The sequence below is a fragment of the Liolophura sinensis genome, chromosome 8 (genome assembly GCF_032854445.1).
Source record: "Liolophura sinensis isolate JHLJ2023 chromosome 8, CUHK_Ljap_v2, whole genome shotgun sequence".
NCBI classification, from domain to species: domain Eukaryota; kingdom Metazoa; phylum Mollusca; class Polyplacophora; order Chitonida; family Chitonidae; genus Liolophura; species Liolophura sinensis.
Window position 1 is genome coordinate 3,857,709 of NC_088302.1, and position 243,793 is coordinate 4,101,501.

At 40.6% G+C, this 243,793-nt stretch overlaps 11 protein-coding genes across 11 annotated transcripts; 6 read left to right on the forward strand and 5 right to left on the reverse strand.

Moving 5' to 3' along the window:
- Positions 1 to 27,421: 27,421 nt before the first annotated feature.
- LOC135472445 (Golgi phosphoprotein 3-like) lies at positions 27,422 to 38,887 on the forward strand. The gene is made up of 3 exons (XM_064751952.1): positions 27,422 to 27,733; positions 29,664 to 29,910; positions 35,439 to 38,887. The coding sequence occupies exons 1-3, from the start codon at positions 27,524 to 27,526 to the stop codon at positions 35,861 to 35,863; spliced, it is 882 nt and encodes a 293-aa protein (XP_064608022.1). The 5' UTR covers positions 27,422 to 27,523; the 3' UTR covers positions 35,864 to 38,887.
- Positions 38,888 to 45,018: 6,131 nt separating this feature from the next.
- On the reverse strand, positions 45,019 to 80,255 carry LOC135472206 (angio-associated migratory cell protein-like). Its single transcript, XM_064751594.1, has 12 exons — positions 80,164 to 80,255; positions 79,330 to 79,435; positions 77,683 to 77,793; positions 76,996 to 77,115; positions 74,063 to 74,202; positions 71,651 to 71,795; positions 70,887 to 70,970; positions 70,481 to 70,596; positions 66,863 to 66,939; positions 62,761 to 62,851; positions 61,333 to 61,487; positions 45,019 to 45,367 (listed from the first exon to the last, which is right to left on the reverse strand). Exons 2-12 carry the CDS (start codon positions 79,406 to 79,408, stop codon positions 45,292 to 45,294), a joined length of 1,194 nt encoding a protein of 397 aa, XP_064607664.1. The 5' UTR covers positions 79,409 to 79,435; positions 80,164 to 80,255; the 3' UTR covers positions 45,019 to 45,291.
- Positions 80,256 to 93,638: 13,383 nt separating this feature from the next.
- Positions 93,639 to 103,521, reverse strand: LOC135472205 (baculoviral IAP repeat-containing protein 7-B-like). The gene is made up of 6 exons (XM_064751593.1): positions 103,463 to 103,521; positions 98,015 to 99,801; positions 97,691 to 97,863; positions 96,856 to 96,916; positions 96,322 to 96,462; positions 93,639 to 95,231 (listed from the first exon to the last, which is right to left on the reverse strand). Exons 2-6 carry the CDS (start codon positions 98,880 to 98,882, stop codon positions 95,035 to 95,037), a joined length of 1,440 nt encoding a protein of 479 aa, XP_064607663.1. The 5' UTR covers positions 98,883 to 99,801; positions 103,463 to 103,521; the 3' UTR covers positions 93,639 to 95,034.
- A 6,859-nt stretch (positions 103,522 to 110,380) lies between these two features.
- Positions 110,381 to 128,383, forward strand: LOC135472430 (piRNA biogenesis protein EXD1-like). The gene is made up of 14 exons (XM_064751928.1): positions 110,381 to 110,495; positions 112,377 to 112,445; positions 112,761 to 112,818; positions 114,850 to 114,989; positions 115,164 to 115,279; positions 115,781 to 115,885; positions 116,857 to 116,961; positions 118,673 to 118,753; positions 119,141 to 119,284; positions 119,640 to 119,831; positions 122,437 to 122,635; positions 122,986 to 123,986; positions 125,196 to 125,272; positions 126,355 to 128,383. Exons 1-13 carry the CDS (start codon positions 110,381 to 110,383, stop codon positions 125,220 to 125,222), a joined length of 2,352 nt encoding a protein of 783 aa, XP_064607998.1. The 3' UTR covers positions 125,223 to 125,272; positions 126,355 to 128,383.
- Positions 128,384 to 132,992: 4,609 nt separating this feature from the next.
- Positions 132,993 to 135,738, forward strand: LOC135472858 (neutral protease-like). Its single transcript, XM_064752562.1, has 2 exons — positions 132,993 to 133,236; positions 133,600 to 135,738. The coding sequence occupies exons 1-2, from the start codon at positions 133,212 to 133,214 to the stop codon at positions 135,507 to 135,509; spliced, it is 1,935 nt and encodes a 644-aa protein (XP_064608632.1). The 5' UTR covers positions 132,993 to 133,211; the 3' UTR covers positions 135,510 to 135,738.
- Positions 135,739 to 144,989: 9,251 nt separating this feature from the next.
- On the forward strand, positions 144,990 to 147,564 carry LOC135473090 (uncharacterized). The gene is made up of 2 exons (XM_064752900.1): positions 144,990 to 145,634; positions 146,175 to 147,564. Exons 1-2 carry the CDS (start codon positions 145,107 to 145,109, stop codon positions 146,274 to 146,276), a joined length of 630 nt encoding a protein of 209 aa, XP_064608970.1. The 5' UTR covers positions 144,990 to 145,106; the 3' UTR covers positions 146,277 to 147,564.
- A 3,905-nt stretch (positions 147,565 to 151,469) lies between these two features.
- Positions 151,470 to 157,184, reverse strand: LOC135472167 (cAMP-regulated phosphoprotein 19-A-like). Its single transcript, XM_064751534.1, has 3 exons — positions 157,003 to 157,184; positions 153,809 to 153,925; positions 151,470 to 153,564 (listed from the first exon to the last, which is right to left on the reverse strand). Exons 1-3 carry the CDS (start codon positions 157,096 to 157,098, stop codon positions 153,370 to 153,372), a joined length of 408 nt encoding a protein of 135 aa, XP_064607604.1. The 5' UTR covers positions 157,099 to 157,184; the 3' UTR covers positions 151,470 to 153,369.
- A 130-nt stretch (positions 157,185 to 157,314) lies between these two features.
- On the forward strand, positions 157,315 to 163,481 carry LOC135472725 (GPI ethanolamine phosphate transferase 3-like). The gene is given in 7 exon segments (XM_064752367.1): positions 157,315 to 158,136; positions 158,881 to 159,040; positions 159,742 to 160,140; positions 160,142 to 161,158; positions 161,160 to 161,502; positions 162,281 to 162,663; positions 163,214 to 163,481. Coding segments are annotated over 7 exon segments (3,267 nt in total). The 5' UTR covers positions 157,315 to 157,375; the 3' UTR covers positions 163,418 to 163,481.
- A 3,295-nt stretch (positions 163,482 to 166,776) lies between these two features.
- LOC135473881 (uncharacterized) lies at positions 166,777 to 169,088 on the reverse strand. Its single transcript, XM_064753807.1, has 2 exons — positions 168,775 to 169,088; positions 166,777 to 167,773 (listed from the first exon to the last, which is right to left on the reverse strand). The coding sequence occupies exons 1-2, from the start codon at positions 169,053 to 169,055 to the stop codon at positions 167,038 to 167,040; spliced, it is 1,017 nt and encodes a 338-aa protein (XP_064609877.1). The 5' UTR covers positions 169,056 to 169,088; the 3' UTR covers positions 166,777 to 167,037.
- Positions 169,089 to 170,648: 1,560 nt separating this feature from the next.
- Positions 170,649 to 230,892, reverse strand: LOC135472433 (NBAS subunit of NRZ tethering complex-like). The gene is made up of 59 exons (XM_064751933.1): positions 230,794 to 230,892; positions 229,068 to 229,131; positions 228,711 to 228,753; positions 228,167 to 228,247; positions 227,728 to 227,775; positions 227,218 to 227,395; positions 226,743 to 226,831; positions 225,014 to 225,311; positions 223,941 to 224,012; positions 223,387 to 223,515; positions 222,850 to 222,913; positions 222,234 to 222,283; positions 221,020 to 221,163; positions 220,546 to 220,721; positions 219,850 to 219,919; positions 219,518 to 219,643; positions 218,446 to 218,597; positions 216,608 to 216,739; positions 215,759 to 215,837; positions 213,574 to 213,678; positions 213,107 to 213,171; positions 212,151 to 212,222; positions 211,593 to 211,670; positions 211,066 to 211,140; positions 209,525 to 209,654; positions 209,100 to 209,234; positions 208,399 to 208,572; positions 207,401 to 207,474; positions 206,854 to 206,913; positions 206,338 to 206,403; positions 205,375 to 205,438; positions 205,142 to 205,200; positions 204,585 to 204,687; positions 202,621 to 202,832; positions 201,792 to 201,904; positions 200,157 to 200,236; positions 199,391 to 199,486; positions 198,778 to 198,899; positions 198,160 to 198,247; positions 197,192 to 197,545; positions 196,114 to 196,219; positions 195,566 to 195,642; positions 194,449 to 194,749; positions 191,322 to 191,388; positions 190,830 to 190,940; positions 190,225 to 190,472; positions 185,219 to 185,337; positions 182,598 to 182,696; positions 181,769 to 181,882; positions 180,971 to 181,062; positions 180,012 to 180,174; positions 179,246 to 179,388; positions 177,859 to 177,954; positions 176,106 to 176,214; positions 175,670 to 175,756; positions 174,976 to 175,118; positions 173,808 to 173,943; positions 172,888 to 173,016; positions 170,649 to 172,264 (listed from the first exon to the last, which is right to left on the reverse strand). The coding sequence occupies exons 1-59, from the start codon at positions 230,890 to 230,892 to the stop codon at positions 171,980 to 171,982; spliced, it is 7,044 nt and encodes a 2,347-aa protein (XP_064608003.1). The 3' UTR covers positions 170,649 to 171,979.
- Positions 230,893 to 231,417: 525 nt separating this feature from the next.
- On the forward strand, positions 231,418 to 241,520 carry LOC135473777 (phosphopantothenoylcysteine decarboxylase-like). Its single transcript, XM_064753670.1, has 5 exons — positions 231,418 to 231,452; positions 239,618 to 239,713; positions 240,045 to 240,173; positions 240,871 to 241,039; positions 241,342 to 241,520. The coding sequence occupies exons 3-5, from the start codon at positions 240,057 to 240,059 to the stop codon at positions 241,425 to 241,427; spliced, it is 372 nt and encodes a 123-aa protein (XP_064609740.1). The 5' UTR covers positions 231,418 to 231,452; positions 239,618 to 239,713; positions 240,045 to 240,056; the 3' UTR covers positions 241,428 to 241,520.
- Positions 241,521 to 243,793: the final 2,273 nt, after the last annotated feature.

Here is a 243,793-nt window from a genome sequence, read left to right on the forward strand (position 1 = left end):
AAAGATGTCGCGACGAATTGCGCATATAGGGCAATGATATGGTAGCAGACATGTAGGACACTGGTATAATAGGTGAAATGTGGAAAATCGTACGACGAATGTACGATAAAAAAAATGCCGCTTTGTGAAACTGGACCCTGTACTTTTCATATGTGCTCTCCTCGACGTATCAATGTTGTACGCTACACAAAACACATTTCCTTTTATCCTGCAGTATTTGCGTCTTCACATGGTTAAGACAAGTGTAACTGGTGCAGCGACAGCCAGTCGAACTTGGCTAAGCCCCATTTTCAAATCGAATCGGCCCGAATCGACACAAAAGATAAACACGTTTGGACTGAAACCAAAAGATGTGCACAATTTAAACGGCGATAGAAAACGTCTTTGGGAGTCTTGGTTTATATTATTAGTTTAAAATTGAACTGAATCGACTAAAAGCAACTATTGTGCAAATAGAAGATGATTATAATTTTGGGAGTCCACCGCAGCAACGGAGTCACGTGATCAGAAAATGACAAATGGCGAAGTTTAGATGCTTTTCGTGTGGATACCTCGCTTACAGGAATTCAGAATTAATACTGGGACTGCAAAGCAGTTTCGACCGGAGTCCACGCTGTTCGTTCTCGTAGTTATGACTCTACACTGTCAAATGGTAGATAACGTAACTATATCTAAACGCACAACGCCTTTGGGAAGTCATTGACAGTACAGCAGAAACGAGCAGGTCTACAGATTATAGATGCCGTCTAACTCAATGTTAAAGCAATAGAAAAACATGTATTTATGAAAAAAGGTGGTGTCATTTAAACGCTTTTAGCGAGAAAACTATTAACCGTAGCTCAAACCCTTTGATACTTTGCGGAAAGAGCATTTCATGGTCCACAATTTGGTGCAAGTTTCACTTTTCCAGCTTCCATAGTTCTCGAGTTTGACAGGTCATTGAAATTACGTAACTAAATTTTAGTTTTTTTTGACTAGTAGTATATCTTTAAAAGTTACAGACAAAACATAAAAGCGGATTAGGAATCAGCGGCTCAAATTAGATTAGAATACGTTTTAAAAAATTGAAAGTTCAAGAAAGGTTGTGACGTCACAGCTTCGACCAGTAGCGAGCTTCCACAGTTTTAACCGGAAGTCAACGATTTTTTCAAACCACCAAGGATCTACCTGCATATGAAATTTCAGAATAATCCGTTCACTGGTTTTTGAGAAGAAGATGCTTAAACGATTTCATAAAAAATGCAATATGGATTTCAAATATTTTACTGCAAAATTTCAAGCCAATCAATCAAACGGCCTAGGCTGTATGTTGCTCACAAAATCGGGGGAAGAGTAATAATCCGAACGAAAACAATAGATGTCCCGCAGGTCTAGCTGCATGGACCCCTAAGAAGATCTTGGAAAGCCCACTTTTGTGGCGTACAGCTTTGACACTTTGAGGCCAGCGAAGGCGACAGGAGCGGGTCAGAGCGGTTAATGTATAAAAAGTTGAGCTTGGAACATAGCTAACGGATCTGACCTTATTCAACCGTATAATGACTTTTTCACTTCATTTTCGAACAGTTTTACTGCTTAAAGACAAACTGTGCTATAAATGGCTTATCAGTAAAAATAACCTTCGATATATTCAATACACTAGCTTGCTGCATGATAGCAACAAGGCGTGTCAGCAAAATATGCGATTGTGAACATGCATACGTAGTTTCTTCCTTCGTTATCACAATACCGTGGTTTTGTGCCAGGGGAGCTATTTGTAAGCCTTATATTTAACCTACCAGTATGATCACACATCGTGTCGACAAGCTATCCCCAGGCTATGTCTGGTTTGGGGAATTTGAGTAGAGGTTAATGGCCGCGTATTCTCAGAAAACACAAATGACTTAAGTAAGTTCTCGCCACACAAATGCTTACATATTTAATAACCAACACTCCATATACGATGTAAAACATTTCAGAAAAAAAAATAATGTCTTAACCCAAGAAAAATGCCTGAAATTTAACATGCTTACTATGAAAAGTCCTTGTTCAATGTGTATTTAGATACAAAAGAAATTGTTCAATAAGTGAAAAAACGTAATGACGTATGAGATAACGAAAGAAGTGACAACTTTGTGATAATCCACATCTAAATTTAGTCACGCATATATCTTGTCACTCTATCTGGTCACGCATATCTGGCACAGTGCAGCCACAGTATCCCTATTGTTACCTTATGTACAGACAAACTTTTATTCTGTCTCTTCACGAATGTCAGTCATACCTAAACTACACTACTACTGCTTCTCTCTTACAGGCTACCGCTTCTCTCTAACATGCTACTGCTTCTCTCTTACAGGCTACCGCTTCTCCCTTACAGGTTACTGCTTCTCTCTAACATGCTACTGCTTCTCTCTAACATGCTACTGCTTCTCTCTTATATGCTACTGCTTTTCTTCTCTCTTACATGCTACTGTTTCTCTCTTACAGGCTACTGCTTCTCTCTTACATGCTACTGCTTCTCTCTTACATGCTACCGCTTCTCCCTTACAGGTTACTGCTTCTCCCTTACATGCTACTGCTTCTCTCTTACAGGCTACTGCTTCTCTCTTACAGGCTACTGCTTCTCTATTACATGTTGCCAGTTTTGTTTTAGATTGTATTGGGAATGGATCTACTCATTATTGACATGGCCTACAGGTGGTTTACAAAAACTTTCCAGCTAGAGGGGATGATTTACATTTATTTACAAGCACAAGTTTTTTTTATGAATCTGTCAAGATCTTAAACACAAACAGATGTTGACAATATGCTTTTTCACACACAAGTGCAACTGTCCCCTATAGTCAGGAATGCATTGCTTTCTAACACGACAATAACTTGATTTTTTAGGACGTTATTTTGTTTTAACTGGCCCGATATCAATGATGATCAGACTATCGCCTTAAGCGCCCCGAGGGCCCCATAGCCTTGTGGTCCTATAGCCCAGTAGCACTTCATGTCAAAAAAGCACTGTGTGTTTTATATCTGCTTAGTGTTAGCAGGCACAAAAGCCCGACTCTCTGATTATAGTCATGACCTACTTCGCTCCGTGATATCTCTGATTTTGCTTAGGTGAGATAATTTAGCCAATCACAGTTCTGGAATTGTTTTCAAACTGGAGACCCAGAAAGGTTTGTTTGTTTGTTTTTTTGTTGTTTTTTGGTCACGCGCACCAACCAATAAAAAAACGTCAAATACGGATGTATGCACACCTGGGACTTACCTCAGCATCGTGACATTCGACGATTTATGATCCTGTAATGCTGACGTAATATGAATACTTCGGAAATCCTCCTCGAATTCTCGCTAAAAGGCACAAGGGCGCAGTGTGGTTAATTTTTTTTCTGGCAATGTATAGGTATCGTTTTACTGGGCACCCGATACATGACGAATATAAACCAATCTACACTGAGCCTATAATGACAAGACAAAATCGACGCCTTTAACTGGTATAACATCATTTTAGACTCGCTTTTTAATATACTTGATATTTTTGAATATCTATATATCAAAGACACCTGGCAATCACCATAAAACCTTAAAAACAGCAAGTTTAAACTTTAAAAGAAAAGCTTTGCAGGTCTCTGAAATGGCCTATTAAGTTAGACAGCTTTGGACATCTTGATTAAGCACTGATGAAAACAACGATATACCAACCATGGCAGTGACCTGAGTTCGATTCAGGCAGGCTTCGCCTTCTTAATATCACCGGGCACACAGCAGTGTCCATGAGATTACAGCATTCGCCTCGTAAACGGTAGACCCGGTGGGAAAGTTCGCCAGTAACTTGCAAAAGGACCGTGGTTTTCCCTAACTATAAAACTGACCGCCATGATATTAGCGAAAAATTGTTGAATGTGGCGTTAAAAAAATAAATAAATAAAATAAATATATTTTATCTTGTCTCCAAATGAGTGCATTCGCCTTTAAGCGTGTGCATTCGCCTCTAAGCGTGTGCATTCGCCTCTAAGCGTGTACATACCTACTAATACCAATCAATAATTATAAAATTGAAATAAAAGGTTACAGCATAGAGACCATCATGAAATCTGGTCACTTGCCAGTTTACATCAGTGAGGGTTTTATTCTAACTGTTCGTGTAAAGGTTTAAAAGTAGCAACGTAGACAACCGCCAGTACCATCACTTAAGCAGAATTATTAGGTACAACATCTTTCCTGCCAAATTATATACAATAGAGGACAGATTAAAGCGAACAGCACATGTGAAAAATAGTCCAAAATATAGTGGTAGAGATAGCTGAAACTACATGCACCATAAACAATACCCATCCGGGAAGTGATGAGTGCAGCTTTATACGAAGCCGTGCCCAGTCGGTTGTATTTAAATGCACAACTCTAACCGGTGCATGGTGTATGTAGGCCTACCCTTGTACAGTTATATGTGTGAAACTGCGTAACTAGTGGCTATACACAGAAGATTGAAATCAGATTTTAAAGTAGCCTGTGTTGACTGCGTTAGTGCAGTTGGTGCAATCGTCTAATATACAGTCATTCCCGAACTGAGGATATTGTCACGCTCTGATGTTGAATTACTTACGGTGCAATGATACAGCATATTTGCTTTCCGTCAATAAATATCAAATATGATGAAAGTTATAAATAGGCCAAGAACAGTCTAATTATTGGTGTCTTCGTCGTGTGTTCAAGTGAGACAAGACTACATTTAGACCTACTGGCATATCGGCATGAAACTCGTGGTGCCGTGTCATATAGCCCACTTATGTTGAAATCGACTTTAAGCCAGTCAGTGAATCAAACAGTCTTGATGTTTCAACTTCCAAACGTTTGTTATGTGTACAACTTATATATTATTAATTGTTATCTAGTAATTAAAGATGCTTTGACTTTTCACTGTTAGGGCACTGGGTTCAAACCGGGAATTGGGTAGGAAATTTGTAGATGTATAAAGTAGACTGTATCAGACCATTGCAACAGCTGGGGGCGATGCAGTCAGCACTTTAAAATCGGGCTTAAATCTTTTATGTGGCCAATAACTCCATAATTACCCCCTAGCGCTTTTTGACTCTCAAGTCGTATTGAAGCCACTCTGCAATCACACAATCCTCTACATTACTGTAAATGAAATTTAAATAGTTTAATGTTCTAGGAGGATCATGCTTTCTCGGAGGATCATGCCCAAGAACATAAGACTGATTGACACAACGCGTCTGTTATAAAGCAAATCTCAAAATATTCAAATTTCAAGTAAACAATACGTGGGGTTTGGAGTTAGAACCCTTTTATCGTTAAAGGTACAAAATCCTACTGCATCATGTGACGTGTGAAAAATAGGCAACTATTATCAATAGCAGTTACTATAACATATGTGAGTCTGAAAAAACTGACACAAAAAGTTACTTAGAGAATATAAAAGATGGAGAAAATTGAGGCGCTCAGCGTTTGTGAAGTTTCTAAAGAAGAGAGGTGGCATTTGTTCCTCGGGAACAAGGTGCGGTAATTAATCTTCACTTTAATGTCAACAAAGCTTGCCTAACACAGTCACATAACACAGGCCGTTTTACCTTAAACGGCATGAGAATTCGAACTCAAAACTCAACTATTGATGAAAAACAAATTAAAGTATAAGATGTATGCCTCTGAGGGTGGAACGTAAAGGTGAGCTGTCTCGGCGGTTGATTATGCCCTCTTATAAATGCGAAGTCGATGCACGATATGCTTTTAAAATATCATCAAATATAACCACAAATGCGATAAATTCCAGGTCAACCATAATATGTATAAATACAACGAGGTGTGAATGTGTGTATAAGGAAAAGCATGACATCCTGAGATCGGATAAACATCCGTAAATTTTCATGGGATAAGTATCGTCCTAACTGTAAACACGTATCAGCTCACCAAACTGTGAACACGTATCAGTTACCCAATTGTAAACACGTATCAGCCCACCAAACTTTAAACACGTATCAGCCCACCTAACTGTAAACACGTACCAGCTCAACAAAGTGTAAACGCGTATCAGCTCACCAAACTGTGACCATGCATCAGCTCACCTAACTGTAAACACGTATCAGCTCACCAAACTGTGAACATGTCGTTTGTGTGATGCAGATTATTACGCGCTTCGATGACCACGTGCGCTTTCGCGTATGCATGAGTAAGATTTCGTGTTCACGTACTCCAGTAAAACACGCCCTCTACAGGTTTCACGATTTACAATATGTGTAAGAATAAATTCACCAAAAGCCACGACTTTTATATCCACTGACCGCATTGCTAGTTGTTGTTGTTGTTGTTTTTTCTCATTATATCTAAGCGGCCGACATTCGTATACCACTAAAAATCATGAATTCCATGTCGACAATGGCAAGACCAATATCCAGAGTCAACTAAAAACATCTATGATGATTCTGATGCCTTACCGGTAGTTACAAGAAGGTCCTGGAAATCAAGTTAGTATCGCACTGAGAATTTCGGCCCACATGGTAATCGTTCACGCCTCCTATACAGTGTACAAATAGCACGTACATTCAAATTAAGTAGCGACGTCATCACAAAAGAAAACTTGCATACATCGTTAACATCTCGGAAAGTTTCAAACAACTAAAATTGAAAGACAGAGCTTGTTGATGTAGGTACCGTATGTATTTTTCTGTTGTCATTGTCATTGGATTCCTTCGTCGTCATATGACTGCAAAGTTGTTGAGTACGACGTTAAACCCCAGGCACTCACTCACTCACTCACTCATTGTCTTTGGAGGAGTGGACACTGGCCCTTTACCAACAGGCCATAGACATGACTGGATTTTTCTTCTTACCATAGCACAAGATCGTGCTCATATATCAGCCTAAATATTGTTATACAAATTTGGCCGTAACCGCTAAGTGGCTTAGTTTAGTGGTGAAAGGGTTAGTCGGGGTTGCGGGACACCCATGTACAGCGAGGACTGGTGAACCCAGTGTTTGTAAACTGTGACTGGGCAAGCGGTTGGCCTGATGTCCGCGTCCTGTTACATCATGCGGAATTAACAATCCTGACATCATCTAAATAATGCTGAAAGGATCACAAACCAGCCAGCAGTGAAAGGATATGTATCGCCTGTACTGCCCCATTTCCCTGTACCTATGTGAACCTGGCCAACCTGATGTAGGTCAAATACTCTGTAGAGCGCCGTAAAACCTCAGGCTAACCAAAGTTTTAACTGCTTTTTACACAGCCTGATGTGAATTCTGCAACCAAAGAAGACATGGACATAAAATATACCGGATGAGTAATTTTTAATTCGGAAATGCATGTTACTCAGTATTAAAAGTATAAATGATCGCAATATAGCCCCAGACTGTTTACAAAATGAAATAAATTTTTCCAGATCAGAAGACTTCTTCTGAATTACAGTGTGATGTCAGGTTTGTTTCCTCAGAGTAACAGTGTAAGGTCAGGCTTCTTCTGGGTAACAGTAGAAGGTCAGGCTTGCTACGTCATAGTAACAATGTAATCCCAGGCTTATTCATAGCAACAGTGTAACGTCAGGCTTGCTTCTTCGGTGTAAAAGAGTAAGGTTAGGCTTCCTCTGGGTAAGACCAGACTTGCTTCTTCGGACTAACAGTGTAAGGTCAGCTTTCTTGGGAATAACAGTGTAAGGTCAGGTTTGCTATTTCAGAGTAAAAGTTCCAGAAACCTCTCACCAATGCGGTCGCTTTGAGTTCAAGACCAGCTCGTACTGGCTTCTTCTCCCATCGAAGATGAGAAGGTCTGCCAGCAACCTGTGGATGGTTTCCTCCGGGCTCTTCCCGGTTTTCTTTCATCATAATTGTAATCGCCGTCGCTTAAGTGAAATACTGAGTACGGTGAAGAGTAAGGTTAGGCTTCTTAGTAACAGTGTAAGTTCTGGCTTCTTCCTAGTATAAACAGAGTAAGGTCAGGCTTCTTCAGAGTAACACTGTAAGGCCAGGCTTCTTCGGAGTAAGAGTGTACGTTCAGGCTTCTTCGGAGTAAGAGTGTACGTTCAGGCTTCTTCCAAGTAACAGTGTAAGGTCTGAGCCCAGTTTAACAAAGATGTCGTACTATGCGCTAATCGCACATATTGGACAATGGTACGGTAATAGTGACGTACAAAATATCATACAAATGTACGATTATAAAAAATGGTGAAACTAGCCCCAGGTTTGCTTCTTCGTAGTAACTGTGTTACGTCATGCTTGCTTCTTCGGATTACCAGTGAAAGGTTAGGTTTGCTTCTTCAGAGTAAACAGTGTAAGGTTTGGTTTGCTTCTTTAGAGTAAACAGTGTAAGGTTGGGCTTGCTTCTTCGGAGTAACAGTGTAAATTCAGACTTGCTTTTTTTGGAGTAAAAGTGTAAGGTCAGGCTTACTTCTTCGGGATAACAATGTAGGTGTTGGTCTTCGTTCAGACTTCTTAAGAGTAAAAGTGTAGGTCAGGCTTCTTTAGAGTAACAGTGTAGGTGTACGTCTACGGTCAGGCTTCTTCGGAGTACCAGTGTAGGTGTTGGTCTAAGGTCAGGCTTCTTCGGGATAACAGTGTAGGTGTTTGTCTTAGTTCAAGCTTCTTCAGAGTACCACTGCAGCTGTAGGTAAAGTTTCTTCGAAGTAACAGTGTAGGTGTAGGTCTTAGGTCAGGCTTCTTCAGAGTAACAGTGTTTGGTGTAGGCCTAATGTCAGCCTTCTTTGGAGTAACAGTGTAGGTATATCCCTAATGTCAGCCTTCTTCGGAATAACAGTGTAGGTATAGGTCTAAGGTCAGCCTTCTTCGGAGTAACGGTGTAGGTATAGGCCTAAGGTCAGCCTTCTTCGGAGTAACAGTGTAGGTGTAGGTCTTAGGTCAGGCTTCTTCAGAGTAACAGTGTTTGGTGTAGGCCTAATGTCAGCCTTCTTCGGAGTAACAGTGTAGGTATAGGCCTAAGGTCAGCCTTCTTCGGAATAACAGTGTAGGTATAGGTCTAAGGTCAGCCTTCTTCGGAGTAACGGTGTAGGTATAGGCCTAAGGTCAGCCTTCTTCGGAGTAACAGTGTAGGTGTAGGATTATTTTCAGCCGTCTTCGGAGTAACAGTGTAGGTGTAGGCCTAATGTCAGCCTTCTTCGGGATAACAGTGAAGGTATAGGCCTAAAGTCAGCCTTCTTCGGAGTAACGGTGTAGGTATAGGCCTAAGGTCAGCCTTCTTCGGAGTAACAGTGTAGGTGTAGGCTTAATGCCAGCCTTCTTCGGGATAACAGTGAAGGTATAGGCCTAAAGTCAGCCTTCTTCGGAGTAACGGTGTAGGTATAGGCCTAAGGTCAGCCTTCTTCGGAGTAACAGTGTAGGTGTAGGCTTAATGTCAGCCCTCTTCGGAGTAACAGTCTAGGTGTAGGCCTAATGACTTCTGTGGATTAACAGTGTAGGTATATATATCTAATGTCAGCCTTCTTCGGGATATCAGTATAGGTATAAGCCTAATTTCAGCCGTCTTCGGAGTAATAGTGTAGATATAGGCCTAAGGCCCGCCTTCTTGGGAGTGAAAGTGTAGGTGTAGGCCTAAGGTCCGCCTTTTTGGGAGTAACAGTGTAGGTATAGGCCTAAAGTCAGCCTTCTTCGAATTAACAGTGTAGATATAGGCCTAAGGCCAGTCTTCTTGGGTGTAACAGTGTAGGTATAGGCCTAAGGTCCGCCTTCTTCGGAGTAACAGTGTAGATATAGGCCTAAGGTCAGACTTCTTCAGAGTAATAGTTTAGGTATAGGTCTAAGGTCAGCCTCCTCCGGAGTAACAGTATAGGTGTAGGCCTAAGGTCAGCCTTCTTCGGAGTAACAGTGAAGGCCTACGTGTCAGCCTCCTCCGGAGTAACAGTGTAGGTGTAGGCCTAAGGTCAGCCTCCTCCAAAGTAACAGTGCAGGTGTACGCCTAATGTTAAAGTATCCTAGACAATGTATAACGGGATAAATTACGTCAAAAGAGAAAACACGGAACGGCGTATACGGAGACATCTCTATATATCACTGAACTTATTGGAGCGTGAAATCCATGAAAATGACTCATTTCAGGAAACAAAATGTGCAGGATTTATTGAAAAACTTTTGTTTAAGTAACTATACATGTACACGATGTTTTTAACAAACGAAGCATGGATTTGATTTGAATGAAGTGTTTTAGATTAAATGTGACGCGATGAGTCCAGTGAACGAGCTCCCAGGGAACGAATGCCTTTAGGTAAAGGCAAATGTAAACAGCTTTACTCTTTTGTCACAGGTATAAATATAACTGAAGACTACAGCGAAGCCAGAACAGCGTCACTGGGAAATATAGCCTATTGTCCTTTTACCTCCGTTGAGGATTTATTCTAACCGTTAACGTGAATGTTTAAGTAGTACTAAATTTCACACCCCCCCCCCCCCTCCCCATCACCGTGGTTAAAGCATAATTATGTAAAAATGGGAAGTGATGTTAATTGCAATTTACACTACCACTAAAATTTATGGTCATCCTGATTAGACAGGAAAGCCTGTCTAATCCAGCTGTCAGTCTGATAACATTAAAATGTGATCCGATCAAGAATCCCGGGCAAACTGTACCGCCACACACAGTTACTTAGCATATCAACGTGTAAGTCACAGTTCCGAGCTTGCCCCAGTTGCTGGATTATCGAAAACGTGCTGGTTAACATACACATATAATGACACAAAAATTTGTAAGAACTGCATAGAAGTTGCCTACTTCTGAAACAGGCCATGAAAAAACATACTGCAAATACATGCGCTATCGTCTCACAATTGCGCTTTTCAGGTAGGTAGTTAGGGAGACCTATAACTCCTTAAAGCATGTGTCATTCAAAATAAATATCATTCAGCTTCATAGAGATTCGAGACAGAGACAGTTGTATACATGTACAAATTATAGTTTCATTTTACATGCGTCAAGCCTTGTGCAGGTAATTTTAGGCCGTCGTTGGTGAACACTCACGGACAAAGACGGGCATTACTGTTGAGCTCCCATGAAGGATGACTAAGCTAAAATGAGTGTGTGAGCGACAACTGATACCGCAATCCGGCAACCGAGTTGTCACCCCTTACAAAGACCAGAATGACAGGTAATCCAGCTTAATGATTGCTCAAGCAGTTTTTTCGTTGGTTGCAGCCGGTGTAATTGGATGATTATTGTAATTGGATGATTATAAGTTACCCATGCGCAACCAAGGCGACAAAGCACTATGATTAGGATGTTTTTTTGGTATGTTGTAGAGAAAAGTGCAAACTGGATGTGGTGGTGTAACATGCCACTGCCCGAAAATTAAGGATCTACATTTTGGGGATTGAAGTGGTCAAATTTACTACATGAATAGTAAGAAAAATCAACTATACACTCGTGTAACATATATATAATAGGCTTTCTCAGCTTGTAACCATCTGCAGTAAACAGTGTCATCACTATCAGATTCATTTGCCCTTGGCTGAACATGATCTTTGTCCTTAAAACCAAAAATAAGATTATCCTATAGCAGCAAGCAAGAAATACAAGCATTCTAAAAGGCAGAATAAAACACTTCCCACAGCATAGCCCTCTGTGCTCGCTTTACACAGCAACCACTAACAAATTTTGTACAGAAATCGTAAACAACGCCAAGGTCACACAGGCCAGATGATGAAGCAGTAAAGTGATGTCAAAGACAAGAGCTCTACCTCAATTTCGATTAAAAATATTTTCCTACTAAAACATGTTACATATACACATTCCCTGCGGTGCAGGCGCTATAAGGAGTACGGCATGAGAAAGTCTCAGTCAATGAAACAGAGGCATTGTACATAGTCCGTGCAGGTGAGTTGTCACGCCAGGGGAGGTAACAAGGGTACAGGTATATACCGGATTAAATGTCGCCAAAAAAAAAAAAAAAACGGACTAACCAAGGAACTTATGCGACTAACACGAATTAACAGGCAGATGATGACATGAACTTTAACAAAACTTGTGAATACATCATGCCTACATTGCAAATATTTTCTCGCATTAGAACTTAATATCTCCCAAATTAAACGTTAGTTAATTTTTGGACCTGCTCTATATCGTTCTTCACCTACTACGGGGTAGCGAAGGTATAGAGCTATCTAGAGCTACCTCCAGGCAAGGCTTGAAGTTACATACACACACCTACCGAAGGTTGGCACTAAAAAAAGAGAATTAATTATTGGTCGAGTGGTTACGGTGCTAGCCTTCCTGTCCGCAAAGACATGCGTTCAATTCGATTCCCGGATCGGGATTTTCAAGCCGATTCAACCGTTTCCGTCGTTTTAAGGGGTCTTGGTGGCAACGGTACTCTCTTGTGTGAACCACTTTGACGCAAGTCAAACGTGGCCAAAGGTCCATGGTTTACTCCTTCATTTATATAAAATGGGGCGCCATTGTAGGCCTACAAGTGAAATATTAGGCTATTGGGTGTGAATTTAAACAACGAAATAAACGAAACCCAGTAACCCAAGCGTTTTCTAGATCCATTTGATCTCAGTGGTCTTGGAGTCTTTGTAACAATATGCGGGCGCCGGCGCTTTCAGGGACATTTTTTGAAGTTACGTGTTCGTTACGGATCACACTGCACGTCACATATGTAAACGTTAGTAACTTACCAAAGCTTGGTGGTTTTACCCCGGTTATACGCCAGTTTCCTCCTCCTGTCAAACTGACCGCCACATTACAGGCCTGAAATATTATTTAGCATAGCGTAAATAAATAAAATAAAATTCAGTGAAATAAATTAAAAAAAAAAATAAGTACCGTAAACAAATGGTCCACGTTGGAGTCAGTTTTAATAATAGTGTGAGGGAGCACTTAGGCCTACCCAGCTACGCTCTTCACAAACTAACCAGACTGAAACTTATCTTTCTGGATTTTGAGAGAGTCTCTATATATTCATAACCCCTTTAGAAGCCTAAAGCTTATATAATAGCCGCACAGGACCTCGCATTTCGGAAATCATCGGAAGGTGCTTATTCACCCTACACTCACTAAATTGCAGGGAAGTGCACTGTTGACGAACTCGTGCACAAAAGGGGAGATAACTTTGGAGACATTATTTACTCGCTCGATTGTTTGCCGCGATTTATTCATCTTGGGTACCCACCGGTTTAGCTGTGGAATTTATATCATATGACCTCAGTCATGAATTCATTTCCCCTTTATGGATAAGAAAAATAAAAACAGCAAGGCGTGTGCACACTGATGCTTGTGTTTTTATAAGCACTTGTAATGTGTCATTAATATTTGCGGTGTAGAGCAACGTTTTTTTTTTTTTCGGCAAAGGATGGCCCTATTCTAATGTCAGAGTGTGCTCCATTTAAACACCTGCTGTGGTTGCCGTGGGAGTTTGTTACGCCAAGGACGGCCCATTCCAACGTCAGAGTGTGCTCCATTTAAACATCTATTTATAGATTTTAAATGGAGCGCGCTCTGTAATTGGTTTGGGGCCATCCTTGGCCCAATGAAATTCTGCCATCCCTAACGTCAGAGCAATCTGGGGCTAATTTAGGCTATACTGATCAATCGATTTACGAGTGTTATACAAATGCTTGGGTATGACGCTTAAATCCGTGTCTCGCTGCGTTACGAAATCCAAGAGTTCTAGCAAGTACTACCCTCAATGTCCGACATTCGTATACATGTAACACCATAAAGGAGCTAAGTGGATAATAACAAGACGCGTTTCCAAAACAACCTTAAACACAATGCAGTTCCTAAAGCGTTGTGTCTCACTTCTCGCTGTTTTACAAAAGTTTCCCCGAAAGAGCCGTTTTTATCAACAAATTTAAAGAGAATTTAGAAACTATATGCCTCGAAAGAGACATTCGTATACCAGCTGTCAACCAAGATGGACGTTCCAGGTCAATAATCGCAAGGCCAATTCTCAAAACGACTTTTATAATACAAACTACCATAGAGCTATAAGAAATTATATAAAGCGCGAAAATAAGAGGAAATCATGCAAAGAGAAGCGGTCAACAGCTGTCAGTAATGCTGGAAAGACACAAGGTATGTTCTAGGCGGCTGAGTGAAATCAGTATTCTAATAGTGTAATAAGCTAGAATATAACTTATCGTAGTAAAATGTATAGATCAGTTGCCCTTTGATTGCAACTGTTCATATATCTAACGCGGCTATCTAAAATTAAACCCGATGAATGCCCCATTGGCCACGGTTTAAGCGGAATGAGCCTATATGCCAGACTGGAATCCTGAAACACGATATAAAGTCTATATATGGCTTTCTTCTCCGGTCGTATATGTGGAAAGGTCTGGCAGCAACGTATGGATAGCCGTGTGTTTCTCAGAGTCCGGTTTTCTCCCATCATAATGCTGACCGCCGCCACGTATATAAGTAGATTATTCTTAAGTACAGGAAATCAAACATGAGAGCCCAACTATAACAGCGCATTCGGCCAAGAAAAAGGAGCCGAAATGGCTTCGGAAGCTCCGCGACTAGAATGCCGTAGATGAGATCTCTGTCATTTTGGGACATCGAGAGATGGCGTGTGAAAGGCAGAGCGATGTAAAAGTTACATTCTGAAAATGAAAGTTTTGAAACGGTACCAAAGTATGTTAGGCGAGGGTCGATCCAGGGGTCATTATAGTCCCGGTGTCTGCGACCTTAGATTTATCATAGGCGTATACTTGAGCAGACATACTAAGTTGGGGCACAGAGACAGCGACGGGATTAAAACGTTTTTAAAAGATTAAAAGTGGGTGACAGGTTGGGAGATGGGAATTCAAGTCTATTCGAGCACATCATAGACGAGGGTTCATGCAAGGACTCTCGAGAGCCTAATCATGTATTTTGCCTAATTGTGTAATAACATCTAATCATGGTAAAACGCTGCGACTAATTGTGTAACAGCACTCAAAAATGGTCTGAGATCTGTTTCATTCTTCCCAATTTAGCTTTCAGAAATACAATTAATGTGGAAGCTAAGCTGGGAACATGGCTAACCGATCACATAGCTAAGTAAAACGCTTCGTTTAATCGTGTAACATCGTTTAGTCATGGTAAAGTCCCGGGCCTAGTTGTGTAACGGCGTTTAATCCTGTTAAAATGCGACGCATAATCATGTAACATCGCCTAATCATGGTAAAGTTCCGCGCCTATTTGTGTAACGGTCTTTAATCCTGTTAAAATGCGACGTATAATCGTGTAACATCGCCTAATCATTTAAAGTTCCGCGCCTAGTTGCGTAACGGCGTTTAGTCCTGTTAAAATGCGACGCATAATCGTGTAACATCGCCTAATCATTTAAAGTTCCGCGCCTAGTTGTGTAACGGCGCTTAATCCTGTTAAAATGCGACGCATAATCGTGTAACATCGCCTAATCATGGTAAAGTTCCGCGCCTAGTTGTGTAACAGCGTTTAATCCTGCTAAAATGCGACGCATAATCGTGTAACATCGCCTAATGATGGTAAAGTTCTGCGCCTAATCGTGTAACTGCGCCCATCAATGGAAAAATCGAGAGTGTAATCGTGGAGCCTCACTCACTGAAACGTATTGCCCAATTTGTTTTTGGGGGCCTCCGTGGCTCAGTCGGTTAAAGCGCTAGCGCAGCGTAATGACCCAGGAGTCTCTCACCAATGCGGTCGATACGAGTTCAAGTCCAGCTCATGCTGGCTTCTTCTCCGGCCGTACGTGAGAAGGTCTGTCAGCAACCTGCGGATGGTCGTGGGTTTCCCCCGGGCTCTGCCCGGTTTCCACCCACCATAATGCTGGCCGCCGTCGTATGAGTGAAATATTCTTGAGTACGGCGTAAAACACCAATCAAAAAAAAAAAAAAAAAAAAAAAAAAATCAATTTGTTTTTGAGGTAGGGGTGATGACACAAATGATACTAACTTGGGACATAAAACAAACAATACAGGAAAATTAAAAAAAAATTGTATTATTTGAATCTTTTCAACTGAATTCAATCCATAATCTCTGCATCGATACCAACAGTAACATCATTAGAATTATTTCGTCTCCACTTCCAGACACTGAGAGAGTTGACGGAGACAGGACACTATAGCAGATGTACCATCTTAGCAGAAAGAACACAGTCCTTTACACAAAGCTTCTATCGCATTATTTCCCGACCTGATAATCTCAGCTGTCACACATGCCACAAAAGTCCTTTGTACTTGTTTATACATATATACACCGTTGTTAATTCTTTACTTGAATAAACTGTTAGAAATTCACCGTGGCTCAAAGAGACCGTAATTATATCATCCTTATTCATCAGGTCGAGTTCATATTTTCAGTGCTAAATTGGCTATTATAGTTAGATACCTTTGTAAATACAGGGATTGAACAATCTGCAAAATAGTTACCACTTTCTTGAATTATAATGTATGTGTAAACCCCCAGGTCAGATCTGCCCAAATCTCCAGGCCAGATCTGCCCTGGGTGTTCACCAGTAAGCTAGTCACATCAGTAACCAAGCCTTATGCTTGTGGGGGAGTGCCCATGGCCTGAGAGGGGGTGGGAGGTCACATGACCTCCACACCCCAGCCTTGCCATGTGGCCCTTTGTTTTAGCCCCATTCCCTCCAAGACAGCCGAGCAGTCAAGACGTGTTTTACCAAGATCACAGCCAGTCTTCATTCATACATTTCACCCAGGTAAGAATTTAACCCTTGTGGTCTCAGAACACTTCCATAAATTGATATATGTAATTGTTGTCACATATGCAATTATCTGACTGTGCCATATAGGATATATTATGCACATCTTTTTGAGTAATTTAAGTTATTACTTTGGTTAGCCATTCACAAGTTAGTGTGATCTCTGCAAAGAGATACACACATTCTAAAAGGATTGGCTGAATAGCTTTCAGGAATTTACACTAAGAAACAGGTGGGATAACTGCTTCTCCCATCAACCTGTTTACAGTGAAAATTCCTGATTAGCTGTGTTAGTTTGGGATAAACCTCCACATTGGAACCATTAATCCGCTTAAGTTCACTAGTTTTAAAAAGTGACCACTGTTTACTTAAATTAATCTGAAATTTAAGGATTATATGTATCAACTACTAGCTTTTGCCTAAACTTAACTTGATCTCCCAACTTCCAGAACAGATAGTTCCTTTTACACTGGTTAACACATGGTCAAGCTTAATTCCTTTGTTTGAGCTGACCATGCCAGCCTCCAGTAGCTACAGACATGTGTATTACCCCAGTGTATGTAAGCAAGGTGGCAGCACATCTGGAAGGGATTAATTTCTCCTTGGCATCTATTGCCCCTGATGACCCCTGCTGGTTAATCTCATCCTATCAGCCCAGCCTTTATCAAGTGGCTAAACAAGATGGCTGCACCAGCAGTACGCAGGCCAAATGAAAACTTGTTACAACAGCAACCACTTGTAACTGTTCTGAGTTTTTGTATTTAGTTATGCCTGTGATTGTCTTAACACAACACAGTCCTCAGAAATTACATATCACTGCAGATGCACATATACTGGAATTTATCATGCTTTTGGACTTTGACATTTTGAGTCCAGTGTTCATGTTCTCTATGGCCAGTCAGTAAGCATTTGTTATTATTGTTGATAGATACACATATATATATATAGATATTAACTTTGTATATACAGCTAATATGCATATAGGCTATCGCATGGTAATATTGTATTTAGTTTATAGATATTATCAAAATACCCTGCGTGACCTGTATCATTGTTCCTCATGCGGTAACTGTTCTGGGTTGTACAATATGTATACAGCCCCTAGCATAAAAATGTACCGCTCAGATTATTATTGCATGCAGTAGTCTACACTATTGATTTGTAACCTGTATGTTAAATGATCAAAAGAGTAACTTACGAATGTTATGTTTTGGTTGGAGGTGAAGGTCAGCTGGCATAGACCAGTATGTCTTGTTATATATGAGATATGACCTGGCATCATAAAATGCATTTGTACCCATCATATGGATACACTGAGTCATCTAAATTTCTAATGCGAGCCTGGCCCCTTATAAGCCTGGCAACGTACTCGACATTATGTTTAGATGCCTCTCTTAAACAGGATACCGGTAACCCTGTGACCCTTGGCCTCTCTAGTATTGACTATATTGCAATCATTGTTAGCATGATGTCACTTGGTTTCTAGATGCCATGCTTAAACGTTACATGCATTATGGTCTGACTGTCAGGCTGACCTCTCAACTTCAACCTACCTTGACCTACATGTATGTGTACAGGTCACTGTGTATACATGTGGACACAATGGAACATGTCTATTATATAATTGGGTTAATAATCACGTCCAACACCTTAACTTGTTTAACTTACCTGTTATGATCATATGGCACTTCTATTAAGTCTTTGAAAGCTAAGTTCTAAATTATTTACTCATTAATACTTGAAAGCTCTAGTAGCTCTCCGATTCCCTCCAAGACAGCCGAGCAGTCAAGACGTGTTTTACCAAGATCACAGCCAGTCTTCATTCATACATTTCACCCAGGTGCTGTACCGTCTTGACTGCCAGACGTTACCCTCTAGGCTGCTTCTCCTTGTGAGTCCCTCAGCGGGAACACTATCCAAACTCGGAAGGAAGGAAGGAAGGGAAAGGAACATATTTACAGATACCTCTACTCTCATACTGATTACCTCTGTCTCAAATAATAAATCCTCAGGCTGTGGCACTTATGAAAACCCACCAGAGCATTTGCGTTCTTTGTCCAGCATATATTTAACACTTGTTCCTCCAAACGCCAGTCACGTGTCCACCCGACAACGTAAGATAGTCTTGCAGGTGATTCAACCGCAGACAAACAGGTCTTACATTTGGCGCCCGAAATGGGACAATCGTGATTGCACTTTGGTGTTATTAAATATTGCTGAGACACTTTCATGACAGAGAAGCAGTGACCTCTTGCCACTCTACGTCACCCTGTAGTAACAGCTGTTCACATCCATTTCATGTGATCTACAGTCTGTCAGTCTTCTTGTTCACAGCTACCTCCAGCAGTAAATCATATAGTGACACTCTCGTTGAGCTCGCACTGAAGTGATTAACTGTCTCTTTCCACTCTGACAAGCTTCACTCTTCAGATTAGCTACACCAAGCCACATATCATGGCTGGTATTGAGCAGGGCACTTTGGAAAAACTGATGAAGTCTAGACATATAGACTGCTCAAAGTCAGTGGCCTTAACTGACCTGCCTGAAGACACGAGAGAGGCTGACATTAAGGAGAGAGTGGAGGAGCTCTATGGTACGACGTCTAAAGTCATACATGTTCCTGGAGTGGTTCCCACCTTCTTGGTTGAATTTGCCAGCCAGGATACTATGCTTAGGCTGGGTCATACCATGCTGTTCAGGGAAGAGGAGGTCACAGTCAATCAACTACCCCTTCCACACCCACTGGTGGAAAACATTTCAGCCAGTGGCCAGCCTGGATCGGTTGACAAAGGAGGCATCTCTAGATATGTCCAGGAGGAACTAGCAAAACAAAAATCTTGGATCTCTAGAGATGTCCAGGAGGAACTAGCAAAACAAAAATCTTGGATCTCTAGAGATGTCCAGGAGGAACTAGCAAAACAAAACTCTTGGATGCTGGACTTACTTCAGCGAAATAATGAAATGCTCATGAGGCAGATCACTGAGCTAATGAAGAATGCTTGTTTGGTTGCCTCTAGTGAGAAAGCCCCTGTGATGCCTAATATCCAGCCAACAACACCTACCCCACCTGTAGTGGCTGATGGCCAGCCATTAGCATCTGCCCCAACTCCTGCCCCTGAGGTATTACGGCAGAAGACCTCATATGTGACAGCAGCCCATGTTCACTCAGCAGCTGCCACACCAGTTGATCAACATACAAGTTCGGCACATAGCCCAATGCAAGCCCCCCAAGGGAGTCAGCAAATGCCCATCTTTTGGGAAAGGCCAAGCCCCCACTTTTACCGAGTGAAGCCATTCTCTGGAACCTACCCGTTGAAGAGTGGGGAAAGTTCTCTGGAAGAATGGTGCCAACAAATGCACATAATTCAGGATAACCAGACGCTGCCTGCATCATCCAAACGTCAGCGGTTGATGAGCAGTTTGCTGTCACCAGCCCTTGATATGGTGCTAGGTCTTGGGGAGAACAAGCAGCCAGACGAAATGATCTCTTACCTGAGACGGTTGTACAGAGGAAAAAAAGATGATGTCCTCACTTGGAAGCAATTCTTTTCTCTGACACCGACTCCCAGTGAGTTACCATCGGAGTACCTGATACGGCTTGAAGTCGAGCTGCAGAAGCTCAGGCTAAGCAAGCCCATGTCTCAGACTGAAGTCGATCAAACTCGACTTACACAGTTCCGCACGACCAATCGGAACCCAAACGTGTACAGCATTTTGAATGCACGCTTTCAAACTGGTGCATCTCCATCACTCCCGGAACTCATGGATGCAGTAAGGGATGTAGAAAAAGACGATGTGCTATTTCCCACCCAGGCAAAAGCCCGGAATCATGTACACAATACCTCTGAGACAGTGGAGTCTGGTAGTTCTGAACTCCACGACTTAAAGGCTGACATACAGAAGATCTTTTCCCTTGTAAGTCAGACTCACTCCCTTACCAAACAACCTGATCAGGACCATCTGGTGAGAAACAAGGAGCAGGAGCCCAAGAAAAATGGTCAGAAGACAACTAAATTTCGCAGGTTCTGTCACAACTGCGGACAGTGGGATCACAGCAGACCCAGGTGCCGAAATTCTCCAAATCAGGCTTTGGTGTGGCAACGCACCAAGGAGAGAGATGACTTTTACACACAAATTCGCCAAACTAAGTCAAACTCCACCTCTGCGGATTTAAACTCCGAGGGGTCTCTGAGGCATTAAAAGGACAATCAGAGATCCCGGCTTCCTCAAACCGTCCTACAGCAATCCGCAACAAGGGCTATTATGACAAAAGGGCACATGCCATTAAACTTGAGTGTGGTGACAGAGTACTTGTGCTTAATGTTGGAGTCAGGGGGAAACACAAAATTGCAGATCGGTGGAGACCTGGCATCTTTGTGGTGGAGAGGCAACACTCAGATCTCCCAGTCTATGTAGTCAGACCAGAAATTGGAGACAAGACATCCAAAACCTACCACCGTAACCTTTTACTCCCGATAGGCTCTCTGCCTCTAGAAATCGATGAGGAAGATGCACCATCCGCACCAGAGAGACCGGTAACACGCTCAAAACCTCGGCTAACTGCTCAACAAGATGAAGCAGAAGACCACACAGACTTCAGCGATGAGGACAGATGGTACTGTGCGACGCTTTCGGATGCAGGGGGACATGTTGTGGAGCCAATTACAGGCCCAGAACAAGACACCGCACTGTCAGCAGTCAATTCACGGCCATTAAATCCGAACTGCCCAGAGTTTGTCCCACGGCAGCCGTTCCACCTACGACCTGATCAAGTCAATGAAGCATTGGAAAATCCTCCAGTGGAAACCCTCGTGGCAGATCAGCAAGGTGAAGTGGATAGTACTCCTGTGGCAGACAATGTGGACTCTGAACCAGCGATGCCCACGACGGTGCAGACATCCTCAACTGATGACACCAGTCCCAGACGAGCCCCCAATGAGATGGACGAGGACATCCCTCTACCCGTGGAGACCACGTCGCGGGACTCCATAAGACGCTACGAACGCCAGAGGCAACCTCCCCAAAGGTTCACTTATGATCCATACGGGGTTGCCTACAGCAAGTATATGGTCTGGGTATAACCTGAGCAAACTCTCACATGGGTGCTTTGAGCAGGGTACCCCAGTCCTTTTTGTTACTTTTTGTAGAATTTTGGGTAATAATGGATATCGCTCTTGATAAAGTACAGAATTTTGACATTACCCCTTTTCTTTCTGTCTGGTGATAAGTACCATTCCTTTTCCATTTAAAACTTGTAAAATTTTAAATATGCTCTGTATAGTGCACTACGCATGGTTTTTAAGAAATATGTAGGACCATTGGTAGGCAATATTGGCATGCTTTGTTCTTTTTTATCTGGCTCGCTTTTCTTATGTTACAGGTCAATATGGAAGCATTACTGCTAGAGATCCAGTCCCTGAAAGCTGAGCTCATCAACGTCCAACTGGAGCGTGATGTATTCCGGAGAGAGCGAGATGAAGCCAGAGCTTGCCTAGTAAGGACACTAAAGGACATTTTCAGGAAGAGAGACAGTCCACAGCCCACAGGGGACAGAGACGGCGCATGCATCTGATCCCTCTACTGAGGTGACCAAGCCCATCAAGGCACGGAGCGTTGCTGTCACACCCAGCAGCCCCTCGACGGTGGACGACAGGCCTGGCGAACCCCCGGCTGCTATGCCCAGTATGGTTCATATGCCATGTAGCCCCTCGACGGCGGCGCATGCATCTGATCCCTCTACACCCAGCCTGAACATCGGGAAAGAGAGTCGACTGTACATTGCGCTCAGTCATCAGGCCAACACCCAGAAGGACAGGCAAAAGAAGAACTGTCCAAACCTATGGCTGGCCCTTGGAATGAAAAGGAGGGCCACCGTACCCACTCTCCAGGAAGCAAAGCGAGTGCGTGTGACGCTGGCACAAGACAGGGACTCTAGCAGTGATTCTCCGGATACCAGGGACAATAACAGAAATCATCGCTTTTAAAGTGTTCTGTCCATGAAGTACCACAGGGGTATCTACTTGGGTGAGTGGGCAAGTGCTCTGACTTGGTAGCGCGCACTTGACTTCTTGGCTGAGTGGACCACGTCGCTCTAGTTGGAGGCTTCCCGTGTCCTTTTTAGGGGGGGAGAGTGTAAACCCCCAGGTCAGATCTGCCCAAATCTCCAGGCCAGATCTGCCCTGGGTGTTCACCAGTAAGCTAGTCACATCAGTAACCAAGCCTTATGCTTGTGGGGGAGTGCCCATGGCCTGAGAGGGGGTGGGAGGTCACATGACCTCCACACCCCAGCCTTGCCATGTGGCCCTTTGTTTTAGCCCCATTCCCTCCAAGACAGCCGAGCAGTCAAGACGTGTTTTACCAAGATCACAGCCAGTCTTCATTCATACATTTCACCCAGGTAAGAATTTAACCCTTGTGGTCTCAGAACACTTCCATAAATTGATATATGTAATTGTTGTCACATATGCAATTATCTGACTGTGCCATATAGGATATATTATGCACATCTTTTTGAGTAATTTAAGTTATTACTTTGGTTAGCCATTCACAAGTTAGTGTGATCTCTGCAAAGAGATACACACATTCTAAAAGGATTGGCTGAATAGCTTTCAGGAATTTACACTAAGAAACAGGTGGGATAACTGCTTCTCCCATCAACCTGTTTACAGTGAAAATTCCTGATTAGCTGTGTTAGTTTGGGATAAACCTCCACATTGGAACCATTATTCCGCTTAAGTTCACTAGTTTTAAAAAGTGACCACTGTTTACTTAAATTAATCTGAAATTTAAGGATTATATGTATCAACTACTAGCTTTTGCCTAAACTTAACTTGATCTCCCAACTTCCAGAACAGATAGTTCCTTTTACACTGGTTAACACATGGTCAAGCTTAATTCCTTTGTTTGAGCTGACCATGCCAGCCTCCAGTAGCTACAGACATGTGTATTACCCCAGTGTATGTAAGCAAGGTGGCAGCACATCTGGAAGGGATTAATTTCTCCTTGGCATCTATTGCCCCTGATGACCCCTGCTGGTTAATCTCATCCTATCAGCCCAGCCTTTATCAAGTGGCTAAACAAGATGGCTGCACCAGCAGTACGCAGGCCAAATGAAAACTTGTTACAACAGCAACCACTTGTAACTGTTCTGAGTTTTTGTATTTAGTTATGCCTGTGATTGTCTTAACACAACACAGTCCTCAGAAATTACATATCACTGCAGATGCACATATACTGGAATTTATCATGCTTTTGGACTTTGACATTTTGAGTCCAGTGTTCATGTTCTCTATGGCCAGTCAGTAAGCATTTGTTATTATTGTTGATAGATACACATATATATATATAGATATTAACTTTGTATATACAGCTAATATGCATATAGGCTATCGCATGGTAATATTGTATTTAGTTTATAGATATTATCAAAATACCCTGCGTGACCTGTATCATTGTTCCTCATGCGGTAACTGTTCTGGGTTGTACAATATGTATACAGCCCCTAGCATAAAAATGTACCGCTCAGATTATTATTGCATGCAGTAGTCTACACTATTGATTTGTAACCTGTATGTTAAATGATCAAAAGAGTAACTTACGAATGTTATGTTTTGGTTGGAGGTGAAGGTCAGCTGGCATAGACCAGTATGTCTTGTTATATATGAGATATGACCTGGCATCATAAAATGCATTTGTACCCATCATATGGATACACTGAGTCATCTAAATTTCTAATGCGAGCCTGGCCCCTTATAAGCCTGGCAACGTACTCGACATTATGTTTAGATGCCTCTCTTAAACAGGATACCGGTAACCCTGTGACCCTTGGCCTCTCTAGTATTGACTATATTGCAATCATTGTTAGCATGATGTCACTTGGTTTCTAGATGCCATGCTTAAACGTTACATGCATTATGGTCTGACTGTCAGGCTGACCTCTCAACTTCAACCTACCTTGACCTACATGTATGTGTACAGGTCACTGTGTATACATGTGGACACAATGGAACATGTCTATTATATAATTGGGTTAATAATCACGTCCAACACCTTAACTTGTTTAACTTACCTGTTATGATCATATGGCACTTCTATTAAGTCTTTGAAAGCTAAGTTCTAAATTATTTACTCATTAATACTTGAAAGCTCTAGTAGCTCTCCGATTCCCTCCAAGACAGCCGAGCAGTCAAGACGTGTTTTACCAAGATCACAGCCAGTCTTCATTCATACATTTCACCCAGGTGCTGTACCGTCTTGACTGCCAGACGTTACCCTCTAGGCTGCTTCTCCTTGTGAGTCCCTCAGCGGGAACACTATCCAAACTCGGAAGGAAGGAAGGAAGGGAAAGGAACATATTTACAGATACCTCTACTCTCATACTGATTACCTCTGTCTCAAATAATAAATCCTCAGGCTGTGGCACTTATGAAAACCCACCAGAGCATTTGCGTTCTTTGTCCAGCATATATTTAACACTTGTTCCTCCAAACGCCAGTCACGTGTCCACCCGACAACGTAAGATAGTCTTGCAGGTGATTCAACCGCAGACAAACAGGTCTTACATATGGAAATGAGACGTACGGAATTTATCGACAACTGCTCAAACTGGAAAGTGGAATAGCCGAACGTGGCTCAGCGGTAACTGAACAGGGAATACTTTTCCATTGTTTCGGAGGGCCATAAATTGTATTAGTTCATAGCAATAAGCGGTCACCAGTGACGCTGGGACTTCGCTCACGCTGTCTTACGTTCGTTCAATATCAATTGCCTTCCAAAATGTCGTGCTAGTATCTTTGTCACATTTGAGAATGCATGCATGCTTAGGGTGTGTGCATGTAAGTAACTTGCCACAAGTTTGCCCAACTTTCCTCCGTCCATATAAATGTAGGTCATCGTATAGGGGGAACAAGTGTGGCGTTAACAGCAAATAAATAAAATGGTAACTACAGGCCAACAGAAATCAATTTCTCTACATTAACGCCAGGCGCTATGGTTTGTGCTAACTAAAGACGTAATGTTAAAATATATCAAAAATCTTTTATTACTTGTATATGGGAGGGGTCGTGACTATGATGTTCCAATGTACATGTACTAACGACACTGGAAAACGTGACCGGTGGGTAGGCCTACTATAGACATGTAGAAAAGAGACATGGGAAAATGTGACAGATGCTTACTACACACATGGGGAAATGTGACAGATGCTTATGCTACTAGACAAGAAAAAATATGAGTGACAGAATTCTGTTATGAGTAGGTGCAGAATTCACTTTACCATGTTTAGGCGATGTTTTATAATAAGGCGCCCCATTTTAACACAACAGTTTTTATCTATTTTTATTATTTGATTGGTGTTTTAGTACTCAAGCGTATTTCACTCATATAAATGATCACATAAAACGTATAAAATCCGCACACTATAACTGCCAATTTATTTCAGCTTAGGGGTCATTCTAACTGTTCGTGTACGTGTAGTTAAACAGTATGACCTTAAACACCCTCTAGCACCCCCCCCCCCCCTAGAACCCCTGCCCCTAGCACCCCGACCCACAGAACAGAAATACAGTATCGTAAACACGTACGTCTATTGTACTCCGATTCAAAGCATGATCGGGAGATCATTTCGGTGATGAATGAAATGAGCGCGGGACTTCTTTTAGTTGAAGTAACTGGCCAGTCAGTCGCCTAGCCCATGTCGGGGTCCCATTAACGTGGTGCACTTATAATCCACTGTTACCTACATGTGGCAGATATGATATGTCTGCAGCCGTTTCCTGGTAGGCGTTGCCAATGTTGCCAGCGTTTATATTTTATATTGCCAGTGTCAGTCATAGCTGTCAGTTAAGATCATGTAGGCTACCAGGCGGAACCGCGTCCAGATGAATATTATTCTGATAATTTTACTATTTCCTACATCTCTAATATCGGTGGTTTACGTATATGCCCATATATGTCTCGGTGGTGATTATAGCGCTGTAGGTAGAAAACAACGAACAACAGTATTTTATCTTGCTCTATGAGGCTATGTTTCTGTAGAAACATCCAGCCCCATAGAGTTATGTTTGATTCTGACTTATTTCATGCGTGTTGTAACGCAACAGTAGGCCTATACTGTGGCCTACTAACTCAATTCTGCATGGCCATGGGCTTGCCAGGGCATGTTTACCTTGACAACATGCAGTTACACACGACAGTACCGCACCAATTAGCTTACTTGTAAACAAAGCCCAATTTCAATACTCTTGGGGTACTTTGGCACAAGCGCTGCCACTAAAAATGAATGGGCTAATTAAGCTTACTAAATAAATTTTACGTTATTACGGTTCATGAGTTATTTATAGGATCGTCTGGATGACTCGCACATTTCTTTGAAACGAATGTAGTTTCGGAAAGTGTCTAGCCGAGAACAAGGCATACATAAATCGTAAAATAGTTGTAATTTTGCAAAATAATCATGAGAAGAATATTGCCACAAACGAAAATAAGGCACGTTGAGCCACATTGCCAGTTTTCTGCCGGAAAGAAATGAGATCAATACATAGGTACTCTCCTCATTTGGACGGTTGTCACAGGTTAGCTTTGTATGTTTCAGTGCACAGTTCAAGTGTTTAATGAATCGGTCAAGTGACAAGAGTATATGTTTTGATCGTATATGCATAACATTCGAAAAACATAGGTGCGCATGTCGAATTACTTCCTCCACCCACAGATTAGTTATGTGCCACAGACAAACTATTTCACTTGTGCAGACAGTGAATCGAGTAACTACCGAAACGCGGAGAGTGCAACTGGCTGACGTACTGACTTTCCGCCATATTTGTTCGGTACCTCGGCAAAGTCAGTTTGTTGGGGTTAGACTTATCAATTAATCCTTACTTTTCCTTGCCATTAGGGGATAGGTGATACTGATGTCATCCCTTACAAAAAGAGGGGGCTCTGGAGGCCTTGTTCAGCGTCGAAATGTGGCTTCTTCGCACGGTGCGGAAGGGGGAAAAGATGGTTCTGACGACCCCGACCTCTCTCACAACCACGACAACGAGGATCAAGATCAAGACGACAAGGCAACGAGATTGACACTGATGGAGGAAGTTCTTTTACTTGGGTTGAAGGACAGAGAAGTATGTTCAACTATATTTATATTTCACTACTTGCCACAACGAAAAACATTCTTTGATGAGCTTGTCATATTCGCTCAACGTCACACGTGTCAGGTTTAGTTCGAAATCCAAATTCCAGGTCAGGGTGGTTTGGGTGATTAAGCCACAGTACGTTAGGGTCCATCATCACGGTGCTAAGTCACATGTATGTACGATAGCATTTAATCATTTGCAACAGAGTCGATCGGAGTTTGAATTATCTTTATACATAGGTCATCAATGTGAACATGTAAGGCTGTTGTAAAGTCTAGGGTTATATTTGCGTGTAACTTTCTATGTCACTACTTACCTCAATTCATTATTGCTTCGCGGAATGACGTTCACCAGATATGGAGGAGACCCTTTGTAGACGAAGTCCAGGTGACAAAAGCATGTGACACACACACACACACACACACACACACACAAGCACATTCAGTCCTTACCATGTTCATCTGTCTCAAAGGCGTTTAAACCCAAGTTCTAGCACATCAACTCGAGAGGTGTAGTGGTATAAGCAACCGGCTACGGTCCCAACATGCTGTCTAATGGAAGTTTGAATCCAGAGCATTTCACAAGTGAAGTAAATCCTTTCCAAAAAAAGTATAAATCGCGAGGCATTGTCATTAAAATGACAGAAACAAGAATTGTAATCGTCTTATTTACGGTGTTGTTGTTTGTATGCAAATTGAACATCTCCCCATTCAGTTTTAAGCAATGCAAAATCAGTAAAAGCATGTGACCGTGGAGGGAAAAAAAATTACGTCAGAATGTATGTGGAAATGAACACATAAATATAACCCGTCATTACAACTCCTATAAAAATATTCCCTGTTTAACCTGTATGCATGTGTACAGGTCATCAATTTGCTTGTTGCATTTACAGTTTACACATCTTTGTCAAACAATAAAATTGTAGTGCACCTGATAACAGACCCAAGAAAACCTATGTGGGTTGTACATAAGATGTACACCAGGTTTTTAGTCATTTCATAGCAGTGTCAAATATGCTGTTAGCTCATTCTAGCTGAGATACACTTTTTGTGTAGTCCTCAACATATGTCACATGGATCTTGGTGGGTTTCCCCCCGGACTCTGCCAAGTTTCCTCCCACCATAATGCTGGCCTCAGCCTTAATAAATGAAATATTCTTGAGTACAGTGTAAGACACTTATCAAATAAGTAACTAAATAACCTCCTCACAGAAAAATTCACAAACCTGAACAGCTCGCACTCGTCCTTCTAATTTCGTATGCACTGATCCCCATAATCATCCAAAGTGTAGATATGTCACAGCCAGTGTCATTAAATTATCTCCTAGCACTAATGCAGTCGTTTAAACTTTTTGTTTCATGCAAAAAATGGACGCTATAAGAAGTATAGACATGTATTTTACCTAGACCTTAGCTATTTTACCTGTGCAACATCAGAAAATGAACTGAAACAAACCAAAAGGGACATCATTGAAATGGGAGTAACTGTATGTTGCAAAATGACACTAGAGACATGGAGACAGAACTCATGAAACTGGATTTGGCGAAATATAGACTGGAAAAGCTGGTTCAAACCCAACATCGCTGGGGGGACATTATAGTGTGCGGATTTTATACGTTTTGTGTGACATGTAACAGCTATGTTTAATATTTAAGATGGAATGACATTAATTCTATTATACATTGCCATGAAACCTTTGCACAACACATCTGGTCCACTCATTTAATATACTAAAATTAGCCACAGGAAGGATGGAGAAGGGCTGATGGTAATGCACATATGGGTGGTACACTATATATTGCATGTTCGTAGACATGGAGTTAACTGCTGGTAATTAGTTTGTTCCAGTGACCACTAGTATACATGTACTTGTTCTTATGGAATGTTCTCTCTTTTTTTTTCTTTTTTTTTTTATCAGGGCTATACCTCATTTTGGAATGACTGTATCTCATCTGGGTTAAGAGGATGTATTCTCATTGAGCTTGGTATACGTGGCAGAATTGAGCTGGAAAAATTAGGAATGAGACGGAAAAGTCTGCTTAATCGTAAAGTTTTGTGCAAGTCTGACACGCCTACTGGGGATGTACTGCTGGATGAAGCACTGAGACACATCAAAGAGACAAAGCCAGAGGAAACAGTGCAAAGCTGGGTGGAGTATCTGAGTGGTGAGTTAACTCCCCTTAAACCTTTCCATCTAAAGAATCTGAATACCTACTATGCTCATAATATCAGCGGCCTATCTGTTCATACTTTACTCGATCGGCCGTTGACAAATATAGCATGATTCTCTGTTACAGGCCTATTTGGGGAATTCCCTGCTGCATAAATCTAGAACAGTGGTGTCAGACTTTCTTTAGCTGACTTTCTTGTGATCAACGATGTGTTGAAATTTTTTCATTTTTTTTTCAGTTTCCTTTACAGTTGTTTTGTTCGGCTCATATGGAGTCACTCATGTTGGTAGAGCTTTATAATCCCAGGATCCCATGACTGCTTGACAATATTTTGTGTATGGATTTTCCCTGTTTTTGCCCTGTTTTTCCTGTTTCCACTATTTGAATGGCTTTCTGATAACTGGGTCCAGGAGGCTGGAGGATGAAGCTTTATTTATGAGTGGTTGAACAAATAAGAGAGGCTGCTGATATTATGAGGGTAGAAACATACAAGTTAGTAATGCTCAGGAAATGTTAGGGTCTTTAGGATTGCAACTTGCTCTGTGTATCAATTTATTTATTTATTTGATTGGTGTTTTACGCCGTACTCAACAATATTTCACTTATACGACAGCGGCCAGCATTATGGTGGGTGGAAACCGGGCAGAGCCCGGGGGAAACCCACGACCATCCGCAGGTTGTTGCCAGACCTTCCCACTTACAGCCGGAGAGGAAGCCAGCATGAGCTGGACTTGAACTCACAGCGACCGCATTGGTGAGAGGCTCCTGGGTCATTACGCTGCGCCTCTGTGTATCAAGAGACGTGCTCTAACCACATAATGTGGCTTGGCACACACCTTGACATTGTTACACTGTTGGAACTCATTTGCTGCGCAAAAGGGCTATGCCATTTACTGGTTATCTGGATGTACTATTCCAAAACAGTGACTGCTTGGAAGCACAACATCAGATTTGGTGTCAGTGTAAATATGACTGTGCGGTGAGCAAAATGTTTGTTCGTGTGCTGTGACTGGTTGGAGGTACATCATTTCTCATTTTGGTGTATATGCGGAGTCACAGAGTCATGTCAGGTGTAAGGATACTTCAACTCAGTGGAGTCACAGTCATGTCTGGTGTCAGGATACTGCAACTGAGTGGAGCCACAGCATCATGTCTATTTTCAGTATACTGTGATGTATAGAACCACAGTGTCTGGTCTGGTGTCAGTATACTGTTGCTGGGTTGAGCCATAGAATCCTGTATGGTGTCTTTATACTGTGACTGGGTAGAGTTACATAATCATGTCTGGTGTCAATATACGATAACAGGGTGGAACCACAGCATCATATCTGTTGTCGGTATACTATGACTTGGAAGAACAATAGAGTCCTATCTGGTGTCAGTATATAGGGTGGAGCCACAGCATTGGGTCTGGTGACAGTATTCCATGATTGTGAAGAACCACAGCATGGTATCTGCTCTCGATATACAGTGGCTGGGATGAGCCACAGCATTATGTCTGGTATTCATATACTGTAACTTGGAGGAGCTGTAACATCTGGCCTGGTGAACAGTGACTAGGTGAAGTCATCAGTCATGTCTGGTGTCAGTGTACTGTGACTGGGTGGAGCCACAGCATAGTCTGGTGTTCTTCTACTGTGACTAAGTGGAGCTACTGCATAGTCTGGTGTTCTTATACTGTGACTAAGTGGAGCCACTGCATAGTCTGATGTTCTTATACTGTGACTGGGTGGAGCCACAGCATAGTCTGGTGTTCTTACATTGTGACTGGGTGGAGCCACTGCATAGTCTGGTGTTCTTATACTGTGACTAAGTGGAGCCACACATAGTCTGATGTTCTTATACTGTGACTGGGTGGAGCCACAGCATAGTCTGGTGTTCTTATACTGTGATTGGGTGGAGCCACAGCATAGTCTGGTGTTCTTACACTGTGACTAGGTGGAGCCACAGCATAGTCTGATGTTCTTATACTGTGACTGGGTGAAGCCACAGCATAGTCTGATGTTCTTATACTGTGACTGGGTGGAGCCACAACATACTCTGGTGTTCTTCTACTGTGACTAAGTGGAGCCACTGCATAGTCTGGTGTTCTTATACTGTGACTAAGTGGAGCCACTGCATAGTCTGATGTTCTTATACTGTGACTGGGTGAAGCCACTGCATAGTCTGATGTTCTTATACTGTGACTGGGTGGAGCCACAGCATAGTCTGGTGTTCTTATACTGTGATTGGGTGGAGCCACAGCATAGTCTGATGTTCTTATACTGTGACTGGATGGAGCCACAGCATAGTCTGGTGTTCTTATACTGTGACTAGGTGGAGCCACAGCATAGTCTGATGTTCTTATACTGTGACTAAGTGGAGCCACAGCATAGTCTGATGTTCTTATAATGTAACTAGGTGGAGCCACAGCATAGTCTGATGTTCTTATACTGTGACTGGGTGGAGCCACACATAGTCTGGTGTTCTTATACTGTGACTGGGTGAAGCCAAAACATAGTCTGGTGTTCTTACACCTTGACTGGGTGAAGCCACCGATCATATTTAGTGTCATTGTTCTGTGACAAGGTGTAGCCATAGCATGGGTTCTGGTGTCCGTGTACTGTGACTAGGTGGGGCCACAGCATCGGGTCTGGTGTCTGTGTACTGTGACTGGGTGGAGCCACAACATCGGGTCTGGTGTCTGTGTACTGTGACTAAGTGGAGCTACAACATCGGGTCTGGTGTCCGTGTACTGTGACTAAGTGGAGCCACAACATTGGGTCTGGTGTCTGTGTGCTGTGACTAAGTGGAGCTACAACATCGGGTCTGGTGTCTTTGTACTGTGACTAAGTGGAGCCACAACATCGGGTCTGGTGTGTGTGTACTGAGACTAAGTGGAGCCACGACATTAAGTCTGGTGTCTGTGTACTGTGACTGGGTGGAGCTACAACATCGGGTCTGGTGTGTGTGTACTGAGACTAAGTGGATCCACGACATCGGGTCTGGTGTCTGTACTGTGACTAAGTGGAGCCACGACATCGGGTCTGGTGTCTGTGTACTGTGACTAAGTGGAGCCACAACATCGGGTCTGGTGTCTTTGTACTGTGACTAAGTGGAGTCACAACATCGGGTCTGGTGTCGGTGTACTGTGACTAAGTGGAGCCACGACATTAAGTCTGGTGTCTGTGTACTGTGACTAAGTGGAGCTACAACATCGGGTCTGGTGTGTGTGTACTGTGACTTAAGTGGAGCTACAACATCGGGTCTGGTGTCCGTGTACTGTGACTAAGTGGAGCTACAACATTGGGTCTGGTGTCCGTGTACTGTGACTAAGTGGAGCTACAACATCGGGTCTGGTGTCCGTGTACTGTGACTAGGTGGAGCCACAGCATCCGGTCTCGTGTCCTCATCAGCATTCTTAACATCATGATTGTTATGGCTCTGCCCGACTCCTCTGACCTTCATGCTGGTGAAATATTCTTGAGTACGATGTAAAACACCAGTCAAATAAATAAATAAATTTGTGAAACCAAAGTCAATATGAAAATCACCGTCCGCTGAAATCATGTTTGTCAAAATGTCGCTGGTCGATGTAAGGAATGGCAGTTGTTTGCAAATTTGCCGTGTAATATTTTCATGTAAAACTAGCAACCCTTACTGAGTAGGTGATAAAGGCTGTTGCTGTCCACTGGCAGTGAATCACTTCCTTACTGAGTAGGTGATAAAGGCTGTTGCTGTCCACTGGCAGTGAATCACTTCCTTACTGAGTAGGTGATAAAGGCTATTGCTGGCCAGTGAATCCAGAGGTGGTTTGTTAGCCAGCCTATATACAGTACAAATACCTAATATGCTTACATGTATGTGGACTGGCTGCAGCATGTGACACTTTGTTTACTTTCTGATTTTTCACAACAAGTCATCATGATGATATAGTGTGTTACACAACATGACAATGTAATATGTTTCCAGGTGTGTGTAATGCCGTTTTTCCTATATATCTTTAGGCTTCAGAGAGTAATTGGCCAAGCCTTTAAGGAATTAAATATCATCAAAGTTACATCAGGTAGAAAATGTATGTAGTGTATATGACTGATGTACTTCTACATTTACTTATACACGTTTTGTAAAGTCACAACTGGAAAAATCTGGCTATTGTGATGTGTTTTGTAATGTCACAGTTGGAAAATCTGGCTATTGTGATTTGTTCATTAATGTCACAATTTGAAAGAACAGGGAAGTTGTGTGATGTGTTTATTTGCTAGGCATGCTTTCAGAAGGCCTCTAAATATACACTACAATGCTGGTGACTTGTACAATGGCCATTCACACATAGCTGTACTCTCAGTGCCAGCAAACCACCAACCCAGCCATAGCAAGCATACCAGTACACATAGCTGACTGACAAAGATCCACAGTCATGACAGTCTGAATGTCCCATTGTTACTTCTTGTCTTTTAACATTTGAGCCAAGCCTGAGTTGTGAATTGCACCATGGAATTGTGCCAGCACTTGTGATTTGTGAAGTAAATAATTGGTTGTTGTCCTAATAGTGAGTCTACATGTACATGTGTACAGTATGGGAGCATACACTACATGTACACGTGTACAGTATGGGCGCGTACACTACATGTACACGTGTACAGTTTGGGAGGGTACACTATATGTACATGTGTACAGTATGGGCGCGTACACTACATGTACACGTGTACAGTATGGACGTGTACACTACATGTACAAGTGTACAGTATGGGAGCGTACACAATATGTACACGTGTACAGTATGGGAGCGTACACCTATGTTTACCATGGTGGTTATGGACCATGGCAGTTATGGGCTATGGTGGTTATGGACCATGGTGGTTATGGACCATGGCGGTTATGGACTATGGTGGTTATGGACCATGGCGGTTGTGGACCATGGGGGTTATGGACTATGGCGGTTATGGACCATGGCTGTTATGGCCTATGGTGGTTATGGACTATGGTGGCTTTCCTCAGGAAGCACTGTACTCAGAATTGAACCTCCGGATTTGATTTTTATGTCTTATGACTTACTGTCAAAGTTGGCTGGTCTGCTGGTCTATATAATTTAATTTCAAAGATATAAAGACTACACCAGAAGTTTCACTTTGATCAAGAATTAAATTGTTTTAATATCACAAAGGTCGGTCTTTAGTGCAGTGTGGTAGCCCTGCCATGCTGTGTACAAAGTACTGTATATAAGCAAAGGCAGTTATATGTTCATGTTCAATATAGTTGATTGATTTTTTTTTCTTATGTGCAAAACACAAAGTATTTCATTTTTATATATAATTCTATATATTTCTGACCTATTTCTCCTCATGGTAGTAGGCCCCGTTCAACAGTTTATTGATTTACAGAAGTATTCAGATATAGTTTGAAATACATGTACTCGAGGATGGAAATTGCTGTACAGATAATAGACAACATTGTTGCATGGTATATTATGATGGTAGATGGTGCAGTTTCCAATAGCTCATGATTTCCCAACTAATACAGCTTTTCCTTTTGTCAAACAGGTGAAACTTGGAATCCTTTAAAACTACGATACCAGTTACGCAACGTCCGAGAGCGTCTAGCCAAAAACTTGGTAGAGAAAGGTGTCTGTACCACAGAGAAACAAAACTTCTTACTGTTTGACATGACAACACACCCTCTGACTGATTCGCCGACCAAGCAACAGTTGATAAAACGCGTTCAAGACGCCGTGCTAAGCCGCTGGACCAACAACCCCCAGCGCATGGATAAGCGCATGCTCTCACTCATTTACCTGGCTCATGCTTCAGACGTTCTGGAAAATGCCTTCGCTCCCCTGTCTGACGATAATTATGACATTGCCATGAAGCGCGTGCGTGAACTACTCGACCTTGACTTTGAACAAGAGGCCATGAAGGAGGGCAGCTGTGATGTGATGTGGTCTGTGATATCCTCCTTCAGTAAATGAGCCGTCGGAGCCCTGCTGGGCATCCGCTGGCTGAATGAAGTCACATTTCCTGCTTGTCCTGCTTTAAGACAGGTTCCAGTGACATTTTACAGATATATTTATAAATATGTATATAAATATATATATATGTGATTTTTGTTTTTTTCATTGTAAACAGATTAAAGGGGGATAACCATTACAGAGGGATGCTATTTGTGGGACACCAAATTAAGTTACATTTGTCTTTTTGTGTTCATTTTTATATACACATCACAAGATGTTTGAGGGTTAAGAGTACAAAATGCATATTAGTAGAGTTTATCCAGAGACTCGAGGCCTCTCTCTTGCCGGTCAAACATCTTTTTCACATCACTTTTCAATAGTTATTGTGTAATTACAAAGCAGTTCAAGGTGTAATCAGGTGGTGAATCGTGGCAATGTCAGTGGCGTACTCTTTGTCCAGGCTTTAGCCACAGTATTTGCAGGCCTCTCGAATACATTTGATTTGTGTTTAATAACATTATGTAATGTGATATGGTGGCTTCATTGTAAAACACTCCCATTGACTATTGAGAAAGAGAGTTGAGGTTTACCTGAGAGCAAGATGTTTTTGTGAGCCTGGCCTTTTTGAAGCTACTCTTACATTCATGATTACCTTGATGGGAGAAGAGAACATTAAAAATCATTATGGCACTCCAAAATTGAAAGAAGTTGTAGACAAGGAATTCAGTGAATAGCTGTTAAGGTTTACCCACACATTTCTGTCTTGGTTAGGTGTGATTGTAATAAAGAACCTGATCAATGCAGTCAAAACAGCCCTGTTATAGCTGTTACAGTGTATTTCAGGGAGCATTTAACGCAACAATGAAGTAAGGCCATACCAATTGGATTTTGTGTTTTACAGGCCATCCAACACTAAAAAATTCAAAAACGAAATGAAAACTGAAAATGCACTTTTTGTTTTCTCACATCTTCAGACTTTTTATGGATTTCCAGCTCTTCAAGGCTGTCTGATGGCATAAATATGCATTCAGAACGAAAAATTGCTAGGTAGGCCAAATTTTTCTTCTAGTTATGTTAAAGATTTTTATGTTTTAAATCTATTTTCTCAAACAAGATTTATTATGTCTGTAAAACGACAATTTAAATTGGTGTAGTTTTACATGTATGTGAAGAGGATTCCAGAGACCATAGACCACTTGGGTGCATGAAGCTTTCCACCTCTTTGGATTAGCATTCAAACTGTTATATTACATTTACTATCAAAATACCACTGTTCAGAATTAATACGCAAATAAGGTTTGTCATTTTTTTTGGTAATGGAGCACTTGGTTTGTTTGTTTAGTATTAAATAGGGCACTGCTTTTCATTCATTTTCTAAGGTGTGTTTTTTTTCAGTTGTCAGCCGTGCATTATTTTCTCTAATGTTTGCTCACTTTTGGGAAGCACATGTACATATACATCTGTAGGCAAACTGGTGACGTGGTACTCACGGGTTACAAGTTAATCAAGCTTGGACCTGAGTCATCACTGGGAAAAGGTACTGTTAACTATTGCAAAAATTAAAAATATGCATTTTAAAGGAAAAGAAAACTTAAAAATCAAACAAATACCGTTGAAAAGAGTATGCATTTCCTCACAGGTGCATGCCATAAAAAAAAATTCTAATATGTACTTCAAGTTGATAGATTATAAATAAAGTCAGCACCAAAATCCGCTGTGGGCAACTCCATTTTGCCTAAGAACGAGTGCTGAAGTCTTCTGTGTTAAGAGGAGAATTGCCGTCTGAAACTGTCAAAGGACAGTTTGTACATTTCCGGTAGAACTCTTTCTTCCCATAAGGTAGCAAACAGTACAGTTCGTTTTTCGCTTGACGATCGGGAAACCGGAATTTTGGACTTAGGTTCCAAGTTTACACAAATAAGCCTGTAGTTTTAGTGACTCTCACTGGCTGAGAGGCTGCACACCCGCTGCATAAATTACAGGGTGTTAAGGATGGAGGACGCGATGGACTCAGAGATTTACGCAGGCTTTACATGTGGTGAGGAAAAATCGCAAAATTATGCAACAGGTACCACCAGATAGAAAAAAATATTCTTTTCAGCCTAGTGTCTTTTTTTTTTTTTTAAGTTTTCTACTTTAAATATGACATTTAGCTGTTGGAAAAACACTATAAGTATGAAAGTCATGCAAATTATTGAATGCTATGACCTTCAATGTACTTGGGTGATTTGTTCATGGGCTTAATGTTCAATAGCTGTGTCTGAGGTCTGACACCGTTGTTAATTATATGCATAAAATAAAACCAGAAGGTTTTTTTGCGAGTATACAGTACAGCAGTTTGATGAATTTTTAGTGAAACTGCTCCTGTACAAATTTTCATGGAGATCATGGAAACAAATAGTTAGAGGTAAAAAATGCTTATATTTCAAATGAATAATTACAAAATAAAGGGTGGGGAGGGATAAACATGTTGAGAGGCGGCACAGGGAGCCCTCGAGTCTTCATAACACTTGTAAATAACTTGGGTCATTGAACTTTATCACACCAGTATATTGACACCGTATGTGTATTGTATTTGGGGCAACTGAAGGGAAATGTGGAAAGTTACATCATGTACAAGTGAAGGGGTGCAGTAAGTCATTGCTATTGGGTATGTAGGGGGTGGGGTAGGGGAGTTGGTCTTATGGCAACATTTGTTTATACCTTGTGGTGGTTGGGCTCCTGGACACCTGCTGACTTAATGTATATAGCATGCCTGTGTCTGTATTATTCCATAACTAACCTGTACAGTACATCGAGGGCAACATCATATTGGGTGTGACACTATGTACATGTGCAGTAACAGCTGTTCAGGCCACTAGATTAACAGCTTGAGATTGTACAGGGATCATCAAATGGATCAGTGTATCGACTGTATAGCTGGTTTCTGACAGCTGAACTATGTCTTTGTTATTGGCTTATGGTAACATAATCAGCTAGATCAAAATTGTACTACATGGTTGTTCAGCTACTTATATAATACATTATACATCATTTTTCTCATGAATGACCTCTCTTGTTTGGGCTTTTCTTTTACCTTCCATCTTTGTTTTATGTTTTCAAATGCGCACTATCAGACTTTCTGGAGTTGCATGGGATGTTGTCAAACTTGCATGTTGTGTACATTGTATAAAATGTTGGCACTTAGTGTGTTTCCCAGTGGCTCTTGATATCATTTGAGCCTTGGTGTCTAAGTGATTGATGGTGCTTGTAGGGCCATTGTAGAAGGCTTGTTTTAAGACTAGTTGGGTGTAAATGTATATGTCACATGGGAAAGTTTGTGATGAACTTGCCAAAGGCCTATAGTTTATGCCAGACCCTAGGTTTCCTCCACCCATAAAGCTGACCACCATATCATGAACTTGCCCAAGGCCTATAGTTTATGCCAGACCCTAGGTTTCCTCCACCCATAAAGCTGACCACCATATCATGAACTTGCCAAAGGCCTATAGTTTATGCCAGACCCTAGGTTTCCTCCACCCATAAAGCTGACCACCATATCATGAACTTGCCAAAGGCCTATAGTTTATGCCAGACCCTAGGTTTCCTCCACCCATAAAGCTGACCACCATAGTCTTTAGTGAACAATTTTGGAGTGTGACGTTAAACAGCTGACTAGTGAATAAGCTGAGTAATTGCATGGCACAGAAAACAAGTACAGCATGGGAAGTATGTCCACAGCTGTTTTCACAATGCTTGACCTGGATTTCTTAGCAGCAGCACAAACCAACTGGCACGGCTGGACTGCATCCAGGTTAAAACAGTGTAATCTAAATCAGTGGGAGTCACACATAATGCAACAAACTTCAGACATTTTATGTTAATCTTTCTGACATCTGAAATCACTAAATAGACTTTAGCATAGTTGCAAGTTGAAAACATACAAGTATCTACAGTACTGAGCTGAATCCAGAGCTGATATCAAAGTCACGGCACAGACCAAAACATCTACAGTACTGAGCTGAATCCAGAGGTGATGCCAAAGTCACGGCACATACCAAAACATCTGCAGTACTGGGCTGAATCCAGAGGTGATGCCAAAGTCACGGCACAGGCCTAAACATCTACAGTATTGAGCTGAATCCAGAGCTGATATCAAAGTCACAGCACAGGCCTAAACATCTACAGTACTGGGCTGAACTCAGGGCTGATACCAAAGTCACAGCACAGACCTAAACATCTACAGTATTGAGCTGAATCCAGAGCTGATATCAAAGTCACAGCACAGGCCTAAACATCTACAGTACTGGGCTGAACTCAGGGCTGATACCAAAGTCACAGCACAGGCCTAAACATCTACAGTACTGGGCTGAATCCAGAGGTGATGCCAAAGTCACAGCACAGACCTAAATATCTACAGTACTGTGCTGTCGCCGAAGTAATGGCACAGACCTAAACATCTACAGTACTGAGCTGAATCCAGAGCTGATATCAAAGTCACGACACAAGCCTAAATATCTACAGTACTGGGCTGAATCCAGAGGTGATGCCAAAGTCACAGCACAGGCCTAAACATCTACAGTACTGAGCTGAATCCAGAGCTGATATCAAAGTCACGGCACAGACCTAAACATCTACAGTACTGGGCTGTTGCCAAAGTCACAACACAGGCCTAAACATCTACAGTACTGAGCTGAATCCAGAGCTGATACCAAAGTCACGGCACATGCCTAAACATCTGCAGTACTGTGCTGTCGCCAAAGTCATGGCACAGACCTAAATATCTACAGTACTGAGCTGAATCCAGAGGTGATGCCAAAGTCACAGCACAGGCCTGAACATCTACAGAGCTGAGCTGAACTCAGGGCTGATACCAAAGTCACAGCACAGGCCTAAACATCTACAGTACTGAGGTAAATCCAGAGCTGATACCAAAGTCACGGCACATGCCTAAATATCTACAGTACTGGGCTGTCGCCAAAGTCATGGCACAGACCTAAATATCTACAGTACTGAGCTGAATCCAAAGGTGATGCCAAAGTCACAGCACAGGCCTGAATATCTACAGTACTGAGCTGAATCCAGAGGTGATGCCAAAGTCACAGCACAGGCATGAATATCTACAGTACTGGGCTGAATCCAGAGCTGCTCCCAAAGTCACAGCACAGGCCTAAACATCTACAGAGCTGAGCTGAACTCAGGGCTGATGCCAAAGTCACAGCTCAGGCCTAAATATCTACAGTTTAAGGCTGTCGCCAAAGTCATGACACATACCTAAACATCTACAGTACCGGGCTGAATCCAGAGGTGATGCCAAAGTCACAGCTCAGGCCTAAATATCTACAATACTGGGCTGAATCCAGAGGTGATGCCAAAGTCACAGCTCAGGCCTAAATATCTACAGAGCTGAGCTGAACTCAAGAGCTGATATCAAAGTCATGGCACAGACCTAAACATCTACAGTACTGGGCCGTTGCCAAAGTCACAGCACAGGCCTAAACATCTACAGTACTGAGCTGAGTCCAGAGCTGATATCAAAGTCACGACACAAGCCTAAACATCTACAGTACTGAGCTGAATCCAGAGGTGATGCCAAAGTCACAGCACAGGCCTAAACATCTACAGTACTGAGCTGAATCTAACGTTGATACCAAAGCCACAGCTCAGGCCTAAACATCTACAGAACTCAGCTGAATCCAGAGTCACAGCACAGGCCTAAACATCTACAGAGCTGAGCTGAACTCAGGGCTGATACCAAAGTCACAGCTCAGGCCTAAACATCTACGGTACTGAGCGGAATCCAGAGCTGATACCAAAGTCACGGCATATGCCTAAATATCTACAGTATTGGGCTGTCGCGAAAGTCATGGCTCAGACCTAAATATCTACAGTACTGAGCTGAATCCAGAGGTGATGCCAAAGTCACAGAATAGGCCTGAATATCTACAGTACTGAGCTGAATCCAGAGCTGATACCAAAGTCACAGCACAGGCCTAAACATCTACAGTACTGAGCTGAATCCAGAGCTGATTCCAAAGTCACAGCACAGGCCTAAACATCTACAGTACTGAGCTGAATCTAACGTTGATACCAAAGCCACAGCTCAGGCCTAAACATCTACAGAACTCAGCTGAATTCAGAGTCACAGCACAGGCCTAAACATCTACAGAGCTGAGCTGAACTCAGGGCTGATACCAAAGTCACAGCTCAGGCCTAAACATCTACAGTACTGAGCGGAATCCAGAGCTGATACCAAAGTCACAGCACAGGCCTAAATATCTACAGTACTGGGCTGTCGCCAAAGTCATGGCACAGACCTAAATATCTACAGTACTGAGCTGAATCCAGAGGTGATGCCAAAGTCACAGCACAGGCCTGAATATCTACAGTGCTGACCTGAATCCAGAGCTGATACCAAAGTCACAACACAGGCCTAAACATCTACAGTACTGGGCTGAATCCAGAGGTGATGCCAAAGTCACAGCTCAGGCCTAAACATCTACAGAGCTGAGCTGAACTCAGGGCTGATATCAAAGTCACAGCTCAGGCCTAAACATCTACAGTACTGGGCTGAATCCAGAGGTGATGCCAAAGTCACAACTTGGGCCTAAATATCTACAGCAATGAGCTGAATCCCGGGCTGATGCCAATGTTACAACACAGGCCTAAATATCAACCGTACTTAGCTGAATCCAGAGTTGTTGCCAGTCACAGCACAGGCCTGAATATCTACAGTACCAATACTAAGCTGAAGGTAGGGCTGCTGCCAAAGTCACAGTGCAGGCCTAAATCACCATGTACTTTTGTTGGCACAGCTGAAAAGCGCTGTCCAGGTTTGTGTACAGAACTGCTGAGTACCCATCACCATTCATTTATTATTATAAATTTGTGCTCATGTTTGTGAAGGCGTGGCTATGAGGTCCTAGCGATTAATGGTTACAACCAGCAGCATTATGTGGAGGACAAGTACTTGTTACAGTAAATCCCCTAAAACTTCGCCAATGATGTAAGGACGCATATTTTGCTTGATGCACGTGTGTATTTATGTTAGAAATGTGTTTCAAGGTTTCATTTGGAAGGTACAGTGATATACTTCTTGAAAAATGGATGTTATAGCTCCAGTAAATATGCACTTTTTGGAGTGAAATTTTAAGTCATGTGTATTAGTATCATGTGACTGGGCGGGGTGTCCTGTGGCCCCGACGACATGCTGGCTAAGATTCATGCTGGCTCCCATGCATGACAAGGTCTGCCAACAAACTGCAGATGGTCGTGGCCCGATTTCCTCCCACCATAATGCTGGTCGTGTAAGTGAAACATTCTTAACTGCGGCGTAAAACATCAATGAAATAAATATGTTCTGTTGCTTCTCTATGATATGACTGGGAGCAGGATGGAGCACAGTTAGGTTAGGAGTCACTACTCCCAACAACAAGGTCGGGCGCGAGATGCAGAATCAATGCAAATTTATGACATGGCTGAAAAAACACTAAATCTCAACTTTAAACCAAGCAAGCAAACACCCAAGTATTGCACAGCTTTTTAAGTCGACATACTGTACTTGACTGTAATTTACCCTTATTCCTCAACCATTTCGCATATGAAAGAGCAACTTTCCGTACAATTTATCAAGTTTTTAATTTGATTTTGGAGACAAAACTACATTGGTTGGACTGGCAAATTTCAGGGCTTCACGTAAAGTATGATTTTATCCGTCTGTACAGAATAATGCCCTCAGAATATGCTTGAATAAGCAACTTGAAAACATGTGAATAGGTTGAATTTTACAGTACATGTAAATGAAACCATCAGTTGTACAAGGAAACTTTTCTCCCCAGGCTCTGTTCGGTTTTGTCCCACATGCTGACCGCTGTTGTATAAGTGAAATGTTTGTGAGTACAGCGTAAAACACAAATCAAATAAGTAAGCATACAAGAAAATTTGGATATCAAGCATGTTATTAGTGTCTTTTGATCAAAACTATCGTGGCCTCCATGGCTCAGTTGGTTAGCGCGCTAGCGCAGAGTAATGACTTAGGAGCCTCTCACCAACGTGGTCGCTGTGAGTTCAAGTCCAGCCATACGTGGCCATACGTGGGAAGGTGTGCAGAAACCTGCTGATGGTCGTGGGTTTCACCCGGGCTGTGCCCGGTTTCCTCCCACCATAATGCTGGCCGCTGTCGTATAAGTGAAATATTTTTGAGTACGGCGCAAAACACCAATCAAATCAAAACTTTCACAGTCAGCAGTATTTTATAAAAAGAAATATACTGGTCACCCTTTTGTTAAAATACTGCTTGAATGGTTTCCAGATCACCATACCATAATGAAACTTGAAAGAAGCCAACCAGCCCCACCAGGACATTGAGCAATTCTTATGTGCAGTATTTGATGGGGTGCCATGAAGTTCACTAATTAACTCTACCACAGGACTCCATAGCCTCTCACAAATCTGTTCACTACGAGTTCACGTCCAGCTCATGCTGGCTTCCTCTCTGATCTCTTGTGAGAAGGTATTCCAGCAACCTGGAGATGATTGTGGGTTTGCTCGGCCTGGTTTCCTCACTGATCGCTTTTGAGAAGGTATTCCAGCAACCTGTGGATGAATGTGGGTTTGCTTGGTCTGGTTTCCTCACTGATCGCTTGTGAGAAGGTATTCCAGCAACCTGTGGATGATTGTGGGTTTGCTCGGCCTGGTTTCCTCACTGATCTCGTGAGAAGGTATTCCAGCAAGCTGTGGATGGTTGTGGGTTTGCTTGGTCTGGTTTCCTCACTGATCTCTTGTGAGAAGGTATTCCAGCAAGCTGTGGATGGTTGTGGGTTTGCTCGGCCTGATTTCCTCTCTGATCTCTTGTAAGAGGGTATTCCAGCAACCTGTGGATGGTTGTGGGTTTGCTTGGTCTGGTTTCCTCACTGATCTCTTGTGAGAAGGTATTCCAGCAACCTGTGGATGGTTGTGGGTTTGCTTGGTCTGGTTTCCTCCCGCCTTATGAATAATTATAGTCGTCTTGGTATAAACTGAAATATTTTTGGTATAAACACCAATGAAATAAATAAATCAAGACTCCATGGTCAGTCTCACAAGAGTCCATGGTCGGTCTCACAAGAGTCCATGGTCAGTCTCACAAGACTCCATGGTCAGTCTCACAAGACTCCATGGTCAGTCTCACAAGACTCCATGGACTGTCTCACATAACTAAAATCATAATTTGATAATCTGATATAATCGATAACAATCTTGCTACTGTCCAGAAAACTTTGCTGGTCAGTAATAGCATCCATACTGGAACACTGCTGACTCAAGAAATTGAGAATGCTAATTTGTTTGTCTTCCTTTAATAAAATGATACATGTAGTACATAATCACAGAGAGTGGGATCTATCTTTAATTTAGCTCATGAGATTTGAGACCCCCTTCTACATGTATTTGCGTATTTCCATTTCAGCCATCTGGGCATCGAAGTTTGGTTATCGGTCAAGCTCATGAAGGGAGAATACTCTGGCTGTTTGGTCTTCTGATGTTGAAACAAGTACACCTCCATCTCTGAAAACCAAACAGTCTTGGTTAGATACTTAACAAGTATATCAGAGTAACAAACATAATTGCGCTGTCCGAATTAAAATCATGTGTTTCAATACATCCCACTGCCTGTAGAGATTTCTGAACTACCTGCCATATGTTCACAATTTAACTAAATTGCACGTATATTTCCACATTTTCTTCACAGAAAAACAAGCATGTAGCAGACATGCTAATTGGGACACATTGAGAGTAAGCGGGTAGATCAAAGAAGTCTCCCGTGAACCGCAAACCACGGGTGACATCGACGTAACAGCTGGAGTATAGGCCTACCCCAGCCTATAAAGCGAGCCTTTCCCGACAGCTTGTACAATGCAACTCACGATGTCATTTTTCAGTATACGCGCTTGTTTAAAAGAAGAAAAATACTGAAACCGGAAAATCAATCTAGTGAAAATACATCTTTGCTATTTCCCTTCCCACAACACTTACCATGCCGTTTTCCAGGTTGTGTTCTACAAACTATGCAATTCAATATTTAAAGTTGATGGTTGTGTGGCATTACTTACAGGGAAGCATTCAACACCAAACTGCATTAGGCTTTATATTTGCAGAATTGTCTCGAATCTACCGACCGCTTGTCTTCTTCCGCACTCGTTCATGTGAAGAATGGAACATTGATGATTGCCGTTTGATCATTGAAATAATAATGCTGCCTTGCATTACAGTACAAACCACTTGTCTACTTTGGCGGAACATGACATAAATCTGACAGCTGAGTCTAAATGAGGAGAGGAGGTGTGTGTATGTGTGTGGGGTGTGTGTGGTGGGGGGGGGAGGGTACACTCTTTTGGATTAATTTTAAAAAAAGATTGTTTGCAATGTACATTCATGTATTTATGTCATTAAATTAGCTAAACCGGGCTTTAAACTTCACCATACAGATGCCTTCAAAGCCCACTGATATATGCACCTGACGACATTGTGAAAATATCTAGCACTGAGGAGCATGTTTTGCCGTGAATGGCATCGGTAATTTCGCAGAAAATATAAAAACAATCTTGGCTCAGAAAACTAAGTTCAAGTGGTTAGATCCAACTGAAAAGATGAAAGGTCTGATTTCCCAGTTCCCTGACGAGAATAGAAACCATGAAGATTTCATCTGGCACCTGCAGGTCTGGGAAATGCGAGGTTCTGGAAGGTCGTTTGCAGACGCAACACCACACATACCACTTGTTCAGTGTCTTAATAAATGTCTATATTAAAGAGAATAATTGTCAAATTCTCATGTGTATTTATCTACTGCTCACTCTAAAGGTATGCCCAAAAGTTACGGTAAATACATTACCAGGTACTTCAACTCCCATCCCTCGGAAACCTCACTTGGTTGATTCGGACTTTAATTAATCTAAAGTATCAAACTCCTCAGTTGAACATGGGTGAGACAAAATATGCAATGTGTATGTGGACTACAAAAATCAAGATCCCATGCACAACACCATGCACAACATACGCCAGAGGTACAGGTTTTACTACCAGATTACAAACTCGCAACAAAAAGCAGGATTAAATTATTATAGAATTTCACAGCTTGTATGTAACCCGCTGAAAATATATGTTTAAGGAGCTGTCTCAAATCATCAGCGGGCTTACAGGTACATAAAATAGGTAATGAACGAACGGTTACCTACTGTGAAAAAACTTTTGAACCAGGTCTTATTTCTAATGTGACAATAAAAGCTCTTAAACAGGGCTTGATCAGCAGGAGCCAGATGCCTCTGGCCACATCAAGAGTCTCAAGAATGGACATGAGCTATTAACATTGTTATTCTTAATTAGATTCCAAGCCAAGATTTCCTCTTTTTGGGGCAAACATGCATTACGCAATACAGAATTCAACACGGAGTGCACTCCGCCACCGGTTGGTAGGCTATGAAACCTCCACAACTGTCCAAGCCTTGTATGCCTGGAAACGTGTGATCGTTTTTGAAGTAGAACTACATGTATAAAGTATGTCACACCACATATCAAGGCCGATATTACGGGCTCGGGAATATCGTGAAATATGTAAGTAGCTGTGTATATATGTCAAACTGTGCCAAACTTTGATTTTCCTTATGAAAGGTTTCTATCGAGTCGTGTCGCTATTGTTGTCGTTTCTCCAGAATTATTTCTAGCGTGTGCTCTCACAGTGTTTTAATGCCAGCCGGTTTACACAACGACGTTTGAAGTAAACTTAATTTTTTCAGATAGTCTTCGTGAAAATTGTAAATGTCGTTAATTGTTATGAATGACAAATAATTAGCTTCCAAATTTCGAGAACCTCATGTTTTGACAACATGCCATGTATATCCAACAAGAGATTCTATGGGTGGACGTTCAGTTGAACAAAGATAATTAATACATGTCACAATGCATGTTACAAGCGAAAATTCCGGAAACATCTATTTTTCTGCAATTTTGTAAATTATACAGGTCTACCAATCTCCTGTAATCTGGAAAAACCTAGTTAGTCAGTTGAATGCAAATTGGAGGAAACAAAGGAAACGTGTTTTGTTTCAGGATTAAGCTGCAAAATATGAAATAAATTTTATTTCGGCATTTTAGATCAAGACAATTAGATGCCTTTTCAGCTCACATAGGTATATTATTGTTACTGGTTTAATTTGGTTACAAAATGACTTACTATGTTTTACCTGATCTAACCAATCCTTCAACTAAAACATTTTATCAACAAAAGCCTAGTATGTCAACAGCAGCGTGATAACTTCACTTTATTGCCTAACACATGAACAATTATCAGAGAAATAACACCAAGTGTAGTTTGAATACATAAAACAACTGTTTTAACTAATCAACAAGATCATGATTTGCTGTGATTTCCAGCCAGAATTTTATCTTAGCCGTGGTAAAAAAATCTACCAGTCTGAGACATTTTCGAGGAATAGCAGCAACTGCAGCTTGATTACATATTTAGGAATCACCCAAAGTGTTCAACAAGGTCATCATTGTTGTCATTTACTGGAATTTCCTGCCAGAATTTCCTCTTAGCAGCGGGGAATGAATCGGCCAGTTTCAGAATATTCTGGCATTTCACGCTAGGAATTCCTCTTGGTTCATTCTGTGTTGGTGGTGTAAAGTCCAGTCTGAACTTGGGTTTAAGAAAGTCAACTTCCTGGTACATGTAGTCTCCTTCAAAACCCTCCTTAAACCACATTGCGCGTGAACCTTTACGAAATTCTGCCACTGATATGGAGCTGAGATGAGGTAGCGTTACGTTCTTGGACTTTCTATTACCGTGACCGTCCTCAAATTCATAAAAGTCATGGTATTGCATTGTGATTGGCTTGATCTTAGTTCCCGATTTGTCACACAAATCTACGAAGTCCTGGAAATTACAAATCTCGGGACATTTCTTCATTTTCCTTCCAATGCAGCCATGGACGCTGTCTGCACGCATAAAAGTGTGTCCCCTTTCAAAATACTTCATTGTGATACTTTGTGGGCCCCAGGGTTGATTGACACACCAACACAACACCGTGTAAAGGACCCAGTTTTTGTTTTGTCCCGTGCAGTTGTCTGCCCAGAATATCACAAATCTGTCTCACAAAGGCATAAACACTTTATATACGTGGAGGCAATGTCAACTCCTAATCTACCCCTGATAGCCTCATGCCACAAAATAACAAAGTCACCGTCTTCTTTTACTGATGCAAATGTCTCATTGAAGACAACTAATCTGCTAACAAAGAAATGTTCTTTGATGGTCATTTTGGGAAGGAGGATAACCTTTTGCATATCTAAGTAAATATACTGGTGTTTTCCTTATCAACAGCACCATCGTGGTCTTCTCGATAATGGGTACAGAAAACGTGAGAACATCCTGACTGAATTGTCTTTAAAAAAGTTGTCCAATTTGTTGTGATCACATGACCAGAATTAGCTAATGTGATTGGTTTAACTCATATGAGAAATAATTTGACTTGCTATGTTTTTCCCTTTCAATTGATCCAGGTAAAGAGTGTGAAAGCGCTTCCTGTTGAGAGCTTTTGATCTTGTAGAACCTAGTAAGTGACATGTAGTCGTACATTGATCTGGAAAAACCTAGCAAGACGAATTACTAGGTTTTCCCAGATGACTATGTGGTATTTTTCCACATGATATTGACTTACTAGGTTCTTCAAGATCAAAAATTCCCAACAGGAGGACTTTCACACACTTTACCTGGATGAAATGAAAGAGAAAAACATAGGAAGTCCAGTTGTGGGCCTAACTCATTTTTCACCAAAATTTGACTTACTAGGTTTTTCCAGATGACAGGAGCAATGTGTGCAGTGTTTTAAACGATAGGCATGAAAAGCAGACGTCCAATCATATAAAAATGGAAATCTTTCCAAAACCCGGTAGTGTCTTGCCCGGTCTGGCCAAGTTGTGTGGCTCACTGAGGAGTGACGGAGATGTGAACTACTGTCACTGATCAACTACCAGTAATCCCCTACGACTTAAGACAACAGCCCCTGCAAGGTATCATGGTATATATTTTCTGAATATGTGTATGAAATTATTGAGAACGTATGTTCACTAAAAAAAACACACAAGTATTCTCTGATATTAAGTTTACAAACTATTCTGCAAACAAATGTTCCCTACCAGTTTCAGCCATCTACTGATCAGAATGTAAAAAAGCTTTCTCAAAACAGGGCAAAAACAGGCATAGTTTTTGTCCAAAATGGCCCCAAAATCAATTCTCTTATCTGTATCAGCATTATGGAAACGTATTAAATTTCAAATCAATTTGATGAATCGCCATGTTAAAAAGTCGAAAACACATGTACTTATGAATGTTTCACCATACATGTTGCTAGTATACCATGTGTACAACAGCAGTCAGTGTCATGGGTGTAATGAAATATACAAGCTCATAATGGCCATATTGTCACATTCATACAAGCTCATAATGGCCATATTGCCACATTCATACAAGCTCATAGTGGCCATATTGCCACCTTCATACAAGCTCATAATGGCCATATTGCCCACCTTCATACAAGCTCACAGTGGCCATATTGCCACCTTCATACAAGCTCATAATGGCCATATTGCCACCTTCATACAAGCTCATAAAAGCCATATTGCCACCTTCATACAAGCTCATAGTGGCCATATTGCCACCTTCATACAAGCTCATAGTGGCCATATTGCCCACCTTTCATACAAGATCATAATGGCCATATTGCCACCTTCATACAAGCTCATAGTGGCCATATTCCCACCTGCATACAAGCTCATAGTGGCCATATTGCCACCTTCATACAAGTTCAGAATGCCATATATAAGCACTGGCATCATTATCCAAAACGAGTCTAGAATTTCTCCTTGCTGACCTATCCACTGTGATACAATATGTGAGCCAATAATGATGTACAGACCTGGCCATGTCAAAGTCTAGAATTTCTCCTTGGTCACCTTCCACTGTGATACGATGTGTGAGTCAATACTGATGTACAGACCTGGCCATGTCAAAGTCTAGAATTTCTCCTTGGTCACCTGTCCACTGTGATACAATGTGTGAGTTAATACTGATGTACAGACCTGGCCATGTCAAAGTCTAGAATTTCTCCTTGGTCACCTGTCCACTGTGATACAATGTGTGAGTTAATACTGATGTACAGACCTGGCCATGTCAAAGTCTAGAATTTCTCCTTGGTCACCTGTCCACTGTGATACAATGTGTGAGTTAATACTGATGTACAGACCTGGCAATGTCAAAGTCTAGAATTTCTCCTTGGTCACCTGTCCACTGTGATACAATATGTGAGTCAATACTGATGTACACCCTGGCCATGTCAAAGTTTAGAATTTCTCCTTGGTCACCTGTCCACTGTGATACGATGTGTGAGTCAATACTGATGTACAGACCTGGCCATGTCAAAGTCTAGAATTTCTCCTTGGTCACCTGTCCACTGTGATACCATGTGTGAGTCAATCCCTGATGTACAGACCTGGGCCATGTCAAAGTCTAGAATTTCTCCTTGGTCACCTGTCCACTGTGATACAATGTGTGAGTTAATACTGATGTACAGACCTGGCCATGTCAAAGTTTAGAATTTCTCCTTGGTCACCTGTCCACTGTGATACCATGTGTGAGTCAATCCTGATGTACAGACCTGGCCATGTCAAAGTCTAGAATTTCTCCTTGGTCACCTGTCCACTGTGATACAATGTGTGAGTTAATACTGATGTACAGACCTGGTCATGTCAAAGTTTAGAATTTCTCCTTGGTCACCTGTCCACTGTGATACGATGTGTGAGTCAATACTGATGTACAGACCTGGCGACATCAAAGTTTAGAATTTCTCCTTGGTCACCTGTCCACTGTGATACGATGTGTGAGTCAATACTGATGTACAGACCTGGCAATGTCAAAGTCTAGAATTTCTCCTTGGTCACTTGTCCACTGTGATACAATGTGTGAGTCAATACTGATGTACACCCTGGCCATGTCAAAGTCTAGAATTTCTCCTTGGTCACCTGTCCAGTGTGATACAATATGTGAGTCAATACTGATGTATAGACCTGGCCATGTCAAAGTCTAGAATTTCTCCTTGGTCACCTGTCCACTGTGATACAAGGTGTGAGTCAATACTGATGTACAGACCTGGCCATGTCAAAGTCTAGAATTTCTCCTTGGTCACCTGTCCACTGTGATATGATGTGTGAGTCAATACTGATGTACAGACCAGGCCATGTCAAAGTTTAGAATTTCTCCTTGGTCACCTGTCCACTGTGATACGATGTGTGAGTCAATAGGCCTACTGATGTATAGACCTGGCAATGTCAAAGTCTAGAATTTCTCCTTGGTCACCTGTCCACTGTGATACGATGTGTGAGTCAATACTGATGTACAGACCTGGCCATGTCAAAGTCTAGAATTTCTCCTTGGTCACCTGTCCACTGTGATACAATGTGTGAGTCAATACTGATGTACAGACCTGGCCATGTCAAAGTTTAGAATTTCTCCTTGGTCACCTGTCCACTGTGATACGATGTGTGAGTCAATACTGATGTATAGACCTGGCCACGTCAAAGTCTAGAATTTCTCCTTGGTCACCTGTCCACTGTGATACAATGTGTGAGTCAATACTGATGTACAGACCTGGCAATGTCAGTCTAGAATTTCTCCTTGGTCACCTGTCCACTGTGATACAATGTGTGAGTCAATACTGATGTACAGACCAGGCCATGTCAGAGTCTAGAATTTCTCCTTGGTCACCTGTCCACTGTGATACAATGTGTGAGTCAATACTGATGTACAGACCTGGCCATGTCAAAGTCTAGAATTTCTCCTTGGTCACCTGTCCACTGTGATACGATGTGTGAGTCAATACTGATGTACAGACCTGGCCATGTCAAAGTCTAGAATTTCTCCTTGGTCACCTGTCCACTGTGATACGATGTGTGAGTCAATACTGATGTACAGACCTGGCAATGTCAGTCTAGAATTTCTCCTTGGTCACCTGTCCACTGTGATACGATGTGTGAGTCAATACTGATGTACAGACCTGGCCATGTCAAAGTCTAGAATTTCTCCTTGGTCACCTGTCCACTGTGATACGATGTGTGAGTCAATACTGATGTACAGACCTGGCAATGTCAGTCTAGAATTTCTCCTTGGTCACTTGTCCACTGTGATACAATGTGTGAGTCAATACTGATGTACACCCTGGCCATGTCAAAGTCTAGAATTTCTCCTTGGTCACCTGTCCAGTGTGATACAATATGTGAGTCAATACTGATGTATAGACCTGGCCATGTCAAAGTCTAGAATTTCTCCTTGGTCACCTGTCCACTGTGATACAAGGTGTGAGTCAATACTGATGTACAGACCTGGCCATGTCAAAGTCTAGAATTTCTCCTTGGTCACCTGTCCACTGTGATATGATGTGTGAGTCAATACTGATGTACAGACCAGGCCATGTCAAAGTTTAGAATTTCTCCTTGGTCACCTGTCCACTGTGATACGATGTGTGAGTCAATAGGCCTACTGATGTATAGACCTGGCAATGTCAAAGTCTAGAATTTCTCCTTGGTCACCTGTCCACTGTGATACGATGTGTGAGTCAATACTGATGTACAGACCTGGCCATGTCAAAGTCTAGAATTTCTCCTTGGTCACCTGTCCACTGTGATACAATGTGTGAGTCAATACTGATGTACAGACCTGGCCATGTCAAAGTTTAGAATTTCTCCTTGGTCACCTGTCCACTGTGATACGATGTGTGAGTCAATACTGATGTATAGACCTGGCCACGTCAAAGTCTAGAATTTCTCCTTGGTCACCTGTCCACTGTGATACAATGTGTGAGTCAATACTGATGTACAGACCTGGCAATGTCAGTCTAGAATTTCTCCTTGGTCACCTGTCCACTGTGATACAATGTGTGAGTCAATACTGATGTACAGACCAGGCCATGTCAGAGTCTAGAATTTCTCCTTGGTCACCTGTCCACTGTGATACAATGTGTGAGTCAATACTGATGTACAGACCTGGCCATGTCAAAGTCTAGAATTTCTCCTTGGTCACCTGTCCACTGTGATACGATGTGTGAGTCAATACTGATGTACAGACCTGGCCATGTCAAAGTCTAGAATTTCTCCTTGGTCACCTGTCCACTGTGATACGATGTGTGAGTCAATACTGATGTACAGACCTGGCAATGTCAGTCTAGAATTTCTCCTTGGTCACCTGTCCACTGTGATACGATGTGTGAGTCAATACTGATGTACAGACCTGGCCATGTCAAAGTCTAGAATTTCTCCTTGGTCACCTGTCCACTGTGATACGATGTGTGAGTCAATACTGATGTACAGACCTGGCAATGTCAGTCTAGAATTTCTCCTTGGTCACCTGTCCACTGTGATACAATGTGTGAGTCAATACTGATGTATAGACCTGGCCATGTCAAAGTCTAGAATTTCTCCTTGGTCACCTGTCCACTGTGATACGATGTGTGAGTCAATTCTGTTGTATAGACCTGGCCATGTCAAAGTCTAGAATTTCTCCTTGGTCACCTGTCCACTGTGATACGATGTGTGAGTCAATACTGATGTACAGACCTGGCCATGTCAAAGTCTAGAATTTCTCCTTGGTGACCTGTCCACTGTGATACAATGTGTGAGTCAATACTGATGTACAGACCTGGCCATGTCAAAGTCTAGAATTTCTCCTTGGTCACCTGTCCACTGTGATACGATGTGTGAGTCAATACTGATGTACAGACCTGGCGACATCAAAGTTTAGAATTTCTCCTTGGTCACCTGTCCACTGTGATACGAGGTGTGAGTCAATACTGATGTACAGACCTGGCCATGTCAGTCTAGAATTTCTCCTTGGTCACCTGTCCACTGTGATACAATATGTGAGTCAATACTGATGTACAGACCTGGCCATGTCAAAGTCTAGAATTTCTCCTTGGTCACCTGTCCACTGTGATACGATGTGTGAGTCAATACTGATGTACAGACCTGGCCATGTCAGTCTAGAATTTCTCCTTGGTCACCTGTCCACTGTGATACAATGTGTGAGTCAATACTGATGTACAGACCTGGGAAGGTCAAAGTCCAGAATTTCTCCTTGGTCACCTGTCCACTGTGATACGATGTGTGAGTCAATACTGATGTACAGACCTGGCAATGTCAAAGTCTAGAATTTCTCCTTGGTCACCTGTCCACTGTGATACAATGTGTGAGTCAATACTGATGTACAGACCTGGCCATGTCAAAGTCTAGAATTTCTCCTTGGTGACCTGTCCACTGTGATACAATGTGTGAGTCAATACTGATGTACAGACCTGGCCATGTCAAAGTCTAGAATTTCTCCATGGTCACCTGTCTACTGTGATACAATATGTGAGTCAATACTGTTGTACAGACCTGGCGACATCAAAGTTTAGAATTTCTCCTTGGTCACCTGTCCACTGTGATACGATGTGTGAGTCAATACTGATGTACAGACCTGGCAATGTCAGTCTAGAATTTCTCCTTGGTCACCTGTCGACTGTGATACAATGTGTGAGTCAATACTGATGTACAGACCTGGCCATGTCAAAGTCTAGAATTTCTCCTTGGTCACCTGTCCACTGTGATACAATATGTGAGTCAATACTGATGTACAGACCTGGCGACATCAAAGTTTAGAATTTCTCCTTGGTCACCTGTCCACTGTGATACGATATGTGAGTCAATACTGATGTACAGACCTGGCCATGTCAAAGTTTAGAATTTCTCCTTGGTCACCTGTCCACTGTGATACAATGTGTGAGTCAATACTGATGTACAGACCTGGCAATGTCAAAGTCTAGAATTTCTCCTTGGTCACCTGTCCACTGTGATACGATGTGTGAGTCAATACTGATGTACAGACCTGGCCATGTCAAAGTCTAGAATTTCTCCTTGGTCACCTGTCCACTGTGATACAATGTGTGAGTCAATACTGATGTACAGACCTGGCCATGTCAAAGTCTAGAATTTCTCCTTGGTCACCTGTCCACTGTGATACAATGTGTGAGTTAATACTGATGTACAGACCGGGCAATGTCAAAGTCTAGAATTTCTCCTTGGTCACCTGTCCACTGTGATACAATGTGTGAGTCAATACTGATGTACAGACCTGGCCATGTCAAAGTCTAGAATTTCTCCTTCGTGACCTGTCCACGGTGATACAATGTGTGAGTCAATACTGATGTACAGACCTGGCAATGTCAAGGTCTAGAATTTCTCCTTGGTCACCTGTTCACTGTGATACAATGTGTGAGTCAATACTGATGTACAGACCTGGTCATGTCAAAGTCTAGAATTTCTCCTTGGTGACCTGTCCACGGTGATACAATGTGTGAGTCAATACTGATGTACAGATCTGGCCATGTCAAAGTCTAGAATTTCTCCTTGGTCACCTGTCCACTGTGATACGATGTGTGAGTCAATACTGATGTACAGACCTGGCCATGTCAAAGTCTAGAATTTCTCCTTGGTCACCTGTCCACTGTGATACGATGTGTAAGTCAATACTGATGTACAGACCTGGCCATGTCAAAGTTTAGAATTTCTCCTTGGTCACCTGTCCACTGTGATACGATGTGTGAGTCAATACTGATGTACAGACCTGGCCATGTCAAAGTCTAGAATTTCTCCTTGGTCACCTGTCCACTGTGATACAATGTGTGAGTCAATAATGATGTACAGACCTGGCCATGTCAAAGTCTAGAATTTCTCCTTGGTCACCTGTCCACTGTGATACAATGTGTGAGTCAATACTGATGTACAGACCTGGCCATGTCAAAGTCTAGAATTTCTCCTTGGTCACCTGTCCACTGTGATACAATGTGTGAGTCAATACTGATGTACAGACCTGGCAATGTCAAAGTCTAGAATTTCTCCTTGGTCACCTGTCCACTGTGATACTATGTGTGAGTCAATACTGATGTACAGACCTGGCCATGTCAAAGTCTAGAATTTCTCCTTGGTCACCTGTCCACTGTGATACAATGTGTGAGTCAATAATGATGTACAGACCTGGCCATGTCAAAGTCTAGAATTTCTCCTTGGTCACCTGTCCACTGTGATACAATGTGTGAGTCAATACTGATGTACAGACCTGGCCATGTCAAAGTCTAGAATTTCTCCTTGGTCACCTGTCCACTGTGATACAATGTGTGAGTCAATACTGATGTACAGACCTGGCAATGTCAAAGTCTAGAATTTCTCCTTGGTCACCTGTCCACTGTGATACTATGTGTGAGTCAATACTGATGTACAGACCTGGCCATGTCAAAGTCTAGAATTTCTCCTTGGTCACCTGTCCACTGTGATACAATGTGTGAGTCAATACTGATGTACAGACCTGGCAATGTCAAAGTCTAGAATTTCTCCTTGGTCACCTGTCCACTGTGATACAATGTGTGAGTCAATACTGATGTACAGACCTGGCCATGTCAAAGTCTAGAATTTCTCCTTGGTCACCTGTCCACGGTGATACAATGTGTGAGTCAATACTGATGTATATACCTGGCCATGTCAAAGTCTAGAATTTCTCCTTGGTCACCTGTCCACTGTGATACAATGTGTGAGTCAATACTGATGTACAGACCTGGCCATGTCAAAGTCTAGAATTTCTCCTTGGTCACCTGTCCACTGTGATACGATGTGTGAGTCAATACTGATGTACAGACCTGGCCATGTCAAAGTCTAGAATTTCTCCTTGGTCACCTGTCCACTGTGATACGATGTGTGAGTCAATACTGATGTACAGACCTGGCAATGTCAAAGTCTAGAATTTCTCCTTGGTCACCTGTCCACTGTGATACGATGTGTGAGTCAATACTGATGTACAGACCTGGCCATGTCAAAGTTTAGAATTTCTCCTTGGTCACCTGTCCACTGTGATACAATGTGTGAGTCAATACTGATGTACAGACCTGGCCATGTCAAAGTCTAGAATTTCTCCTTGGTCACCTGTCCACTGTGATACAATGTGTGAGTCAATACTGATGTACAGACCTGGCCATGTCAAAGTCTAGAATTTCTCCTTGGTCACCTGTCCACTGTGATACAATGTGTGAGTCAATACTGATGTACAGACCTGGCAATGTCAAAGTCTAGAATTTCTCCTTGGTCACCTGTCCACTGTGATACGATGTGTGAGTCAATACTGATGTACAGACCTGGCAATGTCAAAGTCTAGAATTTCTCCTTGGTCACCTGTCCACTGTGATACAATGTGTGAGTCAATACTGATGTACAGACCTGGCAATGTCAAAGTCTAGAATTTCTCCTTGGTCACCTGTCCACTGTGATACAATGTGTGAGTCAATACTGATGTACAGACCTGGCAATGTCAAAGTCTAGAATTTCTCCTTGGTCACCTGTCCACTGTGATACAATGTGTGAGTCAATACTGATGTACAGACCTGGCCATGTCAAAGTCTAGAATTTCTCCTTGGTGACCTGTCCACGGTGATACAATGTGTGAGTCAATACTGATGTATATACCTGGCCATGTCAAAGTCTAGAATTTCTCCTTGGTCACCTGTCCACTGTGATACAATGTGTGAGTCAATACTGATGTACAGACCTGGCCATGTCAAAGTCTAGAATTTCTCCTTGGTCACCTGTCCACTGTGATACGATGTGTGAGTCAATACTGATGTACAGACCTGGCAATGTCAGTCTAGAATTTCTCCTTGGTCACCTGTCCACTGTGATACAATGTGTGAGTCAATACTGATGTACAGACCTGGCCATGTCAAAGTCTAGAATTTCTCCTTGGTCACCTGTCCACTGTGATACAATGTGTGAGTTAATACTGATGTACAGACCTGGCCATGTCAAAGTTTAGAATTTCTCCTTGGTCACCTGTCCACTGTGATACGAGGTGTGAGTCAATACTGATGTACAGACCTGGCAATGTCAGTCTAGAATTTCTCCTTGGTCACCTGTCCACTGTGATACAATGTGTGAGTCAATACTGATGTACAGACCTGGCCATGTCAAAGTCTAGAATTTCTCCTTGGTCACCTGTCCACTGTGATATAATATGTGAGTCAATACTGATGTACAGACCTGGCCATGTCAAAGTCTAGAATTTCTCCTTGGTCACCTGTCCACTGTGATACAATGTGTGAGTCAATACTGATGTACAGACCTGGCAATGTCAGTCTAGAATTTCTCCTTGGTCACCTGTCCACTGTGATACAATGTGTGAGTCAATACTGATGTACAGACCTGGCCATGTCAAAGTCTAGAATTTCTCCTTGGTCACCTGTCCACTGTGATACAATGTGTGAGTCAATACTGATGTACAGACCTGGCCATGTCAGTCTAGAATTTCTCCTTGGTCACCTGTCCACTGTGATACAATGTGTGAGTCAATACTGATGTACAGACCTGGCCATGTCAAAGTCTAGAATTTCTCCTTGGTCACCTGTCCACTGTGATACAATGTGTGAGTCAATACTGATGTACAGACCTGGCCATGTCAAAGTCTAGAATTTCTTCTTGGTCACCTGTCCACTGTGATACGATGTGTGAGTCAATACTGATGTACAGACCTGGCCATGTCAAAGTCTAGAATTTCTCCTTGGTGACCTGTTCACTGTGATACGATGTGTGAGTCAATACTGATGTATAGACCTGGCCATGTCAAAGTCTAGAATTTCTCCTTGGTCACCTGTCCACTGTGATACGATGTGTGAGTCAATACTGATGTACAGACCTGGCCATGTCAAAGTCTAGAATTTCTCTTTGGTCACCTGTCCACTGTGATACGATGTGTGAGTCAATACTGATGTACAGACCTGGCCATGTCAAAGTCTAGAATTTCTCCTTGGTCACCTGTCCACTGTGATATGATGTGTGAGTCAATACTGATGTACAGACCTGGCCATGTCAAAGTTTAGAATTTCTCCTTGGTCACCTGTCCACTGTGATACAATGTGTGAGTCAATTCTGATGTACAGACCTGGCCATGTCAAAGTCTAGAATTTCTCCTTGGTCACCTGTCCACTGTGATACAATGTGTGAGTCAATACTGATGTACAGACCTGGCCATGTCAAAGTCTAGAATTTCTCCTTGGTGACCTGTCCACTGTGATACAATGTGTGAGTCAATACTGATGTACAGACCTGGCCATGTCAAAGTCTAGAATTTCTCCTTGGTCACCTGTCCACTGTGATACAATGTGTGAGTCAATACTGATGTACAGACCTGGCAATGTCAAAGTCTAGAATTTCTCCTTGGTCACCTGTCCACTGTGATACAATGTGTGAGTCAATACTGATGTACAGACCTGGCCATGTCAAAGTCTAGAATTTCTCCTTGGTCACCTGTCCACTGTGATACAATGTGTGAGTCAATACTGATGTACAGACCTGGCCATGTCAAAGTCTAGAATTTCTCCTTGGTCACCTGTCCACGGTGATACAATGTGTGAGTCAATACTGATGTATATACCTGGCCATGTCAAAGTCTAGAATTTCTCCTTGGTCACCTGTCCACTGTGATACAATGTGTGAGTCAATACTGATGTACAGACCTGGCCATGTCAAAGTCTAGAATTTCTCCTTGGTCACCTGTCCACTGTGATACAATGTGTGAGTCAATACTGATGTACAGACCTGGCAATGTCAGTCTAGAATTTCTCCTTGGTCACCTGTCCACTGTGATACGATGTGTGAGTCAATACTGATGTACAGACCTGGCCATGTCAAAGTCTAGAATTTCTCCTTGGTCACCTGTCCACTGTGATACGATGTGTGAGTCAATACTGATGTACAGACCTGGCCATGTCAAAGTCTAGAATTTCTCCTTGGTCACCTGTCCACTGTGATACAATGTGTGAGTCAATACTGATGTACAGACCTGGCCATGTCAAAGTCTAGAATTTCTCCTTGGTCACCTGTCCACTGTGATACAATGTGTGAGTCAATACTGATGTACAGACCTGGCCATGTCAAAGTCTAGAATTTCTCCTTGGTCACCTGTCCACTGTGATACAATGTGTGAGTCAATACTGATGTACAGACCTGGCCATGTCAAAGTCTAGAATTTCTTCTTGGTCACCTGTCCACTGTGATACGATGTGTGAGTCAATACTGATGTACAGACCTGGCCATGTCAAAGTCTAGAATTTCTCCTTGGTGACCTGTTTACTGTGATACGATGTGTGAGTCAATACTGATGTATAGACCTGGCCATGTCAAAGTTTAGAATTTCTCCTTGGTCACCTGTCCACTGTGATACAATGTGTGTGTCAATACTGATGTACAGACCTGGCCATGTCAAAGTTTAGAATTTCTCCTTGGTCACCTGTCCACTGTGATACAATGTGTGAGTCAATACTGATGTACAGACCTGGCCATGTCAAAGTCTAGAATTTCTCCTTGGTCACCTGTCCACTGTGATACAATGTGTGAGTTAATACTGATGTACAGACCTGGCAATGTCAAAGTCTAAAATTTCTCCTTGGTGGCCTGTCCACTGAGACACAATGTTGCCTGTTCTCGCATCCCACAACCTGAGAACTCTGTCCAGACTGGCTGTGTAAATCATGGAGGTGGCAGAGTCCCAGCGCAGTTTCACAATACCGGCCTGAAAAAATGTAATTTTTTAAATTTGTTTTTGTTATACTTGACTAACTTTTTCACCGACACATTCAGATTTACATGTTGCTCCATCACAGATCTTCATAACTACTCCTATTCTGTATTCATTGAATGATATTGCCTACCAGCACTGAATGATATTGCCTACCAGCACTGAATGATATTGCCTACCAGCACTGAATGATATTGCCTACCAGCACTGAATGATATTGCCTACCAGCACTGAATGCAAAGACAATAAATCATGTGAACTGGAAGGCGAAATTACCATTAGTTCATTTCTAAGATTTCGATAATACAATTTTGAGTTTATTTTGTGCTAAATTAAGTTTTTTTAAAAATGTTACTACCTACGAACAAAAGTAAGAATGGAATAGCAAATGATTCTCCACATAAATGTATGTGTATGCTAGTTTAAGCCACCGGCATATTTGACATGCAATAAAGACTGAAACGTCATCCTGACCTTAGCTTGAAATGTTTTTCACGCAACCTATAACTACTTGCATCTTAAAGTGCAAACTTAAGCCAAAAAGGGAAGAATAGGAAACACAAAAACTACCTCTCATACAAATATACATTCACTAATCATTGGTAATTCACACATATTCAAGTGCGTACATTTTCCCAACATGTATATCCACTAATCATTGGTAATTCACACATATTCAAGTGCGTACATTTTCCCCACATGTATATCCACTAATCATTGGTAATTCACACATATTTAGGTGCGTACATTTTCCCCACAGGTAATTTTAACAGGGATCATTTCAATTTATTTATTTATTTATTTGATTGGTGTTTTACGCCGTACTCAAGAATATTTCACTTATACGACGGCGGCCAGCATTATGGTGGGTGGAAACCGGGCAGAGCCCGGGGGAAACCCACGACCATCCGCAGGTTGCTGGCAGACTTTCCCACTTATGGCCGGAGAGGAAGCCAGCATGAGCTGGACTTGAACTCACAGCGACCGCATTGGTGAGAGGCTCCTGGGTCATTACGCTGCGCTATAGCGCGCTAACCGACTAAGCCATGGAGGCCCCTGGGATCATTTCAAGCTTTTACCACAATGTTACTGACCAGAAGTGATATGGGAACACTTTGCTGCTATGTTTCAGGAGGAATCCAGAATCCTTTACCCCATCCATTCACCTTACGCACAATGTATAAGACAATGCCCCTAAGCATGTATCAAGCCCACAGCAGTTTTAGTTTATATTAATCTTGTTAGGTGATGAAGAACAACATTCTACCTCATGTGGACAAGTATGTCGCAACACTTGTGTAGGAACATCCCAGACACACAGTGATCCAGAGAGAGAGCCTGTGGCGACCAGAGGCTGACTGAAACAAAGCCAAGGTATAAACAAACATGTACACACTTGTGTAGGAACATCCCAGATACACACTGATCCACAGAGAGAGCCTGTAGCGACCAGAGGCTGACTGAAACAAAGCCAACATGTACACACATTTGTAGGAGCACCCCAGACAGACACTGATCCCCAGAGAGAACCTGTGGCGACCAGAGACTGACTGAAACAAAGCCAAGGTATAAACAAACATGTACACACTTGTGTAGGAACATCCCAGACACACAGTGATCCAGAGAGAGAGCCTGTGGCGACCAGAGGCTGACTGAAACAAAGCCAAGGTATAAACAAACATGTACACACTTGTGTAGGAACATCCCAGACACACAAGAGATCCAGAGAGAGAGCCTGTGGCGACCAGAGGCTGACTGAAACAAAGCCAACATGTACACACTTGTGTAGGAACATCCCAGACACACAGTGATCCAGAGAGAGAACCTGTGGTGACCAGAGGCTGACTGAAACAAAGCCAAGGTATAAACAAACATGTACACACTTGTGTAGGAACATCCCAGACACACAGAGATCCAGAGAGAGAGCCTGTGGCGACCAGAGGCTGACTGAAACAAACCCAAAGTATAAACAAACATATACTAGCTTGTGTAGGAACATTCCAGATACACATTGATCCAGAGAGAGAACCTGTGGCGACCAGAGGCTGACTGAAATAAAGCCAACATGTACACACTTGTGTAGGAGCATCTCAGATACACACTGATCCACAGAGAGAACCTGTGGCGACCAGGGACTGACTGAAACAAACCCAAGGTATAAACAAACATATACAAACTTGTGTAGGAGCATCCCACACACACACTGATCTACAGAGACAACCTATGGCAATATTCACACTTGTGTAGAAGCATCCCACACACACACTGATCTACAACCTATGGCGATATTCACACTTGTGTAGAAGCATCTATTCACACTTGTGTAGAAGCATCCCACACACACACTGATCTACAACCTATGGCGATATTCACACTTGTGTAGAAGCATCTATTCACACTTGTGTAGAAGCATCCCACACACACACTGATCTACAACCTATGGCGATATTCACACTTGTGTAGAAGCATCCCACACACACACTGATCTACAACCTATGGCGATATTCACACTTGTGTAGAAGCATCCCACACACACACTGATCTACAACCTATGGCGATATTCACACTTGTGTAGAAGCATCCCACACACACACTGATCTACAACCTATGGCGATATTCACACTTGTGTAGGAGCATCCCACACACACACTGATCTACAACCTATGGCGATATTCACACTTGTGTAGAAGCATCCCACACACACACTGATCTACAACCTATGGCGATATTCACACTTGTGTAGGAGCATCCCACACACACATTGATCTCCAACCTATGGCGATATTCACACTTGTGTAGAAGCATCCCACACACACACTGATCTACAACCTATGGCGATATTCACACTTGTGTAGAAGCATCCCACACACACAATGATCTACAACCTATGGCGATATTCACACTTGTGTAGAAGCATCCCACACACACACTGATCTACAACCTATGGCAATATTCACACTTGTGTAGGAGCATCCCACACACACACTGATCTACAACCTATGGCGATATTCACACTTGTGTAGAAGCATCCCACACACACACTGATCTACAACCTATGGCGATATTCACACTTGTGTTGAAGCATCCCACACACACACTGATCTACAACCTATGGCGATATTCACACTTGTGTAGAAGCATCCCACACACACACTGATCTACAACCTATGGCGATATTCACACTTGTGTAGAAGCATCCCACACACACACTGATCTACAACCTATGGCGATATTCACACTTGTGTAGAAGCATCCCACACACACACTGATCTACAACCTATGGCGATATTCACACTTGTGTAGAAGCATCCCACACACACACTGATCTACAACCTATGGCGATATTCACACTTGTGTAGAAGCATCCCACACACACACTGATCTACAACCTATGGCGATATTCACACTTGTGTAGAAGCATCCCACACACACACTGATCTACAACCTATGGCGATATTCACACTTGTGTAGAAGCATCCCACACACACACTGATCTACAACCTATGGCGATATTCACACTTGTGTAGGAGCATCCCACACACACACTGATCTACAACCTATGGCGATATTCACACTTGTGTAGAAGCATCCCACACACACACTGATCTACAACCTATGGCGATATTCACACTTGTGTTGAAGCATCCCACACACACACTGATCTACAACCTATGGCGATATTCACACTTGTGTAGAAGCATCCCACACACACACTGATCTACAACCTATGGCAATATTCACACTTGTGTAGAAGCATCCCACACACACACTGATCTACAACCTATGGCAATATTCACACTTGTGTAGAAGCATCCCACACACACACTGATCTACAACCTATGGCGATATTCACACTTGTGTAGAAGCATCCCACACACACACTGATCTACAACCTATGGCGATATTCACACTTGTGTTGAAGCATCCCACACACACACTGATCTACAACCTATGGCGATATTCACACTTGTGTAGAAGCATCCCACACACACACTGATCTACAACCTATGGCGATATTCACACTTGTGTAGAAGCATCCCACACACACACTGATCAACAACCTATGGCGATATTCACACTTGTGTAGAAGCATCCCACACACACACTGATCTACAACCTATGGCAATATTCACACTTGTGTAGAAGCATCCCACACACACACTGATCAACAACCTATGGCGATATTCACACTTGTGTAGAAGCATCCCACACACACACTGATCTACAACCTATGGCGATATTCACACTTGTGTAGAAGCATCCCACACACACACACTGATCTACAACCTATGGCGATATTCACACTTGTGTAGAAGCATCCCACACACACACACTGATCTACAACCTATGGCGATATTCACACTTGTGTAGAAGCATCCCACACACACACTGATCTACAACCTATGGCGATATTCACACTTGTGTAGAAGCATCCCACACACACACTGATCTACAACCTATGGCGATATTCACACTTGTGTAGAAGCATCCCACACACACACACTGATCTACAACCTATGGCGATATTCACACTTGTGTAGAAGCATCCCACACACACGCTGATCTACAACCTGTGGCGATATTCACACTTGTGTAGAAGCATCCCACACACACACTGATCTACAACCTATGGCGATATTCACACTTGTGTAGAAGCATATTCACACTTGTGTAGAAGCATCCCACACACACACTGATCTACAACCTATGGTGATATTCACACTTGTGTAGACCATATTAACACTTGTGTAGAAGCATATTCACACTTGTGTAGAAGTATATTCACACTTGTGTAGAAGCATATTCACACTTGTGTAGACCATATTCACACTTGTGTAGGAGCATATTCACACTTGTGTAGAAGCATATTCACACTTGTGTAGAAGCATATTCACACCTGTGTAGAAGCATATTCACACTTGTGTAGAAGCATATTCACACTTGTGTAGGAGCATATTCACACTTGTGTAGAAGCATATTCACACTTGTGTAGAAGCATATTCACACTTGTGTAGAAGCATATTCACACTTGTGTAGGAGCATATTCACACTTGTGTAGAAGCATATTCACACTTGTGTAGAAGCATATTCACACTTGTGTAGAAGCATATTCACACTTGTGTAGAAGCATATTCACACTTGTGTAGAAGCATATTCACACTTGTGTAGGAGCATCCCACACTCCAGTTTATATCGCATCAAAATTCATCAACGTCCAGTAAATCATCTGCCCTAGATCATAACTCCTATAACGCACTTGATTTTCAGACCAGGAATTTTCAGGTTTTGTATGGCTTGTTTTTGTCAATGTTGTATACCAGTACTTGGAAAGTGTAAATAGAGCAAAAAACTGAGTATTTTTGCCTCACGTTTGACTGAAGCCCACTGTCTCCACACAGTCAGTCTCTAGACTGGCTGGCTTTCCACACTGGAAGGTTGCCAACACCTGAAACATCAGACACAAAGAAAGAGAATCATGTAGTCATTCAATATTTTCATTTACAAAATTCAAAAGTAAATTAATAAGTAATTCAAATGTGTCATACCTTATGTCTGAAACGACTTTAGCTAGGTAATTTAAGTCATGTGACAACACGATTATTGAGAAAAATCTATGAAAAACATCCACAAGAAGATACTTGTCAGTGATTATAAATGGTTATCCTGGGAAAAGTCCGCCACTGACAAATTAGGTATCATGTTTGACTTCAGACCTCACTTATCAGGATGTAGCTTTATGTCATTTACAGTTCAGGTTAGATCTGGATTCAGCCATGATGCATATACCACGAAGGTTTGGTGTACAAAAGCCTTATACCTGACCGCTTTTATTTCAATGAAAACTTCCTGAATGGGTTTGTTAAACCCTCTATTAAACAAATAACCTAGAATCACCTCACTCTCTTACCTGTACAGATAATGTATCATTTCTGATAAACCAGAATGTGACAGTTATGTGTACATAATGTCAGAGATGTGTCAGAAGCAAGTCAAAGAGATGTAACAAGAGCCCAAGGGCTGAGAAATGGGTCTACTGTTTTTCTACTTTCATATTATTTTTCTTATAACTAATGACCAATTGTCTTCTAGTACAATTCATTGGTCTTTGCCACTCACAAAGAGCCTATCAGTTATTCTGTCTGTAACGGAGGACCTAGCCTCACCTCATTATGGCACGACGTGAAGGAGAATTCATTGCACCAAAACATCATATTACAATATACTGCAAGATTGTAGATATTTTCCCAAAATTTTTTTGCAATTAAATCATTACCATTTCTTTTTGTTCGGTTAGTGTGAGCATGAAAATCTTTATTTGTAAGTGGCAACAGATCAAGGCAACACATCGTAATGCAATACATGTTTTGGCCCTCACACTGTATAGTCGTATCTCAACAGTACACATACAGGCAATGACACATAAAATATATGTACAATCTGTCAACCTTTTTTTTTTTTTTTATCTTTTCAGAATTATGTGCAAATGTTCATCACATAAAGCCAATGTAATTAAAAGTTCATTCCTCAATTTAACAGATGAATTTTTCAATGGAGCATGAAAAACTTTGTATAATAAGTTTGTTGGCATTCACGCAGTTAGAAAGATCAACTATTGGGCAGTAACCCACAGGATTAAGCAGTGTTACAGATAATTTTCAGAGGTAGTGCAGCACTCCCTACTTTTCCAACAGAGGGAGTATTGGGTAAGCCTACTGCGGTACGCATTATTTGAAAATACTCAACATTTCACTATTTTGGGTCCCCTGCAATACATCTGGAAAGTGTGAAGTTGATTGAGAGAAGAGGGGTGAGAAAATCGAAATACACACATGTGCATACAGGGATAGGTCTAAATAGACCTACCAGTCATAGAATGTTGTAGTTATACACAGGACTACAAGTATATGTACGTACATGTCGACTGCCCAGAATTACGACTTGTCATAACATTCTAGAATAAATTAATTATTTCAGCTCTTCCTCACGAGGTATGAATCTGAATGATTGGGCTACATTTATTTGGTGTATTCCGCTAACGCCTACGGTTTCACACCTTCCGCTGATCCGGGTATTAGTAAAAGCGGCTAACACAAAGGAAATGGGGATAATCCGTTTAACCCTGGTGAGGTAGGCGATGAGGGAAATTCTGTCAGTAATACAAGAAATTCTGCCGGGAAGTTGAGTGAACAGTGCTCCTATTCGGACACTTGACCAGAATATATAAATAGGTCGTCATTCACAGCTGTGAAATCAGCCCCATATGAACAATGAAACAGAATCCTTCCATCTATTTCCAAAACCCTTGATGACGTGGACCTCCATGGAACCTGGACAGAAACAAAACCTTGGAATCCTTTTCTTCTGGCAAATGATGGCATAGATGACTGGATAGTTCTGTTGGGTACAGCCAGCAATCTTCAGCATCTATGCTCAGCAGATAAGATATTCTGCGATGGGACCTAGCTGAAGATGTTTGGCTTCAAGCTCTGGCAGAGATTCTCCAAACACTGCCACAGCTCGACTCTTTGCAGACTATGTCACTGAAACTTGGATAGTGGATCAAGAGACATGGAACCACTATGGCACAAAGGGACCAAGCACTACAAACCATTTGGAGGTCTGGCATTGAAAGCTAAACTTGGATAGAGGGAGCCTTCGATCAAGAGACATGGAACCACTATAACACAAAGGGACCAAGCACTACAAACCATTTGGAGGTCTGGCATTGAAAGCTAAACTTGGATAGAGGGAGCCTTCGATCAAGAGACATGGAACCACTATGACACAAAGGGACCAAGCACTACAAACCATTTGGAGGTCTGGCATTGAAGGCTAAATCCCTTGGTGAAGAAAGTCCATCCTAACATTTCTGAGTTCATCATCTTTATCAAGACAGAACAAGCCGCAAATGACGTGAAGATCTGCAACTTGAAGGCGGGCCAGCTCCTCCTCTTAACAGACGCAAATATAGAAAACTGTATGCCAGATTGACAGACCTTAAAATGAAATTTGTTCAGCAAATGATTGATGTAATGTGATATGCTGAATGGGTATCACACCTTCTTGCTATATAAATATGTATTCAATATCATCTGCTAAATATTACTGTATTGTTTGTGTATATTCAGTCACATTGTCTAAAATGTTGCTTATTTAAAAAAATAAATAAACAGCACTGAAATTTATTCAATTTGTTTTGCACATTGACATACTAGATATGTCTATCAATCTCCAGCCACTGTAGACTTACACCCTCCCCCTCAGTAACCGCATGCGGCGATAATCCAAGTTAATCATACCAGCTTATAACACTTCGGGGGTTGTTAGCCGAATAAACCCATTTATTTATTACACATCAGCCTGTAGGCCTCCTGGGTGTATTCCAATAATTGGCTGACAATTTTACTTTTTCATTTTGTTTTGATAGCATGGGCTGCAGTATTATTTCATTCTATGGCAATCTGCCTCATGCGACTTGTAATTAATATTTACCATACATTAACAACTGCTGTTATGCTAAATCCAAATGTAGGCCTACATTAGAAGACAAAAATTTATTATTTGTGCGTTATTTATTGGCAGTATATAGAAGAAACCTAAAGTGTTTCTGATGTTCTTGTGATCATGGTATTTCATTGCATTAGCTTCTCTCCTCAGAAATCACCGATACATGTAAACGTTGAAAACTGGACCCTCGATGACATTTTCACGTCGCACAAATAACTGACGATTGGTGTAGAATTAAAACCATACACTGGGTGCGATATTAAGATGATGTAATGCAGTACAGTAGCAGAACTTGCTGTATGGTAACCCAAATGACAATTTTTTTTAGCCCTTGTTACATCTTCTTCATAGCAAAAACTCTATGTCACAAATACAAATATCACAGTAGTCATTCTCCATGACTGCGAGTAGTGGAACATGAGCCTTTGCTGTAACACCCATAAAAAAGCCTTCCTTCAAAACCAGTGTTTCATGCACACCTTTCCTGTTTCCGTGTTGGTGAGTTTTGCTGTGCTGTCTGCTGATCCTGTCACCACTATAGTGTTGTCATGGTGACAATCCATGGCAACCACATCAGCAGTATGGCCGTCATGACCTGCAATAAAGATATGCCTGTAGATATGTGATTACATTCTTTCTTGACCACTTGTGAGGCACTTACCGGGCACCTCTACAAGTGCTTTGTAGATTGTACCTGATTCTCAAATTCTCAAACAGTGGGTCATGGGCTGGACATGGATTTAGTATGATTAAGTACAGAAAAACGGGCTGACAAGCAAACAGAAAATATCAGACACCAAATGTCACTCTGTACTAACTTACATCATACATAATTTACATGTAAAATTATTAATTAAAAACAAATAACAAGCGATAAACACTCACCTGTAACAGAGTGTAAACATGTGGTTGTTCGCAAGTCCCAGACTTTGACAGTGCCATCTGCATGGCCAGTGCACGCTCGCTTACCTGAGATATAACGTAGAACAAACATTTACAAAAACACACTGCAATACTACAGGGAAACAACCTAACAAAAACAAATGTTCAGTTTGCTGCCCCACCTGATGATGAGAGAGGTCTCTTCTGAGGGCTTCTTTCTCATCATGCACAAAGTGTTCTTCATTGTTCTGTCCATCATTAATATTGTGACACCTATCCATACTGGTATGGGCTACTGTTTAACCACACTGAATCTCATAAATCAGAAATGTGTGCTCAGCTATTTCTGCACGCAAAATCCATGTATCCTACACACAGAGAATCACAAGTGTCAGCGGGGCGATCTGTAAAGTGACAAACCATGTCATACACAAATGCCTGAAGTATCTAGGTATCTGTTAACACAAGGACAGGATTGTTTGTCTTTTTTCTTTCTTCCTCTGTTTTTTACCTTTATAACTGTAAATTATTACCAGTTTATATAATTATAAAATTTGATTTACATACTCCGATAACAAGATATCAAGAAGAAAACTTCAACATTTGGATTTACATGGAATCTATCCTGCATGATAAAATTTACCCTGCTGAGGTAGGCGGTGAGCGAAATTTAAGCATAGGGCATTTTGGGGAAAAGACATTTATGCACCCTCTTAAATCATGTCAATGCAGACACCTGCATAAACCAGAAATAAGGGAAAGCCAACCATCAGGTAAGAAACGCCCACATCCCACTGTTGACCCATGACCCTGAAACGTTTTACAGTCACCGCTGGGTATTTTCCACATCCACGTATCTCCGTCTGAAGTCCCCACCAGTAATACATGCGCCATCGGGTGCCACTCCAGCCACTGAAACAGAGATGCCCATTAAATAACCACTTGAACTCATAAACAATTACGAGAATCTCTCAGAGAATAATTTTACAGTGTCTGCTCTCCGCAATGTTTGTTTTCTAGATTCCACAGCAAGATTTCAGTGGTGCTAATGATTGTTGCCAATCAAAGCTATCCACCCCAGAGTTTTTGCAGATGTGACCCATGACAACCTTCCATTTCATCATCCATTCTGGGGTGAATCTGAGTTGAACCGCAGTGGTCTCAGAACAAACTAGTTACTAGATTACTAAACTACCAGGCAAAAGAAAGGTTTCACCCACTTCTTGAGCCCATAAAACAAAAACAAAGGCAGATATAAGAATTAAGAAGATTGGTTTATAAACAGGAATCATTGTGAAATATTCTCTCAAAAAGGCTTTAAAATACTGGCATTCAATTGGCCACAAAACACAATGAAAGAGACAAGGGGTCAGAAGAAAAAATTACACAAATGTAAAGTTAACTGGCAAGTGCATGTAAAGTCACAGTATCCACAGAAATGAAGGACTAGAGTCATCAGTAGCGAGTGTGGCCACCCTGGGCATCAATGCAAGCAAGCATACGCCTCCGCATTGACGTTGTCAGTCGCCGGATGATGTCAACAGGGATAACGTTCCATAGGTTTAACAGAGCTTGCTCAAGTTCCTGTTGGTTAGTTGGAGGAGGCACCAGCTGTCTCAAACGGCGGTCAAGGTGATCCCAGAGATGCTCAATGGGGTTCATGTCTGGTGAGTTGGCTGGCCAGGGCAACACAATGACGTTTGCAGTCTTGAGGTAGTCTGCAACAATGCGGGCAGTGTGAGGTCTTGCGCTGTCGTGTTGCAAGATCGATCCTCTTGGCTGTTGTTGGAGGAAAGGAAAGACGACAGGTCTCAGTATCTCATCAACGTATCGCTGGCCAGTCAGATTACCTTGCACAATAACCCGCTGCGTCTTCATTTGGTCACAAATCCCTCCCCAAACCATGACGCCTCCGCCTCTAAACGGATAAACCTCTCTTACGCAGTTTGGCGCGAGACGCTCGCCTCTTCGTCGGAAAACTTGAACTCTGCCATCGTTCCTGAATAGACAGAACCTGCTCTCGTCTGTAAACAGCACTCTCGCCCAGTCACGTCGCTGCCACCGACGTACAATACGTGCCCATCGCAATCTGCGTTGACGGTGTAAAAGGGTCAAGGCCATCCCACGGAAGGGGCGGTAAGGTCGTAAACCAGCTGAACGAAGACGACGCAGTGTTGTTCTGGGGCTGATGACATGGCCTAGTGCCGTCGCCGCTGTTGACGTCGCCGTGACGAATCGGTTTCGGAATGGATCTGCCGGATGTAGCGATCTTCAGCCGCAGTTGTTACCCTCGGTCTTCCCGATCTTGGTCTGTCTTGGATCTGGCCTGTCTGCTGATAGCGTATCAACAACCTCCTGATGGTGGTTTGGCTACAGTTGAACGTTCTTGCAATGTGACGTTGCGAGACTCCCATTGTGGACATACCGATGGCCTGGTCTCGTTGCGCTTGCGTAAGTCTTGGCATACTGTTGGTGTTTTTTCGGTCACTGAATGTCTGCTCTTTCGAGCAAGAGTATTTATGCAACATTACCGCACGTGCATCACGAGCCATGCCTCAAAAGGATGTTTTGCATGTGGTCGCAATTTCACAATTCCAATTGCTGCGTTCGTGACGATGCGTTCTGGTAGAGGAAACGATGCAGTCATACACTAAGTCCTGCTTAGAATCAAACCCACAACCGTGCTTTTACTTTTTTTATGACAAAAAATATGGTGAAACCTTTCTTTTGCCTGGTAGTTTAGTTCACAGCTCCGTTAAAAAGATGTACATCATTTGACACATGTGCACATATGTGGTTCAAGGAATGTAACACTCGGTCATGATGTAACATTTCATGCAAGGAATCCATTTCATATATTTTGTTCTTTCTGGAGTTTCCAACCATAATTCAAAACACACATGTACTTGTACTCACAGCTGAATTCTGCTGAAGTCTTGCTTAAATTGACAGAAAACACTGCCTGCATGAGGGGCTTTGGAATCATTCCAAAAGTGGGTGAGTTAAGTATCAAATTAGAGGAGGGTCCAATGAACAATGGTTGCTCTCTAGAATGGCAGTGAGTACGGTCAGGCAACTCAAAGCTCCAAACTTAAAGTGAAATACACTATGTATAAGATGACATATTCTTGAGACCAGAGATAACCTCCAAAAAAATAAACAAATAACTATGGACATACCTCAATATCAGAGCAGTGAAATGCCCAGACCTCCTTCCAACTGCTTACTTCCCAGACCTTAATTAAACCACTCATGTCAGCTGTAGCCAGGTAAACACCATCGTGACTGAAGCCCACGCTCGTAACTGAGTCTGTGTGACCTGTCAACATCAAAAGGTAAACACTATCATGACTAAAGCCCACGCTTGTCACTGAGTCTGTGTGACCTGTCAACATCAAAAGATAAACACCATCATGACTGAAGCCCACACTCATCACTGAGTCTGTGTGACATGTCAACATCAACAATCACCAGCTTCAGATGAACACCATCGTGACTGAAGCCCACTCTCGTCACTGAGCCTGTGTGACATGTCAACATCAAAAGATAAACACCATCATGAATGAAGCCCACTCTCGTCACTGAGTCAGCTTCAGATGAAGACCATCGTGATTGAAGCCCATGCTCATTGCTGAGCCTGTGTGACCTGTCAACATCAAAAGATAAACACCATCATGACCGAAGCCCACACTCATCACTGAGCCTGTGTGACCTGTCAACATCAAAAGATAAACACCATCATGAATGAAGCCCACTCTCGTCACTGAGTCTGCGTGACATGTCAACATCAACAATCACCAGCTTCAGATGAACACCATCGTGACTGAAGCCCACTCTCGTCACTGAGCCTGTGTGACATGTCAACATCAAAAGATAAACACCATCATGAATGAAGCCCACTCTCGTCACTTAGTCTGCATGACATGTCAACATAAACAATCACCAGCTTCAAATAAACACCATCATGACTGAAGATCCCACTGGTCAATGTGTCTGTGTGACCTGTCAACATCAACAATCCCCAGCTTCAAATAAACGCCATCATGACTGAAGCCCACTCTCGTCACTGAGTCTGCATGACATGTCAACATCAACAATCACCAGCTTCAAATAAACACCATCATGACTGAAGATCCCACTGGTCACCGAGTCTGTGTGACCTGTCAACATCAACAATCACCAGCTTCAGATAAACACCATCATGACTGAAACCCACGCTCATCACTGAAGTCTGTGTGACCTGTCAACATCAACAATCCCCAGCTTCAGATAAACACCATCATGACTGAAGCCCACTCTGGTCACTAAGTCTGTGTGACCTGTCAACATCAACAATCCCCAGCTTCAGATAAACACCATCATGACTGAAGCCCACTCTCGTCACTGAGTCTGTGTGACCTGTCAACATCAACAATCACCAGCTTCAGATAAACACCATCATCACTGAAGCCCACGCTCGTCACTGAGTCTGTGTGACCTGTCAACATCAACAATCCCCATCTTCAGATAAACACCATCATGACTGAAGCCCACGCTCGTCACTGAGTCTGTGTGACCTGTCAACATCAACAGTCACCAGCTTCAGATAAACACCATCATGACTGAAGCCCATGCTCATCACTGAAGTCTGTGTGACCTGTCAACATCAACAATCTCCAGCTTCAAATTAACACCATCATGACTGAAGCTCCCACTGGTCACCGAGTCTGTGTGACCTGTCAACATCAACAATCCCCAGCTTCAGATAAACACCATCATGACTGAAGCCCACTCTCGTCACTAAGTCTGTGTGACCTGTCAACATCAACAATCTCCAGCTTCAGATAAACACCATCATGACTGAAGCCCACTCTCGTCACTGAGTCTGTGTGACCTGTCAACATCAACAATCCCCAGCTTCAGATAAACACCATCATGACTGAAGCCCACGCTCGTCACTAAGTCTGTGTGACCTGTCAACATCAACAATCACCAGCTTCAGATAAACACCATCATGACTGAAGCCCACGCTCGTCACTGAGTCTGTGTGACCTGTCAACATCAACAATCCCCAGCTTCAGATAAACACCATCATGACTGAAGCCCACGCTTGTCACTGAGTCTGTGTGACATGTCAACATCAACAATCACCAGCTTCAGATAAACACCATCATGACTGAAGCCCACTCTCGTCACTAAGTCTGTGTGACCTGTCAACATCAACAATCCCCAGCTTCAGATAAACACCATCATGACTGACGCCCACGCTCGTCACTGAGTCTGTGTGACCTGTCAACATCAACAATCACCAGCTTCAGATGAACACCATCATGACCGAAGCCCACGCTTGTCACTGAGCCTGTGTGACCTGTCAACATCAAAAGATAAACACCATCATGACTGAAGCCCACTCTGGTCACTAAGTCTGTGTGACATGTCAACATCAACAATCACCAGCTTCAGATAAACACCATCATGACTGAAGCCCACGCTCGTCACTGAGCCTGTGTGACCTGTCGACATCAAAAGATAAACACCATCATGACTGAAGCGCACGCTCGTCACTGGGTCCGCGTGACATGTCAACATCAACAATCCCCAGCTTCAGATAAACACTATCATGACTGAAGCTCCCACTGGTCACCGAGTCTCTGTGGCCCGCAATGGTAACCTTTTTCACCTCTATGTGGCCAAAAATGTATACAAAACAGTTCTTATGCAAAAAGAAAAAACAACATAAAAAAAAAACCACAACAAAAGCTACTGCATGGTTTGAGCATCGATGAAAAGATTGCCAACAATATGTTAAAATATAACATGTTTGACATCACACTGGTTCAAATATCACAAAACAACATTACATTAATTACCAACTTTGTTCTCAGCTTCACATGGACATCCATCAATGTTTTTTTGTGTCCATAATCATTTTTAAAAAATCATCATTCTCTCAAATCAAATAATTTCTTTCAACACAAATGTACAATTTATTTGTTTGATTGGTGCTTTACGCCCTAATCAAGAATATTTCACTTAGCATTAAAGTGGGAGGAAATCGGGCAGAGCCCTGGGGGGAAACCCATGCCCATCACATACATGTACAAGTACAATGCTGCTGATGTTAATTTTCTACCTGTGCACTCAAACAGGGTGTTGGCGGAGGAGACATCCCACACCATAGCTCTGTTGTCCTGTCCCCCTGTGACAGCTCTCGCACACGTGGCTGGGTCTACTCGCACACAGAACACAGCATCTGTAATGCAAAACAAGATAACCGACATTCATGGCTGTTTACGGCATACATTACATCTTCACACATGTACATCTACACTATTTATTTTGATTTGATTGGTGTTTAATGCCAGATTCATGAAAACATCAGTGCGTCTTTGCATGGTTGGTCACGTGTGGACCATACAGAGTGTGTATATGCTGTATATCTCCTATATCTTCCAGTGCTCACAGTAGGATCTACGTCAAAATACTCTTATCCATCACTGTGTAATGTCAATTAATACTTATTACATATGATTATTAGCTGGTTAACAACTTTTGTCATTAATGTCATATTCATTGAAAGAGTAGGTTTCTGTAGACATTTGTATGCATAGTAAAGCAAAAAGGGTGATAACGAAGCCTATAGCCATTATTAACCTTGCTGACATAAAGATGCATTTATGCAGACTCACTCTATTGGCTTTGTTGTCTTACACATATTTTAACAGTCAGCACTAAACATGCTTCTGTCCTTCTTGTAAGATAGTGTTTGGTTGTGCACATATATAATGCATCAGTCACATCAGTGAAAGCAGAAAAGTACCTGTGTGCTTTGAAAATATCACATCTGCATTATCCTGCACATCAGCCTCATCTACCTGTGCCCCTTCTTCAATGTCCAGCTCATCAAGATCACCACCCACACCATTCAAATCTACAGGCAAGCAAAAGACAATCAAAGTAAATGATTAAGATCCAGTGATGGACCAATTACAGCTCAACTTTTCCAACATTTTAGTCCTTACATCATATTACTTGCTGCATAGCTACCGTAAGCTTACGCCCTGATATCTACTGTAAGAGTTGTGTATGCTGTGAGGTCCACTGTAACAGCAGTGTATGCTGTGATGTCCACTGTAAGAGTAGTGTATGCTGTGATGTCTCCTGTAAGAGTACTGTATGCTGTGATGTCTACTGGAAGAGTTGTGTATGCTGTGATGTCTACTGTATGAGGAGTGTATGCTTTGATGTCTACTATAAACGTAGTGTATGCTGTGATGCAGGGATCAGTTTAGCAAATGTTCCATGGCTTGCTATCTTTTACGTTATTTTATAAGTTGCAGGACAAATGTGACCTGTTGTTTTATTTTATTACATGTGTTTTCCCTAAACTCTCATTTGAACATGCTCCGGGAATTTCCAAAGAGTATATGGTCACCATCACCACATTACATAAATCCACAAATCACACTTACAACATGTAAAATGTTGTTTTATTGGCAGAATGCATGAGGATGTAGGGGATGAGGATGTAGGCGATGAGGATGTAGGGCATGGGTTTCTTTTAACTACATGTATTATGATGTCATGATCAAACAAACAGACAGACTACATGTACATGTATTATGATATTATGGTCAAACAAACAGACTACATGTACATGTTTTATGATATTGTACCCACTCCATTCGACAAAAGCTTCTGAACAATTCCTGTTGTTGTTGTACAATGATTTGTGACTAGTAGTACCTTGCTACATGTTATTCAGTGGGCAGTGTAATACAGAGAAGGCAACAAGGTCCTAGACAACAACACCGCAGATCATTTATTTTGGTCTTCTTTTGAAATCGTTCATAATTACTTTTTATTTTCAAAGCTGTTTTGTTTAAAATAGTCTTTTTATAAACCAACACATTTTATACAAAATGAACTTTGGCCAGATAATTTTTTCTCTTTCATTTTGTTTAGCAGGTCATATCAGGACTGGCCTGCTGTATGCAATTTTTCGCCTTTTCAGCCATTAACAGGCCACCAAATCAAGCCCTGTTGATGTCTACTATAAGAGTAGTGTATGCTGTGATGTCTATGGTCTCCTGACAGAGTAGTGTAAGAGCAATGTGTTTGTGCACAGTGAGGTGCAATGACCCAGGGGCCTATGACCAGTGGTGTGTATGGTGACAGCAATGTGTATGGTGACAGCAATGTGTATGGTGACAGCAATGTGTATTGTGACAGTAGTGTGTATTGTGACAGTAGTGTGCATAGTGACAGTAGTGTGTATAGTCACAGTAGTGTGTATAGTCACAGTAGTGTGTATAGTCACAGTAATGTGTACTGTGACCGTGGAGTGTATTGTCACATTAGAGTGTATTGTGACTGCACTGGGTCAGTGGAGTAGGCCTACTGTATATACGATCTAGGACAGCAGAGCGTACAGTCAGCAGCTTGTGCTGTACAAAATTTGACTCACCCCCTGAACTGTTGTCTCCTAACTCTATCACTTCCTCTATGTCTTCAGCCTCCAGCCTGGCTCCACCATCTTCCTCCATTCTGTCTGGTATCACTTGAAGCAAAACCTGTAAAAAAAAGCTGAATTAAGGCAAAGCCAATATCACTCAGTCTAATGTGTGGAGGGTAGGCCTACTGTTCCGAGCCTGGAAGCCACTGTACCTCAAAATTTGTGGATATCATTATTATTATCTTAAATCCAATGTAATGTTCCTTTTTAATACATAAATTAAAACAAAAAACAAGCAATAATTCTGAAAAAAAGCACTGTGTAATGCATAGTCTTCTATTGATTCCCATGTACTGCTGTGCATCAAGTCAAAAAATTACAAATATGCAGTCACAGTGTATGGGATTACCAAATTATAACCATGTAGTTCTCATACAGTTGCATTTTAACAAATGACTGTGAGACTTAAGTGTATGGTAAAACTTAGCCTTTGGCAACCAAATGTTGTACTGCCGACTTATGGCCGATAAATAGCAGTACCGGCAGATCGTTTGACTTGTTGAACTAAGACACAATAAGTCTACTTTTATAATTATTTGAAATCAACAAGCCTGCGAGGCAGGATAGTAATTCTGTTTACAAGTACGGTTTTTTAAATCTAAGTATCTGCGTCGTGAAATACGCCCACGTGAACTAATGTAAACTGCGTAATCATACTGACACAGCCACTGACAGTCACTGATTCATTCAATCCTGATTTGAGCTGCTCAAGCTGGGAGTTCACTGGTTAAAAGTGGCAGGGGAATTTTCAAAATAAGTTAAGCGTCTGACAATCGTCTCCCCTACCTTGAGAAATTTGTCGGCGATGGAGAAATTGATAAGTTCAAAGCACTCAGAATAAAATAGTTTAACTTGAACACGTTTTACTCGCCACAACAACCAAGTCGAGTTGGAAAACCTTTTTTAACTCCGACAACAGGAGAGTGACAGCGACATGCAAGGTGCACATGTCAGTGCGGAAACGTTTGTGAAAGTGTAGAGAAAGGTGCTCCTGTCATGGCATTAGGGAAAGTGGGCAAGATATATCTGGGGTGGTAAGGATTCAAGTTGACGCTGTTGACTATAACCATCGTCCATGTGTCTCTTGTCCTAATATGACAGCCATACCATGCAAGCAAACAAGGAAGCGTGTGATTATAAGAAGCACGAATGTGTGCGTAAATTGACAGTGTTGTTATTAACGCGATGCAACTGAGCGCAGCTAGCCCAAAGGCCATCGTGATGTGTAGTACTACAGGACTGTGATTGCGTATATACCATAACACTCCTGTCTTGTTCCATAAACTTCCCTTTAACATATCTTTACCTCCATACACATTTTATCATTGTTTTACATGTGTTAATTTATAAATCTGTATGAGCAATAGAAAAAGACATGCACATTTACTTTGTGACATTGTTTTAGAAAACAATTAGATTAATCTTCAGTACTGATAGTTTTGTCTATGTTACATTTATTCACTGTTTGATGAGGATTATTTTGAACTCTTTGTAGGTGTCCTGTGTTTAGTATGAAGCAAGATACGGTGGAAATCAAATTTTCAGATGTCTCACATTAGGAGAGTGTTAAATTACACTGTCTACAGTGTAACCATAATCAGCTTGTGTAACGTTTGGACATTATGTTGCTGATTATAGACTCAGATTCATACACTGTAAACATCCTGAACTTGACTGTCATCAATAATGTTTTTCCTCCAAACATCCTCACTGAAACATCCCCACAGCACAAATGTTTTGTTTTGCATGGAGATTAAGACAAACACATCTCATTTTATTTTATATGGTAATGTCTGCTTGATTCTTCTCCTACTTCAGGCAGGTGGAAGCGAAAGTCATACAGAGGCCTCATCCCTTAGCATTGTTTTAATGTTACTGTATATTAAATGTGATGACATCGCAGCAATTTAAGTAATTCTAGACCAGCAACGTCTAATAAACTGCAGTTAATATCACTGCATTTTGTTTTTTCACTGACTCCACTGTAAGCATGGGTCTAGGGAGCATTTAAGGTACTACTATTTAAGCATAAATGTAAATTTGTGTGAGCAGTTAGAATAAAACCCTAACGGAGAAAAATTGACAAGAGGCTGTATTTCATCAGTTATGTGTGACCATTTGTCAATTATCACACTGTCGGCACTTCTCTGGTCATACTAGTTACTCTCTGTGTTGTAGTCTTTTTATGTTGTCAATGTACAATTCATGCAGGAAGAGCCTTATTTGATTGGTCTGATAAATTCACTTGTCCAGAATCTTGTGATTCATCTCAAATCCTAATGCTATCGACAAAAGGAGAAGCTGGGTGTATCAAAACTCAGTGTCCTCATGGTAAAATACTTAGATGGCTTCTTCAACCGTTCAATTTTGAAAATCTAGAGTTGGGCTTTGAGTCCTCAAAGTTCAGTTTTACTGTGGAGCTTAATATTGTACATGCTATGAGCAACTGGATGATGGTTTTGGGTTTCTTTTCTTTTTAGGGGAGGTCTTGTTGTAGTAGGAATACTTGCCTTTGTGCAGGCCAAGAGGCAGGTGACCCGAAATCGTGTTGAAGTGATGAACACTAAGAGGAGAGTGAGAGATGCCGTACATGCAGATGTCAGAGACGGCCCAAGTTGACAGTCATAATGATAACTGTCTCCTACACTCCACAGGCAGTGTGATGCAGTGTGACCAAATGTTGACTGTTGTATAGGTGTAAGCAAACTATTTCCAGGTATCCAGGTGTGCTTTAAAATGGACAGGTGGCAAGTTGTGAAATATTTGATGCAGAATAAAGTGCAGGTGGCTCTTTTTCTTAGATTTATTTGTAATACTTAATAAGTGTGCTGACGTTGTATGGAACCTTTCCTATGTCATTTACCTCAGGCCCAATCTTTGTAGTGTATTGTTAATTACTGACTTTGTGTTCATGATTTGAGGGCACACTGGTAGTGTAGTACTCATATATTTGTGATGTAAATGATAGTGCTTCACTGTAGGAAGGTGATTACTTGAAAGTGTTAGTAGGACTGTTTTAGTCAAATAAATATAAGGCAAAACTCGAGGGTTGCAGTTGATGTTGATTGCTAAAACTAGGCTTCTACAGTACCAGCCACACTATATGTCAGCATTCCACTACCATTTACACCTTACCTTAGTTGTCGCAACCATAAAGGTATAAATACACGAAACAACAAAACAACTCTTTGTCCAGTTTTCAAAATGAAGTCAAGAAATGTTCCTTTAACTATATATTGGGCAAAAAAAAAAGTTAATTTGAAAGCTGAGCGAAATTAGGTGTTGAAATATCAATGCAAGGGTTTCCATTTGACTGCAACGTATTAAAGAGAGACAGTGCTTGTGGTGGAAAGTTGTAGACTTTTCAAAACTGCAGATGCCCCTTTTAATCTTGGACTTGGATCACAGGCCTTGCAACCTCTCCTCATTAAGTTCACAAGGGCCTTGAAGAATGATTGGGACAAGATGTTGTACTCAAACATTGTGCAAATATGGTAGGCAATCCGACGCCCAGTGCCGTCCAAGATATCCAGTAGGAGCCATCAGTGCTGTCCAAGATATCCAGTAGGAGCCATCAGTGCCGTCCAAGATATCCAGTAGGAGCCATATCCAAAGGAAGACCATGGAAGAACCTTGATGCCTGTTTTGTACCTAGGTACGTCTTCACACTGTTGTTATTGGTGCGACAGAACTCCAGTCAAGTACATGCAGTAACAGGGTGAGGGCAGAAAACATGATCCTTATGTTCTGATCGTACTGGCGGATACTGGTCTTGTTGTTGCTGATGTTTTGGTTACTACTTGAGTAAGGTTCAATAGATAAGAGACACCGATGAATTGATCTTGTGTAGAACTTGTCACCCCTTGGGTGTCCGGGATAAATGACAATCTGTAACGGCCACAGTTTGCTGTTGACGTTCAGGAAGTCTTGTGATGGTGGTCTTATGTTCGGACTGATTGCAGGGATGTGAGTGAAGGTTGTGTGACGTGTATAGGTATACGCGTGCCCACGTTAGTTAAAAACACGTTACTAGGTGAATATTGAACGTTTCGCGACAACCTTTTACAGATGATGCTGTAGAATGCCTCTGACCGCATGTGAATGTACAGATTACATGGTTTTGCATACCTGTGTTAGTATGAATGTTTATAGGATGTATACCAAATTGCATCACTTCGTCTAGTATCATTACGTCATTTCACTGTGGTCTTTCAGCAAATGTTAGTAGCTACTGTTATGAGTTTTAAGTTTTTCAGAGTTGCGTTTTTTTTTTTTTTTTTGCTACGATTCTGGGCCTTATATACATGTATTCAGGTAAAATAATTTTAACACGACACGATGTGTCTCTTCCGATAATTCCATCGTCTATAGAGACTTGTTTTTTTATTGTCTTCAGTAATAAAATAATGTCGATTTTATTTATGGCCTTGTTCCGGCTGTTACCATAATTCTCAGTCTACAAACGGAGTCATAATTGCGCACGATGATTAAGCATTCAACATTATTTATTGGCCGAACAAAGGACCGCCTTCTGTTTTACAAAACGGATCCCAGTATTAAATGACAGATGGAATCAATAATTCGAGAAATGGAAGTATTGTTGTCCGCAACAGTTTTCCAACCAACAAAGCTTTATGAAAGTTCATTGTAAAATGTAGTAAGGTTGGTGTTGGAAAGCCGACATTTGGCCAAGATTCCATCTGCAAACCGTTAAACAATTATGCGGAAGGGTATATCGTCACGATGTCTGTCCGTCGGTCAGTAAGAACGACTTGGATAATCGCAATTTAAGCCCTGCCGCTTCTGATAAAAATTGTATATTTGGTATAAGTTCAAGTTGAGGTCATGGTTTCAGCAAAATTTCTATTTAAACTTGCGCTGTCACGATGAAATTTCTCGTATCGATGGCAACCAACTGGAAAGAGGAAATTTCAACAACATTCTGGAGCTGTTTGTTTTCTTACTTTATTACAACTGCCTGAAAATGACAAGATTCGATAACACAATCTCTGCAGAAATCAAAGCCCTTTACCTGAAAGGATTTTACATTTGGCATGCCGGTTTATATTGAGATCCACTAAACTAAGGTTTCTAAACTGTTAAACGAACTAAGTTCTTCCTAAACGTTGGTTGATATGTACGAATATATATTTCAAGAAATTTTGCGCACACTATCCCAGTAAGTCGGCATAATGCATTAAAGGTATAAGTTGTGTTTCAATTAGCTTCATCTGGATTTGTCGTGGTGAAAATGCTCATTTTTCAAGACATCTGGCGATCTGTTTTAGAGTCGTCATAGTTGTATCTAATTCTGCTTAGCCTGGGATTAGGGGATGTAAAAGCAGTCTTTTACAGGTTGCATCTACAGGTTGCATTTATGAACACTTCCAGTGAAAGAGCGACTGAGATACCTGTGTATTGTATGTGACCGAGAAATTAATCAGGGACTTTGAAATAACTTCGCATTTTCTGGCTAACTTACAGCTATTAGCTCAATGTTACCTGTTATTACTGTTTTGAATGCAATACATGCGTCGAAACAGACATTCGTAGGCCGTTCACTAATAGGGACGCTCCATATCAATAATCGCAAGGCCAATACTCAAAAACTAGGTTTAACACAAACACCAAAGAACTAAGAAAGTATTTAAGGCACGAAATTAAGACTGAATCATACAAAGAGAAGCGTTCAAACAGTTAAGTTCGGTGTAAAACACCAATCAAAAAAATAAATAAATACGACCATGGGAGCTGGAAGTTTATCCATTACGATCCCTGTCGTCGTCCATTCTTGTTTGTTTTCTAATTTCTTACTGTTTTGGCCTAGCTTAAGTTCTGGAAGATACCGGCACCCTGCCCAAAATTTAAGTCCCGCTCATTCGACGATTTCGTTTTCCTGTCACCCCAGGAATGGCTGTCCCCATTGGTCGGCCCATTTATAGTTCTCCATGAAGCTATCTAGTAGTATCTGTAGGCGTAAACCAATAACTCATTTGCGATAGAAAAGATCGATCCATTGGTGCTAGGATCTTTTTGGCTGTACCAACGGCTAGACGCTGTTCGCAATTTGTTGGATTCACCGTTATGGAACGGAAGCTGTAGGTGGCACCCTGAAAAACTGCTTTCTTACCATTACCAAAGTTTTTAACAAAGCAATTTGTTCTATGTTGTCAACAAAGTACTTTGTTAAATTAGTTCTAACAAAGTCACTTTGTTCATTCATTTAACAAAGTAATGTGTTAATTTAACAAACTAATATGTAAACGTTTAACACACTGGTTTGTCAGATTAGTAAACTGTTTTGTAGCAATTGTACACAGTAATCTGTTAATTCAACAAAACTGTTTATTACTATCGCAAGGAAATGTGCAAAATTCAACGTAGTAACTTGTTAGCTAATCTCTTTAATTTAACTACCTAGAACTGAACAATTAACGTAATCTGCAGATAAATAATACTAATTTGTCGTCTGGATTTGTTCACTGTCACACATAAAGCTTATTACCATTGACGTTCTCATCCATAGGCAGTAATGCACTCGCCACTAACTACACTGGTCTGTAACCAGTACTTCATTGCTTCATAACCAGTACCATACTGCTCTATAACCAGTTGCCCAAATAACCAGTAACACAATGCTGTGTAACCAGTGACACACTAGCCTGTGACCAGTGACACATTGCCCTGTTGGCACTGTCATGCACAACTGTGTAGCCGGCAGCATCCTGCTCTATAGCTAGGAGCGGACAGCATGCTCTTTGACCAGCAACACAACCAATGGACAACTCCATCTGTTAACATACTGGTTTGAAACTAACGAGATGCCATGCAATCATAATAACACACTGCGGATAATGAAACATTCATGGTGTACAGAAGCACACATTACATTTATTAATGTCAAATAAAATAGTAATTACAAATCCATACATTCATTTTCTTGGCTTATCTATTTGACTAATATCTCTTCACCAATTGTCCAATAAATTAGCATAAATTCAATAACACATAACCAACCAGAGAGAAACTGAATTATTCGTTGAGCTCGTAATGTGTGTTTTCAAAGATTACTTAAAAGAAAAAGTTAGACTAAACACTTTTTTACATGTTTCTAAGACAGCGTCACGCCAATATTTCGAACTTACAGCCCTACCCTGATTACTTCAGTGTTTAGTCAGAATTCCTCTGGAATTTATTCTCCACGTGAGAAACGATTTAGCTAGCAAGTTATCATCTTGCTGCAAGAAAGGCTGCTACAAGCTATCACGTCTTGTACCTCCTATTTACTCTAAAAGACCTACACTCATATCTTTGGCCACAGCAGTTCGAAGGAACATGTAGAGCACCCCTGCACGTTTCTCACGTTGAAAACAAGATCAAATTTGAATAGTGAATTGAGAACTTCGCGAATTGCTGTGATTGTACCCAAGAGGATCTGTCCAAAAAGTATGGAGTTGACGTTCAAGTCCAGGTCATACTGGCTTCCTCTCTGGCCGTAAGTGGGAAGGTCTGTCAGCAACCTGCGGATGGTCGTGGGTTTCCCCCGGGCTCAGCCATCATAATGCTGTCGTATAAGCAAAATATTTCTGCGTACGGCATAAAACACCAATCAAATAAATAAATAAATAAATATGGAGTTGACGAAAGCATTGGGTTAGAAGTCCTTGTGAAGGGAAAGGGTAACCCTATATGAACATGGGCCCTTTTGGTCCAGTGGGCTTGGCAGCAAAATTAAAGAGTGACATCGCTAAAAATTTACTGATTCATTTGTATACTCATAGATTTTATCAGGAAATAATAAAATGCTACATTACTACATGTTGGTGCTTACAGTTATCCATGAATAAACCCAAATAATGGTCCTTACAATTATACATGAATAAACGAATGTTTCTGACCTTTCAAAGTTAAAATACTGAAAATAAAAAATAAAAAACAAAGGGTAGCATCGAAATTATTAAGCTTGTTGGTATGAAAGGAAGTCGGCAGGATTATTTTACACCAACTGGAAATCTTGGACAATCTGTAAAACACCAATGAAAATTTGAGAACATACCACCAACATTTCGACACCGAGAGACAGAACTGCACAGTGGATAGAACATACAAGTATACTGGAAGATGCAAGTAGCAGAATTTATCTAGGCCTAAGGCTGTACATTTCAATCCCTCTTTATTTCAATTTTCAGTAGGCCTATCTGTTAAATGTATATCATCAATTCTACGTCGTCATAGGTTTACGTCACTCCAGAATCTGGTTATGTTGCGCTTATGAGTTTCACGTCAGTGCGCTCTTGACTTCACAACGTGTAGTTGAATTGTATGGTCTCGATTCTATCGCAGCTTTATTTGGTAATTTTCTGTTAGGAGACCCTGCCATTCCTGATTTATAGACGGAAATATTGCTCTTTGCCTGTGGAGTAGTCCCCACATGCGATAACTGGGTCGGCCATCTTACTTACGAGAGCTTGACAAGAAGTAAAGTCATTTTGGAATAAGTATTGTTGTGCCATAACAAAAATATTCAGGTGTCAACTGCATGTGGATTCTTAACAACTCCAAGCGCCTTACAGAAGAACTTGATGCCCATGTGCATATAACGTACAAAGACGTATCCACATCGGATTTCTCTACTCTCTGTACTACAATTCCACACAATGATCTTGTTGAAAGAATATCGTCGTTAATTGTCTCGGTATTTACTAAAACAGGCCACCGTTACATTAACGTCAGAAGCAACAAGGCTTTCTTTAGTTCTACTCTTTATAAAGGTTACCACTCATGGGATGTTACATTATTTATTGAATTACTTGAATTTCTCATTAACAACATCTATGTAAAAATTCGGGGATACCATTTACCAACAGTGCATAGGTACCAGTGGGTACCAACTGTGCGCCTCTTTTGGCAAACCTATACCTGTTTTCATATGAATATGACTATATGCAGATATTACTTAAAAGTACTATTTTTATAGCTCGATCCTTTTTATTTACCAAGCGGTATATTGATCTACTGGCGTTAAATAATCCCCATATTGCTGAAACGGTGAAGGAAATCTATTCGCCTTCATTGGATTCAAAGGAGACAACAGATAGTCGTGATGGTACATCTTATTTGGATCTATATCTGTACAAAGACGAACAAGGCCTCCTTTCACACCGCCTTTATAAAAAGGGATAATTTCAACTTTGATATTGTAAATTATCCTTATTTGGATAGCAATATACCAAAGGGTCCTGCATATGGCGTATACATATCTCGCCTTGTAGCATTTGTCAGATCTTGCGTAAACTGTGATGACTTTAATCTGCGTCACAAGGTGTTAGTTCAAAAACTAGTTTGTCAAGGATACTCCATCAAACGCCTTCATTCTAAGTTTCTCAAATTTTACAATGTGTATAACACTCTCATTGGCAGGTATGGACAGAGCGCTCAGATTCTATGGCGATCTGCATTGTGATCAACCACAAAGACGGCGCTGTTATCCTCATGTACATATCTATCGCATACATGGTATTTAACGACACAGATGGCGCTGGTTGCCGAGTGTAACCGTTTATCTTGTAGACAGCTTTTATACAGACCAGTATGTAATGTGTAACATCACAGATGGCTCCTCCTGTAGTATGAGATCCTTACATATTACAGGGAAAGACGTAATCGTCCGTTACTTTTGAATTACAATCTGTTCGCTTAAGGTCTGTAACGCTCGTCATTTTCGAACTGTACCTAATACCGCTTAACCTGGGGCTAGGGGGCGTAAAGGCAGCCATGACCATTATATCTGGGTGATGCCTTTATGAACAGTTGCAATCAAAGCGCGACTGAGATACCTTGTTTAATTGTTATTTGACCTGGAACTCATTCATGGACCACGTATTTGAACTTTGTCTGCCAGGCATCATTGAAAACTGATGACCGCTTCTCTCTTGTGTATTACCCGCTTTGTTTCCTATTTGTGTAATTTCTTACATACCTTTCTCTTTGGGAGCTAGTGTTAAACCATTGTTTTGGAAATGGATCTTGTGATTATCGACTTGGGACGCCCTTTATGGACTAAGAATGGTATACGAATATCGGACATGACATTTATATCATGTATACTGCAGACCCTGCAGTGCGCGTGCTTGAATTGTAGAGGCCTACCGAAAATGGATTCTGTCTCTAAAGAGATGAATAACCCACCGGGTATGAACGAAAATGATATCCTTCGTTTGTCTGACTGATTGAATCCGTCAGAAAACAGACCTGTCAGGGTTAGTGAAAATCATGTCAACATGCCAGTGTTCTCCATTCAAAACCTGGTGTCTGTCATGACGGCAGAACGAAAAGAGCAACAGGCGAGTTTGTCACTATTAGCAAAATTTATCGCCTAAATGGGTAATGCTTGGGAAAAAAACCGCTGATACTGTAAGAGCTTTGGCAATGGTACAATTCAATCAGGACAGCCGTCCCTAAAAAGATAAACTCTGTCAAAAAAGAAACGCAACCCCCGTATTGTAGAGATTTTAATATTTAGTTTTAAGACGGCACAACTTTTTTCTTATTGAAGACAGAAGTCAGAAATTTGGCAGAATAATAATCAAGATGGTCATGTTTAAAACTGTCTTTTCAAAAGTCATCTCACAGACACCAGTTGCTCACCAGGGGGCGTCTTCCTCAGTATCTCGTATGACCACCACGAGCTGCAATCACTGCACGGCATCTCCTTGGACAAGAACGGATAAGACGCCGGATTCTCTCCTGGGGAATGGCCCTCCACTCCTCCTGTAACGCAACGGCGAGCTGTTGAAGCGTCTGTGGCGGTGGCTGACGTTGACGCACGTGTCGATCCAGAGTATCCCACAGGTGTTCAACAGGGTTGAGGTCTGGTGATTTAGAGGGCCACGGCAAGACATTGACGTTGGAATCCTGCAGAAAGTTCATTGTTGCACGTGCAGTATGACGCCTGGCGTTGTCCTGTTGAAAAAGCTGTGTCTGTCGGTCAATAATGGGGAGAAGGTGAGGCTGTAACACGTGGTTGGTGTAACGTTGGGCTGTCAGGTTCCCTGGAACGATCACCAAGTCTGATTTCTGGTTGTACGAGATGGCTCCCCAAAACCATAAGACTGCCTCCACCAAATCTGTCCACCTGTCCATCCGGACGCAGATGGGCGCAAAGCGTTCATGACGTCTCCTATACACACGCTGTCTTCCGTCGTGACGTGTCAAAAGAAAACGGGATTCATCAGAAAACCAGATGCGCCTCCAGTTTTGTAAAGTCCATATCCTTACGTTGTTGCACCACCTGAGTCGTAGGCGTCGATGTAAGAGGCGTAGTACAGGTCCAACAACTGGTCTACAGGCACGTAAACCCGCTTCTTTCAGACGGTTCCTAATCGTCTGAGCCGACATTCTCCTCAAACCTGGTATTTGTGTGGCAGTCACGGTTGGTAGGGCATGCCGATTACGCAGGTGAAGGACCCGGATGTACCGATCTTGAAGTGGGGTCGTGATTCTTGGCCTTCCACTTCTCGGGCGATCGTTGGTCGAATTAAAGTTGTTGTAACGGCTCCAAAGTCGGGATATCGTTGTTTTGTGAACATTTAGGTGTCGTGCAATAGTGCCAAAACTTTCTCCGGCTTGAAGACGACCAATGGCGATATTTCGGTCGGCAGCACTCAGTTGCGGCATTTTACCGACTGCCTTTCGTCGACGAATATATGAATAAAATACGAAAGCACATGGGTTTTTATACACCCCCACACTATAACTGCCATTGACATGATTTGCATGTAAATGGTTCTGTGTGCGACGTCAATAGGGTCAGTCCATGCGTTGTGACGTCATAAGCAATAAAATACACTTAGGAGAGATAAGGCAGTTGTTTGGATGGTAATCTTCATTAAAAACGTGTATAATTTCATTACATTTGGCTAAAATTTAGTTTGGAAGCAATAACTTTATTCGAACGAATTTTTGATATCCGAGGACAGGGGTTGCGTTTCTTTTTTGACAGAGTTTAGAAACGTGACGGCAATTTATCGGATGATACATGTGGTCAGTCAAATTTTAAGAAGATCAGTGATGCAGATACTGACATCGAGGCAGACATCGCAATGCTTTGCTCTTCGCCTAAACCCGCCACACTATCAACCAGTCACTCTGGAGGTAGTGATGACGTATTGAATGATATAGAACAGGACCTAGATGAGGACGGGAATAAAGGTCCGAACACTACGGAAAAACCGTTGACTATTACTCAACATAGATGGGTTAAAAACCATAGGATGACAAACTTCAAGCTGAGCTGTAAAGGTACAGTCGTCCATCGAACCGCAGACGTATGTTTGTTCCACGAGTGAACGCCCTGTTATAGAGGAAACTGAGCGCTTTTGCCAACGTGTTCATCTTCGACTTTCTAACATTCAGAACACTCTGCTGAAAGCGGAAGTAGCTGTTGTACAGCTCACTGATACTATGTTCATTTGCAACAAAGGCGCAACTCCAGTGAACTTCAACCAAATTGTTCCCATGGCGACGGATACACCGACGGTATTAGGTTACGCCTCATACGATATTTTATTGAAGAGAAGGGACGCAATCAGGCTTTTCCTTGGTAAAGAGTACGCCGTTATTTGTACCCAAGACGTCCCAGTAACTGAATTATTGTTCGGTGACAATTCGTTGCCGCAAACGCTGAAAGAGGCGAAAGAAGCTGACCGAATTTGCTTCAATGCTTGTGCCCAATGCAAAGGCAAACATAGCCATGATCCCTCTTGAAAACAGAAGTCCAAGTCGGATTACAGGTCCCCCTGAAGCTAACAGGGGGCAGAGCAGAAAGCCTTTTGTTGGGCGGCGATACCACAAACGCAAACAGACACTGGACAACAAATAGTGTCCACTGTTGCTTCTCGAGAAACAAAGGTACGTGTGCATGATTTATTAGCCTTAAGAATGACATCTGAAAGAAAAACAGCTAATTTTAAATCTTTTCACCCTGAAATTTTAGGCATTGTAAGTGGTGCTGTGATTTAATTTGATGAAATGTCACATAAGAAATACCTTCCTGCCTCAGCAGAGGTCACAGAAAAGGGGAAGTTCATCGCTGATTTGGAGATAGTTTAACTACTTTCTAAAGGAGTAACTGAAATATGCCAACATGAAAATTTGTGTCTCCCATATTCGTTACACCTAAAAAGGATGGGACCCACAGGTTGATTTTAAATTTGAAGAAACTGAACTCTCATGTCAGTTACCATCACTTTAAAATGGAGTCTCTTCACTCTGCCGTAAATTTGATGACGCAGAATTGTTATATGGCTTTTGTCAATCTTAAGGATGCCTACTATTCAGTGAATGTGTCACCTTACCATCGTAAATACCTACAGTTTACTTGAAGAAACCACCAGTTCGATTCACCTGTCTTCCAACTCGACTAGCCTCATGTCCACGCATGTTTACAAAACTTCTAAAGCCGGCTTCTGTCACTGTGAGACAATACGGATATGTCTCTATACAGGTTATAGTGATGATTCATATTTACAAGGGGATATGTTTAAAGATATGCAGATCAGTGAAACTGTGTCTTTAGCTGATAGTTTGGGATTTGTTATTCACCCCACAAGTTCTCAAGCCAACACCCACGGGAAGCCAAATGACCCCGGAAGAGGTTAAAAAGCACATCAATTACCGAGAACTCTTGGCTGGTTTTGGGGGGTCTGAAGGGTGTTTCAACTTTTCCTTTTCTCTTTTAATTTGGTTGAATTATGGCCAGACTGTTCGTGTTTATATGATATTCGCTCCTCACGTTTCAAAGATCGGGATAAGTGGACTTCGGCACAGCAAAAAATCGCAAGCATTTATATATTCATAACACACAGGTGTCCGCTTTGAGCGCCCGTCTGCTATTATCATGTCGTTGTGGACAGCCATCTTGCAGATCATGTGTCTCGGAAACACATGCGCGTTGGCGACTACTTGAAAAGAGACAGATTTCGTTCGCCGCGCACGGCAAGGCACCATGCATGAATACAAGAAATTATCAACACGTTAGATATTTAGCGCGGCGCCACAAAAGGCAAAAACTTACAGAAAATTTCACCGCAGACGAGGGTTACGTGTTGAAGGCATGTGCCACGAACAAATTTTTGTTAAGCACATAGCTCTCGTGTGCGCCGGGCGTAATCCTCGTGCTAGTGTTGTTGTTGTTTCGCTTCTATATTTGTATTAATATATATATATATATATTAAGTCTTATTAGTCATAGTTTTCATCAACTTTATTGACCTTTACATGCTGATTCTAGGAGATAGTTAGGTTTCCCCTTTAAGCTGCACCAAATTAGGTATACATACTAGGACTGAAGAGCAGAATCTTCTCTCTGCCACCTCTCCAGACGGTTGCTTATTGTTGCAGAATGACGGCGCGCCATTGTTGAGGGCGCTGCCGGTTCAAGTTTAACAAAGTGACTTTGTTACCTTTCCTTTCGTAAATTTGGACTGTCTTCTTGGCAATAAGAACACTTCAGGCACTAAATTTAGTGTATATTTGTCATTCCGGACAGCAACAGCGATTGGTTGGCTCGTTGCAATTCGGCACATTTAGTGAAACACTGATGTCCGCCAAGGCTTCGGTCGAGAATTTCATCAAGTACAAACTCCTGAATGAGTCCTTGAGTCCGTTTACTGTACTATGTCACACACGTACAAAAAATAGTTTCGAATATTGTCCGGAACAACTCTAAAGTTCGTTTTTGCCTTGTGACGATGAAAGGAATGCGTGTAAGGCATTACCATCGTCTCTCCTGGCGCGTGACTTTCGCGATTGGATTGAACCTCATGAGCCTCATGAATTCTGCGTTACTTCATACAAACTCTGTCCGATTTCAACAACTCATTTAATGGCTGGAGCAGTTCTGAGAAATTTGGAAAATATTGATGATTAGCCATCCCCCAAATCCGTCTTAATCCCGACAAGTCAGTGGGCGGATTCAAGTCTTGCATTGCCTTCATTTTATCGGGGTGTGGACTGATTTCTTCAGCAGTAAGCCTGAGTACTATAATATCCATTTCTGTTTGGCAATATACGAATCTACCCTTGTTCAGTGTTAATCTAGAATCTCGCACTCCATTCTGTGTTGTTCGATTGTGTCGCTTCCAACAAAGAAATTATCCATGTCCTTTCTAGATCTCCAAGAAGTTCTCTGACCGCACCGGTAAAGATATCTGGGGCACTTGTTATACCGAACGGAAGTCTACGGAAAGAGTATTTGCGTCGTGTCAGTTTGAAACTTTCGTTGTCTAACGGGCATTTGACAGAATCCCAATCTTGCACCTAACCGCAACAAAATATTTCGCACTCCGATATTTATGACGGGCATCGTCAAACGTCGGTAGCGTGTAACGCCCGTGCTTTGTGGCTTTGTTGAAGTTGTCTGAAGGTATTATAAATCCTTTCTTCATTGGACAAGACCAACCAAGTTTGACTGGGGCTCGTTCTGCTTCCGGATCTTTTCATTCCTCTTTCAGAATGCATTAGGACATAAACAATCACGCAGGTGTGACAAATGTAACATATTTCTAAAGTAAACTGGAAATTAATACGTAAAGTAAATCATAAAATAATGCAAACGTAAGCTGTTATCTTTATAGTATGAAAAATATAATGTATGGTTTAGGCCATATAGATTCTGACTCGTCCTTTGATAGTGGCCCTGCAAATTGGACACTTCCGGAGTTTGGGACCACAAGTGAGGCAGGTGACAAGATGGCCACACGGGAGGAAGGTCAGTTGGCACTTCTCCGTAAGACAAATCTTGCACATCGTCTTCTCCATTAACTCACGGTTCTCTTCCACCAAAGACATCATCTCTGAAAACAGACAAGAAGAGTGTAAATGGACAAGCGCAAAACGCAGATCGATCACAACTCTGTTTATACAAATGATTTACAGGATTTCACTGATTGGAGTTAAGCTCCGTACTCAAAAATATTCCAATTGTCGTATGGCACGCAAGGCTTCATGTAAATTGGGAAACTGGATATAATTGGCGAAAGTCACCTCCCTTATAATAGCCAGGTACCTGACAATCCCCTTACTTAAAGCCACATCCTAGCCAGCAGGACATGGCCTTTCTTCGAGCACGTTAAGTCATTGGCCTAAGGCTACAAGAGCGAAGTTCTTTACACACCATCAAAAGATTCAGAATCCAGCCCACGCTGGCTTCTTCTCCGGTCGTATGCGTGTGAGGGTCTCGGGTTTTGCCCACTTTTCTTCCACTATAATGCTGGCCCCTGTCGTATACGTGAAATTTTCTTGAGCGTAAAGCACCAATTTAATAAAAAAATAAATAAATAAATAAAGTCTTTGTTGTGAGGTGGACACTCTAACCATTAGTCTACTGAAGCGGCCAGTTCCTGCCAGAAGTCATTAATCATTTATATACGTGGCGATATTATTATTATGAAGAGATAAACCAGTAATTTTTATCTAAATAGTTCTGACTGTATGCTTTTACACCTTATTCGTGAATAGTTTAGGTATATGATGACGCTGACCATGAACCTGTAATCTGGACACATCACTCGCACCCCCCCCCCCCCGGTGTGTACTAGTCACTCCATTTAAGTACTTAAATCCTAACAGAGGTAAACAGACATGACGCCGTATTTCACCGGTCACGTGTGACAATCTGCTATTTGTCACAATGTCGCCGCAGCTCTGGTTTTTCTCTACATACTGAAAGTCTTTCATTATATTTTATACTTCGTCCACTCTGCGATAGCCTATTTAAGGGACGCTTCCTCCCTACTCTTTCAAAGATGTTACAAATGTTGCAGTCCGATGCTTTAGGAAAGTCCTCTAATACAGTTAACCCTTTGTTTACTACTGTGGACACTTGGACACTTTCTGTCCATTCCACTCCCCATTTGGGCGCCCCGTTGGCGGTATATGACTCACCCTGGCGTTCAGCATCTGTATCATCTATCTTCTCTTGCTTTGAACTACCGATGTCCCTTGGCGCTTCCGATACATCAACATGCGGCGATACCGTCGGACAGGCTGCCGATGCATCCTGGACAACAGCAGGGCGATGCTTTCCTGCAATATGCAATCATCCATGTCATGAGCTTGACAGAGTATATTGAACACATGTACATTTATATGCATGACTGGTGTTCACCGGTGTATTCTCAGAAATTTTTCACTGAGACGAGGACGGCCAGGTTTTTTAAGTAGAAGAAAACGCAATCTGACAAACCTCCTGACTTAAGACGAACGCAAACTGGATTGAGCATGTGTCCTTGCTGATCAAGGATCGACATTTTCGCCCCCAGTGCATATATATGGCTATATTAACTGTCAGTTCCTCCCCTGGCCGTGAGTGGGAAGCTCTGTCAGCAACCTACGGATGCTCGTGGGTTTCCCCGGCCTGGTCTGTTAAGCATGTGTGATTACTCTGATAACGCGTCATCACAGTGTAAATATACTCACTATCAGCTGTGTTCCACGAAAGTCGATTGGTGACAGGAGCGTTGGTGGAAAGAGATGTTTTCTGCAAGGAGAAAGCAGTCCATAAATCAGCGTTGTCCACACTGGTAGACAGCATGACGACAACTGGAACGGAATCTGAGGAGATATCTCCCAGGTCAAAAATCATCCAGGTCAATAACCGCAAGGTCAATTCCCAAAACAACGTTCAAACACAAACCACCAAAGAATTAAAAAAGCGTATTTATTTATTTATTTGATTGGTGTTTCACGCCGTACTCAAGAATATTTCACTTATTTTATGGCAGCCAGCATTATGGTGGGAGGAAACCGGGCACAGCCGCGAGAAAGCCCACAACCATACGAGAGTTGCTGACAGACATTCCCACGTACAGCCAGAGAGGAAGTCAGCATGAGCTGGACTTGAAGTCACAGCGACGGCATTGGTCAGAGGCTCCTGTGTCATTACGCTGCACTTGCGCGCTAATCAACTGAGCCACGGAGGTCCCGAATTATAAAAGTATTTACAGTATGAAATTAAGACGGATGGTTGCAAAGACTAGAAATGGACTTTTCTACCGCTTTAAATGGCAGTGAGTTTGTCTCTAAAAGTCAACAACTCGTCCAATGTAGGCTACGCATCCAACCACATACACTATATGTGGGAGAGCTGGTGTAAAATATTTCGTTTAAGGGTGAGCATTTCACTGCCAAGTCACAATGTTTACATTGCAAAAAAAAAGTTAAGAAAAAAGATTTGTATCATAGGTGCTATAAGAATATTAGGGGGAATGTGACATATTTCAAATATATGTGCCATTGGAAAAATTTGCTTTACCCGATCCAGCAAAACCCTTCCGCTGGTTGCGGCCGTCAAGGCATAACTCTGTTCCTTCTTAAGGAAACTACAAGATGGATACCACTGCGCATGCTCACACCACGGGTCATCGCCAGGTAGCCAGTTCCTCAAGCCGCCATTACAGTGGTGGCATTTAACACAGTCTGATATCCCTGCAAAGAATTGAAAATTCACATCAAAAAGTGTTTAGACTGAGTATGTTTTGAAATAACTTTGAAGTTTTCACTAGTTTCAAAAGATTTAAAACTGCAATTACGTCCTCGACATTGAAACGTGATTTAAATACGTTGTAAGCATATTCACCTGCATAGAAAAATCCAGCTGAAGCCATATCAACGGGGGGATGAGTTTGAGTTTTGGGCCAGTCTACGAAGGATGCTAATCTTGATTCAAGTGTAGAAAAGTTGGGAAATGCTGGATCCGTTTGGACTGAGCTTGTAAGGGACAGCTGTTCAATAGCCCTATCCAAATCTTGAATTCGATGGCGCTCCCTGGCGAATTCGCAAGACGGGTAACGGAGCAGATGCATCTCGTTGGGGACATCACCTTGCTGGAATCCACTCAGCATCCCCTGACAAAACGCACACTTCACAATGTCGCCTACTCCGGTGAAATACAAGCCAGACTGTGACAATGATTTTGGATCCACTATCTCTGGTTTTGGCCAAAATCGGTATGTCTCTTGACGATGTCTTCCTTCCTTCATTTTCACAGCAAACAATGATATCTGGTCAGCTGGCGATTCTTGGCAGAAGTCTGTTGATTGTCTGCCTTTGATAACGGCGTCATGACTATCAATGCTGACGCCTGGTGACGTCCACACACAATCACGGTTAAACTCTCCGTGTATCGGTATGTCTCCACGAGTGACGCCTCTAATAAACTCACAGTCCAGACTGCGAGCTTTGTGCTCATCTAGGGGGTTCATGCCCTTCCTCCAGTTCTCAATTGTAGCATGACACGAAAAGCAGATAACCTTATCACGTGAAAAGGTGTATGAAAATCCAGCTCGCGCGTACTCTGACGGAAATCCTTCCGCCCAGTGGGGCCATGTTATAAACGTTTTAAGACGAATCCATTCATAACACAGTGCGTCAGTTTCCGTGAATTTTGGATCGATTCTTTTTTGGTTGAAATAATGTTCCAATGAAAAGTGCTTAGAACAGGCCATGTTCGAAATCCAAGCAAACAATTTTTAAAAAATCAGTCTGAAATAATAATATAATAAGTTGTCCGACTAACAGTCACGATTACACGATGCAGATTAGAGAACTAGAAAGCTGTTTTTCACTTGTAACGAAAGGTAATGCCCTCTTCAACTGCCACCACCTAGTTATTAATTTAGGGTTAGGACGAAAAATTTGCTTTTGAAACTGCAGCAAAAGGAATTTCCGCGTAAATAATTGTTCACGGTGAGTCCTCTGAAAGAATTCCTGCAGTATTTGAGTCCTTGAACTATAAGAAGCAAAGTAAAACGCGGACAAGCGATAGTACGACAGACTGATCCTGGAATGATTCGCCAGTCTTTCGAGATGCTTTTGGTGAACTTTTCGCCGCCTTCGCACTTCTAGCTGAACGAGAAGCCTTGGACGAAAATACGCTGACAGGCTCACTTGATTTCGTAGCAGATGCTCCGCGAAGCGTACTCGATGACGAACACAATTACTAGCGTAACACTTGGGACAGTTCAGGAGTTGGTTGCTGTCATCTACTCTAGCAGAGTCCTGATTGGCGCAGGTGCAAGCGCTGACACTCGCTGACAGGTTGCAGAAAACGGTGCTGCTGTTGCAAAGTGGTGATGTTGCCAGAACAGTTGGCACTGTCGCGTTATTTCCGAGCACCGGCAATGGATCAAGGTCTTGGCTTGCAGGCAACGATTCGCAGGATCTCTTCCGTTGTACTTGGCCTAAGAATTTTGCCTTCGGACAAACACCCGTCAAGATATCCGCACCGTTCTTCTTCAGGTTATTGGAAAGTTTAGTAGAGTTTTCCGAAATCCGGTAAGTCTCACCACACAACAAAACAGCCCAAAGACTGAACAAATGCCAATACCCAGTAACCTTCATGTCCTGTTTGAAACTTAGCCGATCCTGTCCAAACAAAACCAGATAAAACATCGCATCTGACTGTATTTTGTATCACATAAAACCACGTATTACAATTACATAACTGTGTATTACATTACCTGCATTTGTATTACAAACTTGTGAAATTTCGGTCGTATTTTCTCAGTTCTCCCCGTTTTGGAGAGATAAACTTACTGCATGAGCGGACTAGAAAGGTAAGTGTTTATTGCCTTGTAATACTCCCCATTGTATGGAGTATATTTTTTATTTTTGATATTCATTTGACTAAAGTTTGTCATTATAAGTCTATGTAGTACTTGCCTTGCCAGTCAGTATTGTTATTGTTTACTAGTGACGTATGGTCACGTTACAGGGATAGCTGCAAAAAGCATTTGTGATATACCTGCAGGGCGAGAGATATGACGCAACTGTCAGGGACGTTGTAATTCTGGTTTGTTGTGTTCGAAAAATAAACAAGTCTGTTTGAACTTGATGGGGTCTGTGAGTTTGGTGAAGCGAGTGCTCCCCAAAGAACTCCTCTTGCACTGACAGTAAGCGACGCGTGACGCGAACTGGTTGTAACAGACTCTTACTCCCACTTGTCTACACATTGTGTACCAGAGCTTGTGCATAAATCTGCACCTGCAGTCGGCGTACGTCTTACATACATGCCACCAAAAACAATCTTACTCATCCCGAGGAGGTGCCATCGGGAGTGGCTTTCATAAACATACATAAACATAAATTGATAAGCCACCAATTCACGTTTTCAGGGAGCAATGTAATTTCCATTTTTCATAAGTACGTTGATCCATCCACATCCTGACTGGAGTCGCTATAATTTTTGATTAAACTTAATTTGGAAACGAAACAAGGAGGAAATTTTGTACACATGGTGTATCTGAATACTTGAGCTAAAACCGTCAAACAAATTTTTAATATCTTTTCTAGTTTTAAAGATATTAGTAAATGTGAAATTTTCCAAAACTTTTGAACCATTATCATTCAGATAAGACTCAGACATGACTATTAAAAACCTCTGGAATTTTTTTAATTTAAATAGTAAACCATTTAGTAGGACAATAAAATTTCGAAAACGTTGACAATTGATGAAATTGGTGATTTTTTTACAATTTTGTCATTATTTTCACAAATACGATAGGTAGATAAACTTTGAAAGTGTTTTGGAAATCGGCAGGCCACTCAGAATTTTCACACACCTGTGACTAATAACTGTGGGCTACACTACGGAGTCACAATACGGAGTCACAATACGGAAGTTTAGTTCTAAAGTTCGAGTATCCTTAAATTCGATCGTTTGAGCATTTCCATGCATTAGTGCATGCATAAAATCACACAATTCCACAACTAATTACTTCCTTGATTGCACTGCACTATAAGCTCGTGAAATTTCATGAGTACGTACTTTATTGAAAGATCTCTATCCCAAACTGGCGCAATTACATAACAATATTGTGCGTACGCCTATAACGCTGGCTTACTCTCTGTTCGTAGGGTGGGAATTACGGTCTGGCAGCAAAACAGACAGACAATAGTCGTGGGTTTCTCCCGGGCTCTGTCCAGTTTCCTCCAATCGTATATTGCTGGTCGCCGTCGTATAAGTGAAATATTCTTGAGTACAGCGTAAAACACCAATCAAACAAATACACTGTACATAAATTTATTATAATCACATACCCATTAATGTACTTCTTAAATGTGGTACCAGCCCACTTGCATGTCCACCGTATTTTTTAGTTCTACATTATCAGCAGATGATTGAGAAATTAAGCTGGTGATGTTAGCATTTTGACTAACTATTTTTTGCTGTTGTTCCAAACACTGTCATTGTGTCTTATACATTCACAACTATTTTGTAAATATATATACTGATTATAGGTTTCTATGAAATTTATAATGAGATTAGGATAGATTTGTTTGACAGAACCATTACGAAATATACTTAACTTATGAAAAATGAACACTGAATGATGATTAACGAAGAAGTTGAGGTTATATACATGTGGTTTATTGCCATACAGTAATGCCCAATAATACAATTCGTGCTACTATAATAATGATTAAAACAGTGATTAATTGGACGCATGTTGAGCATTGTATGTAGGCCTATATTTTGTTTGTGTTTTTTCTTCACCTGTTTTCTAGGCCATTTATCAGTTTGTGTCATTGTATATACTTGTTTTTTTTTTTTGTTTTTTTTTTTACTTTTGTTTCTGTATTATATTCTATGCAAAAGATTTCTGGCAGTATAAATATATTGTCTTTGTGTCCTTGTTTCTTATGCTGTGTGACTTTGCACTGGATCTGTACCTTGTTCGTTACGGGTATTTGTGTAATGGGGGTCATTTATACCGTGAGACCTTAGCCGAGATTTCAGAGTGGAAATACCTATCACGCAGTGTCCTCTTTTATGGCTCTTTGGTATCGTTTCGTTCGCAACACCATGCGTGTCTGCAGTTTTAGTTAAAAGTTTTCGTAGTCGTATATATTATATATTTATGTATGTTAATTTCAGGCTGAGCGTTTATCATACTTATGTTTTTCTGTAATAAGTATCACTCGTTATAATGCGATATAGCTGAACATTATTTTGTTCAATTGCTCACTATAAAATTTTATGTTTCCTCCAGGATGTTATATTACATTAGACTCGTCACTTATATGCTTGTATATGTTGTTTCATCATGCTTTAGTGTAGGCAGTGGGAAGGTCTGTCTGTTAAGGTCAGTCAGTTAATACGGAAAGTACGGAGGTGTTGGGGAAAACCCAGTAAATAGATCTAACTGATTGTCAAAGTAGGCTTAATTCACGCTAGCTGTGGTGTAATACCCATCGGTCCTCGCCTATCATGGTCTAACATAGGCCTATTTATCGTATGCTGCATTTATAGGCCCACTGTATGTGGGGAAAATACATGTATTCACCCTTTCATTGGTCAAGACAATGTGCTTCAGTGATACTTATATTTTTGGTATGTGTAAAACATCGTCCTGAAGAAATTCCGTTTACACTATACAACGATCAGCTAATTGATGTGGCAGAAATGGAGTGCCCTGAGTTGGCGTAAAGCATCAACGTTTGTCAATCACCATAAGCCAAAGTTCTGATTTACAGCCTCAGCCACACAACGTGTAGCCTATATATATATATATATATATATATATATATATATATATATATATATATATATATATATATATATATATATAAAGCCCTGGGTATTTTTATGTTTTATATTCTATATTTGGTCAGGCGATAGACGCCCAAACATACTCATACAGGTTTAGTATATATATATATATATATATATATATATATATATATATATATATATATATATATATACTAAACCTGTATGAGTATGTTTGGTCGTCTATCGCCTGACCAAATATAGAATATAAAACATAAAAATCTAATCAACACTTAAGATTCACTTTACCGTATATTTTTCACAGTAGAAAATCTAATGTAGGCATGTAAAGGAACCATGTCACCTGAAACCATCCATTTCTGAGGAAAAGCCGCAGGCAGAGCTAGGCTAAATTGTGACGGACATTTTAGTATTTCCAAATTAGGCCTATTCCTCGAGAAAATCATTGAAGTTCACTCATCTTATTACAGATTTGCTTACTTTACTATATATAAGTTTACATCGTTTACTTACCTGGAAACCTTTCCACGGAGAACATCGGTATGACTATCCATTCACAAAATGGGGCCTACTGTGTACCTTCTACGTCGATAAAGCACTACCCTGCATACAACAGAGAGGTATATATATATATATATATATATATATATATATATATATATATATATATATATATATATATATATATATATATACGTCTGGGTAACGTCAGAAATATAAACTGTGTATTCCACTTCTCCGCAGCAGAAAACGAATGCCATAGGCGTACAAGTGGTGGGGCGGGGGGGAGTCAACCGGGGATTTCCGGCTAAAAGGGGTTTTCCGTGCACCTTGGCTTGACCGCAAATTGTTGGACTCAATCAGATCGTATCTTACAAACCTGGCTGTTTCGTCCAATCACAGCAGCTCTTACTCAGGCACTCGGGTCGATCAGTGGCACATGTAACTTCAGTTCAATGGAAGGTGTTGCTACCTCAGCTGATGTAAGCTCACTTATTTTTACTATTTTTTAAGTAAAAATTTATACGCGTCATAATTAATCCAAACAGTGCTCGCCAATCTGTGAATTACGCTTGCCAGTCTGTGCCATTTGAGTTCAGCAGTGTACAATGTGGGCTAATTACAACAGCGCAAACTGTCAAAGTTGTTGTTGTGCTCTTTATTTTAGCAATGTTAGTGCATCACGTACTCCTCCTCAGTATTTAATAAGCCCAACTTAGTAGTTGCAAACGTAAGGTTGGTGGTAGCTCTATGTGGCTAGGTTTGTGTAGAAATATATGTAAGCATTTACTTTCCCCGCACTCTTTGGTTCTCAGTGTGCTATCTTCAACACACTGGTGTTGTCCACAGTTAGCCCGAGACCTCGGTCTAAGAGTGGCTTATATATACTGGACCGCTAGCCATCAATTTGCTGTCAATCCATACTGCTGCTACATTATGCGGCCATTTTGTTTTAGATACGAAAGGGTGGTCACGTGATCCCCAACTTCCGACCCCTCTCACAGAATACCAATGACGCTAATGTAAGATAAGGAGTTGGGAGTATTTCGGGGTTACATGTTCGCCTACTTAATTCTGTTTCCCCCTAACTACCGCTAAGTTTTCTCTTCTTCAGTTTTGATGACCAGTGAGCAAACAGTTGTGTTTCTCATTTAGATAATTGTCTTAATGTGTTCATACAAACTGACGGAAGATACGTCTTCTTAGGGAGAAGGGGAACATTTTGATGTATGACATTTCTACTCTCATCGCAGAGTATTGTAAACATTTTCTTGTTGTTGTTGGCCTACGTAACCTTGGCGTTAGGTACCACCTAAACTGTGGCCGATACTCTCCAACAGTCCAAGTGGTCCAGCAATAAGTAAATAATTAAATCATGTACCCTAGGCGGCACTGAAATTACCGCTAGCAAAGCTGTATACATATATGTGTGTGTGTGTGTGTGTGTGTGTGTAGGTAAATGAAGCTGTAGGACCTACATGTTGTTTACCGTTTTGAATAGCCTAGTGATAAGGCTCACTGAGGAACGGTCTGATATCAGGGTGACTGTGGAGATTCCTGCTAAAGTGTTACGTGATTGGTTGGCTGACAGTCAGTAGTGTTACCAGTGCACATATCTAAGCTCCCTTCTTCAAATGCAGAAACGTGAGAGACTAAACGACGCTTCCGGTAAACCTTCTGTGGATATTTTTCTTTGCGCACAAGTGAAACCAAGTTGAATATTTTCTTGGAAAGTTTTGTATGTTCTGAGAGGTAAAATGGTGAATATACTCAACGACACCGGAAGGAAACGGGAATTCCCGATTCAAGCGTAGGGTGGACAGCAAATTGTTTGAAAAATTGCTCGAATTGTGTACAGGTGCAAGGGTAGTTTGGATGCATGGCGATTTGGTTGGTAGACCTTTGCTAAGGCGATCTTCTCGGGCAGAATGACATAAAATTGACGAGGAAATCTCCCAGATTACAACATTCCAAGATCGATGTGTAACAGGAACTTCAAATTTAGAATGACGTACGCTTTGCACGAGACTGTGCAGCCTCTGTCGATTCTGCACTTTTCCACTTGCTTAGACTGTAAATAAGGGTGGGTACATGTAACTGGGGAGTTCTGAAGACTAGGGTAATATTTACCGGTTGATTTCCACGATTGGGGATTCAATTGGTTCAGGTAGTGTCTGCATTGAATGATATATGTTGTCCGGGAACTTGCAGAAGTTTATCGATCAGGTCGCGTATGAAAGGTTTGACACATTGAACATACAGAACTGTATGTGAAAACGCCAAAATGGTGATTCTTAAGTGCGGCAGCCGTGCCCAGGCCTGTAGGCGTGGGGTAGAAAGTACCCCAAAACTAATTTTATCGGTCACATTGCATATGAGGATGAAAGTCATTTTATACATTCCTTGGGAAAACCTGATCACTGAAAGCTAATTCTTAAGTTCCCAGCTCATGCACTAAACCACATAAGAACAGTCTAATTAACGCTAATTATGACTTAATTATCAAATTGTCTTGAGGAATGTATAAAAAAAGTTTCGTCCTTGTTCTCATTTCTGACCGATTGTCTTGTTTTAAGGTAATTTAGCCCAAATATTGACCTTTGACTCGTTCTCAAATTGTTTCTAGTGTGGAGTTGGAAATTAGGAATTACCATTTTATAATAAGCACGTCTAAAAGAGTCTTTTGATAAAAAAAAATATCCTCGTACAAGATATGACCGATAAGTCATTATGAGCGTTAATTAAACCGTTCCTAAATGGCTAGTGCATGAGCTGGGAATTAAAGAATTAGATTTTAGTAATCAGGTTGTCATAATGAATGTATAAAATGAGTTTCATCCTCTTATGCGATCGTGACCATAAACTTAGTTTTGAGGTACTTTCCACCCAACCCGTAAAGGGGGTGGGGTGGAAACTTAAGAACCACCATTTTAGCATTTTCCCACATGGTTCTGTATGTTCATTGTGTCAAACTTTTCGTACGCAACCTGATTGATATACTAGTGTTATATTGTAGCTCACGGGCACATAAGATATGGAGCAGTTAGATATGGTCCATGTTCTTCATGTGTTTAGTAACACAAGTGGTACCTGAACCCACTGGCAACATAGAGAGGAAAACTGGGTTAATGATGTGTCTGTTTTGGGTAATTGTAGAGTTATAGGTTTTATAGTCAGTATGTTAAGTACTGACATAGCACAGCACACCTCTACATGAACTCACTGAAAGCCCCTAATACCCCAGTGGGTTCATGTTTGATACTGAGATAGCATAATACACCTCTACATGGACTCACTGAAAGCCCCTAATACCCGAGTGGGTTCATGTTTGATACTGAGATAGCATAATACACCTCTACATGGACTCACTGAAAGCCTCTAATACCCCAGTGGGTTCATAGCTATTAACACAAGGCCCCATTGGGGTATCATGGAGTTAGTTCATGTCAGTATTAAACATGAACCCACTGGGGTATTAAGGAGTGACAATGAGTCAATGCAGCGGTGTACTGTACTATGTCAGTATGTAAGGGTACCACTACCGGAGAGTAAAGATGAGAAGCAACTGGTTTGGTTAAATCTCAGATGAGCGATAGCCCTCACACAAGATCAAACAAAGAAACACGAAGACACTTAAATAAGTTCAATACATATATTTGAACAAAATAGACAAACAATACAACTGACAATGTACAAAACAATACTGCTAATTACAAAAATATATGGTCTCTCACTGATGACTGCATCCAAATCCAGATGGATTATTCCGGCTTCCAAGGGCAAGTCAGTCCAGGTGAATATAGAATCCACAGTTAAGTGGACATGAGTAAATGACTGCAAGCTTCACAACTCCGCTAATATTTGTGGATTAATGCAAAGAAAATTATGGATGGTTTGATCGTAAACATGTTTACAGCACTGATACATATTTCCAGAATGTATACTCTATATACAATGGCATTAAACTCATAAAGACTGAAGCCTCCAGGATGCTCGTCTCAATTACAGCGCAGTCGGTAACCTACACAGAAAAAAAGTAGGTCAGACACTCCCTCAAGAACAAATAAAAAAAAACCTAATACAATATTTAAAGACTGTGTTCGTATACCTTCACCCCCACACCCCTAAAGAAAGTCAACTGTACATAAGTATGGTGATTTTTGCAATCACTAAATATAACACATATACAATAATAACAAAATGTTTTTACGGATATATGCACATACACGCAGAAATATACAAAATACACCTACACAAATGTCAGTCACACTCTGAACAGCATATCAGCCATGTTATCCTTACCAGCAATATATACAATTTCTAGAGCATAAGGCTGTGAAGTCAAACACCATTGTGATAATTTCTGATTTTTGTTATTAAACTTCTCTAAGAACACCAAAGCGTTGTGTTCAGTATACACAGTGACATTACCAGAACAACTGGTCAAATACGCTTCGAAATGCTGTACAGCCAGCACAAGGCTTAGTGCCTCCTTCTGTATGGTGGAATAATTCTTTTGATGTTTATGTAACTCCCTAGAGAAGTAACTAACAATCTGTTCTGTCCTCTCCTCTCCTTCCTGGAGCAAAACAGCTCCAGCTTTACTGTCAGTAGCGTCCATTGCCATCTTATAAGGATAGCTGAAATTTGGCGCTTTCAAAATTGGAGGCTTAGATATAATGGCCTTAAACCTATCAAGAGCTGACTGACAACTATCTGTCCATATAAACCTGACATTCTTTTTAAGCAACTGAGTTTTATGAAGCAGCAACATCCCTAAAATTGGGCACAAACTTGCGGTAAAAACCACACACTTCAAGCACTTTAAGAATGTCTTTCTTAAAAGTAGGCACTGGTAAATCCAGTATGGCTTGGACTTAAGCTGAACGAGGTATGTCATTTTGTCCTTGGGCAAATTCCGTCTTCTTAAGATTAATCACTAAACGTAATGAAGACAATCTAGACAATATTGTCTCCAGATGTTTACAATGTTCTTTCCCTGTGTCACTCACAATAAGAACGCCATCTACATAGGCTGCAGAGAATTCCAGCTCTTCTACAGTCTTATTGACTAACCTCTGAAACGTTGTTGCACTAGTTTTCATGCCAAATGGCATGACAAGAAACTGATAAAGCCCTGAAGGAGTAGCAAAGGCAGATATCTCCTTAGCCCTATCTGTTAACAGTACCTGCCAGTAACCCTTAAGAAGATCAAGCTTGGTAATAAACCTGGCATTTCCTACTGTATCAGTGGAATCCTCAGTACAGGGAAAGGGATAAGAATCCGTCTTGGTTACAGCATTAACCTTTCTGAAATTTACACATAGGCATATGGAACCATGGGGTTTACTAATTAGGGAAAACTACAATTGTTTTGTAGAGCCACTCTGGCTTGGCTCTATAATGTCTTTGTCTAACATGTACAGTATTTCCTGGTTAACAAGCTTTAACTTTGCATGGTGAATTCTATAAGGGTGCTGTTTAACAGGTACAGCCCCACCTACATGTACATAATGCACTGCAGCATAAGTACAACCTGATACATCCAAACATATCTTAGGATAAGTCTCAAGCAACTAACAAATATCAGAAAGATGACTTAACACTTCTAAATTGCTCAGTACACCGGAGTTATCCAACTTAGATCAAACAAATCAACATGAATTCTACTTGGCTCTTTGGACTCAGTACATGTTGTAGACGGCTCACCAGTCTCCTCTACCTGATTTACTACTGTGCTAGCCATAGCTACTGACTGACTTGTGTCACAGGAATTATACTTCATGAGTATATTAATGTGACGTACTCTTTGTCGTCGTCATATGACTGAAAAATTGTTGAGAACGACGTTAAACCACAAGCACTCACTCACTCACTCACGTACTCTTTGTATTCCTGTTATCAGGTGTACTAATAAGTTTCCTTCTGTTTCCTGGGCCAAGATGCATTCCTTCATCAAAGCTAAAGGACCTCTAACCTCGTGATCATACACCAACTCAAATGGACTAAACCCAGTGGACTCATTAGAAGTATCCCTAGTGGTGAACAATACAAATGGAATCTTTATGTCACAAACTTCAGGGTATTCCATATTATGTTCTTGTAGAGAACTCTTCATGCTTTGGTAGTATCTTTCTAAAGCCCCTTGAAACTGTTAGCTGTGCATTTAAACTGCTTAATCCCCATATGACACGTAACTTCCTAAAATAAGCCTGACATAAAATGTGACCCGTGGTAAACCATACCTGGCGAAAAACTGCAACAGACTACAAAATATCTGAGGAGTTATCTGTTTTAGTGGGATAGCTTCCAGAAATGCAGTAGCTGTATCCATAATAGTTAAAAGCTGCTTGTATCCTGACTTTGTTCTAGGTAATAAACCAGCACAATAAGTACCTCATTAAAATGATAAAATTTTATTGATGAGTGTGTTCTTGCGCGGAACTATTCAACCAGCATCGATCATCGATTAAATTGTTGTTTTTATCAGAATCATGTTATACACACTTTATATAAAGAGAATGTATGTGCATAATGTAGTACTAGAAACTAAGGTTGAGACAGAGTTTTCTGACACGTGCTTCACATTGGCATTTTTCAAGATTTGTGTACAAAGTTTTCCAGTGGTGGCAGCAGTAGAGAGCCAACTATGCGCTGTGAGAAGTATGTCACATCAGTCGTCACTAGGAAAATATAGGCATAGCGGAAAATCCACTCGGACCGAGAGGTTTTGTGCTAACTAGTCCTGTATATAACCAGGATCTGGAAAATCATACACTAGCTCAGAGCTTTTTAATATTTAATGTATGTCATAATTATATGATAAAGAGTCAGTCCATTTAGTTTATGAAGTCCACTGCCGTCTGTTCTCCAAATGAGGTTATTTGTTTCTGGGAGCGGTGCATGTAGGAAGACTGAATGGCAGTAGACATGGCGACAACTGGCTATGCTGGTGCGCGAGTCCGGATTTCAACTGAAGATGGGATTTATGAGGGCAATATTCATCTTGTGGACTTTAACAATAAGAAGTTGTCTTTAGAAAGAGGTAAACTGTCACCATAAGCTATATCGCATTGAGTACTGACGACCTTATTCCATCCATGTACTATTTTAATATTCTAACGTCGAATCCACCAACGCCTGTTATAAAACATGGCGCGGATTTCAAACTCCGATCTCCTACCCACTCATCACGACCTGTATCACCTCCTCTGCTCATGTTTATGTAATTTTCCGATGGCATCACCAATACTCACCTCTAAATTTACTACACTCACTGATGAAACTTAAGTAACTTGGTGCGTTGTGGTTACATCGACTGCTAGAAATGCTGCGGTTCCCAGCGCCTCACGGTAGACAGACATTTTGGAATGTCACGTGACCTACGGGTGGGTTCAACTTTTTGGCATTGCAATATTCCAGATAGCTATTATATTTCCATTGCAGTCTGTAAGCACAACGTAAATGTGTATTGTTCAGTAGGGAAGGACATAAAAAAGAACGTTTAGTACATGTAAGGTAGGCTGCTGTAAGCGCGGACCTCCTTGAGATCGATTCAATCATGGCGGTATATACTAAAGGAGGCACAACTCGCCCAGCCAGCTCAGCGAGTCAGTCAGACATACCCGCTATGCCTTTGTACTTTGAATGAACCCTCTCGCGGCCAGGCAGCCTGTGATGTCCAGCCTGATTTATTCCTGCTTCTATATATATACCTCCATGATTCAATCGATTGAAGAGTTCAGAAACGTGTAGTGCGACGATTTTTGGGAGCGGAGGGGATGGACTCGGTATTACAATGGAGCTTCAGAGGGAAATAAAGATAGCTAGAATTGGTCCTGTTTGAGTTGCATAAAATCATATTTTCGCACAACTAGCAATATAGTGTTTACAAAAATAAGAGCGAGGAAATACTTATCTGAATGTTTGCATGTGGCAATTTAGGGCCCCACAAGTTGTTTCTTAAATTAATTTTTGTTAACTGCTGAACATGTAACTGGAGCAGCTTTCCAGTGTTTATACTAGCAGTAGCAAGTGGGAATTTCCCTTTAGGCCGGTAGGGTGCTGGAATTCGGCTGCTGAGGCCCAAGTTGAAATCCTGGTGTTAGTGAAATCCTTCAACAGCAGTGACCAAACAGATTCCAAGAAACATGGGGTTCTGGGCCTGTGAAGGTGGTGTGTCATGGGAGAAGGGAAGGATTTAAGATATTACGGATATAGGTGTGCAAGGATTACCTGCTGTGAATATACCCCCCTGCCAAATGTTCATTAGTTTCCTGCTAATGTTTGTCTATGTAGCCTGTAAACCCCTGCTCAGTAACCAAGCAGTAATTCAATAGGATAAATCCTTTTGATTAGACAACTGTTGAAATAAAGAAAATAGCACAAAATCTGCCACAAATTTGGGCAACAAATTATATATTTTATATTATATGTTACATATATTATTATGTATATGGGGCCTCCCTGGCCGCGGGGGTTAGCACGCCTGCACAGCGTTAATGGCCTAGGAGCCTCTCACCAATGAGGTCGCTGTGAGTTCAAGTCCAGCTCATGCTGGTTTCCTCTCCTGCCGTATGTGGGAAGGTCTGGGTAGCAACCTACGAATGGTTGTAGGTTTCCCCTGGGCTCTGCCCAGTTTCCTCCCACCATATTGCTGGCCGCCATTGTATAAAGTGAAATATTCTTGAGTATGGTGTAAAACACCTGATGAATAAATAAATATATAAATATGTACGACTGATTGACTTCATGATGTCATATGACTGAAAAATTGTTAAGCACAATGTGAAACCTCAAGTATACATATGTGTATACATGTTGAAAACTGTATTGTGTGTAAAATACAGGTTTAATGAATAAATGAAATAAATATCACCTGATGTCTGTTGCGTTACAGTTTATGTTTGTGTGTTGATATTTTCAGTGGTCGTTGTGAGTTCAGGGAAAAGATTACAAGGGCTGCAGAACTTTTATGGCAATGAACTTGAATCATGTATGTATATCATCTGAAAAAGTGTGCGCTGTAAACATGTGACTTGATACTTACCTATTGACATCGAATATAGTAGTATATATATATATATATATCTTTTCACCTAGACAGCCATGAATTAAAATCTGAAATGCTCCTTTTCTATTATCAGATGTCAAAGTTATTAAATGTGAATTTTGCAGTTGGATTACATCATGGTTTTAGACATTTAACACATTTGATTTCTGCTCACTGGAATTGCTGTGCAGTGCACATTTTATGAGTTTGATCTTGATTCCTGATGGATGTAATGAACACATATTTGCTTGTTTACAGTGGATTTGTTGGAAGAGGGTCCATTGATCAAAGCAAATCATGCAGAGGACAAGAGAAGGTGAGATTTTATCTGTGATATTATTTTGGGTTTGTCAAAATTGTCTTGAATGAAAGTCACTAATGAAGTTTAAAGCAACACAGTTGTCCAAATATTAAGTATTTTTGCGTTATTACAGAATGACATGAGTATCGGGTATTTGTCTCAAGAAGTAAAAGCTACGAGGTTTTCCACCCCCAGCATAATACATGAAGGGAATGTTTAAAAACAGGGATTCAAGTCCAAATTCTTACAACCAAAAACTCAATATTGAGTTTTTTTTCTGGTCCAGATTGATTTTATTTGTATTTTAAACACCGACTGTATCTGGGCGTTGAGTTTAATTTCACTTTAGCGACCAGTAATTTTGTGAATGTGAAAGTATATGTGATATACCGGTATATATATATATACATGAGGGAGAGAAAGTTTAATTTCATTTGAGGTTCATTTCTGATCATGATTTTATTGTTGATATGTATGGATACTTTCACAAGTATATTATCCTGACCAGAGATATACATTGTATAATAAAACAGTTATAAACCATGCTGATGCATGTTCAGTAGTTTGTTGTTATATTGAAGGAAAGAAAGGAACTAACAAACATTATATCAAAAGTAGACATGAGCAAAATTCAGAGATAAGGCTAATCCTACACAGAGGTATATGATGAAATAAACTGTACATGTTCAGTGGTTGGTTGTTAAAAATATTAATTTCTTAAAAGAAGAAAGCAAATATTAGACAAAAAATAAACCTATAGGGCCTATATAGGACTACAAACAACAAAGACAAGGCATATCCTGATCAGCGGTATATACTGTGAATTATTTTTATTTCACAGATTTACTTCAAAAGTGTGTTCACAGGAATTAATTTTCGCTTAATTAATGAAGGAAATACTGGAAAAAAAATCTTAAAACTTTAATTTTCCGATTTATTATAATTATAATATGGCCGAAATTACTCAAGCATGTCAAACAGGTATTGTCAACTGATATTAAGGCTGGCTATAACCCTCTTTTGTTTCCTGTGGTGTAGCTAACTCTTGTAAGCTGGATCCGAGATTAAAACAGTGGGTGATGGATTATCACTATGTAAGAAAACTACATTCGCACCTATTATGAGCAGCATTCAAAGAGGTGTCACTTGTTTTGGCATCGGCCTTTGACTGTAGAGTGAGTAGGCCCTACTTATAATCTGCTGGCAAAGTGACCTGTCACCTTTTAAGCAGTTGAATGTAAAACGTAAATTCACCATTATCAGAGCCCGTCATTCATGCCAGATTAACAGTCAGGCGACATGATTAGTCTTGGATTGTTTTCGATTTTAATCATCCTCTGTAGCTCTGTCAGAAACTGCAAATAACCATTACGTATAGCTGGCAAACAGCCATTGCGTTGTTGTATACAGTTCATAATTTGTTAGAAGCTCACTCATTGGTCCACGTGACCAATGTATCAAAGCGACATTCGCTGGAAGCCAGCAAGTGCTGTATCTACTTTTCTGTCACTTTTCCCGGGCGTACCAGTGATTGATCAAACTAAATACGAACAAACTCCCACTTTGTTTTATACCCACCAAGCTCAATCACCATAGTTTGTATATATTTAAAGCTTAATTTTAATATCGGCTTGTCACGGATGCAGCTGCTTGTCACAGATGCAGCTGCTTGTCACAGATGCAGCTGCTTGTCACGGATGCAGCTGCTTGTCACGGATGCAGCTGCGGGTGATCAAGGTAGACGGCTCATCACTACATGTATAGTTTTGAAAGCAATTCAGTTTTTATCCAAAAATTTGAGTATTTGTACCAGAAAAACAGAGTATTGAGTTTTTTTAACCACAACATTTAGTTTTCAACTGAATTTGAAATGTTTATTAGCTATCTGTATCTGATTTGGGTGCTCTTTCAGCAGAGGCACTGTAGTAGACGGATGGCTACAGTGCTTACATGAGGAGAGTAATATCATTTTTTGATCTAAATGAGGATATGACGCATGTCTACATGTAATTTGAAATGTTTTCTGATTATTTTATCTTTCACTAGTGGAAAAGGCCAGAGTATCTTGGACAAAGGACATAAATACACGCCTCCTCATTTGAAGAATCTACGAAGGCGAGATGAGGGTGTACCCATGGAGACCTCCAGTGGTGAGGATGACGAGACAGTCAGGTGTAACACTCCAGGTGAGGCTCATTTTCTCCCTTTCTGGTTTTGAGACAGCCCTAAATTGAAATACTTTGTAGTAATTAAGTAAGCTAGCTTCAGCGTCCAAGTATGTCTCTGTCGTCAAAGTGTTACCTTCCTTGACATGGCTGAGAACTAAGAGGATGCTGTATAATCTGTTTTAACCACTTCAGGTAGCACAAAGTCTGACTATGACTCTGGGATAGATCAGGAAGCCGTGCAGAAGGGCAGGTCCAGATTTGCCTTTACTGTGCTGGACAAAGTTAGAGAACAGCTCTTCTCAGATGCGGTTAGTACCTCAGTTTACTGCAGTGGATTTTCTGTGTGCCTGCTGTACAACCATGACCATGTTGGACTTCACATTTTTACTTTATTGATATTTTGTGGGTAAAGTGATACTATACGTAAGGGTTGTGGCCTTCAGTGTAATGCTTGTATTTCCACCTCCCAGAAAATGTGATTGGATGAACATACTGGAGTTTTAGTAGAGCCTATTGTAGAGGCCTTTTTTGTTATAGTTTTCAGGGCATTCAATTCTTGTTGTGAATTACACTTACTTGAAATTACACTTTAGATATTGTTTGATATAAAATGTTGTAAAGACAAAAATATTACTTTATCAATGGATCGGCCTATAGAGCAACTAGAGGTGAAATTCACATCATAATGTAATGTAAATGTATTATGGATTGGTTTGTTCAACGGTTCAACACTGTTCAGAACTTGTAAAACTGGAAGAAATACATAAGAAAAGACGTGTTCAGGTGTGGCTGTGGCTGGTCGTTTATAGTGTGTATTTGGGTTATCAGTTGAGCCATATTGCGGGGCACTGTGTTGTGGGAGTGGCTCTGGAAGGATAGAGATTGGCAGGGGCGGAGAACTCTGCTGGCTCCAGGTAGGTGTTCATAATTGCCAAGTTCTAGTCTCATCAGCCTGTTCTTACATGTACCTCTCAGACAGTAATTGCCCAAAGCTTATTTTCGTTACATTTTTCTGTCTGGTTATATTTCTTGTAAGAATATTGCTGTCGTTGACCTAAAACTTCTTGCATGACAGTTAAAGTTACCCTGATTATGATTGTAGTGCTGAAGTTGTGAAGGTAACCAGTCAACTATGAACTCTGACCTGAGAAAGGCTTGTCATGTGCACTGTAATATTCACACCAAAACACGGTCATTTGCAATGTAGAAACTCACATCCCAAATTGGTTAATTCTTTTTTGGCTGACAGAGCATGTATGTGCCAATATTTTTTACGTCAAAAAACAAAGTGTGAAAAAAAGGCAGAATGACGTCCTAATACAAGTTCATTTGACTTCATCACTCTTATGTCACTCAGCAAGACACCACATATACAAGATGCCATGTGTGACGTCACACTGTGTACACAAGTCTGTGAAAGCCTACAGCTGAAAACATTGCTTAAACTTGTCCAAGTACACAAAATTGTGATGTCAAATTATCATGATATTGTCAAACTTGTGTCTCGTGAGTTATCATTTTCATCTCACTCGAAAAATATTTATGATATTAGACCTTCACTGTGCAATAGGCTCTGTATTAATCAGTAATCCGGATCAGCATCAGTAATGAGATGATTGCAATACCAGACCTACAAATTAGACCATCCACTGAGGGGTAAGCTCTTGTCTTAGCTTTTGAGCAGGTTTGTGATTATCACACCACTTGCAAAAGACGAGGAGTGTGATTTGCACACCTACACTGTAAATTCATTCTACCACAGACTTCTGGTTATATCAGGTATGTGTTACTAGCACATGTAAACCTTGTACAAATTTGAAGTCCTGATCTTGATGTGATAGGAAGCATTTAATCAATGGAATGAACTGCTCATTTACTTCTTCAGGTTGCCACTCCTGACCACGTTTTTCTGTTTGATGTGAAAACGATGGGACCTCAGTGCTTTTCTGAAGGCCTGAAGGAGATTCTGGAAAATGGACGCATTCTCAAGGTGCATAATTATACTGTTATCTTACTACTAAATTTGTCTTCAAGATGCTAAGTACCACAGTGAAATGCTGTAGAGTACAGGGTCACAAATGACCAACACTACTGCACATTGCTCTAAATATACATCTGAAAATGGGATTGGTGACGTTTTATGACACAACCATATTGACAAACGTAGTCCTTGCTGTTAAGATTCTGTGGAGTGGTTAGGACTGTTCCTCTGACCAGTAATTTATTTATCTGTCTGATTTGTGTTTACATGTAACATGTACTCAGTTCTCTGACCAGTGTGGTTACTTGTTGATGTAGTCATGATCTTAAGGCATCAGCTGTAGCTTTGCATCATACACGTAGCAATTTCCAAGGTTAAAAAGGTGAATTATTTTGACTATGGTGTTAAGATCTGTAATATGAATTGCAGACCTTGAAGCGAAAGGCGTGCAATCGCTCTCACTCGCAATTGCGCACCCAAACCTTACATTGAGAGAGTTATTCATCGCGCCCCTTGCTGTAAAGTGTTCAGTATTTATTTCATTCATTTAAACAAGATTTCGAAACAAAAATTCTATGGAATGTCCGGACACACTCGTATCGAACACATGCAGACTTGCTCACATACAGAACAGCTGACAATCTGGAAGCTTTGCCACTTTGAGAAGAGACTCATGCTCACTGAAAATGTTATGAACTGGAAGACAATATCGTGATGGCGTCCATTGTAACTGAGAGAGGCAACAAGGGAAATTTTGTGAATTTATCCACTTTTCTGGGGTGGAACGTGAGTGACATTGGCTGTGGCATGAGTGATGTACACGGGCATGTTTGGTGACTAAAGTACATTGTAGAACCTGCAGGAAATACTCTGATAAAGTAGAATACTCTGATAAAGTAGAATACTCTGATAAAGTAGAATACTCTGATAAAGTCAGAGCAGACAGTAGAATCCGCAGGAAAGCATGTGGAGAGATCGACACATACATCAGTTGGACAAACTATGTGACAAAGCACAATGTCACCAGGCAGTAAGATTATATGACTGTCATGGCGTTTGCTGTTACAATGACAAATATGTAGCATTGGTATTTCTTCAATGATGTGATTTTTCAGTCACTAAGTACATGTTTTCCTGTGTCTTTGTGTATTGCCAAGAAGTCATACATGTCCAGTTGAGGATCGTCACAAACAATAAACAAAAAGATTAAATGAGTTTTAATTATTACGGTTAAGGCTTGTTGTGATGAATATAATTGAGATATTCTTTATGCATTGATCAGCCAGACCTTGATATCTCTACCTGTCAGTGTTCTTTATGCATTGATGAGCCAAGCCTTGGTATCTCTACCTGTATGCATTGATGAGCCAAGCCTTGGTATCTCTACCTGTCAGTGTGTCATTATTTAATGATGTCGTGGATTGAGATTCCTTTTACATGTCCACACCTTTTCACTGTGTACTTCAACTAAGACTACATGTATTTGAGGTCCCATTTTTTCCTCAGGTAAGACAGGTACATGTGATTCACGTCTGCATAGCTCCCCTTAGTTCACGACATGGAGCGATTTACTGCTCCCAAGAGACTTCCCTTAGCAAACTGTACGGAGTGATTCACTGCCCACTCCCGTTCCATTTCCTTATTTCAAGGTCTGAAATGTCAGAATCGGGTACATGTAAGGAATCATAGATATGTGAATACTTTTCTGTACTTTTCTCAGGTAATGCACAACTGCAGGTTGCCCTCAGACATGCTTTGGCACAAGTACGGAGTCAACCTTGTCAACATCTTTGACACACAGGTAAGAGGATACTGCCATTAATTAATACCCTCTTCTCATTTGTTGAATCCCCAGTTAATTTTCATTCACATTGTGCACAGTAAGCCTATCGTTTTTGTGACCCCTCTAACAGTATGATTGAAGGTGACTGAGGGGGGAGGGGTGTGTTGCAGGTGTACAGACATTGCATATGTCTTCCCCATGATCAAAACTCAAGCATGCATTATTTCCATGCCATATTGCATAAATATTTTCAAAGTTAACCCCCCCCCCCTTTTGGGTTACAGGTATACAGGTGTGAATTTGCCAACACAACTTGCTTCAAAGGCTTTGGTTCAGATTTCCAGGAAATATTGACACATGGTTAGTATGACCTAAATTTGTACATGTTCTGTATTCCCCATTCAGGTAGCCGACGTGTTTGTGTACCGGAACAGCCATGGAAGCGACTGGCCCCGGTATGTCCAGGGCTTAGCCATAGTACTGCTGGATTACCTGCCGCTGTCAAGAGCTGATGTCCACATTAGGAGAGTCAGGAAAGGATGTGTCGAGGTGAGATGCACTCACAACCAGCTACATGTAAATGTCTGAACTGTTCAGTTTGACCCGCTTAACACTAGATATTCTAAAACTGCTGTAAAATGACATTAACCTGCAATACACAGAGTACCATACTCCAGTCCTGTTCCTTAACTTCATTGTGAGAGATGGACTGGGAATCTGTTGATTTCTCTGTTCTTACTTTGTACCAGTCTTGGTGAGAATAAGTGAAGCTTGTGTGGCCATTTGCACGGTCTTACCTTCATTAAAGGACAATTGTTATGCCAGTGTGCTGTGCGATTCTCTAAGTCACTCACGGTAAAGTTTATCATGTAATTTGCGAATTGAAATTGTTCCCGTATGACAGGAAGACAGTGCATTCTGGGCAGAGCGTCCGGCATCTCCGCAGGTCTTGGATGCTGCTGTCAAGGATGTGGTGTATCTGCGGGAACTGAGGCGCGTCCTCATGGAGAAGATGATGATGGAGTACACAGCAGGTGTGGACATCTTCCTCAACAACGTCAGAGATGCCACCAGTACTGAGGCACAGAAAATGAAGGTACTGAAGATAGAAATCTCCATTGTTATTTATAGTATGAGTTCATCATGTTGCCGATACCATATGCTTGTAAGTTGTACATCTGCCTTGGATCCTGAGTTTTGCTGAAGTTGTAAATTCAATTAATATACTTTTGTCCAAGTGATACCTGGTGTGTACATGTTTTCATCTACTCATTGAAGTAGATCCCAGTGCTGCGCCTTCCAAACTGCAAGTAGGTGGTTTGATGTCCCCTGCATCAATTCGGATTATTTAAAATGTCAACAACAGAAGAATAACGACAGAATTTGGTGATCAAACATCAAAAAATCTACTCGACTACTCCACTGTGGTACGTTCGCTGCAGGCATCTGGGTCTTCGTTTTGTGTATAACACAGAGAACAGGAGACAATCACTATACTTTTACAGCTAATTTTGAGATTATTCCATGTTCAAGTGTGGCTTGCGACTCCAATAACACAAGGCAGGATACTGTAGACTTACATACATATCCTATAAATGCCACAAAGTGAGAAAATATGGGCCAGATTTCATTAAAAACGCCCTTTGATTTACAGGGAACTCTGTCGTAATGGTATGAGTCATACCTTCTGAAAGAAAAGGTGGAAGGACGAGCCTTACAATATCCCCCCCAAAAACAAGGGAAAAAGAAAAGATGTCCAGACTTTCACTCCCAGAATGTAAAAGTTGTTTAGCTACTTGCTTGTGTAAAACAGCAGGCTGTGACACAAACTGTGGGGAGCTGCTAGCCTTTGCCCAACAATGGCCACGAAGTTACAGGGCGACTCCAGCTCAGTTCACACCTCATCAAGCCCCTAAAGCAAACCTAGGCAAAATTTAAATTGGCATTTCTCTGTGCTATCAAGCGCTGTTTCCATTCAGTAGAATACAAATTTATTTATTTTGCGGGTGACACTTTTTTGAAACATAAAAGATTAGTTCCATTATTAGTTTCTCCGGTGTTAGTGACAGGCTGTCGTCGTCACTGCAACTCACAATCCGCTGGCTGTACTGCACGGATCCCTCGTGTCATAGCCTATATCACTTGACTTGGCTATAAAAAGTTCAATTGGACTACAAAACCTTGCCAAATTCTTCACAGATACTACCATAATTCCTTCTACACAACTCTTTCTAAATATTTGTTGTTAAACTGTTTTACTTATATGATTTCCTGGGTGCTAATTATGAGGTGTACACATAAATTAAGTTATACGATGGCTTCTGGAAAAGCACACAGTGGGCAGGCCTAATGCATGGATTCGGCAATGCTTTGCAGGACTTGTCAATACGTAATCCTCAACAGATCTTACAGACATGACATCACCCGGCCAGGGCTCCTCGGTCGACAAGACAGGCATGATGATCAGACTTTTTTTTTTTTTTTTTAATGGAACTAGTTGACTTTTACAAAATTCAGTTTACAGACTAACATGACATAAATATTATGTCTAGGGAACAATTATTGTGAAAACAAAGTCATTGGGGATCTCTTTTAAAGACCCAGGCTCTGGGTGATCTCCCTTTGTTCTTAGACCTTGTCAGTTCATGTGAGAGTCGCATTCATAGTAAATCATCATAAACTAAGCTCCTTGGTGTGCAGACTGAAGTACAGGGGGGTTAATAACTGATGAAGTTACATGTGATTTACTGTAAATCACATCAAATTTCATGGAGGACTATAGGTGATTAACTATAAGTTACAGTGGTCTATACTTTCCTAAGTGTGTGTCAATGCATGGTGTTTTAAAGGGAAAAAAATTACACAGATTCATTGCTCAGAGTCCAGTATTTTGTCAGTGCACATTCAGTGATAAACAGTACATGTATATTATACTGACATGTAAACTGCACACACATTGCTGCAATCACCCTCTTGGTAGTCAGGATAGATCTTCTGGCTGACCTTATATGTATGTTTGTGCTGTGACTGATGAAGTTATGCCAATTCTTCATTTTGTACCAGGTATTTTCTTCTCCATGAACTAAAGTTTGCATCTAAATATGGAATGGAGTGTGTTGTGCATTCCTCATTATTACACAAGTGGGAACTCAGATATGGGTGTCAGTTTTACAACTGTTTCACAAGAGAACATTTTAGAAGCTTCAGGAACCCAGCTACGTAATGTAATTCTGTTTTCTCTCACACAGGAATTTAGCCATTTAATGTATTTCTGTTTTGTCTCACATAGGAATCCTGCCACTTAATGTAATCCCATTCTCTCTTACACAGAAATCCACCCACTTAATGTATTTTTGTTTTCTCTTCCACAGAAATCCACCCACTCAATGTATTTCTGTTTTGTGCACACAGGAATCTTGCCATTTAATGTTTCTCTTTTTTTTTTCTCTCACAGGAATCCACCCACTCAATGTATTTCTGTTTTCTTTCACACAGAAATCCCCCCACATAATGCATTCCCATTTTTTGTCACACAGAAATCCACCCACTGCATCTATCTCTGTTTTTTTTCTCACACAGGATCCAGCCACTAAATGTAATCCTGTTCTCTTTCTCACAGGAATCCTGCCACTAAATGTCATTTTGACTTCTTTCTCACAGGAATCCAGCCACATAATGTACTTCTGTTTTCTGTCTCACAGGAATCCAGTCACTTGTTGCCAGTTACCTTCAATCATCTTTCACATCTCACCTACCAATCCAAGATTAAAAACCAACCTCATAAGATTGACAAGGATCCAAATGGTTTTGTGGAAAATTTCCGAACATTTGACAAATCGTTATTTTTCAACCAAGGAGGGCCATCATCTTTGGACAAAGGCAAACCAGAACCAAAATCAGGTATCTTTTCTATATCCAAGTCCTAGAAAATGTTTAAATTTTTGTTACTTTCTTCTGAAAAATGTATTATGATTTTTTCTGATTTCATCCAGACATAAAAATTACTACTGTCATATGTCAAAATGAAATTTTCTGGAGTAGAATGTTGAATACCAAGCAAACAAATGAAGACTTTCCTCGGACAGCTTTGAATAACTTTTTCATGGAACACCTTGTCATAATTGCAATACGTGGGTTCACGTCCTGCATTTACATGCGGTTGTGAGATAATACATCTAGATAGTACAAATGGTTTTTCGTTTGTCAGCTTGGAATTCATTGTTTGAAACCCAAATTGAATTTTATTTCAGATCTAATACCACCAGGCTGTGATGACCAAGAACGGCTTCCAGTAGAACCATTACCGAGAAATCTCTCCACCGAGTGTTCTACAGATAAAGGGGCACAGGCCACTGGGTCTCCCAAAGGACAGGATCTGCCTGGGGAGAAGATTGCAGCAGGTCGAGGAAGCATCATATCCCGTGACACTGCCTTTGTCATCCCTGGAACTGGACAATACCAATCTCAGGAACCGGCTAAAACTGGTCCCTGCCAGAGTGACAATCTGGATTCCAGTCAGACAAAACCTTCCCCAAATGAATCACTGGAGTCAAATGAGAGTGATAGGGCTCATGTTCCAGTGTGGAGTAGTCTGATAGAACCCCAGACCTCTGATCTCTCAGGGTTGATTCTCAAACCCCCGGGTGTTCAGGAGAAGATGAAAAAGACGTCGAACAGGCAGAATGACGCATGGCCTGATGGGAAACGTGTTCACCAAAACCTTGTTGAAAGTTACCCACAGGACACTGGGACATTTGAGTGTTCCGACCCATCTCTCAGTTTAACCCGTTCAGAAGATCTTGAGAAAAACTGTTTTGATGTGATTCCTTCGGGGAGATTTCAAGCCAAATCTGTCAGTTGTAGTGTTGAACCATGTTTAGATCTTCACTGTGTTATTGTTGGTGACATGGACACATCTGTTCCAGTTCAAGAGGCTGGTAAACCTTTGTCGTGTCCAGACAGTCAAGTTACATGTACAAGTGACACAGGTGCACTAGGGAAAGTGTCCAGTGGAACCGTACCTTACGGCAGCAAAGTGGGACGAACTCGCTTCTCAGACCCCTCTCTCACAGGGACTATGATCTGTAATGTCAACATTCCTTGTCCTTACACGATAGAAAGCCATGTCAATGCACGTTTGGAAAACGAGCATTCCCCAGGAGATGTGCTGTGTCTCAGTGGAGCTGTATCAGAAGGCATATTAGGGAGCAGTCATTTTGATCAACTTGCAAGGACAGGACAAGGTTCTTATGTGAGTACTCAAAGCTCTCGTACCAATCATACCAGCCAACCTGTGCTTGATGGTGCACAAGGAAGGTCCGGTGTGGCTATTTCCCAGTCTGCTGGTGAGGTTACGCGAGGTGAGCCTAGTACCGAACTGTCAGCAGCTTCCAAAGGGACAGCAGATCTTCCGAAAAACCCAGTCAGCAAACTGCAGCTCCTGCTTCAAATGGTGAACTCTGGAAACCACTCATTGACAGGACTTTGTGACAGTACCTGTACAAAGAGTAGGGCCAACAAAGCATAAGACGTCTCCATCAAAACAGTGTGCAATGTTCTTTAACATTTCAAATATCATCATGTGTAAACATACTCCTAGCTCATGATATTTATGTTGTGTTTATTACTCAGGAACAGCAATACTGACTTTATTTTATTACACCTGGGGTACAGTCAAATGTGCCAAAGTAACAGCTGTTGTAAGATTATTTCATGTTAATCACGTTCAAAGCAATCAGATCATAGTCTGAAGTGTAACTTCATACCTGGTGAGTGGAGACTCTGATTTAAAGCTGATGTCTAGGTCATAGGTCAGTTAAGTGCAAATTAGGCTCCGCGCTTTTGGTAGTGGTATTATGTTCAACACTGATAGTGTAGCTTAGCTTATGCAGCAGTTCTGTATTCCTTTTAACATCTGTGAGACAGAAGAATTTATTTAGAGTAGTGTGCTACATCACATTTGGCATGGGAAATCCTTGCAAGAATATTTCAAGTGGATTGTTATTGAACAGCACCTATTTTCATACGTGTAGGTGCCAGCATGTTGAAAGATAGCTTTTGGTCAAGTTCTGTTTGTGCGGTCAGATTTGTTTTGTGATGCTTTAGTTGTTGTGCCCTCAACTCAGAGCAGTCAGTGGGAAGGATTAACTGGAGATAAAGATACTAGTATCTTAGAGAATTAAAAAAGTTTTAAAGATAATTGTTCATTAGAACTTTTTAAGAACGTGCTATTTGAAATATTGCCGTAAACGGGACGTTAAGGTTTTTATTTCTTTCTTATTGTTATTCTAGTGTGATCATACATTTTGAAATCAAGGTGTGCTTAGCGAAGTGTGTTTTTAGACATAACTTTCAGTTTGCTTGTGGTAGGTTTTATATGTAGTTTTAAGCAGATATTTCCCTATACAGTGATTTGTAAAGTGAGACATATTAAGTAATTCGCAATGGTATTCCTGTTCAGCTGCCTGGCCTTGACCTCTGGACGTGAACATGGCATCACTTTATAATGGTATCAACTCCACTTCCGTCATTGTGACGGTGAGACTCTTTTTTTTTTTTTTTTTTTTCTTTTTTTTCCAGCCCCTGACAGCACAGCACAGCGGTAGATCCAGGGTCAATCCTGGGTCGAGTCACACCTAAGACTTTAAAAGAGGATGTTGTAACTTCCTCGCTTGGCGTTCAGCATGAAGGGAATAGTGCAACGACTGGTTGACCCGCATCAGTATAATGGCTCAGGCGGGGCGCCTTGCTTGCCTTTGGTAAAGCGTCTCAGTGAGGCAGCACTAGATGAAAGACCGGTGGAAATCCGTCCTGCAACAAGGAGGCATATTACATGCACTCAAAGGATTCCTTCATCGTCATATCACTGAAAAATTGTTAAGTACGACCTTAAACCCCAAGCACTCACTCACTCACTGGTTTTTTTACGTATCCCAATAGGTAGTCATCTGATATTTTCGAGAAATGCCCAGTTCCTTTTAATTATTTATTGATTTATTTTCTTCACACTTTAGCAAGTTACTGACATGGCGTACATTTTGATGTTATCTCATTTTACAGATTATAGATTTGAACACAAAGTTATGGAGACACTTCTAACGTGTGCACAGTACTTCGATTTTGCATACAATAAAGGGTCTAAAATCTGTAGAAATTCCTTCAAAACGGTGACCAAATCAGCACAAGGCTAACTATACCTCTGGTACTGGAAGCTACTGTAGGTGCAGTAATCTTAAATCGTGTGGCATGTACATATAACTCCTAAGTCTTGGAGCTAGTGTTTACATTTTGATCGATAGATGCATGTTGATGAGGTATCAAAACGGAGAGCTCTCCCGTTTTATTGTAACTTTGTCGCTATTTACCTTATATTGACTACAAACATAGGTATGTTACGTTTTTCAGATTTCTAGCTAAATTTTGTATGGAAACCTTGAACAATATGGAGGTCACACAGGAATCACCATGATAAGGCAGGAAGTAATGTCAAAAAACAAAAAACTCTGTCTCAAACTTTGTTTCTAATAATACCTGTTATACATATATTCTCGTGGTAAATTATGCAGAGTATGATCCTGCGGACACCTGACAAAATTTTCTTGATTAATGCTTGATTACAGATTACAGGACTGCTGAAGAACATTTGTGGCTGAGGTTAGGCCTAAACAAGCCTGTGAGTGTTGGACAAGTTTGGCCAATTTTGTCCAGTGGTGACAGAGAAGTCAAGCAAATTTCGGAAGCAGCACATGCGCTGTAAGGAGTATTTCTACTGGCCTGGGTTATTCTGTAAATGCTGCCCTTGGAACTGATTCTGTTGCCAGTTTTAAGAGTTTCTGTTTTGTTATTGTGAAGGATCTAAGGATCCACAATGTTAATGGTTATTAATTTCAGTGACAAGTTGTCCACTGGTAAAAATTTTTATTGTAAAATTGTTATTAAAAATTATGTGCTGTGAGGTTCCTCCTTAGAGAATAGTTAGAGAAATCTTCATTTGCGTAATAAAAATGTAATACATTTAACTGTTAAAGGGGAAGAAAATTTAAATATCAGTCAAATACCTTTGAAAAGAGTATGTCTTTCCTCGCAAGTGCATGCCATAAAAAATTCGAATATGTACCTCAAGTTGATAAATTATTAATAAAGTCAGCGCCAACATCCGCTGTAGGGGACTCCATTTCCGCCCAAGAACTAGTCCTGAAGTCTTCTGTGTTAGGATGAGAATTGCCGTCGGAAACCGCCGAAGTGCAGTTCGTACATTTCAGGTAGAACCCTTCTTCCGAGAAGGTAGAGAACAGTACAGTTCGTTTTCCGCTTGACAATCGGGAAACCGGAATGTTGGACGTAGGTTCCGAATTTACGGACAAGCCGGCAGTTTTAATGGCTCTCTTTGACTGAGAGGCAGCACACCCTCTGCATAAATTCCAGGGTGTTAAAGATGGATTCAGCTATTTATGCCAGCTTTGCCGTTTTTAGGCTTTACGTGTATGGCGAGGGAAAATCGCAAAATTATGCAGCAGGTACCACCAGATAGAAAAAAAATGTGCTCTTTTTCAGCCTGTAGTGTCATGTTTTTAAGTTTTCTTCTCCTTTAAGCTTCAAAAATCTTTGAAAGCTGAGGTGATTTTTTTGGGACGATGGTTTCTTCCCAATTAGGTCTGATGTAGTGGACGTCTTTTCTGCATGTAAAGCTGTTTTTTAGTGCAGCATGAACTTCTGTGATTTCATCGGTTATTGTTGACTAGGGGATAATGTGACAAGATTTGTCCTTTTGCTATGCAATTAATTATCTGTATTTTGCCTATGTGAACAGACTCATTCCGTCTTGTGAAGAAGTATATTTTTGTATCATAGACTGTTTACAACAATGCCATGGATAATGGGCGCGAAAATCACAGACATTGTCTTATCCTCTTTTATACGTCATTGTTCAGGTGTTTTCTAAGTGATGATGACATGTACATGTATCATTGTGTTGAGAAAGTCGGTTGTGTGAACAGTAGAAATTCTGAAACTTCTGCCATGTCTCATGTATAATATTGGCGCTCAAACATAACGACAAGTGAACGTAAACAGATTTGTCAGCAAACGTTAACCCTTCATATCCAGGAGACTTCCATTTCATATACGTGAAATAATTCTACGAAGCTCACAAGTGAGATGATGGGATATTATCATTAAAACCCATATATTCTGACAGCTTTCATAATGAATGGATTATACGTGTCGGTGAGTTTCTTCTGTCCATGTTAGTGACATTCAGCAAGTGCGAAGAAATCTATGAGCAGATTCCTTGTGCATAGACGTGGTGTATAGGTATCCATCAAAGAGAACAGTCTGTGGTCGAGACGAATGTCCCAATGTAAGGGAATGTAAAATACGTTCAGCACAGAGTAACACCAGAGCGGCAATGACTGGGTGATATCTGACAAATAGTCACAGCTAACCTGTGAAATCCGGCCTCTTCTCAGTTTACCTCTGTTAGATTCTTATTTAAACTGTTCATGTAAATGCTTAACAAGTAATAACATGCACGCCTCCTAGTACTATGAATTAAGCCGAAATAGGGGAAGAATAAAAATGCGACGATTCCATTAGAGGGATTAGCCATTTATCGCAAAAATGCCCCCCTTGATTTATTATCTGGAAGTTGGAAGGACTGCTCCCTTGAGGAATTAACTGGGTGTTCCCACCTCCACCCTCAAAGGATTGTCCACTGATACGTTGCATACATGTCTTTATCGACCATAAATGTAATCTAAATATTTCGCATGAACCTGAAGGCCAGAGAAAATTATTGTCCTATACAGTTACTATACTGAAGAAAAATATAAACTCAACACTTTTGTTTTTGCAATATTTCGCAACATAATTCTGTGATTTTTGTCAATATTGTACCGAGGGATGGCCAACAGGAAACCCCTTCACCAGTGTACATTCCAGTCTCCAAAACCAATGTATAGATTTCAATCCTATTCACCATTTTGACTCGTCAGGCAGTTGTGGCCCTATCTATAGTGTCCAGTGATCTGTAAGGTCGTCCCTGGCTGTACAGAAGGTCACCCGAACGGTACAACTTCTGTCACTTAGGCACGATGCCACATATGCCACAAAACCAACGAGATCGCAACATCGGTATCCTCGACGCTGGCACGACCCTAAGACTTGTCGGCAGAGCCCTTAACGTTAACGTGTCAACAATTAGTTTTCGCGTTTCGCCTACTTTGCATTTCGCCTACCTAAAGCCGGTTAGGTGAATAGCGGTCTAGATGGATTAGATGTCCTCGACCGGTGTTCATGGGCGACGTCAAGTTCCGGGTAATATCGCGGAATTGCCTTTGGCTCTCACACCGGGAAAACCGAATGTCACAATTGACCATCTCATAGGGCCTTTGTGTTGACGATGTGTAACAGTGCAGCAGACAAACAGCGGACATTCTCTGTAATGAAGAGTTGAATTTCCCAAACTGACCCCACCCCTGTTTCCTAACCTGCCCCTGCCTCAGCATACACAAATAGCTGTGTATGCTGGTGTAGGGAAAGGAAAGTTCTAGCCGCATATAGTGGTGCGATTTGTCACATCGACTAGTATGGTAAAACAGGATCACCGATACTTCATGTAAGATGGCTTATAGTGGTGCGATTTGTCACATTGACTTGTGGAATGGTAGTATAGGATCACTAATACTTGATATTAAACCGCTTATAGTGGTGCCATTTGTCTCATCGACTCTTCGAATCGTACTCTAGGATCAGCCATGCTTCACGGACCGTGAACAGACAACACACAGGTTAATGGCAAAATGACAGGGAATATACGTAACTGTCTTTCATTTTGTACCAGGGGCATAATTGTGACCTGAATACTGATTTATGGGAAAGACCGCCCCTAATGGTTACAGCGTCCGCCTCGAAGTAGAGCGTCGGGAGACCTGAGATCAAACCCGGGCCGGACCACACCAAAGACTTTAAAAATGCATGGTACTTAATTGTTGCGGCTATGTTTCGCGCTCAGCGTTAGTAGGGTAGAGTAACATAACTGGCTGGCCCGCTGTCAGTAGAATGTGACAGGGTGGGGTGTCGTGTCTGATGCTTTCGGCATGATACTTCAGTGCCGGCAGCATTTTGGCAGTATGCATCGCCCTGCCTCAAGAAGACATAGTCTATGTGCGCACACCTATTGACTCCCCGTCGTCATATGAATAATTATTAAGTACGAAGTAATACTACAAACATACATAGAGTAAATTTGAGATACACATATATTGGTAAAAACATACATGTGAATTATCATCTTGTTTTAAGAATAAGATGACAGAAAACACAGGTCCTATTCCCATGTCCCTGTTGTAACAGAAGTCTTATACATGTGATCTAACAAACTGATCGAAGGACAAAATGACATATTCCCATCCATGTTTCTTTTGGTCATTGCCGTGGACTATCACTGGGTATCAATTCACGCAATAGGCAAACAACTAGACTGAAAAGAAAACATCCCATTACCACAAAAATGATTTTCTCCTGTACAAAGTATAGTTGTGGCTTATATCTTATCGCCGATTGTTCGTGACGATAGCTAATAACAACTAAGCGCTTATGTTAAGGGGGAGTGTTAATTGTGGTATACAGAAAAGCGCTGCATCTATAGAGCGGTTCTACATACATGTGAAGCATAATGTACGAAGGGGATGTTGCATAGTTGATGGCCTATTTGCAAATTAATTACGGTAACCGTAAGTGACAAAATTCGCGACTTATCCTTTGTATACTGGAATGAATGTGAAGGTAGGTTTTAGCGGTGGTATCTACTTGTATTGAGCTCAGATTTTGCATGCATGTAAAGCATATGTAACACGATGGGTGTGTTTCTTTGTTGAGTATTGTGTATTGGAATCAGTGTTAAGGTAAATGCTTTAAATGTATGCATAACCTGGTCTCAGTACGTGTAGTGCTTTTTAAAAATACCATAACTAAGCTCTCTGTGCATAACAGTCACTGTAAATTACAAAATTTTAGGCTTCACGTCTCTTTTCTATATTAGGATACATGTTTAAGGTAAATGTTTAAGTAGCCTCCCTACTCTGTATATTGGGCTGAAGATTTGCATTCATGTGTCTCCTTCAGGCCAGCTCTTTCGTAGATTTGCTGACAAATATAAGCTGTTATCTCACCAATAATCATTATTCATTTTCCAAGACTTCAGAATAACGGTATGGAATCGGTCTGTTGATTTGAAGGAGGGTGTCGAGTATTTGAGATATGCAAGTCTCGTCGATTTTTTTTCTCATTCCCATGACCTCGTGACCCTTGAATATGAAAGAAGTAAGTGTTCCAAATATGTTTTAATAAAAGTTTTGTGTCTGTGTAGGCCTATAAATGTCCCACGTTGACCTGAGAGTCCGTGAAAGGAAATGACTGGCTCCCACAAACATGCACTGAGGACTTAAACCGCCTGTTCACAAATCCACGTGCTCAGACGGGTGACTATTCAAGCTGGTGATTGAGTATAGCGTCACGGTGAGAACTGACTCCGGACTTCAGCTGGGAAACTCAGGGCTAGAACACAATGTGTTCATCTGCTTTCATGCCGTGGCATTTTCACTAGTATTTGGTGCGAAAACCATAACTTTATGCCAATTTTATTATTATGTTTTTTTTTGCATTTTTCTTCGCACGTAATCTGGATTGCATTTTAATTTAACTCCTCAGCTGTCAATTATCCAGCCTGTATGAATGGAAAGGTAAATATTCTTATTTTGATGGATCCATCGTAGACCTACGGGGAAACGGCAGAGCGCCCCTCGCATCAGTTATAGACCTGCTTGCCTGAAAAACTTTTGGACATGCATATACTGTTATATAATTGAGACTCAACTGAGCTACTCGGCAAGAGTCGTCCAGATTTTATGTATTTTACACACCTGAATTTTTCATGATTGCAAGTCCATTCGTTTCAATCTGCACATTTCAGTATGTGTAACTGATATGTAACATGGAGTATGCGTGGAATTAGTGAATGGACATGGTTTCGTTCAATGTTATATAACATGTGTTTGGTCATATATGGTTGCTGTGTATGCCCGTGAAAGATCTGTATCTGGCTTGTGTACAAGCCATTCAGTTTGTGACAAGGTAAACGTCTAATGATAATGACGGAGTAATTGTCTGTGTATAGGGACTTGATTAGAGTTATGAGTAGATGAGGTTTGAGCCGTCGTAATTGTGTACATAGCATGGGATGCCAATGTGTTGTTGTCGATGAGCCGGGTGTAAATAAGGCAGCGGAATATTGCACATAGAAGCATAATTACTGGATTACGTCCCATCAGTATTTGGCTGCGGCCACTCAGCCTTGTCAATTTTCATGTAATACTGTCAGCGGCGCGGTTTATCTGACAGATAATTATGTAAAGCGCTGTGACCTCGGTTCATAACGCTTAACGCTTAAACGTCTCCGCACAGAACTTAGATACTAAGATTTGTTATTTACACCTTTTCACAGAATTACTTGACTTCAAGTCACATTTATAGATATTAAGCTAGAAAAAGTTTTCGTGAAGCGGACCTTGGCTGATCGAGTGCTTAGAGAGAGCTTGCTTTTCACTCTAAGTGCGGGTTCAATCCCGGTCATCGGCAGGGAATTACTGCCTAACCTTCGTAGAAGACTACCAGATCACCTTCGTATAATAACTGAAAAAATTTCAATAACCATCAACCAAATAAGTAAACAGACCTAAAGTAAATGTGTATCTCAAATTTACTCAAACAGACATGTGAATAAATTCTTCCACCCATTGAAAACTGAAACTACTGCTTGTTAGAGATCGCATTGCAAAAGTCGTTCTCATTCCTAAATAGATGTGTTAACACGTTGTAGCAGTTACCCTTAAATGTCGCTAGCTTTTCATGTAGTCACATCATTGAAAATCTTTCCTAGGTTTTAGACAATTACAAATCGCCTATAATGCATAATTTGTGTAATGGTTGTATAAATAACATTGCAGGTGTTCCTCTTAATTTCAGATTAGAAAGCATTTGCGGTTAGAATTCTCGGTAAAACGATGTGACCAAACCTAGTGCGAAATGTCATTGTAAGGCAGTCAGCATTACTTGTCCAACACCAACGCTCGAGCGCGGATCTCAGTCAACAACTTAATGGATTGTTGAGACTGACTCTGTGCCGTGAACCCCTGTGCCATTAATCAGAGCCTAATGACGGAGCTGAGTGCCGTGGAAAACTCCAGAGGTAGAAGGTTGATGCTTTAGTAATTGGAACTGATAAGCCCTGGCAGACAAAGTCGCTGATTAATTCTGCCAGAAACAATTTCATAATGACCCTCCGTATATAAGGTTGCGGTGGCCTTATCAGCAGGCAGTGGTTATATCAGATCAACACAGACCACCCGACACCCCTTCTCTGTTTTCAAGGTGTAAACAGCGGAATCGGTAAATACCACGGGATCATAACAATCCGATAATGCAGCTCATCTTTCCCATTTTTGGTAAGTTTTCTTATAAAAACAAAAAGCATGAAAGAAAATGACCTGAAGACTATTCTGCAAAAACGCAAAGTTTGAAAGTCTTTTTTTAAAAAATATTCCAACTATTGTTAATCGCGAGTAGAATACTGATGTGTCAGAGGACATTTATCACGAAGGGAACACCGGGACGTTAAACACGCTTTTAGCATGTTTGTTCACACATAAATGTCTCGTTGCGTAAGTCGGGTCACTGTTACGAATTGTTTTCAGCTTGGCTATGGTCATTTTTCAGAAAAACAATTACTGCATTCGGTGTAGCATAAATAAGGTTTTAGAACGTTACTTGTATATAAGTTTAGTCATCTCTATTTTTGCTATTGGCAGTGGGGCTGGTTATTACCGGTTGTGCTGATGGCGCTCGCAGGGTATCTGCCCATTCCAGGGCGAAACGATCCGTGGAAGAAGCCTTCAAAAAAGATCCACATCGTTTGAAACGTGACACGGATCTTCATCTCAGAAACGTACGAGACTTGATGCAAGCCAAATCCCATGAGGAATTCCATCCAGTTGACAGTTCAAAAACAGCACAAGGGTCTATCCTTTGGAAGTTTAAGGAGAACTACAAAGGACTGGAAGTGATAGATGCTTCTCTAGCTGTTGAGACTGATTCTGCTGGTCGATACACCGGAGATGCTCAAGGAACTTTCATTGAAGGCATCGAAGAAGATTTGCCAACGCTGAAACCCTTAGTCACGAAGGCGGAAGCGTTCTTTCTGTGCATGAAGCAGATGAAGGTTTTGCAGCATCGAGAACGGATACCTACTTACACGGCCGACCTAAAAATCAACACAGATAAGTTTAACGTTGCGAGACTTGCGTATTTCGTTCAATTTCTTTTAGAAAATAAGGACATTCTTGCAAGACCCACTTGCTTGATCGATGGAAATACTGGTGAAACAGTCCATGCTTGGGATTCACTGGAGACGAAGGAAAGACTAGTGGAAGGAGTTGGAGGTAATGTCAAATCAGGTAAAGTCAGGTACGGAAAGAATCACAGACAGCTTAAAGCTAAGCAAATTGGGAATACCTGCTACCTGGAAAATGACTACGTGAAGGTTATCAACATGAATTTCACCCAGGACGATGAAATTACTGAGACAATCAGCTTTCCTTGCGATAAGGGCTACAATGACTCTTACGATGGCAGCTATTCCGCGGCCCTGGATGCTTTCTATAACGGCAATGGTGTCTACAACATGTTTAAGGATTGGTTCAATATAGAACCCCTGAAACTTCCGATCACTCTACGTGTTCACTACGGCGAGAGCCTGGAATCTGCTTTCTGGAACGGGGAAAACTGTTCATTCGGAGATGGTAACGAAAGATTCTACGCCCTGACTGCCATGGATGTAATGGCTCACGAGCTGGCCCATGGCTTCACAGAACGACATGCCGGTCTGTATTACTTTGATCAACCCGGCTCCATTGACGAGTCCTTTTCAGACATCACTGGAGAAGTGGCAGAGGCTTATCTCTACGGTAACGACTGGTATGTGGGAAAAGAAATCATGAGGAAGGTGTATGCCTTCCGCTACTTTGACGATCCTCATCTTGACGGGTTGTCCATCGACCACGTGGACAACTACACGGACGGCATAAACGTTCACTTCGGCAGCGGCGTCATGAACAAAGCTTTCTATGAGATCGTTCATGGACTAGACATGGACGTGAGGGATGCCTATAGTATCTTTCTGCTAGCCAACAGGTTGTACTGGTATCACTTTAGCACGTATGAGGAAGCAGGATGCGACTTGATGAAAGCCGCCTACGACCTTGGGCTTGATCCCCTGGGCATTGAACAGGCGCTTCACACAGTGGGTATAAACGGCTGTGACGTATCCCAACATGCCCTCACTCTCCGGAGAAATTACGATCAGAAAGGGTTCATCATCACAGAGACGAAGAGGCCTGTCTACGCCATCAATTCTCCTTACTGGGCTCTCAACATGACGGTCATAGCTAACAGCAAGATGGGGCCGATCAAGATTCTAGCCAGCAACAATACTTGGCCGACCAAGACAAGCTATGATTATGAATCTGAATGGAATGGTGAAGCTGCAACTCTAACGATAGATGAGCCTCCGGAGGGGCGGATCTATGTGATGCTTACATCTCCTTCTAAGGTGGAAATCGAAGATGGCTCTCTTCTGCTCAGCTATGGGTGTGGCGAGGGAGACTGGACTGATGGGGCATTCTTCTTAGACTGTATCTTTGGTAGCGACGAATTCCGCTAACCTCACCATTTTCGCCTCAGAAAAGCCAGTTGCTGGTTGCAAGGCGCGATTTAAGCAACTGCAATTTTCTCGCTACCTCTTTCAAGAAATTTGTGCTCTATCAACTGAATTTTTCCGGTCGTCTACATCGTCGTTTGTGTGCTTGATCTTTGGAAATGTGTCTATCAAGGTCACCCTGTTCGTTTCGTCCCTTCTATTACACAAAAAAGGGTCATCTCCTGATCGTCCATACTATCATTCTAATGGAACGTTTGCTTGTCTACTAAATTACAAACTGTGATAAAGTATAGATAGCGTTTATCTAAATATTGCGGGTGACAGTCCACAGAAACTGATTGCAAATTATTTGCTTCTGTTCTTGAGTTTTATTGGGTTCTATTGTTGGATATTATTTGGTTCTATCGAGGGTTTTACGCATTGTCTCAAATCATTCTATTCCAATATCACCAAAACACAACTGTATCATTAAGAAATTGTTCTAATGAGTCATCACCGTTCCAGCTAATCATATGGAGTGAAAGTATTATCATCAACAGCTAATAAAAATTGTCATCACGTGGTTACTGGTCTTGTTTGTCCTGAAATAGTCTATGTATATCTTCTCACAGCGGCTACTACCATTGAGGTAACAATGTAAATTGGTGAAAGTGAGATTCTCATTATCGAAAACTACGCCTGACTTCTGAATGACAAAATTTTAGTTCATGGAACGGGTGTTAGCAGTAAAGCTGTTTTTATGAGAAGGATTTTCCACGGGTCGCATCACTGGACCCTACAGACTTGCGCCTGCTTTTCTTAGAAAGAGATGAACACTTGCACAAGCGGATGTAGATTAATATACAAGCTAAAAGGTTTCGTTAAGAATATTCGTTAAGATTTCTTGATGTTTCCCATGTTTGAAGATAGTTTTTCGTGGGTTTCGCGAGAAGGGTCTGGCTGTTTTCAGCGACGAGTGGAGAATGATTCCTTCGTGTAGGTGTTTACCTGCGTCTTTACTTAAAGGGTACATGAAACGCTTTTGTTTTTATGTCTTAATATGGGGCACATGATGCGATCTGTAACATATTAAACTACACGGCAGCTTCTCAACTTTCTTCTTGGGTCTTAAAAATGGCTAAGCAAAACACTTTGTCAAAAACAAATAACTTTCTTTTGAGTTCATGTAATGCATCAAAGTATTTCAACAAATCATCTTGGAGTGACCCGTTAGGGTTTCCACTGAAGACTTTGGTGTTGTAGGAGCATAAAGGATATTCAAAGCACCGAAGTCCTTTTTTAGATTCCTTGTGGAGCGACTGGTTAGTTTAATGAGTAGCACTCATGCCTTTCTATATCATGAACCCACTTCAACGAGGTGTATTTGTATCAGACGTAAAATACACGTCAGACGTAAGTAGCTGCAAGAAAGGGGTGTAGAATGCCAGAGGTGGATGGAATGTTTGGTGCCAAAAAGAAATCCCAAGGTTAAGCAGTGCATGGAACCCCCCGGCACGCCTCCATAAATCTTGTTAGACAACGAAACACGCAGAATATGGAAATCATGCCGATCAAACCCTTGATGACAATCCCGAGGACAGCTAATCTACGCCCACGGACCTGATTGTAATTATCTCGACAACGGGAGGAAATTGGCTGGTTTCTTGCACAAATCATCAACACGAGCTATTAAGCGCTCATTAATTCTCGATTTCCGGGTCACTGTTGACATACAACTGATTGCGTCTGGTTTTGGTGATTGATGGCTTCCAGGCATAATAGTCTCCATCTACGGTATGATTGAACTACCGCCAAAAAAAAAAATAGCAGATGTTTCAAATATCTCCACGTTTCCACTATGGAGACTCTTGATGGCAGAGTTAGTTTGCTATACGCTACTCCTCGGCAATCTCCGCGCTACTCCGTACAGACCACAAAGTCAAAATGACCTCAGCGTTTATACACATGTAGATATTATACCTACATACAACATACGAGTCGTCAGTATATACAGATGTATATACTTGTAAACATTTTTACTTACAAAAGAATTATACTCATTGTAAAACTTTAAAAACTTAAAGTGGGTGTATTGATGGAATAACCCTGACACACTAGTTTTCGAAAAAATAACGTTTGACGTTGATTGAAATCGCCCCACAACACACAGGATCCAATAAAATGCTACAATGCGAGATAAGTACACGCCACATGCGGTATCCTAGGGTATATTACTGTCCAAATAAGGACAATTTACAATGTCAAAATTGAAACTACACCCCTTGTCATAAAGTCTGCGAGACAGAAAACCTTTTGGGTCTTTGTACAAATATAGATCCAGATAAGATGTACCATCTAGAGAGTCTGTGGTTTCCTTTAAATCCACTGAAGGTGGGTAAATATCTTTCACAGTCTTTGCTATATATGGAGTGTCTAAAGCCAGCAGATCATCAATATACTGTTTAGTGAATGAGAAAGATTGGGCCTGGCGCGAATTATTTCTTTAAGTTAACAGTTTTTGTATATAATCGTATTCACAGGAGAATAGAAAGTCGTATTATTCCAACACACCTCTCCGGCCGTACGTGGGAAGGTGTGTCAGCAGCCAGCCAATGGTGATAGGTTTCCCCCGGGCTCTGTCCGGTTTCCTCCCACCACAATGCTGGCCGCCGTCGTATAATTGAAACATTCTTAAGTACGGCGTAAAACACCAGTCAAATAAATAAATAAATTCCAACACAATATCTTCTGTTGCCTTTTAAGCGTTTAAACATGAAATGATTAATCTACAATCTGTTATATGTTACTTTACATGGACACACTATAGTGCCTGCGACAGCAGCCTTGGTTTCCAGTTTTAAACCCTATGGACCGAAAGCATAAAACATAAATGACCACATATGCCTACCGTGCATGGTTTGGGCTGTTCCGAGAATTGTTATTCTTCTCTTCCTTATAAGGAAATCGGAGTGCATGTAACAAAATGCTCAACTATTTCATGCATAACTAAACAGAGAATAAGCTTATGTCATGCACAGCGTAGTCTTTTTACTATGGTAGCCTATTTGAGTAAGAGTGGCGAAGAAATCTTGGGTGTTGGACGTCCGTGACACGCCCTTCTAATCTAATCTGAATCACAATTAAGATTGATGATTGGTGTGAGTAAGTGGTTATAAGGTGCTTGTCTTTTAATTACTATTAAATGTTGTGACATCACTCCATTCAGAAACAGTGAAATTCGGCCGTCAGCTTATCCTTGCCATGTGGCCATTTATGAAGGCTCAGGACGAGAACGTAGCCTCCGTGATATCTGTGCAGTTCGTATCCCTAGTGCCACTCACCGCTAAACACAGAAATTGTTTATTATATTTAACACTAATTCACATCTCGTACCTATGTATCCAGGGATGCACAGTAAAGGGCCGTGTCCACCGAGTACGATAATCGCAGCGATTCCAGCAACAGTTCCCACTATGGCACCCGCAGAGGATCACTTCTAATATAAATAAGTGCAACCGTCTCCTCTAAAATCGCAGCGGGAATCGTACTGTAAATAGGCGCAGCTTTTCCCGCATTCAGTCACTTCCTGATTTCACTGCGCTTTCCGTTTTTTGGTTCGATAGTCTGGTAGAAATTGTCGTGTATTGAGTTTAGGTACATGTACATTATTTACTTACGAGCCAATAAATCCAGGAGTTGTTATCCAAAAGTCAATCTATTATTTACGAGTCGTAGTGTATCTAGAAACATCACTAAATGAAAGATTGACGTAAAAGAGAGAAGTCTTGGAAGTCGAAAAAATCTATTGCTATTTAATAAGGCGAATCATAATTACATGTACAAAAGAAACTTCCATGTTGATTATTGAAGTAGCTAGTAGAAATTTGCTTCACCATGCGTTAAACCCTGCGGGAAACGGCGTTCACTCGGTCTTTCTTTACACCGGACACAAGAGCTTAAGGCACAGTTCCTGTCAATGATGTACATCATATGTTCTGAAGCTTGTCTTTGACTTCTCATATAAGATTTTGGAGCAGGCCATGCCCAGTGGATGTGAAGAGGAAGGTGTTCATAGTTCAGTGACGTAATCCAATATGGCTGTCAAGCCGTGTGACTCACATAAGTTGTTAAGCCTTTAATGAACTGGAAGAATCATGACAATATGTTCTGTAACTTGAGTTTTAGCAAATTCAGGTCAGATCTTATAATCAAAAGGTTAAGCGCATTTCATGCCATGGTCTTTTTATTTTCCAAAGGTATACATTACTTATATTTCACCAAAAAAAAAGAATGAAAACAAAGAACATGCTGATATAGATAAATGTGCGGTTCGTGGTCCGGCGATGCTTGTTTGTCAAATACTAAACAGAAATACGACCGTGTGTGGCTTCAATTATAGCTTTGGACATGGAATTCTTGAGGTTATCTCGCCACCATTGTTCCTCGTCTGTAGTCATCAGCAATATAAGTACATGTAAGTATGTACACTTGGGCCTTTTTTGTCGTACTTAAAGTGTTCAGCCATATGACGAGGAGGAGTCAAGGCGTCTGTATATATACCCTTAAGTGCTACCGCCACGGAAATGCAATATCATGCCGAACACACCAGGTATGACACTCTCTCTCTCTCTCTCTCTCTCTCTCTCTCTCTCTCTCTCTATATATATATATATATATATATATATATATATATATATATATATATATATATATATATATATATATATATATATACCGTTCGGCCACCGAAGTGATTGCCACGTCTGAGAAAAATACGGGTGAAAACGTGCATGCTCGTCTAATGTCGGATGGTTCGTCAGTTAAACAATTCTATCTGCTTAGCCAGGAAAAGACACTTGGAATATAAATTCAACCTATACAATCACGATATCAAGCATTCGTGGAAGATTCTTAACGAAATGTTAAATCGGAAAAAATGTGACAACTTACCGTCTTCTTTCAACATAAATGGAAATGAATACCACTGATAAATTGGCCATTGCTAATAACTTCAATTAGTATTTTAGCATAATGGCCTCCAAGTTGGATTCAGATACTAGTATTCCCTCTGTTGATTCAAGTTTTCAAGATTTTCTTCCCCATAATCCAGCACCACCACCCCTCCCCCCCCCCCCCGCCAGTCGAAGCCGATTTTCAGTTATTCAGTAGTAACTTCCGCCGACATATGCGTTACTGTACACTCCTTAAAGACAAGTGTATCAACTGGGATAGGTAGAATTCGCATACGTCACTCGTAAAACTAGTATCCGGCTACATGTCCACCCCTCTTTCAGCCATTATGAACCTTGTAAGAGGTTTCGTGCCTGAATAATACCTTTTAAAGGCCCGTGAAAGTTAAAAAAAACAGCATCGTTTCCTACAGATTTATCAAAAAGGCTTTTGATACGGTCAACCATGGAATACTTTTTTGTGAACATAATGATATTGGCTCCATAGAACCTGTTAATGACTGGTTTAGACGCTATTGGTCCGGTAAGTTCAAGCAAGTGTGCTTCAATAATACCACCGTCCCCGATAGCACAGTTGGCAGAGCGTCTGCATCTGAAGCGGTAGATCCAGGGTCAATATTGAGTCGAGTAACACTTAAGAGGAAGTTGTAACTTCCTCGCTTGGCGTTCAGCCTGAAGGGAATAGTGCAACGACTGGTTGACCCGTATCAATATAATGGCTCGGGCGGGGCGTCTTACTTGCCTTCAAGTAAGGCGTCTCAGTGAAGCAGCACTAGATAATAGAGCGGTGGAAATCCGTCCTGCAACAAGGAGGCATATTACATGCACTCTAGGGATTCCTTCGTCGTCATATGGCTTAAAAATTGTACGACGTTAAACCGCTAGCACTCACTCACTCAATAATACCGTGTCAGCCTCCCCTCCAGTTTCTCCTAGCGTCCTCCAGGATTCTATTCTCGGTCCCTTATTGTATCTTATTTATATCAATGATATATCTAATGTATCAAATCTGCTTTTCTTTTCCGACGAGTTCGGTCTTTTCCGCAGACGCAGTCAATGATGCCATAACCACGATGCAGACTGTCTCTCTCTCTTAACACACAAAAAAACCTAATTTATGAATTCCAAATCCATGCCCAGGGATCTTCTAAAACTGACCATTGCGGGAAATGAAACTGAATACGTCACTGAATTTAAGTTTCTTGGTCTCTTTTTTAATGATAAAGTTAAATGGGCCTCTCATATTAGCTACATCTGCAAGAAAGTTTCTAGAAATCTGGGTATCATGCGCCATATAAGTAGGTCCGTCAATAATGCAACCCTTTTGATCCTTTACTAGGCCTATTCACTAATATTTCATGGGGAAACACATATAAAAGTCATTTATAACCATTGACTAACTTACAAAAACGAGCTATACGCATCATCACATTACCAAATCGTCTCGAACATACTCAACCTTTGTTTTTTAAGCTTAAAATCTTGCCAGTAAATCTTTTGAATAAATAAGATATTTGGTAGAACAATCCAGTGTCAACTATTATCGAACCAGAATTAGTCTCCTCAGTTTCGTTAAGCCTTTCTTTGGAAGTGATTTCTCACACTATTATTTGAAAGTCTCTGGTCCTCGGGAATGGAATAAGTTACCCGATCAGCTAAAATCTATTATTTCATAGTCGCTACTTAAATCAAAAATAAAATCTCACTTACTTAACAACCGAACAACTGATGTTCACATCATTTTTATCTTCAACTCAGTTTATGGTTATACTTTTCAACATAGAATGTCACAATCTGCTTCATTTTCCAATAGCTCTATATTCTCGTTTGGGATAGAACTAGTCCCTTGGGGCTTTACTCTCGCCAACTTTTTTGTGATCATTTATATTATATTCTTGTTTCATTCATAGTGATTACTATATTAATTTATATGTATTATTATTATTCTTATCTGGTGAATAAACAACAAATACAAACAAAATACAAACTTGCCAAAAGTTTGTGGTTTACTTCATACACCCAGGCTTCCTCCGAAAATATACTTTAAATATGACGTGAAATATACATGAACTTAGTATTGATCGGAACACATACTTTTTAGGGTTGGTATTAATTCCTGCTGAGCAATTGCATCATAATTTAGCGGAATCTATAGTATGCACGCTGAAACGCTTGGTTATTTTGGAACAGATGGTTTTGTATTGTTTTTTTTTTTTTAAGGTATCTCACGGTTTTTCTCGCTGGTGTTAACAGACAACGTGAACAGTTGGGAAGATACAGTCATTAATCTATTTATTTGATTGGTGTATTTAAAATATTTCACTTTACGGCGGTGGCCAGCATTATGGTGGGAGGAAACTGGGTAGAGCCCCAGGGGAATCTCACGACCAGGTTGCTGACAAACGTGGAAGACATTCAGCTCATGGGTAATAACTGGGCATTTCTGTGATGAACTGTTTCAAGGCACAGTTACATAGCATAAACTACTGTATAACAAAATTCATGTAGACCTCAGCACATTTGTTACAGGCTTCTAGCAGGTAATACTGATCAATATTATTTTTGATCGGACTACAGACATGTTTGGGGCCATTTCACATTTCACAACTGTTAGACCTTAAACCTGGGTCCAGTGATTTCACAGCTGTTAGACCTTAAACCTGGGTACAGAGATGGCCGATAGACTTAACTAGCACCTTATTATTTTAGTTAGCGGCCAGCAGACTTCACTTGTACGTTTAGACTTCTTAGGGTACATGGCACCAGCGCTCCATATATGTACACGTGGCACACATCACACACGTGGCCTGTTCTTGTGAATTTGGCCAAAATGATCAGTAAAATTTGGTACTAGTTTATATGCCAGAATTGTGCAAAGGACAAGGACACTCCAAAAAAAATCACAAAAAAGTTTTAGTATCTTAGCGATATGTTATCGTCTTTAGAACACATAAAAAGCAAAAGGCCTATAAGTGGCTGGTATACCTGTGTCTATATGTAAGTCCCCTAATACAAATAAACAACAGAAGAATGAGCAGGGTTAGATTATGGTGGTGTTGGTGGGGGGGGGGGGGGGGGGGGGGTTGACGAGGACAATACACGGGTTTACAATCTTGCCCTGTACGGTCAAGTATAGGTCACTCTTTGGAAAGTAAACAAGCATTCAGCTAAACCAATGTCCACGCAGCCAAAGCCCGCTCACTGTATGGTCAAACAGCAAGATGTGACTTTAATTACATTCCAAACGCGAAACGTGAACTCTTGTGTGGAAAGTGCTGTGGAAGGATTATATGGTGGCTATAGAAAGTGGCAGGTGTAATGTGGCTCAAGGAAGTGTAATGAGGCAATCAAATGGTCAAAAGCGAACAAGGAAGTAACACAGCTCCAGGAACCGGACTTTGGTCAATAAGATTAGAGGATTAATGCGGTAAAGTAAAAATAGGAAACAGCGTGTCAATGGCAACTAACACAAAGCAATACAAAATTCAGTATGTAGGCATAGGCTTGGAGATTAATACAGTAGCCCAATAAACTGTAAAAGATATAGGCCTATGCCAGTGTGTACATATAGGCCTATGTGCAAAAAACAGCTCACCACAGAAATAATGGCCTCTTGGCAATCAGGGAATATCCACAGGGATATTAGAATAACGGATCGACCCAGCACATGGAAACCGCAAGTCTCTATGGACGAATTTCCCTGCATGACGTCATATGGAAATCCCCAAAAAGCGATGCAACAACATGTAACTGTAGCTGATTTCCCCGTCACATTTACCCTGCTCAAAAAGGTGATTTTGAACGATAACACGTGACGTTAAATACCGGTAATCATGACGAAACTTGTTTTTCGGTCTTCACTTTCAATTTTCATAACCGGTCTTCTAAATACCGGTAATCATGACGAAAATTGTTTTTCGGTCTTCACTTTCATTTTCATAACCGGTCTTCAAAATGCCAGAAGACCGGTTATGAAAATGAAAGTGAAGACCGAAAAACAAGTTTCGTCATTTTACTGGTATTTAACGTCACGTGTTATCGTTCAAAATCGCTGTACTAGGTTTGCAGTTGGCCTACTTTAGGCCTATATTTATTTCAATCATTATAGCACTATAATTAAATGATACAGGTACAAGTCTGGTATTTACTGAAAAGGCAATAATTTGAGCTATTCTTTGATTTAATTTAATTTCATTAGAAATAAGAAAAAATCTCCGATAAAGCAATATAGCCTACATATGCGCAAGAGATTTTGTGCATGTAGGCCTATGTACAAAGTCTAACATTTGTAGGCCTACACGAAAACCGAAGCTTTTCTAAATACATACATGTATGTACAAGAGAAATACATATATATGAGGTTGTATTACACATATGTATAAATAGAGAATATATACCAAAACGGCTTGACATAAGGTAATTGGTCAAGTCAAACGCCACATGTGGAAATAAAACCTTTCGTTTCATTACCTGACTCTGAATTTTGTTTCACCCCATTCCCTACACACGCAAGAAGTCCCCACTGAGCAAGGGGATTTGGTCTAACGTGTCTCTCATTAACATGTTGCTACCTGTAACGATAGACGCTGATGTTGTTACCAAGTAAGTTTAATTTCGTGATAGACATTTCCGAGTGCATAAAACAAAAAGTATGACGTCGATAGGATCTACAGGAGATCCGTCTGATAGGTTACATGGTGATCAGATTGAACCTTCTAACAAAGAAGAAGAACCTTGCGAGTCCACCGCTAGTGATTTGGAACAACAACAACCGGAGGCACCGCCAGTCATGGACGAAGCTGGCCTACTATCAGAAGAGGGTCAAAATGTGTTGGAGAAGTTAGGTGAAATTGATTTGGAAGACGAGGACACAGAAATGCTTTTAGAACAAGCTTATGCCATGAATCGCCAGCTGAAAGAAATCTTACGACAGCAGGAAAGGGGGGAGTCAGATGAGAGCGGTACAGACTCAATACGCCGTGTTCCCCGATCCGACAAGCACAGAGGAATGAATACAAGGCACAGCGTTCTACCGCCGATAAAGAAGTCTGATGCGTCAAAACAGCATGACATTTACAGTGCCAGGATGTCCCGACCACACCAGTCTACCAGCAGTATCAATAGCGGCAAATCTAAGAGTGCCACAAGTCGCAAAACACCATCTTCATCAGCTCATTCGGTAAGATCATCATATGCTGGGCCTAACGGATTTATGTATTTACTGAATGTTTCACTCGAAAGGATGTTATAAAAACTAAAGGCTAAGATGTAAAGAAAAGTTACAGTGTAAAAATTAAGGTTAGTGAGCATATAGTTCTGTCAGATTACATATACATGCATACATACATACTACATATTCATGTTCTTACATACTACTGTATCACTGTTTCGATTGGCATAATTTTCAAATTTCTATCTTGGTTCAAAATATTTATGTTGATCCTTCACCTCTTGTTATTAAAAACATTTTACAGTACAAATTGTATTTTCAGATGAAATTTGTCACAATTATTAAATCAAGATGGTTAAATGTAGATTCCTTTAGATACATACAACGCATATTTTATACTCAATCAACATTGGGTACATGAACTAGCGAGTAGCTCATGTACATAGTACATGGATAACTATTTTGTAATATGTTCTACAATTTAATGTATAGTATTGACTTGGAGTTCAGCTTTGATCATTTTTCTTGTTTTTTTTTCTTCCAATTCAGGGCCATACAGACAGTTCCAGAAGATCCAGAAGCCAGAAAAGTGCTTCAAGTTCGGTTGGTGGTGACAGACCTGCATGGAATGACAGATTTTCCTATACTTGATCATTATTATTGTAATTGAGAATATTGTCACTTGATCTTAATTTATTATATATTTTAACCTTGAAATTGCTCACAAATGTATATGGATTTGTATGTCCATTTTATAAGTATCAGTGATGAACAACAGTATTAACTCATTTACATATTAATATTAACATAAATTGTTTTCATGTACATATTAAGAATATACAGAATAATAAGGGAATTAATCTGTTCACTTCATCATCATCATTTTATAATATATTTGATACATCAATCACCATGACATGTAATGTACTTATCCTGTAATGTTATAGCATTCACAAAAAGGACAGAGAATTTATATGTGCTAAATTTTGGTTAAAATCCAGTACATCTGTTGTTTTAGTTGGTTGATTTCTATTTTGTTTTTTTATTTTTTTCAATAGCCATATAAATTATTAGAATAAATCTGGTCACCTGTGTTGATATTGGAGAACTTTCCATGAAGTTTTACTATAAGGGAGTGAATTTCACCATTTCTTCTTGTACAGTACATTTGTAATTGGCTATGTGTGAAACCACTAATTTTCTGATGGTCAACATATATTTTGTTGTCTTCAAATATAAGTACATTGTAAACTGGGGGAAGTGACATAAAATTTTGCAGAAGAAAGTGTATTTTATAGGCAAATAAATGTCACAAAATATTGCTTTTAGTGCTGAAACTTACATTTTTTCTCGTAGAATATAATTTTACCTTGCAAACAAACCACAAACCCCCCGTCTAAGGTAAGTCAAAGTGTGAAACTTAGTCATCTGTGAAATTTTAGTTCATGTACTCACAGAATGGTTTTGCCGTTGAATGAAATCAGGGGTTTATGTATGTAGTGGACCCTGAATTAACAGTTTTAACCACCTTTTCAGCATGTGTAATTAATTCAGCGAGCTAAATGATCTCTGTCTTTAATTAACATTCTGATATTACCCTGATGGGCCAAATAGATGTCAGAAACATAAAAACATGGAGTACGTTGTTGAATTATGTTATAATATGGTTACTACATATACTTGTTGAACCTATATTAACCATTGCCTGGTGTTGGACTTATTTAACTGGGGTGTACAGGCCAAGATGTGTATGAAAAATGCTCTGTAAATTGTTAGACTGCCAGCTGTCTGGTGAGGTGTGAGCGAGTGAGGTGTCATGTCTGGTGTCTGTGGTGCTGTGATTCAGCAAGGAAGCAGTTTAACAGTGACAGCATTACTGATGTTGTCACAAGAAGACACCTTCATGATATCATGAATGTGGATAGACTGTAACCGAATGAGGTGTCATGTCTGGCATCTGTGGTGCTTGTGATTACAGCATGGAAACAGTTTAATAGTGACAGCATTACTGACGTGTCACAAGAAGACACCTTCATGATATCATGAATGTGGGTAGACTGTGACCCAAGTGAGGTGTCATGTCTGGCGTCTGTGGTGCTGTGATTCAGCAAGGAAGGAGTTTAATAGTGGACAGCATTACTGACGTGTCACAAGAAGACACCTTCAGGATATCATGAATGTGGGTAAACTGTGACCGAGTGAGGTGTCATGTCTGGCGTCTGTGGTGCTGTGATTCAGCAAGGAAACAGTTTAATAGTGACAGCATTAAACTGACATGTCTCAAGAAGACACCTTCATGATATCATGAATGTGAGAGTAGACTGTGACCAAGTGAGGTGTCCATGTCAGGTGTCTGCAGTGCTGTGATTCAGCAAGGAAACAGTTTAATAGTGACAGCATTACTGATGTGTCACAAGAAGACACCTTCATGACATCATGAATGTCGGTAGACTGTGGCTGAGTGATGTGTCATGTTTGCTGTATGTGGCACTACATATGTTCCTCAGTTTTTCTAGTTTTCTGTGACTCAGTTTTGTGTATAAATGTATCCCTGCAGCTGTGTCTGCACCCTCCACCAGCATGTCTTCTTACTAAGTGTAGTTTATCCTTCTAAGAGGACTTTATCTATACGCAGTGTGCACTGTGAAAGAAGACAGTTCCTAGTATCTAGCCATGCTGAATAGTTCATCCCTGCAGGACATCAACCCATATCGAGTCTATGGATTGTTTGGGCACTGGACATTATATCTGTCCCAAACTCATTCCTGACCACTAAGTTTGATATCTCTAGTAGTGTGTATCACACTAGTGCAAGGCTAATGTATTGAGGAATGTGGACAATTACCATGTGACCTACATGTCTGTGTATACATCACAGGATATTACATCATGTAATTAATCTACATTTTGTTGTCAGCACCAAGCTGTGATAGCAATATGAATGTGCCTCAAGTTGAGCAAACAGATCAATTATGAATTGTGTCTGTTGTTATCAGTGGCAGGTGTATGTAAATAAATGACCAGTGAGAATGAGTGGAGGTGTTTCATCATGTAACTGTGTCCTAGGGTAGACAGGTGGTATCAGTACTTGAGATGAACAATATACACAATTTAGTCAACACCATCCAGAAAGCTGGAAGTAGAATTTGTGATGTACCCTGGCATTAGAATGTATGCACTGTATTAGAATGAGGAGCTCCTTTCTGTATTATACCCAAGATGCAGGAAACCTGTATTGTTAGGAACAAAGTACATGCGTGCGTGGAGAGGAGTACCTACATTTTTTATTGATTCATTTATTTGATTGATGTTTTATGCCATACTCAAGACTTCACTTTTACTACATCAGCCAGCATTATGGTGGGAGGAAACCGGGCAGAGAATGGGGAAAACGCACCACCATCTGCAGGTTGTTGCCAGACCTTCCCACACAAGGCCAGAGAGGAAGCCAGCATGAGCTGAGAGTACTTATAACATGTAACCATAAGTTAACTATCAGACGGTCAACGGACATGCAAGCAGTTCAGATATTCCTAAACTTATCTGCCATAACACATGTATAGGTGACCATGGTAGTTTCAATCCACTTACAACATTCCTGCAATTCCTTTGTGGAACAAGTCTCCATTCTCTGTAAGCAGAGTTGATTACATGTATATTTCCTTCACTGTTTCCTCAATAATTTATCACTTCTGTGATGATGATCAAATTTATGAAGGAAATCAGAGGACCCAGGGTAACCACCAACCTTTGGCAAAATAAGGGCTGGAATCAAGACTGGAAGCTGTGTGAGATACATGTAGCCTTGAAAGTCTACACAGTGCTGAATTATCCACAAATGTACTTTCTACATTAGGGCAAGATCTACACAGCCAATTAGCAGTGGGTTTATTCAGCCTTGATTCACTGGATACCCACTAAAGGTCATCATTAATCATGTTAGCTTAGGTGATAAGGCAGCCTTTCAGGTAGTTGATTAAAAATTTAGTGATTTGTGTTTAAAAAGCTTTATCGTGGTTTCCAAAAACATTTCAATCATGACAGCAGCGAGTTTCATGCAAGGAAGAAACCGGAGTAACCCACTGGCCTTCAGCACGTAACATTTCAGCATCTGACACAGGCTTTCACTCGCAGTGAGCTCCTTGTGTATTTGTTGGTGGACAGCAAGTGATGGGCAAAGACCTCTGAACATGTAATCGCACTACACACACTTTGAACTTCTTGACTCTTAAAGACAAGTATCTTATCAGCTGGTGAAGCCATGCATCATCAGCCTTCAGCTCACCGACTGCCACTAAGGTACACATCCCATTGATTGTGCACACACATTAAATTCTTATTGCACTAAACCAGTTACATGTGGCACACCTCATCACCAGAAGACAATAGGACATGAGTTTGCTGTACTTTTATTCATCAACACAGATTACACATTTATCATCTTTCACACACAGGTAGACTATTTTCTGGATAAATCTTCAAAAACCATCCATGGGTGTAACATAGTGAGAACTGGACAAAAGATAACAAAACCTAGTGATTTCTCTAACACTTGGGCTTGAACAGACTTACTAAGGGTATTTACATACAACTCATGGTGGGTGGGTAGAGGTCTGGAGAGAGACATGACAGGACTCGTGCCCACTCAGTGTGATCTCCTGCGTTCCCATATACAGTGCTGACAATTCTGTGCATTAGCTCTCAGGTAGCATTTCAAGTTCTACTCTATAGAGTAGCCTCCCTTTACCCACACTATTCCTTATCATTTGGGGTTAATCGTTCAACCTTGTCTCACAAACAGTCCTCTTCCATCCAAAAATCTTGCACCTCAACAATTCAATTCATACCTTTTTTACATCAACTTTTAAATAGAGAGCTCTATTCCTGTACCAATTATTTACAACTTTTTCTGTTGTCTGGTATTTACATCGGAGATGCAGTCTATCAGTGTCAACCTTCATAATGCGAGACTGGCCAACTCACACATGAAAAAAAGATGTAATAGATTTCTGTTCTTAACCTACTGTATGGTCTGATCTAAGTCAAGGTGTTTTCATTTCAATTACTGAAACCCCTGCTTTGATTTACTTTATCGCTGTTTCATATCATACTCGATAACAAATCTGTGGACGGATGGCCTCCTTGAGCCTACCACAGGGGAAATGTTTGTAACAAAGTTTCTAACAGGTGAGCCAGAAATCTCACTTCTGTACAAACATCCACAATATGACACTCGAGTTTAGCATTCAGGGTTTATCTTAACAAAGCTTCCAACAGCCAGAAGTCTCACCTGTATACAAACATCTACAGTTTGACATCTGAGCCTGGCATGGCTGGTTTATCCACAACGAAGCTTCCTACAGGTGTACTGGATGAATCCCTAATCGTTTATCCTAACAAAGCTTCCCTGTGTACCAGAAGCTTGTTTGATCAGGCACAACCACAAGGGGCAAGGTTCATCCTGGATTGATAGCAGTATGCGACATATCCCTGTACAAGATCCCAAAAAAAGCATAATCGTGCCTCTTGTATAAAGACAATAATGGACTGTGCTGCTTTTTTTTTATCGTCCACTTTGTATCCATATAACACAACATGTTTCTCATCTTTCTCTGTTTCTAGTCTGAACACTTTACTTATTTACTGATATGGTTCATTTTGTTATGCCACACTCTAGAGCATTTCACATAAACGAAAGCTGCTAGCATTATGGCAGGAGGAAACTAAGCTGAAGACTATGAAGTTATACCTTCCCTGTCTGCATGAATGCTAACAATCATTTCAGCCATCTGATGATGTCAAGCTATGTCATCCACTAGCTACTTCTCCACATGATCCAAGTCATCTCATTTTAAATACTGCCAAAGATTAGAATTTTTTTGCGGATAATTCTGACTTCCTGATGCAATTTTTGAAAAGCCATTGAGCTTAAGTAGCAAAATATCCTTCAGTTATGATGAGGTGGCCACGCTTTCATTTCAAGAAGCACAAAAAATTTGACCTGCATATACCAGCAACAGAGCTTAGCGCGAGATGTCAAATTAGAGTAACAAGTCTGTCACTGTGTACACTGTGAAAACATACCACCACTGACCTGAATACAAGGCACACTGTAAATCTACAGTACACCATTTATATGAACCATGTCTATTCATATTATGAAGACACTGAAAAACAAACACCAATTTTACACGAGTCAGACAAACTGGGAAAAATACATAAATCTCAGTAAGAGGGAAGTTTGGAAGATACATGCCAACAGGCTTTGTTTCTTGTGAATTCATGTGAAATATATCTGAGACCTACATCACTGACTTTACATTCATATAACAAGTGTGTCAGTCAGTGTGTACACCTGTGCTAACAAACATACATACACTTACTCTTTGTGACTGTGTTTACTGTTAAATGTCTTGCAAAGACCGAGGTGTATTACCCTGAGGAATATACCAAAGCCTTTTTACACCACGAGAAGTCAGAATGTTAATATTTACAACTGGCCTGTTCTGAGGGTTCTCAAAGTGAAATGATCTGGACAGTTCAAGTGGTATGTGCTGTACAAATCTCCTTCTGGTTTCTGTCAGTGAACTATTAAACAGAAAATCCAGTCAGTGTGTATCTATGTTGGCCTAACACATTATAGAACAGAGAGAAACTTGATCATTTTACCATCATGTGTCAGGGGGGGGAAATGTTTTGCCACGTCTGACACTGATTATCACTGGTATGTTTATGTTCTGAGATGCATTACCATCAATTTAAATGTGCACGTATATATATATATATGAATACATCTAGCCATAATGTCAAAAGTTCAACTGTAAAATAGTAGAAGCTTCAATCTTGCTGAGGAAAAAATTCACAACAATAGCCATATCATAATACCAACTTGAGACATTTCTAGCACTGTTTGTCAACAATTTACATGCTTCACAACATACATGTAGCCCTAATTAATGTTGTAGCCTCAATTAATAAAGCTTTCCTAAAAATTTGAATCTGAAATCATCAACAAAATGTTCAAAGCAAGGTACTCCAGAGTACAGCTATAAGCTGAACACCGCAGCCTAGAAGGTGGCAACTAATAAAAGAGAAAGTCTGTACACAAATTACTGCAATATGCCAACCCTTGGCTTGCACCCTATAGGAATTATCTCCCTTTACCAATTAACAAACGTTCTCATATACCTCAGGAAAACCAAACAAGTATGAAGCGCTGATAAACAGGTGGTCAAGTGAACCAGACTATTTATGACTGAGTAAATTTACTGAACATGGAGCAAAATGTTTCACCCAAGCAATGATTTTTGTATATACTTTAAATAAAGTGAAAGCAAAATTGTATACATTAGTGTTAAATGATACTACATGAACAGTGTATTAACTGAGTGAAAAAGATAAGAAAAAAAAAAAAAGAGATTTGCGTGAATAATTCTTTCAATCCCCTTCAAAAATGTCCTGTCATCAAATGCTGCAGTGTTTCACGGAATCCATCGTGTGTGTCCTTACCACAGGTACTTACAGCACATTTCCCTACAGATGCCCTCCAATCCAGACCTCAGTAGCTCACAACAGTATCAGTCACAATTATATACACTTATATTTTGCAGTCTACATCGTAAATTGGCCACTGTGATATAAAAAGGATGCAGTCGCAGAGAAGAGTAGAGTCCCATGAAAGTGTTCCTTTCCATCTGTGCCACAGCTGTATCCTTCATGTTTTAGTAGATGAGCCCTGTGTTGATTATGTCAGCGTGCCTGTCGCCAGTTTACTCTGTACTAGGGAAGGTTTCCTTACAGCAGGCAGGTTTTCTGGGGTTGGAATGGTGTCTCCAATGGACTCCTGCAAAAGCAGCTTCTCTGAGGAATTCAATGGTTTCTTCTGGTTCTTCAGCTTTGCACGAGCCATGTTGTAGTCACCGGAATCAAAATACTTTTGCTGAAAGACAGGAGTAAAGAAACGTCAATCCAGTACAGTGCACCATTAAACTAAGACAATTTCAACATCCTGTGAAAAACTTTGAGAAGAACTATTAAGTCTAATGTTCTGGAATTACTTGAAGGTAACAATTACATTTAAATTTGTAAAGCCAGGTAGGGTATTAAATAGTTGACACATTTCAAAAAAAAAAATTTTTTTTCAAACTACTGTTTAAACTGAAGTGGTATGCAAATTGACTTACTCCTCCTTTATGGAGTCTCTTTTGTAAAAGAGCAGACCCTGCACCTCCCCCTGTCTTAAGACCTGGGTATTTTGCTTTTAATTTTAGCTCTTCATTATGTTCAACTGCCGTCTTTGTCTGAAACAAGCAAAACCATACTCACACATTTGTAGACTTATGTTGTTAAACATGACTAAAAATCAAAACTACAGATCTATATACATATATACACAGCAGCTTGAAGTAAGATCATCATCACATTTAACTGTATACATGTACAATGACTAATTCTGAAAGGACCAGAAGTCTGTCATATCAATAAATGAAGCTTCTGGTTTTTTTATTGTACTAGGGTTGTTTGTTGCACTTGATCAAAGTGATGCAGATCAACACCTTTGGATAATCACTGTAAATATCACTCATGAACAGACATTTATCTCAGCCAGTGAGCATGATCCTATCCAGATGACAAAACAAAACAGACTGACTCACATAACATTAATCTGTGACCTCACTTCAAATAAGATCGTCACCACAACACAACATCTACTGTAATCATTCCAAAAAGATTTCATTGGATGTCATTTCATTCAAAACTAACAATGTGTACTGTCAATTAGAACTATTTGGTGTAAATGTAGTTGGATTTTGCCTTGATATCTACATGTACACATATCTGTCACCTTGGGGTGAAATAAGAGAGTCCTTTAAGAGCGCTAGCTGCTGATGCTTAGTAACCTTTGGCGGTCTGGCGACAGGTCGATTGTGAAAATAGAACTTTGGGCTTGAATGAATGAAGGTGTGAATAGCATGCGGAAAATTTTACACAGACTGCTGAACTTTACTTGTATTGTGTATGATTAGTCACAGCTCTTTGTCCAGAAACTAAGATAACAACAAACCATCTCATCTGTGTGAGGTGAACATGCAAAAAAAAACAACAAACCAAGGCAAAAAAAGCAAAAAATCTGCAAATGACAGACTTCGGCAATAGTGAATCCGAGGAAAACGTACATTCTGTACTTACCCCCATGTAGATCAGAATACTAACACAGAATCCAATCTTATAAAAACTTATTTCATTTGATTGGTGTTTCACGTCGTACTCAAGAATACTTCACTTATATGACAGTGGTACAATCACTCATGAAACTTAATGACAACTGACTTGAATCAAAATGCAGTTAGCAGAAGGAATCCAGAGTAAGCAATGTAACTGAAAGTGATTCAGAGATTGAACTAGAAAAACAGGCATCTAGCAGATTCAATGCCATTGCCAAGTACTGTGGTAAAAAAGCAATAACTGTAAATACATGTAACAGTAAAATATTATCATTTTGGCTTACTATGACACATTTATTACATAACTTTTGATAAAATATACAAGAATTACACGAAGTTATATCAGTTTGCTAATACAATAAATTGATTTTAACATTGCCAGACAGGAGAATAAGACACTCTTTGTAGCCCTTGTCTTAACTCTTTATAGAAATGCAGGCCTGAAACAAAATCCCCAACAGAATAGATAAATGTCAGTGTTATAGTCAATGTATTACATGTACTCTGAAACTGCTTGAAACTACTGAGAATGCATTTCACAGAATGTAGAGAATGTGGTGGCTATATTTTTTTCTCATCTTGCTGCACTCTGCATGGGTGCCCAAACTTTTGAGCTAGATCAGCCCACACGTTACTGGCAGATCTTCCCACGTACGACCAGCAGTCAGCATGAGCCAGGACTTAAAAAGTTTACCTGACTGCCTGTCTCAACAGCCAGTTTTTTTGAAAGGACAGGTGAATAAAATATCGCTCTTGACAGGCAGAAAATAAAGTATTAAAAGTGAGATGTCTACTGTTTATTTGGCTAAAGTTCAACAACAACTTGGACTGATTTCAAAAGGCCAAGTCAAGCAATTTCAATGCAGAACATCAAAACTCACTTCACGGCAATGACTCTTTGTTGCTGTTGCTGCAAGCCATTTTGCACAAAATCTTAATCGGGCATTTCATACTAAATGGAAATGGCCACACCCAGACCTAGATTTCATGGAAAGCTCAATGTACTGTTTGTCTTGTCAAATCCTTCAAGCTACCAGCACATTACATACGTGGGATTCTGGCGGTTCACCCTGACAGAAGAAAAACTGACTGGGATTGATGGCTTGGCTATTTGCCTCAATCCCAATACCAAACTTATGTTTTGGTTGATATCCTGGGCAGATGCTGTTGCTGTTGAGGGACAGGTGTCATATAAACACCAATAATGTAACACTGTGACATGACTGTGTCAAGACAGAACTATAAAACATGACTAGGCTGAAAGTAAAAATTTAGTTACTCCATGTAATTTTTTCATAACCCTAAGGTCAAGTGTTTTACTTCTATTGACTCATATGACTCATGATGAAATCGCCAGAAACAGCGTTCCGCGATTCTGCTGCGGTAAATGGCAACTTGCACCTGTGACTAGTAAGAGACCTTGTAATCTGTCCCTCACCTTGTAGCTCTGGATGACTATTCGCTTTGTTTTATAGTCATGGCTGGTCTAGGACCCAATTATAAGCATTCTGAAGAAGTAACTGGGAGGCTGGTGGGGGGGGGGTATAGGGGGTAGTAATTGACTCATTTCCAAAATTTTATGACGCATCCTAGGGGTGAATGTTAGTAAACAATGACTATGTGAGGGCCAGTTCAAATATAAAAGAGCAAACACAGTCCAGGACCAACTATCTCGGTGAACGGTGGGTTCTCAGACTATGACTGGAAGTTGAGCAGCCATGATCATGGCGTATCCAAATCATTCTCAAACTACTAGTCATGCTAGTCAATGATCACACACTATGACCCCCTTTAAGTTTGAAAGTAATCCTCTAACAATGACACAGACCAAGACAAAGGATATCCTAACAAAGGTCTGATCCATCATTCTCGAAAATACATCGTCCTATAAAGATGACTTCGTCACTGGAACTTGACACTTGTTGACCTAAATAAAGAATGGAGGACAAATAACCAAAACAATGTTTTTAATTACCTGAGAACTTCCAACATCTCCACTTTCACCAGACGCTGTCTAGTTAGTACGGCGTATAAATACAATCAAATTCAAATAAAGTGTAGGCCGACAAAAAATCCTACCACCACCAACATGTAAATTTGTATACGCATTTAAAGTAACATTTTTCTTGACTTGAGGTGAAAAACAAACGTACTGGCTGGACAAATTTAGGTTCGTTCCTATTAGAATCTTCCATTCCATCCCCTGATTGTCTACTTCCAATTTTAGAGCTTGATTCTTTGCTGTCCATTGATGATATTTTCCCGTCCGATCCGTAGAAAATCTAGACCCTACTTTGACTTTCAAACCCTTCTCTCGCACTCTGCTGGCTGTGCAGTTATGGCGGACAGTGACGTCAAAAATCTGCGCCAAAACGAATTTACACCAATGACTAGCAAGAAAAACGTTTAGTGCTGCTCGTCAATTTGGCCTTTATTTCCTCTTTCCCCCAGCTGGCGGGAAGAATGGCGTCGATGATTTGTTCTGTTGACGTTCTCGATCTTATTATACATCACTAATCAAGCATTATGGGGTTAGGGCTCCGTCTGTTTGTGCTCCTGTTAAGCTTGTTGGCGCTCATCTCCTTGGGCACTATAATATTCACGAAGGGATTTCTGTTGAAAAGGACTGTCGTGAACAAAACCAGCGAATGCAGCGTAGATTTCACGATACAGTCAGAGCGTCACGGGGAAGAAGGGTGCTGGATGCATCGGCGTTACAGAAAAGCCGTACTAATCGTAATTGATGCGCTGAGATACGATTTCATGCTGTTCAATTCCTCCCTGGCTGACGATACAGCCCAATACTTTGAAAATAAACTGCCTGTTTTGTACGAGTTGCTCCAAAGAAAACCTCTAAACAGTCGTCTGTATAAATTTGTAGCAGATCCACCGACAACCACACTGCAAAGACTGAAAGGGTTGACCACCGGCAGTTTGCCCACTTTCGTCGATGCTGGATCAAACTTTGCCAGCTATGAAATCACAGAGGATAATGTCATAGATCAGCTACGGAAGTTAAACAAACGCATCACATTCATGGGAGACGATACATGGATGGGCTTGTTCCCAGGCAGGTTCCAGCGAAGTTTTCCATTCCCATCATTTGATGTAATGGATCTACACACAGTTGACCATGGCATTCTGGAGCATTTGCTGCCAGAGCTGAGACGGAGTGACTGGGATGTGGCGATTGCTCATTTTCTGGGTGTGGACCATTGTGGTCATCGTTTTGGACCCTCACATATTGAAATGTCCAAGAAACTACGACAAATGGACATTATGCTAAGGTTCATATATTTGCATATTTTATGGATCCCCGATTGGGTTTTCATAATATCATTATTTACACTTACAGAAAACTGAATATCAGTATTTTTTGAAGGAGAAATATATGTATGTAATTAACTGCCATGTTGTACCATACCCAAGGGTATTTCACTTAAACAAATAATGATGTTTATGGATAGAAGAATTACTGACAGTGCATTCTAGAAACAACTGCCCTTTGCTAGGATTAGCTTCTAGCCTTTCTAGAACTGACCTGCGGATGGTCGTGGGTTTCCCCCAAGCTGTGCCCGGTTTCCACCCACCATAATGCTGGCTGCCGTCATATAAGTGAAATATTCTTGAGTGCGACGTGAAACACCAATCAAATAAATAAATAAATTCTAGAACTGCTTTTGAAAATTTCTCCTATTGTCAGTGGTCAAGAATGTCTTTGAGAGTTTATTTTAACTTTAGTGTACTGTTGTTTCTTGTCCTCTTGAACTAACATCAAGTCATCTAACGTGACCAAAATTGCAAACTAAGCTTTACGATTGAGTTCAGTTGTAAGTGAAAATATATGTGCGTTAAAGTGGTTATCTAAATATCATTATAAGTTGACTTGATATTTATATAGATATGGTGTATTAGAATAGATCTCTGTATATTGACCAGAGTTATTTGAAATCCAGATGTACAGCTTTACTGTTGTATGTGCTACCATGTACATCTGAATGTTGATCTAATTTTCTCATTTATTTGTGAAGGTCCATTGTGGAGCAGATGGAGGAAGACACGGTGTTGTTTGTGATGGGTGATCATGGTATGACCAGAACTGGGGATCATGGTGGAGACAGCCAGAGTGAGCTAGAAGCAGGTCTGTTTATCTACAGCCCAGCTCAGATTACTGCCACACCCCTGCCCAAGGCAAGTCAGTGAGAATTTAGCTTTGTAAGGATTCAGGATTGCACAATCACATGAGTTTTATGATGAACGACCATGGGAAGGTTAGTTTGCCTATGGTTTTAAACACGGCAGTGTTAGATAATTTATCCAGTTTTTTCTTTGCCAAAAGGTTATTGTATGTATTGTAAGTATAAATTGTAAAAAATTTACCTTTATGACTGTCTGTCATTCTGTATTGAAGGCAGGCACGTACTTTTGGGTAAATATGAATGTTACAGGAAATATTGCCCATCCCCATATGTGTAAACAGTTTTCACGAAGTTGTCATCTTTGTCGTAGCCCACATCTCACTTCTTTGCAAGAGTTGTCTCCTTTCACAATAGGATTATTTGTTTATACCCAGTAACAGTTTTTGTCCATAGGTAATGATTGACTACTTTAATATGTCTAGTAAGATCAGCAGTGCTTGTGCTAAGTTAACCTTCGTCAAGAAATAATGCTACAAAGTAGGATATACTAAGAATGGTCATTCACTGTAACAGGTAAGTAAAATGTGTTGATGTTAGAAAGCCTTGTAGAGGGCAAAACAGTGATTTTCACCTGCTACTTTGCCTTGAATTGTACACTCTTTACATCTCATAACCCCATTGGCCTAACAATGCTGAAATGATATGAAACACTTGTCGTACAGAATGAATTTACATGTGTATTTGTTGTTTTAGGACCCGTCTCAGTATGGTACAGTCTCCCAGATTGATTTGGTGCCAACACTGTCTCTACTGCTGGGGGTGCCCATACCTTTCTCTAATCTAGGGACGGTGATGATGGAGTTGTTCAATCATTGTCCATGGTGGAAGACAGGCAACAGCAAGATTAAGCAGACGTATCATTCGCTGAAGGCGCTGCGTCTGAACGCCTATCAGGTGAATGGGTATTTGGAGGCTTACAAGCCCTTGGCCGGTGATTTGGACGTCGGTCAGCTGGAAAAGCTGCAGAAGCTGTTCATCCATTCTGAAGCTGATCTACAGAACCTGCTTACCGCCATGGTGAAAAACAACGACAACAGGGACGTGGAGCGAAGAATGCAAATTCTAGAGGATCACTATTTTACCTACTTAATGGGAGTTAAATCATTGTGCAGAGAAAACATGGGCTAAATTTGACATGGGCTCTGTGTATCTTGGCTTGACTGTGGTGTTCGTGAGTGTGGCAGGGACGGTAGCTCTCCTGGTGTTGACCAACACTGGCCAAGAGACAGTCAGCTGGAAGATGTACCTGTGTGTCGGTGGCTGTTTGGTTATCACAGTATTTGGCGTTGTCCAGAAGTCATACATGTCTAACAGCTCAATGCCCTTCATTCTTGGAACTTTTGATCTTCTTGTTTTTGTGTTCATGGTCTTTGCTGTTATGAACATGTCACAGAAAAAGAAAGAAGGCCATACAGATTCAGATTCAGGAAAAATGGCAGATATAGTAAAGCTGCCAAAACTGGATACACTTATATCCTGTGTAGTTTGTTTTCTAACATTTGTCAGCTATTTTTCTAACAGTTTTGTTGTCTATGAGGATAAACTAATGACATTTCTAACGCAGACCCTGCTGGTAGTTCTGAGTTTTTTTGCTGCAGCAGACATTTTTTACCGTGAGAAAGCAGCAGATATTGACAGAAGAGAGAAAAGTGGGCCTCAGAAACGTCCCCACAATTTTGATGTGATCAAACTGCTTACACACCCGAGCTGTATGACTTTGATTCTGGCAGTTCTTATGATGATTTGTGTGCGAGCGTCATCTGTATTTCACGCTTGCCGAGAGGAACAGGTCAACTGTGAAATTTCAGCTTTTCTGGAACCGTTGTCAGAGTCAAATTCACGGAATGCTCGCTATATGTTCAGCATAGCATGCTTAGTGATCACAGTATTTAGTAGTAGACTTTGGCTGCGACATTTTGGTAATTTGAATGGTAACTCTTTTCCCGTACTCTGTGCACGATATGCGATACCTGCAGCTGCTGTGTGCCTAGCTCTGCACTGGGCTTTAACAGGACTTCCAGCAAAAATACTGGATTCCTTAGAACCCTGGCAACAGGTGGCACTGCCGAGAGCTGCATACTTTTTACTAGGGCTGTGTTTAGTTGCCATTCTTGTTTTCCCCGTTGTGTATTTATAAGCTGCCGACTACAAATGATCACGAGTTCCAGTTATACCCTGGTCTTTCTAGAAATCAAATAATCCCATCTTTATTCAGTCATGTTAAACAGAACTTCAGACAACAGTTAGCCAATCAGAAGTCAGAGGACAAGCCGCCTGTTGTATATGGCCTTGGATCAATGTACAGTGCCTCCATTGTGTTTCTGGTCACTGTGTGCTGTTTGTTGATCAGTTTGTTATTAGGGGATGGGATGTCTCCCTCGGTTTTCCTGATGCTACTTGTCCAGTTTCTGTATTTAGAACTTTGTGCTCAATTATATGGACACAAATCTTCAGGTAAGCTTTTCTTACCTGAAATATAACAGCTGAGCTATTTTTTTGGCTAGATAAACTTTTTTTTGATGAAAGCTGTGCCTTTCAGTTTCCAGCCAATGACAGGAATTTGTTGTTACCCTGTTGTTGTCGTTTATGGGGTCTGAGTGACAGTTACCAGTTGATGATGCTTGTGTGTCCTGGTCGCTTTCTGCGATCTAATGAAAATTGAAGACCAGTCACCACCACCAGTATGGCGTGCAAAAGTTTTTTCGTATGTGGAAAAGTTCTGTTTATTAACTCTGCAGAAGTTGGTTGCTCACTCCGGGCACTCTGGTTTCCTCCAGCCATAAAAATGACCGTTGTCTGAAATGAAAAAGTCTGGAGTCTAGCATTAAACAGCAATCAGATATATAAGCTGTGAGATAATGCATATAGGCTAGGGCTTCTAAGCAGGGGAACTGGTTCCACACCCTAGTCAGGTCATGTCTGTTAAAGGCTTTCAGAGTTTGGCACTTTGCGACTAAATTAATTGGCCTTCAGCATGTGGGAATAGGCCAAGACTGTCCTTAAAAATTCTTTGTTGATGGCTGTCTAGAGACATGTTACACATATGATATTGTTTTTTAAAATTTTTAATTAAAACTCAGGTAAGTAATACATTCTCTAGTATAAAATAAACTAACAGTCAAACATATAAGTGAAAGAGTACATAGATTATGAATTTAGTATCACTATCAGTATGCACCTGTTACTACCTCATAAATTTGCTGAGGATGTTTTTTGATGTATCTGTTTACAGAGGGTGTATCCATCTTTATGTTGCCTGTCATCGGCTGGGGACTTCTCACTTCTCTCTTTTTCTACAACTCTGGTCACCAAGCAACGGTCACCACAATCAGATGGGAGGTGGCCTTTACAGGTTTCCATGGAAACCATGAGAGTAACATTGTACCAGCAGTGCTGGTTGCCCTGAACACCTTCAGTTCTTACATCCTCTTCACAGTTGCCTCCCCTTTGTTGCTCTTCAGTCAGAGAGTGCGCACAGGACTTATCACCGTCTTCTCTAAAGCTAAGTTGGATGTGCCAGAAAAGGGGGACTTCAGTTTGAATGAAGAGCCAGCTGTGTTGAGAACTGCCATTTTCCGGCTTTTTCTGTCAATAATCTTGTTTCAGTGTCTCAAGGTAATTGTATAAGTATGATTGACAGCTTGTTGCTTGCATGAACAAAATGTAATTATGTAACACTGCTTTGGCTGAAGCTTTAAGTTAGATAATTTGTCTGGTACTTTGCAAAGGACGACAGTTAACTCTGATTTCCTTCATCCTTAAATATGACCAAGCAAATGGGAATGGTGGTGGGTTTCCCCGTTCTGCCCAGTTTTCTCCCACCGTAATGCTGGCTAGCGTCATTGAAGTAAAATATTCTTAAGTACCGTTATGGCATAATCACCAATCAAATATATTAATAAATAAATATGACCAATGTCATCAGTAAGAATTCATTGGTGCAGGATTAACAATCAATCCAGTATAATCCATATGTAATATTTGGTTGTGGAAGTAAAGAGATTTGCTTGAAGTGTATAAATTTTAAAAGAATCTACTTTGACTCTCTGATATTCACCACAATTTTTTTGATGGGTTCCCAAATGCTGTGAAGCATGCCATGAGCACAACAGGTGTTAAGATTGTACATTAAACATACGTGAGAATGTTCTGTTCTGTTTTACAGTTATTTGCCTCCATGTGTGCTGCAGCGCTTCACAGACGTCATTTGATGGTATGGAAGATATTTGCTCCACGATTTGTGTTTGAAGCCACATCTTCATTCTTGGTGTTTGAACTTTGCTCGCTGATGTATTTATTTGTTCTGCGAGTGGATTCTGCCCTTAACAGATGGGTATCCTGTCTGGCAGAAACACAGAAAACAAAATGATTCTGAACATTTTACACCTTAATGATCTGTGTGTTCATAGAAAATTTACAGGAAAGAATTTGTTACGGAGTTATTGACGTTTTTTTGTCAATAAACGTCATTTAAAGAAAAGAAATTGTTGGTGTGCTGAGACTTTGTTATTGAGTTAATGACTTTCTTGAGGTGCCTTCAAAGTTGCCAGTAAATTTGGGTGGTTAGACCATGCCCACACCCAGATGGATAGAGCTATAGTGAGTCCTCCCCCTCCCCATCAACACTTCCTCCACTCAGGATACTGAGATACAGATACATCTGTGTGGATGTACAGATTTATAGTTCTGAACAGATACATCTGTGTGGATGTTCAGATTCTTAGTTCCGTACAGATACATCTGTGTGGATGTACAGATTCATAGTTCTGAACAGATACATCTGTGTGGATGTACAGATTCATAGTTCTGAACAGATACATCTGTGTGGATGTACAGATTTATAGTTCTGTACAGATCAGCTGTGTGGATGTACAGATTCATAGTTCTGAACAGATACATCTGTGTGGATGTTCAGATTCATAGTTCTGAACAGATACATCTGTGTGGATGTTCAGATTCATAGTTCTGTACAGATACATCTGTGTGGATGTACAGATTCAGTTCTGTACAGATCAGCTGTGTGGATGTACAGATTCATAATTCAGTACAGATACATCTGTGTGGATGTACAGATTTATAGTTCTGTACAGATACATCTGTGTGGATGTACAGATTCAGTTCTGTACAGATACATCTGTGTGGATGTTCAGATTCATAGTTCCGTACAGATACATCTGTGTGGATGTACGGATTCAGTTCTGTACAGATACATCTGTGTGGATGTCCAGATTCAGTTCTGTACAGATACATCTGTGTGGATGTACAGATTTATAGTTCCGTACAGATACATCTGTGTGGATGTACAGATTCATAGTTCCGTACAGATACATCTGTGTGGATGTACGGATTCAGTTCTGTACAGATACATCTGTGTGGACGTACAGATTTATAGTTCCGTACAGATACATCTGTGTGGATGTACAGATTCATAATTCCGTACAGATACATCTGTGTGGATGTACAGATTGATAATTCCGTACAGATACATCTGTGTGGATGTACAGATTCATAGTTCTGTACAGATACATCTGTGTGGATGTACAGATTCATAATTCCGTACAGATACATCTGTGTGGATGTACGGATTCAGTTCTGTACAGATACATCTGTGTGGACGTACAGATTTATAGTTCCGTACAGATACATCTGTGTGGATGTACAGATTCATAATTCAGTACAGATACATCTGTGTGGATGTACAGATTCATAGTTCTGTACAGATACATCTGTGTGGATGTACAGATTCAGTTCTGTACAGATCAGCTGTGTGGATGTACAGATTCAGAATTCCGTACAGATACATCTGTGTGGATGTACAGATTCATAATTCCGTACAGATACATCTGTGTGGATGTACAGATTCAGTTCTGTACAGATACATCTGTGTGGATGTTCAGATTCATAGTTCCGTACAGATACATCTGTGTGGATGTACAGATTCAGTTCTGTACAGATACATCTGTGTGGATGTACAGATTCTTAGTTGTTCTGTTTGGCTTTAAATGTAATACTGGTATCTAACCTTACCTCTGTCACTGGTGTTGGCTGATGTCCACACTCATCTTGGCCTCAGTGTGAAATAGTGTTGCAACCATTGAACTATCCCAAGACACCCTGGTATAAATCTAAGTATATCAAATGGTTTGCCACAATATGGCTGGAACACTGCCAACAAGACACGAACCATATAGTCATTCATCCATTCAAAGGACACTGACAACAGACTGACCAGAACTTTGCCTTCGTATGGGGAGAACCAAGCAAGGAAGATGGCATTAAACCATGTACAATAAATTTTGCTGGGGAAACGGGCACTAATCAGTGTCATGTCAATGTGGTACTAATTCACAGAAACCAGCGGCCAATGTCACAAAGCGGCTCACAACATGTTTTGATCGTACATTTGTCGTACAGTACGTCACTATTACCCTACCATTGCCCTATATGTGCCATATCGTACAAGTACATCATCGGTGTGAAAGTGGCCCCAGCACATTTTGGGATGTACATGTTGTAGTGGCGCCTTCCTTCGTCTGGTGTCTGTCCCCAGTCAAAATTTCTCCTATATCTATTAAACAAGTCTGAAAGTAATAATAGTATACCTTCCCTTCTCATGTGAGATGAGCGTCTAGTTCAGTACCCCTCTGACTCAGCGATGGTGACTTTATTGTCCCATTTGTATTTGGTGTAAGCAAAAAAATTTTTCTCTCACATGACGGCCATATTGTTTCTGGATCGAGAAAACCTAATCTGCTTGCCAAGTATATGCATACACCTGACAAAGTTTGGAATAAAAGATGCAGCCCAGCCAGTGGAGGCCAATTCAAGTATTCTATTCACCTGCTGCAGGTCTAGTGCTTTATTTATTTGAATGCTGTTTAACAAGGCCATACTCAAGGATTTTACACTTATTATGATGGCTGTCAAAGCACAGTGCCTGAGGGAAAACCACAGACTCTGGCACGTTACTGACAAACCTCCTGGCATGTCATATACAGATATACACACAGTATTCATGTTCTTCACTGAACATTAGACTGGGCAAGCTGCCATAATGTAACCACTGTACTGGCACCAAGAAGTGAGAACAGGAAATCCTCAAATTCTCTGTGCCAAGGCTGGGATTGAACCTGCGCCTCATGCTCTGGCGATTGAAGAGTAAACCACTTGGCCACGAACCACTCCCCTCCTGGACTTGTAGTTGTAACTTTGTCACCTTCAAGAATGTTTGGACAGCCAATGCCCCTTCATTTGATGAGGGCAGATGTAGTTGTGAAAGCCAGCTTTGAGCTTCTTACACCTGCTTACCACATCCGAAGCTACCATTTACCACTAACCACTAACCACAGCCAGTTGCTCAATAGATTGGTAATCACTGTATTATAATTTCAAATAATGATAATTTTCTGCCTTGTACATGTTGCTTGTACAGTGTATAGATCTGCATGTGGATACTGCTTGCCATGAATGGTTAGGCCTCGATACCCCATTGGCAGTATTTCAGCCACATGGTTACCATGGCCAGTGATGCACACACACGCATGCACACACACACATGCACGCACACACCCACACGCATGCACACACTTTTGATCATCTTGGGTATTTCGATATTTCTATGGCTTCCTCATGAAACTGTACAAATCAAAAGGGACTTTCAGTTCATACTGATCTTAAGTCAATTATATTAATTCTACAGTTTAAAAACAAAGGCAAAATTTTCAAGATTTTACAAGTCTTTTTAAACTGAACTGATACCATGGTTCAAAAATATTTTCTATGCATAACACAACTTAATGGGCACACCTGAGGTGTTCCAAGAAGCAAAATCTCTGATTCAAATTGTACGATGTGGTCTATGTGAAACTATTTCTGATATGATGATGAAAGGCAAATGTGACCTCAAGACAATTTTGTTTCTACACTGTCACTTGTGGCTATACATGTATGTGCCTGAACCTTTAAATAATGTTTCTTAGGAAAATAACATTATCCTGTCCATCCATTACTTGTTCTCCCTTTTTTAAGTGTAGCATGTTGCTGCAAATTTTTATCTGCATTTCTGCTTGAGGCGCCATACCTGAATGTGTCTGTTTCTACAGGTCTGCAAGACACAGCTGTAGTTTCAACACTACCACTTTTCGCCATATCAAAGTTCACAATGGAAAGCAACAGTTTTTCATCACTAGGACTCTGAAGTAATTTCTGATTGACATCATTACCAGCAGTCTTCACCAAAGTTTTTTCCTTATAACTTTTAATAATGGACTCAAATTTACCAACATGCTCAGATTTATCTGGGTTCCCCTGTTTTGATTTGCTGGCAGGTGATGGTAACCCGTTGATTCCACCAGCATTTATCATCAGTGGAAGTTTGTTTTCATCCAACACGTGTTGGAATTTTGACACAGCTTCTGAACGTCCCTTGTCTTTGAGTAAGGACTGTAGTGCTAGCCAGTTTTTCCTCGTCCTCCTATTGTGATGCTCTATCTCTGCCTCATTCCTTGGCCGATATGTTGATTCTAGGATTTTCTCAATTCCACTTTCACTGCAAGGATAGCTCTCAGCGAGTTTCTTCACTGTCCAGATATCAGGCGTATGCTGATGAAGAAAGCGGATCTGTTCTTTGGCTTCCCATGTCAGTAAGGATGTTTCCTGTTCAGGCTTGAAATATTTCCTCCTAATTATTGCCATCTTGAGACGATATCTGTCCTTTCGAAGTTGTCTTAACGAAACAGAAGAATTAAAAACACTTCGTCACTGATACACCACAAAGCATAAACCATTGATATAATTAATTCATTTTTGATTTTGTTACGAACACCATACAGAATAATACACTCACACACAGTGGCAGCCATTTTTTATATGGGTGGAGGAACGGAGGGCCGGCATAAACCACTAACCTTTGGCAGGATGATCATGAACCTTCTCACGTATGACATACAAACATACACACCATACTTGTGGAAAACAAATTGTCTTCAACAAAGGTTTGGTCTTACAAACATTGCTGACCACTTTTATCACCAAGGCTCAATTAATGAAAAGTAGGTGCAGGGTAATCCACAAATTCCTTGTCAAAGGTCGGTATTGAATTCATACCTCATGTGTCAAAGGGTTTAAATGACCAGCGCCTTATCTTACGTATACTGTTAGAGAGACCATGACCGTAACTTGAGATGTCACTGACATTCTCTTGACCTAGATATACTAAGTATTCAATTAATGTTTTCTTCTGCCATTCCTAACTTTCCCCACTCTACAAATTACTGATCATATGCTGGTACACAATGCATCAAAGATCTGAAACAAAATCAAGCGACAGTTTAACTAAAACATCAAGGTTTACATATATTTTCAATAATACAGCCACATCAGCCAGGCTATTAACACAGGAACTTTTTTCTACCCTTTAATCACATATGGTCCCTAAACACATCCATGTACTTTGTGTTGCTAGGCCTATGTAACATGTAGACAGACCGGATTGGACTGCGGGTAGAGTGAGTGAGTGCTTGGGGTTTAACGTCGTACTCAACAATTTTTCAGTCATATGACGACGAAGGAATCCTTAGGGTGTAGCCTATGTGATGTGCCTCCTTGTCGCAGGACGGATTTCCACTGCTCTTTTATCTAGTGCGACTGCGGGTAGACATGAGCTCCTGTGCTAACAGACCAGCACCATACTGACATTCCATTCGTTGTAACTTAGTTAAAGCGTACCTGTCCGTATTACTAAGACCAGACCCGATTCCATGTTCAAGAAGATGATCTTCTGCCTCCTCTAACACAGTGCCTTCCTCGTCGAAGTTATCTTCTAATGCGAGTGACTGAATTTTAGTTCGAGCAATGAAGTTTTTCTTTGACGCCGAATATTTGGTCCTGTTCGGTACTGTAAAGCCACATGCACTCAGTCTTACTTTTGACACCGGTGAAGAACTTAAATTGATTAGTTGGAGCTGTTTACACAGCTTGTTTATCGTGGGACGAAGTGATGAAGCCATTTCCAGCGCACATGCCAGACTGCAGCGCTTTATACCAACACCCCTTCACTGCAGACCGGAAGTGGAAGATAAAATTGAGATGGGCTGTATCTGTGGCAACGGACTTTTGTCAGAGAATATGTCTCTTCTATTACTCCTGTTAAATTATGGCACCTAGCCTTATCACACCCTATTTTTTACTTCTTTGGTGCAAACCAAGCTAAATTCTGCTTAAGTTTGAATGTTCAAAAATTTTGCATAGTTTGAACTGTAAGTTTTCTTCAGTGTATGAATTAAGTTCATGCTTCTGCTCGTTCAGTCATCAATACTATTGAGTGGAATCTCTAGTCCATTAAAGTAAACGAGCAGTCTACATTATAGAAGGATAATTAATGATGGATCTACCGACTCATCCAAACCCACCTCCAGTGTGCAAAAATTGTATTCACAGTAATTAGATGAATACATGTGGGCCTTCAAAATAAACAATGAAATACTGATAGTGTTCTGACGAGTGCTAGTCGTCTTCTCAGAAAATCCATATTTATTCCACCCTGAGATTTTGTTATTAAGCTGTTGATTTACTTTTACTTCCTTTCCACAGAACTCCTTTCCAGTTATCAGCAGATAGTGAAGGAATTCTGCCTGCAATCTTGAATGGTGAACTGAGATGTATAATTAATTAGATAATTAAATGTACCTGTATGAGAGGTGTTTGACCTTAGTCACTATACCTCAGCCACAGTAATGTACCTGTATGAGAGGTGTTCAGCCTCAGTCACTGTACCTCAGCCACATTAATGTACCTGTATGAGAGGTGTTTGACCTTAGTCACTATACCTCAGCCGCAGTAATGTACCTGTATGATATGCTTGACCTCAGTCACTATACCTCAGCCACATCAGTGTACCTGTATGAGAGGTGTTTGACCTCAGTCACTATGCCTCAGCCACATTAATGTGCCTGTATATGTTTGACCTGTCACTATACCTCAGCCACATCAATGTACCTGTATGAGAGGCGTTTGACTTGTCACTATACCTCAGCCATATTAATGTACCTGTATGAGACTGCTGACTTCAGTCACTATACCTCAGCCACAGTGATGTACCTGTACAAGAGGGTGTTGACCTCATTATACCTCAGCCACAATGATGTATGAGAGGTGTTGACCTCATTATACCAGAGCCACAGAAATGTACCTGTATAAGAGACTGTTGACTTCAGTCACTATACCTCGGCCACAGTGATGTACCTGTATGAGAGGCTGTTGACCGGACGATACCTCAACCTCAGTGATGTACCTGTGCGACAGGGTTTTGACCGGACGATACCTCAGCCACATTAATGTACCTGTATGAGAGGGTGTTGACCTCACTATACCTCAGCCACATTAATGTACCTGTATGAGAGGGTGTTGACCTCACTATATCTCAGCCACATTAATGTACCTGTATGAGAGTGTGTTGACCTCACTATACCTCAGCCACATTAATGTACCTGTATGAGAGGGTGTTCACTTAACTATACTTCAGACACACTAACTCTCATTCCGTTGCCATGCTGATACATACATCAGCCTCTTGTGAACTGGAAGCAGAGGTTTTGTTTATTTTTCAAAAAAAAAAGTCGTTTTATTCATAAAGCAAATTACAGGTACATGGTAAATATACCAATGAAACGAAATCATACAAAGGCAGACTTTTTGAGAATGTGATTTTTACCATATGTATTTAAACACTCATCTCAAGTTTTAGTAGATGATTTCTTCTACATGGCTACATTTAATACAATAATGTTGTAGTGTACAGTACTGCTCGTCAAAGATACATCAAAAAGGTCCAACATAAAAACCTGTAACAAAATGAGGCATGACTTCTCACCGACAACTTTCTCATGCTGATTAATCTGGCATTCATTATTGCATTCATCTTGTATGACACATGAATTCTTGGTTCATAGTACATGATTGCATATGAAGGTTGCCAGCACCACTGCTGATATACAAACAGCCAGGGCCCCAGTTTCACAAAGCGGCGTACAACATTGTTTTATCGTACATTTGTCGTACGATATTTTGTATGTCACATTTAACGTACCATTGTCCTATATGTGCGATATCGTACAAGTACGACACCTTTGTAAAGTGGCCCCTGGTCTCTCAGTTTTCATCAGCTGATAAGGAAGCACAATAAATAGTTCTCAAAAGTACAGGACTTAATTTTGGCAGTCACTATCCCAAATGTTTATCTGGTAAGGTACCGATCATTTGACGCATTCCCAACATCTGAGAGAAGTGCGGAAGTGTATGAAGTAAACACAGTTGGGCTGGCATCCTAATCACCATCATGAAGGAGAGGAAGAAGCCGCTTGTCACTTTGTTTGCACCAAAGTATGTAAGACACTAATTCTGTCTGGATTCCAATTAAACCATGATCGGGAAAAGGAGCCCCTGTGAGTCAATCCTGCTATTGTTCCCGGTTTTGTGTATGATAGTGTGGTGAAGACTGATGCTGAATGAATATAGCTCTGTATCAAGCCTAACAGAGTTTATCTAGTGAGCGTGAATGTAACTGGCATCTTGGTGAGGTTAACTGCCCACACAGTCAATCATTCAATTCCACATTGGCTTAGTGTAAAAAGTAACATGGGAGTTGCCTCCCTTAACACCATCTATGAATGCAATCTATACAGTTTAAATGCCCAAAGACACAATGCGGCAACCATACATGCCTATGTAGTGTACAGTGCATTAAACCAGGGAGGTGATTATATCCTCACAACCAAATCTAACACCATAATCTGAAATAAAATCTGCATCAGGGTTGACAAGATATTTGATTAGTTTATGAAATTATTGCACACTTTTTGGTGAACTATGAACAGGTAAAAATCACAAGTTATTATGTACATGTATGTATAAATATTATATAACTCATCATGCACTACTTCAGCCATGTGTGTAGAACGTGTCTGGCAGCGGAGAAAGTTTGCAGAATTGGATGAGTGCCTCTGCACTGAAGTAACAGAGAGCCAGCCTCTGACATAAAGCCGGCTTCCTGGAGCTGGCTAACCACCACCTCTACTTGTGCAGGGCTGTCAGCCGGCAGGTCCTTGACCTGGTTCTGCACCACCTGCCCTATGACCTTCTGGTACACAGGATACTCCACAACCTCTGCCACTAGCCGTCTCTTCAGGATGAGATCAACTAATTCTTCCTCGGTGTCCTTCTGTGAACAAACACCAGAACATGTGAATAGCTAAATGTTGTAAGATCAAGTGACTAATATGAAGTAAGACACCATTAAACTGTCATAATACAATACCCTCCTCATTAAACAGATGTCCCTCTTTAAGCCACTGTTTAAAATGGCGAACCTAAAATCTCTCATGTTCAGTGTATGTGTGCAGAACAAGTAGAGCACAGATTAAACTCAAATCAGATACAATGCTAAATATGCAAAACATATGCATGGATATATGCAAAATGGCTCATCCGATTTATTGATTTATTTGATAGGTGTTTTTACGCCGTATTCAAGAATATTTCACTCATACGACGGCGGCCAGCATTAAGATGGGAGGAAACCCATTTTATGTGAGGGCCAAAAATGAATCAAAATGAAGCAGTCATAGCATGGAAACCACCACTGAATTTGAACCAAAGAAATCACTAAATATGCAAAATTTATGCAAGGATCCAAGGTCAGACATGGCATGTACTATGCTGATAGGATGATACATTTATAATGATGGCTTTTTGGAAGTTTCAAACATGCAAACATTATGCTCACTAGAACAGTTTGAGCCAGAGCTGCAAGCACATGGCTTACCACTGGTTTCTCTAACTTACCACTTCAACATCCTCCAGGTGTGCAATGGCTTGTGAGTACAAAGATTGATGTGAAGATAGCAGGACTACTTTCACAGCTGACACTCGATCACCTTTTTCCAAAACTAAATTTGACACATGCTGGATAACCTGAAATATACACGACAGAACATCATGCAAAATTAGCATGAGTTTAAAAATAAGTTTAACCAACATGAAAACAGTGAGAAACTCATGGTTTTTTTTGATGCTGAATGATCCCCCCAGGGCAGCACACCAGTTAAAAAAGCTTCTCTGTAATATAGTCACAGGTCTGCATTATTTTCACCAAGAACTGAATTTGACCTGAAGTTCAACACCAGGTGCTGTAGGATGTTTTGTGATTCCAGTGTGGTGTGAAGCAAGCTAGCTCCAGTTTACAGATGTACTGTCACTGGCTATGTAAAAGGGTAACGGCAGCAGCATTCCAGTGCTTATGGGTGCACGTGAGAATTTCCATTTAAGTTAGTTGGTAGAGTGCTGGATTTTGATTCCGATGATTTTGTCAGTGGGAATCACAGTGCAAAACCTTTAAACATGACACTGGTTCCATGACCAAAGAAGTTCCAAGAAGCGTGGGGCAATGGCCCTGTGAACGTGTATGTCTTATGAAAGGGGAGGATTAAAGTGGGGACAAGTCTCACAGGAGAAAGCTTTCCAGTGTTTAGCAAGCTGTAGCAGAAATTTCCTTAAGCTTCATTCACGGAGTGTTTGATTTCTGAATAATTCAAATACCAGTGTGACCCACACGGAAAAACCATCAAACATCACGACAGTTCTTCAGTTAGTCAGAAACCATGGTAACTCAACTTACATGAAAACTGACAGATTTACATATTGTTCCTACATGTATGTTTGATCATGCAGTCAAATGCTTCCTTTATTTGGTAAGCTGGACTCACCTGAGGGTTGAGAGATTCACAGACACCTGGTTCCTTTATCTGATCCACAGTAGCTTGTACCCCCTCTGTCTGACCCCTGGACACCAGGCCAGCGAACAACCTCACCCAGGGGCTCTCCTCAACATTGACGTGTCCACTGTAGCAATCAGAACACTGCAGGTCACTCATACACACAAATCTTCCCATCCTGCTCATTTAAGTTCATGTTCTTGAGGTGTATCATGTCAATATCAACATTACTTGTGTCTCATGGCGGCAGTCTCAAGCTGCCATGCCTTAAGTGCTGACTCACTAAAGCATCTAACTAAAGACACTAATCATTGTACAGGTGTTTGTCAAAACATTGATCATTATCATTGCACAGGTGTATGTCAACACACTTATAATTATCATTGTACAGGTGTATGTCAAGACCTTATCATTATCATTGAACAGGTGCTTGTCAAAACACTAATCATTATCAATGCACAGGTGTACGTCAACACACTTATCATTATCACTGTAAAGGTGTATGTCAAGACATTTATCATTATCATTGTACAGGTGTATGTCAAGACTTATCGTTATAATTGCACAGGTGTATGTCAAGACACTTATCATTATCATTGCACAGGTGTATGTCAAAACACTCATCATTATCACTGTAAAGGTGTATGTCAAGACACTTATCATTATCATTGTACAGGTGTATGTCAAGACACTTATCATTATCATTGTACAGGTGTATGTCAAAACACTTATAATTATCATTGTACAGGTGTATGTCAAGACACTTATCATTATCATTGTACAGGTGTATGTCAAGACACTTATCATTATCATTGTACAGGTGTATGTCAAGACACTTATTATCACTGTACAGGTGTATGTCAAGACACTTATCATTATCATTGTACAGGTGTATGTCAAAACACTTATCATTATCATTGTACAGGTGTATGTCACGATACTTATCATTATCATTGTACAGGTGTATGTCACGACACTTATCATTATCATTGTACAAGTGTATGTCAAGGCACTTATCATTATCATTGTACAGGTGTATGTCAAGACACTTATCATTATCATTGTACAAGTGTATATCAAGGCACTTATCATGATCATTATACAGGAATATGTCCTATAAACTGGTAATAAACACACAGATGACATGTATATCACCCACCTGTCTTGGCTGGATGACATTGGAGGCCAGAGCTGGAGTAGTTTACTCAGAGACAGATAATGTTCCACAGTGCTACTCTCTGTTATCAGACCATCAAACAAACTCTGTCTGGAGCCTTCAGAAATCACGTCAGTATCTGATACCTGTGAACAAACAAGGATGTGCTACAATAATGGGTTGATTCAAGATGATGAGTGTAGACATGATGGGTGATGATGAAACAAGAGAAAGAATTTGTAAGAGGAAAAGGGGACAACCCTGGGATTCCAGCACCAAAGAAGCACACCAGGGTCTGCACAAATGAGGAACTGAAGCACCCCCTTCAGATCAAAATTGATCAACTCACTTGACTTTTACTTGTGATGAAGCATAAACAGTGTGAGACAGTGGTTCTGGGTGTCGCACTGCCTTTACATGAACATCTACCTGTGATTTTGGTTGTCATGTTTGACACTTGGGAATACTGTTCTGATGCATGTTTGACATTTGGGGATACCACTCTGGTGCTTAACAAGATCATTCAAAAACATATGACAACACAGACAAAGTATCAAGACAGATGAAAATACTGAAATTCCTTTGACAGCAAATGCCTGTAAGATCACACTGATTAGCTTCCAAAACAATGCTGCTGGATTCCTTAAGCCAATACTACATGTGTTTGGCAGATTGTACAGCTGGGCTTTCACAATACCTGTCTGCTTGGCCACGTAGAGGAAACTATAGCCGTTGTCCTGTACAGAGTCAGTAACACCTTGTCCTCTTCTGACACAGGGAATGACTGTGACAGAAAACACAAAACATGATTGGTAAAACTGGAAATTAGAAAACAACATGACACTGATTTAATACCTCTGGTGATCATCACTGCTGTTACAATACATACTTTTAAACGTACAGTCCTTAAACAAATGTGAAAAAAAACCAAATAAATATAAATCTGCTTGCACATGTGAACACTCATTTTTTCGCATATGATGGATAATGTGCTAACATTTCACTAAACAACTTGATCATTCCATGTCTTACACTACCATCTAAAAAAGAAAAACTGAAGTTTTTACTTCAACTGGTGAACATAAATCAGAATTAAACTGAAGTAATTTGAAAGTGCTTTAAGAAGCATTTACCTTTTCCAGCACCTCCAGTACATCTAGCCTGGGCTGGGTGGGGACAGATGAATCAGCACAGAAATGACGCAGCAGTGAGATCATGTCCTCTGAGCAAACCAGGTCTCCTCTGTATGAGTAAGACATGGTTTACACTTTGTACTTAATGCTTTACAGGCAACCTCTCTAACTGGGACATATGTTTTTACATGTATTTATTTATTTATTTGATTGGTGTTTGACACCATAATCAAGAATATTTCACTTCTACATTGGCAACCAGCATTATGGTGGGAGGCTCCTGGGTAATTGCGTTGCCCTGGCATGCTAACCCCTTCAGCCACGGAGGCCATCTTTTATTTATTTGATAGTTGCTAATGCCATAAGCAAGGATTTTTCACTTATACCATGGCGGTCAGTTTTATGGGTGAAGGAAAGTCACTGACAAACTGTGCCATGTGTGACATACAGATATGCACACCATATTGGTGGAGGACAAGCGGCCTTCCATGAATATTAAGCTGCATAAATGACCACACTGACAGCAACCTTATCCTCTGCTACACCACTGCTCAATTCCAGGACACGAAGGACAGCAGCAACCTTATCCTCTGCTACACCACTGCTCAATTCCACGAAACGAAGGACAGCAGCAACCTTATCCTCTGCAGCACCACTGCAAAATTCCACAAAACGAAGGACAACAGCAACCTTATCCTCTGCTACACCACTGCTCAATTCCACGAAACGAAGGACAGCAGCAACCTTATCCTCTGCAGCACCACTGCTCAATTCCAGGACACGAAGGACAGCAGTAACCTTATCCTCTGCAGCACCACTGCTCAATTCCAGGACACGAAGGACAGCAGTAACCTTATCCTCTGCAGCACCACTGCTCAATTCCAGGACACGAAGGACAGCAGCAACCTTATCCTCTGCAGCACCACTGCTCAATTCCAGGACACAAAGGACAGCAGTAACCTTATCCTCTGCAGCACCACTGCTCAATTCCAGGACACGAAGGACAGCAGTAACCTTATCCTCTGCAGCACCACTGCTCAATTCCACGAAACGAAGGACAGCAGTAACCTTATCCTCTGCAGCACCACTGCTCAATTCCACGAAACGAAGGACAGCAGCAACCTTATCCTCTGCAGCACCACTGCTCAATTCCACGAAACGAAGGACAGCAGCAACCTTATCCTCTGCAGCACCACTGCTCAATTCCACGAAACGAAGGACAGCAGCAACCTTATCCTCTGCAGCACCACTGCTCAATTCCACGAAACGAAGGACAGCAGCAACCTTATCCTCTGCAGCACCACTGCTCAATTCCACGAAACGAAGGACAGCAGCAACCTTATCCTCTGCAGCACCACTGCTAAATTCCACGAAACGAAGGACAGCAGCAACCTTATCCTCTGCAGCACCACTGCTCAATTCCACGAAATGAAGGACAGCAGCAACCTTATCCTCTGCAACACCACTGCTCAATTCCAAGACACGAAGGACAGCAGCAACCTTATTCTCTACACCACTGCTAAATTCCAGGAATTGAAGGACAGAAGTACATTGTACATGTAATAGTTCATTTAACATACTGTTGGCTAATATCTGTACCTCAAAAGCACATGCCATCTTTACTGCAGGAACATTTACCCACCAACTATGAGGTGTTCTACAGGCAACACAGGTCATTAGCCACTCTCAAAGTCGTAAGTTCTTTGATTTGAAACCACATCTATGTTCAATTTGTACCTGTCCCCAGACTCACCCAGCTTCTTGGTGCTCTTGCACTGATGTAACCATCCCCTTCAACACGTCCAGAGGCTCACCCTGTCTCAGGTCATAAAGAGATGTGGTTGAACCTCTGAGGAAAAGCAAAACACATCTAGTTTAGTGATATTCTACAAAACACCTGAAACCCAATCACATTGTTATGCCTTCAATGTGTATTACCCTTTTAAACTAAATCTTAACCCTTATAACTAACCTAATTTCTCAACCTTTTCGTATATGAAAGAGCAGCTTTCAGTGCACTTTATGCACCTTTTCCATTTGATTTTGGAGACAACACGACATTGATTTGATTGGCCAATTTCAGGGCTTCACAAAAAGTTTATTAAACTTTATTAGTCTACGCTGAATAATGCACTCAGGATATGCTTAAATAAACACCTTGCAAACATGCGAATAGGTTGAAGAATTACAGTATAATGATTACAATATTTTATCATAGTGAGAGTGTTTATCTTACTGCAGGCATGAGGATTTCACTGAAACTATCGTTCCATTTCCGTGTGGGTTCCCAGGTTAGAAATTCACGGAACCGAAGTCCTATTCCCACAAAAAAAGGCTTGGCCTAACTCACTCAGTACTGCTTACTAAACACTGAACAGAGTTAATTGTCTGAAGACTTGAGTTGTCAGCCTTTAAATTGTGGCTAAGGTGTCACTCGGGGATTCTACTTCGTTGCCAAGCATGGTCTCACAAAACCTGGACCTTTTTCAATCTCTCTGCGTACAGCGCGTCTGCAAAGCTATCTGTCACACTATCTGCCACGATAGACAGGAAGTAGCATAGCCGATGAATGCAGGGAAAAAAAGCCAGTCAAGGTCATTGACCATGGATGTTGTGATTCATATGGAATTCGAATTCAGAGAATCGTTTGATAGCAAGGCTGTTGTGGAAGTTGTATGTAACACATGATGTACTGTACTCTTCACGCAGGGAAGGTAACACAAAGTGACAAATTTTACAGTACCCAGTTCTCTCCCTTCTCTTTTCAATGGTTTGGCGTCAGATACCTCAATCATTCAGCCACAGTTCATACATTTTAAACGAAAAGTTTGAAGGGTTATGGTTATTTTTACTTTACAAAGTAAATGAAAATTAAATCTGCATTAGACACCAAAATTTATTTGAATGAAATGCAATTAATACTAAAATTATTACAGGTAAATCAGTTCCCATGGGAAAAATTGTTGGGAGCCAAAAAAGTGTTTCCCAGCAATTCTGTAATCCCTATGCCTGTTAACGTATCTATGCTGCTGCCTCACTGGGACACTACATCCAAACCTGAGACTTTAACATCCCACAAAGAATGCTGATGCTGAGCTGGCAAGTTCTAGTCTTGCCCCTTCATGTTTAGTTCCGCTCACCTGAGGATGGAGACAAGCTGAGCCACAGCCTGCTGCAGCGCTGTTCTGGGTGTCCATTTCTCCACAGGACTGACAGATAACACGTCCTCTACCAGATCTGCTGACACACCATCCAACATCATCTGTACCAGCAGCTCCTTCATCTGAAACATACATCATGGGAAGCCTTTTAAATCCTGTACAGGGGGGCCTCCGTGGCTCAGTTGGTTAGCGCGCTAGCGCAGCGTAATGACCCAGAAGCCTCTCACCAATGCAGTCGCTGTGAGTTCAAGCCCAGCTCATGCTGGCTTTCCCTCCGGCCATATGTGGGAAGGTCTGCCAGCAAACTATGGATGGGCATGGGTTTCCCCCGGGCTCTGCCCGGTTTCCAGCCACCATAATGATGGCCACAGTTGTATAAGTGAAATATTCTTGAGTACGGCGTAAAACACCAATTCAATAAATTAATACACCCTGTACATGTGCCACCCAGCCAGGGTCATTCAAGAGATGCTTACAAAACAACTCAAACAGCCAACCAAAGCCTCAATGGCTGAGGGGGTTAGCATGCCAGCACGGTGCAATGACCCACGAGCCTCCCACCAATGCGGTCACTGTGAGTTCAAGTCCAGCTCATGCTGGGTAGGGCTGCCAGTAACCTGCGGATGGTCATGGGTTTCTCTCGGTCTATACCAGGGTTCCGCTTACCCAGCTGCTGCTGTATAAGTGAAATATTGTTGAGTACGGCAAAATACACTAATCAAATAAATAAATAAATCAAACCAACCTTATCCACATTTCCCCCTGAGACATCATACATCACAGCATACTCCTTCATTTGTTTTTCTGCGGACAGTGCCATGGACTGGATAGTCTCGCTGGTGAGGAGTTGGAGATGGGATGCTAACTGCTGGAGGCTGGAGATGGCATCCTCCCAAGTTACAGTGTCGCTGGTCAAATAAAACATCAAAACTGGTTTACAAAAAGTACATAATAAGATGAGCCATACACAGTATACATGTACCATTCATGTACACGTCTGGGGATGGCGTACAATACAAAATGGCCAATTGACAAAAGGATAACCAACCACCAACCACATATTCAATATACATGTAACATGTCATTTTCTAATTAGTTTTTAATATATAGTAAATTACAAAAAAAATTACCTTTAATAGCTATAAATAATAACCCTCCTCTTGTGGGGGGTGAGGGGGTAACAAGGTAAGAAGATTTTATAGTCCACCTTACATATACATAACTTATTTAAGGATCAAGCCGGTTGGCCGCCAGCTTGATCTGTGAGCCTACCAAATAAACCTGCATGAACATTTTACACAGCTTTGATGTGAATGCTCACACATATTTATAAAATGCATCCAATCAGGATCTAGGAAATCATTACATATGTAAATGTTATGTTTACATCCGGCTGGTTTTCAACATTCTTACTTCAAGATATTTTATGTGTAGACCGAGGGTAATACAAGTAGTAAGTCAGATAAATATTAAATTAAAAGATGACATTCTTATCTTCCAGATAATCCAAGAGTTTTGGTCCACACTCTTCAGACCATTTTACAGCAAAGGACTCTTCCAAATTAACAGCTGATTTTCAGCAATGGCCTTCAGACTGTACATATAGAGACAGACTTAAGACAAACAAAATTCAGTGTCAATTCTCTGTTCGACAGTGCATGCACAGCGTAGCTGAAGATGACCAGGGTTTATCTGATAACTCACCCTGAGGAGTCCACCTTCTTAGCCTTTCCTGCCTGTTGGCGACCCACTTTTATCATCCTCTTGATAATTTCACTCCTGCACTCATGAGACAGCTGCAAGGAAGGATGGATCGACCTGTTAGCGTGCTTGGACATGCATGATCATGGTATTTACCACTTAAAAACATTGGCAGATGATAATTAATATCCGTAACAATGGAAGAAATTATACAATATGAAAAAGAAAATTCATAAAATGTTAAAGTAGCTCCACAGCGCTGAGCCTTCCAAACTGCAGACAGATAGTATGATGTGCCCTGAATCCACTCCAATCATTTAAAATGTCCAAAACGGTAGAAAAACAGCAGAATTTGGTCATCAAACATCAGAAAATCTGCTCCACTACGATCAAGCCACCACTGACCTTGTGACGTCACAGTGGTACACTTACATGTACTGCAGACATGTGAGGCTTCTCTATGTGTACAACACAGACAGCAGGAAACAATCGCTCTACTTTTACAGATAATTTCGAGCTTATTCCACGCCCAAGTGTGGCAAAATATGAACCAGATCACGTCAAAAACGCCCTTTGGTTACGAGAGACTTGATCGTAGTCACATGAGACTTGCTGATTCAGCCATAAAAGACGTCCAGATTTTATTATTATATATCATGTATTATGTATTACTATATAATACAAGCTAATATAACACTCTTCAGATTCAAACAATGTTTACTTAATTAACATGTCACATTGTTCAGATGCCTATCAGAGGGCTTGAGGAAGGTCCTGACAGTTATCACATGAGCACCTCACCTGGTTATGGGCATTCCTGGAGAAGAGCATCCTGGAGGCACAGTGGAGGAGATCCCCGGGGGAGAGTCTCTGTATGAAGTCCCCACAAGCCTCGTATCTGTGTACCCAGTCAGCCTGACACAGAGGGAGAGACAGTGGGTAGAATGAGGTTGTTTTACTGTCATCCTCGGGAGTTTTTCAAATCTACGATTGCTGTCATTTTTATGGGCTGAGGAAACCAGAGTGCCTGGCATAAACCACCCTCTTACTTACATGCAGTCAGTTTTATGGCCTTAGGAAACCAGAGTGCCTGGAACAAACCACCCTGTTACTTACACGCGCTGAGCTTTACTCTGCATCAGACAAAATACTTGCTCATGTGGGAGACGTCGGTATTACCTTACCCTACAGGTGATGTCATATGTGTCACTGACACCATATATTTCTGTATCCTATCACTGAGTAATCATGGAATTACCCTAATTCCTCAACATTTTCACATATGAAAGAGCAACTTTCAGTGCCATTTGTGGACATTATTAAACTGATTTTGGAGACAAAACAACATTGGTTGGATTTACCAGTTTATCAGTCAACACAAAACAAGGCCTTCGGTGTTACTGATAATATTAATATCATCAATAATAATAATACAGTAATAATATGGGTAAACATCAATGGACCAAGTCCACCTTACAAAAAGAGGGAGAAACGAAATTTGACGCATCTTAACACTTAGAAACCAGTTAAATAGAAGTTGGTCATAACACCACACTGACCCAAATCGTAAAATCTATATATAACAAGTTTAGAATGTATGAAGTGGCAAATAGAGACATGTTCTACTCACGGTTGTCTGAGGGGTGCCTTTATGGCCTTGGTCACCCTCCCAGAATAACTTTAGAGTCCAGCTGGCAAACACAACACTGGGTTCCAGATAACCACCCTGCTGAAGCATCAAACACAAGAAAGCTGTACTTCGTGAAGGTAAATAATCTGCAGTTTGCATTTATTTAGTCCACACCAATTCAAATTTTTGTTTTAAGGGCAGAATGAATCTCTTTTTAATGTTAGAGAAGAAAAACAAAACTGAAAAATTTGCAGGAAATGTGTCGAAGCAATTTGTCTTTCTGAAAATATATTTTGTTATCACAAAGCCGTGAAGAAACACAAAAAAAGGAAAATTTTTTAACACTTAATGAGCATGACATAATGTTGTGATAGCTTTGTAAAAGAGGGGACAGGTATCAGTAATGAGCATGACATAATGTTGTGATAGCTTTATAAGAGAGGGGACAGGTATCAGTAATGAGCATGACATAATGTTGTGATAGCTTTATAAGAGAGGGGACAGGTATCAGTAATGAGCATGACATAATGTTGTGATAGCTTCATAAGAGAGGGTACCCGTATCAGTAATGAGCATGACATAATGTTGTGATAGCTTCATAAGAGAGGGGACAGGTATCATCTCAGTTTATAACTTTCAATTCAGTCCCATGCTCAGTCAACTAGTGTCAATTCTGTATAATGGTCCAGACCATGAGGTCTATTCTACCTTCATGTCTAATCCTCACAGCAAGTTAGTAGTACACACATGTAATTACGTGATTGCATAAGAAATGCTTGCAAGCATTCAACTTGAGATGAATTCATTTACTGTTAATGTCTTACATATATCTGTAGTCACTGTACAAAGGATATCACTGCAGGAAGAATATCACTGTAGGAAGAATATCACTGTATCAAGGATATCACTTGAGGTCACGAATCAGCAACCAAAACTTTTGGCTATTAAAGGAAAGTAGTGCCTACTACTCCACTTTCAGAGCCCACATTTTCCAACCATGCACATGGTCAGGAAAAGAGCAATTGGCCTTGAAAGTCATTTGATTCTCAGCATGTGTATGACAAATGTTTCATAACCCTAACCTTGATCTACCTTAATCTATGATGATGACCGTTCACGCTGTGCCCCCTACCCCCTTATGCAGCCATTGTGGCACTATCTGAGGACTCGCCTGGACATGTATAATGGCAGATGTACATGTATGTATTAGCAGGGGGGACTGTACTGCAGTACTAGTACATGTATCCAACACCATACACTCTGGGATATCCACAGCTTCTACAGCCGCTGTTACCTATCTGAGGACTCGCCTGGACATGTATAATGGCAGATGTACATGTATGTATTAGCAGGGGAACTGTACTGCAGTACTAGTACATGTATCCAACACCATACACTCTGGGATATCCACAGCTTCTACAGCCGCTGTTACCTATCTGAGGACTCCGCCTGGACATGTATAATGGCACAGACGTATGTATTAGCAGGGGAACTGTACTGCAGTACTAGTACATGTATCCAACACCATACACTCTGGGATATCCACAGCTTCTACAGCCGCTGTTACCTATCTGAGGACTCGCCTGGACATGTATAATGGCAGATGTACATGTATGTATTAGCAGGGGAACTGTACTGCAGTACTAGTACATGTATCCAACACCATACACTCTGGGATATCCACAGCTTCTACAGCCACTGTGGCCTATCTGAGGACTCCCCTGGACATGTATAATGGCACTGACGTATGTATTAGCAGGGGGACTGTACTGCAGTACTGCTACACGTAACCAACTCCATACACTCCGGGATATCCACTGCCTCTACAGCCACTCTGGCCTATCTGAGGACTCCCCTGGACATGTATAATGGCAGATATATGTATTAGCAGGGGGACTGTACTGCAGTACTGCTACACGTAACCAACTCCATACACTCCGGGATATCCACTGCCTCTACAGCCACTGTGGCCTATCTGAGGACTCCCCTGGACATGTATAATGGCAGATATATGTATTAGCAGGGGAACTGTACTGCCAGTACTAGTACATGTATCCAACACCCATACACTCTGTGATATCCACAGCTTCTACAGCCGCTGTTACCTATCTGAGGACTCGCCTGGACATGTATAATGGCAGATGTATGTATTAGCAGGGGAACTGTACTGCAGTACTAGTACATGTATCCAACACCATACACTCTGGGATATCCACAGCTTCTACAGCCGCTGTTACCTATCTGAGGACTCGCCTGGACATGTATAATGGCAGATGTACATGTATGTATTAGCAGGGGAACTGTACTGCAGTACTAGTACATGTATCCAACACCATACACTCTGGGATATTCACCACAGCCATTTTAAGGAATGAAACAGGTTTGCACATTTAAGAATTTGGTTAAATGTTGACGCGTACCTCAAGTGGCCTGGGCTTGATATTGAACTCACTAAGTTTTCTTGGTTTTTGTGAAATTCAAGACTTTTCCAGAACCGTCATAATAATATAAAAAAATTCAGGGCTTTGAATTTTCCAAACTGTGTTTAAGGACTTCCAAGAAGCTGTGCGAACCATGTGTATGAAGGATATCACAGTGTACAGGGTGGGGCTAATGCGTACCTGGTTTGGGATCTTGTTGGCCAGTTTCGCCAGAACATGGACATTATTAGAGTTGAGCACAGTCTGTATCACATCCATAGGTTCATGTTGGCTGTCCATCAGATTCTTATAATCCAATCCTGAAATATGCCGTATGTATATGCACAGGTATCTAGGTATATTAACAAAAGTTAACTTATGAAGGAATGAATGAATCATTAGTGCTTAACGCAACATCGGCAATATCTCAGCCATATCGTGGTGAGAACAAGTTGAAAACATCAGGCCGTGAACGGCTTTCCATATAATAATGAAAACATCAAAAATGAAACAAAAAAGGTAGCACATGTTTAAATCCAGATAAAAAGAAGCAGAACAGTTAAAACTCGAAAACCACTCGGCTTATATAACAGGTACTTTGGTACAAAGCATATGCATATATCGATTTACACTAATAATTAACACTGATAATTAGATACTTAAGTACGGAGTGCTAAGCCACCTACTGAAATCGTTCAGATTTTTATTATTTCTCTTCCACCTTTTTCAAAGCTCAAAGAGCTATAAAAACAAAATTTTTTATTGGATGTTGTTCGAAATTTCGAAATGGCTTGCATATCTTTATAGTCTCCTAACAATTCCTGTCACCTACATGCGCTCTGTCCTCGCACACTGTCTATTTTTCCACTGTCTATGTACTTCGGCAGTTGAATAAAGCTATTCATCCTCATGTGTGTTTCCAAAGATTAATTTTTTCGATCATGGCAAATTAGTTTAGTGTATTACATTCATAGCATTTTTTTATTTGACATTCAGTTGAGCCTTGATGCTAGGCCACCGGTTTCTTTGTAAGGAACATAACAGCTTTAATTAGAATTATTTTTGTATGACATAGGCCAATGGGCCCTCAAGTATATTATAACGGTATTGCCAGCAATGCTATCAAACAAATCAGATATATTGCTGACTGTGTAGAATCTTTGTCAGACATGGCCAAAGTCTACAGAGTCAACCAGGACATTTTGATGCCGTATTCAGCATCACATTCAATGTTTCGTTTCCATGGATACCAATATGGCTTGGTGTCCAACAGAATATAATATCTTTACCTCTTTTAATTAGTTTTCTTTGTAAGGCTAACATTTCTAGAATTAACAGATTTTTAAATTTATAATTGTCTATTGCCAAAAGGCAGAAGAACAAGTCACTAAATATCACTGCCTTCTGGGCACACCCAGAATAAACATATGACAAAGCCAGCGGTTCTAAGCCCAAGCTTCAGCAGAAAACACTGAAGAAGTGGATGGAAGATGAAAAGAAGAGACTTGTTGTTCTAAGACAGCCGCTGCAGCAAGACCATCCCCATCGTTGGCCCATCAGTATATATAATTTATTATCCGCATAGTTAGCCATAATTTCAGCCAAAACCATTACTGAACTATAAGAGGATTTATATTGGATATATCATGTTTACATAGATCAAAAGTTAGTTTAGGTCGTAGGAGAAGCCTGGGAGGAGACTCCGGAAACGCCACCGAAGCTATATCCTCTAGCTTGATGTTAGCTTCCACAATGTGGTCCCGTATACGAAGACCAAACGAAAGGATCTTGATATGACTTTCATTAAATTTAGCCACATATAATGGACTGAAAACACAGTCGTAGGAAGGGTTTGTTTCATAAGTTTTAAGCTTTGTACCCTACTGAAAGCTGAGTTTGACACGCCTATGATATAAAGAAGGCTCATTAGCCTCTACATATAAACTCTCCACTAGTGAGGTTCTAAAAGCGCCATGGCTGGGCCTAAAACCATGGAGACGGACAGGATCCAACACTTATCATATGACTTCCTTGCGCAGCAGTAAATGATGGACCAATAGTCCAATTCAGACTTCACCAGAGAATGATATCGACCGTTTTAAATGTTGAAAATCTATAACTGTTTTCAGTTGCCCATTTCTCAATCTTATTGAGCCAAAGCTGTAACTGATGTTCAATGTTATTCATGTTTTTAGCCCGGTAGCATATAAGGAAATTATCATCATATAAAGAACCCTCTGTGCCAGATGTTAATGTTTTGGCTCATTTATTTTTATGCTAAACAATGTTGGCAATAATATAACTCCCATTTCCTGTTCACAGCAGTCAGAAAGAGTGGATCCCACCAGTACCTTAAACTGACGATCTGATAAATATATTGGTAATTGACCTGTTAGGTCCATATCCGAGAGGTCTTTTAAAACACCATATTTCCACGCGGTGTTGTAGGCCTTTGCAAGGTCAAAAACATTCAAGGTCGACACCATATGTTCATTATTAATAAAACCATCACGAATAAAGGTTTCAAAACAAACAAGGTGATCCATAGTAGATATACCTTAACAAAAACCACATTGTGTATTAGAAAGTAACCTGTTGGTTTCCAAAAAAAGATTTCATCGTATAATTTTGTCACAGACATTATGGAGGTAAACATATAGGAGATTTATCTTTATGCTTGGATCAGGGACGATACTTCCTTGGAGACCGGCTGGAAGTATCCATCACATCCGCAACTGATGTCGAAGGACCAACGTCCTCCAACGATCCTGTTAAAAGTTTGGACGGGATTCCTAGTGGCCTTAGATGGACCCTCTGTGGGGAAACCAGGTTTATTAGGTTTATTACTTTGAGATTATTTTTGGACTTATTTTTGGCATTATTATTTTCAGAGGGCCTGGGTTCAGGTTTATCAGTTTGTTCTGTACTATTTACTGGTTTTATCTGTTGTATGGAAGTAGTCTGGGTCGAGCCGAAAGTTACACTGAAGTAGAACTAGGTATGTCATTTCCAATGGGCAAAGTCAAAGAAGTTTAAGTAGAAACAAATGTTACTCACTTGACCACACGGGCAAACGAAGTCTGCAGAGAAGTATTAGAGGGCAAGACTAATTTGCGGGCTTCCTGATAAGATATATCGTTCTTGACTTTTATATTTATTATTTGTTTTTCTTTGACGACAAGTGGACAGTCCCTAGAGGAGGCCATGTGATCTCTACAGCACTTGCAGCACTTTACCATCATGACCTTCACTGCCGCATCGGAAACAAACCACTTTATTTTTCACACTGGCCCTTGCCATGAAAAAATTTTTGGCAATTAGAACAACGTGTCGGGTTAAGGACATAGAAACCCACACTAACCCTATAGGGGTCAATGCAGATGTACGATGGAATAGATTTACTGTTGAAGGTCAGAAGATATGTATTTAGTTTAATGATGTTACCAGATTTCTTCGTAATGAAGGGTTTCACTCTGGTAACACCCTGTGATTCAATCCTGAGTATATTTCCTCTTCCGATAGGTCAATGATATCCTGATCCCTGTTAGATATTATTCCCTGACAGCTGTTCAGGGAATTGTGAGGGGATGTAAAACAGAAATTTTGTTTAAAGCTAATAAACTTTTAGATTGGTGTTTCTGGAAATATTTCATGAGAATGTCTTCGGATCGTCATTTATTAACGTTTTTTAATGTATTGGCTGTGCCCTGCAAAGCCCTTTTTAATAAAAAATGGATGAATTTTCAAGGCCTGCTTTTGTTCACTCTTAGTTGAAAGAAAAACTAAAGCCGGCAAACTGTCCTGTCCATTATTAATCGAGTCCGACAAAACCTCTAACTTCCTCTTTATGTCAGCACTTGAAATCGGGTGAGAGGAAGTCCTGGTGGATACATGTATAACAGAGACATTTGAAGAAAGATTTTAAGAAGACATATATAATAAAAGTTTACCTCACATGTTCTTAACCAATCACATAGTGCTAAAAAGGGCGATGCCTGAACCTGGGATACCCAGCAGGAAACACACCAAGGACTCCACACGAGGTATACTCAACAAGATGGTCTTAATATGCACACCCAATTCCCCACCACGAGCTCCTCCACCTCCCACCCATTGAGGAAGGTAGCACAACAGACACGAATCACTAGACTGACCTATAAGCCACCGCCTCCAACGAAATTTGAGAAGTAACATTTATTCTCTAAAAAGTGGTGTTTTGGCACCACAGAGGGGCAAGACGTGACCATGCCAAAAGATCAGACTGGGACCATCCAACCTCCAGTTTCTCTTGAAGCAAGGGCCAAAGTGGAGTGAGGCGTAAGGATCTTGCGAGACCAACACGCCCTCAGCCACCAGAATCTCGTCCTCAGAGATTACAGGTCACAACCCACTGCAAACAGGTCGCTCCCTGGTTGCCTCTCACACAAGCGAGAAGAGGTGAGCCTATTATGTTCAGCTCTAGGTTAGCCGACTTATATGACAAGCTTGCCCAGAGGGCTGAGGTTCTATTCTTTTCACCCAGGAGACCCCACGGGGGAATTAACTTATGTACATGTCACCATTACTCCACACTATTATATATATTACATATCTATTATATATTACATCTATTGTATTATATATCTATTATAATTATTTCCAGGGTAGACCAAGCCCTTTGGGGCTTTCTTGATGGTATATTGATATAATATTATTTTTCTTCATATTTTATGCAATATATAGTGAAATAAAATGGCATTATTGCTTCACCCAATGATTTGAAGAGTGCCAGTTTCTTAGGAAATAATTTCAAAATTTATCTCTTTATCTGATTGGTGTTTCAAGCTGTACTCAAGAATATTTCACTTATACAAGCAAGATGGCAACCAGCATATTGGTGGGAGGAATGAAGGGCAGAGCCTAGGTGAAACCCACGACCATCCACAGCTTGTGTAAAGCAACATAATATTGTTATTTCAGCATAACTGATCCACTGACTGCCTGTGTCGAGTAAAAACAAACCTGACCAAACGCTAAATTGCAGTGAGACATAAAACCTGCAGATGGTCATGGGTTCCAACCCCCCAGCCCCCAGGCCCTTCCCCCTTTCCTTCCACCACAATGCTGGCCGCTGTCGTATAAGTTAAATATTCTTGAGCATGGTGCAAAACACTAAAGCAATAAACAAATAGCATTCAGATCTTTATATTAAAAGGTGTAGTACTAACCTGGAGTGGCTGACTTCAGCTTTTTGAGCAATTTAATGTGTACATCTGGTGTGACAGCTGCAGACGAAGCTGACTGCTGGCAACCACTCAAGAGAGTGTAGTAGTACAGCAACCGTCCATGGTCAGAGCCCTCTATACTGGGTAAGACATATTCCTCCATCCGCTTATTAAACTCATCTCCTTTCGAGGAAAGTTTCTCCAGAAGACCAAGGTGTTCAGTTCTTGTCTTGACTTCTTGAACAGACAGGCTACAGAAGAGAGCAAACTAGAATGGCATGTTTGAAGCTTGGACAGACAACAAGAAACTTTCCTATTTATATGCACACTGTATTTCTGAATAAAAATACTGTTGAACTAGCTGAATGTAAACAACTGAGCATCTAAAACTAAAGCAAAAAAATTGAAGGCAAGCCTTCAAGACTGTCCTGTACAAATTTGGCAGTTTTATACAATAAATTTCAAGTTCAATCATAGTGTAAAAATGAGCATCAAGGGCACTGATATACAAATAATAAGAATATCATATATCAGTAATTAATATCAGATTCAGCTTACTTTATACCAGTATCACACACTACATGTAATGGGGTGTAACAAGGACTAACCCGCTGTCACAGAAGAGGAATTCCAGGTGTGTCATATAGACTTCCCACAAAGACAAGTTATACCTCTGAGCCAGAGATACAGCAGTGTTAAACACCTCATCCTCCAGGCACCTACAACAGTAAAAGTAACTTACATTGCCAGTCACAGTATGCTTGTTATTGACAGTAACTTACATTGCCAGTCACAGTATGGTCTCATGCTTGTGTTACTGACAGTAACTTACATTGCCAGTCCCAGTATGCTTCTGTTACTGACAATAACTTACACTGCCAGTCCCAGTATGGTCTCATGCTTGTGTTATTGACTGTAACTTATACTGCCAGTCCCAGTATGGTCTCATGCTTGTAACTTATGTTGCCAGTCCCAGTATGGTCTCATGCTTGTGTTACTGACTGTAACTTATACTGCCAGTCCCAGTATGGTCTCATGCTAGTAACTTATGTTGCCAGTCCCCGTATGGTCTCATGCTTGTGTTACTGACTGTAACTTACATTGCCAGCCCCAGTATGGTCTCATGCTTGTATTCTTTGTCTTCTGTAAACCTGACCACATCAACACCTGTGAACACAAAGACATACATATTACATGTACAAGTAATCAGTTACCTGTACGGCTTCTATCCTCTCCTTCCCATCCCCTCTAATGTTTTATACCAGAATTTATATTCTTGATCAGGTTCTCTTCTCAGGTTGTTTTAGTACTTGTTTGTTGGCAAAAAGTAAGCGTTAATATGAGTGTGAAGGAAAGCCATCATTTGGTGCTGTGATGCTGCAAAGGGTTCCATTGAGCTTGAACTCAATGCCATTATGTACTAAATACAGTCGCCAGTTTTCCACTCTGACCAAATTGTGTTGAAATCTGCGCTATATTTATTAATCGGATCAATGCATCTCAGCTGTATCCTGTCATTTGTGATGTCAAGTCCAGTTTACAAACCACTTATTAACTTCTCAACGGCACATAGCTAACTCCTGAGAGGGCTTCCATGTTAAACCAAAATATAAGAACTTTTGTCTAATAAAGTACTATTCGACTTTCAAGCACATTTCCCGCAGTGAGCATGCACACTGCATGTATCCTTTGTTATGCACACAACATGTGCTGGCTGGCAGCATTCGCTAGTAATGCATTGCGCTCTTGGTGAGCTAGCAGTCGGCAGGGAAAGGTGACATTCAATCTGAGTTTAATTTAAAGGACAAGACAGCACCTGGCTTAAACATATTTCAACTGAAAGCAGGATACTCCAGCTATCTAGAAGGTGTCATACTTTATTATTTTAATCAGATTTCATCGAAAAACATGTAAAACAAAATAGCAATACTGCACAAATGGCTGGTGTGAGTCGAGGCAGCCATCTTGAGAATTTTATCCGATCAAACACACTGCTATCAGATTAAGTTGCCTAAGCAGTGGTGTAGCTTTTGCCCATTCACTCCATGAAATGACATATGATAACACAGAACTGCTGCATAAGACATCATTTTGAGATTGTTTACAACTATTTAGTTACACGTAGACAAAGAACCATTTCACAGAATATTGTGGGACAGGTCTACATCATTTACGGACTACCACAAATATTAAATCATTTGATTTACAAGTCATGTAATATTCAATGATAGTATCACAAATTATGTCAGACAGTAGCATGCCGCGTTGGCCCAAACCATATTCATCTTCCAAAATACATTTTTGTGGTTCATTTTTGTGTTTAGTCAGCAGTTTCTAAATAACAAATATCAGTCAGTGCAAAATTCATTAGGGATGCCAAAGGTTTATGAGAATGAGAAGACAGCATCTCACCAGGCAACGCTAAAAATTAATTAAATCTTATGATAAAATTTTTTTTCAGTTAATTTATTCCAACTGAATTTAAATTTTGCTCTTTCGTTTTTTCTCGCATACAGATGTTTTTTTCTGTTTCTTTACTGTATAAAATACAGTAGAATTTTTGCAATGTCGTGTTGAAGCTGAGTTGCTTTCTCTGACATCCACCATAACTAGATCAGCACAGTTTTCATCTTAGAAGCCGGAGCTACAAAACTGAAGCATAAAATCCAGCCACAGTTGAATGCCTAGGTCAGCCTCCGTGGTGTTTAGATTTATTTATATTTGTTTCTGAACTGAGCTTGAATCTAGTTGTAGAAACATCCTATTGTAATTTAGTAAACATTTAATAAGGGTCAAATTCACCAGCTCTAGAGGCCTGAACCAGGAATACCTTGGCCTTGCATCTGCAGCTAGGCTATTTAACCCTGGTCACATGACATAGTAGGTCTACTGCATCAACAAGTAAAGCAGTGGAAGAAATATTCTTCCAAAATGTCCAATTTCCGAGAAAACTATATTTATCACTTGGGCTTTCATCACCGAAGTTTATGTAAACGTGACGTTACCTTGCTCTCGATAATGGAGACATGCTGAAGCTGTGTCAAGACAAAGTTTCACTAAACTTTTACTGGGTTAAAAAAAATCTAAAAAAATATTTAATACCAGTTTAAGATACTTTTAATGGTAGTCTTTCAGTGGACATACACATTAGTTAGGTGATGTCTTTCACTTTAAACTTTCACTAGTCACCAACTTTCCATGAGCTGGTCATCACTGACATTCCCTCCTGTCAATGGTTACATCACATTTCACCCAGAGAACAAAACCATTTTATCAGACAGGGACGGTGAGGGCTCGGTAAGTCAGTGGAATATTAGACACACTACAAGTAGCTAACTATAACAGTAAATATTAATCACGTTACAGTAAATAAAAGGAAAAAATCTGCTACAGGAAATACTGTAGATGACTTTATTTAGCTACATGTTCACATAACTAATTTGTGTGAGCGATTGATCTGTTTTCACGTCGTGGTGAAACCAAATGATCGGTTATTCAAGGCTTAAAACCTGTAACCAATTTTTTGGTTATATCAACCCCCAAACTTCATGGCCTGATTTGGAGAATACACTTCCACAAAAATCACATTAAAATGACAACAAAATGCTGATGCATATCTGCCTTTAGCTCTGCATAAGCATAGAGAAATGATGGAATATGCCCTAGCCTCTGCATAACGATGTAGTGAATTGATAGAATATGGCCTTACCTCAGAGTAAGGATGTAGTGAAATGATGGAGCATGGCTTTACCTCGGAGTAACGATGTAGTGAAATGATGGAACATGCCCTTACCTGTGCCTCAGGAGGTTTAGCGAAATGATGGAACATGCCCTCATCTCTGCCTAAGGATACAGAGAAATGAAACATGCCCTCACCTCTGCCTAAGGATACAAAGAAATGAAACATGCCCTTACTTCTGCCTAAGGATACAGAGAAATGGAACATGCCCTTACCTCTGCCTAAGGATACAGAGAAATGCAACATGCCCTTACTTCTGCCTAAGGATACAGAGAAATGGAACATGCCCTTACTTCTGCCTAAGGATACAGAGAAATGCAACATGCCCGTACCTCTGCCTAAGGATACAGTGAAATGGAACATGCCCTTACCTCTGCCTAAGGATACAGAGAAATGGAACATGCCCTTACCTCTGCCTAAGGATACAGAGAAATGGAACATGCCCTTACCTCTGCCTAAGGATACAGTGAAATGGAATATCCCCTTACCCCTGCCTAGTCCCTGTAGCACCTTGGCTTGGTTGTAGTCCTCTAAAAGCTCTGTGTACATAATGAATTTTTCCACGAGAACATGGACACCTTCAGGCCTGTCCGCTTTGCATGTGTGGGTGACATATTGTGTGACCTTCTGTATCACCTCTGAGGGAGTGTGGTTGTACAAGGGAGCTCTTTCCTCTCCTACACAAGGGCTGAGGTTAGAGTAGATCTGTACAGCGTAGAAATAGGCTGAGAGCTGTAGGCTGATGGCAGAACTGGGCAGATCCTCGAGGACATCCTCTGCATCTTCACCCTGAAAACACGCATTTACATGCACAAACTTGCCAAGGGTAACCATTACACAACAGGCTCAATAAAAATATACTGTACAATGCCTTATGCACATCTCAGCTGTAAACACATTCATAAAATAAAACTGTGTTTACAAAACATCAAGGCACATCCCTATCAATGACCTTGAAGAAAAGGTCTTGATCAATAAAAAACAATAATCTTTGTACTCAACTAGCTCCACAAATCTGATGAAAAGAGCTCAAAGAGCTTAAGAGAGAGATCATGTTTACAAGCTTGAGAAAATGTAACTTAAATTACCTCCTCGGCCTTGGTCAAGGTCATCGTATATGAATGAATGCTTGGGGTTTAACATCGTAATTAACAACTTTTCAGCACTTGATGAAGAGGAGTCATTAGTTGTGTATGCCTAAATGCGCATGTGGTATACATTCCGTAAAACTGGCTAGAAGCATTCAATGGATGGAGTGTGTGGATAATACCCTTAGGCCAATCTTGGCAGAAGTTAATAGACATGTAGAGGTAAGTTCCTAGTGTCAGACTTTAGTAGTAAAAGTTAATGCCCCTGATGACTGGGGAGGTTGCGCCACAAGCTTCCAGAGTCCATGCAATATATGTTTGGGAGAATTGTGGGTCATGGAAGGAAGGAAAGCGTGCCAGTATGAATGAGATGTGGGCTTTTATGATATTGATTATAATAAGTGCCTCGTGATAAAACACACCAAATTTTCTATCCCAACATCAGCCAGACAGGCAAAGGTTTCAGTATCTCCGACTTAGTGGTTATTTCACCCTCTGTTATCAGCACAGAACTTACCTTAGCTAGCGATAGGAGGTAGGCAATGCCAAGCATGGCATCCTGCTGTATGGTCAGCCTACTTAACTGTAACATGACTGAAACACAAAAACATGAGTCACAGACAATTACTTGTATTATCATATATCATATATATTACTATTTTAAGTGCAATGCAGATGAACAAGACTAATTAAAGCATAATTACTGAAATCAAAATTTAAATACTATGGAAATAAACTGCCTGTTTATAGGTGAGTGCTGAAAACATAAAGAAACTCTTTTTTAAACGTCAATATATTTGGCTATATGGCACAATCTTGCAGTGTAATTACTTGTGAAAATACTTTCACCTACAGACGTTCCTAGTTCTTCCAAGAAGCCAGGATCATGTCCACTGCTGCTACAACCGTAATGAAGATACAACCTTGATGCAGCTACAACCCTGATGCAGCTACAACCTTGATGCAGCTACAACCTTGATACAGCTACAACCTTCATGCAGCTACAACCCTGATGCAGCTACAACCTTGATGCAGCTACAAGCCTAATAGTGACTTAACTCTTACCTTCTCTTGATGGTTTGTGATCTGTGCCCTCAGTCAGTAGCTCCTCCAGCCTGGCTGTCCTTAGAAGGTTCTCTGACACAGTTATCTCCCCTGTATCATCCCCATTCTGCAGTGATGAAGTGCAGATACAAACAAATTTTATTCACCTACGAATTTTAAATTTGATTGAAATATTTCACTTACATGACGGGGTTCCATGCGACAGAAACTAGACCAAGAAACTGAAGTTCAAGTAATCTGAAGATTCAGCTCCATATTAAAAATGCATGATAATTCTTGCCATAATCCAGGGGCTAGACCCAAAGACTGACTCAGTAGATTTGTTACACTTCAGACCTCTTCACCAAAACCATACTAAGACAGTATGAATTTTGATATATTATTAACTGTGCTTTTGTGCTACATGTACTTTCAGGAATATTCAGGTTTATTCATGTTTAGGGACTGGAGGAGATCCTTCAGAGATGGGTGAATTCAATACAAACACAGGTTACATGTATCACAGATATACACTGAAAGATTGCACTATGTGGGTCACACAAGGATTCGCACTCAGGTCTCTGCAGCCAAAGTCCAGCACTCTACCAACTGAGCTAAAGGGATATTCCCACTAGCTTCTGCTAGTATAAGCACTGGAAAGCTGCTCCTGTTACACCAGCATAAAGCCTTCAAGGCCTTTACAAAATGTATACAATGTAGGTAAACAGTGCTTTTCGCTTGTCACTTCCCCATTTTTCTTTTCTTGATTTTTTAAAAAGTACAGCAATTTGTTAAATCCTGTACTATTAATGAGAACTGACCAAACTTCCCAGTGCAGTGATCGTTTGTCTGTTTGCCTTAAAAATCATTTGGATAAAAAATATCAGGACTGTTTTTTAAAGCTTTCCTGTGTATAGTGTCTTCTCACACCTATCACTCCAGACATGACAAAGCCGAGTGCTCCACAACAAAGTTTTGACAGAACTTTCATTTAAGGATGACTGCCTATGATAACACTGGATTGACTGGGCTGCATTGTATATCCCAACTGGACTCTTCACTCAAAAAACCCACTGGAATGATCATCAGACTAAATAACCTTGCTAATGTAACAGCTGTCTATGACAGAAGCATAGAACTCAGGGCAGCCCTGTTTCAGGAAGTCCACATTCCTATCATCTTTCTCCTCCACACTCGGCTGGCTCAGCAGTTTAGAAGGCTGTTTCAGGGACGTCAGTGTTTTCTGCCACCATTTTGTGTCCGTGACCGTGGAGAGGACCGCCCGGGTGGTGCGGCTGGTGGTGGACAGCAGCTGCTTAGTGGTTTGGGTGGTGGACGCCAGCAGCTCCTGGGTCTGCTGTAAGGCGGCTGATGTGGAGAATGGGCTGGAGCGAGGAGTGACAAACCCTTCATCCTGACTCTCCATCTGTGTTGTCACAGTGTCACACAAAATCTACAACGACAAACAAGAACAACTAATTTATAGTGTCACACAAAATCTACAGCAACCAGAAACAAACATGGCTACTTTTATAGTGTTACTTAATTATTATCTATTATAACTACAGATATTTATTATATACTGTTTCTGACTCCTAATTACTAGATTGTAAATGTAAGCCTTTGGTGAAGTTGTCATTGTGTTGTGATGTCATAACCCAGTGAGGTGTAAACACTACAACTGATTGGCAGCTGGTATCTATAAATTTTACTGTATACTATTTGTTTTATTTGAAGTAGAAGTTGAAACTTACATGGAGATGCGCTTACCTCTTAATGTGTATTTATCCATGGATAAATTTGAGTCTCTCCTTATGCAACCTTGCAATGCATGAATGTTTAATGTTTTTTGGGGTTTTTTGGGGGGGGGTTGGGGGGGTTGAGGGGGGGACGATATATAACTATATTGATCTACCAAATTAACTACATCCAATTACAACAAAACAAAATGTCTTTGCATCCAACAATGATATTTTCAGAAGAAAAGTGAATATGCCATGATTGATCACTGTACAAAATCCCACATGACCTACAATGAAAGCAGATTCAATCAGAGGAGGATCTTACCTGTGTTTCCAGCAAGCACTTTGCCTTTAGGATGGGTTCAATCATGGGAGGATCACAGTATGTCACGGCAAATGACAGTAACTCTGCCCTGAAAACATTAAATATTAACATTTTTGTTCATGTTAAATACTGGCTGTCACACATTTACATTATACATTTGTTGCAGACATAGAAGATAAGATAGATATTTTAGCTAACTGGCATATACAAACCTCCAAAAATTTACACCACGGTCAAGATGATTCTCATGGCCAATATCATTCTTTCACTGAAACTTGTGCCCAAGACAGAAGTAGACATCTATATGTGTGCATATTTTGAGAAGAGCTCCAACAGCTAGCCATGCATAACTTACTGGTTCACTGCTACACACTAACCTGTGAGCATCAGGCTATGTAAAATAAATGAATGACTGAAACTGGAAGGCAATATTTCAGCCATGTCTCCCCAGTAGTAGAATGACCCATACAGATGTTATGTTTCCAGAGATTAAGAAAGAGTGTAAAGGTAATATTTATAAACAAATTATAATTAAACAATTATTATTATTATTATTAAATATGAAACAAGTTGAATCAACCAACTGGTTAAGACTGAGTATATGTCCAAGTTGCTTACTTTGCTCGTATGTCTCTGAAGTCCACCTGTTCCGCCAGGTCACGACAGGCCGGCCAGATAGGGTCGTAATTGTCATTCATCAGAGATTCACATATTTCATACGCAAATGTGTAATCCTTGTTCTGTAACAGTGAAGGTGTTAAGCCAGAGTATGTTATTGACCTGAGGCACAGCAGAGAACACTGGGAAATGTCACCAGAGACTGGCTAAGGCAGCATACACAACAGTTGGTGACCGATAGATGCAAATATTTTAACATAAAAGGAACTCTGTGATAATCAAAAAAACACATCTTCATGAAGAGGCATACTACTGAACATGTTTATTTACAGGACATAAGGTAAATGGCGGTCTATAAAGCTAAATAGATCTAAATGACATAATCAAATTTGTTATTCTCTTTCCAAAAGATTTTAATCCTATTACTGATAATCTGACCCACTTTAAAAGACCAACCTCATTTATATATCAATCGTAAATGTACATATAGCAATATTTTATAAAGGTTGAAGTAAGGCAGAGAATACAATATATGTGGAATGTATAAAATCTTCACAACTAGAACAAGGCATTGGTAAGTCAACGTGTAGCCTATTCCATGGAGTTATCTCACCTTGATAGCAGTGTTGACCACCAGATGGAGCACCTGTCCATCTTTATCCACCTGAGTCTCTCCAGGAATTCTCAATAGGTGACCTAACCTCAGCAACTGCAATGAGCAGAAGAAACTATGAAGATTTACGATAAATTTCTGACATGATGGATAACCATTTTACCTGTACATGTAAAAATATTTATCCCGCATCAGACAAAATACTCTGCTTTTCACTGGATAATTGTCATGTGGGGTACAGATATATTTTAGAATCCTGCAGAAGATGTCAAATGTGTCTTCTGAATAGCTTACCTCCTTTTGTTGGGTTGTGAATACATCGTTGAAGCGATTTACCTATACATCAGTCTCCTGCACTGAACTGATGGGTCTTTGTAGGATGAATTTGTTACATGGTTACTCAGTGATAGGATACGGACATATACGGTGCCAGTAACCTTCATATTGGACTGGGCTGACATCTCACCCAACATGAGGATTACTGACACCATACATTTCCATACCCTATCACAATCTTGTTCAGAATAAAACACTGCTTAAATGTTCTTCCTGAAAGGTGTACAAACTGAAGAATTATCAAAGAATGGTATGCGTGAGCAGCTTTGCTCTTGAGTTTTTTATACATCTATGGTGTCCAGGCCTCCAAAATTTGATTAGTATTGTAAATAATGTGGCTTTGTTCTTCATCTACTGCTTTCCTTCATTGTACCTGACAAACATCTGACTGGGCATACATCATGATAATACAGAAGAGGTCTGCACTCACCTTCTCTGACTGTTTGTAAGCGTTAGCTCGGGTCTCCACACTCTGGGCAACCAGTGATAAGCGATCCTTGCTCAGTCGTACTGCAATAAGGGAGAAAGAAATAGTAGGGTCATATCAAAACAGCCATGTTATTTTAGTCATCTTACCGTGACTGTGTCTCTAATCCACAACTAGATTTTAAGACAATGATCTTGAGATATGCTCAGCGTAAGGACACCACTACCAGAGAGAAAAGATGAGAAACAACTGGCTTGTTCAACTCTCAGATCACTGCCAGGCTTACACAAGATCAAAAAAAAAACACGAAGACACCTGAGATAAGTTCAATATATATATATGCACAAAATAAACAAATAACACCACTGGCAATAATATACAACACAATACAAATAATTACAAAAATATATAGTCTCTTAATGATGACACAACTAAATCTGGAAGGAATACTCCAGCTTCCAAAGGCCAGTCAGTCCATGTAAATGCTGAATCCACAGTCAAGAGGAATTCCTCAATCAACCGATAGAGGATGACAATGCCGGTATGGAAAGCTGACAATGGTTTATTCCTCAACTGCCAGTGAAGGTGTAACCTCTCAGGGCGGACAAGTTGACAGTGGCATCCATGATGCCGACCTGGCAATGTATGTTCCATCCTCATAAAAATACACAGTCACTTTCAGGGTAAACTGGGATGAAGGGTGCATAATCACAGAAAGAGACAAGGAGCGTCTCAAAATAACGTCTCAAAAAATAGCAAGTGGTGAAACACAAGCTCACAAAGTGTTCTGTGCTGAAAATGGAGAACAAATGACGAATGTGGAATGGCGTGAAAGTTGGTATCTCCAAACCCAGCAAATTCCTTCATAGTGAATGACAGTAAATTTGACCGCTCTCAAACAGACTTGAATAAATGACTGCTCTCAAGTGGACATGAATAATTGAGCTTCATAGCTCCGTTGCTCACATTTATAACGTAACCAAAATTCTGGATGGTTTGATGGTAAACATGTTTACAACTCCGATACATATTTCCAGGATGTACACTCTATTTACAATGACACTACACTCATGAACACTGAAGCCTCTAGAATGCTCCACTAAATTACAGGGCAGGCTATAACGTAAACAAAAACGATCTCCTGATTTGAAAATGTAGGTCAGACACTGATACTAAAAAAAATATAATACACTGTTTAAAGGCGGAGTTCATAACATCAGTGTACAGGTTTTAACTGATCAAATGGGTCCATTTTTCCAACTCCAAAAGACAACCTAACTTACAATTCTAAGCTGCACTAGAGAACCATTTATATTTGATGCGTCATTTATTCATTTCATCTGTAACACAGTGCTCAGGTTTATGAATCGAGCATACCAGACCAGAGAAAATCATTTTGAAGGACTGCATATAACCGTTTCCACTACATGTATGCTACCCTACACTACAGGACACAAAATCATAGATTTAACCAAAAAAACATGTGGAACCAAGCTCACACACACAACAGCCTTCATACCTGTAATTAACCTGTAATCAGCCGCCTGTTCCACAAACATTACACCTTCCATATGTGGTTTATACGTACACTGCGTGTAAGCTAAGAGCGTGACGTTAAACAGGGGACCAGGAACTCACCTTGCAGGGGAAGAATAGAGACCCCAAAGTCATCCAGCAGGGCCAAAGAAGAGATGAGGTCTAGTTCCACTTGTATCTGTGGTGGGGAGTCCCGAATTAGGTGTAGACAAGCTCTGTGGTAACACAACATAAAGTACATGTACAGGTAAATAGGTAAAGCAGAGTAAATTCTCACCGTAGGTTTCAGGTTGCCACTTCTCCGAAAATACACATCTTGAGTTTAATTTTTCACAAACACATTTACAAAGAATTTACACGTGTGTCATCTTCTACAAGTGAAGGATTTTGTTATCCAAGTGATATTTTCTTGTCAGTAAATATCACTAGTTTGTGATATTTTCTTGTTGGTGTATGTCATCTGTTTTGCTTTCAATACAGAGTTGTTTGACCAATGTGTTAGCTTCAACATCTTCAAGCAACTATCTAACAGGTCTACACAGCTATTTTGCAATCCATGATTTGGCATACACCAGTACCTTGCAATCCATGATTTGGCATACACCAGTACCTTGCAATCCATGATTTGGCATACACCAGTACCTCGCAATCCATGATTTGGCATACACCAATACCTTGCAATCCATGATTTGGCATACACCAGTGCCTTGCAATCCATGATTTGGCATATACCAGTACCTTGCAAATCCATGATTTGGCATACACCAGTACCTTGCAATCAATGATAATGCATACACCAGTACCTTGCACTCAATGATTTGGCATACACCAGTACCTTGCAATCCATGATTTGGCATACACCAGTACCTTGCAATCCATGATTTGGCATACACCAGTACCTTGCACTCAATGATTTGGCATACACCAGTACCTTGCCAGATCCATACAGGGGTCTGTAAGATTAGCAGAGCTGTCAAAGTACTCCCGCGCCGCTCGTATCACCAGCTCTATGGACGTCTGATATGTTAGCTTGCCATGGAAGGTCTTGGATTGCCATTTCTCTGTAGCACTTCTCTCCATCAGCTCCCCTACCAGATTAATGGTCTGTAGTTTGCTTGAGCATAGTAAACTCTCTGCATAAATCTGACAGAAAAAAGCTCCGGTTAGTTATCTATAGGGATGCTTGTTCACCTAAAGTAGGTTCACCTAAATGTCTCAGAAGGAAGGGTGAACACCAACAGAATTTCTGTATAGGCACATTCATTGATAGGCACATATCATCAGTGGAAGTTGTACTTGAATTCATATCACTCAGTTCAATCTTTCTAGATTTACAAAGATAGCAAAAAACATCATAATTCATGAATAATTTATGTATCGTCACACAGCTGAGTTAGGTTCTTACTAGAGCCTTTGTACCAGGAAAGACTGTAGTTTCACCTTGTATGGCCTGTAGACAGAGCTGCCGTATGATACACTTTTACACCTGTAGGTTGTGTTAACTGCAGACAGAGCTGCTGTGCGACACACCTGTACACCTGTAGGTTGTGTTACCTGTAGACAGAGCTGCTGTGTGATACAATTGTACACCTGTAGGTTGTGTTACATGTAGACAGAGCTGCTGTGTGTACACCTGTAGGTTGTGTTACCTCTAGACAGAGCTGCTGTGTGACACACCTGTACACCTGTAGGTTGTGTTAACTGCAGACAGAGCTGCTGTGTGACACACCTGTATACCTGTAGGTTGTGTTACCTCTAGACAGAGCTGCTGTGTGATATAATTGTACACCTGTAGGTTGTGTTACCTGTGGAAGGAGCTGCTGTGTGACACACCTATACACCTGTACGTTGTGTTACCTGTGGAAGGAGCTGCTGTGTGACACACCTATACACCTGTAGGTTGTGTTACCTCTAGATAGAGCTGCTGTGACACACCTGTACACCTGTAGGTTGTGTTACCTGTAGACAGAGCTGCTGTGTGGTACAATTGTACACCTGTAGGTTGTGTTACCTCTAGACAGAGCTGCTGTGTGATACACTTGTACACCTGTAGGTTGTGTTACCTGTAGACAGAGCTGCTGTGCGACACACCTGTACACCTGTAGGTTGTGTTACCTGTAGACAGAGCTGCTGTGTGATATAATTGTACACCTGTAGGTTGTGTTACCTGTGGAAGGAGCTGCTGTGTGACACACCTAGACACATGTTTGTTGTGTTACCTGTAGACAGAGCTGCTGTGTGATACAATTGTACACCTGTAGGTTGTGTTACCTCTAGACAGAGCTGCTGTGCGACACACCTGTACACCTGTAGGTTGTGTTACCTGTAGACAGAGCTGCTGTGTGATATAATTGTACACCTGTAGGTTGTGTTAACTGTAGACAGAGCTGCTGTGTGACACACCTGTACACCTGTAGGTTGTGTGAACTGTAGACAGAGCTGCTGTGTGATATAATTGTACACCTGTAGGTTGTGTTACCTGTGGAAGCAGCTGCTGTGTGACACACCTAGACACATGTTTGTTGTGTTACCTGTAGACAGAGCTGCTGTGTGATACAATTGTACACCTGTAGGTTGTGTTACCTCTAGACAGAGCTGCTGTGTGACACACCTGTACACCTGTAGGTTGTGTTAACTACAGACAGAGCTGCTGTGTGACACACCTGTATACCTGTAAGTTGTGTTAACTACAAACAGAGCTGCTGTGTGACACACCTGTACACCTGTAGGTTGTGTTAACTACAGACAGAGCTGCTGTGTGACACACCTGTACACCTGTAGGTTGTGTTAACTACAGACAGAGCTGCTGTGTGACACACCTGTACACCTGTAGGTTGTGTTACCTGTGGAAGGAGCTGCTGTGTGACACACCTATACACATGTTTGTTGTGTTACCTGTAGACAGAGCTGCTGTGTGATACACTTGTACACCTGTGTCTGTAGTATCTGTACATCATCCAGCAAGCCCCAGTACTCATTCTCTGTCAGGGCAGGGGTCCTGTTAAAACACCACAGACATCTGCATTACCACTTTTCACAAGTGATAAATTCAGATTGATCTGGAGGCATGTATGCTACACACACTGACAATTGTGAATTGTTTCATTTATTTACCAGTTCTTATTTTACTGTTAATGACTGTCACACTCAAGAAGTTTTCACTGATATAATAGTAGTGAGACCGTAGGCAAGTTCCCGACAAATTTTTCCCACATGTGATGTACACCTATGAATAACATGCTTGTGAAAGTCTTCAACGAACATTAGGCACTCAAACAATGAGAGCAGAGAATCTACAAATCCTGTCCAAGGACAGGTTTGAACCCACACTTGGTATTTCCCACTAGTTGAGCACATATTCAATTTTCAGCTGTGCTGAACGTGTGACACAACCATCACACTACATCTTCACTGTAGCCAGATTAAGGGATAAAGGGAAATTTAATGATTACCTTCTTCCTGCCATTCTCGTCAATTTCACCATCAGGTTTTTAGTTTCTTCTGGATCACTCTATAACAGCAAACCAAACGCACACATGTACTGTAACCATTGGTTCTTCAAATAAACATAGAGCACTTCCATCCACAAACATTGCATCTGTTATGTAAATGAACGCCACAAAGCCATCAGATCTTCAAATCAAAAATCATAAGTTTTAGGTGAAAAATGAAGATCTAATATTACCTGTGTTTGTTTGATGAGCTTCAGAGACTGCTTCAGTCCGTACTGCTCCAGAATTTTGGCAGCTCTGAAGAACAAATGTATCCAGGTCATACAAACACTATACTAATGTGCCTCATCTATCTTGTCACATTCAATTCTCATAAAGAGATATGACAAAACAAACCAAGAGAAACAGAAATGGGAATAGTACATTAAGTACACCATCTTCTTACAAAGTCATGGTGGATGTCTTCATACAAAGCCAGATGGTCTTCATAAAAAAGCAAGAAAAAAAATGCTAAAAAGTTCCCACTTATGGCTGAATGTTTACCACAAACTAAGCTGTAGCAGTCCATGAAATCTAATAATGCTGTGACATTTTTGCCAGACTATACCTACAGCCCTTTGGCATAGCTTACACTGCTACATGCGCATAACGCAGTGCTTTATGAACCTAACACCTAGGAATCTAGTATTAACTGAAGACAAGACCCAAACACAGCTGGGAACCTCACTACTATACTGAGATGGAGAACTACCATACCTCAGATGTCTCACTACTATACCTGAGATGGAGAACTACCATACCTCAGATGTTTCACTACTATACCTGAGATGGAGAACTACCATACCTCAGATGTCTCACTACTATACCTGAGATGGAGAACTACCATACCTCAGACGTTTCACTACTATACCTGAGATGGAGAACTACCATACCTCAGATGTCTCACTATTATACCTGAGATGGAGAACTACCATACCTCAGATGTCTCACTACTATACCTGAGATGGAGAACTACCATACCTCAGATGTCTCACTACTATACCTGAGATGGAGAACTACCATACCTCAGATGTTTCACTACTATACCTGAGATGGAGAACTACCATACCTCAGATGTCTCACTACTATACCTGAGATGGAGAACTACTATACCTCAGATGTCTTACTACTATACCTGAGATGGAGAACTACCATACCTCAGATGTCGTTCCAGCTCATCAACCAATTTGTTCAGACGAATCTCCTCGGGAGTTTCAGTTTTACTAAAAATACCAAAAATATTTCAAATCAGTCAGGCATCTTTTATACAGTACAGAGCAAACAGATACGCAGCAAAATCCTGGCATTTTTGAACCATACCATCACCATAAATGACTACTACTCAAACAGTACAGGAGTGGACTGCAGGTTTACACATCTTCTGTCAGTCCACCACAAATCAGTTTTCTCAATGTTTTTCCCAAACAGTTTATCATATTGGACTGAAAGTTGGTACACAGCTTCAACACGACGAAACAGTTAATTAGTCTGAATTGTAACATGATACCTGTCAGCACCAAGACCAAGTTCAAGTTTTGGGCAGTTTTACCCATTTCCAACAAAAGTATGGCTGTTTTGCTGTGTTGTGAACATTGACATACATGTTGCTCAAACCACTAGAAACATATGCATTATGGTGCACAAGGCAATGCTTACGAATATATAGCACTTACCCTTTTGTCTTGTTAGGAAGGCATTCAAAAATGAAAGTAGCAAGCTTAAGCTGATCATCTCTGTCACAAAAAAAAAAAACAAACAAAATCTAAATTCATGAGGTACATTTTGAGCAGATAATTGCAAAAGCAATGGGGAACTCTTAACTCAAAGCAAAAATATATATATTAGTACATGAATGTAAACTGTATAAGGCTGACAATACACCTTTGTATTACGTAATTGAAACACACGTAAGAATTACCTTATGTAAGACTGATAGAACAGATAATATTACCTTAAATAACACCCACAAAACAGCTCTGGGGCTAGTTTCATGAAGCGTATTTAGTGATAAAGTAGCTTTTAGCCATTTAGCGCACCTCATACATGTATTTCTGTAACTGTGGTGTCATGGTAACTTAAGATTTACATGTACTTAGCTAAGGGAGCTTCATTAAAGTGCCTTCCTTAAAGCTGAAATATTATGTCAAATTCTCATGATGTTTTACATCCAACATCCAACAATATTCTTTACTGGCCTGTTTCTACATGACCCAGCCTTACCTGTCTGTTGTGTAGACTGCATCCAGTGCCATGGACATCATGTTGATGTGATCCCTGATTACTGGCTTACTCACCTGAGACAGACAGAAAAGAACGTACATGTAAAGTGTACCCATTTCACTCTCACACCAGTCTAGATTCCACAGGCAGATTCAAATACTTTGATATCAAACATAACACTCAAGTTGACTATAATCTTAAAGCTTCATGAAACATGGGATTTTTCCTGACCTATATTAAAACATAACCCGTCACCAACACTTCTGGATTTATAGTCCATACCGTGTTTAGAAGTGTACATGTAGTATTGCAGGGAATGTGCTAACCTGTTCCTCAGATTTTTCTCTGTGGGATTAGATAAGCCGCATGTACATCAATTTAAACAATAAATACATCAATTCGAAATACTACTTCTTCATGTACATCTATTATTATGATCAGGTGGAAATAAAAAATTTCAGGAGAGAAATTTATCATGGAGCTACATGAAGCAAATGAACTCTCCAACAAAACTTTCATCAGCCTAATCTGCTGTCATCCTGACAAGAGCAAAAGTTTTGGTAAATTATACATTAATTAACTTAATAAGTATCATTATCAATGTTAAATGATCAGTGATAAGAATGTTTTCCATCCAAATAACATGAATTTCTCCCCCCATTAGCAAAACAAGTATTTTTGAACATTTTGGTCAAAGATTGGATACTTTGAAAATGCAGACTACCCCTGAAATCAGCTGATCAGCTGAAAATTTACATCCCTGTACGATACAGAAAGAGGTTTTCAGAGTTTATTCAATATTCATACATGTGGCACATAAATGTACCTACCTATATGTACATACGTGTATATACATTCAGCTGTACCAATACATGTACATGTATACTGATGCAGCACTAGGTGGTTCTACAACATCGGCACTGTTATATAGCACTGTTAAAGAGGTGAACAAACAAATGCAGCACTTTATGGCTTTAGTAACAGGCAAATTGCCTTACCCCTGGTTTAGACAGCTCAAACAGCTTGGAGACACAGGAAAGGTCAGCCTTGGAGGTGACAACGATGTACTGTCCAAGCAGGGAGCTATATGACCCCGGGGATTTGGCATCACACCGCTCCAGGAATGGCACCATCCAGCGACGCACGTTCTTACTGTACATATCCACAGGTGACTACAGCAGGTGGGAAATTCAGTGATGGGATGCTGTACTTACACGATACATAGGAATATAGACACTGGTGGTCAGTCTTATGGATCGCTGGAAACCATACGACCAGGGTAAACCACCAACCCTTGGCAAAAAACCCTTGTCCCATGTGAGACATAAATGACATTACTTTACGGTTGATTTATGCATCAAAATGTAAAAGACGGTGCAAAGGAATTACATATAATGATTGCACAGAAAGCTATGCAGGATTAGCTTGGGTAATTAATGATTCTAATCCATTCTCTGCATGCCAGCTTTCTAAAATGGTCATGATGTTAGGTGGAACATTTTCTGACATCTAGAGACAAACTGTTTGAATATCACTCAGGTTGTTTTTTTGGGGGGGGGTGCTATTCCCACTGCCCCCCATCAATAGTCTGTCCCTTATGGTATACATATAGACAAAGACACAGGACAAAGCTGTATAGATGATTAAACCATGACCAGCATCAGCGTGATTACACAATGGAGAAACCTGTATGTTTTACCTTGGAGAGAAGAAGCAGAAGCTTCTGTAGATTTGTCATCGTGCGAAGTTCTTCAAAAACCACACCTTCTTCCAGCCCACATTCATACACCATCGTCTCCATGGTAACCAGGTCATCATACAAATCTGTAAGGTTCTGCATATATAACAATAACTCATTACGCATGACCAGAAGAAAACATAAAAAATGTATAAATTTCAAAAAAACATGTGACAAACAGACTGAGCTTGTGTTTTGTCTGAGAAAGTATAATGCCTGTCTAATGTTCAGAGTTTATGTTCCTCAGGCTATGTGATGCGCTTACATGTACCATGTTAGCTTTTGTACATGTGAACCATCTGAACTTATCTAGGATGCCAAAAGCCCATCAGAGATTGAGACAGGCAAATACAGACAGTTATTTCCCCTTATTTCAGCTGTCTTACTTGTACGCCTCTTTCCATGGCCAGCCTCACAAGCTGTAGGGAGTTGTCTACTTGACAAGCCAACATCTCGATCTCACAGGCACGATAGTCATACCACTCTGTCAGCAGGACATCACTGATCTTCTCTGTCCTGCACACAATATACAACTGTCAGTCTTCTGTGGAGCATACCACAGTCCTTAGTGTACACAGCAGTCATTCCTGTACACCACAGACAACAGTCATTCCTGCACACAACATACAGCAAGTCATTCCTATACAAAACATACAACAGTCATTCCAATACACAACATACAGCAAGTCATTCCTATACACAACATACAAGTCATTACTGCACACAACAAGTCATTACTGCACACAACACACAAGTCATTACTGTACACAACATACAACAGTCATTCCAATACATAACATACAGCAAGTCACTCTTGCACAGAACACACAACAGTCATTAGTGTACACAGCAGTCACTCCTGTACACAACATACAACAACAGTCACTCCTGTACACAACATACATCAAGTCTTTCCCTTACACAACAAATAACAGTCACTACTGCACACGACAACAGGTCATTCCTGTGCACAACATACATGTACAAGTCATACCTGTACACAACATACAACAGTCATAATTGCACACAACACACAACAGTCATCACTGCATACAACACACAACAGTCATCACTGCACACAACACACAACAGTCATTCCTGCACACAACATACAAGTCACTCCTGTACACAACATACAAGTCACTCCTGTACACAACATATAACAGTCATTACTGCACACAACATATAACAGTCATTACACACAACATATAACAGTCATTACTGCACACAACATACAAGTCACTCCAGTACACAACATACAAGTCACTCCTGTACACAACATATAACAGTCATTACTGCACACAACATATAACAGTCATTACTGCACACAACATACTAGAGTCACTCTTGTACACTGCATACACTGCAAGAGTCATTACTGTACACCACATACAAGAGTCATTACTGTACACAACACACATCAGTCATTACTGCATACAGCATACAACAGTCACCACATAAAAGAGTCATTATTGTACACCACATACAACTGTCATTAATGTACACCACATACAACAGTCATTATAGTATAACACATATAAGAATCATTATTGTACACCACATACAACAGTCATTACTGTACATCACATACAACGGTCATTACTGTACACCACATACAACAGTCAATACTGTACACAACATACAACAACAGAGCAGACCACCGAGCATCAACAACAAATAACATCAGCATGTGAAATCAATCACACAACAATTTCTCTTACAGCCCTAGTAGCCATCTGAAAGAGTATATGGGAAAAGACTTTAAATACTAGCCCTACATATACATCCTTTCTGCAATAAAGAAAATGGAACGCTCTGGCTACTTCCTTCACTATTACAGTCCAGAAATGTTCTTTCAAACTGTATATGATTTGTATGTTGCATAGTACCTGTACAATCAGAAAGAGAATTGCATTTGGCAACTTACCTGAAGTTTTTGTAGTCTTGGTTGTCTTCATAGAGAAATGCACCAAGGTCCTCTGAGACAAGATCAATTGCATTCCTGCAAACAAAGTAGAAAAAACACTGTCATAAAAATATTTGTAGAAATAGCTAAAAAGATTTTTCTCATGTGGTGCACAGATGTAAGAAAATACAAAATACCTTCTCAACTGTTACATCATCTTTGTAATCTTCCTGCAGTTTTGAGCTTTTATTCTCTAATTAAGAATAGAGCCTAGAATGTTACTGCAGCACAAGAACACAATAGCACAATAAGCCTCTCACCATCAATATGATCTCTGTAAGTTACAGTCCTGTCCATGCTGGCTTCCTCTTGGGGATACATATATGTGGACAGGTCTGCAGCAATCTATGGATGATCATCCCAGTATAATGCTGGTTGTCGTCATATAAGTGAAATATTGTGGAGTACAGAGTAAATATAATGATGTATGAAATAAACACACTTTCCCCCTAACATCACCAACTTTTCAGATATATCATCACCTTTACCTGCAGGGCACCTGTTCACACCAGTCCTCTTCTCTCCACTGGTCCTCCTTCCACACATCAGCCTCCACAGCACCATCCCTGTGTATATACAACGATAGCCTTACACACCACACTTTCTCTCAAATCAGTGTTAAAGGCATTTTTCTCGCCACGAAGTTCTCATTTATCTATGAATCCACAAAAAATTAAAATCACACTTGGAAAACAAATGAAGATATAACCCATGCAGACATGGACACAGATGACAGAGACACTTTCAACTAAAGACAGAAAGAAGGACTTTTTACATTTATTTACATGTATTTATTTGATTGGTGTTTTAAAGCCATATTCAGCATGAGCTGGCTTTTCACATTCTGATACAATATTCTGCTACATTACATCAAATTCTGATAAAGTATTCTACTACACTAAACCAAATGTACACCAGATTGTGTATAGGGTGAGACAACAACAGTAACATGCTTATCAAATATGGCTACATTACAGATTAGCTTGTTTCCTCTAGTAACTACGTTCAGTAAGACTCTACTTCATCATGGAATTCCACAGCCTTACCCAATCTCTGGTAACAGGATTTTGTACTCCAATGGTGAGGTAGTTTCCGGAAAATTTGACAGAATTGCCAGCCTGAAACATAAAAGTATGGTACAGATGATATATGTAGTTTACAGTGCTCGCAGGCATGTACTACCCCAATATAACAACTAGCTAATGTGATTTATTCATGTTTCAACACAGTTTTACATAACCATAATTTGTGTAGAAGTGAATGATTTATTTATTTATTTGATTGATGTTTCATGCTGTACTCAAGAATATTTCACTTATACGACGGCTGCCAGCATTATGGTGGGATGAAACCAGACAGAGCCCTGGGGAAACCAACAACCGTGCACAAGTTGCTGGAAGACCATCCTGCATATGCCCAGAGAGGAAGCCAGCATGGCACTGAATAATGCTAGGCCAAGCGATCTGATGGCTCCAGCTTTTGCTGGTTCGGCTTTGTAAGTCGGCAGGATTGCCATCTTCTTGGTGAGGTACAGTGGTCTCCCCTGATTGATTTCACCCATATATCCTGGCACTTGCTGGTTCAGACGGTTAATGCACTGGCTCACTGTGACTATCAGGCCTTGACCAGTGAGGCTTTGTGTTTCAACCCAACACCTCTTACTTTGATTGATACTAAATCCGGAAGTTTGTCCACTGGCTCACTGTGACTATCAGGCCTTGACCAGTGAGGCTTTGTGTTTCAACCCAACACCTGTTACTTTGGTTGAGACTAAACCAGGAAGTTTGTCAGGTGCCAGTACATCATGACGGTTGGTGGTTTAGTCCGGGAACTCTGATTTCCTTCATACATAAACCTCACTGTAGTCATCACAGTAAAGAATTCTAAAGTGTTGTCCTAAACACCAAATATATACCAAATACATTTGATGTATTTTTGATGTACCAGATCAGATGGAGTTGATGTGGCTTGCAGCTCTAGAAGCATGCCTTTGTTCACACACCTGTGCTCTCGTAGATCTTTGCCATGGAAAGTGAAGAGGATATCCACTGCTTTGTCATCACTCATCTGTAAATCAGGTGTGATAAGAAGCAAGGTTCAGGTCTGACAGTAAGGGGTAACAGGCTGCCGTTTGGATAATATTTGCACAAATGTATCCAATATTTAAACTAGTTTCAGAAGATAAGAAGCATTTGACTTCGATTCATTCAGAATGAATGGATTACCATTCGTATTAAATATTTTAAATTTTACTGGATTAACCAGATAAAAAAAACACATAAACTAAATGACTTGAATTATTTTAAGTTTACCCGGCCAGATAAGCGTAATTCAGTACCTCTAGTGATCCTAGCTCAAAGGCTCTATGGCTGATGGCCTTCTTTCACCAACTGTGTTGCATCAAAACCTTGAAATAATGAGTATGTCCTAAAAACTAAATGTAGCACATAAATCAACAAACATCAGTACCCTTGCGTAATCCACGGCTGCTTCCACAATATTCTGGGCGCGAAACTTCTCAAAAAACTTGTGGTCAAATCTCATCTCAGCTGCATTCTTTCCTCCTAATATCAGCTGTAAACAAGAAAAAATAGCACCAACACATAAATAAACATAAGCCTCTGAATATTTACAGGGTAAATAATGAGGTACTATAAAATGAAGAGTATGGTTTTAAAAAGAGTATGCTTTTAAAAATAAAAAGAGTATGGTTTTAAAAAGAGTATGGTTTTAAAAGACTGTAATGTCCAAATCTTTTTTGAGGCATATTTCATGTTACTTAATAGCCCCTCTATTTTATTCCTATTTTACATCATTGGTCAGAAATATTCGAAAATGATGTCATCACTGAGCACACTGGGAATCTCGGACCCGCTTAGTTCCCCCCACTTTGAGCTCTCCACCCAACAAAGTTGTTTCGATAGCTATCATTGTTGACATCACCACAGCCAGCTACTTAATTTCTGAAAACTGCAGGTCAAAGCCATTTTTACACCCCAAGAAGAAAGCTGATAGGCTATTTTGTAGTCTTACATGTTAGGCCACATCAAATACTACGCATTAAGAAACAAAAAGCAAGAGTTTTCATGTATCCCTTTATGATTAATTTGAGCAGCAAACATTCTCACTAAGGTACACACAACTTAAATCACTTGAATATAGGTTTATCATACATGAACACAGGCAATCAATTACAGCAAATTCTACAGCAAAATTGACAAAAACAATATACACAAGACACAGTACAGTATCAGTACTGGCCCCATAAGATCTGGCCCCATTGCTGAAAATGTCCCTTGGATCTGCATTAAGCGTTCATGGAATTACGTATGCTGACGACAGCTAACAGAGCGTCCATGTTACGATCAAACAAGAAAGCCGCCTGGTGGAATATGGCACTCCTCTTCCTCTTGAACCGTGGCTGTTTCTCAATATCCTGCCCGTTGTACTGAACAGTCCCGCCATTACCACTGCTGGCAGTCTTTTTGCTCTCTCATATTTCAGTTTGTCCACTGATACTGGACTGTTCACAATTCCTATTAGAAGGTTTATCATTGTGCTGAATTTGCTGGTAAAAAGTATGTTAACGGTAGGAAGCAATGATTTTATCTGATCACTGTTGAGCAGAAACAACTTTATGTACCCTGACCCGCGAAGGCCTCAAAGACAATGCCGTCCTGTGAATGACTCAACACCAACTCAAAATTAGGTTAATTTAACCAATACTGAAAAGGAAGCTAAACTTGAAATAAAGCATGTGGGGATAATTGGATGTCTTGCTTGTAATGAGGATTTCCGCCTGGTCACCAGAGCTCTGCGTTGTTGATTTCAATGGTGTGGGTATAATTAACAATGGTTTACTGTTTAGGACTTATGACATCACAATACACTCTTGGTGTATTAATACACAAACAATTTCGTGTTCTGTTCACGTTTTGAGGCAGGTCTAACATGTGATATGAAGCGTGTAACTCTAGCGAAAAGCACAAAATAAACCAACTGGTTAAACCACATATGTTTTAACTAATTCGTGTTTAACGATTAGATACAAAACCATAATTGGGGAAGGTTCCTAATAATTGGGGAAGGTTCCTAATAATTGGGGAAGGTTCCTAAACTGTCATGCACCAGTTGGTCACTGGAGATTTCCACATTGGATGATACCAGCCTGCTCCAGTTGTTGACTGGTTTATGACCGATTGGCCACAGCTTTTCTTTGAACTTGTTGGTAAAACACTGATTGGTACTTATCAACGTGTTACAACCTGAGAAACTGTGCTGTGCTGTGTTCTTTTATTCTCCAGTTTTTACCACTTGTATCATTACACAATAATGTGAAAACATAAAATCCACAGGAACTGCGTGCCAGACAAGGAAATGTCATAACCTGACAGGAATGAGCTAGAGGAGTTTGTTGTATCGCATGTCAACAAAAATTTAGGAATGACAACCGATCGTGTTGAAATTACCACTCAGCTCAGAATCAACTGCTACTCAATTGGTATGGGTTGGTTAGAGTTTGCATGTGTATATATTGATTGATTTTTTTGCTGTATTATCAGAATTGAAAACTTATAATATAAGCTGTGGAGAGAAACATGTCCACACTGACAGATTATGATATCTGACTATATCTAAGTACAGAAACACTCACCTCATATGTATTGAGTCTATCTAGGTACTGTAACAGCTTCAGTCTGTCCTTGCACAGCTGCTTCTGCTCCAGACTGAGACTGAAACCAAACAAATGATCAGTCCATCACGCATTCTCTTAGCCTTGACACTTTATATAAAATCATTCACAAAATCACAACAGAAGACACCTTTACAGTGTACCAGTACAAGAATATATCATTTACTAAGAATCACCTTCACTGTATAAACCAGAAACACACATTTTCTCTTTGATCACAAGGAAGGGTAATACCATTACATCATATGTAAAATTCTGTTAATAGCTGTATTTATCTACTTATTTCAGTAGTGTTTTCTACTGTGCTCAAGAATACTAAACTTATATCACAACAGTAAGCTATATGGGTGGAGGGAACATGCTTGAACCAATTTAATTCTAATATAAAGTTTTGAACATGTTTGTTAGATTACATGTGGCTACAGCAAGCCTCACAAAAGTACAGAGTGAGTGAGTGCTTTGGGTTTAACGTCGTACTTAACAATTTTTCAGTCACATGACGATGAAGGAAATCCTTACACTGCACGTAATATGCATCCACAAGACGGATTTCCACTGCCATTTTATCTAATACTGCTTCACTGAGACGCCTTACCGAAGGCAAAGTAAGCCGCCCCTACAATTAGTCATTATATACTAATATATAATGGGACATTGCTATTTCATAAAAATGGGACATTGCTATTTCATAAAAATGGGACATTGTTATTTCATACAATGTAAAGTATTTGACAAATCCCACTGAATGGACACACTGATGAAATCTGACAAGTCAATACAACAAATCAGAATGTGTGAACCTGTGTTTACCTGTTGTAGTCCACCTGTTTTAGCAGTTCTTCTCTCCGAGCATTGAGTCGCTCTCGTCTCTGCTGCTGCTGGTCTTCATCTTCCTCTCCATACAGGTCTTCATACTCCTCCTCCAAGTCACACAGGATAAACCTGATCAAATATAGCACAAGATCCGGGTCACACAGGATAAACCTGATCAAATATAGCACAAGCTCCAGGTCACACAGGATAAACCTGATCAAATATAGGACAAGATCCAGGCCACACAGGATAAACCTGATCAAACAAAAAAAAGCAGATATGCATTACACAGGACAAACTTTGTTAAACACATCAAACTGGGTGAACCTAATTACGCACAACTGAGACAGAAATATCCAGGTGACTCAGTATGAGGCTGATCTAACATAGCACACGATCCACACCACACAGGCTAAACCTGATCAAGCATAGCACAAGGCCCAGGTCACAAAAGATGAACTTGATCAAAGAAAACAGCAGATCACGACACAGCACATAATCCACACCACACAGGATGAATCTGATCAAACACAACACACGGTCCAGGTCACAAAAGATGAACTTGATCAACAAACCTGCAGATCAATATCACACAGGATAAATCTGATCAAGCAAAAGAGCACATCCAGGTCACACAGGATGAACCAGATCAAACAAGACAGCACATCCTGGTCACACAGGATGAACCTGATCAAACAAGAAAGCACATTCTGGTCACACAGGGAGAACCTGATCAAACAAGACAGCACAACAGAGTCACACAGGGAGAACCTGATCAAACAAGAAAGCACATTCTGGTCACACAGGGTGAGCCTGATCAAACATGACAGCACATTCATGTCGCACAATATGAACCTGATCAAACAAAACTGCACATCCAGATCACACAAGATGAACATGATCAAACAAGACAGCACATCCAGGTCACACAGGGAGAACCTGATCAAACAAAAAAGCACATCCAGGTTACACAGGGAGAACCTGATCAAACAAAAAAGCACATTCTGGTCACACAGGGAGAACCTGATCAAACAAGACAGCACATCCAGGTCACACAGGATAAAACTGATCAAACAAGAAAGCACAATCTGGTCACACAGGGAGAACCTGATCAAACAAGACAGCACAACAGAGTCACACAGGGAGAACCTGATCAAACAAGAAAGCACATTCTGGTCACACAGGGTGAGCCTGATCAAACATGACAGCACATTCATGTCGCACAATATGAACCTGATCAAACAAAACTGCACATCCAGATCACACAAGATGAACATGATCAAACAAGACAGCACATCCAGGTCACACAGGGTGAATCAGATCAAACAAGACAGCACATCCTGGTCACTCAGGATGAACCTGATCAAACAAGACAGCACATCCTGGTCACACAGGATGAACCTGATCAAACAAGACAGCACATCCAGGTCACACAGGATGAACCTGATCAAACAAGACAGCACATCAAGGTCACACAGGATAAACCTGATCAAACAAGACAGCACATCCAGGTTACACAGGGAGAACCTGATCAAACAAGAAAGCACATTCTGGTCACACAGGGAGAACCTGATCAAAGAAGACAGCACATCCAGGTCACACAGGATGAACCTGATCAAAGAAGACAGCACATCCAGGTCACACAGGATGAACCTGATCAAAGAAGACAGCACATCCAGGTCACACAGGACAGGACATTCAGGTTACACTGTTAAACATAACAGGTAAAAAATCTCCCTGGTATACCATCTAATGTTCCTTGATGGAAATAACTACTCTGTTTAAGTAAGTAAGAATATACTAAGTATATTCTATTAGCTATGAGGCTCTCCTACCTGCCCCCATCCTCTCCCTTGCCTATGGAGATAAGGGCCTGGAGATCTGTGCCCCTCAATCCGTACTCCAGCAACTCCTTCATGGCATCTATGTTCTCTGGCACTCTCTCCAAGCACTCATGGAGAACCCAGGACCGTTTGCTGATTTTACTCTAATAATAAACAATATTAACATGATGTTACCACAATACCTTGGCACTTTTGTTCAATCTGTTATATTAGCTGAGTAAGCTTAAGTCAAGAATTATTTCCACCTGTACAACCCAGTGCCCAGATCAAGCCTCTGCCATTTGCCAGGTTGTGAAAAAAGTCCTGTCTAATTTACTTGATTTATTTATTTAATTTGTGTTTTATGCAGTAGTCAAGAATATTTCACCTATACAACGGGAGGCAGCATTATGGCAGGAGGAAACCTGGCAGATCCCAGTGGTAACCTATAGGCGTCCATTTGCTAGTAAAACATCCCATATACGTAGAGGAAAACAGCACAGTTGGACTTCTGGGTCAATGCACTGCACGAACATGTTAACCACTCAGCCACGGAGGCCCAACAGGCACCTTCGTGGCAGCTGGTTAGCGCATTAGCGCAGTGTAATGACTCAGGAGCCTCTCACCAATGCAGTCGCTGTGAGTTCAAGTCCAGCCCATGCTGGCTTCCTCTCCGGCCGTACGTGGGAAGGTCTGTTAGCAACCTGCGTATGGTCGTGGGTTTCCCCTGGGTTCTGCCCCGTTTGCACCCACCATGATGCTGGCCGCCGGCGTATAAGTGAAATATTCTTGAGTACAGTGTAAAACACCATTCAAATAAATAAATAAATAATGGATGCCCAATGTGCTGTTTTAAAGCCACAACTAAGAGCTTGATTTGGGCCCTAGATCTTCAAGGGCCAACTGGATGCAGGGAGGAAAAAAAGTTTAATCCAATGAGCTAATCAGTTCCACATCATGCAAACATTCCAAAGGAAACCTAAAAAAGATTACTTCTGATTAAACTGCAAAAATCTTCAGACCAAAAAAACAGATAAAAATTAATTTTGATTCACAGTTACGTATTTTCAGCAAAGCAGATTACCAGGTAGTCTTGTATGGATGCCACAGACACAGGTGCTTTCCTCCACTGTCTCTGGTACACCTTGTCACAGTCCAGGCCGTAGGTCCGCGCCAGGGCCAATGCTTCTCCGTACTCCTCACAGTTTATCTATAATGTTCAGCAACAACTTAATGGGATGACCAGACAATGAGACTGTCAGTACTGTTACAGCTGTTGACTGAGATTCAGTTAAAGACCATATAGAGCGAGTTGACAGGCTGGTTATATTTTGTCATGTAAATACGCATGCATGTGAACATTTTTTTTAGGATACTGTCAACAACAGATTTTCCAAAGCCAGGTGGGTTTCCTACCTTTTTATCATATAATTCCTCTGGAGTGGTAGATTTCAGCCTCACCAGTCTGTATGTTCTTGTGACAAGTCTAAACCATGGAGAAATTGGAGGGTTGAAAAAACAAACTTTAAGTCTATTTAGATGAGAAAATGAGAAATTAAATCACCACAATTCGCAGTATAATGAATTTTTTCTGGTAACTAATTACAAGTACATGTAAACCCATCAAATCATCCTGCAATTTCACATGAGTTTTTCTACCTTTCAACACAATTCTACTTTATCAACATTATTTTGTCATGAAATATTATATGAAAAAATGTACTCTAATTCCTCAATTTTTTCACATGTGAAAGAGCAAATTTCAGAGCAATTTTTGAATTGACTGTGGAGACAAAAATATATTGGTTGGTTTAACGAGTTTCAGGGCATCATAAAAATTAAAATTTTATCAGTCTAAGCAGAATAATGTGGTTAGAACATGCTTGAATAAACGCCTTGCAAACATGCAAAATGTTTGAAGAATTACAGCATAGAGGAAAATGAAGGTTATATAATAATATTACTTCTGGAGCTGAAATCCAGTAAGATATCCTCCCTTCCAAACAAACCTTAGAGCATCTTCCGAAGATGTGTCACAATAAGGCAACTTGACTAACTTCACAAAAATATTAGGTCAAAAACAGAAGCTGAATACAATACAGGTATATGTACCTTGGTCGCTTCCTGGGCGGCTGAAATCGATCGCTGTCTGTGATGTAATAAAGCATCTGTTTGGTCAGTTTGGTTGTCTTGGTAACCATGGAGGTGTCTTCATCATCACTGTCATCATACTCCTCCTCATCCGTGGCCACTAGGCGGCGCTTAAGTGAGGGGAACTGACATTCACACTGTATAAAATGTCCACAAATAGCTCAATCAAATGTAAAGGAATCATCATTAAACGTTCAACACTACACTGGCAACATTTTTGGCTTGGAGAAAATGTTAACCAGGAAACACCTTCCATGTATTTGGTTATTTATTTTATTTGACTGATCTTGTGGGATTCCCACGATCCCAGAAACTACTCTGTGACAGAGTTGCCGAAATATCTTACATAACCAATGTCACCTATAACAAAATAACAACCATTCTTTCCACACATCTCCAAAACATTAAATAATACAGAGAGTGTTGTAATCTCACCTCCAGGCTAAGGAAGCCACCATTCTGGGTGTCTGTGATGTGAGGGGAGGGCTCAAACCACTCAGGAGATGTGCCCAACAGATTCTTCAAGGTCTGGATAGAGGAGACGGACACCGCCCCACTGCAGCGAGCCAAAATCACCTCCTGTCACAACACAGAAAAAAGGTAAACACAACACACAAAACAATAGTAGACAAAACATAAAACAGGTAAATAAAACATACAATACAACATGTAAATACAACACACAATACAACATGTAACTACAACATACAATACAACAGGTAAATACAACACACAACACAACAGGTAAATACAACTTACAATACAACACACAAAACAACAGGTAAATAAAACATACAATACAACAGATAAATACAACATACAATACAACATGTAAATAAATACAACATACAACACAACATGTAAATACAACATACAACACAACAGGTAAATACAACACACAACACAACAGGTAAATACAACATACAATACAACAGGTAAATACAACACACAACACAATAAATAAATACAGCATACAATACAACAGGTAAATACAACACACAATACAACATACAATACAACAGGTAAATACAACACACAACACAACAGGTAAATAAAACATACAATACAACAGGTAAATACAACACACAATACAATAAATAAATACAACATACAATACAACAGGTAAATACAACACACAGCACAGCAGGTAAATACAACATACAATACAACACGTAAATACAACACATAAAACAACAGGTAATACAACAAACAAAACAACAGGCAAATACAACACACAAAACATCAGGTAAATACAAAACATAATACAACAGGTAAACACAATACATAAGACAACAGGTAAACACAATACATAATACAACAGGTAAAAGCAAAAAAGTACAAGAGGTAAATGCAAAAAAAAACAACAGGTAAATACAACACATAATACAATAGGTAAATAGAACACACAAAAACAACGAGAAAACACTAAAAAAAAGCTAAACAACGCAAAAAGCAACAGGTAAACAATGCTTGCTGAAATTAGCTGAAAGAAACCTATATCTTTAGTATAACTGTACATTAATGACATTAATCCTATTTTAATTACAAAGTATACACAGCCTAGAGTTCAGACTACATCACAAATGTAGTCAACACAATTGCAGTTAAAATGCATAAACTAAATATACCTAAAATAATATGACATTTACCTTTTCTGACCACCACTTGACGTCGATCAAGGTGCGTAAGTGTATCATATCTGAAATAAAAACAATGGCAGTTTAATGTTCAAGTTTAGAAAATGTGTTAACATAATCTTCATACTAGTCAGCATTGATGAAGGCTTTGAAAGTCTACTTTACTGGCCATGATTACAGGTTCACACAAGGAAGGGTTCTGGGGAAATGACCGCAAAGACTTCCAGCTTCTGACTTAATCACAGCAGCAGGATTTGGGGCTTCTACCTCATTCGTCGGAGGCTGATCAACTGTGGCCAGAACAAGACTGGCCTGAACAACACTATGAGCAAGACTGTGGCCTGAACAACACTATGAGCAAGACTGTGACATGAACAACACTATGGGCTGAACAACTGTAACCAGAACAACACTGTGGCCACAACAACACTATGGCCTGAACAAAACTGTGGTCTCAACAAGATTGTGGCCTCAACAACATCGTGACCTGAATACTGGCAGGAACCCAAGTTTTAGAATTGCCCTAATATTGGATACATTCCTTATAAAATAACAATTCCTTGATTTTGGCCCTAAAATTTACGGAACTCAAAAACGAACACACATTAAGAGAATTTGTATGACCTACCTTTCAAAACTTTCCTCTTCATGGGGTTTTCCATAAAATCTGGACTGATTTCATCATGGTCTGGCTGTCAAATATCAGAAAATAAATAAGGTCATCATACATTTTAGCAGGCTGTGACCTTCTTATATTCCTCTTTGAAAATTACCATTACTTGGTCTATCTCTCTCGTGCAAACATATATGTATAAGGTTTTCTTTCACTTAGCACACTTGATTTCAATTTACCATATTCAAAATCCCATTTCACTGAGTTTCACAAATCCTATACCTATCCATAGTTTGACTAATGCAAGCTTAGTATGATATCCATGTAGAGTTAAATGGAAATCTTTATCATCTAATGTAAACACTTTTATTTATACTGCACAACTTTATTCACACATAGATGTAATTTAGTAGACAACAAACACCTTTTTTCAAAACTTAAAATGACAAATACCATTTTGAGCTGAAAAAGATATGACACAAATACTAAGAATTTTAACTGAGCACTTTCGTCCACAAAGTAATTGTCTTGCCCACACCCCTGTCCACAAACCTGTTCCTCATGTAGCCATGACTTTCGTCTTCGCAGCGACGGGACATCCCAAAGACAAAGCTTCCCTGAATGGTGGATTGTCACAAGGATTTGGCCGTTTGGGGACAAGCACATTTTAAACACCCCATCCTGATAAAAAGAAAGCATCTTGACATTTGAAGAGCATGTTGTGACAGTAACTTGAACTGTTCTGTATATAACATAAATTATACTTTTAGCACTTTTTACAATAAACACAATCTAGTCACTTGAGTCTTTATCCTAGCTTTTATCTTCAACAATGTTCAATGTTTCTTTTGTTTCTCTGCACCTATAAAACAAACAAATTTGATTCAATAATATTTGTAAACTTTACTGTTTTTTTAAATTGCCACAAAGGGAAGCCATATGTTCTCACACACATGTATGCTGACATTTGTCTATATGGGTCCTAACTTTTCAGCTGTGAAAAATTCTTTTCTAATGTATGGTACATTTGTCTCTTCTCACAGACATAAAAACAACCCATGCCTACATCTGCAAAACCACATACACACAGACCCATACATACTCACTGGGTTGTAGCCATACCAGCTGTAGAAAGTGAAATTCTTCAGTCTCTTCATCACTCCATTATGCTGTTGAGCCTACACAGTGAACAGAAAGTGATTTGAGGGCTCACACTGTGCACCAAAGGGACATACGGAATAGCTCCACACCACTGTGACACCGTAGGTTTGATGGCAGATATTTACTTGATGCATGTTTTAAGTCGTACTCAAGAATATTTCACTTATACCACAGACACCAATGTTATGCTGAGAGGAAACTGGACAGAGCCCAGAGGAAAGCCACACCAATCTGCAGATAGCTGGCAATCAGTGTTCTTATTGGTGAGAGGCTCTTGGATCATTGTGCTGGGAGGAAACCGGGCCTAGCCCGGGGGAAACCCATGACCATCCACAGGTTGCTGAAAGACCTTCCCACATACGGTCGGAGAGTACATCTAAGTAGACCATATCTCAAAGAATATACTTTATCACCATAACAATCCTTTTTAGGAATCTGAACTCTTCACACATAAAAAGACACCCATATACCATCATAGAATAGTTGTAACAAAAGACAGCAGCAATGTTACATGTACATACCCAAAAACAAACCAGTCACTTGTAACACAAAGTTCAAGATGACATACGCCTGGTAACCTGACATGAAGAAGTAAGGGTTACTGTGGCCTGCTTCAAGGACACTTTCTATTATCTGGACCGTAACATGAATTGTACATGTGATTCACAAGACACCACCAGCACAATACATGACTTCTGTGTTCTGATGAAGTGACGGCCTAAACTGTGACTTCACAATGCTGCTGTAGGCAGGGGACAGTATGGACCCTTGCCTCAATATGGATTACATTACTGGCAGAATCCACGGGTGGAATTTCATCACTAATGTAACGAATCAAATAATTATTTTTTGGGTTCACGATTTTAGAACATTCCATTGAATGTGTAAATGTAAAACTTCACATACTACACGTATGTGAAACATATATGTGAGAACAAAGGGACATAACTCAGGAATAGTTTCATATCATTTGACACAATAACTGGCCCAAGTCCAGCCAAGCCAAGGTGTGCTTTACCTGATAGAGATCCTCTGAGTAATCCGTGACTAGTTTATAATGAGGGGCATCTGACAGCATTCTCCATGCAGTTATCCCCTCCTGAACCGCCCTGTTTGGAGATTGTTCCCCTCTGCTACAGTCCCCACAGCCACCTATGAGCAGCAGGTTAAAGCCTGGGTGGTGGGCCATGGCACTGACACCCAGGGGGTAGTGGGAACTGAACTGGAATGTGTGTTTCAGCTTGTACCCTTTCTCTCTGTCCAGGAGGTATCTCTTCAGGGTGCCGTGGTAGTTGATTACCAGCAGTTCTGCTGACCTGTGAACAAAATCAGGGTTGGGAGAGTTCGGTGGATATATAGAGGAAAAATAGATTTCCATATGAATACAAACAAGCCTTCAAATCAGCAGCTGACATTGGGCTAGATTGATGATTGATTTATTTATTTCTTTATTTTACTGACCGTACACAGGAAGGTCCTCCAGCAACCTTCAGATGGTTGTGGGTTTCCCTCAGGCTCTGCTTGGTTTCCTCTCACCATAATGCTGGCCGCCGTTGTATAAGTGAAATATTGTTGAGTACGGTGTAAAACACCAATTAAGTAAATAAATAAATAAATAATTTCATTGATTTAATTTTAATGTCATACTCAAGAATTTTTTATTTATTCTGTAAGATAGCTCTGTAAGCTGTAAGATAACATCTACTTAGCTCTTCAGAAACACTCAGACTATATGGAAAGCTGTAAATTATACAAATCCAACAAATGCACTATTGTTAACTGCCTATTGCTGACAAAAATAGGCATTTTCCCAAACTACAACATCAGGTGGGCAATTTTTTTTGCCCACCCCATCTGTTACTAAGGAAGTCATACAGTCTCTAGCTTTCAGACAGCTTTACAGATTATGAAGCCAGTCAGGTTTACAGGTGCTGGAATCACCCTCTGAAGCCTTGTGTGACCCACAAAAAGCTGGGTCAGCTGGGCCACGACCACGGTCAGCTAGGGGACGCTCAGCTGTAGGAAGCAAAAAGTTGATACCCATAGAGACAGCAAGGGACCCACTGATGATTTATTTATTTGATCGGTATTTTATGCTGTACTCAAGAATATTTCACTTATACCACAAAACACCAATGTTATGCTGAGAGGAAACTGGACAGAGCCCAGAGGAAAGCCACACCAATCTGCAGATAGCTGGCAATCAGTGTTCTTATTGGTGAGAGGCTCCTGGATCATTGTGCTGTACTAGCACGCTACCCCTTGGGTCATGGAGCTCCCAACCCCTCAACTCCAAACTAATAAAGAGTATGTTACAACATCTAAGATCAAAGTGCCACATCACAAACAAATAATGATAATGAAAAAAAAATTTTTTTTTCACAAAAATTTATGCATTTTAAGAACCTAAAACATAAAAAGAAGCATTTGTCTTTGATCTATTATTCTATATCTACACAAGGGTTCTGAAATGGGGAGGTGGCATATTTCTTAGTAATCCTGTGAGGTAGAGCTATGGTGAAGCAAGAGCTTGAGCCATTGCTTCATCAAAAATTGATTGTAGCGCAACTTCTACGATGTTAAAATGTGTAAGTTTCTCCTGTAATGTTACTCTGTTTTTAATGTGATGTCATAATAGTTGGGAAAGGCCCTTTTGTTTGTCAGTTAAGTGGCATCAAGGTCCTACTACCGGGGCTTTGACATGTTCCCAATTCTGAAGAGCACATCCATTTTTCGCATGTTCATACCATTCTGACGTCTGCTGACTGTCCATGAAGACAAGGGAGGCCACTGCTCTGCTCAGGTCCTGGGAACTCATCGGGGTGGGAGGGCTTTCCTGCACAATTCAAACTACAGTGTTTATACCTGTACCTTGTTCATTCATTAATGTCAGTTATGCTGTTATACACTGGGTTAAAAATGTCCGTTAAGACTGACTGTGCTAAAGTGATGTAAGTGAAAACTTCCAAAGCAAATCACTCAGGCCTGAGTATCTGACAAACTCTCCCATTAAACTGGAAATGACACTGAACAATTATAAGACAATATCTAGAGCTGTTTTAGTTTGGGCAACTGAAAAGCACTTTAAACCAATATTTTGATCATTTGTAAGTTTTGTTTTCATGCAAATTTCTTTCATGTATAGATTTAAAAGCTCTCAGATAACTTCATTTTGATATGCATTTTATCAGAATGCCGGAAAGTTAGTATGAACAGCCTTACCCCAGGGATAGACATGAGCTGGGTGCCCACCACATCAAAGACAGTGACCCTCCCTGTACTAGAGGAGCACGCCACCATGGTGGAGTCCACGCTCCAGGCGGTCTTCCTCCACTGAGGGTAGGGATCTTTCCCCAGGATGCCACGCCCAACAATAGTGCCAAACTCATCACGGGCAGTCCTAGCAAATAAATGACACAAACGCATCAGAGGTGTGGTAATGCTGAATGATACAGGTGGATGACCAAGAGAATACACTGAGTTTCAGTTTAAACACGCAATATTTCTGCTGCAAAATTTGGATCCAAAATGACTTTTTCTGTGCAAGAAGGTTAAAGAGTTAAGGTGGAGCATGCCTCACTGGCTAGATTGATTGACTGATTAGTGTTTTAGGACATATTCAAGAATATTTCACTTTAAAGATGGTGGCCAGCAATATGGTGGGATGAAACTGGGAATGGCAGAGATCAGAATGTTTGATTCCCTACTCACTTTGGTTCACCTTTCACTCACCTGATCTCTACACACTGGTCCTGTACCACGGACAACACATTGCCATCACTATAAAGACACAAGAAACATCATTCTGTTAATTATACAATATTATTTTGTCAATTATACAATATCATTTTGTCATTATTAGACGCGAACAACATTCATATTTACCACTCAAACTGTATTCATTAATAACAAACAAAAAAGAAGAAAAATCGGACGCAACCTGCTAACAACAAACGCAGATATAATTGTGCATAAACACAGACTCACAATCTATCAATTTAAACCTCCAGTGATCAGGAGTAAAGATCACGAAGACGATCTATGGTCATAAAATCAGCGCAGAAACACTATATCCCCATTATCTGTCAGACAAAGTTGTAGATGCCTTTCAGTACCATCCTGATTGCCTATGTTCTAATATTATAACTAGTGACGGTGCACCAATACAAACCTGCTGAGAGCAATGTGCCAGTTGATCTGACTGTTTATCAACTTCACGAGCTCTGAAGGAAGTGAACACGGGCTATCATTTCTACAAAAAAAAATGAAGTTCAACATAATAAAAAACATGGGCTGCTATTCCTGGAAATGGAACATACATGAAACAGTTTGGACGGAAAGCTGACTGCCAATACTAAACAAAAGAAATGCACATATTAAAGATAGCTGCATGCTATATAATATCTAAAGGATACAAATGCAAGTAAATAATTAATAATGTACCAAGAAGTGCAATGGCATAAGATTGCTCCAAAAATTGTAATGATCATTTGATAATGAATACTTTGTTTATTATACTCTACCTGGATGGATCAAACACTAAATCTGGTGGCAAAAGGGTATTTATTCAATAATTCTTCACACTGCATGACTAACAAGAAGTGCCTTTAACATAAATGGTTTCAATATAAATAAATATTCAATGATAAATATTCAATGATAATTCATTTTCAAAAACACAAAAAAATTGCTATTGAACAATTACATGCACTTACTTTGATGACAATCCTAATGTTCTGAGGGAAGTCCAAACAGATCCTGGAATAAAGGCAGAGAATAATTAAGGTGTGAAATACTAGCATACGTATTTGCGTTATTTTACAACTGACAAGTTTCAGTGTAATGTGCTCGAGTATTACACGTGCATATAGGTTGATGTATATAGGTTGATGCCGCCTTTCAAAACCACAGCTCTGAGTCCTGTATATTTATAAATAGTAATCAATATTTTCTTAGTAATTTCTGAAAGCTGATCATGAATAAATTTCAATTACCCTCAATGTCATAAAATGACTTAAATCAATACTGAATAGTATCTTGAAAACCATTTAATTCTTAACTTGTTCACTTACGCTGAGTGGCTGAAGCCAAGCGTCCAATAACAGAAGTCTGTATCTTTTCCTTTTGTGCACGAGTCTGTGACAGAAGCAAACAGGTTTGCTAACCGTTATGTCAAATATCTCACCAAAAAGACATACAAAATTAGCAAAATAATCTACTTATACTGTACAAAACACATATCTACTGCATTTAAATTTCAGTATGATCACAACCTTGTTCATCTTATGGACTATGGAGCTGTCTTAAATTCTCACATTCATTGTTACACCAAGTCCATATGTGTTTCTCAAAACAAAAAACACAGAAAAGAATGCTGCGGATTACAAACCTGAACCTCATGGTAACCAAACTCACCTCTGCTCATTTCTATATCATTTTCTGGTTAAATCTCTGTTATTATCTTCTTAGTTTACTACCTGTGAAACCCTGTGACAAGTTATTTGAGAGGCAGGGACTCAGTGTTGGGATGAATGTCAGAATTTTAAAATTCAGCACACAACATATCTAGGTGAATTGTAACATAAAATAGGTAAAATTTCATCATGAACCCTTTTTGGATGCACACAATGGTTTAAAAGGCCAACACTCAGTTAACTTCTTTTGTTACAAGCCTTAACATGAATGCCACACAGTTTTAAAGTTTCTCTCAGCAGATTTTGGCCCTGTATTCCTGTCTTTTTATAATTTTTTTAGGCCTTTATGACTTATCTCATGTGCAACTTGCATTTACTTTGAACAATTCTACCACTTTTCACTCCCTGAGAAAACGTAAACCTGTTTCAACCCTTTATCTTAAACTTCAAGCATCAGTGTCCAGATTTAGCTACTTGTCCTTATAACCTGTTTAACAGTATGTTACCACGATGGCTTCTGAAAATTGTAATTATGACTTTAAATCCACCAAAAACAATAGATTTACTACCCTAGCCGATCCCCAACTGGCCGCCTGATAAAGCTCAGCGGGTGACATCATAGATGGCCAACCCAAGTCTAGCTGGTCTATATAACCTGGGAATTTGTATCAAAACGATGTCATTTTCAAGATGGATTTACTCACTGGAAGCCATCATGAGGCTGTATCTGCTTTTCTTCCACTTGACCGACATACCAAAGATTGATCAAACTAATGGCGAATGAACTTCTGCTTTGTTTTACCCCCACCAATTCCTATCACCAGTGTTTGTATACATGTACATATATTTAAAGTCTAATTTTAACTCCTTGGTGTTAAAATTTAGCTGCCTGCCAGGATTTGTTTGGGTGGGAATAAAACCCTTCCATCATGTGTCATGAATCCAGGCTTTCCTGAGAGCCAAATCATCTGGAAACTTGAAAAAATATCCAGGGTCGACCTGTTTTTACAACCATATGCAGAATAGCAAACTATTTCGTGGAGAAATTCGATATGTTTGTTGTGACTTAACAACAACGTTAACTCGTTAACTGGTGATTTTAATGCCATTGTACTCAGATTACTGTACTTTTCTTTCAAAACTGTTTACACTCAATTTAACAATATATACACGTGCAGCTAATCATGAATAAACAACCAATCTGGACACTAATCCTTTAAGTCAAGAAACATACAGTGTTCGATTCAGGGAGGTGACACTGACTGTCCAACTCAAGTTCCCAACTACCCAAGTTACGATATAGGGGGTTCAATGTACAAATGTAGACAGGTGAAAACAGGGGATCATGTATTGTTCGAGAAAATCATTTAACACATAAACGTACAAAGCTCTCTGGCTCCTGGGGCCACTCTGCATGGATTGTCAAATCGTATAGGATGTTGTTTTCGTCCGACTTATCCACGTCGTCTGCACTTGACGCCATCTTTATGACTGAAATAATCTCCAACCTGTCAATGTCCGATAGGATTTTCTTTACTCCTTCACTTGTTGTTAAGGTTCTGCAGAATCTTCAAAAATATTTTGCTTTTTTGTGTTGATAATCAGTCGCTTCTCAATGTTTTATCTTAAAGTGTACCTGTGTTTCATTAGAGGGTATTTCTTCATGGCGTGCTCAATTTTACAAAAAGGGGAGATCAATTTGGTGTTGAAAAGCTGTTTTACACTGTTAGCAATTTACTAGTATAAAAAGGAACAAAGATATATTAGAAAGTAATATGTATGAATTGAGTAGTATTAGGACGACAGCAGAAATGCTAATAAGAAAATATATTCTGCTGTACTTAATGGTATCACCTGTAGAATAATGGTATCGGCCAAATGGATTCCCCGACAGGGGGAATCCTGAACATGGCCGACGACGCAGAGAACGTTGCTGTGGCTAACGTGCCGCCCAAAAAGAACATTTTGATCGGCTGCACAGGGAGTGTCGCGTCGGTTAGAATTCCAACATTAGTTGACGTTCTGGAAAGACTGCAGTTTCCAGTAAGTGGTATTTGAGCTTCTTATGTTATAATGTAACAAGCTTCTAATGCTGTCCGAGAACTCTTACTTAGTCTTAAAGCTACCAGTGCCTAGCTCTGTAGGGCTGTGATTAAGTATTCTATCACAGCCCTGTCTTGTTCCATAAGCTTACCTTGAACACCCCTGTGCTTTCTTGCTGGCTTCAATAAACTACTGCTAGGCACCAAATAATTTGTTTGTCCGTAGTCATAGTCGTCTCAGCTATCAATTCCACGTACATGTAGGTGTTCCCATGTGTCATCACTAATGAATCCACACAAGCATGAATCTAGTGGAAACTGGATAAATTCTAGCTCTAACTGCCATGTTTGAATGCATGAGTACAAATCTAGAACACCATATAAAATGATGACTTTCTTCATATTTCACTTAAAACAAAATTCGTCCTGGATGCGTTAATTGAGAATATGTTCCATTTGCCCAACACTAATTTACGCAAAGGTCATTCACCGCCAGGATTCTAACCCGATTTTTTAACTAGGCGATGACCCAGCTTATAAATTTTGTTCTTGAAACCACTTGGACGGGATCTAAACTTCAACATTCAAGATAAGCCCTCTTAGAATGGTAGATAAACAAAGTACATGCCAATTTATGCCTGTGCTACAACATCGTAAATTTTGTAGCCAACCCAGGATTCTACCCAGTTGTAGTTTGTGCCAGTGTTTATCTACTGTAAAACCCAGAAATGTCATACACAAGTGACATTACATTCTACCTTACATCAGATTTATGACATGTACATGGGACAGTTACATTGTAAAGTGAGTTGCCAAGTACAATATATCACAGTAAAAATCATGGGCATAAAGGTCAAGCACTGGCAGGCATACATGCCACTTAAATAAGCTTTCAGTAATTCTATCACATAGAAGCAGTAGGACAGGTAACTCTATCTGGGGTCAGGTTAGGGGTGGGCAGGGGTAGAGGCATAAGGTCTTAGGTCGGGGAGCAGGTAGTTTTGGTGGGGGAAGAGTTGTCGGTGTTGTATTTTGGTGATAATGTTGTCCATTCAAATATAAACGTCGCATCTGCATGCCATAGATAGCCATATTACTGACAATAAAATTTCACATAAATGGTAAGTAGCACAGTCTTTTTCTATGTAGGGACTCCATGATTTCTACCTTTCTCAATTTAATGATTATGTTCTGAATGTGTTCATGCAATTCTCTTTCTAAATGTTAGATATATTAAAAATAGTCTCTTCTGTTTCAATGCTTTATGTTCTCAGTTTACAATAATTTTCTAATTAACTAAATTAAAAGCATACAAAATCCAGTTTATGAAAATTTGTCTTTTTACAAGCATATATTCTTTAAGTGTTTAAGTTGTGCTTCATTGAGAGGTATCTGATGACACAGTGTGGTACAGAGAGTTGACAGTTGCCATCAATTTAAGCAGCAAAAGTACTGTGAGACTGACAGATGTGAAATGAACTCCAAGACTTTGTTTGCAGCATTTTACATGCACATCTTTGAACAAACTACCCTTCAACAGAATGCTCACAAAGCATCCATTTTTGTCAACAGTACAGAGTTGATATCCGCAAAGTAGTATTGACTGAATAACACAATCAAACACCTTAAAACCAGGGTGTACTAGCAGGTACTGTGCTTTTCACAATGAGTACCTGAGAAGGGGTTAGATTCTAGGCATGCCTGAAACCATCAGAAAAGAAGGGTGCAGTACCATGGATCAGTCTCTTAACTTATGGCATTATTCCCGAATTAAAATTTGAATGTGAATGCTAATTTTCAGTTTTATCCTAAAAGTCTAAGACATCTCTACTCATTAAAATAAAAAAATCCTATGGCTTGTAACCATTTTAGCACAGTTAACTGTTTTGAAGTTTAGATTAAGTGTGACTTAAATCTAAGACATGTTGTTCTTGGGGAATGGATAGCAAAGTGAGTGTACAGTACTTTGACTGCCACATCAGCTACCAGAGAGCGCTGTGCTACTTCTGTGCACAACGAAATCAGTGATGATAGGATGTCACAGAATAACGGTCTCATGGGCTAACAGACCACCTGTCTAGTAACAGGTTCACATAGTGTCTTTGGACCAGATCAGTGGGCATATGACGGAATGCTCTGTGTGACCAGCGACATGACGGATGACTTTTGCAGTATAATGAATTTCACATATGTCAAAAGGCTCATGTGATAGCGTTAACAGCTTCAATTTACGAAACCAGTTCCTGCAGCCAAATGGAGCTGATATTTTTAGGATATAGCCGAGACAAAATTGGGCAAGTCATTCCGTAATAGCTCATTTATAGTGTCCCTGCTACAGACGACCTTTCCGTAAGGACGGAATTGACCAATCTGGTGGGATTATGACCTTTATTCTAGAGGAAATCCCAAGCAAACGATTCATATGTTTGGAAGTAGAACAAGTTGAGAGATATATCGCCATGTCCATAGGCCTGTATCGCCCGCCAGGCGAGAATATGGGACTCTTCATCAAATAACCATATAAAATAGAGAATATGACAGAATTTTGTTTTTATTATTAAACCTAGATATTGTCTCAGTGCATCATCTGCCAATACACACCGTTTTGCCTGGTAAAAAAGCGTAAAAACATAAATCAGTTTTAAATCCGAACACGATACCGCGATAGATTATGCAACATAAGCAAATTGATTGCTTTTGAAATGCACATGGACAAGTGTATCCTTCTGCCTATACTCTATTGGACAAGTGTATCCTTCTGCCTGTACTCTATTGGACAAGTGTATCCTTCTGCCTATACTCTATTGGACAAGTGTATCCTTCTGCCTGTACTCTATTGGACAAGTGTATCCTTGTGCCTGTACTCTATTGGACAAGTGTATCCTTCTGCCTGTACTCTATTGGACAAGTATATCCTTCTGCCTGTACTCTATTGGACAAGTGTATCCTTCTGCCTATACTCTATTGGACAAGTGTATCTTTCTGCCTATACTCTATTGGACAAGTGTATCCTTCTACCTGTACTCTATTGGACAAGTGTATCCTTCTGCCTGTACTCTATTGGACAAGTATATCCTTCTGCCTGTGCTCTATTGGACAAGTGTATCCTTCTGCCTATACTCTATTGGACAAGTGTATCCTTCTGCGTATACTCTATTGGACAAGTGTATCCTTCTACCTGTACTCTATTGGACAAGTGTATCCTTCTGCCTGTACTCTATTGGACAAGTGTATCCTTCTGCCTGTACTCTATTGGACAAGTGTATCCTTCTGCCTATACTCTATTGGACAAGTGTATCCTTCTGCCTATACTCTATTGGACAAGTGTATCCTTCTACCTGTACTCTATTGGACAAGTGTATCCTTCTGCCTGTACTCTATTGGACAAGTGTATCCTTCTGCGTATACTCTATTGGACAAGTCTATCCTTCTGCCTATACTCTATTGGACAAGTGTATCCTTCTGCCTGTACTCCATTGGACAAGTGTATCCTTCTGCCTATACTCTATTGGACAAGTGTATCCTTCTGCCTATACTCTATTGGACAAGTGTATCCTTCTACCTGTACTCTATTGGACAAGTGTATTCTTCTGCCTGTACTCTATTGGACAAGTGTATCCTTCTGCCTGTACTCTATTGGACAAGTGTATCCTTCTGCGTATACTCTATTGGACAAGTATATCCTTCTGCCTATACTCTATTGGACAAGTGTATCCTTCTGCCTGTACTCTATTGGACAAGTATATCCTTCTGCCTGTACTCTATTGGACAAGTGTATCCTTCTGCCTATACTCTATTGGACAAGTGTATCCTTCTGCCTATACTCTATTGGACAAGTGTATCCTTCTACCTGTACTCTATTGGACAAGTGTATCCTTCTGCCTGTACTCTATTGGACAAGTGTATCCTTCTGCCTGTACTCTATTGGGCAAGTGTATCCTTCTGTGTATACTCTATTGGACAAGTATATCCTTCTGCCTATACTCTATTGGACAAGTGTATCCTTCTACCTGTACTCTATTGGACAAGTGTATCCTTCTGCCTGTACTCTATTGGACAAGTATATCCTTCTACCTGTACTCTATTGGACAAGTGTATCCTTCTGCATATACTCTATTGGACAAGTGTATCCTTCTGCCTATGCTCTATTGGACAAGTGTATCCTTCTACCTGTACTCTATTGGACAAGTGTATCCTTCTGTCTGTACTCTATTGGACAAGTGTATCCTTCTGCCTGTACTCTATTGGACAAGTGTATCCTTCTGCGTATACTCTATTGGACAAGTGTATCCTTCTGCCTGTACTCTATTGGACAAGTGTATCCTTCTACCTGTACTCTATTGGACAAGTGTATCCTTCTACCTGTACTCTATTGGACAAGTGTATCCTTCTGCCTGTACTCTATTGGACAAGTGTATCCTTCTGCCTGTACTCTATTGGACAAGTGTATCCTTCTGCCTGTACTCTATTGGACAAGTGTATCCTTCTGCGTATACTCTATTAGACAAGTGTATCCTTCTGCGTATACTCTATTAGACAAGTGTATCCTTCTGTCTGTACTCTATTGGACAAGTGTATCCTTCTGCGTATACTCTATTAGACAAGTGTATCCTTCTGTCTGTACTCCATTGGACAAGTGTATCCTTCTGCCTGTACTCCATTGGACAAGTGTATCCTTCTGCGTATACTCTATTGGACAAGTGTGTCCTTCTGTCTGTACTCTATTGGACAAGTGTATCCTTCTACCTGTACTCTATTGGACAAGTGTATCCTTCTGCCTGTACTCTATTGGACAAGTGTATCCTTCTACCTGTACTCTATTGGACAAGTGTATCCTTCTGCGTATATTCTATTGGACAAGTATATCCTTCTGCCTGTACTCTATTGGACAAGTGTATCCTTCTGCGTATACTCTATTGGACAAGTGTATCCTTCTGCGTATACTCTATTGGACAAGTGTATCCTTCTACCTGTACTCTATTGGACAAGTGTATCCTTCTGCCTGTACTCTATTGGACAAGTGTATCCTTCTGCCTGTACTCTATTGGACAAGTGTATCCTTCTGCCTGTACTCTGTTGGACAAGTGTATCCTTCTGCCTGTACTCTATTGGACAAGTGTATCCTTCTGCGTATACTCTATTAGACAAGTGTATCCTTCTGCCTGTACTCTATTGGACAAGTGTATCCTTCTGCCTGTACTCTATTGGACAAGTGTATCCTTCTACCTGTACTCTATTGGACAAGTGTATCCTTCTGCCTGTACTCTATTGGACAAGTGTATCCTTCTGCCTATACTCTATTGGACAAGTGTATCCTTCTACCTGTACTCTATTGGACAAGTGTATCCTTCTGCGTATACTCTATTGGACAAGTATATCCTTCTGCCTGTACTCTATTGGACAAGTGTATCCTTCTACCTGTACTCTATTGGACAAGTGTATCCTTCTACCTGTACTCTATTGGACAAGTGTATCCTTCTCCCTGTACTCTATTGGACAAGTGTATCCTTCTGCCTGTACTCTATTGGACAAGTGTATCCTTCTGCGTATACTCTATTAGACAAGTGTATCCTTCTGCGTATACTCTATTAGACAAGTGTATCCTTCTGTCTGTACTCTATTGGACAAGTGTATCCTTCTGCCTGTACTCTATTAGACAAGTGTATCCTTCTACCTGTACTCTATTGGACAAGTGTATCCTTCTGCCTGTACTCTATTGGACAAGTGTATCCTTCTGTCTGTACTCTATTGGACAAGTGTATCCTTCTGTCTGTACTCTATTGGACAAGTGTATCCTTCTGCCTGTACTCTATTGGACAAGTGTATCCTTCTGTGTATACTCTATTGGACAAGTATATCCTTCTGCGTATACTCTATTGGACAAGTGTATCCTTCTGCCTGTACTCTATTGGACAAGTGTATCCTTCTACCTGTACTCTATTGGACAAGTGTATCCTTCTGCCTGTACTCTATTGGACAAGTGTATCCTTCTGCCTGTACTCTATTGGACAAGTGTATCCTTCTGCCTGTACTCTGTTGGACAAGTGTATCCTTCTGCGTATACTCTATTAGACAAGTGTATCCTTCTGTCTGTACTCTATTGGACAAGTGTATCCTTCTGCGTATACTCTATTAGACAAGTGTATCCTTCTGTCTGTACTCTATTGGACAAGTGTATCCTTCTGCCTGTACTCCATTGGACAAGTGTATCCTTCTGCCTGTACTCTATTGGACAAGTGTATCCTTCTGCCTGTACTCTATTGGACAAGTGTATCCTTCTGCCTGTACTCTATTGGACAAGTGTATCCTTCTGCGTATACTCTTTTGGACAGGTGTATCCTTCTGCCTGTACTCTATTGGACAAGTGTATCCTTCTGCGTATACTCTATTGGACAAGTGTATCCTTCTGCGTATACTCTATTGGACAAGTGTATCCTTCTGTGTATACTCTATTGGACAAGTGTATCCTTCTGCCTGTACTCTGTTGGACAAGTGCATCCTTCTGCCTATACCCTATTAGATGACTACCTTGCCAACAGGTTCTAGCCCTCCTTTGGCTTTTTCATTAATTTTATAATTGTTTATTTGATTGGAGTTTCACACTGAAGAATATTTCAGTTATACGACGGCAGCCAGCGTTATGGTGAGCCAGTATCGATAAGCTTAGCATGCTGGCGTAGCAAGTGCCCTTGGACCCTCGTATCAATGACCGGCCCGGATAGCACAGTTGGTTGAGCATCGGGAGTGGTAGATCTAGGATCAATCCTGGGTTGAGTCACACCTAAGACTTTAAAAGAGGAAGTTGTAACTTCCTCGCTTGGCGTTCAGCATGAAGGGGATAGTGCAACGACTGGTTGACCCGTATCAGTATAATGGCTCGGGCGGGGCGCCTTACTTGCCTTCGGTAAGTCGTCTCAATGAAACAGCACTAGATAAAAGGGCGGTGGAAATTAGTCCTGCAACAAGGAGGCACTTTTACATACACCCTAAGGATTCCTTCGTCGCCGTATGACTGAAAAATTGTTGAGTATGACGTTAAACCCCAAGCATTCACTCACTCACTCATATCAATGCAGCTCAAGCTGGCATCCTCTCCTCGTAGGTGGGAAAGCCTGCCAGCAGCAACCTACGGATGGTCGTGAGTTTCCCCCGGGCTCTTTCCATTTTCCTACCACCATGATGCTGGCAACCACCTTGTAAGGGAAATATTCTTGAGTATCGCGTAAAATTGCGTCAAAGCAAATAAATCAATCAGTCAGATCTATACAAGTGATCGAATTCATCTCTCCTGTCTCTATAGGTCTTTCGTATGTGTCATATTTGTAACACTAACGATAATACCTGCTTAGCGAGCTATAGATGTTTACTTGTTTTGTAAACCTGAATGTACACACTGGATCTATGTGTCTTTCTATCTGTCAATTTTCCTACATCCAGGCGTTTAATCATATCATCAACTAAACAAAGGATGGATCCCTATATACATGTATGCCTACTTTGTCTAGTAACAATATTGATGCTGATAGGCCTACATGGAAAAGTAAGTTCAATGCATTAGATAAGGATAACGCTCCAAACACAGCTTTTCTCGGTGATGCAGTGTCAGATTCCACATCTTCGGTGGACCCCTCAGTACGTACACCCCTGACATCAGTATACAGTCTATACAGTGTCTGCTATGGACTACCCATGAGTGCTATACAGACTTTAAGGGCCGCAGACACATTTTTAGGATACCAATTAAGAAAATGATATGATGGAGTACAGAGTATCGTCCCTTAGTCTTTAGTGCGGGCATTTGTACAGTTGACTGTGTTGGAAGTTTTAGCTCTGAAAATTCTTTCACTTTAATCTCTTGTTCAATGTATTTAACAGCACTTTTCCATGTTTTGTATCTTTCAGGTTACAGGCCATTGTCGATGCCAAGTTGAAAGTTCTGGCAATGTTAAGACCAAACTGACAGGCTACTGAAATGGATGCTACTTGGTTAATATTGACGGGTTACTGAAGTGGGTGCTACTTGGTTAATATTGACGGGTTACTGAAGTGGATGCTACTTGGTTAATATTGACGGGCTACTGAAGTGGATGCTACTTGGTTAATATTGATGGGCTACTGAAGTGGATGCTACTTGGTTAATATGTCTTGTTTCTGTATGTTTTATAGGTGGAAGTGCGCCTTGTAGCCACGGAACATTCTCTACAGTTCTTTGACCGGGGTCAACTGTCTGTCCAGGTGTACAGAGACGATGATGAGTGGTCTGTAAGTAGATGTGCATGAATATATGTACCAATCAGAGGTCACGATACAAAGAAACTCAGCAAGTTTGTATATCGTTCTAAAGAAATAGAGCATTTTCTGGTAGTTGAGGAAGAAATCTTGACAGTATTATCATCTTGTCTGCCTTAATGCTCTTGTTTACTTGGTGTAGATTTATCTTTGAATGCTTTTGAGATAAAGATATATTCACTGAATCGCCCTTATACGAAAAGGGAAAATATTATTGGTTTGATTTGTGTAATTTTTGTAAAAGTGTTACAATAATGACTGCTTCAAATTGTGTGTTATTTTTCACTGACGGATTTTTATGCAGTCATGGCAGAAAATGGGTGACCCTGTTTTGCATATAGAGCTTCGTAAGTGGGCGGATATCTTCGTTATAAGTCCCTTGGATGCTAATACATTGGCTAAACTTGCGAACGGCATCTGTGATAATTTACTGGTAAGTAGAACTATGCTATGTTGTAAGGCATTGATAAGTCACATGATAAAATACTTTAAAAAATACTTTGAAAGCAGTCGGTTGGCTGAGGTCAAATCCACGTTTGTTCTCACCTTGAGATTTGCTACATTCCATATTTGTTCACATGTTACGATTCGTTGTACCAACTTAATTCCGTAGTTCATTAAAATCAAAATGTGCGAGAAGTCAATCGATTTATGTTAATCCGAGGAAATCACATGAAATAGAGCTTGTTCTATTTTGGCTAGTCACATGCAACGAGTAGATAAAATTACGAAGACATCATCTCAGGAGAAGTATTTCGTGATACAGTTTATATAATTCGAATTCCTGCCTCTCAACATAAATTTTCTTCAAAATGAAAGGACTGACATGAACACGGGTTTATTTGATAAGCTAATATGCAAATCTCTTTTCCCTAACATTGGCATCATGGCAGTTATTCGTACTGCGATGGTAATAATGGAAGGAAATACTGGATGCCCATTTTGGGAATTTTGTGACCTGACATCACATCGTCGAAATCATGAAAATTTAGCTTATGGATATTTTTTTTACCATTCCTGATATCCATCCTAGAGACACCTGAAATGCTGCTGCAACTTCAGCCATATCCTCATTCTCCGCTAAGAAATTATTTTTGAACTTACCACACTATGTGTATTTTGTGTTTCAGACGTGTATTGTCCGGGCGTGGGACCGACGGAAGCCGCTGCTGTTTGCCCCAGCCATGAATACTAATATGTTTGAGCATCCTCTTACCAGTCAGCAGATCAGTATTCTACAGGGCTTTGACTACACCTACATTCCCACTATCTGTAAGACCCTGGCTTGTGGAGACACGGGTGAGACGAAAACTACACTCAACAAGAATGTAAAAGCTCGAAGCAGTTTTATATTTGTTTTTTCTCTCAGTATTAAATAACGTGTTAACTCAACAATTTATTTATTATCAACTGAGGCTTCAGTTTCCACCGGAATTTCACATTTTGACGGCCTCTGTAACATTTGTTCATAGTTGATGTAACTTTGTAAACTAGACATATATTACACCCCCAGACTTCATGTCCGACGACATGAATGTGATCTTGTTTCATACTGAATGTGCACCCTTTGTGAATTTTTACCTTATATTTTATGTTCACAGGAGCGGGAGGTATGGCAGAAGTCACCACAATAGTACAGAAGATCATAGACGTCTTAGAGGAACTGCCTCAGGCCAGTCAAACCTAATCTGGTGACTTCGTTCATTTATGGATTATGTTATGTTGTATATTTGGAGCTCATAGTGTCATTTTATCTGAATAAAAGAGTTATTTTAATACATCTCGATGTGATTGAACACTGTTTATTTCCTTGATTTAGAAGACCTGCGGTATTTCTTTTCAAATGCCCACACCATTGAATTCAGTTTCTTCCTAGACTTCTTCCCATGGCTTAAATCACGTTTGTCAACGTTTAGACTATCAAACAAAAACAGTGTCTGTTACCCCATTTTTACTGCTTGTAGGGCCTGGGTGAAAATAAGCATTCGGTGACGCTTCTGTGATCGTTACGCAGTAAAACATTCGTTGAAAACCACTCGTCTTCCGCCAGTATGGTGTACATATCTGAACGTCAGATGTGGAAAAGTTTGACATTAACTTGCCAAAGGTAGGTGGTTTACCCCAGCACTCCACTTCCTCCACCCATCAAAACTGATTGCCATCGTTTAAGTGAAAAATTCTTTACTTTGGCTTTGAACAACAATCAAATGAATCATACTGAATGGATGTCAATAATAATGTGGGTTTTTCCTTAGCTGGGTGTCTTGACTAGACCTATTTCAGTCAGGCAGCACTATGCACATGATCACACTTATAATCTGGCCACAGTGTTGAAGATGAAGTAAAAAAGCAATGTAAGGAAAGAAGTCGTGGGGAAGCAAATAAAGTATTTAAAGAAATGCTGAATAAAACAGGATATATGACTAGGCCATGAGTACAAACTGCATAAAACGTAAGACCGAAACAAGCTGCAATTAAGACAGACTTTATTTTTATTGGATTAACTATAATTGACGTAATGGTATGCCAAGGTTCAGATTTGTTATGTTATGTGATTGTTCATTCCCACAGATACTTAATTTAATTCTCTAGTGAACTGTCACTTTTAGACACATGTTCCCAGCTTTCTCTTTTAAGCAACTGCTTCCGTACTGTACGATGGAGGACGTACGCCGACCCGATCATCTTGGAATCCAGGTTGTCGTTGAGGTCGGCAATATTGATGGTCGGTAAGCAGTGGTTTCCGGGAGATGGTGTCAGGGCGAAATGGTTATCATGGTGGACTTCGTCTTGGTGGACAACAGAATCACTGTCTGTCAGACTACAAAGACAATTCATAGTATGTGAAGACTGAAGCACTTGACAGTAGATAATATTGTCTACTGATTTTATTAGTGCTGATGCATTGAAGAGTGGCTTCTGGATTTTAGCTGCGACAAGCTATCGGTCGGACTATAGTACTATAGTAGTAGTAGTATTTTGCGGGATATCACGATTTGAATATCTTGTGTGTGTTTAATATGTGTGCTTTTACTTTTTGAGCAAATAATGACTTAAGAGAGAACTTTCGGTCTTCTTAGTCAACTGAGATGAAGTACGTACCTGTGTCGGCTGTGCACGCCTGTGGGTGTGGAAACTGCAGAGGACGACACGGATCCTTGCTCCACCTGGGTGGAACTTGGACAGCTGTCTGTGTCCAGTAGACTTTCGGCTGTTAGACTACACTGGACCTGCAAGGAACATTCGCTGGCAGATTGGACAGTACCGCTGGACAGGGTCGTGTCCATAGGCTTGTATCTGGGAGGCCTTCTGTCTCTCAGGAAGACTTTTATATCCTCAGCGAGGCTGTCCCGTGAACGCTTCTCTTGGATCGAGTCTACGCTGGTGCTTTTATTGGGTGGCAAGCTTCCTTTACGTTTTCGTTCCTCGGGAAGCTTGGGAACTGGGGAAATGCAGCGGTCACTCTCGATGACTGTGCTTTTACTGGAGCGACAGCCGACTTCTGGCAGTGGACTGGTAGATTGTCGTTTCCGGTGTAGCTTGTCTTCTGCAGAATGACCTTCACCTTGTAGTTTACCTGATGCGGTTTTAGCTGCCTTAACATCGGTGGCACGAGAAGGGTTAACTTTCTTTATTAAGTTCCCGTCTTTGATTATGCGTCGCTTTTGGATCATTACTTTCCCGGCTTCTGCTCTGTCACCATTTTCTCGGCACTTAAGTTTCCTGTGCTTTGCTGAAGCTTTACATGCTATCAGTGTTTTGGTGTCCTTGTTGCTGAGTCGCCTCTTGTCGCCACATTTCATAATAAAGGTAATTCTTTGCCTTATTTTGCCGGCACCGCTCGACTGACGCCGTTTTTGACGATGGGCTGAGGCTAAACAAAATGATTTGCGCATGTCTTTGGTGGACTTTGCACTGATTGGTTTCCTGACAATTGTACAGGTCTTGGGCACTCGAGATTTGCAAGTTGCTGAGAGCACCTTGTTACTTTGTAGCTTGCGCCTACCTTGAAGTGTCAGCTTCTTAAGAGTCTTTGTAACGGTCTTGTTTGTG

Excerpts from the sequence above, each read along its gene's own strand:
- LOC135472445 (XM_064751952.1), top strand. The coding sequence starts at position 27,524 with ATGTCATCCCTTACAAAAAGAGGGGGCTCTGGAGGCCTTGTTCAGCGT. Across the intron at positions 27,734-29,663 it reads TTGGGTTGAAGGACAGAGAA|GGCTATACCTCATTTTGGAA; the intron begins GTATGTTCAACT and ends TTTTTTTATCAG. Across the intron at positions 29,911-35,438 it reads CTGGGTGGAGTATCTGAGTG|GTGAAACTTGGAATCCTTTA; the intron begins GTGAGTTAACTC and ends TTTGTCAAACAG.
- LOC135472206 (XM_064751594.1), bottom strand. The coding sequence starts at position 79,408 with ATGGAGGAAGATGGTGGAGCCAGGCTGGAGGCTGAAGACATAGAGGAA. Across the intron at positions 77,116-77,682 it reads GATATTTTCAAAGCACACAG|ATGCTGTGTTCTGTGTGCGA; the intron begins GTACTTTTCTGC and ends TTTGCATTACAG. Across the intron at positions 71,796-74,062 it reads TTCACTGCTCTGATATTGAG|TGGCTGGAGTGGCACCCGAT; the intron begins GTATGTCCATAG and ends TCTCTGTTTCAG.
- LOC135472205 (XM_064751593.1), bottom strand. The coding sequence starts at position 98,882 with ATGGCCTGTTCTAAGCACTTTTCATTGGAACATTATTTCAACCAAAAA. Across the intron at positions 96,917-97,690 it reads GAAGGGTTTTGCTGGATCGG|AAAACATCTCTTTCCACCAA; the intron begins GTAAAGCAAATT and ends TTCTCCTTGCAG. Across the intron at positions 95,232-96,321 it reads TACAGATGCTGAACGCCAGG|AGATGATGTCTTTGGTGGAA; the intron begins GTGAGTCATATA and ends GTCTGTTTTCAG.
- LOC135472430 (XM_064751928.1), top strand. The coding sequence starts at position 110,381 with ATGGCGACAACTGGCTATGCTGGTGCGCGAGTCCGGATTTCAACTGAA. Across the intron at positions 112,446-112,760 it reads TGGCAATGAACTTGAATCAT|TGGATTTGTTGGAAGAGGGT; the intron begins GTATGTATATCA and ends GCTTGTTTACAG. Across the intron at positions 122,636-122,985 it reads CAAACCAGAACCAAAATCAG|ATCTAATACCACCAGGCTGT; the intron begins GTATCTTTTCTA and ends ATTTTATTTCAG.
- LOC135472858 (XM_064752562.1), top strand. The coding sequence starts at position 133,212 with ATGCAGCTCATCTTTCCCATTTTTG. Across the intron at positions 133,237-133,599 it reads GCTCATCTTTCCCATTTTTG|TGGGGCTGGTTATTACCGGT; the intron begins GTAAGTTTTCTT and ends TGCTATTGGCAG.
- LOC135473090 (XM_064752900.1), top strand. The coding sequence starts at position 145,107 with ATGACGTCGATAGGATCTACAGGAGATCCGTCTGATAGGTTACATGGT. Across the intron at positions 145,635-146,174 it reads CATCTTCATCAGCTCATTCG|GGCCATACAGACAGTTCCAG; the intron begins GTAAGATCATCA and ends CTTCCAATTCAG.
- LOC135472167 (XM_064751534.1), bottom strand. The coding sequence starts at position 157,098 with ATGGACAGCAAAGAATCAAGCTCTAAAATTGGAAGTAGACAATCAGGG. Across the intron at positions 153,926-157,002 it reads AACCTAAATTTGTCCAGCCA|ACAAAGACGGCAGTTGAACA; the intron begins GTACGTTTGTTT and ends TGCTTGTTTCAG. Across the intron at positions 153,565-153,808 it reads AGAGACTCCATAAAGGAGGA|CAAAAGTATTTTGATTCCGG; the intron begins GTAAGTCAATTT and ends CCTGTCTTTCAG.
- LOC135473881 (XM_064753807.1), bottom strand. The coding sequence starts at position 169,055 with ATGGCTTCATCACTTCGTCCCACGATAAACAAGCTGTGTAAACAGCTC. Across the intron at positions 167,774-168,774 it reads GGTCTTAGTAATACGGACAG|ACAACTTCGAAAGGACAGAT; the intron begins GTACGCTTTAAC and ends TGTTTCGTTAAG.
- LOC135472433 (XM_064751933.1), bottom strand. The coding sequence starts at position 230,892 with ATGGCGTCAAGTGCAGACGACGTGGATAAGTCGGACGAAAACAACATC. Across the intron at positions 213,679-215,758 it reads ATAGACTCAATACATATGAG|CTGATATTAGGAGGAAAGAA; the intron begins GTGAGTGTTTCT and ends TCTTGTTTACAG. Across the intron at positions 173,944-174,975 it reads ATGTCATCCAGCCAAGACAG|TGGACACGTCAATGTTGAGG; the intron begins GTGGGTGATATA and ends TGATTGCTACAG.
- LOC135473777 (XM_064753670.1), top strand. The coding sequence starts at position 240,057 with ATGGGTGACCCTGTTTTGCATATAGAGCTTCGTAAGTGGGCGGATATC. Across the intron at positions 240,174-240,870 it reads GCATCTGTGATAATTTACTG|ACGTGTATTGTCCGGGCGTG; the intron begins GTAAGTAGAACT and ends TTTGTGTTTCAG. Across the intron at positions 241,040-241,341 it reads CCTGGCTTGTGGAGACACGG|GAGCGGGAGGTATGGCAGAA; the intron begins GTGAGACGAAAA and ends TTATGTTCACAG.